Source organism: Amphiura filiformis, chromosome 6 (assembly GCF_039555335.1).
Source record: "Amphiura filiformis chromosome 6, Afil_fr2py, whole genome shotgun sequence".
In the NCBI taxonomy this organism is placed as follows: domain Eukaryota; kingdom Metazoa; phylum Echinodermata; class Ophiuroidea; order Amphilepidida; family Amphiuridae; genus Amphiura; species Amphiura filiformis.
In genome coordinates this window covers 51,549,621-51,837,978 of record NC_092633.1, presented here as the reverse complement: position 1 = coordinate 51,837,978, position 288,358 = coordinate 51,549,621, and the positions used below count along the sequence as shown (strand labels likewise).

General features: G+C 36.2%; 4 protein-coding genes across 8 annotated transcripts; 1 reads left to right on the top strand and 3 right to left on the bottom strand.

Moving 5' to 3' along the window:
* Nucleotides 1-38,568: 38,568 nt before the first annotated feature.
* On the bottom strand, nt 38,569-52,936 carry LOC140155570 (uncharacterized). The gene is made up of 5 exons (XM_072178457.1): nt 52,393-52,936; nt 50,909-51,002; nt 44,193-44,585; nt 43,443-43,580; nt 38,569-41,386 (listed from the first exon to the last, which is right to left on the bottom strand). Exons 1-5 carry the CDS (start codon nt 52,519-52,521, stop codon nt 41,328-41,330), a joined length of 813 nt encoding a protein of 270 aa, XP_072034558.1. The 5' UTR covers nt 52,522-52,936; the 3' UTR covers nt 38,569-41,327.
* Nucleotides 52,937-72,477: 19,541 nt separating this feature from the next.
* LOC140155574 (uncharacterized) lies at nt 72,478-143,252 on the bottom strand. Of its 3 annotated transcripts, none has more exons than XM_072178477.1 (7): nt 143,013-143,252; nt 82,235-82,555; nt 80,335-80,502; nt 79,564-79,734; nt 78,052-78,234; nt 77,266-77,346; nt 72,478-75,419 (listed from the first exon to the last, which is right to left on the bottom strand). In XM_072178477.1, the coding sequence occupies exons 4-7, from the start codon at nt 79,675-79,677 to the stop codon at nt 75,054-75,056; spliced, it is 744 nt and encodes a 247-aa protein (XP_072034578.1). In that variant the 5' UTR covers nt 79,678-79,734; nt 80,335-80,502; nt 82,235-82,555; nt 143,013-143,252; the 3' UTR covers nt 72,478-75,053. The 3 variants fall into 3 exon arrangements, with proteins under 3 accessions (XP_072034578.1, XP_072034579.1, XP_072034577.1); XM_072178478.1 differs by lacking the exon at nt 143,013-143,252 and adding an exon at nt 134,451-134,536; XM_072178476.1 differs by lacking the exon at nt 143,013-143,252 and adding an exon at nt 100,363-100,408.
* On the top strand, nt 135,963-203,402 carry LOC140155576 (nuclear receptor-interacting protein 3-like). The gene is made up of 7 exons (XM_072178479.1): nt 135,963-136,116; nt 142,347-142,489; nt 173,765-173,920; nt 195,123-195,205; nt 201,031-201,167; nt 202,528-202,580; nt 202,996-203,402. The coding sequence occupies exons 2-7, from the start codon at nt 142,364-142,366 to the stop codon at nt 203,122-203,124; spliced, it is 684 nt and encodes a 227-aa protein (XP_072034580.1). The 5' UTR covers nt 135,963-136,116; nt 142,347-142,363; the 3' UTR covers nt 203,125-203,402.
* An 11,384-nt stretch (nt 203,403-214,786) lies between these two features.
* LOC140155573 (uncharacterized) lies at nt 214,787-253,210 on the bottom strand. Of its 3 annotated transcripts, none has more exons than XM_072178473.1 (4): nt 252,567-253,210; nt 235,282-235,655; nt 219,603-219,905; nt 214,787-218,490 (listed from the first exon to the last, which is right to left on the bottom strand). In XM_072178473.1, exons 1-4 carry the CDS (start codon nt 252,823-252,825, stop codon nt 218,017-218,019), a joined length of 1,410 nt encoding a protein of 469 aa, XP_072034574.1. In that variant the 5' UTR covers nt 252,826-253,210; the 3' UTR covers nt 214,787-218,016. The 3 variants fall into 3 exon arrangements, with proteins under 3 accessions (XP_072034574.1, XP_072034575.1, XP_072034576.1); XM_072178474.1 differs by having other exon boundaries at nt 219,774-219,905; XM_072178475.1 differs by lacking the exon at nt 252,567-253,210 and adding an exon at nt 236,029-236,208.
* Between the last annotated feature and the right edge of the window lie 35,148 nt (nt 253,211-288,358).

Sequence of the window (288,358 nt, the reverse complement as noted above, 5' to 3'; positions counted from 1 at the left end):
CTTATCATCAAAGCAAATAAATTTTTGAAATGATTTCGTGTTTATGGTTAAAATTGTTTGAATATGTCACCATTGTTTAGATCAGTTAATTTCAGTTCAGAACAGTGTTTCAATGATTTCTATAGGTTAAGTAATTTTGAAGTTGTGAATTTATAATTTTGTGAATCACATAGGCCTGTATTAGTTCAAATCTGCCTCCAGAAGACATGATGCGTGCATAAATCTCAAAAAAATCCCCAGTTGAAGTGATATTGATGGACTCATTTGCTTTGTACTTCAACTGGGGATTTCTTTTGTGATTTATGCCAAAAATGCAACTTCAATGCTAAAATGACCAAATTGAGGACAATCATGTCCTAAAATCGTGCCAAAGGAAGATACATAGGCCTTTTACAACTTTTGGTTAATTTAGTCCCGGTAGGCCTATTTTGATCCAGCTAAAGAGTATTATATCAGAGGAGCTGATCTAGCACTCATATGATTTTATGTAAAATTGTATTGAAATCAGTCTTTTTTAATAAAATAAACACACTATCTGTGGTCATCTTATGACTCCACATTTTGGTCATCAAAATTTTATGACCCCCCCATTTTTCTTTCCAAAATATATAACCCCACCCCCTTCCGAAGAAAATGATAGCCCAAAATGGCTAATCTTCATTGGTGCTGATGAAGGGCGCGGTGCCGAGGGTGATGGGATTCGCATATATTTTATGCATCATTAGTCTTCTTGCACATCACCTCAACGAACCTGGCCAACATCATTATAGGCCCAATATACCGGCCTAATAATAATATGGCCCATATTACGAACTTAGTGTAGTTTTTTATCCCCCCTCTCTCTCTCATGTAATGTGAGAGACACATCTCATACTCTCACCACTTTTCCACCTCTCCCCTATCCTCCCGCTTCCTCTCCCCTCTCCCTTCCCCTTCTTTCTCCCTTCTTTTTCTCTCTTCCCCTTTTTTGCTTTTTTTTTTCTTTTTTCTTTCTTCTTTCTTTCTTTCTTTCTTTCTTTCTTTCTTTCTTTCTTTCTTTCTTTCTTTCTTTCTTTCTTTCTTTCTTTCTTTCTTTCTTTCTTTCTTTCTTTCTTTCTTTCTTTCTTTCTTTCTTTCTTTCTTTCTTTCTTTCTTTCTTCGATTCTTTTTTCATTTCTTTGATTCTTTTTTATTCTTTCCTTCGATTATAAACACAGTTTATGAAAAATGTATTATCCTTGCGTTTTCCCCTCGTAAATGAAACTTTAAATATGTCTTTTTTTACATGTCACGATGTAAAATAATTAGAAATAAATAGACCAAGTCTCTGCTTATATTTTATCAAAATAAAATGCTAAAAGTAGCTTCATTGATTGAGAAGAACTCCGAGAAGGGAAATCGATTATTCCTATTGTACTAAATTTGAAAAGAAACCACTTGAAATCACTCCACTCACTCACTTGATGATACCAACCGGCCATATGAACCAGGGTGTGACGACTGACCTCATTACTGTGTATATTTTACAACCGGACGGAACCGCCCGGAACCGGCGGGCAACCGGCGGTCGAGTTTTGATTTGATCCCTAAATTGGTCTGGGAAACTCAAAACGTCACATTAATTTTAGGCTAAAAATTGAAAAAATAGTTAGCACATATTGTTTGGTTTTACCTGATTTGGGTTGTTTCACTGTATTTGCTCTCGTTTAATGTGCAATGTTGGCTTATGAACGTTTGGACAGTATTTTTTGTGGGTCATGAGAGCACATCGGATATCGAATTGCATTCTGAATACGAGGAATGTCCTTCTGATATCAAATAATTTAGATTTTTTTGAAATTCGTGATATAATACAAAATTTTATGACAAATTATTAAAATTTGATATTTTATAATTTTTTGATATGTAACAGTAATAACTTCATTATTCAGAATGCAATTCGATAAATGTCTGATGTGCTCTCATGTCCAACAAAAATAGGTTTAACCAGCGTGTGGTATATATTTTGTTCTCTGTGTATAAATTTGTATGTTTATAATTATTGTAATGCCCTATATAAGAAGTAAATTATTATTACTATATTATTATTAGCGCTTCGCGCAAGATTATCACAGTATAAACACATAACCAAAATAATGACCACCTGGAATGTTTTTGGGTTGGCCCCTTCATACAACTGCTGACACGTTATATAACATGTAAAATACTTGCGCCCCCCCACAGGATTTTACAAAGCTTGCGCTGGCAGCCTTTTTACATATCGCAAAAATCGATGACATTTGATTTATTTGTGAAATATTGTGATCATGATCATTCAGTGATAAGTAAAAATGTGTGAAAACAGATGTGGCAGACACGTAGATTTTTATGATTGTATTGTTAACCAAGTTCAAGCATTGATCGCGGAAGTTTGTCGCGTGGCGATTTAAAATAATGGTGTGAACAACAGTGGGCTATTCCAGAAAATAAACGACCACCCCCTATAGAGGGCATTGGAATTCCAGACTTTTCTGCGGCTTATTTTGTCTGGAATTCCATACTTTTTTGCTCATGTTGTCTGAAAATTATAATAAGAAACATAACAGAAACCGCTGGAATTCCAGACTTATTTTGAAAATGTGCTCTGGAATTGCAGGTTTTTCTTTCTAAAACACAGATTTGCCCTCTATAGTATAGAGGGCAAATCTGTGTTATGGGGGTGATCGTTTATTTTCTGGAATAGCCCCCTTGCTGTCAGCTGCATCGGCGGTAATCGAAAACTGTCAACGGTAAAAGTGATTCAGATACAAGGCAAATTAGGCAATATGCTTATATGTTTTACTTTTAACATTTATAATAATTGTATCCTTTTCTAAACACCCTATTTTGATGGGATATGGGACTGTTTTAATACAAATTTTCACGGTAAACATGGTAAATGCAAAAATGTTTCTGAAGTAATATAGGGTTAACAACTTATAGGTCCCCATAATACTTTTAACATAAATTTATGGGGGCCGGATCCACCAAAAGGGTATCAGATGCTGAAAAAGGTCTCAAATAACAAAAAAAAGGTCTCAAATGTTGAATGAAAAGGTTTCAAGTCTGTACAAAGGCTTCAAATTCTCAAAAGGGTTTCAATTTCTCACACAGGTTTCAAGTCTTCATAAAAGTTTAAAATCCTGATAAATGTTTCAAAACTTTATAACGGTTGGTAATTATCAAAAAGGTTTAAAATTTCCATAAAGGTTTCGGATATTCATTAAGGTTTCGAATCCTCATAGGGGTATTAAATTTTGATAAAAGTTTGAAATCTTAATAAAGGTTTCAATTCGTCTTAAGGGTACTACACCCTGCCCAATTTTGTGCCTATTTTTGCATTTTTCTCAAAATTATAGCGCATTGGTGACAAGTAAGATATGTATATTATAGGGCAAGGACTACAACTACTGCACTGGAAATTTTATTTCAGCACAGACAACAGTTGTGGAGTTACAGTCAAAAATGAGGGAAACCAGTATTTGATCAATAAATCAATTTACTACTTGCCTTGAGTTGCTGAATTTTCAGTGCAGTAGTTGTAGTCATTGCCCCTATAATATACATATCTTACTTGTCACCCATACGTTATAATTTTTGAGAAAAATGCAAAAATATGCACAAAATTGGCCAGGGGTGTAGTACCCCCTTAAAGGTTTGAAATCTACTTCACTGAAGTTTCAGTGATTCAAGACAAGTGGTTCATTCCCTCATTTCAAATATATAGTTTTGGTTTCTCTATTGTTCAGAAACCAAAAATCAAGGGATTAAAATGTGGAGATGAACTGGTATGCAATCATAACACTATTGTGCTGGGAGGACACAAGAGGGTATATATAGCCAAAAGTATAATGGCCTATAACCATACGTATATAATAGCCTATTGTGCTAACATTTTCATTATCGATATCTATCAACGCGGACGACTTTTGATGCTCTCTGCCGTAGGTGGCACACTTCCATGACACCATAAAATTGCACCCGAGTTCCGAGATTCGTTTGATAAGTTATGCATAGACATCGTTGAGACATATAGGATGGATATATACGAGGCCTAGACCTACATGTAGAAATCATGTGCATATATTGAGGGGTGGGCGGGGGGGGTGTTTTGTTTATTTATCTGAAATATAAACGATGCATGATGATGTAGATGATTTGATTATGAATTAGATTATTTCTGGAAAGCACAACCCATACCTCTTACCTATGTTCCCTCCGCCACCTATATATATCCTCCTCCTCCCCCCCCACACTCGATATCGACTCTTCCCTATTATTCCACTCCACTCTTTAGCCCCCTCTCCCCTCCTTCCCTTCCCACTTCCAATGCTCTCTCCCTCTGTTTCTCTTTCTCCCTTACCCTTACCCCCTCCCCCCTCACACACACACCCCTACCCTCTTTCCCTGCCGATCTCTTCTATCTATCTATCTCTATTCTCCAATAAATAAATTGAATAAAAGTTAGTTTAAACCAGCTTTCTATGATATTGATCTTCCGTCATGCGACATGCACATAAATAGAGTTGTGTATAATAGTGTTTATATCACTGAAGTCATAATATGTCAAGTGCCTATTGTAATGTCTGTGGAAATATTTTGATGGTCTATATATTTTCACAGTGAAATCAGCTTAGGCTAATTCGTAGTCTCAAGTCAATGCTTTCAAACTAAATCAATGCTTTCAAATGTAGACTGCTTTGTTCGACTTCTCTGCTCGTGAATATTGCACTGCGAAATTTAAACATTTCTTTTGTATACTTAGATCAGGTAGCCTATCTCGAAAATCCTGTAATTTTATTCGTCACACCACTTATAAGAAACTGAAACCAAAACCGAAACTACCTGTCACAAATGTTTAGTTTTAAACAAAAGGTAGAAACAATGAGTTCGATATCTTGTGATTCAAGTGGTTAGGCAGGACAATAGGAAACCACGTGACCAAAACCAAAACCAAAACTAAAACTCAATATTTGAAATGAGGCAGTGTACTTGTTAAGAAATGAGGTACATTCTAGCGGCACCTCTTTTCTTATCATAAATAACGTACTGCTTGTCTTGAGTCACTGAAATTCCAGTGTAGTAACTGGATTTCTTGCCATTATACATAACTTTTGTTACCAGTGTTATTATTTTTTGAGAAAAATACAAAAATATAGTCAAAAATTTATCAAGGGGGTGTATTACCACCCCGGCAAACACAAAAACGTTTTAAAAACGTTTTGAATAAGTTATATTTTGGCTTTTGGTTTAGGTAAAAACGTTTTAATAACATTAAAATGTCGGGTTATATAAAGGTCATGAAAACGTTTTAAAACGTTTTGTATGAAAACACACTACAACAATATTTTTAAAATGTTTTCAAAATTTTATTCTAAACTATTTTTGCAAACATTTTTAGCCAAATATTTTGTCAACACTTGAATAACATTATGTTAAAATATTTGCACCCAGCAAACACAGAAATGTTCTTAAAATGGTTTTTTCATAACGTTTTAGTAACATTTAAATGTCGGGTTATGAATTCGGCAGAGTGACGAATCGAGCATTTTGAGCAAAATGAGTTACTGTATGCTTGTGATTATGTATCACGCGGTCTTTCATTTCCACCAAAAATTAATGATAAATCTTACTTCCCGACGTAGATATTGAAATTGTGATTTGGACGAATCGCGCCTAAGTGCGATTAATGAATTTGACCAAAAGACGAATCGTATACTTAGCTGTACAAAACATGCTGATAAATTGTATAGTATAGCTGGAAACTCTGATTTTTTTGTATTACATGTCATATACTGTTATTTTTGATACCAATGGGTAGCTATAGGTATCTTCTAGCCAGTGATAGCAAAATAAGTACAACATTCCCCACATGATATCGCTATAGCGTAATTATGTCAGAGCGCCGTCGCAAAATTGGGAAATCACAGAAAATTATACACAAAATATAGGCCAATATTGTTATATCTACTCTAAAATTCTTGATTTCAACTGGAGTTTTCACTAAATATTACGGGGATGACTAATTATAACTTATATACCAAGTTTAGGAGCTATAGCCTTAGGACAACCAGCAATGTTAACATAAAATCCCCAAATCAAGGATGAGTGCTATAGTTTACACGTAGTTGAATGCGGATTCGTCCCCGTATACAACTTTTTGTGCAGCTTTTTGGATTTAGCATAAAGCCGAATAGCTGTAAATACCTCTTTTGAGGGAAATATCGATTGTTTCAGAACTTGCGAATATTGCAAATAATTAGGGTACATTCACTTCTATAATATACATTTCAAATGAATGCTCACGAATGTTCTCATATTTTAGAAGGGCCGATGGAATGGTACCAATATTTTCAAACGTCGTTTACTCAGAACAGCGATTTTACGGATTCGTCACTCTGCCGTATTCATAACGATATAAAAGTCATGAAAACGTATTTAAAACGTTATTGCAAATATTTTGGGCAAACATTTTTCGCAAAATATTTTTTCAACCCCCAAAACATTCTGTTTAGAATGTTTTGTATCAAGTTTTCAAAATGTTTTTGGAACGTTATTAAAACGTTTTATACCATTTATATAAACCGAAATTTAAACGTTTTTTGTAAAACATTTTGTTTTTGCTGGGCAGTAATTATCAAAAAATATTTTTTAATGTTATGAAAACGTTTTATACCCTTAATATACCCTTTATATAATCCGACATTTAAACGTTTTCTGGGAACATTTTATAACCTTTTGCGAATGATGTCGAAAACGTTTTGTGTTTCGTGGGACCTTAAAGGTGGGCAACCTGATTGACAACCTCAACCCCACCCCCCCCCCAACTTTACCCCCATCAAAATGCAGAATTTGGTATCAGGTGAAAGGTTATATTTTTCTCATTAACTGAAATTTGGCCCTCCCAATCGGTATATATCTGAAGAAATCATTAAAAAACTGCCGAATTAGTCAACAGTATTTTGATGATATCTTCGGAAATACACCCATTTGGAACTCCTAATTTCAATATGTTATGAGAAAAATAGGATCTTTCATTTGATATCAGTTTATTAGAGGAACAGCGCTAATGTTTCGTGACTAAATCTTAGAACAAAGGTTTGAAAGTGTTTTGGGCATGCCTGAAGGGTACTGAACAAATTTGGCTTGGGCTGCCCTCTTCAAAGTGTCAGGCATTTTTGGTAGGGGTCAATTAAGGTCAAACAGGGGTCAAAATTATAACTTATCCCATTTTTAGTACCGGTATGACAAATTACTCGCGCCTGGTCATATAAGGAATCCAAAAAGGTATAGTTTGCCCTATCTGCGAGCTTTAGTTATGGAGCTATGGTCAGAAACGTGACAAAGGTCAATGCACTTTCGGTTAAGTGCATTTTTACTATTAAAAGATTGTCCAATTCCCATGATGTCTAGTTATATGTTTTCTGACATGACAAATTCAATGGAATAACTTTAAAAATCCAAATGGTCGCCTTTGACCTTGAAATTTCAAAATGGGAGCCAAAATGCATAAAATCTGCTAACCTGGTTTGAGGTCAATATTTTGGTGCATCATTTTGTACATACATGTATGTCAAATTTTACTTAGTTATAGACAGTCCACGCTGTCTACTAAAAACTCATGGTTGGCGAAGAGTAGAACTAATTATGCAAATGCCCTTATGGTTGCGTGAATAGGTTAATAATGAGGGCAATTGAGATATAGCAATAACCATGCACTGCAGTCACCATAATTATGCAAACGGTGTTTTTTTTCGGGGCATTTTCCCCGTTGAATTTTTAGGCCAATTTTGTTCTTTTAAAAACAGCACAAAAGGTAAATTATATAAACAAGATAAGCTATTCCAAATCAACTCGTTCCTTTTAATATCAGTTCGGGGGCACTCGTAATTCACGGATGTCTCTGATTTCAAAGACGGGTATGGGGTCTATGATATCACATACGTGAAAGGCTTTGTTGACAGCTGGGTACTCGATGCAGCATATCGGAACAAAGCTGAGTGTATTAGAATTAAGCTTTCCTATGTTTAGCAAATATCTACCTGTGCAAAAATTATATCTATCTGTGCAAATTCTGACAAATGGTCCCAGAACACACTTAGATTGCAATGGCCAAAATCAAATTTTTTGAAGTAACAAAATCCCAAGATTACCCAAGCCTGCGCTCTAATTCATGAATTGGATAGTAAAATTAGCAGACACTCAACTTGGGATAGCTACAATCCTGATAAGGCCTATATACTCACAAAATTATTCCCACAACGCTGGCAGGCACGCTCACCAAAATTACTGATATTGTTGCAACTGGGTTTTGAAACTAGGGAGTATGTGATTTATGAGACGTCTCTGAACTATGATACTGTTATGTGAAATGACGCTTCAAGAGTATTTGATATCAGAGACGTCCGTGAATTATGAGTGCCCCCGAACTGTTATGAACACTTTATTTAAAGGTCCGTGACCCGATCGACAGCATCATCCCCCCGATTTTTCTCATTGTTGATGAGTTTTTGGTATCATTTAATAGATTATATTTTTCTCATTACCATCCTGAAATTTGACGATCCAATTTGATGTATTTTCGGAGAAAGAAACAAACAGGCTATACTGGTAACCACCTCATTTCGACATTCTGGGTAGGAAAAAATGATTCCGTGAATAAGAGCCGTATTACTCCCTGCCAATTCGCACGAACGGAAATAGGTCCGAAAAAATGAGGGCGCTATAATAATAAACGCTTAAAACTAAAATAAAGAAATACATAAGGGATGAAATAAATACAAAACAAGACCTTATATTGTTAAGTATGATACGAGGAATATGAAAAAAATATGAGAAAAATGTCCCCCCTATAAAATTAATTAATTAATTAATTAATTAATTAATTAATTAGAAATATTATAAAAAAACACACTTTTTCATTAAAACAAACCCTAAAATAAAAGATAAGTGTAAGATGTACGTGATGATAATATACAAAATTAAAAGGAAATGTATCAGGGTCAAATTAAAATAAAAAGAATGAGATATTTTGTCACAAGAAACTAATGGGCGTAGTGGTATGGCGAAGCACTCGACGGGAGTGTTGTTTCTGGATGCCGGACCACAATGCAATGCATGCGTACCAACGTATTGGCTTGCTAATTGTGCTAATTATTCACTTTTACGCTGAAAATGTTCTCGTTTTCTTCCATAGATGCATAAAGGGGACAATATTTGACATTGTATGTAAGTTTGAAGACAATCCATATCCTAAACTGATAGGGTTACCCCCCTTTAAAATTGATGTACTCATACACTTCCCAAACCTGTCAATGAAAATTGTTTTTTGTATTTTTGGCTATGAGCTCATTTAAATATTCGTGAAAATATGTTGAAATTATGCAAATTAATGTGAAATGAGATTACTGTTCTTTAGGCATTATAATAATTTCAGCATTATGTTCCTTGAATAAACTAGAATTACGCGGTTCGTAATTAAGGTGGCCCCACACAAAAGGTGTGTAAATAAAGGTTTAAGCTGCAGAGTGGATTGATAAAATATAGGAATAATATGCAAATAAGCTCATGAATATTCATATTTATGCAAATAACATTACATTAAACCATACAGCACATCAGACTACCATATCCAATCCCCATACCAAGTTTGATATAAAATTGGACGGATTGGGCATGATACCTAAATTTATCGGTTGAGCTAGAGTTTTCAAATATCATGCGAGACGAAGTCGAGCGTGATATTTGAAAACTCAGGTATCATGTGAAAGTATACGTCCAATTTTATCATTATTAGGGACGCACCATTAGACTTCAAGGGGGTGGGGAGGAAGTTTTGAAAAAAAAACTTCCCCTACTACATTAGCAAAAAAAAAAACTTTCCCCACCTACACTAAAAAAATTTAAAAAAAACCTTTCCCCACCTAACTGTATAATTGCATGAAAATTAAAAAAAAAAAAACTTGTCGCCTTTGGCAGCGAAAAAAAAAACTTTCCCCGACCCCAACTTCCTCTACCCCCCTTGAAGTCTAATGGTGCGTCCCTTATGTCTTCAGAATCTTTTTTGTTTAAAAACATGATTTTAGTAGAAAACATTTTTTGGTCAAAAACGTGACTTTGCTTAAAATTGTGATTTCTGCTCAAAATGTGATTTTGGTCAAATATGTGATTTTTGGTCAAAATGTGATTTTTGGTCAAAATGTGATTTTTGGTCAAAATGTGATTTTTGGTCAAAATGTGATTTTTGGTCAAAAATGTGATTTTTTGAGTTTAAGCTGCAGAGTGGATTAATGACAAATGTAGGTAGAATATGCAAATAAGCTCATTAATATTCATAAATATGTAAATAGTATGAAACAAAACTATAAAACACATCGGGGCACCATATCCAGTCACCAAACCAAGTTTGAAGTTGAATGGTTATTGCGTTTAAGCTGCAGAGCGGATTAATGAAAATGTAGGCAAAATATGCAATAAGCTCATTAATATTCATAAATATGCAAATAGCATGACACAAAACTATACAGCACATCAGGGCACCACAACCAACCACCAATCCAAGTTTGATATAAAATTGGACGGATTGAGCATGATACCTGAATTTGGGCTAGCTGGAGTTTTCAAATATCAAGCGAGACGAAGTCGAGCGTGATATTTGAAAACTCTAGCGAGATCGATAAATTCAGGTATCATGTGAAAGTATCCGTCCAATTTTATCATTATATTCGGAATCTTTTTTGTTTAAAGACATAATTTTAGTAGAAAACATTTTTTGGTCAAAAACGTGACTATGCTTAAAATTGTGATTTCTGCTCAAAATGTGAGTTTGGTCAAAAATGTGATTTTTGGTCAAAAATGTGATTTTTTGAGTTTAAGCTGCAGAGTGGATTAATGACAAATGTAGGCAGAATATGTAAATAAGCTCATTAATATTCATAAATATGTAAATAGTATGAAACAAAACTATACAGTACATCGGAATAAGTTGAATGCTTATTGAATTTAAGCTGCAGAGTGGATAAATGAAAATGTAGGCAAAATATGCAAATAAGCTCCTTAATATTAATAAATATGCAGTAGCATGACACAAAACTATACAGCACATCAGGGCACCACATCCAATCACCAAACCAAGTTTGATATAAAATTGGATGGTTTGAACCCAATACTACAAATTGATTGGTCTCGCTATGAGTTTTAAAATATTGGACTCGACGAAATTGGGTGAAAAAAAACCATCCAATTTTATCATTATTATGTTTTCAGAATCTTTACTTGTCTTGAATCTCTGTATGGAAAATTAGTTGTGTGTTTATCGTAGAACTCTACTGCTAGGAGTGGGCTATTATAGATGGCTCATACTTTGTTTTGCTTGGTAAACAGGGTTTTTTTGTTCTATATAACCTATCTCAGCATGAAATGACAAAATTTTTCGGCAGGGGGTCTGAAAAAAAGTGTGCAGCGCCCTCTTGTGTCACCATACCTTATCTTTGTGGAGGAGTAGATTTGAGTACAAAATCCTTCATAGTACTCCTTTTCTGCCATATTGCTATGATTTTGGTGTCTAAATTATGTAAATGAGCTAACGATACCTAATTTTGAAAGTTTCATGAAAATCGGACATTCCGGTTTCTTAAAAATGGCCATTTTGGGGACAAAATTGAGCGTGAGGGCGCTTTTCAAGATTTTGCGCAAATTTTCTTCCTTTCGGTATTTTAATGTTTATATCTATGATGATACACCGAAGTTTGATCTGCTCAAGAGCTTTAGGTAAACCTGTATTATCCGTCAATTTCTCCGAATTATGTTGAACAAAACTCATTAAAATTCTAATAAAAAAAAAAATAATGGTGTCAAATGTGTATTTTTAATGTTTAAATTACTGTTATACCCCCACTGTCATTAAAAATTGCCTATTTCCCCCCTCTATCGATCGTTAAAATGATAAACAGAGGGCAGTATCATTCTATTAATAATAATTAAATACTGCCCTCTGTTGGCGACTTCAACGACAAAGCAGGGCATCTGCCAACCCTGGCTGAGAATGAATGTATGACACTCTTCCATGCCAAATTTGCTAAGCGATTTTTCACGACTAAGAGTTACACAAGAGTTACAGTGACGTCAGCAGCATCTTACTTACCATACTATAATATTTAGCAGTAAACCTCGATAGAAATTGATGACGTCATCGTAATTATTCCTTGATTTCATCGGGATCAAGATTCTGGTCTCAAAACTCCGAGGCTGGAATTTGGCGATTAGCCTACAATCAACAGAGGGCGCTATGTAGAGTAATTAACGACAGGGGGTGAAAGATCAGCTTCACGATATAAATCAAAGAAATACGATTTATTGAGTCATTGGCGATGACTGTATTTAAAATCATTGGTGTTTTTTTTAATCATGATTGTTTCAACGTCATGCATACGTATTGTAACACACATTTGACACCATAATTAATCAGATATTATAATTATTAGTATTTGATTCTTCAAACTGAAGAAATATTAACGGACAATACAGGTTTTCCTATTGCTCATGATCTGCTCGAGAAATTTGAGCTTTTTAGCAGAAGTAGTTTGTCCGCAACGCTCATCAGAACGTTCATTTGGATGCCACCATTGGATTGGAATCATGAAAAGCGCCCTCATGCTCAATTTTGACCCAAACTGTCCATTTTTAAGAAAACGCAATGTCCAATTTTCATGCAACTTTCAAAATGAGCTCATTTACATATATTTAGACACCAAAATCATAGCAACATGCCAGAAAAGGACTACTATGAAGGATTTTGTTAGCAGTTTTGCTAGCAGTAGAGTCTAGAGAGACTGACACCTGTGGTACTATGCTAGGCCTACTTTCCTGCCGCTTGCCCCGATCGCTTGCCACTTTAGGGGCGCACCATTAGATTTCCAGGGGGGCATGGGAGATTTTTGAAAAAAAAAAAAATTCGCCCACTAGTGAGACGAAAAAAAAAACTTTGCCCACTAGTGAGACGAAAAAAAAAATTTTGCCTCACTGATGAGTAAAAAAAAAAAATTTCCCCCACCCAACTTTGTATAAAAATTAACATTAAAATTGAAAAAAAAATTTTTGGTGCTCTCGGAGGCAAAAAAAAAAAAATCCGCCTCCTTCGGCGGCGAAAAAAAAAAATTCTGCCTGACCCAAACTCCCATGCCCCCCCCCCCCCTGAGAATCTAATGGTGCGTCCCTTACTGCTCTGACAACAATTTTACTGCACTGTGCAGTCGCACCAGCTACGGTTACCAGCAGCAAGCCGAGATATCAATCACTATTATGTTCGCACAAAGCGACAGATTGGGCTATTCCAGATAAAACATGCACCCCCCCTATAGAGGGCAAAATTGTTTTTTTCTAAAATGTCTGGAATTCCAAAGCATACTTGAGGAAAAAAACTGGATTTCCGGCCCTGTTTAGTGCATGTAAAATCTGGAAATCCATGGAGGGTATAGAGGGTTTTAAAAATTGTCAAAAAAAAAGTTGGAATTTTCAATTGACTTACCAAAAAAAATCCGCAATTCCATCGCCCTCTATAGAGGATTTCTAAAAATACTCAAATAAAAAGTTGGAATTTTTCAATTGACTAGCAAAAAGTCTGGAATTCCATGGAGGGGTATAGAGGGTTTTTAAAAAAATAAAAAAAAAAAGTTGGAATTTTCAATTGACTTAACAAAAAAATCTGGAATTCCATCGCCCTCTATAGAGGGTATCTAAAATTACACAAATAAGTTGGAATTTTTCAATTGACTACCAAAACTCTGGAATTCCATGTTAGGGTTTTTAGAGTTGTGTTAGGCTTGTATAGGTGTTTATTGTTCTAAAGGTTTCATTATATTTGCTTTATCTGCATTTATTCCAAGTCATCTATGATGTTTTACATGTATAATATAGGTGTTTGGCAGTAACATACGCAGGTTTTCAAAGTCTGGTTCAGGGGTCTCGATTCTCTGACTGTTTTAAAATTTAATAACTAATTCCCCAGTTTCCCCGATTGGGTGCATTATTTCCCCGAACTTTTTGACAAAAAAGGGAAGGCACATCCCCTGTCCCTTTGCGCATGTCACTGGTGTTGGTATCCTAGGTAACCACTAAAATTAAGCATCTCTTTTGTGAAGGGTTGCTGTTCTCCTTACGGGTTTTCAATAACAATATGTGGTATGTAGGCCTACTAGTTTCTATATTAGGCCTAAAAATGTTTGATTAGCGTAACATAATTTTAACATTCTTGTTAAATCGGGTCTTTAGGTCCATGAACTGAACCACACAAAGGGACGTATACTCTGTCGGCAGCACACATTTCGAACTATAAAAGGATTGTATTGTGAAACTCAGTTTCTTGCTTCAGCTCTTTCTAAAAATTCATTAGGGCAAAATTCTTTCTTTATGTCCTTAATTATTCTTTATTTATTCCTGTTCTTTCTTTCTTGAGGCCTAGATCTTTTTCCCTACTTTACAACTCGAATATTGTTGTATTGTCAATGGATATACCGTAGAACGTTCGCCTAATGGCGCTATGGGCCCCTTTGATATAACTGGTATTTTAGACACAAACTTAAACTAAGTGCCCTCCTACAAAAATCCCACCAGCAAATAAGGGCATGCGCATACCCTTAATTCTTGTTGTGATTTTAGAGGAGGTAGCTCTCTCTTGTACATGAAATTTACCCCCAAGGCAAAGGAGCCCATGTGCGCGAACGTTTACAGTACATAAAATTCAAACTTTCTTACTTTGGTTTGAGCTGAGACTAAAATACCTAAAGCCTCAAATGTTGTTTTTATATTAAATACATACCTGTATTTGAATGAAATAGATATATTTATAATAGGCTACATGATAAATACATGAAGCCACAGCAAGTAGAACGAGTGCGACCTTGTCGCGCCTATGGTGCCTAATTGCTGCAGTACCGTGTACTACCACGACTACGTAGGTGCTCCTTTGTTAAAGGGAATTCCCTGATTGGGGAGTGGACATTAAAGAGCTCATATCTAAATTCGTTGGGGACTGTTACTTTTTAAAGTTTCAACATCCGTATACATACGACATGTATGAATAAAATACGACATGAATAAAGTAATAATAAAGTGCACACACATCTTCCAAATCTAGGTATATCCTTTATTGTTACCAAAAATAAATACATGTTGCATGGATCGAATGGTGCAATTAATAATACCTTGTCTGTGTCATGTGCTCATTTCTTCGATAAAACAAAACAAATAACCACTCGTATCATACTGATGTCTGAGTGAGGGATTATTATTTGAAAGGAAAATAAGTTCACGACTGCACTTTCAGACCACAAATTGACCCCACTAAACCTAGTAAAATCAAAATGCAAGTTTAAGAACTTGGAAGTTTTGGATTGGGAAACTTGCATGTTTTTACTGCACTTGACTCACAAATGCTAGTGTTTCGAACGCAATGCAACTTATTTTCTAAAATTGGCAAGTTTCTTGAGTTTTCTGGAGTAAACACGACCAAGTTGAGTTGTCCACACTTGCGTTTTACTTGACTTTGTTTATGTAAATATAGGTCTTTGGCAGTAACGTACGCAGGTTTTCAAAGTCTGGTTCAGGGGTCTCGATTCTCTGACTGTTTTAAAATTTAATAACTAATTCCCCAGTTTCCCCGATTGGGTGCATTATTTCCCCGAACTTTTTGACAAAAAAATGGGGGAAGGGCACATCCCCCTGTCCCCTTTGCGCATGTCACTGGTGTTGGTATCCTAGGTAACCACTAAAATTAAGCATCTCTTTTGTGAAGGGTTGCTGTTCTCCTTACGGGTTTTCAATAACAATATGTGGTATGTAGGCCTACTAGTTTCTATATTAGGCCTAAAAATGTTTGATTAGCGTAACATAATTTTAACATTCTTGTTAAATCGGGTCTTTAGGTCCATGAACTGAACCACACAAAGGGACGCATACTCAGTCGGCAGCACACATTTCGAACTATAAAAGGATTGTATTGTGAAACTCAGTTTCTTGCTTCAGCTCTTTCTAAAAATTCATTAGGGCAAAATTCTTTCTTTATGTCCTTAATTATTCTTTATTTATTCCTGTTCTTTCTTTCTTGAGGCCTAGATCTTTTTTCTTTTCTTTACAACTCGTTTATTGTTGTATTGTTAATGGATATACCGTAGAAAGTTCGCCTAATGCCTAATGGCGCTATGGGCCCCTTTGATATAACTGGTATTTTAGACACAAACTTAAAGTGCCTCCTACAAAAATCCCACCAGCAAATAAGGGCATGCGCATACCCTTAATTCTTGTTGTGATTTTAGAGGAGGTAGCTCTCTCTTTGTACATGAAATGTACCCCAAGGCAAAGGAGCCCATGTGCGCGAACGTTTACGGTACATAAGAATTCAAACTTTCACGGTACATAAGAATTCAAACTTTCTTACTTTGGTTTGAGCTGAGACTAAAATACCTAAAGCCTCAAATGTTGTTTTTATATTAAATACATACCTATATTTGAATGAAATAGATATATTTATAATAGGCTACATGATAAATACATGAAGCCACAGAAAGTAGAACGAGTGCGACCTTGTCGCGCCTATGGTGCCTAATTGCTGCAGTACCTTGTACTACGTAGGTGCTCCTTTGTTAAAAGGGAATTCCCTGATTGGGGAGTGGACATTAAAGAGCTCATATCTAAATTCGTTGGGGACTGTTACTTTTTAAAGTTTCAACGTCCGTATACATACGACATGTATGAATAAAATACGACATGAATAAAGTAATAATAAAGTGCACACACATCTTCCAAATCTAGGTATATCCTTTATTGTTACCAAAAATAAATACATGTTGCATGGATCGAATGGTGCAATTAATAATACCTTGTCTGTGTCATGTGCTCATTTCTTCGATAAAACAAAACAAATAACCACTCGTATCATACTGATGTCTGAGTGAGGGATTATTATTTGAAAGGAAAATAAGTTCACGACTGCACTTTCAGACCACAAATTGACCCCACTAAACCTAGTAAAAATCAAAATGCAAGTTTAAGAACTTGGAAGTTTTGGATTGGGAAACTTGCATGTTTTTACTGCACTTGACTCACAAATGCTAGTGTTTCGAACTCAATGCAACTTCTTTTCTAAAATTGGCAAGTTTCTTGAGTTTTCTGGAGTAAACACGACCAAGCTGAGTTGTCCACACTTGCGTTTTACTTGACTTTGTTTATGTAAATATATTCAAGGGCTTTATAATTGCCACCTGTCTATTTCTTTCCTTGCCCTGTTACATGTATAGCTATTATTATAAGATGAGCTCAAAGTGTATATTTCTACATTTTGAGCTCAAAATATTTAATCAATGATAATAGGGATATCATATGTCTATACTATTGTGTGTCGGGGTGTGGGCTGTGGGAGTGAGTGTGATGCTGTTTTAAACAAATAGGCATATAAAAACAAAATCTTCGCACAAGCTAGAATGAAGAGTGAAGACCCAAGTCGGGCTGGGGATCACCATTGCAGGGGATGAACCTATAGACCCACACCACTCTTCGTCATACATAAATTCTTCCAGGCGCATTTCATAATATGAAATTTTTAAAAAAAAAGGAAATTTAGTTCGGCAGAGGTGGGGCTCGAACCCACGCTGCACCGCTATCATGTATACAGTATCGTATCGGCATATTACCAGCGCCTTTACCATGTTTACCGCTCGGCCAACTGAACTGACTTGTTGCGTTGGAGCCATCTTGAAAATGTGAACATATAAATAATCACAACTTCAATTACTTCATTACTTCAACATACCACGTGACAAGCAAAGACAGAAAACGTACCATATTTTGGAATTTTATCTGCTTAAAAACATTAATGTGTAGAGCTACCATTATTAATATTGTTGAATTCTCAGGCGCATACAAACAATACGAGGGGCCTATGATACATACACAATTGATTTCGTGCATGCACATGCTCTGCAAGGTAGGGAGCCTAGTCAGCCTACCATTTTTCTTGTAAGACTGGATTCGTAGTCCACGTAGGTCCCCAAAGTTAAATTCCCATAAAGACGTAAATTTTACATAAAATTTCCGCCATCAATTCAGTGTTAATTTTTATTATTCAGAAAATATTTTGGCGTATATAAAATTGAAATAAAATTCTCTGCTTCCTAAACCACTGAAGCATGATTGGGTAATGGGTATCACGAATCGTTATATATGATGTACAGTTAATATTCAAATATTCTTTTACACATATGATGCTTCAGTTTTTACACAAACAAGAATTTGCACTTATTCGACAATAAATAAGTGATATGAGGCTTAATAATGATACATGTGTCTTGACTCTGAAAAACAATATTTTTAAATTTTTAAGTTTTTTTTTTTTAGTTTTTAAGCCACCTCGGAAGCCACCTACAGGATCTCATTTTGCATTTAGGGTTTTTATTGCGTTGCAAAGTAGCAAAACTTTCTATATATATGGCCAATTCGTGCCTGGAAAAGGCTAACCCCTCTTACAACCTATCAACAGGTCTCATTTCTATAATGAGGTGTCACCGGGTTTCATGAGATAATAATACCAAATTTAAACACCATGAAATTCAATACATCACGACCAAGCTCACATTGGGCGCCCATTCCTTTTTTAAGGAAATTTTATTAAGCCACCCACCGGAAACAAATTTGGCTATAAACTACGAAGAGTCTAATAAATAAATAAAATAAATAAAATAAAATGAAAATTGTACATATGTATATGCAAGATGCCTTATCACTGAAGTAAACAATTTACCCAGCCATTTGCTCTTGCTATAGCTTTTTGTCAGGGTCAGGGATATTTGTCTCATAGTCCTGCTTTTATGAACACCAATATTATACAGGTTTATAGGCCTACACATGGGTTATTACAAGAGTCAATAAACATTTGACCAATTAACTATAGATAATGGACTTAGTTTTATGCAATGTAGTTATATTGAACTTTTTCTGAAGTCGCCTGCTGCATAGTTTTCTATGCAGATGATATGTTTACTTTGTGATTAGGCCTGATCATGACCTGCTAGTTTGATTAACCAATCAGTTATGTGTATTATCAGCATGTGATGGCTATAAGCCAATTGCAAACATATTTATATAAAAAAAAAAAGGATAACAAATTCCTACACTGAGCAGACTCTTTGCTGGGTTTAAGGGCTAAATAGTAAGTTGTCATGTTGGGCAAGAATAGCAATTGGCAGAATACAATACGAAAAAGAAGAAAACAATCACTCGGCGTGGATTTATACGGGGCGCACATTTGAAAAAAACGTCATGGAACGTGTTTTTGATCTTGTGAACATGGTGCGTAAAATGCTTTAAACGAAGGATTTTCAAACTTATTCTAAAAATTTGTATATAACACACACAAAAATGTTAAGCTACATCCAATGCACCAACATTTCACTCGCTGCGATATTTGATTACTGAGAAAACTCTGTTTTAGAGAACAACTTTATACGTCTTTTATACGTTTTTTATACGTTTCTTCGTGTAACCTTAAATAGGTAATCAGGCTTCCTCAGCATATCACATGTGTTATGGTATTATTTTGCGAATTGCCCCGTGGTACTTTATGAAAGGGAGACTTTTATTTAAATATAAAGGACGAGTGGCCAGTATTCGGTAGGGTCTATTTACAAATTCAGAGTCTTGCAATTATGATTTTAGAGCCAAAGGGTAACTATATATTATAAAATTATAAAAGGTTAGAAAGTCAGTATTAAAAGCAAGTCAGTAAGATACACCTCTACACTACAGGCTGCACTCCATAGTAGGCCCACAGCTAAAAACTACACTGACAGAAAAAAAACTTAAAAAAGAGAACTTTTTTATTTTTTATTTTTTCTACAATGCAAAATTGATCATTAAGAGGAGGAAGCAAATTATATTGCCAATATGTTAACTTTAATTTTCCACTTTTATGCAAGAAATAAAAGAAGAAGATAAAAATTCCCTTTAAAAGGGGAAGCCAGCTTCAATGCAGAAGAGGTCTTGTAATTAGTTTGGGTGGAAGGCATTTTTAGGATCACTCTTTTTATGATCCATCATGTTCCATGACAGCCCACCAATAATGGGATTATTTTGAAAATTTAAAACGCTTGAAATTTCACAAACAAATAGGCCTATATGTTAATAAATAATATAAATACAAGCTAAAACCATGGGGTTCGATAATGACCGAGTATTTGGAAAATGCCATACGGCCGGGCGGTTTCACAAGCTGCCGGCTCTATCATGCCATTCGCCGCCTGCACCAAACCATAAATGTCCGGCATCAATGATTATGATAAGAACATGCACACAGAAAAACCAAACATTAACTCCGATAACTTCCTGTCAACTCTTTAATTAATTACTCCAAATTGTTCTGTCTTTTTGTCTTTTCTGCCTTAGACTACCCTTAGCTCATTATTAATATAAATAAATACACTGCAGTTTTTAGTTAATTGGCTAAAAACTGCCATCTTACTTGCCTTATACATGCACATTAGTTTTATATCAATTTTTATATTAATTCGCAATTTATACATAGCACATTATAAAATGTACAAAGACTGATATTGTTCAATAGGCCTACATGTATATGAATTGTACCCATATCAAAAATAGGCCCTGAAATTACATCGAATTTTTCCTGTTGAAAAGACAAAACTGATGTTTAAGATATCAATTATTTCAAAATGACATTTTAAGTCATTTTCGCCAGCCCATAGGGCTGGTATCTAATTCTGAGATGAGATTTGTGTACACTAAAGATTAGCTAAGATTATAGCCTTCTTCTATTGGTATGAATTATTTTTTTAAATTCTTGTGGTGGAAATGTTTTTGATGTCTGCTAATTCGATTTGCAAGGAAAAGAAAGTATGTTTTGCCGTTTCAACGAACGAAAACGATTGAGTATTGCCAAAGTTATGTTTGAATTAATTATGACTTAAAAAGTTATCATAGGTTAGGCCTACACATATAAACATAAACTTGTTCAGCAATCAGCATATCAAAAAAATTAGTAACAATTAAAAAACAATTAGTAATTAGCGGGGAATGATCACTGGAACGAGGTCATATCAGTGGACTACTGAGCATAGCATGATGTTTGGTTGCCTGTGAGTGCATAATTGATATGTTGATAACAGATCTAATAATGTTGTAGAATCAAAATCTTCATTATATGGACCACATTGAAGTCAAAGTAATTATCTATCCTATCCTGTATCGTTTTATGGATAAAATTGACTCAAAATGTTATTGCTATCTTTAACATCAGTTTTGTCTTTTCAACGGAAAAAATCCGATGGAAAATAAAGTTTTTAGGGGCTAGCTATAATATTGAACAATATATCCCATATTTTGACATGCACTTATAGAAAATAAATAAATTATTGTCTTACTTTATTATAAATACTGTAAAAATACTGTAAATGACACATACTAAAGTGAAGCCACTTTCTATCTTTTTTATTTGATTCATAAAATTACATTCAACAAAATGATTGAAGACTGAGAAAACACACAATGCAGACTATTACAGAATGGAGTAGGTAAGATGCCATGTCCATAGCTTTGCAGGAGTTTCGGACTAACAATCAACACATTCAAAAAATACAGTTTAAAAGTGAAGATTGTAGTGAATGATCAGTCCTTAATCATGTGCTTGCCACTATCTACTTTATAGTAAACTATACATTGCGAAATAATATAAAATCATTTTAAAATAAAATGTGCATGTAAGTTGAGTTTACATAGCGAATTAACTAACAACTGCAGTGTATTTCTTGATTTTAATAATAAGCATGGGTAGAGCAGTAAAGACAAAAATGCAGAACAATTTGGAGTAATGAATTAAAGAGATGACAGGAGTTAGGAGTTAATGTTTTTTTTTTTTTTTTGTGCATGTTATCACCATTGATGGTTTGGTGAACTGTCATGTAACATGGATGTAAGCGTGATCCTAAAAAATGCCTTTCACGGTGACCCAAACTATTTACAAGACCTCTTCTGCATTGAGCCTGGCCTTCCCTTTTAAAGGGAATTTTTATTATCCATAAAACGATACAGGATATAGGATAGTTTTACTTTGACTTTTACGTCCATAAAGGTTTTAATCATGTTATCAATACACTCACATCTCATGCTGTGCTGATCTCCAAGAGGTCTGCAAATGTAAATCTAAGAACGCATGATAACAAGGATGCTATCATTTTCTTTCGTTGATATGCTGTGGAAACTATTATAGGCCTGGCATATAACTATTATTTCCTTCAAACCATAACTTTTGAAATTCTCACTCGTTTTCATTCATTGAAACGGCAAAACATACTTTCTTTTTCTTACAAATCGAATAACAGGTCTTACATTATATTTTCACCATAAAAAGTTCCGCTAAGTAATTCAAACCAATGCTAGTACCCCGTAATCTCTTTAGCAAACAAAGACGATCTCTGAATTAGATAGCCAGCTCTTAGCTGGCGAAAATCAGAATCCCTCAAAGGGGCAGGGACAATCAAGTGTTTGTTTGTTGTTGTTGTTTTGGCCAAATAATTATTTTATTGTTTTGATTACGTTCGATAAATTTGGTTTTACGATAGACCACTTATCTTTCCTATTTTGGAGATTGATGATAAAAGACATAATGTATGATTTTGGTAAAATTTTAATTTTGTTCTTCTTTTTTGTCAAAAATTACTATGAATACATAATATTACTACTACTAGTAACACTTTATCTGTCAAGGGGGTCTTCTGATCATTTTAACCTGAGACTAGTAAACCAATAGTCTCAGTTTTAACTGAGCGAAAATAATGTGGTAAAAAGTAAAAAACCGACTTAGCCGCTTAACTGTGGAGCTTTGGGGGATCCCAGTTTTATTATAAAAACTCTAAATTTTACTTTGGAGGCTTAGTCCTTTACATGGTATTTCAGATAGCATTGGGCAATTACAATCCCCGGGTAACAATCATGTAAGAAGTGCAAATTTGAGCACAATATGCAGCAAATGATAGCTTTACTGTAATACCAGAAGATGGGAGAAATATCTCTTCTGCTGATCAAGCAGACCCCCCCCCGATCCAAAACAGCCTGGAGTGACTGTGAAGACTGCATGTATTATAAACTCAAGTGTGTATAACTTTGTTTGCCAAGTCATGGAACCTTTAATGTGTTTGAAGAGCATAATTATCTTTATCCATGGTTAAAACAAACAACCATGAACAAGATCTTGCCGTTGTACTGCTCTGTGGTTAAAGTTGTGCAAATTACCAGTTTAGTTTGATTTTGTTTACTTACGTTTTTTTAATCTCCATGTGTTATTCAACCTTTTTATGTTCACTCAGCATGCAGGAGAATTTTAGATGTGCTATAAAGAACATTGTAGGCTTTACAAAAGCAAAACTTTAATGATAATTTTAATGAGTTAAATTAAATAAAGCCTAGTAGAAACGAGATGCAAGGTATCTTAATATTTTAATGACATTATCAATCAAAGTTTGTTTCCTCCATCCCCTACACAAAACCCAATGGCATATAAATATTTAAATTCCTCATCAAATTTATAATATGCTAATTAATCAGGGTCGGTACAATTTGTGACCCTACTTCTCATACCCGATTTTTCATACCCCACCTGAACCGACTTATTTTTTAAGTTGGCTAAACTTTACTATACCCTACCACATTTGACCGTCGCCGAAGCTACCCTAGTTTTAGCCCTGCTACACCGACGGCGCGAAACTCGATGATAGGATTACATTGAATGATGTATGGATTAACTCAGTGCAATATATAAATCACTTAATTTAGCAAATTAAATAAACGAACGAGAGAGATTCAAAACAACATTGTAGTAATTTAATTAATAATGCCACTATATAATGAAGAAGAGGAACATTAGTAAATTTTAATTTTAATTAATATTCATAATTATTGCTTTGCTTCCCATAATCAGCCAGGAATCATAAATCTGCATAATGATCGGTTTCCATTCATTAATTATCTTATTTAAAGGAATTATTAATTAACTTAAGAACATTAAATAAAAACATTAACTTTTAACAATACTCAGTCATTAATTACCGTATAATATGTAAATTATGATGCACACGAGGAAGGTTACCGTTGTTGCAGGGCTACAGCGACATCGCCGTTTGATAATTAATGAATTAATTAACAAACAAACAAACAAACTTTATAAATATTCACCCATTAATGCGATGCATATGAGAAGGTTATCGTTGTTGCAGGCTACAGCGACATCGCCGTTTGATAATTAATGAATTAATTGACAAACAAACAAACAAAACTTTATAAATATTCACCCATTAATGCGATGCCTATGAGGAAGGTTATCGTTGTTGCAGGCTACAGCGACATCGCCGTGAACGACAATTTCTCAACAACCCTACTATCGATTTCCATGATTTTGTACCAAATTTCTTCTTTTTAAACGACCTTGCTAAGTATAGGCCTAAATGATAAAAATTATCATGAGTTATACGTCGTTCATAAAACGCCCCTACCACTCACACGCTTTACTTTACATTGACCGCGTTCTTACGTTCAATACAAATCTGAATAAAGATGGAAGATAACAGTTCTGTTTCATTCACAATGTTTTGTTGAACTTGTAAAAAAAATGTCTTATGATGCTTATTTTTTCACCTAACTAGTCGGGACTGTATGGCCATTTTCTTCTTAATTAACTTTTCAGTGGTCTGTTTTTATTTATAACAACTAACAACTACAACGTATGAAATCACATAAACCAATGTATACGTCGTTCATAAAAGGCCCCAACCAGTGATAACCAGGTGCAAAAGTTCTGTTTCTTTTTAATTAACTTCAGTGGTCACGGTCCTGTTTTTATTTATAATATCTGGAAATTATGAAATCACATAAACCAGTGTATACGTCGTTCATAAAATGCCCCAACCATTGACAACCAGGTGCAAACTAAGTTATGTGCATTATGCGCTTTAATACCAATGACAACTTGACTTAATATTTCCTCTTGTCAACAAACAAGCAACTCCCCATTTCACATGTGCATCATATACCCCAAGCAACGATGGGTTGATTTGTCTTTAATACACAGAATAATATTTTCCCTCAGCTACGTAGCACCCAAATCTGCTATCCTAAAATATTCTAAAAGCACAGAGTAAGATAACACAGGGCTACATTTTGTACTGCATGGATGGAAGCGAGGTTTATGACCAATCCGTGTGTGTGCACTATCTATATGTGCAATGTACCATGAACAAACAATTACGTAATAGTATTGACTTTTGTTGAACCTCATCACTCCAACCAGAGAGTTTCTCTGCTCCTGGTAATTACTGTTTATAAGTGGTAATTTTCGCGTACAGTTATTTTCACGATTTGGAGTTACAGAGACATTTTTGCAATTGTTATTTTTGCGATGCTATGTCTTGCCCTATACTTGCAATACATTATTATATATATTCGCGAGGTGTTAATTTCGTGGATGGAACTCCATTTGCGAAATCAGCGAAAATAAAACCCTCGCGAAGTGCGCTTGCTTTCTGTGAACTTGTTTTCATTAATGAGGTAGTGCACTTGCTTTAAGCTGTTTAAACTTTCATTGAGTAAAGAAACAGCTTATTTTCAGGGCAACCATTTGGGGGGGGGGGGGTGACTTCATTTGAAATCTACACCCCCTGTGTGAGAGACTAAAGTAATGTATTTCATACAGGGTGTATGTCTTTCAACTGGAATAGCCTAAAATGTGAATTATCATATATAATTTTAAGGGGGCACCTTTTGGCGACAAAATCAGTTAATGTTACAAATGCGCGTGAAGCGCGCGAAAACTTTTGGCATATTGAAGCTAAACTGGTGAAATATGGTACCAAAATGGAATAAACTCACGCGAAGCGCGCAAAAATTGGCACTTTTTAGGTTAAAATGGCAAAATATAATGTCAATTTGGTCAGAAACACAAAAAAGTCTTAAAGGTGGGGGCGGCCCCCCCCTCCCCCAGGGGGGGGGGGGGGGGGTAAGACTTTTCAAAGGGGGGGCAGCTGTCCCCCTGCCCCTAACTACGCCACTGAATGGCTTTATCGAGTTGCGCGCAAAGCGCAGCAATTTGGCATTTTAATACTAAATGGGCCAAACTAGGGTTAATTTTGGTCTAAAATAGACCAAAAGGGAGATGCAAATTGTAAATTTTGTCACAACATATCTGTCAACTGAGCAGGGGAGGAGTCTGATTCGCCACCCTGCGACTTGTTTCCCGTCAAGTTGATGTACCTTGCTCTTTTTCTTTCCTATTAATAATTAGGGCTTACTCAACAAGAAAGTTGGTTGTCATGGTCATCACTTGGGCGGTCAATCATGATGATTATAACTAGTACCCACCACCAACTTGTGGGGGATGGGAGAACCCCCCCCCCCCCCCCCTACATACATATGCGTATACATAATGACAAATTGCATTGAACTGGAAGAGAATGGAATTCCTGACAAATTATTAATAAAACGATCTGGAATTCCAGCACCTCAATGGACAAAAATGTGGATTATTTTGTTGACCAGAGGCAAAAAAGTCTGGAAATCCAACCAAGGATAAACACAATAAACCTGGAATTCCAAAACCCTCTATGCCTTCAGACTAACAAAACGGCGGAAAAATCTGGAAATTTTGTTGACCAGAGGCAAAAAAGTCTGGAAATCCAACCAAGGATAAACACAATAAACCTGGAATTCCAAAACCCTCTATGCCTTCAGACTAACAAAACGGTGGAAAAATCTGGAAATTTTGCGCCAAGGATAGGCAAAATAGGCTGGAATTTGGAACAGCATAAGTAGAATAGGCTGGAATTCCGAGCCCCAAAGACCACCAAAAAATCTGGATTTCCGTTGCCCTCTATAGGGGGGGTGCATGTTTTATCTGGAATAGCCCATTGCTAGGTCTAGGAGTTGAATTCAAATTCAAGTCAACTCAGGAGCTGCGTCGCTGACATACCGTATGAGAACATTAAACGATTTCTGTCGGTGCTGAGCAGCAACATTGGCTTTATTCATGTCGATGTCGTTCAGCGGGGTGCCGCTCCGCTTGCACTGTTGCAGAAAAGTAGGCCTACAAGCGGCATGATGAAACGGTAAGCGGTAAAAGGTATGAAATCAGCATCTAGGCCTAAGACTAGGCATGGACTTAAATTCAGCTGATTTATGCATGAGTTTTATAATTGCTCCCACTCGTAAATAGACCTGACAGCTGCATAGGCCAGCACTAGCAGTTAGAACTAACACTAACAGAGACATTGGGCTGACGAAGGCCTAGACTAAGCCTTGAGGCTAAGCTTTGTGATTTGTGTTGTCTATATTCATATCTAGAAATAAATAGAATAAACATACCTTTCTAGCTTCACACAATGCAAATTGCAAGCACATAGGCCCCTAAGCATGCATGTCTTGTGTAACTTCAAAAATAAGCTTACTTTTGAAAAGTAAGCTTACTTACCTTGGCCTTGACATCCTGTTCATGCATTCTACGTAACTCTAAAAACATGAACAATTTGGAAACATTACAGCTCAAAACACTGGCTGTCATCTTTTTTCTACTTTAATTTCCAAAACAAATGTTTTTTGAGTTAGAAATCCACTGGAATTTATGTCCCTGTTGCACTGCACAGTTCACTCAGCCAAATCAGTTTTCAGTTTGGGTGTTGCCAGATCTTGGTGAGTATGGTGCCCAATTGTGTATAGATTGTATGTTGTTAGTAGTGATGTGGCAATATTAAATATCACAAAGAGTATTGCACCCAATTGGGCTGTAATGATTCAATACAGCCCAAGATTTGTGTTTTGAGTCAAAGTGTGTGAAAAAATCGGGCTCTTTAACTCTGTAGGCCTATGTACTAAGATTCTGAAAACATAATAATCAGATAATGAAGTAGATCGGTCTTTGCGTTTAAGCTGCAGAGTGGATTAAAGACAAATGTAGGTAGAATATGCAAATAAGCTCATTAATATTCATAAATATGTAAATAGTATGAAACAAAACTATACAGCACATCGGGGCACCATATCCAACCACCAAACCAAGTTTGAAGTTAAATGGTTATTGCGTTTAAGCTGCAGAGTGGATTAATGAAAATGTAGGCAAAATATGCAAATAAGCTCATTAATATTCATAAATATGCAAATAACATGGCACAAAACTATAAAGTAGACCTACATCTGGCCACCATATCCTTTCACCATACCAAGTTTGATATAAAATTGGACGGATTGAGTGTGATACCTGAATTTATCGGTCGAGCAAGAGTTTTCAAATATCATGCGAGACGAAGTCGAGCGTGATATTTGAAAACTCTAGCGAGACTGATAAATTCAGGTATCATGCGAAATATCCGTCCAATTTTATCATTATATGTCTTCAGAATCTTTTTTGGCCAAAAACATGATTTTTGGTCAAAAATGCGATTTTTGGTCAAAATGTATTTTTTGGTCCAAATGTGATTTTTGGTCAAAATGTGATTTTTGGTCAAAATGTGATTTTTGGTCAAAAATGTGATTTTTGGTCCAAAATGTGATTTTTGGTCAAAAATGTGATTTTTGGTCAAAAATGTGATTTTTGGTCAAAATGTGATTTTTGGTCATGGCTTGTCACATAAACAACAAAAAAATCACACCAACAGAGACTTTTACATATAAAGTATATGAACTATGCACTCTATGAAGAGGCTACAGATATGAAAAAACCCTGTAGCTCCAGGTGACCGATACTATTAGTTATTAGGTGAAGCGGAGGTATGGTACGGGAAATTATCGTGCGCGAAGTGTCATACTGGGTGAAGCCGAAGGCTGAACCCAGTATGACACTTCGCGCACGATAATTTCCCGTACCATACCGACGCTGAACTCACTGACTAGATACGAAAATATATCAGGTTAGCGGTGTTCTTTGATGTTTACCTTAGTGGTATGATAAACAAATTAATCAGACAGCTGGGTTATGTACAAAGTATAGGAGCCCAGATTCTGAAGACATAATAATGAAGTTGATCGGTAATATTGCGTTAGAGCTGCAGAGTGGATTAATGAATTTGCTTCCGCCTGGACAGCCAGCCAAACAACCAGGCTGGCAAACAACCACCCATCTGCATGGATGATAACATAAGCCCCACTTACGTGTGGGGCCAAAAGTTATATCTGCTAACTTTATTTAGTCGAAAATTAAGTCGACCCTGTTTGACTAACTTAGGTTTACAGTGTATAGGCTTACCCAGCAAACACGTTTTCGACATCATTCGCAAAAGGTTATAAAAGGTTGTCAGGAAACGTTTAAATGTCGGGTTATATAAAGGGTAGGGGCCTACATTAATGGTATAAAACGTTTTCATAACATTAAATAACATTTGTTGGTAATTTACTGCACAGCAAACACAAATGTCGGGTTATATAAAGGGTATAAAAACGTTTTAATAACATTCCAAAAACATTTTTGAAAACTTGGTATTTTAAACAGAATGTTATTTTGGGGTTGAAAAAATATTTTGCACAAAATGTTTGCCCAAAATATTTACAATAAAAACGTTATTAAAATGTAAATATTTTGGGCAAACATTTTGTGCAAAATAACGTTTTTAAAATGTTTTCATGACCTTTATAATTATAACCCGACATTTAAATGTTATTAAAACGTTTTGTAAAAAACATTTTAAGAACATTTCTGTGTTTGCTGGGTGCAAATATTTTAACATAATGTTACTTAAGTGTTGACAAAATATTTGGCCAAAAATGTTTGCAAAAATAGTTTACAATGACATTTCGAAAACATTTAAAAAGAATTGTTGTAGTGTGTTTTCATACAAAACGTTTAAAACGATTTCATGACCTTTATATAACCCGACATTTTCATGTTATTAAAACGTTTTTGCCTAAACCAAAACCCAAAATATAACTTATTTAAAACGTTTTAAAAACGTTTTTGTGTTTGCTGGGTACGTGTGGACAAACTTAATTTTCCCCATTTGATTTAAAACTAGTATCACATTTTTAATTTAAATTATTTTTTATTCATACTACCTACCTATCAGACAGCATCATGCATTTCTGCACCTACTGCCTGACGTAGGAGAAACTTCCATATGGCCCGGTCCTTGGTAGCAACTTCAGCTTCTTCCACAGACCACCTGGTGCCAAGTCTATCCAAGTTACTTTGAATAACATTCATGTTCTCACCATATACTTGTAGAAAAATGATCTTTTAGAATATACAACAATAATTTGAAAGCAGAATTCTTAACGTTGAGAATTTGAACTTTGAAAGTGGGTAAAGTTGTTTTTGGACCACCCTGTAAGGGGACAGAAACCTTTGGTTATGCGGCGTGACAGCGCCGCCCGTTGCTGGGGGTGTGCTATTTTCACCCTTTTATTTTCCAACCGCATATTTTTATCATTTCATTCACGGGCCCGATTTTAGGCATAGACCTACTTTACTTTTCTTACTTCTGTCCCATGCAATTTTCCCCGCCCAAATATACCTTTTACCCGTTACAACTGGTCGGTTGTAGGCCGGGGTTGCAGGGCAGGTGGGTTGGCGATGAGGTCATATCGCCCCCTATATGAGTCTTATATGAAACACTCAAAATGGTGACAAGATTTTTATCATATTAATAAATATTGAGTGCGCTTTATCATGGTTCTCAACTAGCCATGCACAGATCAACGAGTACGTTCTGCAGGCGGTGGCAGCAAAGATATCCACAACCGTCTACAATTTCTATTATTTTGGTTGCACTTTGAAACAATGAAAACTTCCTGATATTCTTATATATTTGTGGACTAAAAGTCAAGAAAAATGCCCTATGGTGTGAAGTTGCGTGCTACATGTACTAAAGTCCCGGGGCACTCCCATATATTGACATAGCCTACGTCATGTGCCCATGAAAAGACCCCGGTATTTTTGGCAAATCCTAGGCTATGACCCGTTTATTTCAGTAGCCTACACTAAATGACACCCTTTCTTGAACAATTAGTCCTCAAAATTGAAATTTCCCATATTGAGCAAAATAAATGAGTTTTGTCTACGTTGTACCGTAAAATTGGGTAAAAAGCTATTTTGATTGTCAATGATGTGAAATTTTGGGCGTTCCCATACAAAATCACCCCATTTTTAACATTTCCAACACCAAATGACCCCCTTTCTTTGCTTTACCTCAGTTGTTCGGCTTAGAATTAAAAGGGGGCATATATCTGATAATAAAAGCTAACATTTTATGGCAAAGAAATACTAAAAATCTATTTTGTAAGGAAATGTTATATGTGACGTGTCATGTCAAAAGGAGACACTTTTGGGCAGGTTATCAATTTTGAGGTTTTTACATATCTTACATAAAGAGATATTTTGCTTCACAACGCCGTTTTCCCCAAAATAAATCTGACATTCTAAGCGAAGATATTAAGTTTGTAAGTTAGGGTATTAGAAAATTGGAAATTGAGATATCGGCCTTTAAAAATATATTTGACAATGTTCAGAGTAGGAATTACCTTGAAAAATGTTTCAAAAAATACAAGATGCCAGTTATATTCCGGTTTGAAATTATAAGACAATATTTTAAACATTAATAACATCACAGATTCGCAACAAACCCAAATTGTGAAAAAAATCACCCACAGGCAGATTTTTGGCTATTTCTCCATTTACGATCCTGCCCAAAAGTGTCTCCTTTTGACATGACACGTCACATATAACGTGACAATTACCACGGGTGTGCAGATTCAACGTGACAATAACTACGGGTGTGCAGATTCAACGTGACAATTACTACAGGTGTGCAGATTCAACGTGACAATTACCACGGGTGTGCACATTCAACGTGACAAACCGTAACTACGGGTGTGCAGATTCAACGTAACAATTACCACGGGTGTGCAGATTCAACGTGACAATTACTACAGGTGTGCAGATTCAACGTGACAATTACCACGGGTGTGCACATTCAACGTGATAATTACCACGGGTGTGCAGATTCAACATGACAATTACCACGGGTGTGCAGATCAACGTGACAATTACCACGGGTGTGCAGATTCAATGTGACAACTACCGCGGATTCAACGCGACAATTACCACGGTGTGCAGATTCAATGCGACAATTACTACGGGTGTGCAGATTCAACGTGACAATGAATTACTACGGGTGTGCAGATTCAACGTGACAATTACTACGGGTGTGCAGATTCAACGTGACAAATACCACGGGTGTGCAGATTCAACGTGACAATTTCCACGGGTGTGCAGATTCAATGTGACAACTACCACGGGTGTGCAGATTCAACGTGACAATTACCACGGGTGTGCAGGTTCAATGTGACAATTACTACGGGTGTGCAGATTCAACGTGACAAATGGGGTGTGCAGATTCAACGTGATAATTACCACGGGTGTGCAGATTCAATGTGACAATTGCCACCGGTGTGCAGATTCAACGTGACAATTACCACGGGCCACGGGTGTGCAGATTCAGAATCTGCAATGGGAGCCAAAATGCACCCTTAAGCAACTTGAGTTATTGAGGTCAAAGGTCACACAAGGGGATAGAAATAATGCACTATGTCTCTCCAATATTGCCGGTATAGGCTTTATTTATTCGCAATGTCAATGAATGTAAGGCACATCTGCCTCCCAGTGATGAAGTGTTTGAACAAAAACAATCTAACATAATAAAAGGTTGTGATATTAAAGGGGCATTTCGTGATCCACAGCCTCATCCCCACTTTTCTCAAAACAGTTGAGATTTTTATAAACCTCTGGCTATAATGTTTATCATGTTTATGGACAAAAAATGTCTTGCAGATTAATTCGTTTGATGATGATGATGATGATGATGATGATGATGATGATGATGATGATGATGATGATGATGATGATGATGATGACGACGATGACGATGATGATGACAATAATAAAACTTTTTATAATATTTTATAATAGTTGACAAAAGTGTTATCCGCGAGAGAGTATAAAAGCCCCATTCACGGATTTTATAACATGGTCTAAACATGGTCTAAACTGAAAATTTTAGATTTTTGATTACCAGTACAGTATCTTGATTTCCAAGATTTGGTACATTCATAATAATATAATATGAAATAACAAATAAAAGTTGCAAAAGCATGTTTACGAGCATATTTTTTCCGGTTTTACAAGGTGTTTTTCGAGCTTAAAAGCCTGATGCATGCAGGGCAATTATTGCTTTATTTTTTCGTCTATTATGATTTTTAGAGGGTGACGTCCCCCTTGCATAAATTCGGGTGAGGGCTTGCTTCCCCCACCTATGATTAAGCAATGGGCTACTCCAGAAAATAAGTACACACCCCCTATAGAGGAGTAACTTTTCAATCACAGAAATGTATGGATTTTCGAGTGTGCTTTCTGAAAACGACTGGAATTCGGGCCAAATTCCAGTTACAATGTCACTTGGAAAAAGCTTGGAAATCCAATTAAATGAAGGGAAAATCTGGATTTCCAACAATCACGACTGGACAAAAAGTCAGGAAATCCGAACTCCTGCATCTATTTTCTGGAATAGCCAAATTCTTGCATCCAACCACGATTCAACCAAAGAAATGTATAATTTTCATTTGTTTAGTATCATATGAGAAAATATAATGTTATATAAAGTAGTTACAGTATTTTTTTTTCACTCGCCCATATACATGCTGGACATTATCACATTAATAAATGATGTTATTATACTTGATGATAGAAAATAACTTCATTTTGATAAATAATCGGAAGGTATGACTACAATGATCATGCACGGTGTCTTTATAAAAAAAATAAAAAAAATTCAAAATTATATATACTATAACAGTATTAGATTGGCAATGATACAAAATTGGACGACAGGATAAAGACATCTTGCACTTGCAGTCACTATGGACCACAATGGCCTCATCCCAATGGCATAGTTCAATAACCTCAATTAAACAATCATAGTGCAAAATTTGACCTCAAGTTTCAGAGTATGAGTTTTTGTACCCAAATTTTCAAAGGTCATTCAATGAATGTGCAAATGTATTGGGGTTAAAGAACTGTGCCTTGATAGATGAGCATGTTGTTGATCCTAGTGAGTAGGCAGGGAATGGGTTCAAGTCCTCTTCAACAACCTGCCTCTTTTCGCCTTTGATCACTCCATACACTGCTTGAGCCAGTTACTTTCCCAAAAAAACACAAACGTTTTAAAACCCGTTTTAAAACATATGTATTTTGGGTCTTGGTAAAAACGTTTCAAAACATTAAATGTCGGGTTTTATGAAGGCCATGAAAACGTTTTAAAACGTCTTGTATGAAAACACACTGCAATAACATTTTTAATGTCATCATGTTATTGTAAAATAATTTTTACAAAAATGTTAATTTAATAAATCCCATTATGTTGGAAAATGTTGCAGCAAGTTTTCAACAAAAAAATAGAATGTTATGAAAACGTTTTATAAGCCTTTAGATAGCCCGACATTTACACGATTTCTGGCAAACCTTTTTTTAATCTTTTGCGAATAATGTTGAAATCGTTTTGTGTTTGACGACTTAATGAATACATAACATCGCATTTAGTAGAATTCGGCTTCACATCTTTGATATAAAATTGGATCGATTGAGCCCATATTTATTGGTCGAACTATGATATTGGACGAGACGTAGTCAAGTCCAATATTTTAAAACCCATAGCGAGACCAATTTATTTTGGGCGTAAAGCATCCAAATTTATCATTATTATGTTTTGAATCCAATATTTTCACACACTTGGAATCATCAAAACATAATAATAATTATAATACTACTCAAACAAAATGATCCCTTTCGTTTAAAATTTGACAAGGGATGCCATGAAAGATAATCGGATCAAATTTGATCCGATTTCAAGAATTTCGTGCAAACGACCTGAAAGTTCATTTTGCTATGACTAATGATGTGATCACACCACTCTTCGCCATACATACATTCTCCCAGCCACATTTCCCTAACATATTAAATATGAAATTTAAAAAAAGAAGGAAATTTAATTGGCAGAGGCGGGGCTCGAACCCACGCTGCATTGCGCCGCTATCACGTATACCATGCATATGACCAGCGCCTTAGACCGCTCGACCACGAAGGACTTGATAGTGTCATCGTGAAAATTTAAACATATAATATTAATAAATCGCAACTTCATTACTACATCATATTTTGGAATTTCATCTGCATAAAACATTAATGTGTATTATAATAAAGCTACCATTATTTATATTGTTGAATTCTCAAGCGCATAGAGACAATTAATACGAGGGAGGGTCCTATGAATAGGCCTACATACACAATACATAAAATCGATTTTGATATCGGCCACGTGCTCTGCTGTGCATGTGGTTTCCCGCAGTGGCGGAAGTTGTATTACGAAGTGCATCCGAACTCCATTTTGAGGCAAATGCTTTTGACAAGGCATTGGATTGTTCCAGTTTGCATCCTAAATCCACATTAGACCCTAATTTTATTTACGAAATCAAAAGATTAGATTATCATAACAACAAAACGGTAATCTTTTGTCGGGTCTAATGTGAAAATTACATTAAAAAATACAGTTTTACAGAATTAATTTTCACCTAATTCCAAAAAAAAATGGCGTATATAAGATTGAAATAAATTCTCTACCTTCTATACTAGATCAATTGTGACGCAAGTTGTTATCAAAAATTGTTGTGATAGATGTACAGTTAATATTCATATATTCCATTACCTATCTGATGGTGCAGTTTTTACACAGAAAATATTTATTTGAAAAACCTACCACTCGGCTTTTTCCGGAAAGGTCACAGGGTCGCCGTGACCTGTGCAATAATTACAATTAAAATTTTTCTTATTCTAACAGCCAGCGTTTCTAAAATGCAGTATGGCGAATTGTGGTGTATGATGTGATCAAGCAAAATTAGTCGGAAGTCGAATATTGATTTTCAGATATAGCTATAAACAAAGACATGCATGATTTCTTTTGTTGCATATTGTTTTGGAAACACTTCAACTGTTCATATCCTTGGAACTAAAATGTTTTTGGGTTTTCTGCAAAATACAGCTTTTTTGGCTTGATCATATGATGTGGTGTGATTTTGCTTGATCACACCACATCCACATATTATTAAAAACCTGTATTAATAGGTCAATAGGCCTCAATGGTAGGGCCTACTTGACCTATTTTGCTGTGTTACCTAGGTAATGAAATATCCAAGATGGTGCAATCCTATCCTTATTTGATTTGTTTCATCAAAACGAACATTTTGACACCTCTTTTGGCAAAATCGGAGCACTTTGATGTTTTCGACCCCCATAGAGGCAAAAACGTGACCTTTGACCTTTTTGGTTATAACTCAACTCTAGTTTGACCTATCTAGAACGGTACATCCTAGATAGGTCAAACTATACATTTTCTGAATCCTTGTGACTAGGGAAATACATTGGAATGGTTTTCAACACAATTTGAGCAAGTTTGAAATTTTGACCAGTTTATATTTTTGGGAACATCCTGATTATGTTTTAGGGTCATCTCAGGAACCTAAAAAAGTTGGTTTGGTTTGGTCCTGTGGGGGGGGTGCACAGAAAGTGGTCCTAGCTCCCCGAGTATATTGCTTGGTATATCAGATCATAACATTATGATTATAATTATGATGTATAACAATAATAATTATTCTAATTATCTGGTACAACAAGATTACTACTACATGGCAAACAAAAACCTTACAGGTTACAAAACAACCGAGAATGATGAGTAAATGAAATATAAAATGAATCGTACAAGCGAGCGAATAAACTGAACCACACTTATCAAACAAGATCTGCAGATTTTACATATTTATAGGTAGGCCTATAAATATTTCGCTCTAAAATGAGCGAAATGTTTGTACTGGCTGTATCAAAATGATTGGTACCTACCAGTTTTCAGTGCACCAGACTGCCTCATGTGCAACAACCAACCATGACAACAGATCCGCCATTTTTTGTTAGATGAGTGCGACAAAGGTCATAAATTCTGACCATTCCAAGAGTACGGTATCCTATGGTACATTAATTCAAGAAGAAGCAGACTTTTCAACAAAACACCATTGGGCACTAATTATTTTGATACAGTCTGTATACGGGTGTTATTTTACCAAAAACAAAATTATTCTTGAAATCTATGTGAATAATGATATATCTTAAATGGCGTGTGCGTACATACAATGAACCTCTATAATCATGATCTATATATGCTAACCTTTTTTTATTACTTTTTTTTTAAATTTTTTGCTTATTATTTAGTTTACATTTTTTCAGAACGTTTGCACAGTATTTTTTCACCCAGGCTTCAGCCTGGTGATATTACATTCAGTTTAGACCTTGTCCTTTGAACCCAAATTGGCTACTTTGAAACGAAGTAGCCAAATGCATTTGCTTCGTCCTCATTAAAATTATTTTACAGGATAATGCAGAGTATCTAATGGATCTGCAGGCTACTAAAAAACTAACCTCACTCCCCATGACAAAATTCATAAAACTATATTCAGTAGTGCTTGACTTTACCCAGGGAATGGATGGAATATTAACCTCATTCAAGTCCCCATGACAATTATTCGTACAGCTGTTCTGTAGCCTATGAAGTTATTTTTTGACATATAGGGATGATGTTGCAATATGAAAGTTGACCGATGAATGGCCATGGCCACTAATTCATGAACTTGGCTAGCTGGCTGGCTGGTCTGAGGTCACACTTCTTAAACATCTATGATTTGAATTGCATTGTTGTTCTCATCACAGACTGAATTAGAAGGAACCATTAAACTACTACTATTAAAGTCTGTTATTATAATCGGACACTAAATTAATTGTAAAAAATCCTCCTGCTCCCATCATGCAAGTTATTCCACTTAGACTGTTTGATATAGGCCTACTTTTATCAAAATAATTAAGCATTGATTAAGCATTTGCCAGTGAAACATTCTCACTCACAAAAATCACAGATACTCAACATGAGAATCTGTGCAATGTTTGACAGAGAAGGTCACTAAATCTGGCCGTCTCAAGTTCATAATTAGTTTTGATTGATCTTCATGTACCAAATCATTTACTTTAAATTGATATCCTAGCTGTGACCTCTGAGCCAAATGTTCTATAGCATAGTAACACCACATGCATTCATATACATTTATATACAAACATATTGGCATAATGGGGATTGATGTTCTCTGACTGCAGTCAGAGGGCTACAAGTAGGCCTACCAGTATGGCTAGTAGTAGCATACAGGTAGTTCATATACTTATTCAGCAATCATAGCTCAGTTGTGGAGTACTAGTTCTTTGGTTGAATCACCACCTTCTTGACTGATCAGAAGACCTGTGTTTTATATAGGCTTACTGCATACACTGCCTACCTCTTTGCAGCTATGTGGAGCCAAGGTGGGGCAGTCCGGGGGGGTTGTGCAGTCATGTGACCTCCGTACGGCCTGGGTATTCCCTTTAAAGGGATTTTTATTTGTGCGACATTAGAGCACATCAGACATATCGAATTCCATTCTTAATACGAGGAATGTCCTTCTGATAATATTTTTTTAATTCGCGATACAATACAAATTTTATGGCAAATTATTCAAAATTGATATTTTTGACATTTAACAGTCCTCGAACATGTCGAAGTAAACTTATATGTAATGATATGTACTTAAAGTGTGTGCAACTGGGAGGAAAAGCCGTCCATCATTTGAAAATTTTGACCTTTCGTATTGAAGATATACATTTTTTATGGCAAATTATTCAAAATTGATATTTTTGACATTTAACAGTCCTCGAACATGTCGAAGTAAACTTATATGTAATGATATGTACTTAAAGTGTGTGCAACTGGGAGGAAAAGCCGTCCATCATTTGAAAATGTTGACCTTTCGTATTGAAGATATACATTTTTCCCCAAATAGACCTCAAAATTTTCGGTATTTTGGGGAAATATGTGTATCTTCAGTACGCAAGATCGAAATTTTCAATTGATGGTTGGTTTTTCATTCCAGCTACATCGACTTTAAGTACATATCATTAGATTTATAAAGTTTACTTCAAGGACTGTTATGAAATAATATCAATTTTTAATAATAGGCCTACCATAAAATTTGTACTTCTAGGCCTATATTGCGAATTTCGAAAATATTTGATATCAGGAGGACATTCCTCGTATTCAGAATGCAATTCTGTATGTCTGATGTGCTCTCATGTCCCACAAAAATGTTGTGCAAACGTTGCTATCCGATTCCTTAAGCGATTTATAACTCTACCTATTTAATTTGCCAAATAAAAAAATAGGTTGACAGTGAAATACACCTTATATGAGGGTTTTCCCGCCGGAATAAAAGACTGCAATTTAACACAAAATATATGTTAGGCGCGTGAAAGTCGATTCCGAGTTTACCGTCCCCCGCCCGCGTCACTTTTTGGAAACCAAAAATACCCGCGTCAAATTTTAAAAAATGCCAAAATAATTCATTATTTTCAAAGTAACAGTGTTTTCACCAGTTTTAGCAATTGGAAACATATATTTTTGTTTGTAAAACATATAAATTCATAACTTGGAAGCAAAACCAGGCTTTTTTCTAACTTTTCTAGTTCCTATACCTTTCGTGAAATTTCTTCGTCGCATTTATTTCCATTTTGCTTTAAATCAACACACATTTTAGGTCAATAATGAAATCTGATGAAATAATGAAAAATGAAAAAGTCACCTCACAAACCTGGAAAAAAAAGTGACGATAAACTCGGAATTGACTTTCATGGGCCTTATGCAGTATTTTATGCTTGATTCGGTACTCTATGAAAAGGTTAATCTGTTAGACTATGATGAGGGAAATATCCTTAATCTAATAGATTAAGGTTGAACTAATCTCAATTAGATTACAATTTTTTAATCTTATAGATTGAAATTCAAATCCATAAGATTGACTTTTTAAATCTTAATTCAGATTAATTCAATTTTAATCTTTTAGATTAAGAACTTGTAATCAAAGATTGGGTTTGTCACTCATCACAATTGAATAGATTAACTTTTTCATCTTTGAAAGAATTAAAGCCATAATGTGTGATTTGCTTCACAGCGACGCCCTCAATTTTACTCGGATTTCTACATTTTGCATAATTATAATGCCCAGTGGTGTACTAAAATACCACGTAAAAGACTAAGCCTGAAGTGTTTTATAACAGTAAAATTTAACTTTTTATATTAAAACCGGGTCGACCCGGTTTTATTCCGAGTTCATCGATCGACTGCTTGCTAACATCTCCCGTGGATGTCACGTTATGTGTACACACGTCGAGCGCGATGCTCCGTGCAGTATTACATGTTACGATCGGCGAGCGTACACGCATTGTAGGTGCTGGAATGAAACAGCAATTTTCTTCGTTATACCTCATTTGTTTGGCTCGAAATTAAAAGGGGATAATGTAAAGCCATGATTTTTCCGTGTTACAAAATTTAAATTCCGTGTTACAAATTGGACGATTCCGTGATTTACCGTTTTACATTATAAACCACTGAAAAGTGAATACAAGCATGTTTTTAAAAGTATAATTTGTCTTATATAATTATATGTACCTTTTTACTGTAGTCTCGGATCCCCTCAACATCCCCATTAAAATTAAGCATCATCAATTGTCTTGTGGGTACTTCCGATAGCTGTATCGGTCAGAATTTGGCATCGTAGGCCTAGAATAAATGCTAGAATGGATTGTTTAATGGTTGATTACTGCTAAATTATCACTTTTCTTTGTTTTCTTTTGCAAATCAACGCATAAGATAGACATTTTACACAGTTTTTCGCTATTTTGTGGCATTTTCAAATTTCCGTGAGCAAACCCCGAATTCCGTGAATTTTTCCGTTTTTCCGTATTATGGCTTTAGGATAATGTGTTCAGTGAAAACAAACAGTTAAATAGGAATCTATTCTTTATGCAAATCACGCATTATTGCTTTAAAGAGAGTATAGGTTTTGAGCGAATGTCTCTGTAACTTCGCTGACAAAAGTGAGGACTACCACGCATGGCCGCGAATTTTGTAATGTCAGAGAGGGCCTCTGTCCCGGGCCTCTTTCATGGTCCCTACGCAGTGAACAAGTGCTATAAACACAAGTGAGTGATCCACTGCAGGGAAAATGTTGCAACTATTTTGCTTTTATCAAAAACAATTTTATTACTGGACTATAACAACGTCGTATAAAAATAGATTTATAGCACCACTGACATCATCCAAATGCTGCATAGAATCCAGGTCTCTCTACACTCACTCGCACTCCTCTTCTTCCTCTTCGGTGAAACTACTCGACTCCATTTTCAATTTATCTGCGAAAACATAAGAACCAGTATTATTATCGTAATTATTCGATTAAAATAAAAAAAAGACGATGAAATCACAGACCCAAGAAATCAAGAGATAGGCGGGATATGATGACACAGACTCCCGTGCGGCGACCACCCAATTCTACACAAAAGTTGGTAACCATGAGAGTTACCAAATAGTGCAAAAAAGGGGTATTTATTTTTACAAGTAGCGACCCAAATTGGCAAAATAGGGGTATTTAATTTGCACTGTCGGCGAAATTTTAATGTGAAATCGGTAAAACAAGGGGTATTTAATTTGCACTGTCCGCGAAATTTGGATAAAAGGGGTACTTGGGAAAATCTGGTAATTTTATGTCAATATTTTAGTGTCATTGAAAAAAGGGTGCTTGAAATTCTAGTCATTCAAAACCACAAAAGGGTTGTTTAGGCCAAATTTTGTCCTCGATTTGCATGAAAAGGGGTTAAATTTGATGAAAAATCATTGCAAACTGGGTCTTTGAAAGATTTGGTAACCTCTCATGGTAACCAATTTTTGTGTTGAGTTGGGGGGGGGGGTCACAGATCGGTTACTTAAGCAGTGCAAAAATTCTGCTAACATGAGTAGCATGTAACATACATGGCACCCCTGGTATAGGTTATATCCGAATATACAGTGGTGTGTTTTTTTTCGTTTTTTATTGATTGTTACTCTTTTGGATTTATAGAAGGAAAAATGTAACCGTTTAATTCGTTTTTAGTATACATGATAGTTAAGGGGTGGGGTATGAACGTTTGGACAGTATTTATTTTGGGATATTAGAGCACATCAGACATATCGAATTGCATTCTGAATACGAAGAATGTCATTCTGATATCAAATAATTTTGATTTTTTGAAATTCGCAATTTAATACACATTTATGGCAAATCATTAAAATTGATATTTTTGATATTTAACAGTACTTGAAGTAAACTTTATAAATCTGATGATTTATACTTAAAGTGTATGTAGGTGGGATGAAAAGCCGACGATCAATTGAAAATTTTGACCTTTCATATTGAAGATATGGATTTTTTTCCCAAAACACAAAAAAAATTAGGTCTTTTTGGGGAAAAAAATCCATATCTTCAATAAGAAAGGTCAAAATTTTAAATTGACCGTCGGCTTTTCCTCCCATGCTACATACACTTTAAGAATATATAATTAGATTTATATAATTTACTTCGAGGACTGTTATATATCAAAAATTTGAAAATATCAAATTTTTATAATTTGTCATAAAATTTGTATTATATTGTGATTTTCAAAAATGAAAATTATTTGATATCAGAAAGACATGCTTCGTATTCAGAATGCAATTCGATAGGTCCGAGGTGCTCTCATGTCCCACAAAAATACTGTCGAAACGCAATAAACGCTCATTTTAGATCCCTAATGATGAGAGCAATATCCTGTGTCATCATGATCTAAGCAACTTGAACATCATTATAACCTTTGACCTAAGCTGGTAACCATACAAAATTTGAGATTTTGTACACAGATATTTCTGCACTCGAGAACTATAATAAACCCGAAACGGTCACTGGATCTTAGCGGTTTTCGGTATAGATAGTGTGTTTAAAAGGCCATCTATGGCTAATGCGAAGCACACTATCATGTCACATTTCACTTTTGTTTCCTCTTGTTTTGGAAACACTTTAATTGCTAATATCTTTGGAACTGGTTGTCCAATTTCAATGGGTTTTTCTGCAAAAGCAGCTTTGTAAATGCTATTTAGTAGCCTATAAGAATCTGACAATTAAATATTTCCGAGTTCCGACTGATTCTGCTTGATCGCATCACATATCACATCCAAGCTCACATTGGGCGCCCCATTCCTTTTTTAAAGGAATTTTTATTTTACGATGTACCCAAACTTGTTTCCCGCTGTTTTAGTTCTATAGAGATTTGCAAATTACTGTGGTTGCAAATCTATGAGCAAACTATGCAATACTTCTACATGTCTATCGGGCTGTCTATATTGCACAAAATAACCACACTGATAATGATTTCATCGAATACACACTGAGTGACATACTTAATAATTTTGTCGGCGTCTCAATTTTGACCGGTGTGGGTCTCCGTACAAGAAGTGGGCGTTTTCTCATCTGTTGTTGATTTCCGTTTCTGATTAAGACTCCATGTCCGTTATTTGATTTAGCATTGGTCACATTTACTATACAAAAGAAGAAAAGTAACATTTTCAGTGAATATTACAAACAAACAACAACAACAACAACAACAACAACAACAACAACAACAACAACAACAACAACAACAACAATATAGTGGTTGTGGTCTGACATGATAACAAGAAGAGTCTTTAAAAAGGACATAGAATATATGTTATTGTTAAGAACTGCGTGATATTTAACCACAGGTTCAAAGTTCAAAGGTCATGGGTCCTTGGGCCAAAATATAAATATAAATATTTTCTTTAAATATTTCAATTTGCATTGCATTCTACACATTTCCCAGTGCAATAGATGTGCCAGTCTCTGGAAAATATTTTCTAATGTAAATGAATATAAGATATCAATATAGTAGACATCAAATATCAAGAGAAAGAAAGAACACGAAAGAGAAGATATCAAGAGAAAGAAAGAACACGAAAGAGAAGAGAAGAGAAGAGAAGAGAAGAGAAGAGAAGAGAAGAGAAGAGAAGAGAAGAGAAGAGAAGAGAAGAGAAGAGAAGAGAGAAAAGGAAAAAAGAAAGAAAGAAAGACAGGCAGGAATGAACGAATGAATGAGGGAAGGAAGGAACACAGGAAAGAGCATAGTGTCTCACCTGGCGAAGGTGTTCTTGGTAAAACAGGAACTGGTATAATAATGTCTTCCAATCCATCTTCCTTTTGAACACGTTCCACCTTGCATCCCTCGGTCTCCTCCACCTTGCTATCACCCGCCCTGCTATCACAGTCTGAATTGTTTAATGCGTCCGATTTATTAATGTTCCTAACATCACTTTGCGACGAATCCTTTTCACTACTGCTAATATTCGTGTTCATGTTGGCGTCTTTTGAAGATGAGGAGGAGGAGGAGGCACTTAAGGGTTCAGTTGATTCAACAATTGGTGAGGTAGTGGACGATTTAGTGGAAGTCTGGCTGGATGGACACGTGTTCCCATCTGAATCTGAAAGTTGAGAGTTGGTGTTATCTTCTAGGCTCGACGGATGGAATTCTGTTTAAAAAAACATGCGATAAAATTATGATAAATATCATGAAAGTCACTTTGTGCACTTTTGTCCATACATTAATAGACGTTCTTATTTAGCAAACAAGTATGTATTATGTATAAAAATTACTGTATTGGTGCTCGTCCGACCAGAGGGTTTTCATAAATTGATGGAGGGTTTTTTAATGTAAAATTAGCATTATTACTTGTAGTTTTCGGTCTTTTCCAACCGTGCTCGAGGAAAGCAGGATTGGGGAATCCCTTTTTTCTTCATATTTTCAAATGTGAGATTTTGAGGCATATAAACACCCTATAGAGCACCACAAAAACTTGGAAATGATCCTTGTTCTCTAATAAACTTAATTTTATCTAGAGTACCACAAAAAACTTGGAAATGATCTTTGTTCTCTAATAAACTTAATTTTATCTAGAGTACCACAAAAAACTTGGAAATGATCCTTGTTCTCTAATAAACTTAATTTTATCTAGAGTACCACAAAAAACTTGGAAATGATCTTTGTTCTCTAATAAACTTAATTTGATCTATAAAGCTTTCCTAAAGTATACCAAAGTCTAAACATTTTCGGAAAATCTTTTTAAAAAAAAAGCTGACAAATGCCAGAAATTGAGGCAGGATAGGAGGGGACGAGAACCAAAACATTTAATTTTTTCGGCCTTATCTTAGAGGGAACGTCATCAGACAGCGTTATTATTTTATTATAGCCGATAGAATATAGGCTATGTATACGGTAAACAAAAAGAAGGTGCGCTTTTATACAGGCGGCGGATGATATGATCGAACCGGCAACTTGTGAAACCGCCCGGCCGTATGGCATTTTCCAATATACCCCGTACTGACGCGAGTATAGTCCCACCTTCGAGTAAAGTCCCACCCCAAATTTTCGAAAAATTTCAGAAATTAAAAAAAAAAAAAAAATTTTTTTTTAAAGTTATTATTTTTTCGGCTTTGAGTGTCAGGACCTGGACCTAAATGCTAGGGTCATTCATGGTTGACCTAAAAAAAAAAAAAAAAATTTCAAGATGTTTTGTATTTTTAATATGAAAATTGATATTTTGTATTCATGTCATACTCTATTAATGATTTCAAAATGTATTCAAATGCAATGCATTTTGAAATCATTAATAGAGTATGACATGAATACAAAATATCAATTTTCATATTAAAAATACAAAACATCTTGAAATTTTTTTTTTTTTTTTTTTTTTTTAGGTCAACCATGAATAATCCTAGCATTTAGGTCTAGGTCCAGGGACACTACAAAACCGAAAAAAAAATTTTTTTGAAATTCGAGTATAGTCCCACCCCCCAATTTTGAAAAATGTTCACCCAAAAACGGGGTGGGACTATACTCGCGTCAGTACGGTACTCGGTTAGTTTTGTGGGGTTCATTATCGAACCCTAACGGTTTTAGCTTGTATTTATATTTTTTATCAACATAGGCCTATTTGTTTGTGATATTTCAAGCGTTTTAAAATTTCAAAATAATCCCATTCAATTATTCGGTTGACGATGAAAATTTACTGAATTTAGAGAATGCAATGCGGCCACCACCTGCTTTTATAGTAAAAAAAGACCAGCAAAAAGACTCACTGTCGGTCGTCCGATCACTATATCGATATATTCATCAATACCAGCATAAGAGCTCATATAATTAAATAATTGTCAATTATTGTTTTAAAATAAAAGTGAGTAAATTACATGTCTATACATCAACTTCAGTACCGAAGCTATTTTTAGTATAACATAAGGCCTATACCTAAAGCATGCCCTTCATTTACTAAATAAACATGAGGAAGTCAATCAGACGCAATTGATCTGACTGAGAATAGTTTAGTTAATTGCAAACATTCAAACAATGTTCGTCATGCTTAATTAATATTAGTAATTAAGGCTGGGGTAGCAGCTGCTTGACAATCAAATAACAAATATTAAGATTTCACTAATCAGTGTTGACATTTTATCATTTGTCATGTGACCTTTGGCAGCGTTAACAGTAAAGGCCTTAAATCAAAATGGCTGCTCTTTTGAGGGTCAAATTTTGAAAATTCTGAAATTGCGTTTTCTTTTGTCATAGCCTATTGGTAAAAAGTACAAAACTACAATTTTCATCTGGGAAAGTTTTGCAAATTTGCAACAAACCCAAATTGTGAAAAAAAATCACCCGGGCAATTTTTTTGCTATTTCTCCATTTACGATCCTTATTGTCTGATTTCGATGTGCCTTCCACGTCACATTTTCGCTAATTTTGCGATCAATAAACTGGTAGATAAAAGTCATAATTGTTCATATTGCAGTGGGCCATTCAATATTCAATGACATACTTTTACCGTCACTATAGGCCTAACCTTTTTATTATTTTTTTATGACCATTTATTGAATATATTTAAAATTAAAATATTAAAATTGTGATAAACATCAGTATAATTTCGAGTTCAACTGAATGCGTTCATCATGATTAAAAATACATTTCTATTGATCAAAAATCGACTATGGCATAGTCTATAATGAACCGTCTTCCCTTTTTAATTTTGACTATTGACAAAAAGGTCACTGACCTTTTTATCCATTCCCTCATATAAACCAGTTCTATGTGGATAAGCTTTCCTTCTTCTTTTCAGAGGGGGAGGGCAAGGGGGGTAAGGCAACTATCAAGGGAGATGTTGATGAAAATGGCCAAAATGAGCTAAAATGTACAAAAAAAGCCTAACTATTCTTAAATATCAGAGCCAGCCAGCATCCTACAGGGGCCGGAGACGAGACTCCTCAAAAAAAAGGGGGGAGGGCAGCTCCCCCCTGCATTCAATATTTTAAAACATGCGACATAATAAAGAAAACCACATAAAAATGATAACTCACAAATTTTGACAGAAGGAAGATCGAATGTAGGCCCTGTAGGTTCAAGAATTTAGGCTCAAGTTGCGTATTTTCACATATCAGTTGCATTTGCACACAAAGCTAAGCAAGTCTATACAAAATAATTATTTCGCTCAGATCACAGACCCTATCTAGTGCTCAGATGATTCTCAAATTTCAAGTTCAGTACACATACGTAAACTTTGACCTATGAGGTGATACTGAACAGCTGAACGCTCACATTTTCCCATTTTTTTAAACAATTATTTTTTAGGCAGGGGCCTAAAAGCCCATAGCTTCAGTGTTTCAACCTGTGTTTTAACCCCCCCACATAACTTGCCTGACCAAAAGATGTGTCAATACCCCGTTTACGCAGAGCATCTTAATGTAAGCATCTTAATGAAAACAAAACTTTTAAAATACCTACCCCCCCCTCAAAATAAAAATGCGTCCCTTCCCAACGTCGTTTCAGATTTTGACTTTCCAAGTTCCCATAAATGAACAAATCGAAGCTGTCCCACGTTAAAGGGCTTAACCTATAGGATTGAACTTTCAAAATGCCTACGATCTAAATCTTCTAAAATACATCCAGGCATTTTAGGGGTGGTGCAATAATTATGTGTACCCCTGGGGGGTGAATTCTCAAAATGGTCTGCCAAAAAATCGCTTGCCCCCCCCTCTGGCCGTGCCAAAAATCTTTGCCCCCCCTTTCGATGTGCCAAAAAACCTTTGCCCCCCCCCCTTTTGATGTGCCAAAAATCTTTGCCCCCCCCTTACACATGCAAGATTTTGGGGAACCCGAATTTAAAACCTTAAATTGTCTTATCATATAGTGCGAGCGCAGCGAGCAGAAAATTTTGCATATTTGAACGTGTTCCTAACGTTTTCCTACGCCTTTTAGGGCGTAATATAGAAACGGTGCCCAAAATATCTGTGCCAAAAATTGCTTGCCCCCCCTTTCGACCTGCCAAAAATCGCTTGACCCCCCTTTGACCTGCCAAAAATGCTTGCCCCCCCCTTTTGGCCTGCCAAAAATCTTTGCCCCCCTATAATTCACCCCCGGGGTACACATAATTATTGCACCACATGCAGGCAATATCTGCAGGCATGGGGTGCGTTTGCCGATGCCACATGATTTTATAGCCTAAACGTTCGTAAAAATCGAATCGGGGAAAATGTTCTTTATCAATTGCATTATCCAGATCAATAATATCATTATTTCTCTCTTGACTTATATCTGTTACCGTTTCTTTACTTCTTTCAGCCATTCTTGATTATGCTTATTTAATATTGACCCTAGGTGATCGATTCATTCACCATTCAATAGCCTTCTTGACTTAAATATTCAATTTCATAATATTATGATTTATTATGGTCATTTGTCATGGACTCATGGTCAGATCAGAGGATGATTTAAGGAAGCCCCATCATGCATTGTAAAAGTGTTATCACTAGAGTTTCAACTGCCACTTTACTTTTCAAATCCCATTGAACTCTGTGCAAAAGATGTTGTTTTAGAATTGCCCGTGTGTCGTCATTATTTGGTCGATTTCAGATCTAAAGTGATGTATGCATGAATGATAATTCACACCTTCTGTAGATAACATAAAATGTGAAATCGACCAACTATTTGAAGGTGTATTTATTGTAAATATATCTGTCCAAATTCATGCACGTGTGTATGCAGTGGACGGGCAGTGGTGTCATGTTTACGCACACAGCTGTGCTAACCGCAAGACTTGCTGGGAAGTGCTTTTAAAAATCATCCTCTGTGGTCAGATGGTGGAACCCCAAATAGTGGGGAATGGGATGTTAATACATTTTTCTCGCCGCTTTCAGATTTAACTTGTCCGAGCATAGGACCTATATTTTTTGGAAAGCTTTTTACACAGGATGCCATCATGGATGCAGTCAAAATAAATGTAGGATACGCTCTAAAGAAAATATTTTCAAAACTTCGGTGCACGTGATGACATGCATGATGAAAGTGGTGATACAGATACAGGGTGTGAAAAAAACAAGTAACTTTTTTCATACCCTGTATCTGTATCAGCACTTCGATCAATCATAACATACCAAAACTATGTACATTTTATTAAAGCTCATACACTATGGGAACCAGGATCACGAATGATTCGAACAACAGTTTATAGAAAACACTTCTACACGTACACCACTTCAACAACAAATAAATAACTTTTTCAATACGGAACCAGGATAGGTCTACTCAGGGGGAAACTTGTGACAAAAGTTTGTCCATGTATATAGGTCTATATAAACCGGAGCCTGACTCGACTGTTAAAGTTTTGACTATCAATGAATAAAAATGGTGTCCTGTCCATCAGCTTGAATCTTGGTAAAAACAAAATAGTTGTGTTGCCCTAATACCCATGTTACTCGACTAATCAGATTTTTTTTGCAAATTCATATGGGTCGTCATTTTTTAATAGACCCTGCATGGGGCTATCACCAAGAAGTTAGACAATAATTAGCGAACAAAATATAAGGAAAAGTCACTATTGTTTGGATAAATGTTAATATCTGATCAAACTACTTCATCAGATTTGTTGCTAAAACTAACTTGAATGCTTTTTCCTCTACAGTTTAACAACAAATATATTGACTTGTCATATACCGTAAACCTCGTGTACAAGCATATAGAGTGGTTTTAATGAAAGCTAAATTAATCCAGACGCCATCATTCATCGAAAAAACAAGTGCTATTGTAAGACCAATATTTTGTATTGGCATATTTACGGCTGTCTCGTATTAATTTAGATTTCATCAAAAACACACTATATGCTTGTAGACGAGGTTTTACGGTATTGTAAAAAAGGACAATGTTTACACCAAAATAAATAAATCTAGGCCTAGCCTATATTAGAAGCCCTAATCTAACAACCTTTTAAAGATGCGTGGCCTGAAAGAGAAAGTGATAGTCTCATCCCCAATAATGGTATACCAGAGAAGATTACTAGTATATACAGTAGCGTAGACAGGGGGCAGAGTGCCCCCCTGACAAAAAATGAATGAAAAAAGTGCCCCTCTGACAAAAAATAAAAGAGAAAATCAGGAGGGCAAAGGAAAAGAAAAAGAGCAAGGAGCCCTTTTCTACCAAAATTCAGCCCGAAAATACAAAATTTTGGCGCACATTGTAAAAATAAAGCCCGTTCTATCCTGATAATGGGCACAAATAGTGTAAGATACCACATTTTTGCTCGCTACGCGCGCACATCATCCCAATAAAGCCTTTTGTCTCTTATGTATTGTATGATGCAACTGTAATTTTTTTCGTCTGTGCCCCCGAAATTTTATTCCCCCCCTGACCAAAAAAGCTGGCTACGCCCCTGAGTATATACAGACTACAATGTACACACATCCCTTGTAAAACACGTTTTACTTCTAGCTTGAGCGAACCCCCCCGACCACCTTCCACAGCTTGTATAGGACTTACCTTGTGATTGTGTGTAGTCGGGCATTGTTGTTTTCTCCTCTTCCGTGTTGTCAATTTGATGACTTAAATTGCCGTTAATTGTGCACTTCTGGCTCTGTAATTAGTATCCAAAAAATGAACAATTTATTACATCGATCGGTGTAATTTATTTGGCACTGCAACATAATACTGCTCTACATCAACGCTGTAAAATAATTGAATTGTAAACAAGAATTGTCTTTAAAAAAAAAGACAAAGTTCATGGATCTTAAAAGACGGGGTGGGATTTTTTTGTAAAGAAGGCGGCCCTAATTTGTTCGAACTTTCATGCAAAAGGAACCAGTCGTTTGTATTATCCTTCAAACAAATATCACTATCATTCAATTAAGCCACGTAAAATAAATAACATGTAGGAGAGTGGCTATATCGTCCTCGCCCTGTAACCGATTTGGGGAGACTTCACGTGCACATACTCATATTCAAAGTAAAGAGGTCCAAAGTAAAAAAAGAGCAAAATTTTGCAAAGGGACCACTGACACTCGTCATTTTAAAACTGTCAAATAGCCCACACAAACTGCGGAGTAAAATGAGTCGGTCAATTTTGGAAAAGGAGGGTTGACATTTTTGCAGACCCTATATCGATATCGTATCGTAACCATGGTAACAAAGGTAAAATAAATTTTGGTGCAAATTGTGTGAAACATGGGAGTACTAGTATATCAAATAGCAATGTACTAGTGGCCCAAAGACGGGAAATTGCAAACTGAATCATTCGAATACTGACCTTTCTCTTTTTTTTTTAGTATCATGGAGGAGTATTTCGGGATTCTTGCATTCTCTTTTGTGACATTTTCCAGTAGATATCCAGTTTTTATCCACGAAAAAAAGCACACGTATACCAGGGACAGGGTTGTTTGATTTAAATCACGCCGATTTAAATCATTGATTTAAATCGCGATTTAAATCACTTGATTTTTTTTAATCACTGAAATAAATCAAATTTTTCAAATTTTTTTACCATTTTTGTTCATAGTTAATTTCTTACTGTTTTACTTCATTCCTAATGTTTCTACAACTTTTGGATACAATTAAAATACCTCTATGATGATGTCACTTTATCTATTGCTGAAAATTCGTCTTCAAGGTTCAGAATTCGACAGGTTTTTCCCATGATTTTACCAAATTTTTTCTTTGAAATTTTCACGTAAAAAAATTTTCTGATTTTTTGTAAATACTTCGTAGGATTGTGCATATATGTCTAGCATTCCACTGGTACTCCACTTTCTCCCCCTCCCTCACTTTCCCTTGGACTGGCAAGTGCCACCAAATAGGCCTATTTTGTGATCCAAATCGTCCATATTTAGATGATTTTTGACACTTTCTTGAACTAAATTTTATATCAGTCAGTCAGTGATTCCATTATTTCCATCCATCCAGTAGCAATAGCATGACGATGGTTCTATATATTTTATGCATGCACAGTCTTTATTCTATAGTATACTCACGTTACTTTCACGTGTCCTTTTGCTCTCATATCCTGCAATGTTATGCTGTTGTTCCTGTCCGACGTTGCTATCGTTGTAAAAATCCCCTGTGAGGTCAACACATGACTTTTGAGACAGTTCTAAAGCCATTTTATTTACGTAGCTTCCCGTACTATTTTATTGTTAGTAAACTTGAATACATCCTGGTTTATAAACAGTGCATTGAGTCAAGTGAATGTAGGTTTTCCCGATAATGATACACAACTTAATCATGTATCATAATGTATGACGTATTTTACCACATACAAATGCATGTGTAGTTGCGGCTGAAATACGTCACTATCAATACAGTTCAACAAGGTTTCTTAAATTCTTTTGTCCGAAACTATTATGCGTAATAAGAGCAATTCACCCAGCAGCAATACCAACTATGTACCAACAAAACTTTCAAGGACTTCAAACCACCTCAGTTCCATCAAAATAATGCACTATTGACCTCTGTCTTTGCTCTGGTATTCATAGCTGTTCAGGTTTATATATTTTCGGTGTCAAGGACTTCGACATCAAACTTTTCAGCGGCGAAAGTCAGCTGGAAAGTCGATTCCCCTGATCCCGCGCCTGGTCGATTCATTTGCAATCCTGCAAAAAGTTAGAAAAGAAAAGAGATTTTGAAATAAAGGGCACTTCGTGATCCACAGCTTCTAGCATGATGTTATCCCCCAACTTTTCTCAAAAAAAGGTACCGTAAAGGGGTAAGGGGGCGAAAAATTGTCGCAATGAATTTTTTTGCATCAGGCCCCCCCACCATGCCTACAGGCGGGTGGACCTTTCACGTATAGGGTCGGTAGGTCGGTTGGTGTTTTTTGGTTGGTGTTTTTTTGCAATTTAAGAAAATAAAAAAAAAAGATTTTGTTCCTATTGTCGAAATTTGGGTCGGTATTCATTTGTAGGCCTACAGGAAAAAAAAATTCCCAGTTTGTTCAAGGGTTTTCTTTTTTCGTCGCCTTTAGAATATAGCAAAAATATCGTGATATTTAAATTACGTTCTGGGTACACAACGAATGAAGAGTGTTACTTTTTGTTGAGTTTCGAGTATCGAGTTTTTTGTATCGAGGTTCGAGTTTCGAGCCGGGGTTTCGAATTTGAGGTTCGAGTTTCGAGATGGAATTTCGAGTTAGATCAACTTTGAGTATTATTGTTATTATTATTACAAGAAACAAATCAAAAGTAGCCAAGTGTGCAAGAAAGAATGAAAGGGAAAGAAAAAAGGGAAAAGAAACGAAGAAGAAAAATAGGAGAGTAAACTCGAAATTATCAAATCAAAACGAAATGAAACGAACCCGGAGGGGGTTCTCCCTGATTGAAGGTATACGGGGATGTGCTACGGTTTTGGGGTACTTTTTCAGCAATTTTGGTATATCAATGGGTGGGTTTTCAGTGGAGACCAATGCGCCCAATTGGGCGCATTTGGGCAAAAGTGCCCCTAAAAGCACCCAATCAGGGCAAATTTGGGTGCTTTTTGGTGTTTTTTGGAAAATTGGTATACTGATGGGTGGCAAAATCAGCAAAAAATAGGTATAGAGAAAGTCAGCATCCGAAAGTCTGCGTGGCACATCCCCGTAATTTTTTTTTCGAAGAACCCCCCCGGGAAACGAATCAACATTGATTGGACCCCGATTGGACCTTGCCAAATAATCTGTTGACCGCTCAAAATCATGAGTGTGAAAGTGAAATCGTACATGTGGCACACTGATCACCAGCCAGGCCCCTCTGAGCCAGGCCTATGGTTTCCATATACGATGGTATTATGATTAATAACAGGCGTAGAATTACACTTCACAGGTGGGGCCTGCCGAAAAAATAAAAATAGGCTTTTGGGGATTCAGGGTAAGAAAGCCCTATCTGCTATTATGCCTCTACTTTTTGGCCAAAAAAAATGGCAAAACTGAATAAAACGTGCTTTATGTTGACCTGTGATTTTTATGAATTCAATTCAAACACCTTTAATGGATTTGATTGATTTTTTTATGCAATTTTATATCAATACGAATTTTACCATGTATATTCAGGGGCTGTGCAATAATTATGAGCCCTTGGGAGGGTAAAATTGGGGGAGGGCAAGATTTTTTGGCCAGTCAAAAAAAGGGGTGGCTAAGCAATTTTGGCAAGCCGAGAGGGGGGTATTTTTGGCAGGTGCCTGATTTTTGGCACACATTCATTGGGCGCCTCTTAAATAAAACGCTCTAAAAAGGCTTGTGAGGGAAACAGTACGAAAATTTAAATTGCTTATAAAATAATACATATTTTCCCCGGGGGGTTCACTCCCATTGTGGCCTGTACACAGTCCGCGATAATAAAAACGCGTAAAAAGGGTAGTTTTTCGTGGGTAGGCACGATACGCGCGTTTCGTGTTTAGGGTGTCAAAAACATGAAAAATTGGAAAAAGGGTAGCAAAATTGCAATTACTAATATACGCGTAAATGAAATTTAGGGTATGAAATTTGATGAAATAAAATCCCATGCGTAAACAGGGTGTAAAACAGGCGTGTGTTCCCTGTTTAGGGTATCGTTTTATTTAGCCAAGGGTTAAATCCTTGTTTAGGATGCTTTTCAAAAGTTGATTATCGCGTATGGTGTACGGGACACCACAATGGGAGTGACCCCCCCCCCCCGGATAATTTCCCTGCTAATATTTAGACCATTTTACGTTTGCAAATTGGGATCCCAAAGCATACCGCATGTGCAAAGGGGGAGGCAAAGATTTGTTGGCAGGCCGAGAGGGGGACATGCGATTTTTGTCGGGCCGAGAGAAGGGCGATTTTTGGCAGGTCGTTTGAAAATTTTACCCCGCGGGAGCCAGGCTCATAATTATTGCACAGCCTCTCATGTAGGCCTGGCCCTTTTGGGTCAAATGGACAAAATCACACAAATATAGGCCTAAATGCATTTCCCTGTAAAATATTACATCAATAAGTTTTTCTTCTTGGATGTCATAGATTAGTCACGGCAAATTATGAAGTTCATTTAGTTTACTTTCAATGTTATAGCCATTTTAATGTTGACATTTTTAGAAAATAACAAAATTGTAATCAACATTAACTCTCTTCACGCGGGTGTCGACTGCAGACGACAAGTTGGTTTTTTTTTAAATCAAAAATTCAAAAATTTCATAAATGTAAGATTTCATGACCATATTTGTAATCAGCATGAAAAATGCATTAAAATGAGTACAAACAAGCCTAGTATTGATTCAGTGGTTCTTAAGATAGCTCTTGATATTTTGAGAAAATATTTCAAAACTTCAACTTTTTCCGTTGAAGTGCATGGCTAGCACGCAGAGCATTAATACAACGAGTGCATTTTTCAACCCAGCATATATAGATAAAATTAATTTTAACACAATAATAGCCAACGAGAATCATGACATAACACTGACAATGGTCTTTGAGTGTTGTTGCTATAGCAACCTAATTATGATGATTTCTGAAGACAACTATTATGCTTTGCTATTTGATAAAGACTGTATTGCCCGGTATAGCATTCATATCTACATACTAACAAAGTATGATGTTTTGCATAACTTTTATTTTGCATAAAGAAACACCGCGCGATGTGTGTTGTAAGGGTGCATACCACCAAATTAATGTCCCTCATCATTTATTAGACATTAGGATAATCATCCCTGAAAACAGAAACATACAGTCATGCAGCGTACACTTAGTGTGAAACATGTGTTTGAACCTGAGGTATACTAGTCTCAGGTTTGAACAAGAACACTAATTTATGCAGGAACAGCAGGATACACCCCATGCAGCCTGCGCCTATACGGTAGGTCTGACCAAACACGGAGAAGCTGAAGGTCACTCTGTTATTTATCTTCTACCTGACCAGCATGCAAATTTAGACAACCGCAGGTCAAGGCCGTGTAGGCCCTATGTGTTGTTCGGTATCGGCCGCTTTAGGGGCAGAATGGATCCATACGGTCACTGTTCTAATATTCTCTTCTTTCAAAGAATAATTTATATTATATGTAGCCCAATACTTTAGGATTGTGGAGACAGATACAGATATTGCTAATTCATTTGTTACATACACAGTCCGCTATATTTTGCCTTTTAAAATATAAGTTACCAATCATTGTGACATGCGCCCTTATTCACAAACACGAACTGCACGGGGTTTCCCAGCAAAACTTGTATTTTTTCATAGTGACCGTAAAGTATGATATTTTGCATATGCAAAACTACATATTTTGCCGAAGTATGTCGTTTTGCATATGCAAAACTACATACTTTTGGAAAGTATGTAATTTTGCATATGCAAAATATCATATTGTGCAAAGGTATGTGGTTTTGCACGCAGCACCGGACAGTCATAGACTATTATGTATATTGGAGATTCGGTCTTCAACCTGTACTCCTGGAGCACAACTATTGGGCAGCTGGTCATTGTCCTAAACACTGATTTGAAATCAATGTTTCAGCTCTCTATAACTTATTACGCGAATAAAGTATTACACATACTTTAATATCGCCCTAAGTTATAAAAAGGGAAAAATCAAAAGAAATACTGGGATTCGAACCACCAATCTTTTTTTTTTTTTTTTTTTTTTTTTTTATTCATTTTGCTTTTAGATTAAACAGGACAAAAGACAAATAACTTGAGAAAAAATAAACAAAAGATAGAAAGAATAAAAACAACACACACAAAATACAAAAGCATCTCTTATATCACTAGTACAATACAATATTATGCATATTTTTAAATTCGTTTAAATACTTTGTTTGTCCGTGGGCACATGAGAAAGACAATAATAATTAATATGTTGTATTTATATATAATTACTTTGTTGTTACATTATTTTCTTACACAAAACCTTCCCATTTCATACGAAAGATATTCAATCTATTTATTCTCTGAAAACAAGCTTTTTCTTCTTCAATTTTTTACTTAAAAATGTGAGAACGTGGCGATATATGGTTTCTCATTTGAAAACCTGTTCCTAAATAAATAATACTTAGCACTCAGAATAATATAGTTAAGCACTTTGAACCTTGAATGTCCTTCCAGTCCCAAAATTATATCTTTATAACATAGATGTATTCGAGTCTGTATCTTTCCATTTAACCATGCAGGGCCGGCGCAACCTATGCGACAGGTCAGGCGATCGCCGCACCAGTTTTGAGCAAAGCAAAAAAAAAAAAAAAAGAGAGAGAGAGAGAGAGAAAAGGAAGAAAGAAAGAAAGAAAGAAAGAGAGAAAGAAAGGAAAAAGTATGCAACAAATCAGGCGGATTGAGTTCAGAAATGCAAAATTTCCCTAGGCAAGGGGACGCCTTCCAACACACTGGACCCTCGTATTGGTCATAACTTTACCGCAGGCGCGGTTTAGGGGGGCGGGCCTTCCTCCCACAAAAAAAGAGGAAATGAGAGAAGAGAAAGGGAAAAAAAGCTAAAAAAAGGAGAAAAAAGAAAAGGAGTTGAGAAAAGTTAAATTGCACGTAATTGAGTAGGTCCATGCCTAAAATAACGCACAGTCGGGTCGATCGGAAGTAGGCTAGGCCAGCAATTATTTTAGGCATTGCTTTAAGGCCGGTCCTCGTATACCAAAAGCATGTGCAAATTACTGCGAAATAGGCCCATTTTGTCACCAAAGTCACTAGACGACAATAATAGGGAAAACCTGTTCACGGAAGGCCAGTGATGGACGGACACTAATAGTTCTAAAATGGTCCACCAAATCGCTTCATTTTGCAAAATTTTCCAACTTCTCAGGGGGGAATATCCCCGGAATATCCCCTTCAGACACCCCCTTGCGCAGTGGATAAACAAGTGTCCATTTTCGCTTCTGCTTTCAACATTTGCCAATTTATATTTAAAACAATTTATAGGCCTACAACAACAGGGAAACGAAAGGCTTCATGGCCCGTCATTTCACACATTTTCAGCTTTTTCAAACTAAAATTGTACACAATTATAGTGCCAAAATGGTCCATCAAATCGCTTCAAGTAGGTCTTCATTTTGCAAAATTTCCTCAGACACCGCCTGCTGCGTAGTGCATAAACAAGTAGTGGCCATTTTCGCTTCTGCTTTCAACATTTGCCCATTTAAACATAGGCCTGCAACAATAGGGAAAACTTGTCCACGTAGGCTTCATGCCATGACATTTCACAAATTTTCGGCTTTTTCAAACTAACATTTAAGACAAAATGGTCCACCAAATCGCTTCAATTAGGTCTTCATTTTGCAAAAATTTCTTACTTCGGAGGGGGGCACATCCCCCCTCAGACACCTGCGTCGCGCAATCGCGACGTGATTTTTTTACATTTACTATATTTTATTTTAACGCACTCTGGGGGAGCAGTCCTGGATCCGCCCTTGACACCTTGTATATATTGATGGGTCTACTTTCAAATTCTCAGCGGCACCCCCTTTCCCGGGTTTATAATTTGAAGTTCTTAATATGCATATTTAGCATTGCAAATTGGGGGGGAACTTATAATAGAGCGAATGTGTGTGTGTGATTCTCGCGCAACCGGGACCTTATTTTGGTGTTAAAAGCCTAGAATATCCGCAATTTTGTTTAAAAAAACAACAGGAAATGGCCTGTAAGCGCATCCAGAAACAAAAATTTTCAAGGGGCCCTACAGCGGGCCCCTGCACCCCACGCCGTTAGACGCTCCGCTCGCATCGCTCGCTACGCTCGAATGGGATAGTATAGGCCTATTTCTAGCGCCGCACCACTTATAAATCTCTTGCGCCGGGCCTGCCATGTCTCTATCTCCATCCAAAAAGAGTTTATTTGATGGCATTCCCAGAACATGTGATCAATTGTTTCTTTATTTTGACATAAATGACAATTTTCGTTCTCTTTCAGATTAATAAGCTTTAAATAACTATTGCTTGGAATTATTCGATGAAGGATTTTATATTGAAAAAATCTCATTCTTTCTTCAGTGGTAATTTGAAAAGGCAATGTCCAAATGTATTCCCAATTTAGATTACCCAAATGATCAAACAAACGATCATAATAATTCTGATTTACTGGTTTTGTTGATTGTGACATGTTAAATTGTTTAGATACATCACGAGTTGTTAACTTCTTTACTTCTAACGAAATATTTTTTTCAATACTTTTAAGTTTTCCCATATCTGTTTCAGAAAGTTTCTTTATTTCTAATTTCCATTCCTTTGGTAAACTATTTATAACACCGTAATATGTTTCAAAATCAATACATCGTCCATATTTTTCACAAAGCTTTTCGAATGAATAAAATGAACCTTTATCATCTAATATATCTTTAATCTTTATTAGTCTTGTTCGAGCTCTATTAAGAGACTTGTTTACATCTTTTGAAAACAACTTGTTATAACTTAGTGGCATATGCAATACATCTTCCAAATTGATTGTTTCTTTGTTATTACATTGTTTAAAACTTTGCCAGCTTAAAATGACTTCTTTGTAAAACTGGGGAAATTTGCAGGAAAAACAGAATCATCAACATTACATTGTAACAGGAACTCCAGACCTCCCATTCTATTAAAGAAATAATTTGGGACATCTTTCCACGGTGCATAACCTTCACTCAAAAATCTTTTTAGCCACATTATCTTTAATGCTTTGTCTGTATTGAATATATTTACCATCTCTATTCCTCCGCTTTCTTTTGGTGCAATTAAAACAGAACGTTTGATTTTTTCTGGTTTTCCACTCCATAAGAAGTTATACAGTATCTTTTGAACATCAGATAACACATTTCCACTCACATAATCTGTGGACATTAAATAAGTCATTTGTGAAATACCAATACTTTTTACTAATAAGACCTTTCCTCTAAGTGTTAGATCTCTTTGTCTCCAAATATCTAATTTGTCCTTTAATTTTGTGAGTCTTGGTTGAATATTATACTCATTACATTTTTTACTATCATAACCAACAAATAAGCCCAATATTTTTACAGGTTCCTTAGTTGGTTTAATACCATAAACATAATCATTACAGTGTCTAAGACTTCCTATCTTCATCAATTCTGTTTTCTCCAAATTTATCTTCAAACCAGACAACCTTCCAAACTTATCTATTTCTCTTACAAGATTCTCCACAGATTTTGAATCGGATAGAAAAAAGGTTGCATCATCTGCAAAAAGGAGCACTTAAGCTCCACCCCACTTGGGAGTTCTATGCCATTAATATCCTTACATTTCAAAGTTATTAAAGCCAACATTTCTATCACACACACGAATAATGCTGTTGATAACGGGCATCCTTGACGAACACCTCGTGTCAGATCAAACCAACCAGTAGAAAACCCCTTATTTATTACACAACTTTTAATATTTGAATAAAAACATTTTACCCATGAAAGCAGGTTTGGACCAAAATTAAATTTTTCAAGGTTGCCATAAGAAAACTCCATTCAACAGAATCAAAAGCTTTCTCCAAATCGGCAAAAAGTAACATACCAGGAATGTGGTTATCATTTGTGTACTGCAGAATATCTTCAACTAAACGAATATTTTCTCCAATATATCTACCTTTGACAAAGGCTGTTTGATGATTACCTATAATACTTGGTAGTACACCTTCCATTCGTTTAGCAATTGCCTTTGTACCTATTTTGTAATCGATATTTAATAATGATATTGGACGCCAATTTTGATAAGCTTTGGATCTTTTCCAGGCTTAGGTAGAAGAGAAATTATTGCTTGTGATTGCGTTGTTGAAAGTTGACCATTTAAGTAACCAAAATTTAAAGAGTCAACTAAAATATTTCCAAGCAAATCCCAGAAACATAGGTAAAACTCACTAGAGAAACCATCACTCCCAGGAGATTTATTTTTAGACATATCTTTTAAGGTTTTGTAACATTCGTCCAAAGTCAAACGCTTTTCACAGAGCTCTTGCTGTTGTGGAGAAAGCTTGGGAATCTCAATTTGATTTAAATATTCCTCAATATCTTCATAACCTTCACCATCTTGTTTACTTGAGAAAAGATCTTCATAAAAGACTTTGATTTCACCAAGAATATCTTTTGATGTTGTTTTAAGGACATTATTTACAAGTAATTCATCAATTCCCTTTTTTGAAACATTTCTTTTTCCAAGTTAAAAAATATTTAGAGCTTTTTTCTCCTTCATCATAATACCTGTCTCTTGATCTCACAATACTACCATTAACTTTGTATTTATATATTTCCTCTAAGTTTTTCTTCACTTCGGCATACTCGTGTACAATTTCTTCTTGAAGTTCATTATTTATCTTTTTCTTCAAGATCAATTAATCTTTTATTCAAAGATCTTTCACGTGCATTTCTTTCTCGATTTTTTGTGGTTGAATATGATATGGTTTCCATACGTAATTTGAACTTCATAAATTCCCAAAATTGTTGATCATTTAAGTTAGCATATTCACGTTTAACATCTGAAATGACACTTTTAATTAAATTATGATAATCAACATCTTCTAGAAGACTATTATTGAACTTCCAAAAACCCGGCCCACGAGGCTCGGTATCACTCAAAGAAATCTTCATAATAATTGTTTGGTGATCGGACATAATACTTGGTACAATATTACAATCTACTATATTCATTTTAAGCGACTGAGGTATAAACCAATAATCAATCCTTGATGCAGAATTGCGATTACGTGTTGACCATGTGTAAGCTATTTTGGTAGGGTTTCTTGTACGAAAAATGTCTATTAAATTGTTTTTAAAAAGAAGACGTTTGAGGGAAATTCGGCCATTCTTATGCTCATCCTTAATAGTATTATTTTTAGATTTTCTATCCAAAGTGATATCCATAGCTAAATTCATATCGCCTCCTATAATCAAGTATTCTTTAATTACATGTTTTTCTATAATATTGCTTAACTGATCATAAAAGATAACTTGATCTTTGTCATTATTGGGAGCGTACACATTTAAAAGGTAAAAGGTTTTTTTTTCGATACTAACTTTTGCTAAAATGAATCTTCCTTCCGAGTCACTTATCACTTGGTCAAACGTACATGTAATTGTTGGATTTACTAAAATAGCTACACCTTTACTGTCGTTTGTTCCATGACTAAAAACAATATTACTTGACCATTCTCCTTTCCACTGTTTTTCTAAAGTTTTACAGCAATGTGTTTCCTGAAGGAATATAATGTCTATTTTTTCTTCTTCATATACATAAAGATTGCTTTACGTTTTTTACATTTCTCAACCCACGGACATTCAGAGATGCAACATTTATACACGACATAAATAAGAAGTACAAATAATAAAAAAATAATATTAAATAATAACGAGATTTGAAATAACAAAATGTAATCAAAAGATAAATCCTGATCTACTTGATCAGTTTAGCGGTGTCTACCCATCCGAAAATATTACAAAATGTTCACCAATCAGTTCAAGAGTTCACCTTGCTTTTATAGCAAAGTTCTTTCAATAGTTCTTAATATTTAATGTTTGTTTATTTTCATTGTTTGCGCTTTCAACTTTCAGTTATGGTGTTGAGATTCACTTATTGATGCGGAACTCCGCTATCAAACTGTCTTTCATTATACTTGTAAACAGTATTGTGTCTGGTGCAGCTATCATTCTAACTCGTTTCCAGTTGGTTGATCATCACCAAGGTCTCGCTGATCATCCCTATGGTCTCGTTGTTCAGTGTGCCGGCAATTCCTGTGTATTGGGCCTGTATATTCTCCATAATCTCGACCGTATGTATCATCTGCATAAAAAGGCGCCTTGTTTCCTTTTTTGTCCCTCCAGTAACCAGCGACAAACCGGAAATAAATTTTCTTCTTATACAGTAATTTTACTCGTTCAGAGAACGCCTTTTTCTCCTTTAAATCCTTGACCGTTAGGTCCTCTACCATGTGATAATTTTCATACTTAAGTTTCTCCTTCTTTTCGTTCATAATGTCCATTTTATCTTGATACCGGAGAAATTTGACCAAGATGTGTCGATTTACACCGTGACGAAACTTTCCATCTCTATGAGCACGTTCTATTTCAATGTCTCCTCTGTCAAATTGCTCCTTCAAAATGGTATCCACTATCTCAAAGACATTTTCCCCCTTTTTTTCGGGGTACCCTATTATCCGTATGTTACTTCTTCGTGAATGTCTTTCAAGCTTATTAATGTGATCATGCAGCTCGGCGATTTTGCTTGTATTTGATACGATCTTTTCTTTCTGATTTTTTGCTATTATGTCCAGGCGTTTTGTGTCCTTTTTATGTCTTTAATTTCCTCACCTTGGAAATTCACGGCAGCTTTAATATCATTCAGTTCCTTCTTCAGTTCAGTCTGTCCAGTAATAAGGGTTTCTAGCGATCGTTTAATGTATGCGTTTACGTCCTGATCCTTTGCACTATCGTTGCCAGTAGGCTGGGCATTAGCACTACGGGAATCATCGGCGAAATATTTACTTGTAGTCGGCCTTGGATCAGCTGCGTTTTGTTTAGCGCTAGTGTTACGTGCAGTACTCACATTACTACCGCCGCTGTTTGAATCACCCGCCGTATCATTTCCACCTTGATTTTTTCTTCTTCTGGTATCCATTTCATTCGAAATTTTGATCAGTGTGTTCCGAAACTGCTAAATACGTCGACAGTATCAATATTTCTGATTCTGGTGATTATTTAGACAGTCAATTTAACGTTTATTCCGGACGGTGACACCCTCGCGTGCTTCATACCGCCGCCATGTTGTTCTAGTCTAACCACCAATCTTGACATGGGTGAATACCTCAGAGTCCACGCGACACGCAAACTGAAACTGCAGACGATCGTTTGTTTTTTGTCTGTTTGTTTTAAGTTATTTTTGTTTGTTTGTTGTTTGATTTTTTTTTTTTTTTTTTTTGTTAGTTTGTTTGGGTTTTTTTTTTGCGTTGTTTTTGTTTTTGGTTGTGCAATTTTAACGCTAAAATGGGTCAAAATTTGGACAAATCCGGGCCAAAGGAAGGTGCATATTAAAACTTTGGGTCAACGTTGTCTCGATATTTGGAGCCAGGAGGGGCAGGTTCCCCCTGCTCCCGTCGGTACGCCTCTGATTTAGTCACTTTTGTGATGCAAATTTAATACAGTTTTAAATGTGTACAGAAACATCGGCCTGGCTTAAATGCCACGAATAGCGTCCCTATGAGATGAGAGAACAAAATTATGTGCTCCAGGGGCACAGGTTGTGGACTGACGCCATTCTGAATTCTTATATGATGCACCCATTCTTTCACAAAATTAATGTTGAATATTATTTTGCAAGGCGTAAACTCTGTACAGCAAATAATGTAGCTTGTGCTCAATAGTAGCCTACAAAGGTATTTTTATATTTTTATAACTGTTGAGAAATTAAGGGGCGATATTGATATAAAATTGATTGTTGAGCCCATATTTATTGGTCGAGCTATGAGTTTTAAAATATCGGACGAGACGTAGTCGAGTCCAATATTTTATAACTCTTAGCGAGACCAATAAATATTGGGCGTAAGGCATCCAATTTTATCATTATTATGTGTTGGATCCAATATTTTCACACACTTGGATGATCCATCAAAACATAATAATGTGAAATTTGGAACCTGAAAACCCTGAAAATTGAGGTCATATTTTGCATTATATACCTCATATATAGATTCCTGTCATCTGATTGGTTGAAAGTGCAGTCATTGAATTAACTATACCCGCAAAATGAACTATGGACCGGTCCATGGAAATGAACTATGGACCGGTCACGTGCGTCACGATCAAACTGCGCGTTTTTCCCAGCGTAAAATGATATTACGCACGCATCATGTTTTCACGCGCTATAATTACGCAGAAATCGCAGATTGTAATCTGTGTGCCGTTTGCATTGAAACTATTAATTTCTCTTCCCAAAATCGATGCTTTTAACCAAACAGATGACAAGAATTTTAAGATTTGGTATATAAAACAAATATTGACTGCTTTTTATTCGGGGCATGGTTAAACTTATAGGCCCGCGGTGATCTCAAAACCATGACTATGCCCTCGGCTACGCCTCGGGGCATAGTCATGGTTTTGAGATCACCTTGGGCCTATAATTTAACCATGCCCCTCATAGCAGTTAATATTTGTATACTATGATTGTGCAATAATTGAGGTTAGAGGTTATTGAATTATGCCATTGAGATGAGGTCCTGCATGTAGCCCCGATACCTAACATAACAAAATTGAAAAATATACTCGTCAAACCGCAGTATTGGAAAACAACATGTCAAAAATTTAGTAATGTCTCAACTAACAGTATAACATGATGTTTAAAAAGAGTAAAAATAGCAACATCTGAAATATGTGTCAAACACAGGAAGCAATTCATTATGCCTTACATTTCATGCAAGTCATTAGTATGAAACTATAGACCCGCACCCCTCCCAAAAAATTGCGAAGGTATGAAAAAAAAAGTTCCAAAAATCCCAATTTACGAGTGTAGCGAGCAAAAAAAAGGTTTTCAAATGTTGTTGGTTTTTTTTGGTCAAAAAAGGACAAATTTGGGAAGGTCCACATTTTCACAAATCGCCCCCCCCCCCCTTCTCAGTGTCCTGGAAAAATCCACTTTTTCAAAAGATATGAATATAAACATAAAGATAACAATTTTTATACGAGACATACTAGTCCTACGACCGTGAATCACTTAAGGGTATACGAAGGATTGTTGGTCGAAGCAGCCAAAAAAAATTTTCATTATCTGAATCAATATATTATGTTTTGCAAATTCTACAAATCATATACTTTGAAAACTTGCTTAATTTATTGTTGTTAATGAGTTATGTACGTTTTACAAAAGTGTTGTTGTTTCAGCCCTCTTTACAACATAACTCAAGCACCACAGGACCTACAAAAGTATATCTGTGATATTTGAATTCTTCTACACGCTCGCTATGAATTGAGCAATGCAATTTTTGCTAAAGCTCACTACCATTCGCAAGATGTTGTGAACTATTATTTTTTGCTGCTTCGACCAACAATACATCGTATACCCTTAATTGAATGTGATTATTGAATTAGATCATGAACTATATATAAGTAATTGTTATTAAGTACATGCATGTATATGTGCACTAGTGATATCCAATAATAACCCCCCCTCTTAAATAATGACCATTATTCAAAAACGGGTGATTGTATTGCAAATCTGTAAAATGCGTTGGAAGCAGAATTTATTTCTGCACATTTTGACACCTCATTTTTGTAGCAATTGACTAAATATTGACGTCACAGCGTACATTTAAATCAATGTAGGCTAACCCAAGATTTGAAAGTTGCAGTAAATTGTATTGATTTTGTATTCAGTGTAATGGAAGGAAATTTGTGTAATGATATCTGAGTGTTTTTGTATTGTAAAAATTTGTATAAAGTGCAACTTTCAAATCTGGGCCTCACTACTTTAAATTGACCGGTGTTTTATTGTTTTCTGGGCTATCGTATCATGAGGTGTCAAAATGCGCAGAAATAAATTCTGCTTCCAACGCATTTTACAGATTTTAATACAATAGCCCCTTTTTTAATAATGGCCATTATAAATTAAGGAAGGGTTAGTTACTTTTTTTTTCGAATTGTTCATAATGAATGAATTTGGTTTTTGATATTGGCTATGGTTTTTTGGAAATGTTAATACATGTATGAAGAGCCCAAAGTAAAGTAATGTAAAAAATTTAATGGTAAATATGATACATCAATAATTTAGAAATGTTTAAAACTAATCCTTTTACTGTCTTTTTTTATTTGTTTGTATGTTTTTCGTTTTTGTTTTAGTATTTTGCAGTTGTGTTTTTATGTTTTTTAAGGGAATTGTATTCTGTTTAATGCAAACAAACACGTACACCAAATTATAAAATATGCCTTTTAATTTTTTCTGCGTCTGAAATAATATGACGTATCAATAGTGCATGGTGTATAAAATATATAAACTGTACAAACTATAAAGATATCCCGGGGTTCTTATAGTTGAAAATTACAAGGATATGGGGATGTGCAGCAGATTTGGGTGCATTTTCATTTAGTTTAGACTTGGGGTGCATCTTCAGTCATTTTGGTTTATTGATATGATGGCCCTCAATTTCACTACAAATTTGATTTGTGGGTTTTTTTTTTCTTTTTCTTTTTAATTTTCTCGAAAGATTTTTCATAGATTTAGCCAATTACCCTAAGACAGAGAAATTTAAGAAAAACAATCGGACGCAAATTTGCAAGCATATTGGCAATCGGACACGACAACCATTTATTGACTTTTGTTTAGGACCCGCACCAAGTACCTACACTCTCAGCCGTACTATAGCAAAATATATAATAGGAGATTCTCTAATCGAGCGAACAATACCCAACCCAAGACTCTAGCGATACAACGACCAAAGGCGCAGAGAAATCTCATTTTGGACACTCTCAGCCGTACTATAGCAAAATATATAATAGGAGATTCTCTAATCGAGCGAGCAATATCCAACCCAAGACTCTAGCGATACAACGACCAAAGGCGCAGAGAAATCTTATTTTGGATAAACCAACACGTGATCCAAACTTGCATTCGGGTAGCCGCCACCCGAAGCTCAAATTCTGAGCGTTTGACCCCGAACCCTTGGATCAATAAATCAAATATAATGGCTGGAAACTCAACAATAAATTACGGTACTGGTGCATACAGGTCAGACGCTCCCGAGTGACCAATTCTCGAGACTCTCAACAGGTGATTGCCCTGAAGTTACAAAGGATAAAGTATTAATGTTAGCATTCTATGACATGTACATATATCATAATAAATAAATACAGAAAAGATAATTCAAAACCCCACCTTATTTTATTTTGCTTACTGTGTGAAGTCTTTGACCCTATAAAAGAAAGCATATTCTATTAACACTGTCTTTGAAGACACCTGTGCCAGCATGTAACCATATGATTCTAAATTCCTGTAAATATTCAGAAATATATAAGTTTGATGACTTACTTCCCTCTTGAACTGTTATCCTACATACATTGGTTAATACAGAATAAATATATAAATTATTTGTAGCATTTCGATGGCTTACTTCCCTCTTGAAATGTTATCCTACATTGGTTAATACAGGACAAATATATAAAAAATTTATGTAGCAACATATTGAACACATGATCTATTCGACAGTGTACATTGTACTTTGAAGATCTGAGAAAGGGAAAATAATTGTAAGTCACATGTAATTCTAATGATTGGCGTCAACACTCCATTCCTTCCTCCGTAACTATATGAATCATAATTCTTGATTTTTAAACTTGCAGACAGTTGAATGCTTTACTTAGCTATTTAACACACTACTATGTAGTAGATGACTGTACCTAAGTAGAAAAAATTTTACTGCTGTTAAACGGGTCATTACTTATGACTGTCACACACAATTATATTTTAACTCCTTCTCACACGCTCATATAGGGAGCGGTGGGTGGGAAAATTTGTGTTGTTGTCGAGTCCGATACAAAACCAACAGTGAATAAATCATCACCTAATCACGCCCGAAACCCGCGAAGGCGACAAATCCCATTGGTTCCCGATAGAGACAATCAACACAAATATCGGCATGACAATGATTGACCTCTGACCCGGTAAACAATAACAAGGATCGCCCAATTTCTCAGCGGTGGTAAATGAGTTTAACTGGTTGCACGGTGTTAAACTTTATTACGAACATTTCTAAAAATTGGTATAATTTTGGGTATGTTTTTTTTTTTAATTTTTCAAGTCGGGTAGTTTTTCAGAGTCCATACATGTAACCGCACACAGACATACGAACCAAAGTTGAGACCCCCGGGAAAGATATAAAGTATACACTCAAGCCTAATTTAGAATACCGTATAATTGTTTACATTGATGATAAACATTTGTGACTCATATCTGCTTCTGACCTTATCAATTATGCATCCTTTTGCTATTATCAAATAAACATCCTTTTAAAACACGATAAAATAATGCATGTAATGTTCAGTCGTAAGCATGGTAAGGTTGTTATTTGACATATTCCCAATTCCAGAAAAATACAGCAGTTTTGGAATTTTTTTATTATTTTCCTGTTTTGCCAAATGAAACATAGCCAAATCCTAATCTTATGAGTTCCAACTGCCAATGCAAATCACATTTAAATTTTGGTGTGTTTTTTTGAAAATAAGGGCCAAAAAACATGTGTCTTTAGGGTGTTTTTTGGGGCGCCCGCTACGGCGGGGCCCCTTATTTGGCTTGAATTTGCAAAAAGCTTCTAATTTCGGTCTTGCTAGATTTACTTCGCAACTGTGTTGCTTATAAGTATGCCCAGCTTAGAAATAAAAACACAACTTGCTTGGTTTTGATTTTATTATTATTTACTAATATGCACGATATGAAATCTTGTGCGTATAGGCCCGTTATCCTTTCTTTAAAATACAAAATTTATGGACTCGTAAAAACACCAAATAAACCGATGGCGGTTTTACCCCTGCTTAACGAAATTCAACAACATTCTATATCCAATGCAATATCCTCACTACAATAAATACAAAACTCCCCCACCCCACATGATCACGGAAGCTTCATACCATTCATTTCAATACAATTTAATTCAATCCAAAACGGTCCTGTCATACACCTCCCCCGCTCGCTCAAACACATATCTTTTGCATTTAATTATCTCCCCCTCTTCCCTAGGAAAGAAACATGCTAAGGCCAATCTTAACACCATGGAATTCACCACATCACGACCAATCTCACTTTGGGCGTCCCATTCCTTTTTTAAAGGAATTTTTATTGTACGATGATCATAACAATCAAGCTCAAAGATGTTAAGGGCCATACATATTCGAAGTAGAATATTCGATGTAACATATCGTTATTTAATCTATTCCCATGGGTGATGGGTGAGATTGTGGTGCATACAGTGGTGGTGGTGGTGTATAATAGACATGGTGATGGGTCAGGGTTATGGTGCTTACGGTGGTGGTGGTACATACTAGCCATGGTGATGGGTGGGATTGTGGTGCATACGATGGTGAGCTACTGGTGGTGCATAATAGACATGGTGATAGGTGAGATTGTGGTGCATACGGTGGTGGTGGTGCATAAAAGCTCATAAATAGACATGGTGATGGGTGAGGGTTATGTTTACGGTTGTGGTGGTGCATACTAGCCATGGTGATGGGTGGGATTGTGGTGCATACGATGGTGAGTGGTGGTGCATAATAGACATGGTGATAGGTGAGATTGTGGTGCATACGGTGGTGGTGGTGCATAAAAGCTCATAAATAGACATGGTGATGGGTGAGGGTTATGCTTACGGTGGTGGTGGTACATACTAACCATGGTGATGGGTGGGATTGTGGTGCATACGCCCGGTGCATACGGTGGTGCGGTGGTGTATAATAGACATGGTGATAGGTGAGATTGTGGTGCATACGGTGGTGGTGGTGCATAAAAGCTCATAAATAGACATGGTGATGGGTGAGGGTTATGCTTACGGTTGTGGTGGTGCATCTAGCCATGGTGATGGGTGGGATTGTGGTGCATACGATGGTGAGTGGTGGTGCATAATAGACATGGTGATAACTGAGATTGTGGTGCTTACGGTGGTGGTGGTGCATAAAAGCTCATAAATAGACATGGTGATGGGTGAGGGTTATGCTTACGGTTGTGGTGGTACATACTAGCCATGGTGATGGGTGGGATTGTGGTGCATACGATGGTGAGTGGTGGTGCATAATAGACATGGTGATAGGTGAGATTGTGGTGCATACGGTGGTGGTGGTGCATAAAAGCTCATAAATAGACATGGTGATGGGTGAGGGTTATGCTTACGGTTGTGGTGGTGCATCTAGCCATGGTGATGGGTGGGATTGTGGTGCATTCGATGGTGAGTGGTGGTGCATAATAGACATGGTGATAGGTGAGATTGTGGTGCTTACGGTGGTGGTGGTACATAAAAGCTCATAAATAGACATGGTGATGGGTGAGGGTTATGCTTACGGTTGTGGTGGTGCATACTAGCCATGGTGATGGGTGGGATTGTGGTGCATTCGATGGTGAGTGGTGGTGCATAATAGACATGGTGATAGGTGAGATTGTGGTGCTTACGGTGGTGGTGGTACATAAAAGCTCATAAATAGACATGGTGATGGGTGAGGGTTATGCTTACGGCTTGTGGTGGTGCATACTAGCCATGGTGATGGGTGGGATTGTGGTGCATTCGATGGTGAGTGGTGGTGCATAATAGACATGGTGATAGGTGAGATTGTGGTGCATACGGTGGTGGTGGTGCATAAAAGCTCATAAATAGACATGGTGATGGGTGAGGGTTATGCTTACGGTGGTGGTGGTACATACTAGCCATGGTGATGGGTGGGATTGATGGTGAGCTACTGGTGGTGCATAATATGTATAGTGATAGTGATGATACACAGTCAAACACATAACCTACCTTTTATTTTGAATAATAATCATATCACACAATGCCTACATCATGTTCTCTCTCACCACGCCGCATGAATAGCCATTAACGAATCCCAACAACGAATATGATCTTGACACATCAGCTAAACATGCTAAATAAGCAGGGTCTATGCCAGAGCTATGGGTCTATGCTTACATTATAATAATATTCCGTCCATGATTTATGGGCAATACAGCTCACTATACTATTCCACACGCGTACAAAAATTAACAATATCTACCCTTTTATCATTGCTCATTTCAGTAACTACTTCTATGAACTAACATAATGAAGATAATATCTTAATTTCCTGAATGAATATAACCTTTTACAGGTCACTTCATTTGCATATATTTCTGCCCCGAGATTTCTATACGCAAAAAAAAAAATGAGTAATTATAAATATATTTCAACATCCAGAGTCGTGTTATTAATGTTGTCATTACATGTATGCATGCATTCTTCAAAATTATTCTCATTAGCATGATTAGCATTATCAAACAGTACGGTACACTGCAAAACCAAGTGTGATTAACCTGTCCAGATGTTTAATCAGTCGTTACGGTAATGTTCATTAAAAGAACACCAATGTTTAGGGATGTATGCATTGGGGAGGGGCAAAGATTTTTGACAGGCCGAGAGGGGGGTAAGCAATTTTGGCAGGCCGAGAGAGGGGGGGCAATTTTGGCACACATTTATGGGGCTCTAAAAGGCTTAGGAAAACACTACTATACAGAAACGTTCAAATATGCTAAATTTCCTGCTCGCTACGCACTTACATCATAATCTAGACCATTTTAAAATGTTCCCAAAAATTAGGCATGTGCAAAGGGCAAGACACAGATTCGTTTTGGCAGGCCGAGAGAGGGGCAAGTAGTTTTTGGCAGGCCAGGGGGAAGCAAATTTTGGCACCGCCATTTGAAAATAATTATTGCACAGCCCCTTACTTCTAAACATTCAAATGTTGTTTAGATTTTGTTATTTACATTAGTGTCATGTAGGCCTAGTGTTAATTTTGTCAACGCATACTCTACAGCATTAACATTTAAAGTGTTACCGATTAATATCATAGAGTGTGTTGTCACAATGCCAATGTTGATTATTGAATATTAATTGTTTACATACTGCAGTTACTGTTCATTTTCCTAGCAGGCGATGTCGCTACTTCCCTCATGCATTACTGACATGGTGCCTTCAGCAAAAAAAATGATTTACTATAACTAAAACCTAACTTCTGAGATATTTTTTGAAGGAAGGTAAAAAACAAACCACAGGGCACGATGTTTCCCTGCTGCGTTCAGACATTTCAATCATCACGAAAAATCGTACACAAACGGTCTCTGAGTTTGACTGACAGGTAACGACAGATGGGATCTAGTTTTCTTTATTACTATACCGAATTATATATAGAACAATTTTTTATTATTATTATTATACCGTAAAAACTCGATAGTTTAATAGCATGCAGCGTTTTTCTATTGGAGTAAAATGCCGGCTTTTATCCGGTTTGGGGATTAAAGATAATCAGTAGAAAATGCCGTTCTTCGGCATTTGCCGGCCGCGAATCCGTCTGGATTTTTTCCGGAGAGGAGAGCCGGCTTTCGTCAATAGAAAACTACAAGCCTCCGTATTCCGGTTCGTCACAGTGCAGTGGAGTACTGAAGCTTTGAAAGGTTTAATCACGATGTGGGGATGACAACCGGCAAATATGCAAATGACATCAGCGGCATCGGGAATTTACCCAGTATTTAGCGCAGTAGAAAATCACGGTGAGTAGGAATATTCCGGTCTAACCGGAATGATTCTTTATTATACCGTATGTTTAGAAAAAAGCTGATATGTGCTTACTATAGAGCGCTTTTGAAAACATGAAATTGTACCATAGTCCGACCCTTTACCAACTGAGAAATAATGGAACTGAGACACAAATTTGCAGGTTAACTTATTCGTATAACTACTAGTGTGTGTATCGATGATTTGCTTAAAACCCTTTACACTTTTATGGATGGGGCTCTTCGTGTTTGCATGTTTTAAAAGCGCTCGATAGTAAGCACATATGCTAACTATCGAGTTTTTACGGTACTTATGCCCAAATAGTCTGTCAAGTTAAACGCTGTTTCAATATGTGTTGGAGTGCCCATTCAAAGCGAGGAATTGTGAAAGATCTACGCATACAAACCGAGGAAAAATGACAAATCGAGGAACGAGCGAGGACTTTTTCCGGGGACTTTTATTAGATAGACAGTCCTCGCCGGTATGGCATGTATGAAAAACACATTTTAAGTTTTCTTCGCTTTATATGGGTGTAGTGTGGATACTTCGGTATGTAGGCCTATGTATAGAACTTTTTTTTTGCTCTGAAGTGTGTAGGGCTTCCTCGCGTTCAATGGGCTTCCACGAAATGGTTTTAACTCTCTCCACGCTGGGTGTCGATTGCAGACAATATGTTTCAAAAAAATTTAAAATTCAAAATTTTCAGAAATGTAAATTTTCATGACCATATTTGGAATCAGCATGAAAGTTGCATTAAAATGAGTACAAACAAGCCTAGTATTGGATCAGTGGTTCTTAAGATTGCTTTGATATTTGGGGAAAATGTCTCCAAACTTGGACTCTTTATGTTGAAGCCTATGGCTAGCACGCAGAGCATTAAATATGGGTTTAGATTTGACATGTATGCTACCTATAACGAGAGCACACTGACACTACATAATATACGCAGTGACGTCTCTATTAAGTCTTTAAAGAAGAAGCCCCGCCAGATTAGAGTCTTCTGGGTGATCTAAACCTGCCTGGATCCTCGACAAGATTGGTACAAGTCTAACCATCAGAAGCGGCATAATGGAGAAAAAGCTGAAGTACTTTGGCCATATTGTCAGGAAACACGGAGGTGTATAAAAACAGATTTTGCAAGGGGCTATGGAAGGCCGACGAGGAAGAGGACGTCCACCAACATCTTGGACTAATGACGTGAAGCTGGTTTCTAACCAAGGAATGCAAGGTGCAACGCACTTGGCATCAGATCGAGTGAAATGGCGTACTCTTGTGAAGACCACAGCAGCCCTAGACAGTGCCACCTGACACAGAGAGAGAAACCTGCCTGGATATCAAATTAATCAGTGACAGTGGCAGGTGCGAAGTTGATGCAATAACATTAAAATACCAATCAGCAACTGTCGAATTCAGAGATAACCTTGTCACTGCAGGCAGGTTTGGTTCACTGCCCAGAAGAACTGCTCGGTGGGGCTTCCTCTTTAAGATGAAGATGCAAACTCAAATTCAGCCTTCATAAGAAGATGATCTGAAGGAAAGACAATGTTAGGTGCACTGTGAAACTGTTCTATTTTACTTTCATCTATCATTTCAAGTACACCAGTACAGCTAAGTTCATCAGCCCCATACCATAAGTAGTCTAATGCTGCAATGAAGACTTCTTTGCCGTAGTTTTCTGGCTTTGTTTGGTACAACCTGCGCAACTTTTTCTTCTTATGGCATGGCTCATCTTCTGGCGTGTCTCTTGACACAGAAGGCAGCTCTTGTTGTTGTCGGATGTCATCCATCGATGGAAACTTCATTGTTCCATTTACATCTTCGTGGTTGCTGAAAGGGACTTCATGACCCTGAAAAGCAATATTCAATGACCTGGTTTATTCCTCTTAAAGAGGAAGCCCCACCAGAGCAGTTCTCCCAGGGTGAACCAAACCTGCCTGGTTATCAAATTAATCAGTGACAAGGTTATCTCTGCATTTTACAGGTGCTTATTGATGCAATAACATTAAAACATCAATTAGCACCTGTCAAATACAGAGTTAACCTTGTCACTGATTAATTTGCTAACCAGGCAGGTTTGGATCACCCCAGAAGAACTGCACTGGCGAGCTTCCTCTTTAATTCGCCGTAGAAGTAGCGCATAATGATGTAACCAGGATTAATTACCGTAGCAAAGGTGAAAACAATGTTTGAATGTATTGCCCTGCACTATACTACACGTATATGTTGGAACTCTGCATCGCACCACTGATTATCAAAGAATTGGCATAAATACCTGGATCGTAATTCTATCGAAATTTCATCATGCAGAGTTCATGTATGTTTCACTCGCACCTGTACAATAAATTGTGTCTTTGAAAAGAGCGGTATTGTATTCAATCTATGATTGCACACATAACACAGACATGACAGGTGATGAGTGCGGGGATGAGTGCAGCATACTTATAGTGCAGGGCAATACATTCAAAAATTGTTTTCACCTATTGCTATGGCAATTAATCATGTTGACATGATACCGGTACATCACTACTTCTACGGCGAATAATATACTCATTATCTTCTTTGTATTTGTCACGCTTATTGTTTCTCATTTTTATTTATTTAATGCTGATATCATCTGGATGGAATATACGAACTAAATGAATACGAAAATCACACTAACGGTAAATATTTTAGCTCTCTAGTCCATGATTGAGTAATCTAATTTACCCTATCAATACTATAATATTTAATCGTCTTTTGATTTGTTTCTAGCGGACCCCGTATAGCTTGCATGATCATTTTTATTTTACAACGACTGACCTATCATCGCTTTATAAAAACAATAGTTAAGTCCAATAAAACTATTCTTTGTAATAAAGGCAGTATTAAACCCAGACAAAATTACAGTTTGTCCACTCTGAAGTACAAATAACAACGCTCGCGTATACAGCGCGTAAACAGTGCATACTGCAGTTACTGTCCGTTTTCCTATACACAATACACAGAGCTCTCACAATTGACGCGTGACCTCTACAAGTAGTGTATGTTAGAAGTATAGGCAATTGCCTAGTTAACGTCACTGCGTAAAAAATAAGCGCCAATATTTAAAGTATTCTCTGAAATTCTAGAAAATATAGTTTTGTAACATGGCCTAAATTTTTAGCTAATTTATGTGTTTAGAAATATTCGCACTTTTGTGTTTTAGGAAGGATATGTAAACGACAGATAACACCAAAAAATATGAAGAAATTATTTCCAAACCGTGTTAAGTCTGCAAGCCATTATGCTTCTCATTTTCAAGAACGCTGGTTAACAATAAGCAGACTATTGTCTCATTTCGTAAACAAAAGCCCACACAGTAATTGTTACCTTGCGTTCGCTTTATAATCGTTCACCCAACTGAAACTATAATACCAGCTCATTGCTCATTGCACAGGTAAAACAGAAACATGTGTAGTGTGGATTTAACCAGAGAAGATCTGATTTAATCAGTTGAGCTGTTTTCAATGAGTGTTATCTTGGTTTAATAGCTTTTAATGGGGGTTAAGTCCTGCAAAGATCGTGGTGAATTCTACTGTAGACATGGTAGACATGACTGCATCATGGCGCAGTGCTGCGTCTCTGTTGAGGTATTCGTGCCTTCAAAGTCGGCACAATGTGTGCGTCCGCGTCGGTACTTTGTACTTCAGAGTAGACTGACTGTGTAAAACTCACCGCGATTGTTTTGTACGCACTCTTTAGATGCTCCGACTTGTGAGAGAACAACTCTGGTATCAAATCGACCAGATAATTTTCCTGCAAACAGTACAATAATAATAAAATAAATTACTAACAAACTCGTTGACAAGTATTCCCATTGAATTACTCATCACAAATAGACACAAGATGCTTGTCCCTGTTAAAGACTTGTGAAGTTGGGACATTATAATTATAGCAACGACGTAAAAGGCATTGCTTATCTTACAATGTCTTAGTTGCAAAATATTAATGTTTGCAACTACAGCAAACGTACATTATACATGGAACCATCATTCTTAAAAACCCGTAAGATTTATGGATTTCTTCCCATTGTTTCTTGGAAGTCTCATGACAATTTCATTGAATCAGAAGGAAAAAAATAGACATTCACAAAAAGAAAAAAATAATATCAGATGAAAGTTCTCTTAATCTGTGACGGCCAAACAAACGATGGACATTATGACTATATTTGTGCCCACAAAGTAGTGCATAATACAGTACATGTATTGCTGCGCTGCCCATACGTGATTTCAAGACTATTTCATACCAACCGCTCATCTCATTGGTGACGGTGGACAAATTTATGGCAAGTATATTGCACAAGAGAAAAGAAAAACCTGTTTTTTGTCGATAAACCTGGTTTTTCAATCGAAAAACCAGGTTTTCAAATCGAAAAACCAGGTTTATCAATTCGATTGTCAGAGTTTTTTTGGCTGATAAAATGAACTTGTATTGCGGACAAGGCAATTAAATGTTACTAACCTTCAAGCCATCCTGATCAGGACCAAGGGGAAACTGCCTCAGCAGTTCTTTATCAGTGTCGGCAAGGTGTCCGTTATGAAGCATCTGGTATCCAGGCATAAACGGCTCTTGATTGAAATCACCACATAACAAATGTGGACCATCTTCGGACTGTTTACTTACATGACGTATTGCAAGTGCTGCCTATAGGAATAGAAATAGAGAAACAGAAAACACGTATTCAACAAATGCATTAGACAGAGGTTTCGTGCTACAGGGTGTCCCTGAAAGAACTGTATCGTCGGAAACTTAACGCCACAACTAAACATAACTAAATAACCGATGTGGTTGAGGAATAAATTGGCTCTCACGTCACATACTTTTTGGATTTTGACAATTGACTATACACCGTTCTTCAAATATAACTTAAAACTTTACGAAACTCCCTCATTTTCGAACCTTTCCACGGATTCAAATATCAATCAATGATATGGGAGTGCTAATCACTGAGACGGATGGTTTTATTCGTTTTTATGGTCACTATGAGTTTGTTTTAAATAAAACCACGTGATTCGTGCTTGATGATTATTTTTCTAACAGGCATAATGTTGTGATTGCCGGAGTCATCCTCTTAAGCTTGTGAGGAATTGAAAACGTAACGCGGAATGCAGTTGTTGTTTTTTATTTTTTTTTTTTTATTAGTAGTATTCTTTTTATGTGTCGGTACAGGGTTTGGGACAAGCATTTTGTGCAGAAATTATCCAATGTCTGTTGCAAATGTTGGAATAGTAGACAAATAAAATCACTACAACAAAATATTTCTTCTCTGTGTTAAAAACTTGAAATCAAATAGGGATTTTGAGTTTTATTTTCGCCTTTTTGTTTAAAAAAAGACATTTTCAAAGTGGACTACGCGCACAATTTTACTAACTCGCGCGGCAGCTTTGAGACTCATGATTTAATTAATTAAGATGGCTATTGTTTTAAACAACGTAACTTTAAGCAATAAAACAATAATAGAAGGGGTGTTTAGGCTACTTTTTATGAATTCGAGTTAGAATTAGAGTTGAACTTACATTTTAGAGTTCGATTTAGAGTTAGAGTTGCATTTTAGAGTTCGATTTAGAGTTATAGATGCATTTTAGAGTTCGATTTAGAGTTAGAGTTGCATTTTAGAGTTCGATTTAGAGTTAGAGTTGTATTTTAGAGTTCGATTTAGAGTTAGAGTTGCATTTTACAGTTCGATTTAGAGTTAGAGTTGTATTACATTTTGAAATTATGAAAAGAAATTGAAAACACCTGTAAAATATTTAATTCAATCTGACATCGTGCAAATTAACTTTAAAATGCAACTCTAACTCCAACGTGTAACTCTAACTTTAAATCGAACTCTAAAATGCATCTATAACTTGCAACTCTAACTCTAAATCGAACTCTTAAATTGTAACTCTAACTCCAACTCTAACTCTAACTCATAAAATGCATTTACTCTAATAGAAGCAATACGCCAACTGAATATCCTGATCCACTCACCTCTAACGCAGTAACATCCAACCGTTTGTACGTCAGGAATGACAGGTGTACGTTGCCTAAGCACAGAGTATTACCGGACTTCAGACATCTTAGACGAGACAACATCATGGGCATGCTGTCTTTCAATAAGGTATCAAGCCCATGTTCTGTTACAATTTGTTTTCCAACCTCCTGTGAAACGTAAACAAGGAAGAGGTTATATTATACTTTAATATTAACCTTCTCTTGAATTGTAAAAAGAATGATGGATATTTCATTAAACTTACTTACGAAGGGTACCCTTCGTGAATAATAGGGATTTACTACAGGGACCCTTCGTAATGTTACGTCTTGGGTATTCGTAACTTTACGAATGGTTACTTTTAGTGAAATAGCTTGAAATGGACCCCAGCTCTCATGCGTTGAGCGTGAGACTCACGCATTCGGACACTTTCTCACGCCAAGGTAGTAAAATCTCACACCAAGGAAGGTAGTAAATCTCAGGCCAAGATCCCGGGGTCAAGCAAGATCTGCCAAAGTAAAATCTCACGCATCGTCAAAGTATTTAACGGTTTTGTTTTGTATTCGATTGGACCTTTACTTTGAAACGTTTCCAACTTTATGAGGAAGGAACATCCCCTCAGACCGTCCATGCCCCCCCCCCCCCCTAAATCTAATAGTGCGCCCTTATAAAAACTAGCACGCATCATTTGCTTAAAGTGATTTTCGGTGTTTTATAATTATATAAATGGTCATTGGCATCGGAAACAGATCTCGATTTTAAGCACTCACCTTTTTAAGGGATTCGGACAAGTCAACTTCCTGCTCGTCGATTAGTTCAAAGCGATTCTTTTTATAAAATGTTGCAATCCCAACCAGTTGTTTCTCTGACAACGAGCCACTGTATCCCTTATTACGAAGGTAGGGTTCCAAATGATCATGGTAAATATGCGGATCGACCTGTCAATAAAATATACACACGCGTTACACGTCGATTTTGGAGTTAAACCGAGATCCCAGTTTTATTTGCAAACATCATGGTCATACAGCCTGTCTCAAAAAAAAGTTGTGCAAGTGAAAAGCACCCTCATTGGCAATTAGAAAATACCGTTGTGACATGATGCTTACATCAACATCAAGGGCGTAGTCGTAGCTCTCAAATGCCGTTCTGTTCAATTTGCTTGTTTTAGTCTCGAGATATGTTCAGTTAGCAACGAACGGGTAAAATCACAGTTGTGCCACTTTTAGGCCTACTAGGGAAGAGGGCTGTACATGTAAATCAATGATAGCATCAAGTTTATCAAGAGTTCCTTCGTAAAATCAAAACAATGCATCAATTACACAACAATACAAAATTATTTTACTGTCTTATTGTTTTATCATGATACGGGTATAATGATTCTCTTTTTCCACTTAAAACAGATTAAAAGATAAATAAATATTTCACATTCTGCTCTAAAATTAACTACATGTGCATGTCAATGATTTTATCATGGTAAATACTGTTCTCTTTGTCACTCAAGACATGTTAAAAGACAAACATATATTGCACACTTATAGGTTAATGAACGCATATTAATTGTTGGGAGAAAATTAGACAAAATAATGCACGCGCGCTGATGTTGATGCGTCTTATGCACGAGCCCCGTAGCCGGGAAATACATTAGACGCATCAACATCAGCTATCATTGATTTACATGTATAGCCCTCTTCCCTAGTAAAAGTGGCACAATTGTGATATTACCCTTTCGTTGTTAATTAAACATATCTCGAGATTAAAACAAGCAAATTGAACAGAACAAACGGCATTTAGGAGCTAAGACTGTGCCCTTGACGTTGATATAAGCATCATGTCACAACGGTATTTTCTAATTGCCAAAGAGGGCGCTTTTCCGTTGCACAATTTTTTTTTGAGACAGGCTGTATGTACATGCAGCTGGACAATAGTTAATTTATAGGCGCTGAAATGAAATACCGTAAAACCTCGTCTACAAGCATATAGAGTTATTTTGATGAAGGCTATATTAAAACGAAGCAGCCATAAATATCCCAATGCAATAGATTGGACTTACAATAGTATTTGTTTGTATATATGCTTGTATCGGTAATTTACTTGCTAAAACTCCATAATGTTCTGATTTTGTCGATGGATGGCGCCCGGATTAATTTAGCTTTCATCAAAAGCACTCTATATGCTTGTAGACGAGGTTTTACGGTAGTGATTTTCTCTGTTTTACCTCATTTGTTTGCCCTGATAATTACAAGAGGACATATCTGATAGTGAAAACAAACAATAGTGAAAACCAACAATATTGGGAAAAAATGAAAATCGCAAGCAAATAATTTCAGAGTTTCTAAACCAAATAGGGCCTACAGTTGCGTAGTATTGCCTATACCGTGTGTTGCTTATCTTCGGGTTTCGAGTCTCGAGTCAAATTTTCGAGTCTCGTGTTACGAGTCTCATATTTCGAGTTTTGAGTCTCATATTTCGAGTTTCGAGTCTCATATTTCGAGTTTTGAGTCTCATATTTCGAGTTTCGAGTTTCATATTTCGAGTTTCGAGTCTCATATTTCGAGTTTCGAGTCTCATATTTCGAGTTTCGAGTCTCATATTTCGAGATTCGAGTCTCATATTTCGATTTTCGAGTCTCATATTTCGAGTTTCGAGTTTATACATGTTATAAGGGCCTACCTCCTGTAGACATACTACATCAGCTCCATGATGATCAAGCTCTCGCAAAAGTTGGGGTAGTCGCTGCACACCCTTGACGTATTATCTCGGCCAGTAAGGGGAATGCGTGTCTGGCGTGAAACCGTCGGCAAGGATGTTATAGGAAACTACGCTGAACTGACATGTTTTCGCCCCATTGCTTGGATTACCAGATTGCAGCCATTGTCGTTGTAGAAGGAGAGTAACATCAACTGGGGCGTTATTCCTGGTCGCATCTTCAGGCATTGTAGATGATGTACATGTACATGTATGTCCTTCCGTTGTTCTATTTTGAATAGGTCCCTGCCACCATAATCACAAAATATAAGGTATTTAAATATTATTAATTAATTAAATATTTATTTATTTGATATAGGATTTTGATGACTGATATAAAAGTAGGGACGAATAAAATTAACGTTTTGGTTCTTGTGCAGAGGATTTTCATGAATTAATGAACTATCCGGAAGGGAGTTTTGGGTTCTCGCCACCTCTCTCCTCAATTTCTGGAACAAGGATCACTTCCAAGTCTTTTTGTGGTACTATGGGGGTTTATTCCTCAGAATCTCACATTTGAAAAAAAATGGCCTCGTCCTTTCCTCGAGCACTATTGGAAACGATCGAAAACTAAGTACTGCACATCAAACATTAAAAAAATTTCCTACCCTCATCAATTCATGAAGATCCTCTGGACGAGAACCAGAACCAATACATAGCTATATAGCAATATACACCAGGCACAAAAAGAAACTCGTCAGTTATATTCATCCTTGCTGTTCAATAACTTGATAATTTTGGATTATTCTGAAATATACATTTTTGTTAATTGGATTTTCATTCTCATTTGAAACCCTGTTCGTGAACATTGAGTAAGAATTGACCAAGATATGCGCGCCTCCAAATTCTTAAACCCCAAAACGATTCAATTGTGCCTGTTACACTGTGTGCTTTATAGATTGCCCGTGGTGCTTGTGTGCAATACAACGATGCGTTCCCCTTGAAAATCGTTGAAAATGCAACTTTCATTTTGGGGTTTGAGGCTTTGGAGGCGCATATCTTGGTCAATTCTTGCTCAATGTTCGTGAACAGGGTGTCAAATGAGAAAGAAAAGTCCAATTAACAAAATGTATATTTCAGAATAATCCAAAATTATCAAGTTATTGAACAGCAAGGATGAATATAACTGACGAGTTTCTTTTTGTGCCTGGTGTATATATATATTATACCGTAAAACCCCGTCTACAAGGATATACCTAAGAAACGCCCTCAATAAAATTGGTTGCTTGTTGTATTTGGAGTTTGAGCAAATATATACTGGCACTGGGTGGCTATGCATTCCATCTAAGTATGTTGTAACACCAATCAATTGTATTGACATAATAACGACTGTTTCGTAAATCAGGATCGTATAGCTCAATTGATAGAGCGTCAGACTTTGGAACTGAAGACATGCTGAAGAGAGCATGGTCCGGGCACCGGTTCCGTTTTTTTCATTCTCGTTTAATTTTAACTTTTGACATGTTCTTTTATCTTTCTTCAAATCTACCTTTCTACTTTTAATTTTAGGTGCGTTTTTTTTTATAGTTTTTTAGTTTTTTTATAGTTTTTTTAGTAATTTTGTGGTTTTATAGAAACTAGTAAAAGCATTTATTCTAAATAATAGCGAAACTCACGGTTAGACAGATGTGTTGTAACTACTTGTCTGTCCTCGTCTTTGCAATAAAAACCTATGTTGCACCTTTGTGCCATCCCAATTCTTGAGGTAGGGTGCGTTTTTGGCTTAAGCACGATTTTGTTTCTACTTGAAATGAAATCAAAATAAATATTGTTCTGTTGCCACAATTGCAGTTTTTTCAGTAAAAAAAAATAGATGAGGAATAATAATTATTCCATATTTGAATCTATTGTCCCATCAAGAATAGAGTGTCTTCAAAACTTCAATCAATTCATCTGACAAAGGAAACTATTCTGGTCATTCAATTTTGTTTCGCTTGCACCTGTTATATCACAGGCGTTGGTAGAGAAGGCACACTTCTCTTGTCTTCACCGAAGTAGTGATGTAAACACTAACATGATTAATTACCATAGCTAGCAATTGACATACACTATTTTTTGTTCCACTTGAACCCATACTATAGGCTATTCGCTGTCGATGTGACGTAATTAATCGGATTAACTACCATAGCAATTGATGAATACAATTTCGAATATATAGCCCTGCACTTCATCGTTCACGTGGCACCTATGCATTAAACCATAGTTGTCAAAGAAATGCTAATCACTCGCCATGTAAGATTAGTATTTATGAAAAGAGTGGTATTCAATCTATGTTTGGTGACATACGCGGGTGATTAGTGCAATCTGCTTGATGGTAGTTATTGCGATTATTACGTCACTTCGACAGCGAATTGTAGTATAGACGAATCCAACAAGCCAAGTGATGGTCAGAATTTATTCGGCCATTATACGCTGGTGAAGTTGCGTAATTAATCGGATTAATTACCATAGCAATAGGTGAAAACAATTTTGAACATATCGCGCTGCGCTACAAGCAGGTTACACTCATCACCTGTTACTGTGTATGTCTGCAATCATAGATTGAATACAATACTGGTCTTTTCAAAGATCTTACAGGTGCAGGATGATATGGTTCAATGAAGAGGTACCGCCTGAACGTATCAGTGTATAACGCGGTATATTCAAAAATTGTTTTCACCTATTGCTATGGTAGTTAATCCGATTATTACGTAACTTCGCCAGCGTATACGCTGGCGAAGTTACGTAACAAATCGGATTAACTACCATAGCAATAGGTGAAAACAATTTTGAACATATCGCGCTGCACTACAAGCAGGTTGAACTTATCACCTGTGTATGACTGCAATCATAGATTGAACACAATACTGGTCTTTTCAAAAATACTAATCTTACAGGTGCATGAAACGGTTCAATGCAGAGGTACCGCGTGAAAGTATCAGTGCAGCGCGGTATATTCAAAAATTGTTTTCACCTATTGCTATGGTAGTTAATCCGATTATTACGTAACTTCGCCAGCGTATTGGAATAAAACAGGAGGATGTGAGTTCATAAGGGCAATGTCGGGGATAGGTCACAATCGATGTGGAGAGATGAGAGGTCCGACCAACAGCCATAGCGATTCAACTAATTCCAGCGGACGGTCTGTGGCTAGTAAGGAATCGTCTTTGACCACATGCGCAGATCTGTCTCGTCAGGAAGATATTTAATATCCCGAATTTATAATAGGCCTATGCCTACCAGTTATTATTATTATTAAACAGCATTTATGAAGCGCCTTATCAATGAGATCAAGGCGCTGTACAAAGAGACTTTAAAAATTACATCTTAAATTACAACTTACATTACACATACTAAAAACATTGCATACACTGTTAAGCAACAATTAAATATATACACATGCAAAAAACATATATAAACAGGTGACAAGCTCACTATCAAGAGGCAAGTAGAAAATTAACAAGTTGGAAAAAGATGGGTTTTGAGCGATTTCTTGAATCTATGGATGGAAGGGAGTTGGCGGATGTGAATGGGCAGAGAGTTCCAAAGGCGCGGTGCAGCTGCCGTGAAGGCTTTGTCCCCAAGTGTTCGTTTTGTGCGTGGTATGGCAAGACGTAACTTGTCGTCACCAGATCTCAAATTCTCTCTAGATGGAACATAAGGAATGATATACTCGGTGAGATAAGACGGCAGTAGTCCATGGATACCTTTATAAGCCAGCAGCATGAGTTTGAAAACTATCCGGGATTCAAGAGGCAGCCAATGGAGTTCTCTGAGCAATGGAGCTGATGAATGTCTCCTATCCAATCTAAACACAATCCGCGCCGCCCTATTTTGCAGAGATTGAAGTTTCTTCAGATCTTTGGATGTGATGCCATACATCATAGCATTTGAATAGTCAAGTCTGGATAAAATCAGTGAGCGGACAAGTTTGTGGCAGCTATCAACAGTGATGTACCGACGGATCCTGTAGATGTTACGGAGGTGGAAATTGATGGACTTCGCCGTGTGTTTCACATGTCCTGTCATTGACATCGTCTGATCAAAGACAACACCAAGGTTTTTGATAACAAGAGATTGCAATATAGTGCTGCCACCAATATTAATGCAGATGTCCTTGATATATTTGATGTTATAGTTAGACGATGCTATAAAGAACTCGGTTTTTTCACTGTTAAGTTTGAGCTTATTTCTAGTCATCCAATCACTGATTTCATTAATACAAGAAGAGAGTTTGTCAATGGCAAATTTGATATCACTTTCGGATTTAGCATTAAACGGTAAATAAAGCTGCACATCATCGGCATACATATGGTACTTGATCTTGTACTTCTGAATGATAGCACCAAGACAACATGTATACAAAACGAAGAAGAGCGGGCCAACCACAGAGCCCTGTGGAATCCCATAATGGAGAGCGTGATTGCTAGATGAAGCATCTCCGACGGATACGCGAAAAGAACGATTTTGAAGATAAGATGATATCCATGCCAAGGCTGTGCCACATATTCCATAGGTGTGCTTAAGCCGATTCAATAGGATGGCATGGTCTACCGTGATCGAATGCGGCGGATAAATCGAGTAATACAACCGCCAACAGCATTATTTTCGTCCATAGATCTTAGTATATCAGTTCTAACACGAAGGAGAGCAGTTTCTGTGCAATGCAGTTCTCTGTACGCGGATTGGAATGGTTCTAGGAGGCCGTGGGAATTGAGATGGTCTTTAATCTGGCTACACACGACCTTCTCCATTAACTTAGACACATAGCTTATATTTGACACTGGGCGGAAATTCTTTAAAACCTCTTTGTCGAGGGAAGGCTTCTTCAAGAGGGGGGATACAATCGCCTCACGGAGCTTAGATGGAAAGACACCTGTACTTAAAGACACATTAATTATAGATGTTAACGGTTTACACAACAATTCTCTTTAAACAACCACAGAGGAATGGTATCTAAAGCACATGATTTGGGTGGCATAGATGATATGATTTTACACACCTCTTCAACAGTGACCTGGTTAAATGAAGACAAAGAAACATTTTTGCTTAAAAGATTCTGACAGTACTCTAAAGGTTTGCAATCTGGAAGAGCACTAGGTACACTATCAAGATCCTGCCTGATTTTAGAAACCTTTTCAACAAAGAATCTGGCAAATGAATTGCACATTTCATTCAAATTATCAAAGTCAGGAAGTTGTTTAGTAACATTGTTCAAGAGTTTGTTCAGAGTCACAAACATGTTCTTATTGCTTGAATTCTCAAGTTGTTCTTGATAATAGTTTTCCTTGGCATGTTGTATGAGTTTACTAGTAACCTTAGTTTGTTCAACATAGTCATCATGATCACATTGGTTCTTACTTTTAACCACTTTCTTTCACATTGTCTACGTTTACGTCTAGCATCTCTGATTGTTTCATCAAACCAGGGCGACGTGGGCTTGATACTGCGAGCACGCTGCCGCGGAGGTGCATGGGTGTTCAACACACTTAGAATAGAAGAGTCAAACTTCCCAAGCATCTCCTCAGCAGAGCCCTCACCAAAGTCCAGGTCGCTCAAACTTGATGCAAGGTCATTAGCAAATGAAACACTATCAATCCCCTTTATATTTCTAACATTACTTGAAACTTTCATAGGTTGGGGTTTCTCACAATTTATTGCACAGTTAATAAGTTCATGATCAGATCCTAGCGTTGGCAAGACTTGGCACTTAGTTACAAGATTTTCTTCATTGCGAGATATGATCAGGTCCAAAGTGTGTCCGTCCTTATGAGTAGACTGATGAACATGCTGTTGGAAACCATTTTCAGCGAGTGATTCTAGGAATCGAGCAGAATCAGGTTTGGATGGGAGGTCGACATGGATGTTAAAGTCGCCTAATAGTAAAGTCTTTACAGGGGCCATGCTAATTTCGTTGATGAATGCATCGAACTCCTCAAGAAATTGCGGCACTTTAAGGCCATTTTCTTTCGACGGAGGGGCGATACACTAGGATAAGTCTAATGCCAAGTTTCTTAATTATGACAGATGCATGTTCAAAAGATGGCGTATCAATGTCAGTTGGAGCTTTTTGAATATTAAGATTAGACTTGTATATGATCCCAATGCCACCATGCGGATCGAGTTTCCTAGGGAAATTCATGAATGAATACCCTTGTGGGAGCAATTCCCAATCACAACACGGTCATTCTCAGCTAGCCATGTTTCTGTAATTACAAATACATCAGCATCATTGTCTACTATGTTGTCGAAAATTTGAATAGTTTTGTTGCATGCAGATCTTGCATTCCATAAGCGAAGATTAAGAAGTTTTTCATTGTGTTTGGGCAAACCGCATAAAGTTGTTCAAGTTCAAACCAGTCTGGCCAGTGATATTGGGTTCACTCGCACGTTCTGAATAACAGGGATTGAACTAGAGCTAATTGCGCATACACATATACGCGACCTTAGCAATAGCTAATTAACTAGGCCTATGGCTAATTAGCCCAGCTAGCTATCTAGCATGCATGGATGTATTAAGGCATAAACAGCCAGCAGTAGTATAATATGCTGATTTTACTGAGAGGTCTTTTTTGAAATGTACTGTAATTTGAAATTGACCATAGGGACAATGGGAGCAAGGTTAATTTGTTAGCTCACCTATAGCATATGTGAGTTCAAAAGGTCCAGCAGTTTGGTGTAATTCATTGAATATACATGTATAACTACAACAGAAGTTTGTAGTATCATATAATTAGGCCAAGTAAAATAAAAAACAGGTTTTGTAAAAAAAGGAGGAAGAGGGGGCTTTTTATTTTATATTTTCATGGCAAAATCGGTGTGAATACCCATAATTTGAGCTGTTTTAGCGCACACAATAATGCCTGGAAAAAGGAGGAGGCCTCTTTTTATTTTTGTTCTGAGGATATAGGCCGGCTCCTCTAATTTTCATAAAACCTTCCAAAAGTGTTTCTTGTATATTAGCAAGGCTATAGAAATATTTCTGCTTCCTAGATATATCTTTTTTAAAGTTATAACTGAATTAATATATGATTGAAGAAACCTCAAAAAAGGAAGTGGGAGGGTACATGAAACATGTTTATTTTTTTATTTGGCCTTATAATTATTAATTATATTACATAATTATTTTCCATAGTTGTGAAATCATTTTGTTAACCAAAATTATTCAATATTCATGTAAATATTTCTGTGCAACTTTGGTCATGCGCTATTAGAGTGCGACTTTCTAAGGTATTTTTCTACATACCGAAGTAATATCTGCATGACCTTTGACCCCAATGACCTTTGACCCCAATGGATGAATACAATGTGTAATGTTATCATACTATATTATAATTTGTGGAATGACTTAGCATTTTTAGTAACAAAACAGAAAATCACATTAGCCATAATGACCTTCGTATGACCTTTGACCTCAAGGCTAATGCATGTGTCAAGTGACATCATCTTGCTGTGTAATTCGTGTAAGGAGTAGCAGTTTTAGTAAAAATAACAGGAAATAACATTTTCGGCCATAATGACCTTTCCATAACCTTTGACCTTGAGTTGGTCACGTGACATTTGTGCCACCAGCTATTGGTCCTGATGACCAAGTAACATTGTTGTACCATATATATTTGCGACAGCAGCAGCATTTTATGGTATTTGGTCATATACCGAAGTATCCCTTAATGACCTTTGACCCCAATTCTGGACAATAACTTTTAGACACTGGGTATAGCTGATGCATGTACCCAAGTGCCATCATCGTGCTGTATAATTTGTGGAAGAAGTAGCATTTTTAGTGAAATCACGTTTTTGGCCATTGACCAGAAGTGGATGACCTTTGACCTGAAGTTGACCATGTTTCATTTGTCCCCCACCCAATGGTCCTAATGACCAACTATGGTCAACATGGCTCAAAGCATATGGCTACGGTGGCTCATTATAAGATTGACAGAAAGAAAGAAAGAAAGAAAGAAAGAACTAGAGCAACTGTGCCCTTTGCAAGGGCACGAGGTAAGTTAGGCGTATGACTGTGATGACATCATCACGCAGCAATACTGTGGAACGTTAAATTTGACCCGACCTTTGTCTTCGGTTGACCTTTTTGATTTCATATTGGGAGCAACGTCAAATTTGACCTGACCTTTCAAATTTGACCTGACCTTTGACCTCACATGACCTTTGCGGTTTCATACTCCCCAAGTGTCAGTGATCATTTTTCCCAAGTTACAGCCTAATTGGAGCAACTTCAAATTTGACCTGGCCTTTGACCTCACATGACCTTTGTGGTTTTATACTCCCAAAGTGTCAGGGATCATTTCCCCCGACTTACAGCCCAATTGGAGCAACTTTAAATTTTACCTGACCTTTGACCTCACATGACCTTCGTGGTTTTATACTCCCCAAGTGTCAGGGATCATTTTCCCAAGTAACAGCCTGATCAGAGTAACTTCAAATTTAACCTGACCTTTGACCTTACATGACCTTTGCAGTTTCATACTCCCCAAGTGTCAGGGATCATTTTCCCCCGACTTACAGCCTAATTGGAGCAACTTCAAATTTGACATGACCTTTGACCTCACATGACCTTTGTGGTTTTATACTCCCTAAGTGTCAGGGATCATTTTCCCCGAGTTACACCCCAATTGGAGCAACTTCAAATTTGACCTGACCTTTGACCTCACATGACCTTTGCGGTTTCATACTCCCCAAGTGTCAGGGATCATTTTCCCCGACTTACAGCCTAATTGGAGCAACTTCAAATTTGACCTGACCTTTGACCTCACATGACCTTTGCGGTTTCATACTCAAAGTGTCAGGGATCATTTTCCCCGACTTACAGCCTAATTAGAGCAACTTCAAATTTGACCTGACCTTTGACCTCACATGACCTTTGCGGTTTTATACTCCCCAAGTGTCAGGGATCATTTTCCCAAGTTACAGCCTGCTCGGAGCAACTTCAAATTTGACCTGACCTTTGACCTCACATGACCTTTATGCGGTTTCATACTCCCCACGAGTCAGGGATCATTTTCCCCAAGTTACAGCCCAATCGGAGCAACTTGTAATTTGACCTGACCTTTGACCTCATATGACCTTTGCAGTTTTATGCGGTCATATTGCAATATTTTACTTAACACCCCCCCCATTATTCACCATTATTAAGCGCATCTGCAGAAACTATATATATAGTGGGAATTATTGATTTTCATAAATGCATCATGGGAAGGCGTGATGAAGTTTTAGCCAAGATATCACCCCCCCCCCCCACAGACCCCCATAGCCATCAGTGGAAATGATAGCTGTTTATATCTAGCATACAGGCATCACATCACAAGTTACACTCAAGATATGTAACAACATTGGCATCTGAACATACCTCAGTTTGTTTCGTGTGAATCGCCCACTTGCGGTTTCATACACCCCAACTGGGCTGTTCCAGTTGCAATTGTACAACCTCTCCGGAAGACATTATCTTAATCTCCCACACAGGGAGTGTGAATTTCGAATGGGCCTACCTGAATGGGTGACTCCGTTTGTAATATTCACTCCCTGTGTGGACGATTGAAGTCATGTCTTGCATGAAGGGTGTATGGATTGCAGTTGGAATAGCCTGTACTAGACGAAAATTTACACGTTTTGATGTATGGATTGCAGTTGCAATAGCCAGGCGGCGAGTGGTATGATAGAGCTGGCAACTTGTGAAACCGCCCGGCCGTATGACATTTTCCACACGGTTGACGATGGAAATTTACTGAATTTAGAGAATGCACGGCATTCACCACCTGTCAGTAGACCAATCCTGACGAAACTTTACACGTTTTGAAGCACAGACAGCAGAACCATTGTCTGTGGTTATCTCTTGTTTATCAAAACACTATAGACTAGATGTCTCCATGTTTTGCCCCTAATTATAATGGGGGATGAGGCACATATGAGGCAAAATGACCATTTTTGACCCCTGTGACCCTGGATGACCTCCGATATTAAAACATTTTAAGACTTTTGTAGCCACCTACCCAATACGGCTTGGGTATGCGTTTGGTCGAAATCCGATCACGGATGTAGCACTAGTAGTAAATTGTGAGAAAGAAAGAAACAAACAGCAAGAAAAAAATAAGTTAGGCTGCACGCCTAACTTAAGAAGAAAGAAATGGCAAGAAAGAAATAAGTTAGGCTGCCCGCCTAACTTAAATAGCCTCCCCTGTTACAAAAGGGCAGGTCTGGGGCAGCCCATACGGAAACCCAAGGTAAAGACCAATTTTCAACCACATCCAATTTGAAAGCATGTCTGTGTGCGCCACAATCACGACAAATACAGCACAGGGATTTCACTCAAACCATGAATGTTGTGCAGACATAACCGGCTCCTGGAGCAGTATTATAATTCAAGTCTAACATACAGGGCAAGGCTGCTTGCTTGCATAGGACAAAGGGTGATGATGAACATGACATTCTGTACATACATGGTACATTGCTTTTTATGGGGTAATGTACAACAATTGTACAATAATTATACAGTGTCAGAAGGATTCCATTGCTTCAAATGGTAAACAAATTTAATCTACATGTACTGTTTGCTGAATACAGCTGTGAAATTTCTGGGCTAACAGCAAAGTGTACAGTGTGTTTATGTATCAGGTCTCAGAATCCCCTGCCCGCCCAGGACAATTTTGATGATGGGCAACAAATAAATACTGACATGTCAGCCCGGTGGGCAATTCTACAAAATCAGATTAAATTATGCTAACTGGTAAATGATATTCCTTCATGAATTATGAGGCACCTCAAAAAGAAATACCAGTAAGTTAACCCACATTGTATGCTTCACAATGCCCCCCCCCCCCTCCCCCAAAAAAAAAATAGTGTCAAATCAGCCTTGTAAACACAAAATTTTAACTTCATTTTGTGTAAAAACAGTGTAATATTTATTGAAAACTGGTCTGGTTAACACAAAATTTCACCTTAATTTTGGGTTAAAATAATGTACAATTGAAAAAATGCTTGTGCTTTGCACACAATTATCACAGTAACACAGAACCAAAATGATGCCTAGATCAGGATTTTTTTTTCTCTGCCCCTCGGACGACTGGCCCTGATACACTACTGAACACAAGGCTCCCGCTAGCCTTCAAAAACTCTGTGTCCGATCGGACGCACAACTGTAAAACCTGGTCGGGAAATGTGCGTCCCACAAAATTTGTGTGCGTCCGTACATGTATGTTAATGTGTTGGGCAACAGGGAATACAATTTTACAAAGCCCCGACTGCCGGTATTGCATCGCAGTTTGATGCAAACATTTGACTATTTCCTTTCAGATTCCTGATGAGATTTTAAAGATTTATGTAAATATTATTGTCAATAACAAATTACGTGAATGCAAACTTGCTGACAATGTACGATAGTTTAGAAAGTTGTATTTTTGCTCTCGTGTTTGAAAGCTTATTAACGCCTTGCTGCCGTAAAGAAATAAGAATTTTCATTCTTTGACTGGTGACCCGGAAGTGTTGCAAAATGGGAGTGGTTAAATGTGAAAGGTCAATAACTCGTTTACTGATTGGTCCATTGTTTATGAATATTAATTAAGCTTTATTAGGAGAATTAGGAGTGATCAGTCAACGTAATTTTCGCAATTTTTATGATGATGAAGTTGGTAAGCTTATAATCACTACAACCCGTTGCGCGACTGGACGCAACGGGTCGATGAAATTTATTTAACATTGCGTCCAGCAATACAAAATGCGCCTGGACGCAAGAATTCGCGGCCAGCGGGAGCCTTGACTGAACATTTCCTAAGCCCAATCAGTACATCATTTAGATTTTGGTGTATTGGTGTTTGTCGGTGCGATGGTTAATATTGTGGTACGTATTGGGTCACTTGGGTGTGCGCTTCTTAGGGCTGCAATTACCTGATTACCTGGTTTTTTACAACTCCACATTTGATCTTTATACAAGCAAGTCTTACATGGCAGATTTACTGACATGCTTTGCTGTGTCGGGCTACATATTTAGTGCCTTAATGAAGAGGCTGCCCTTTCCAAATGCAAGAGATTTTAGGTGGACCTAATGTTGGATAATGGATCATATAGATGCGACAGTCATGTCAATAAGTTGTACCAATTGTAACTTATCACACCAATTACGTTGCAACAAACACACATTTTCCAAATGCAACATAATAATACACATCTAGGCGGATCTAATGTTGGATTTGGATGTGACAATCATCAGGAAGTTGAAGTAGAAAGTAGAAACTGAGGGTAACACAGAGATGCCAACATTTACATTCAGGAATCATGTCCACAGGTTTCACACAGATATCGGGGAGACCTGTTTTCAGAATTACATTGCTTTTCCCAATGGGTACAAAACCTTTCTGAATCAGGGAGGTTATCAAATTTGTTTGTAGGATTGTACACAAAATTTATTAATTTCAGGGAGCTTCCCAGAGAATCAGAGGGCTGGCATCTCTGGTTACCATTTACCAATGATGCAATCTAACTTGCATCACAACAACCTACCAACAACCCCAAACAAGTCCAAATGTCAAAGTTATTGACCATTTGAATTACTAATATATTTATTTGTCTTTCCTGCCTGTTTAATTATCACTCATAACAAAGGTGACTGCACTCAGTGGACTTGGGTTCAAAGTTTGCATACCCTCAATTAGAATGCTATCTCACCATACAAAGTCAAGTCTGAAGTGCATAACATGAACTTTAGTAGTAGAGACTCATGTTGCAGACACCTGATGGCAGATCAAACAATTCTGTAGACTAATGAATTGGTTGCTATTTGGAAAACATGTCTAGATTACAGGCTCATCAAAATACTTAGGAAATTTAGAGTAGACCCATTCATATCATGAGCATTTATAGGCTTGGCTGCGGGGTTAGGAATTTGTGAAAAATGTCCCTTAATTAACGTGATTCCCTTCAGAAGTTCCAGGAAGTGCAATAAACTTACTGAGGTGAAATCACGTAGACAACGCAACCAGCGTTCGAAATTTTAGTTGTCCGGTTGCCGGGACAACTAAAAAAAAGTCGCCGGACAACCAAAAATATTGATTCGGTTGTCCGCCGGACAACCATAAATCTAGCCAAAAGTCACATTTGTAGGCCTACGGACAACCAAAAACTTAGACGGACAACCAGAAATTGTAATCTGGTTGTCCGTGGGACAACCATTTATTTTTCCTATAAAATTCGAACACTGAACGCAACGAACAAGAGTAGCATGTTTGTCGCAAGTTTTGGTCATTTATTCATAAACTGTGGAATCCAGAAGAAAACACAAACCTATGCTGGAGATATTTTCGAACGGATTCAGACCCGGGGTTTCTTGTGACGCCATCTGAAACGAAAAAGCATGACCCTACTTGGACACACACCTTCATGTTATGTACCAGTATTGAAACGTAATGACCAGTAGGGCATACTTTTTAAATGCCTGACCCAAACTAACCAGAGCATTATTTTTTTTCACCGACCTGGTCGAAATTTTCCCAAACCTGGTGGTATCCATAAATTTCCCCAGAACATGACACTTCCCAAACCGGATCAGCATCAAGACCTTGAAGTTGAACTTGTGCAGGATGAGGATGTGATATTACTGATATACATGTGTAGTTAGTCATGTACACACATTAGTACAGTCCATTGATCTAATTTACCATTTTTTATTTAAAACCATTTTAATAGAAGAACTTGGAAGCACTAAAATGGCCCAGACGGTAACCAGACCTGAAATTATTCTCAAAATCTCCAGACTGTTGAAAAAGTAACCCAACCATTATACTGGACTCTCCACCATGGACTGACAATTTATTAAGCAAAACAGCATCCCCAGCCCTTAGTCCAGGGAAATGGTACCGTCCTGGGCACAGTGATGGTCTTTAATCAATGAAACCATGTCTTTGGATGGAGAAAACAGGTACGGTACCGGTATGACTGTGATAAATGTTCAGAACAAAATAAAATTGTTTGTGGTTTGCAATGGGTTGAATTATGTGGAAATTGCGGATCGTATCATACAGCATCAGGGTCATGTTATATTGTTTGTGATTATTTGTTCCTGTAGGCTTAGGCAGGCTGTACATTTTGTACATCCCCTGGTACTGTACATGTACATACTACACACACAATGCTGACCATGATTGATAAAATATTAAGTCACCAATCCATGACTGAAAACAATTTTAATAGTATATGGTCATTTTCACAGTTAAGGGTGTAACTTTTGATTTTTAGGGTCAAAATTTCAAACCACTTAAATATGTTTCTGTTTACTGAAATCATGCATAGGAGCAACTTAAATTCCAGTAAAATAATGTTTCAAGGCTTAAACCTTTTGATTTCTAATAAAAAATTTGACATTTCCATAACATTTTGATTAAAAAAAAAAAAAAAATGTATTTTACATAAGCTCAGAAAATTATGACATGAAAGCTGGAATACATGTGAAATCCCATTCCAAAGTAAGTCAACAGATATAAGTTACATTTTATACCATGTTTTGCTATGTTTGTAATTGCAGTTTTGAAAATTTTTAACATAAAGTGTCATTTACAATGGAAATTTCCCAACCTTAAACATATTTTTTAAGTTTTAATTGGGTTCCTAAAATAATTTGAATGTCTAACTTCATGTACAAATACTACTTGATAAAAGGAACCTCCAGCCAAGTTTCACAGAAATTGGAGTTATTTTTTAGAATTGGCAATTCAAGCGATTTGTGTTTCGGAGGCTTCAGTTAACAACACAGGTGATCATAAAAGTAAAATATTTGGCTAACTACTGCAAGTTGACATGAAAAAATGGGTAAAAAATATCACAATTACCAATTTTCATGCTTTGCTTCTAAGTATTGAATTTCAGTTGTGACAAAAATTAAATTATCACAGCAAGTCATGTTTTTTGTTTCGTAGGCTTCATGTTAACACTGCAGAAGTATTTTTTTTTGAAAACAACACTGTTGGGATCATCTAAGCTGTTATTTTCTTGTGTGTATTGAATCAATGATTCTATGCGGCAGATATTGTAGATTTATAGCATGTTAATTTTTTCACCCATTTGTTAAGTATGGTGTTTTTTGCATGTGAAGCCTCCGAAACAGGCTTTTTGGGTATCAGTATATTTTTCAAACATTAACCATAACATCAACAATTTTTTTAATTTATGACATTCTGCACATATCAAGTAACAATTACAATGCAGATATCAGTATGAAACACCAATTTAGATATACATAGATGATAATTAATCTTATTGTTGTTTCGGAGGCTTCATTTGTTTCGGAGGCTTCAATTGTTAACGGAAAGTTTGTATTGGGTCCCATTTTCAAACGGTGATATATATCTCCACGATTTAAAAACAAGTGACTTGAGGATCTACTTTGCTACATTTTGATAAATAGATTGGATGAGCTCTTTTATTTATATTTGCCCAAGCTTGCTGAACAGTTTGTTTCGGAGGCTTCAAAAAAGTTAACGGAAAACTGGCTCTTTGAAGTCAAGATTTTATAAAAATCTTAAAAGCTCGCAAATCGACTAATTTTTGTTACCCATTTCAAGTTAAGATATCAACTGTTATGAATCAAGAAGAAGTGAAGAAATAACCAAGAATTATGAACCAAAGCTATACCCACAAAGTTTGTTAACAATTGTTAACGGAAAATGAAGCCTCGAAACGACAAATCTCAAGTCCGGTTCTCAAAAATACAGGGCTGTTCACAATTAAATCTAATGTGGCAGTGTTTACTGAACATATGACCGTACTTTCAGGATAAGAAAAATTATCCATGAACTAACTGAAGAAAACACAGGGTTTTACAAAAATGTTACTTTTTTTTATAGTTTTTCAAAATGGCAATATTAGGTACATTTAAGCCTGCTAAAACTGAACGCAGTAACTCCTGAAGATGATTATGCTACCCAAGGTAGCTGCTAACTAGATGACTTATGTGGCCAAAAATCATGGAATTCTGTGGCTTTATTAGAACACTATGGATCAAAATGTTAAAAATCCAAAGTTACACCCTTTACCGTGAAAATGACCATATACTTTAGCGGGACATAGGGTACATAATATTTGACACATCTACAGTAGGCATTGCACACAAAAATGGGAAAATAAGTTTTTCTTATTCAACTTTCAAAGACTTTACAGATGCAGCACTGATCATGGCGTTGAGTATAGCTGTTGCAATGCACTCTTGATTATTGATTGATGCGCCTGCCCACATTTGCTGCTGCTAATTTTATGCATGCCTGTATTTTGTATGTTGTCCTCCTTGCAATCAAATGTACTGCAAGGCACGCTTCAGAGAGCACAATGGTAAAACTCTCAACTGGAAATCGCAAGGCCTGGGTTCAATCCCTGTCAAGTCCTGATTTTTTCACTCTTAATTTATCATGTCAGTTTGCCCAAGCCTTATGAAGTTGTGCCTTTTGTTTTAATGGTTATACAAATATTACTTGTCAACACATTTTTTTCACCTTGAGTAGTCATGTGTCAATTTGATCACTGTCTATAACAACAGAATTTAGATGCTGGCAAAGCTGTTGTGGTTTGTGGTAAATTATAATTGTACCGTACCACAGAATTTTGTTTCTTTTTCCATTTTTTTCCAGTACTGAGGAGCTTCTAGTTGGTTGCCTGTCTTATAAGGGGTGGGTCTATTTTAGGTCTCTTATTATTCAATTTGTTCATTCTTGATAATGCCTAATCATATTATGTCCTTTTTGCCCTAAATACGCTGATGACCAGTTCTGTATCTAGGCATACCTATCCACTTAGAAGATGATGTCAATTATCATTTTGAACAACAACTACCAGTAGTACTAGTGGTGTGATAATGATTACTAACTATCCAATGTCCTTGGATATAGAGAAGTGCAAAGTCATGCGACTCACGTCAGCAGAGGGTTTTCATTAACTGCTCCCATATTTGGGGCATCTTTTTAGTGTTCTAAGCAGATCAGTCAAAACGTTTATACAATTCAGAATTTGGCGTCCAAAATGCTGTAACAACAATGACGATTCCTATGGGTATAGATATACAGCAAGTTCGCAACCATTACATGATTTCTTAAGCTCCACTATTATTTTCAATTATTTGTAGCACTACAGCATGCAATACGGGTGTTGTGTGCTGCCATTTAATATGTATATGTTTCACAAGCATTTTCAATGCACCAGTTCATCATAGCGGTGTCCTTTTCAATTTGGGTTCTTTTACTAAACCTGTAGTCCAATGTATAACTACGAGCAGATATAGGGCGTTGTTGTTGAAAATTGAGAAGGAAAGTTGTGTTCGACCCGGCCGGCCCACAATCCTGGTACAGTCGAACCTCCACTCCCGGTACAGTCGAACCTCCACTCTTTCCCACCAAATTTTTAACAGGATTCACATCGATCACAGCGGGTCATATCTTGATCTCCAGAAGTCTGGGAAAAGCTTCTCATGCCTGCATATTCTGGAGTACTACAGGGTGCCATGTTGGATGCTATACCAACAGGGCCGTATTGAAGAGATTGAAAAAACAATCAAAATATGCTTCTTAAGCTCGCTCCTGTATTGAGACCTTTGTCTCAAGCTCACCTGAAAGTGTAGATGACACTCTTAGTGTTGGATGTTAACAGCACGTTGTTTCACTCTCCCAGACAGATTCCCTTAGCTCTCAAACCTACAATGTAATAATCTCCTTTTACAAGGACTCGGAGTAAGCTTTGCGGAATCTATCTTGTTGTCTGTCACATGCCCAATTTAGATGCCTGATGAAGTGAAGCTCAAAAGTGCAACACATGTGCTTGTTCTGCTAATCCACTTAATTAGTACCGTAATCTTTTATGGTGTGTCCCCAAGGTTTACATTTATGTTGCAATGTGTTGCTCATTCCTTGCTGAAGGTGTCATGTACCGTAGTCTCTTATATCTAGGGGAAGGTACAAAGGTTGGTCAACTTTTACATTTTTGTATGCTGCTCTGTACAGTATGGCACCTTTTGCTATAAATTTATACATAACACCGAGACATGCACACACATCATGACATGACAAGAAAGTGATAATGTGCTTAAAACTCACCTGCTACAAGGTGGATATGTCCAGCTTTCAGCTGGCAGACCTAGGGAAATAGGCCTTTCTGTAAAAGTAAACAAACAACAAAACCACATTAATAATAATAATAATAATAATCTTTCTTAATTGCCTTTACATTTCAAGCTAACACAACTGAAAGTAAATATCACACTGTACATGTACATAATCATGATAATGTAGTGCTTACATGTCGAGAAAGCTCAAGGTTGACAGGCTCTTGCACTATGCAATGCTTGCTTGCACTGTAATTTATAAGCAAACCTGTTTGCATGTACATGTATACAGGAGAATAACAACTTACAATGTACGATTGCTTACACTTCCTTGTTTTATTTCACTTACGCCTGACCTTATGATTCAAGAAGTGCAGTCATTGGAACAAACAGGATTCAAGATTACAAAAGGGGCTTAAACCAGGAAACTTCGCATGCATGCATGCAAATTGTCATATATCCACAAAATTTACTTGATTTAATATAGGCACCGGAGTTTTGCGCGATTTAAAACAGCAAAATGCGCTGGCCACTTTTCAAAATGCGCGTAAATGCGCCAAAAAATAGGTCAAAATGCGCTAAAATGCGTGATCCCCTGTTATCAATGCAAAACACGAAAAAACATCGGTAAAACGATGGCATGTCAATCAATTACGACCGACTTCGGTTCATTTCCAGTTTCTGGAAAAATAAAAATAAAGATGGCGACCATCACAAATTGTCAATCGTAATGTCGAAAGCAAGGGTAAATTTCCCCACATTATGCTTGGTTTAATGATCGTTATTTGTATTTTGATGTACATAAGTGAAGTTAGAACCAATATTGCGTGAATTTTCTTGTAAATGCTGCCGATTTGGGGCATAAAATCGTAAGTTTTAACTTTAAGCTTATCGATGGGTCAAAATCGTGAACATTCTCGATGGAACCCAAAATGCGCTTTGGACACCCAAATGCGCTGAAAATGTCGCTTTAGCGAACCGCAAAAACTCTGGTGCCTAATTTAATATTTGCACCTAATGTACATGTACATGTAAAATAATTATCAGATTTTGTTGTACAAGTCCAGAAACTTATTCACGTTTTACATGTTTCATCTTCCGTGCGGAAGATTTCATCAGTAATGCACCGATCAGTAATGCGCCGATATAGTGCACCACCACTGGTCCTCCAAGGCCGTCGATAAAGATTCTTGTAAACAAACTTATTCTTTGAGTCATACGATCAGCTACTGCAAACAACTGCACACCCTGGGGATGAGAGTAGGAGGACCAGAGATGGTGCAGCGGCTGTATCGGTATTGATGAAATCTTCCGCACGGAAGATGAAACGTATAAAACGTGAGTAAATTTCTGGACTTTTACTTATCTGATATTTAGGGCCTATATTTATGTCCGCCGCTTAATGTGGTGCACCACATCTACATGTGGTGCACCACATCTGGTCACCGTCATAATTGAGCCATTTGTGTATTCCTTCCCAGACGGTTTTATGTTTTTTTGCAACGGGAACTGCCATGATTCACGGTGTTGCAATTTCAACAACATCATACACAATTGCAACATGTACGATTGTACGGTGCATGTGTAATTCGATTTAACAAACAATTAAGTCCTCGTATATTTTACCACACCGATTTAATGTTACAAACGTTTGGAACTAGAGCGACTGCCATCTTGAGGCTCTGAGGATGGCACTTGCTCAAGTTCCAAAAGCTCCGCCATTTGAAAAGGATTTCTCCGGGAAAGATTAAATCTAGGTAATTATTAAATCCTAGTTCATGTTTATCGTCCCATACCAAATAATTACCAATCATCTGCAAACAAAAAGTATCCTCAACACTCAAACAAAGGCAGTATCGTACACTAAAACTTAATTACCTTACAAAATAAGAGTGATTGAATGATATAGTCCATATCTACCTCCAGTCAGCGGCACTAGCTTTGAAGTTCAACGTGTGCTGCGTTGGCTTAGCGTGGTTTCTTGTGTACATATGCGCCACTTTGATCGCACATGTAAAAAGTATGTACACGCACAAGTAACGCTAAGCTAACGCAACACACACTGAACTTCAAAGCTAGTGCTGCTGAATGGAGGTAGATAGACTATAGATGGAGATATTTTGAAACTGGTTACGGGTTACCTCATTTGACACACTGCATAATTCTAGAGGCTATTTATCAACCACTAATTAATTTGTGTCTATTGAATAAGTGTAACTTTTCGATACTTTTTTCGTGCACAGTATATGATTACATTTCAAACTAGTCTGGAAGTTCTAACTTAACCACTGATTACAAATTTACAATACGACAAGGAAAATAAGAGGCTGTGACATGCATTTTGCAAATCAGTACTAACAAATTTATTTATTAATTAATTAAAAACAGCAAATTTATTCACAATGTACAAGCTAGTAGTATTGGTAGTTGCCCACGTCCAACTTTGTTTCGTCAGCACAAGTTGTACTGTACATGTACAATAACCTTGCGTAAATCATGTAAATTCATTTACAAATTTCAGGTCCAATGTATCCTCTCCTACATGTACATTATAAACGTCATCATCTGATTCCATGTTTACAAAATCCTTGCAAATGAGATATTTTGAAGAGAAATACGGCCCTATGATTATGAAGTCTACGGCACTAGCAAAATTACGCTTTTCACGCAGATGGTTAGGTCACACATGATCGCATAGTCTCTCCGCACTCCACAGCCAGTTTGGTTCCGCTCCCTCCACACAAACAGGCGGATGGAGCGGGACCACATTGGCTGCAGTGAAGACTATGCGATCATGTGACCCGAGTCGCTGAGGACTCAGAGGTACGGCACCGTCACGTTATACTCATACGGTATATATTGTAATATTGTATCTGTTGATATATTCAGGCTGAAAAGTTCTTTTGAGCCTGATTGAATTTGTATGGAACACACTCGCTATCTGGGAAATGTACGTTTACAAGCATTCCCCACTGTAGCAGGATAGAGGATAGACACCCATATGATAAAGGACACAAAGGTGGGGTATTCCTTAAGGGGGTACTACACCCCTGCCAAATTTTGTGCCTATTTTTGCATTTTTCTCAAAAATTATAGCGCATTGGGGACAAGTAATATATGAATATTATAGGGGCAAGGACTACACTGCTCTGGAAATTTTATTTCAGCACAGACAACAGTTGTGGAGTTACATTCAAAAATGAGGGAAAACCAGTATTTGATCAATAAATCAATAACTACTTGCTTTGAGTTGCTGAATTTTCAGTACAGTAGTTGTAGTCCTTGCCCCTATAATATACATATCTTACTTGTCACCAATGTGCTATAATTTTTGAGAAAAATGCAAAAATAGGCACAAAATTGGCCAGGGGTTTAGTACCCCCTTAAAGTGTTGGATAACAACAGTCAGTGACTCAACTTCTGCAATTGTCAAAGTCAAGTTTATACTATGTTGATTTTATGCCATAAAAATCTCAAATGCCTTGAAAAAGAAAAAATGTTCAAATCATCTACCTGTAACTACAATAGAATTTCTTTATTATAGAGTTTTATTAGTCTTCTGTACCATACGTCACATACAAGTGAAGTGATACACCTCGGTGCATGAATCAACATACATACAATGTACAAGTTACAACAATCTAACCCCCGAAATTTTTTATCCGCCAAAGTCACAGACACTAGTGATTTGATACTGATTTTACATGTGTGTGTATGTGTTATTGGTGGCTAGGGTGGGATTTTTGCCTACACACTAGTGTCTCGCTCTCAGCTTTCTTTGACCAAAAGCCCAAAGCGCATTTTTTGTATGTACACAGATGCTGGATTTCTTTTTTTATTGCAATTTTGGCCCATGTTTTTCATTATAGTTTTTTCGCCACTTAGTGGCTGATGTTCAATTTTCTCCACGACAATTTAAAAAAAAAAAAAAGAAAAAAAAAAGAAAAAAAAAATGAACAAAATTATAATTTAAAAAAAAAGGTGAACTGGAATGCAGTTAAGCTGTGACAAATTTTTATTTTCGTCATTGCATGAAATGAACATTGAAATTTGGTCATAAAAACAATCGGATTATATCAGAAAAATGCTAGGTTTCATCTTTATAATTACACAGGACAGGAGTCACAGGACATATGCATGTACGTGCAAGTTTGAACAGCATTTTTGCTATTATATTTGATGCTATACTGATTTTACATGTGTGTGACTGTGTGTATGTGTTATTGGTGGCAAGGGTGGGATTTTAGCATACACTATGTTATGATGTAGTGTCTTGCTCTCAGCTTTCTTTCTTTCTTTGACCTAATAAATTCATGTGCACATAATATTTTTCATGTATTGTTTCAGAGGCTGTGCAATAATGTGTACACCACAGCACAGGTGTAAAACAGTCATGACTGAGACAGAGACCAAGGTTCAATGAAAAAGGAGGAAAAGCACCAAATAGGAGGACAATAATAAATGAATCTCTAAACACTTTTGTACAGTGAAGAAAAACTGTGTCATTTGACAACTTTTTCTGGCGCTAATGCTGTCTGGTAGTTTACTTCAATTTCCATTGCTTTACATGGTGTCATGCTTCACACCGATTCCGACGCTGCTTTTGAGATAGCACCGCCACATGCATTCTATCCTCACATCCATCGTCGGTTATCAGTGGCCTGGATTGAGGATAGAAAATATGCCCAACCACCTACTTGATATGATACGGTACCAATTTCCTTAGTTCCCAAAACTTATATCAAAAGCAACAACAACAAAAACCAACACTCATGGGCATGTTCATGCTGAGACGAATATATTTGTCTCAGGTTCATGTCAGTCTCACTCTCAGGTTATTTTTGCGGAATTGGGATTTCCATTTTAATTCAAGAATATCATACTACTTCCACTGCAGGTTTTCAATCAAAGTCTTTTTTTTTAACAGAATGGTGAATACAATGTACACATGCACACTATCACAGACACAGGAAACAAAATCCAGGCTGGATGTACGGCATGCAATCAATTATGTGAAATTGTTTTAAATTGACGGATGGAACCCTCAAAAATAAATAGCAGGCGTTAGTATTGAAAACTTGTTCCTGGATGGCTCCAATACCACAGTTGGACATCAGTGATTGAAAAACAATGTGTAAAACCGATGACACTCCTCCAGACAACACCACCCATCTTCATCTGTCAAAATGGCCGACTGAGCTGAATTCTCATTTTCATTATTTTGTAATTTGATGCATGTGTATTGCAGAAGTATCCTCCAAAATATTCACTCCATAACCTGACATTACTGGATCTGAACAACGGATATGTGTATGCCTCAGCAGTGGTTTGTTGTACGCAATGATGAAATCAGCCATCGCCTTCGTCAATGTTATTCCAACATCACGAACAGTAACATGTCACGGAAAATTAAACAATCATGGCCGCTCCTTCCGCATAGCATTTTCATGTAGACCGGAAAATATTTTGTGTGTTTTTCATGTTCCCGACAAAATATATACATCATACGCCATGGGATGGTAAAACACAACTTGTGTTACTGTATACTCACTTGAATTTGTGATATTTCGCCGGTAAATGGTAAAAATCAAGCACTGACTGGATCCACCTCAGAAATATTTTCATGGGAGGTATCCCATGTTCACATAACACAGCGATACCGGACACAACAAAAATACAACACGGATATTTGCCAAATAAAAACACTTTCGGGCGAATAAAAACATCCAGAGCCAGCGTACTTACCCCTAAAGTCTTGCGATCGCTAATTATTACCTCCCTGACGCTTCTAGTGCCAGAATAGGGGAAATATTAAACGTTTTTCTATGCCCAAATCATTCCTTATTTACAGTAATGGACGAGCATCAGGGTGCGGTACCTTCGTCTTGCAATGTAAAAAGGCAACCCGATTTTTCACCAGACTGGACATGCGCATTGACTTCTCGTCGAGCCAGAGCCGAGTTGAAAGAGTGCTCAGGGTGGTGTAGGACACGAAACCAATTTTACGGCTGTTATACGATAAATAAAAATAGGCTGTATTGACGTAAAAAAAAAAAAAATTTTGGAATAAACAAAATAGTAATTTTTTCCTTGGATCCAAATTAACACAATACACACAAAAAAAGCTTTCAGGTTTGAGTGGAGATGCGATAAAAATCTTGCTGGGTGGCAGTGGGTGCTGATGATGATGGATGATGCTGATGATGCAGTGATGCTGCTGCTGCTGATGGCTGCTTCTGCTGCTGCTGATGATGATGATGATGATGATATTGATTTTTAATATTATTAGGGCCTTATTATTATTATCATTATTATTTATATTATTAGGCCTATTATTATTATTATTATTATTATTATTTTTATTATTATTAAGTTATTATTATTATTATTATTATTATTATTATTATTATTATTATTATTATTATTATCATTATTAGTGTTGTTGTTATTATGTCAATTGATATGTTGTCTAAAATGAGAGCTCTCCCATGTCATGTCGGAGATCTGGATTTGAAAAGATATGTCTAACAGTATAGAATTAAGGAAAGCCCGTGGTTCTTTGTAGAACCAAAAAAGTTCTTTAGCTGGATTATTTATAGAAGAGGCATTAATGAACCGTTAAGTTAACCCTCCAAGGGTTCTAAGTAGAAGAAGTAAGTAACCTTCAAAGGTTCTAAGAAAAGGTTCTCATGATTTGAACCAAAAGGGGCTAACACCCGGGCTTACACTCCTTTTCACCTTTCTTGATGAGTCCCTGATTCGAATGAATTATTGAATTCAAAACGGTTCTATTCAAATCTTTACAGTTCTAATTTGTAGAACTTTTTCAATGTTCCGATAGTGAACTTAAACAGGGTCCTCATACCAACAATAGTTTAAGTTGCACCTTTTTTCTAAGAGTGAACCATCAAGAGCCTATAGGTCTCACCCTATTCCAGAAAGAATTATTTCTTTTGGATTAAAAAAAATAGTATAGGCCTATCCTGATTTGCCAAATGAAACATAGCTTTATCTTCAGTTTAATAATAGTTCTTACTGATGGCAATAAAAGTCAAATTTTAATAGTTGGGCCAACATAATTATGCCATTTTGCATGATTTCTTGCATTGCAGTCACAAAATTCAAAGACTTGTCACAACTCACAACACAAGTCTAAGCTCGGAAATTTTGAGTATATGCCTATAGGCCTATGCAATTAGCTGCAATTGTTTCCTCATAAATTAGATGAGGTGGATCTCATAAAAAAACAGTTTTTATGTAAATTTTGATTTTGGTTATAAAAGATATTAGAAAGTGCGTTTTCCCAATAAGAATCCATAACCTGAAATATTAGTCTTAGTACAAGTCTTTGGGTTTGCATTTTTTCACAACATACGAAAAACACCCTATAAGACTAGTCCTCAAAATGAAGCTCCCGTGTAGGAAGTGAGGTAACGGAGATGAATGCTAGAAGTAATAAACATCTCAAAAAAGTAACTAACCCCCTTAAATAATGGCCATTATTCAAAAAGGGCTATTGTATTGCAAATTTGTAAAATGCGATGGAAGCAGAATTTATTTCTGCGCATTTTGACACCTCATTTGATACGATAGCCCAGAAAACAATAACGGTCAATTTAATGTAGTGAGGTCCAGATTTGAAGGGTGCACTCACATACAAATGTTTACAATACAAAAACACTCAGGTATGTCATTACACAGATTACACTGAATGCAAAATCAATAGAATTTACTGCAACTTTCAGATCTTGGGCTATACATTGATTTAAATGTACGCTGTGACGTCAATATTTAGTCAATTGCTACAAATGAGGTGTAAAAATGTGCAGAAATAAATTCTGGTTCCAACGCATTTTACAGATTTGTAATACAATCACTCGTTTTTGAATAAAGGTCATTATTTAAGGGGGTTCAGTTACTTTTTTTGAGATGTTTACTCATGAAATGAAATCAGAATACGCAATTCAAATTAAAACTCACATAATAAATAATTATACCGGTAGGCCTATATTGTTTTATTAGGTGGTCATATAATATGCTTCAAAGGTGCAAATGGTAAAAATCACCTGATTGCTAATACAAGAACAATATAGGGGTCCAATAATTTACCCTGTGGGCACAACTTGCAACTTTTAAGCGTAAAAAAAAGGATATATAGTTATACTATTTAAGCTTTAAAATTAACATAATTAGGGACCGTTCACAAACACTTGTTAGGGGCCTGATGCAAAATGCGCGAAAATGTTGCCCCCCTTCGAGATATCAAAATTTCAGCCCCCCCCCACCCCTTTTTTCACATGGAAATTATGGATCAACCCCACAGAAAAGCATATAAACTCAATTTTCCCAGGAAAAGTTTTAGTCATTTTTTTCAGGCCCCCCCTAGAAGGGTCAAAAAAATTCAGGCCCCCCTTTTTTGCATCAGGCCCCCCCTAAACAAGTGTCATTACTTTTACCACCAAATGTTCAAGACAACTTATCGTTGTTTCTATAATAATATTTTCCACGATTGCTCACACGATTAAGATTATTTCAAATAGCTCGTTAGACCAAGATTCTCAAGATTTTGTGATGTGACGTTTTTTCTGCCATAGCTACATAAAATGGATAGACTTTGAAAGTGCATACTTAATGACTCGATTTTTTTGTCATTTTTTAAACTAGCTAGGCTTACAACTCGATGAAAGTACACCCTGGTTCACCAAATGTCAAGTTAACAGCATTATGTTTAAAAAATGTAAATCAGAATGAAACAAACGGATAGAAACTCTGCAAAGTTGCATAAAATGCACATAGGTGCCTACAATTTCATAAAATTACACAATCTCTATAAAATTTTAATCAGAAAAGAAATTAAGTTTCGGGTTATTTAGAAGGGTAGGTTTTCATTTAAAATGTAAATCCTTTAATTGACTTGTCGTTATTTACTTATTTTAATTTGTGTACCTAGCTGCAACGATCGCGATGAAAGTACACGCACAGCTGTTTAGCTTGGTTTATTGATTTCGTGTTAAAGCCATATTATAACATTTGCTGTTGAGGACGCCCTCACTGATTTTTTAAAATTCATTTTTTTACACAATTATATTGTACTTTAATAAACCAATATACCCTGCAAAAATCAAGACTCTAGGTGCTGTAGTTTTGTCAAAATCCGATATTTTGAATAAAGCGCCGGAACCGGCGTCTTATTATTACGATGGAATTATTATAGTCGAACGCATACACGATGTTCATAACACACAGTGCGGGACGGTGATCTACACAACAAAGGGTCGTACCATAACATGACCGAAGGAGTGGTACGTATTGGCGACATACGCGCTGGTAGTAAATTCCAATTTTCTTTGCTTTGACGTAGTTGTTCGGCTCAAAAATAAAAGGGGATATATCTGACAGTAAAAACTAACATTTTATGTCAAAGAAATGCTAATCTATTTTGTATGATAATGTTATAATATTGCTTTAAGGGCTGGGGTAAGGGCAAGTACTGGTAACTGGAGAGAGAAAGCGACGAGGAATCCCAAAAGCCACAGCGCCAGGTATTGACCGGGCCTACGAGTGCAAAAGTGCATTTATTTTGGAAGGTTCATGTTTGTTTTAAATTTTGGGGCGTTTTTTTAGAAATTTGATATTTTGGTGATATTTCAAGAACTTGCGACATGCCAAAGACAAATCTTTTGGCACATACTTTGTTATTGCTATATACATTAACAACTCTTTTCTGCATACCTAGGTTACAATTCGTTTTGGTGATTTTGTAATTTTGTGACTGCATTTTGGCGTTTTGAATGCATTTTAAGCTTACCGTGGAATTAACGTTGATATCTGGTCCTGCTCCATGATAATATTTGTTTGATCATCGGCTTTTGGAAATAACAGAATGTATAGAATTGTAGATTGGCTCTGAATAAGTATCATAGTCCCCTCGGTGGGTATTTTCATGATATTATTACTTTGAATTCCGTGTAACAACCCAAAATTTAGCCCTGAATTCAGGGTTCAAGGCTGCTTTCGGAAAAGCCGTAGTCTCAAAAAAGTGCGCGAGTGGCGATTACGTTTTATACTTCCCGTATCTTCAACACCAAAGGTCAAAAATTTTAAATGATCGTCGGCTACATACACTTTAAGTACATATCATTTGATTTATAAAGTTTACTTCGAGGACTTGCCATAAAATTTGTATATCACGAATTTCAAAAAAATCAAAATTATTTGATATCAAAAGGACATCCCCGGGGATATCCCTCGTATTCAGAATGCAATTCGATATGTGTGTGATGTGCTCTCATGTCCCAGAAAAATACTGTGCAAACGTTGCTATCCGAGCCCTTAACACGCTTAATAAGAATGCAAAAACGCATACAAACTACATACATACGCACCCGCTTGTCCCAATTAAAGGCATTTGGTATGTATTTATGTCATAGAATTGTTTGACTCGGTTAGTCTTCCCAGCAAACACAAAAATACGTGTTATAAACGCGTTTTGGTCAAAATGTTTTTAAAACATTTAATTGTCGGGATATATAATAGTCATGAAAACATTTTCAATATACAATGTTATATGAAAAATCACATTTTTGCCTGTTTCAAATGTTGTCAAAATATATTTTAGCAAACATTTTTGTAAAATTTTTTGTCAACATTCAATAACATTTTGTTATAATGTTTTTGCATCAAGTTTAAAAAAATGTTTTCTGAATGTTATATATAGAATGTTACCCTCTATATTATCCGACATTTAAACATTTTCTGTAAAACGTTTTGTATTTGCTGGGAAACTGATTTAATATCCTGGTCGTTAGTGTGGTTGAAACTTACAGAAACATTAGGCACGGATTTGTGATTCCCACTGCACGGATTTTAATTCTCACTGCACGAACGTGCCAGGAGGAGGTGCGTTAAAATATTCCTTGCTACATGCCAAACAAAACATTTATGAAAGTGGGTATACGGCCTATAACGTGAACCGCCTTTAAGACCTTCTACATGTAGGAGTCCGAAAGTGTACCATTCACTTTATGATGATCAGCAGAAGGCTCTGCCCAAATTATTTCAATGAACCTGGAAAGTATCACACGACCAGTGGGTCGTCTTTGCAGCCATTTGGGTTCAATCCCGGCATCGGCAATGCACTTTTGATTCTGGCCCATCAAATGAAGCTCCAATCCCCATCAAATTTGCCATTGTTGTTTTTCCCCCAATTTTGACCCCTAATTAACAATTTCACTACAGACCCACCCACCCCGCCCCCTCCTACAGAAACATATAATAGACCACACTACAACGACTGAGTTATATATGTTATTATATTTTGTTAAATATGCTCAATCAATTTTAATCAACCCTCAAATTATTAACAATATTCATGACGTATTTTATATTTTCCACTTGTTTTGAAACGATATATTGATTACACACCATACAACCATAAGTCCATATTGATATTTCTGCTATTGACCCCAGGTATGGACCTCAGCTCAAAGAACATTGACTTGTTTGTGGCCTTCATATTGAAAAATAAAATAAAAATCTAACATGACCGTGTCGATAAGTTGAAAACTCGATTGTTATTCAAAAACATTCATTGATTTTAGATAAACGTAATGATAAAACTGATTTTACTAAATACTAATTCTACTGACATATAGGATATGTGCCTACATCTAAGAGTCTGCGTCGTATACAGGCTATAAATTTTACCACATGTTCGTAACGTTGGTGACAACCACAGTTTATTAAATAATTTACTGGCACTTTCACAGTTTTGTTTATATTTGTTTTGATTTTGTATCTATACCTTTAAACTCCAAAATAAAGTTCGTAATAATCACATGCTCACCCGAACTTGTGAACCTTTTAATAGTAAAGGGTCGTTACTATAGTGATACGACGCAAGGGGTAATTCTGCGGCCCGGCAAATGCCCTCCTCGAGCAATAAGTCGCGGGCGGGAACTTGTCACAGATTCCGATGATGTGATGTTATACAACGGTAACCAGGTTTCCGGAGCTTCAGTTCCAAAGGAAAAACAACCAAACATACCGAACTCTTAAAGCTTCTGAAAGACAAAAATCTGGATCTGGTGCATGCAAGAAGCTGCTGACTAAACTGCTGAAGTAAATTAAAGTCAATCTGCAGCAGTGGTTCTTCTTCTTGACGAGATAACACAAGCAGGGGTTGGAGATATTAAAGATAACTATTCTGACAATTCGAATAAGTGGTGAGTCAGGTGAGTGTAAACTATTTTTTGTTAAAAATTTAAAACATTGTATGGTATTTATGAGAGTGTTTTACATTCACGGAAAACAGACTCTTTTATGAACAAGAACAACAAAGCAATGATCACGGTCTAAAAATGTAACAAAGTTGTCTAAAGGTCATACGTTCTATTTAATTTATGATATACAAGATAGAAACAGCCACAAATAGTATAGCAACATGTAAAATTAGCTACTGATTCCACAAATAGACTAAATGCCACGGAGAGATCAGATCCATTTTCTCACCCTGGGATCACAGTGCCCTTAAATAGCATGAATAGTTTGAGATAGTCTTTCTTCATCATTCATGATCATTATACACTTTTTGTTTTATGTTACATTTTACTACTTGCAAGGCTCTTTTATAATTTTCACTGAATTGGACATTATATTTTATAGTTTACGTTACGTTAAATTGTAGCTAAATCCCAGAGGGGTCTCTTCATAAAATTTTGTACGGGGTGTGCCAGCCTTTCGGATGTTGACTTTCTCTATACCTACTTTTTGCTGTTTTTTCTACCCATCAGAATACCAATTTTCAACCAAAAGCACCCAAAAATCGCCCAAATTTGTCCAATCACCACATAATCCAGGTGCATTTTTAAATGCAAAAACGTTTGGGTGGAGAGAGACAATATAGATTAAGTGCCTTGTCTAAGTGCACAACATGCGTGGTGGCACCGCTGAGGTTCGAACCACAACCTTTAAATCATGTATCAGAGCCCGTTTGCACCAGCGTGCCCAACCGAACGAGGTATAACTCTTATAGTGTATTGACCTCTATCACTCGACCCCATCACTTGTAGAGTGTACTCAGAGTATCCTTTTTAGGCTGCGGAACGAACAAAATCGTACCAGGGGGCTATAGGTATGCTTTACTCCGGACTCCGGAGTGCAGAATAACCGCATTTTTGTTAACATGGTAATTAATCACCATAACGAACAATGTTAGGTGGATGTTATAAGGCTAGGTTACCCATTTGGAAAAAAAAACATTTAATACAAATCATACAAGTAATAATAATGATTATTATTATGTCTCGGCAACTCCTCTATCCTCATTTGTGCATTATGACCATGGAAAGATTGTTACAACTATTTTTTTCTAGTTATTCTCTTTAAAAAACTGCTTTCCAGTAACATCCACCGCCTGAACTGGAATTACATCTGGTTCCCATGCATTGCATTTTGATGTAATTTCGTGTTTTATCTCATTTTGAAACAAATTTACACAATGGTAGCAAAATTTCGAAGTTGCAAGAAATAGTGCCATATAATTTTAATTGCTTGCAATTTCTAATAAACATTATAAACAAAAATGGCACTAGAGCAACTGTGCCCTTTGCAAGGGCACGAGGTAAGTTAGGCGTATGACTGTGATGACATCATCACGCAGCAATACTGTGCAACGTTAAATTTTACCCGACCTTTGTTTTCGGTTGACCTTTTCGGTTTCATATTCTGAGCAACGTTAAATTTGACCTCGATGACCTTTTTCGGTTTTACACTCCCCAAGTGTTAGGGATCATTTGCCGCAAGTTGCAGCCTGATCGGAGCAACTTTAAATTTGACCTGACCTTTGACCTCACATGACCTTTGCGGTTTCATACTCCCCAAGTGTCAGGGATCATTTTCCCCGAATTGCAGCCCAATCAGAGCAACTTTAAATTTGACCTGACCTTTGACCTCGAATGACCTTTGCGGTTTAATACTTCCCAGGGATCATTTCTCCCGACTTACAGCCTAATTGGAGCACCTTCACATTTGACCTGACCTTTGACCTCACATGACCTTTGTGGTTTTATACTCTCCAAGTGTCAGGGATCATTTCCCCCGACTTACAGCCCAATTGGAGCAACTTCAAATTTGACCTGACCTTTGACCTCACATGACCTTTGTGGTTTTATACTCCCCAACTGTCAGGGATCATTTCCCCCGACTTACAGCCCAATTGGAGCAACTTTAAATTTGACCTGGCCTTTGACCTCACATGACCTTTGTGGTTTTATACTCCCCAAGTGTTAGGGATCATTTTCTCCAAGTTACAGCCTGATCGGAGCAACTTTAAATTTGACCTGACCTTTGACCTCACATGACCTTTGTGGTTTTATACTCCCAAGTGTCAGGGATCATTTTCCCAGAGTTACAGCCCAATCGGACCAACTTCAAATTTGACCTAACCTTTGACCTCACATGACCTTTGTGGCTTCATACTCTCCAAGTGTCAGGGATCATTTCCCCCCCCCGACTTACAGCTCAATTGGACCAACTTTAAATTTGACCTGACCTTTGACCTCACATGACCTTTGTGGTTTTATACTCCCAAAGTGTCAGGGATCATTTTCCCCGACTTACAGCCTAATTGGAGCAACTTCAAATTTGACCTGACCTTTGACCTCACATGACCTTTGTGGTTTCATACTCCTCAAGTGTCAGGGATCATTTCCCCCGACTTACAGCCCAATTGGAGCAACTTCAAATTTGACCTGACCTTTGACCTCACATGACCTTTGCGGTTTCATACTCCCCAAGTGTCAGGGATCATTTCCCCCGACTTACAGCTCAATTGGAGCAACTTTAAATTTGACCTGACCTTTGACCTCACATGACCTTTGTGGTTTTATACTCCCAAAGTGTCAGGGATCATTTTCCCCGACTTACAGCCTAATTGGAGCAACTTCAAACTTGACCTGACCTGACCTTTGACCTCACATGACCTTTGTGGTTTCATACTCCCCAAGTGTCAGGGATCATTTCCCCCGAGTTACAGCCCAATTGGAGCAACTTTAAATTTGACCTGACCTTTGACCTCACATGACCTTTGCGGTTTCATACTCCCCCAAGTGTCAGGGATCATTTCCCCCAACTTACAGCTCAATTGGAGCAACTTGAAATTTGACCTGACCTTTGACCTCACATGACCTTTGTGGATTTATACTCCCAAAGTGTCAGGGATCATTTTCCCCGACTTACAGCCTAATTGGAGCAACTTCAAATTTGACCTGACCTTTGACCTCACTTGACCTTTGCAGTTTAATGCGGTCATATTTCAACATTTTACTTACCCCCCCATTATTTACCATTATTGCGTCATCTGTAGAAACTATAAAGTGGGATTATTGATTTTCATAAATGCATCATGGGAAGGCGTGATGCAGTTTTAGCCAAGATATCACCCCCCCCACACACACACACACCCACCCCAACCAGTTCCGATACATTTCTTCAAGAAAGAAGAAAAGTACGTGTGTGCAGTACCAGTGCAGCACAAAAGCTTTTATAGTACTGCATCACTAACCTCAAAATATTCAGATCAAATCTGATTGAATGAAGTCATTTCCCACAATACCCTATTTCACAACCACATGTAATAGCTTCTAATACCATTGCCATCTCTACATGTACATGTACAAACAACTGCAATCACACCTATTTAAAGATATGACTATCTCAAGCAATGCATAATACTGTTGTAGCTGTTTATATCTAGCATACAGGCATCACATCACAAGTTACACTCAAGATATGTAACAAAATTGGCATCTGAACATACCTCAGTTTGTTTCGTGTGAATCGCCCACTTGCGGTTTCACACACCCCAACTGGGCTGTTCCAGTTGAAATTCATACAACCTCTCCGGAAGACATTATCTTAATCTCCCACACAGGGCGTGTGAATTTCGAATGGGCCTACCTCAATGGGTGACTCCGTTTGTAATATTCACTCCCTGTGTGGACGATTCCAGTCATGTCTTGCATGAAGGGTGTATGGATTGCAGTTGGAATAGCCAAAATTTACATGTTTTGATGTATGGATTGCAGCTGCAATAGCCAGGCGGCGACTGGTATGATAGAGCCGGCAACTTGTGAAACCGCCCGGCCGTATTCACATTTTCCACACGGTTGACGATGGAAATTTACTGAATTTAGAGAATGCACGGCATTCACCACCTGGTACTAGACCAATCGAGACGAAAATTTACACGTTTTGAAGCACAGACAGCAGAACCATTGCCTGTGGTTATCTCTTGTTTATCAAAGCACTAGACTAGATGTCTCCATGTTTTGCCCCTAATTATAATGGGGGGTGCGGCACATATGAGGCAAAACTGACCATTTCGGACCCCTGTGACCCCCTGGATGACCTCCGATATTAAAACATTTTAAGACTTTTGTAGCCACCTACCCAATACGGCTTGGGTATGCATTTGGTCGAAATCCGATCACGGATGTAGCACAAGTAGTAAATTGTGAGAAAGAAAGAAAGAAAGAAACAGCAAGAAAAAAATAAGTTAGGCTGCACGCCTAACTTAACTAGATCTGGTTACAGATCTGGACCTAGCCGGGGCCGGAAATGCCAGTCTTAAAGTTTGACCTTTAACCGCTAAATTTTGACCTTTAATCTTAAACTTAACATTTGACCCCTAGACCTTTGGGGTCATAATTTTTTTTTCATGTTTAGAATGTCGTAATAAGCATTCCTGTATCACCACCTTAATCCCTCCTTCTTTCTCCCCCCCCCCCTTCCCCCAACTCAACCCTCCGTTTCTCATGATCTCCCCCTCCCTCTTTTAAATTTCAAATAATTACTCTGTTTTGTACCAATCGGCACCTTAATCGCTCCTCTCCCCCTCCCTCTCTCTTAAATTTCAAATCATTACTCTTTATTGTATTAAGGTTTATTAAAATAATGCGACTTTTGCTGGGTAACTTTAAAGACCCCAACCCCACCCCTCTACCTTACTCCTTTCTCTCACCCTCCTGCCAGCTGTCCCTCCCCTTACCTCCCAAGTTCCTCTATTATTTCCCCTACCCGACCCTCCGTTTTTCATAATCTCCCCTCTCAATACTCCAAAATACTATTATTACTCTGTTTAGTACCAATCGCCATCTTAATCTCTTCTTCCCCAAATAATCTTTATTGTATTATTAAAATAAAAATGCGACTTTTGCTGAGTAACTTTAAAGACCCCATCTACCTTACTCCTTCTTTCTCTCACCATCCCGCCATTTATCTCCCCCTCCCAAGTTCCTTTATTACTTCCCCACCCACCCCCCCCTTTCTCCCTCCCTCTCTTCAATTCCAAATAATTACTTTTTTTGTAACAATCGCCACCTTAATCTATGCTTCCCCTCTCTCTCTAAATTCCAAATAATTACTCTTTATTGTATTGATAAGGTTTGTTAACATAAAAATGCGACTTTTCCTGGGTAATTTAAAGATCCCCTTTCTCACTCCCTTAGTCCTTTTTTCTCTCACCCTCCCTCCATTTGTCTCCCCCTCCCATGTTCCTCTATTACTTCCCCTACCCCACCCCTTCGTTTCTCATGATCCCTCCTTCCCTCTCTTAAATTCCAAATAAATACTGTGTTTTGTACTAATCGCCACCTTAATCTCTCCTTCCCCTCTCTCCTCTCTATAATTCCAAATAATTAGTCTTTATTGTATTTATAAGGTTTATTAGAATAAAATGCGACTTTTCCTGGGTAATTTAAAGATCCCCTCTTTCTCCCTTACTCCTTCTTTCTCTCACCCTCCCGCCATTTGTCTCCCTCTCCCAAGTTCCTCTATTACTTCCCCCACCCCACCCCTCCGTTTCATGATCTCTCCCTCCCTCTCTTAAATTCCAAATAATTACTGTTTTGTACTAATCGCCTTCTTAATCTCTCCTTCCCCTCTCCCTCTTATATTCCAAATAATTGCTCTTAATTGTATTCAGGTTTATTAAAATAAAATTGCGACTTTTGCTGGGTAACTTTAAAACCCTCTCTCTACCTTGCTCTTTTTTCTTACCCTCCCCCCATTTGTTTCTCCCCCTTACCTTCCAAGTTTATCTATTACTTCCCTCCACCACTCCCCTTTCCATCATTTCTCTCAATCTCCCCTTCCCCTCTCTTAAATTCCAAATAATTTCTGGCTCTCAATCTCTTCTTTCCCCTCTCTTGAATTCCAAATAATTAAATGACTTCACTTTATGTTCAAAAGTATCATGAGCATGATCAGCACACGTTGTAGAGTGGGTAGTAGGCGGTGAATCTCGAAGTGCAGTGCTTGTATGTTTACATGACTGCTCACATGATATGGCACGTCACCCAAACGGTATCGCTTTCCAATTATTGTATGTCTCGATTCTGGTTTTAATATGTCATGGTCTAGGAAAAGTTGATAAAAATTGGAAATTGAACGCTAAACATTAATATGTATACATGTAGCACATGTATCATCATACATGATCATCATGGTCGTCATCATTCCCTATCATGATGATGATGATGATGATGATGATGATGATGATGATGATGATGATGATGATGATGATGGTGATGGTATGATGATGATGATGATGATGATGAGATCGGTTCTACCTTATGATGATGATGATGATGATGATTTATCATCATCATCATCATATCATCATCATCATCATCATAACCATAATAGGCTCTACCTTATTCCTTCTTTCTCTCACCCTCCCGCCATTTGTCTCCCCCCCTTACCTCCCAAGTTCCTCTCTTACTGCCCCCACCCCACCCACTCCGTTTCACATAATCTCTCCCCCCCTCTTTAAAATTCCAAATAATTACTGTGTACCAATCGCCACCTTAATCTCTCACGCGTCACGATTCTCGAGTACCCTGCTACTCAAGTATTTTATCTCATGATTGACAGGCACTAATTGACAGGCAAAATGATGGATTACCCAATTATTACAGTATGTCCCACTTATTTTTAGTTTCGTAAAATCGGAGGAACATATCTACAAGGTGTGCTTTTTCTAAAAATTTGTAGGCAAAAACGGATAAATTACTTCAAATATTGTGGCTATTTCAAAATTTAACCCTTGACTCCAAGCAATGGGTAATGACCATGCTGTCAGTGCAGATGGCATCAACGTACTATGTTGCATGTAGCAGATATAATTTTTAAAAGCTTTTTTAGACTCGGACCGGAAATGACCCCTTAATGACCTTTGCCCCCAATTCTGTGAACACCCTATAGGCACTAGATATAGCCGATGCATATGTGGAAGTGACGTCATCGTACTATGTAATTTGTGGCAGAAGAAGCATTTTGAAGATATTTGGTTTTATACCGGAAATTCCCCCTTAATGACCTTTGACCCCAATTCTGTGTTAACCCTATAGACACAAGATATAGCCGATCCTTATGTGCAAGTGACGTTATTGTATGATGTTTTATGTAGGAAGAAAAGCATTTTTAGCTCAAATCACATTTTTGGCTCATTTGACCCCTCTGTGACCTTTAACCCATTAAAAGTAATGTGACATGTATAGTCTTAGTCAATGATGATTGTGACCAAGTTAGGTCAAAATCGGTCAAAGCATGTCCGAGCTGGAGCAAAAAATGTGTATATTTGTTGCCAGAAAAACCGACCGATAGCATTTCAAGACCTAGCCGCAGTCCCGGCTAGGTAAAGAAAGAAACAACTAGACTTAGCTGTGGTCTAAGACCACGAACACAGCCGTGTTGTGACCCCTTAATGACCTTTGACCCCAATATATATAAAAACGCACATAGACATTTGCCAATGTCAATATATGGGTGCACGTGGCACCACTTTGCTATGTTATTTGGCAGAAGGTTTTTCGTCTCAGACCGGAAGTGACCCCTTAATGACCTTTGACCCCAAATAAAAAAATACCACATATGAATTGGGTAACCACAATTCATGTGTGCACATACCGTTACTGTCCTATGTTTTTCTTAGCATATAAAAATTTTTGAAGGTTTTTCGTTTTATACCGGAAGTGACCGCTTAATGACCTTTGACCCCAAATCTGTGAGGACCCCATAAACACTGGGTAATAACAATGCATGTGTGCAAGTGGTGTCACTGTCCTACGCAATTTGTGGGAGAAGAAGCATTTTAAAGGTATTTCGTTTTATACCGGAAGTGGCTCCTTAATGACCTTTGACCCTAAATAAAAAAAATACCATATATACACAGGGTAACTGCAATTTATGTGTGAACATACCGTTACTGTCCTATGTTTTTCTTAGCAAATACAAAATTTTGAAGGTTTTTCGTTTTATACCGGAAGTGACCCCTTAATGACATTTGACCCCAAATCTGTGAGGACCCCGTAGACACTGGATAATAACAATGCATGTGTGCGAGTGGTGTCACGGTCCTACGTAATCTGTGAGAGAAGAAGCATTTTGAGTTGAAATCACGTTTTTGACCCCTATGACCCCTGCGTGACCTTTGACCCATGAGTTTCATATGACATGTAGGGGCATGGTCAATGATGGTTGTGACCAAGTTAGGTTAAAATCGGTGTAAGCATGTAAGTGCTAGAGCAAATGTAGTGGTCGGCAGAAGAAAGAAGAAAGAAAGAAAGAAAGAAGAAGAAAGAACCTGTAAGAAAAAAGACACAGCCGTGACTAACGTCACGGCTGTGTAACTAGACTTAGCTGTGGTCTAAGACCACGAACACAGCCGTGTTTTGACGCCTTAATGACCTTTGACCTCAAAATATATAAAACGCCCATAGACATTGGCTAATGTCAATGTATGGGTGCAAGTGGCACCACTTTGCTATGTTATTTGTGGCAGAAAGGGGCATTTTGAAGGTTTTTCGTCTCAGACCGGAAGTGACCCTTAATGACCTTTGATCCCAAATGAAAAAATACCACATGTACAATAGGTAAACACAATTCACGTGTGAATATACCATCACCCTCAATGTTTTTCTTAGCAAATAAAATTTTTTGAAGGTTTTTCGTTTTATACCGGAAGTGACCCCTTAATGACCTTTGATTCCAAATTTGTGAGGACCCCATAGACACTGGGTAATAACAATGCATGTGTGCAAGTGGCGTCACTGTCATACGTAATTTGTGGGAGAAGAAGCATTTTGAGTTGAAATCACGTTTTTGACCCCTATGACCCCTGCTTGACCTTTGACCCCACGAGTTTCATATGACATGTAGGGGCATGGTCAATGATGGTTGTGACCAAGTTAGGTCAAAATCGGTGTAAGCATGTAAGTGCTAGAGCAAATGTAGTGGTCGGCAGAAGAAAGAAGAAAGAAAGAAAGAACCTGTAAGAAAAAAGACACAGCCGTGACTAACGTCACGGCTGTGTAAAGAACTAGATCTGGCTACAGATCTGGACCTAGCCGGGGCCGGAAATGCCAGTCTTAAAGTTTGACCTTTGACCGGCTATTATGGACATCTTACACCATTAATGGTGCATCACTGTAGCATGTAGGGGCTTTATCCGTCTTCCATAGGCTGAGATACAGCTACTTTTCCGTAATTTTAAACATTTTTTTGCAAATTTGACGTTTTGACCTCCTTAATGACCTTTGACCCCAATATGAAAAAAACCTCATATACACCGAGAAAATGCATTGTTACAGTTTAAATAAAAAAAATCTACAATGCTTAGTTATGGAGATAAAAATTCTTGAAGTTATTTAGCTTCAAACCGGAAATGACGTCTAAATGACCTTTGACCAAAATAATAAAAATACCGTGCATACATCGAGTAACACTAATGCATATATGAAGTTTATGTCACTCTGGTCTGGTTACGTTTTGAGATTTTAAAAAATGAACATATTTGACGATTTTTGGTTTTTGACCGGAAGTGACCCTTTAATGACCTTTGACCCCAAAACTGTAGACACCCCAAAGACCCTGGTTAGTAGTAATGCATGTGTGCTAATGACAACACTCTGCTATGTATTTTGTAAAAACAGTGATTTTTTGAATATTTTTAGCTTTCAGACCGAAAATGACCCCTTTAATGACCTTTGACCCCTTATCTGTGAACACCCTATAGACACCGACCAAAGTCAAGTCACATGTCCTAAGCATGTCACCATCACATGCAATTTGTGGAAGAAGAAGCATTTTGAAGATATTTGGTTTTATACCGGAAATGACCCCTTAATGACCTTTGACCCCAAATCTGTGAACACCCAATAGACACTGGATATAGCCGATGCATATGTGCAAGTGACGTCATTGTAGGATGTAACATGTAAGAGAAGAAGCATTTTGAAATATGTTGCCAGAAGAAGAAAGAAGAAGAAAGATCCGATAGCATCACAAGACCTAGCCGGTGTCCCGGCTAGGTAAAGAACCTGTAAGAAAAAAGACACAGCCGTGACTAACGTCACGGCTGTGTAAAGAACCTGTAAGAAAAAAGACACAGCCGTGACTAACGTCACGGCTGTGTAAGAAAGAACCTGTAAGAAAAAAGACACAGCCGTGACTAACGTCACGGCTGTGTAAAAAACTAGAGTCAACAGACGCTGAATACAAGCCGCAATTTGACCCCTATAACTTGACACCTGGGTTACGGATGGGGTCAACTGCTCTTGCACTGTGCTTAGGATGTCATAAGAAATATTCCTGGTGAATTTCAGCTTAATCGGAACTTATACATGGATTTTGATTTTTTGAAAATTTTTGATTGACCTTTTGACCCTTTTAATGACCTTTGACCTCAATGTAAAAAAAACCTTATGTACACCGACAAAATGCATTGTTTCAATTTTAATTAAAAAATTCTAACATGTTCAGTTCTTGAGATAAAAATTCTTGAAGTTATTCAGCTAAAAACAGGAAGTGACCCCTTAATGACCTTTGACCCCCAAAATAAAAAATACCATGCATACATCAGGTAACACTGATTCATGTATGTTGGTTATATTATTCTGGTCTGTTTACATTTTGAGATAAAAATTTTTTGAACATTTTTGGTTTTTGACCGGAAGTAACCCCTTAATGACCTTTTGACCCCAAACCTGTAGGCATCCTAAAGACCCTGGCTAGTAGCAATGCATGTGTGCTAATGGCGACTCTCTGCTATATATTTTGTAAAGACAGTGATTTTTTGAATATTTTTAGCTTTCAGACCGGAAATGATCCCCCTTAATGACCTTTGACCTCAATTCTTTTTAGGAAGTTTTAAGCACTGCCACATGTTGATTCATATGCATGAGTCACATGATCATTGCATGAAATTTGTGGAAGGAGTAGCATTTTTTGTGAAATCACACTTTTAACCGTCATAGCTAGGTCAAAGGTCACAGCGAGGTCAAAGTCAAATGGAAGGTTTGGCCTAGCCCAGTGGTCATTTGGGTCAACTTTGGTTGAAATCTGTCAATCCTTTGCGAAGCTAGATGCAGTTGATTGGTTGCCAGAAGAAAGAAAGAAGAAAGAACGAGATCTGATTGGTTGCGGTCACCTGCGACCGCGAGCACAGCCACCAGGCGGTTTTGTTGATAACCGGAAGTGATCCCTTAATAACCTTTGACCCCGCAAAATATTACATACTGCTCAGGATGTCATAAGGAATATTCCTGGTGAATTCCAGCTTAATCGGAATTTATACATGGATTTTGATTTTTTTTAATTTTTTTATTGACCTTTTGACCCCTTAATGACGTTTGACCTCAATGTAAAAAAAACCTTATGTACACCGACAAAATGCATTGTTCCAATTTTAATTAAAAAATTCTACTTTGTTTAGTTGTCGAGATAAAAATTCTTGAAGTTATTTAGCTAAAAACAGGAAGTGAACCCTTAATGACCTTTGACCCCCAAAATAAAAATACCATGCATACATCAGGTAATACCAATTCATGTATGATGATTATATTACTCTGGTCTGTTTACATTTTGAGATAAAAAATTTTTAAACTTTTTTGATAATTTTGATTTTTGACCGGAAGTAACCCCTTAATGACATTTGACCCCAAAACTGTAGGCATCCTAAAACCCTAGCTAGTAGCGATGCATGTGTGCTAATGGCGACTCTCTGCTATGTAATATGTAAAGACAGTGATTTTTTGAATATATTTTACAAATTTTTCAGACTTTTACCGGAAGTGACCCCTTAATGACCTTTGATCCCAATTCTGTGAAGGACTTTTAGACACTGGCTATAGGTGATGTATGTGTGCAAGTGACGTCACGATGGTATGTTATATGTGGGAGGAGTAGCATTTTTAGTGAAAATCACGTTTTTGGCCACTGACCGGAAGTGGATGACATTTGATCGGAAGTTGATCATGTGACATATGTGGCACCACCCAATAGTCCCAGTGACCAACTATGATCAACATGGCTGAAAGCATGTGGCTACGATGGTTGATTTAATGATGTTGACAGAAAGAAGAAGAACTAGACTAAGCTGTGGTCTAACCCACGAACACAGCCGTGTTGTTACCCCTAATGACCTTTGACCCCAAAATATATGAAAACGGCCATAGACATTGGCTAATGTCAATGCATGGGTGCATGTGGCACCACTTTGCTATGTTACTTGTGGCAGAAGGGGCATTTTGAAGGTTTTTCGTCTCAGACCGGAAGTGACCCCTTAATGACATTTGACCCTAAATAAAAAAAATACCACATATGAATTGGGTACCCACAATTCATGTGTGAACATACCGTTACTGTCCAATGTTTTTCTTAGCAAATAAAAAAATTTGACGGTTTTTCGTTTTATACCGGAAGTGACCCCTTAATGACATTTGACCCCAAATAAAAAATACCACATATGAATTGGGTACCCACAATTCATGTGTGAACATACTCGTTACTGTCCTATGTTTTTCTTAGCAAATAAAAAAAAATTTGAAGGTTTTTCGTTTTATACCGGAAGTGACCCCTTAATGACCTTTGATCCCAAATCTGTGAGGACCCCATAGACACTGGGTAATAACAATGCATGTGTGCAAGTGGTGTCACTGTCCTACGTAATTTGTGGGAGAAGAAGCATTTTAAACGTATTTCGTATTATACCGGAAGTGGCCCCTTAATGACCTTTGACCCTAAATATAAAAATACCACATATACACAGGATAACTACAATTTATGTGTGAACATACCGTTACTGTCCTATGTTTGTCTTAGCAAATAAAAAATTTGAAAGTTTTTCGTTTTATACCGGAAGTGACCCCTTTATGACCTTTGACCCAAAATCTGTGAGGACCCTATAGACACTGGATAATAACAATGCATGTGTGCAAGTGGTGTCACTGTCCTACGTAATCTGTGAGAGAAGAAGCATTTTAGTTGAAATCACGTTTTTGACCCCTATGACCTCTGCGTGACCTTTGACCCCACGAGTTTCATATGACATGTAGGGGCATGGTCAATGATGGTTGTGACCAAGTAAGGTCAAAATCGGTGTAAGCATGTAAGTGCTAGAGCAAATGAAGTGGTCGGCAGAAAGAAGAAGAAAGAAAGAAAGAAGAAAGAACCTGTAAGAAAAAAGACACAGCCGTGACTAACGTCACGGCTGTGTAATTAGCTGTGGTCTAAGACCACGAACACAGCCGTGTTTTGACGCCTTAATGACCTTTGACCTCAAAATATATAAAACGCCCATAGACATTGGCTAATGTCAATGTATGGGTGCAAGTGGCACCACTTTGCTATGTTATTTGTGGCAGAAAGGGGGCATTTTGAAGGTTTTTCGTCTCAGACCGGAAGTGACCCCTTAATGACCTTTTGACCCCAAATGAAAAAATACCACGTGTACAATAGGTAAACACAATTTACGTGTGAATATACCATCACCCTCCAATGTTTTTCTTAGCAAATAAAAAATTTTGAAGGTTTTTCGTTTTATACCGGAAGTGACCCCTTAATGACCTTTGATTCCAAATTTGTGAGGACCCAATAGACACTGGGTAATAACAATGCATGTGTGCAAGTGGCGTCACTGTCATACGTAATTTGTGGAAGAAGAAGCATTTTAAAGGAATTTCGTTTTATACCGGAAGTAGCCCCTTAATGACCTTTGACCCTAAATGAAAAAATACCACAAATGCACAGAGTAACTACAATTTATTTGTGAACATACCGTTACTGTCCTATGTTTTTCTTAGCAAATAAAAATTTTTGAAGGTTTTTCGTTTTATACCGGAAGTGACCCCTTAATGACCTTTGATTCCAAATTTGTGAGGACCCCATAGACACTGGGTAATAACAATGCATGTGTGCAAGTGGCGTCACTGTCATACGTAATTTGTGGAAGAAGAAGCATTTTAAAGGAATTTCGTTTTATACCGGAAGTAGCCCCTTAATGACCTTTGACCCTAAATGAAAAAATACCACAAATGCACAGAGTAACTACAATTTATTTTTGAACATACCGTTACTGTCCTGTGTTTTTCTTAGCAAATAAAAAAATTTGAAGGTTTTTTTTTTTATACCGGAAGTGACCCCTTAATGACCTTTGACCCCAAATCTGTGAGGACCCCATAGACACTGGCTAATAACAATGCATGTGTGCAAGCGGTGTCACTCTCCTACGTAATCTGTGAGAGAAGAAGCATTTTGAGTTGAAATCACGTTTTTGACCCCTATGACCCCTGGTTGACCTATGACCCCACGAGTTTCATGTGACATGTAGGGGCATGGTCAATTATCATTGTGACCAAGTTAGGCCAAAATCGGTGCAAGCATGTAAGTGCTAGAGCAAATGTAGTGGTCGGCAGAAGAAAGAAGAAGAAGAAGAAGAAGAAAGAACCTGTAAGAAAAAAGACACAGCCGTGACTAACGTCACGGCTGTGTAACTAGAGCTAATTGCGTATACACATTATACGCGACCTTAGCAATAGCTAATTAACTAGGCCTATAGCTAATTAGCCCAGCTATCTAGCATGCATGCATGTATTAAGGCATATAAACAGCCAACAGTAGTATAATATGCTGATTTTACTGAGAGGTCTTTTTTGAAATGCACTGTAATTTGAAATTGACCATAGGGACAATGGGAGCAAGGTTAATTTGTTAGCTCACCTATAGCATATGTGAGTTCAAAAGGTCCAGCAGTTTGGTGTAATTCATTGGAATATACATGTATAAGAACAGAAGTTTGTAGTATCATATAACTAGGCCAAGTAAAATAAAAACATGTTTCAAGTCCGGGTTTTTGAAAAAAAGGAGGAAGAGGGGCCTTTTTATTTTATATTTTCATGGCAAAATCGGTGTGAATACCCATAATTTGAGCTGTTTTAGCATACACAATAATGCCTGGAAAAAGGAGGAGGCCTATTTTTATTTTTGTTCTGAGGATATAGGCCGGCCCTCTAAATTCCATAAAACCTTCCAAAAGTGTTTCTTGTATATTAGCAAGGCTATAGAAATATTTCTGCTTCCTGGATATATTTTTTGAAAAGTTATAACTGAATAAATATATAATTGAAGAAACCTCAAAAAAGGAAGCAGGAGGGTACGTGAAACATGTTTATTTTTTTATTTTGGCCTTTTAATTATTAATTCTATTACATATAATTATTTTCCATAGTTGTAAAATCATTTTGTTGACCAAAAATTATTCAATATTCATGTAAATATTTCTGTGCAACTTTGGTCATGCGCTATTACAGTGCGACTTCCTAAGGTATTTTGCTACATACCGGAAATAATATCTGCATGACCTTTGACCCCAATGACCTTTGACCCCAATGGATGAATACAAGTAATGTCATCATGCTATATTATAATTTGTGGAATGACATAGCATTTTTAGTAACAGAACAGAAAATCACATCAGCCATAATGACCTTCGCATGACATTTGACCTCAAGGCTAATGCATGTGTCAAGTGACATCATCTTGCTGTGTAATTCATGTAAGGAGTAGCAGTTTTAATAAAAATAACAGGAAATAACATTTTCGGCCATAATGACCTTTCCATAACCTTTGACCTTGAGTTGGTCACGTGACATTTGTGCCACCAGCTATTGGTCCTGATGACCAAGTAACATTGTTGTACCATATATATTTGCGACAGCAGCAGCATTTTAGGGTATTTGGTCATATACCGGAAGTATCCCCTTAATGACCTTTGACCCCAATTCTGGACAATAACTTTTAGACACTGGGTATAGCTGATGCATGTACCCAAGTGCCATCATCGTGCTGTATAATTTGTGGAAGAAGTAGCATTTTTAGTGGAATCACGTTTTTGGCCATTGACCGGAAGTGGATGACCTTTGACCTGAAGTTGATCATGTTTCATTTGTCCCCCCACCCAATGGTCCTAATGACCAACTATGGTCAACATGACTCAAAGGATATGGCTACGGTGGCTCATTATAAGATTGACAGAAAGAAAGAAAGAAAGAAAGAAAGAAAGAACTAGAGCAACTGTGCCCTTTGCAAGGGCACGAGGTAAGTTAGGCGGATGATTGTGACGATCTGATCAAGCAGCAATACTGTGCTGGATAGTATTAATTTTAATAAGACTGTTTCATTAATTGCCGTTTTAATATACCTTGATCGTGGAAAGCTTGCATTTTGAAAACTTGACCTTTGACCCCCTTAATGACCTTAAATGAATTTCAAAATATTTAAAACATGTTAAGAATGTCATAAGGATCATTGCATTTACATTTCAGCTCAATTGAAGCATTTTGAAAACTTGACCTTTGACCCCTCTATTGCCCCTTAATGACCTGAAATGAATTTCAAAATATTTTCAACATGTTTAGAATGTCATAAGGCTAATTGCATTTAAATTTCAGCTCAATCGGAGCATTTTGGAAAACTTGACCTTTGACCCCTTTATGACCCCTTAATGACCTTAAATAAATCTTAAAATATTTTTTAAATGTATAGAATGTCATAAGGATCATTGCATATAAATATCAGCTCAATTGAAGCATTTTGAAAAACTTGACCTTTGACCCCTTTACTACCCCTTAATGACCTTAAATGAATTTTAAAATATTTTTTATATCTTGAGGATGTCATAAGGATCATTGTATTTAAATTTCAGCTCAATTGGGGCATTTTGAAAAACTTGACCTTTGACCCCTTTATGGCCCCTAAATGACCTTAAATAAATTATAAATGTTTTAAACATGGTTAGAATGTCATAAGGATCATTGCATTTAAATTTCAGCTCAATCGGAGCATTTTCGGTTAAAATGACCTTTTTTTTGACCCCTGTGACCCCTGGATGACCTCGGACGTTAAACAAATCCATAACTTTTGTAGCCAGCTACCCAATACTGCTTGTGACTGAGTTTGGTCGAAATCCGATCAAGGATGTGAGAGTAGTAGCAAATTGTGAGAAAGAAGAAGAAGAAGAAACAAAGAAATGGCAAGAAAGAAATAAGTTAGGCTGCACGCCTAACTTAAAGAAAGAACTTGACAGAAACAGACCTTAGCAATTTTGCAAATTGCTAAGGAACTAGATCTGGTTACAGATCTGGACCTAGCCGGGGCCGGAAATGCCAGTCTTAATTTAAAGTTTGACCTTTGACCGGCTATTATGGACATCTCACACCATTAATGGTGCTTCACTTTAGCATGTAGGGGCTTTATCCGTCTTCCATAGGCTGAGATACAGCTACTGTTCCGTAATTTTAAACATTTTTTTGCAAATTTGACGTTTTGACCTCCTTAATGACCTTTGACCCCAATATAAAAAAACCCTCATATACACTGCGAAAATGCATTGTTACAGTTTAAATTTAAAAAATCTACTATGCTTAGTTATGGAGATAAAAATTCTTGAAGTTATTTAGCGTAAAACCGGAAATGACGTCTAAATGACCTTTGACCAAAAAAATAAAAATACCGTGCATACATTGGGTAACACTAATGCATATATGAGGTTTATGTCACTCTGGTCTGTTTACATTTTGAGATAAAATTTTTTTTAACATTTTTGATAATTTTGGTTTTTGACCGGAAGTAACCCCTTAATGACCTTTGACCCCAGAACTGTAAACATCCTAAAGACCCTGGCTAGTAGCGATGCATGTGTGCTAATGGCGACTCTCTGCTATGTAATTTGTAAAGACAGTGATTTTTTGAATATTTTTGACAAATTTTTCAGACTTTTACCGGAAATGACCCCTTAATGACCTTTGACCTCAATTTTTTTAAATAAGTTTTAAGCACTGCCACATGTTGATTCATATGCATGAGTCACATGATCATTGCATGTAATTTGTGGAAAGAGAAGCATTTTTTGTGAAATCAACATTTTTGGCCATAAGGTCAAGGTCAAAGGTCACAGTCAGGTTAAAGTCAAATGTAAGGTTTGGCCTAGTCCAGTGGTCATTTGGCTCAAGTATGGTTGAAATCTGTCAAAGCATAAGAGAGCTAGGGCGAAACCGTGGCAAGTCACGCAAAATGTCACGCTTTGTTGCCAGAAGAAGAAAGAAAGATCCGATAGCATCACAAGACCTAGCCGGTGTCCCGGCTAGGTAAAGAACTTGACAGAAACAGACCTTAGCAATTTTGCAAATTGCTAAGGAATAAATCTGTTGTTTCTGACTTTTTCGTCCCTTTCCTCTCTTCTTCCAGCGTTTATTCTTAACTTTACGGCTGGGTGGTTTGGGTCGTTCATGAAAAGGGCATGATCGCTTGAGTATATTCAAATCAGCAAGATGCGTGCATAGGTTCTCAGTCATACCACAATCAATGTATAATTCAGTTCCATCGTATAACCGATCTGCTAGAGAATATTTGTTACCATGTTAAATAAATTCGTATTTATCGTATAATAAAATGTAGCCAAATGTATATTATGTGTCACACGGTTTTCTGCTGAACCACTAGCAGGCTATGTTACCACATCTATGACAATGACAAAGGTGAATTTTGATGATTTTTACGATCGTCCGGATGAGCAAATCACTGAATGGGTCTTTAGTTCCCTCCTCTCCTTATCCTGCCAATATTATATGAATCAAAGAAAAATAAAGAAAAAATAAAATTAAACAAGAAAAAAGACAAAGAAAAGAAACAATAAAAGAAAAACAATAGAATAAATTAAACTAAATATGAAAAAAAATGATCACGAAAGGAGTCTTTAGAAAATGCAAGAAAATATAAATGAAAAGTTTGAACAATATTTTGTTTATAAAAGTTTGTGTGACCGTGATGAGGCTCGAACTCACCATCTTCCGATCTAAAGAACCAAAGTCTTATGCCTTGCCAAGTGAGCTATGCTCGTGAGATGCGAAATAAAGATAAAATAATACATTGTATACCTGCTTGTGTCGGTAAATGATTTGCTCAAATTCCATAATGATATAATATTGTGGAGGGCGCTAGCGTGAAATATGCTATCATCACAGTCGCTTCTATTCCTTATAGACGGGTTTCTACGGTATACCCATATATGGCCTTCCTGACTAGATGGCGTATATATAATAGGGAGGGTATGTATATAAGGGCCTCATTGTCCCATTGATATATATATACTATTAAACACACGACGTTTCGGATAGCTTTGCTCCAAAGCCAACCTATTTTCCATCCAATTGAAAGAAAAAATGAACTAGTGGCAAATGGTGGTCATAGACCACAAACCTAGCTGGGGCGTGTTGGTGTTGTGGAGTTATCTGACCCCTGCAAAATGTTCCAAAAATGTTCCCCTGGTCATGAGGTTTGTTGTCACCGAGTTTGAGTCCCGTATTGCTTACAGATGTCCAGAAAATGCAATTTTGATATTTGACCCCAGATGACCTTTGACCTGACCCCTGCAAAATGTTCCAAATATGTTCCCCTGGTCATCAAGTTTGTTGTCACCAAATTTGAGCCCTGTACCCCTTACAGATGTCCAGAAATACATTTATAAGATTTGACCTCTGCATGACCTTTGACCTGACCCCTGCAAAATGTTCCCCTGATCATGAGATATGTTGTCACAGAGTTTGGGCCCCATAACCCTTACAGATATCCAGAAAATGAAATTATAAAATTTGACCCCAGATAACCTTTGACCTGACTCCTGCAAAGTGTTCCAAAATGTCCCCCTGATCATTATGTTTGTTGTTACCAAGTCTGAGCCCCGTACCCCTTACAGATGTCCAGGAAATTCATTTCTAAAATTTGACCTCTGCATGACCTTTGACCTGACCCATGCAAATTGTTCCCCTGGTTATGAGATTTGTTGTCACCGAGTTTGAGCCCCATACCCCTTACAGATGTCCAGATAATGCAATTGTAAGATTTTGCCCCTTTAATGACCTTTGACCCCAATTCTGTATTCAAGTTCTAGGTGTGGGGTATAGCCGATGCATATATGCAAATGACATCATTGTACTATATAATATGTGGCAGAAGAAGCATTTTGAAGGTATTTGGTTAAATACAGGAAATGCCCCCTTAATGACCTTTGACCCCAATTCTGTTTAGACCTTATGGGCACTGGATATAGCCGATACATATGTGCAAGTGACATAATTGTAGGGTGTAACATGCAGGAGGAGAAGCATTTTGAAATTTATTGCCAGAAAGAAGAAGAACTAGACTAAGCTGTGGTCTAACCCACGAACACAGCCGTGTTGTTACCCCTAATGACCTTTGACCACAAAATATATGAAAACGGCCAAAGACATTGGCTAATGTCAATGCATGGGTGCATGTGGCACCACTTTGCTATGTTACTTGTGGCAGAAGGGCATTTTGAAGGTTTTCGTCTCAGACCGGAAGTGACCCCTTAATGACATTTGACCCCAAATAAAAAATACCACATATGAATTGGGTACCCATAATTCATGTGTGAACATACCGTTACTGTCCTATGTTTTTCTTAGCAAATAAAAAAAAATTGAAGGTTTTTCGTTTTATACCGGAAGTGACCCCTTAATGACCTTTGACCCCAAATCTGTGAGGACCCCATAGACACTGGGTAATAACAATGCATGTATGCAAGTGGTGTTACTGTCCTACGTAATTTGTGGGAGAAGAAGCATTTAAAAGGTATTTCGTTTTGTACCGGAAGTGGCCCCTTAATGACCTTTGACACTTAATAAAAAAATACCACATATACACAGGGTAACTACAATGTATGTGTGAACATACCGTTACTGTCCTATGTTTTTCTTAGCAAATAAAAAATTTTGAAGGTTTTTCGTTTTATACCGGAAGTGACCCCTTAATGACCTTTGACCCCCAAATCTGTGAGGACCCCATAGACACTGGGTAATAACAATGCATGTGTGCAAGTGCTGTCACTGTCCTACGTAATTTGTCGGAGAAGAAGCATTTTAAAGGTATTTCGTTTTATACCGGAAGTGGCCCTTAATGACCTTTGACCCTAAATAAAAAATACCACATATACACAGGGTAACTACAATTTATGTGTGAACATACCGTTACTGTCCTATGTTTTTCTTAGCAAATAAAAATTTTGAAGATTTTTCGTTTTATACCGGAAGTGACCCTTTAATGACCTTTGACCCCAAATCTGTGAGGACCCCATAGACACGGGATAATAACAATTCATGTGTGCAAGTGGTGTCACCGTCCTATGTAATCTGTGAGAGAAGAAGCATTTTGAGTTGAAATCACGTTTTTGACCCCTATGACCCTGCGTGACCTTTGACCCCACGAGTTTCATATGACATGTAGGGCATGGTCAATGATGGTTATGACCAAGTTAGGTCAAAATCGGTGTAAGCATGTAAGTGCTAGAGCAAATGAAGTGGTCGGCAGAAAGAAGAAGAAAGAAGAAAGAAAGAAGAAAGAACCTGTAAGAAAAAAGACACAGCCGTGACTAACGTCACGGCTGTGTAAGAAGGAAAGAAGAAAGATCGGATAGCAAAACAGTACCTAGCTCGGGGGGTTGAAAACCCCCCAGCTAGGTAAAAAACCATGCCATAGCCTATGCCCTCTGACACTATAGTAAAGACCGGCTATTCAACAAGGGAAGTGCCAATGATTGTCGAACACTAAATAGCTGTTTAGTAGTACAAGCTATAGTAGTAATATCTGTGATACCGGCTGTGATACCACGGTAAATACCGATACCGTGCCAATATAAGTTAATATAGCAGCGTTATTTTTTCTTACCGGCAACCATTATTAAATGCTACATGAAACACAGCTTTGACTTGAGTAACCAAATAGCGAACATTCATTTGACACGTCCATATTGATCAATGCCGGTGCATGTGCATGAGCTTATAATATTTCCTACCGGCTTTTTGTCTACATAGCATATTTTAATATTAAAATATCCAACGTCACTCGGTAAAACGCCGCGCCGCTTTGAACACAAGATGTCGTCACCTATTTAATATTCATAAAGACTATGACCTGTGGACCTGCCAGAGACGGAAGAGGACTTGAGTGATTTTTCCAGTGCTCTAGGGCGCACACCACTACATAATCGCCTCCTCCCCCCTTCTAACACAATTAAGATTTGGGAGGTTTAAGGACTCGTGCCGATTTGTCACCTTAAGACATTGTTTCAAAGCTTTTCAAATCTAAGAAATCTTATTTTTCTCACAATTTTTGACAATTTCTCAACATATATGTTCGGATCGCTCAACGTTTAAAAGCAGGACTTTCACTTGATTTTGTCTGTAGCCTAAGTTTTTGGAAGGTCATTTCGAGGCCATTAACACATTTTCAGACTCTGCTGTTTGTATGCTGGACATCATTCAAGGCATATAGTTGATTATGGCAATAAAGGTTATACGCCATGTTGGTACCTTGTGACAGTTGCCTTTTATTCCTCTTGGTATACGGTTCGAAACCCGGCATGAAGCATTGTTTTATTTTATTATTTTCACTCAAGATGGCGCTGTCTTATGCAAATGTGACACGCCACTGAATAAAATTAACATCGCCTCCCCTTAAGGGATGGGGTATGAGCGTTTGGACAGTATTTTTTGTGGGACATAATGAGCATATCAGACATATCGAATTGCATTCTGAATGTCCTTCTGATATCAAATAATTTTGATTTTTTTTTTTTTTTTTTGTAATAGGCATTTTATGCATGGCAAATGATTAAAAATTGATAAACTTTATAAATCTGATGATATGTATTTAAAGTGCATGTAGCTGGGATGAAAAGCCGACGGTCAATTGAAAATGTTGACCTTTCGTATTGAAGATACGGATTTTTCCCCCAAAAAAACACCAAAAGAAATGAGGTCTTTTGGGGAAAAAATGCATATCTTCAGTATGAAATTGGGTCAAAATTTTCAATTGATCATCGACTTGGCTTCCCAGCTACATGTACACTTTAAGTACATATCATTAGATTTATAAAGTTTACTTCGAGGACTGTTATATATCAAAAAATTTTAAAATATTAAATTTGAATAATTTGTCATAAAATTTGTATTATATCGCGAATTTTAAAATTTGTTATTATTTGATATCAGAAGGACATTCTTCGTATTCAGAATGCAATTCGATATCTGTCGAAACGCTCATACCAGATCCCTTAATTGAAGATAGAGGTAGATATTTTCTAGAAACACGATCTCATCATACAAATTATAATTCAGTCTTCTGTCTCTCTTGCTGCCGCGTTTATATTATGCTCTTATATCATCAGATCATCAGCTATACGGTTCAGTCGGATTGTCGCATGAACACCAACCAACTGCTAACACATACACTAATCATGCTAAATGGTATTTGATACGCAAGGACCTGGGAATAAAAATTGTAGCTTTAACGAGCATATTTTAAACTTTGTTCTTTTTTGGAATCAATTTAGGTAAGTGAGATGGCTGATATTTTGTTTTCAAATTTTACACCACTTTATGACTGTTTCAATTCACTGTGGTTTCATGTATTGGTAGTGCAGTGATGCATACATTGTGTCCCAAAAAACTCGCAACATCTTTTCGCAGAGATGCGTATTTCATTTAGAATCACATACTTTATTGCAAATATTTTGCAAAGCTTGGATTGGAATCTTGTTATTCTATCTCCATAATTATAATTATTCTTTTCAAATTCGCGGATTTTTTGGTTATTTGTTATCAATCAGAGACGTGTCGGGAACGACTTCAAGTTCAACCGATTTTCAGTCAATCAATCGTTCACAGTTGCGTTCTTTTTTGATATCTTATTTAACTTGGGTGAATATGCCATATACACTGTTTTCCCATGATGTCCATGGACCATGGTGGTGTGTGCAAACAGCCAAGCATGGCATTACCCTGAACGGAACTGGCTGCGAGGGTTTTGTTATTAACTGCATATGCCCCACAATTCGACTGCAGTAATGGAGAGAGCGGATACTGAATATGAATTTTGCCCCTACCGGAAATCGAACCAGGGGTATACTTCTGCCCCAGAGTCAAAGACATTACCAACTGGACCGAGCCGCTCACAGAGAATCAATACAGGGTGTCCCAAAAGTCTCTTTACCATTTGAACCATCATTTCTCTCACAGGTGTACGTGTAACACCAAATTACATTCTGAATACGAGGAATGTCCTTCTGATATCAAATAATTCTGATTTTGTTTTAAAGGTCTTTTGGAGGAAACATGCTGGAAGGCTTTTCTTCCCAGCTACATACACTTGAGGACTGTTCAATATCAAAAATGTAACAAAAATATCAATTTTTAATAATTTTGTATTATATCGCGAATTTCAAAAATTGTAAATTATTTGATATCAGAAGGACATTCCTCGTATTCAAAATGAAATTTGGTCTGTCTGACGTGCTCTCAGGTCCCACAAAAATACTGTGCAAACGTTATTTATATCCGATCCCTTAATTGGTGATCTTGCAAAGATTTTTCTTCTGTCGCTTCATTTTAAAGTGGAAAATATTATACATTTGTAGTGCTCTCGTATATGCAAATTTTCTGATGGAAAAAAACCAGCGTAAATATAAAATAAACACAAATTATTTTATTTCAGCGAAATCCAACAAACTCATATATTTCTGACATGTCTGAGCAGAGGTCTACATTCATCAGTTTATCCTGTCATGCCTGTTGTGACACACACACACACACGCACTATAAACGATACATATTATTTTATCATTTTTATCATAAGAATTTTTGTAAAATCATATGGCATCATCAATTTCAATTAAGTTATATTATATAAATTTTCACTTTAGTTCCAGGTTCCTCAAGTCAAGGTAACTATTGTTTTGTTTCCGCGTTAGCCTGAACCCGTAAATGCATTATCGACGCTGTTTCTTTTTTCTTCATGTACCTTAATTTCATTTTCCAGTGCACTGCACTTTCAGTGACGTTAATTTTGCATATCAAATGAAAAGGAAAACAATAAACAATAACAATAATACGTCGAAATAATGAGTTGAATGCTATGACCAACACGAATACAAGATATAAAATGAAATGAAAAGTAATATTTTATGACAGTGCAAGGAAACAACTACTAAACATTATAATCAAAGACTGTGCGAAAACAATTCACTGCTTGCTTGAGAGCTCTTGGACGAAAATGTGTGCTCAGGTGTATCGAGGTGGAAACTGTGCGCATGATGGTTTATAAGAGAATCGTTTTGTATAGAAACCTTTCCATATAACGCTTTTTTGGACAAAACAGGTCCAATTTTTGGGAAGACCGTCCCTCTTGGAAAAAAAAAGTCCACTTTTTCAAAATCAGCACCCCCCAAAGGAAATCCTGCGTACGGGCCTGGTGACGATCGTAGTAAAATATACTTTCATGGTAATGTATATACATGTATTACGTTTCAGGCGTGGTAATTAGTTATATTTTCGCTCGCTAGGAATAGAAAATATGCCAACAGCAAGCTCATGATGAGAAGATTGATTATATATTTTGACCGGGTTACCTCATTCCAGAGAATAATTTTGAATGAGCATTTTGATATTATTACTTCCGTTGACAGAAAACTAACTTCTTTTCATTGATCACAATGTTAACTGAAAAGACATTTTCGCTTGACAAAACCAAATGAATTTTTACTCACTACAATATTTCGCCCTTCACATCGGAGGACTTCATCAGGTATGACTGATGGTCATCTGATCCACTTTCCCTGGAGATGGGTTTCCGGTGATGTTTAGACTCATTTCCAGTCTTTTTTAAAGCGACTGGAAATGAGTCTAAACATCACCGAAAACCCATCTCCCGGGAAATCAGATGCCCATATCAGTCAATTCATACCTGATGAAGTCCTCCGATGTAAAGGACGAAATACTGTAGTGAGTACAAATTCACTTGGTTTTGTCAAGCTAAAATGTCTTTTCGTTTATTTAATTAACAAACCTGATGAACTTATTCAACGAAGAAAAAAATATTATTCTTAATATTCTATTTTTAGAGAATAAAGGTATTTTGTTTTTAGCCGCTGTCGTGCATCTATCGTTTCAAATAACACGGGCTACATCATTATTTTAAGTAGAGGCGAAGCTAAAAACATTACCTTCATTCTCATTCTTAAATACTTTAATCCAAATAAAAATATTTATCATAAAGTATACCGAATTTTAATCAAATTAAAATGTACACTTTACAAGTAATTACCTAAGGCTTAACACAATTGGACCAATAAGATTAAACTATATCGTATTTTTGGGCGGCATTTCCACCAGTATGAAAATGCCCCAAACTTCAAAAATGTCGTGTCAATAACTTTAAGGTGGTACTACACCCCTTGATAAATTTGTGACTACTTTTGCATCTTTCTTAAAAAATAATAATACACTGGTAACAAAAGTTATGTATACCATAGGGGCAAGGAATCCAATTACTACACTGAAATTTCAGTGATTCAAGACAAGCGGTAGGTTATTTATGATAAGAAAAGAGGTGCCGCTAGAATGTACATCATTTCTTAAAATATATAATGAACCACTTGTCTTGAAGTCAAGGGCGTAAATCGGGTGGGGGACAGGGGGACACGTCCCCCTCACTTTTTAAAGTGGGGGACACAATATCAAATGTCCCCCCCACTTTTTGGTCCCTACCCCTAAAAAAAAAAAGGAAAAGAGAGAAGAGAAAGGGAGAAAAATAGAAGAGAAAAGGGAGAAAAAAAGAAGAGAAAGATTAAATTGCATGTAATTGAGCCTACAAAAACCGCACAGTCGGTTATATATAGGCCTGTGGTTATTTTAGGCGTTGCGTGAAGGTGGGTCCACGGCCCATAAGCGTGTGAAAATTCCTGCGGGCCCACCTATATGCAGGGCCTGTCACATTTTATCATCAAAAAAATGATTTCAACATCAATCCATGCATGCTTTAGTAATTGTGAATATCAAATCTCAAGTAAAATTTTGACAAAATGACTTCAATTGGACCTTCATTTTGTAAAATTTTCCAACGTCTAAAGGGGAACATCCCCTCAGACATCCCCTACGCCTTGTGTGTCTAGGCCTGTAAACAAGTGGTCGCTTTCACTTCTACACCCGCAGGCACGGATTCAGGGGGGGGGGGCAGGTCTTATAGGCCTAACATATCAGTGGACCTGTGTAACATTTAACATTTTGCTAATTGAGTTCGGACCCTTTTTCTGTTTAAGCAATGATTTAAATAGTGTAAATATGATGCACCAAATGACTTCAACTTCTCAGGGTGGAACATCCCCCCTCAAACACCCCTGCGTAGTGGGTAAACAAGTAGCCATTTTCGGTTCTGCTTTCCACATTTGCCAATTTATGTAATTTAATAGGCCTACAATAATAGGGAAAACTTTTCCACAAAACGCTTCATGGACCGTCATTTCACACATTTTTGGCTTTTTTAAACTAAAATTTTACACACTAATAGTGCCAAAATGGGCCACCAAATCGCTTCAATTAGGTATTCATTTTGCAAAAGTTTTTACTTCTGAGGGGCACATCCCCTCAGTCACCCCTGTGTAGTGGCTAAACAAGTAGCCATTTTCACTTCTGCTTTCCACATTTGCCAATTTATATCATTTATAGGCCTAGGGACAACTTTTCCACAAAAGGCTTTGTGGACTGTCATTTCACAAATTTTTTGGCTTTTTTAAAGTAAAATTTTACACACTATAGTGCCAAAATGGGCCACCAAATCGCTTCAATTAGGTATTCATTTTGCAAAAGTTTCTTACTTCTGAGGGGGGCACATCCCCCTCAGACACCCTGCGTCGCGCAAGCTAACGTGATGGCCGCTTTGCGCCCATTTTTTACTGTATTTATTGATTTCCCCCACTGTCATTGTGCCCCCCCCCCCACTTTCAAAAATGGATTTACGCCCCTGCTTGAAGTAATTGGATTCCTATAATATGCATGACTTTTGTTACCAATGTGTAGTTATTTTTTGAGAAAAATGCAAAATTAGTAACACAATTTATCAGGGGGTGTAGCACCACCTTAATACACACGCTTAAAAACTAGATCATAAAACACATCCATGCGTAAAAATTTTCATATTTGTGATTCGATCAAGCAAAATCAGTCGGAACTCGGAAATAATAAATTTTCAGTTTCTTATAGGTAAGTAAAAAGCATTTACAAAGCTGTTTTTTGCAGAAACCCCTATTAAAATTGAACAACCAGTTTCAAAGGTATCAGCAATTAAAGAGTTTCCAAAACAGCAGAAAACAAAAGGATATATTTCCTATGTTTGGCTATATCTCAAAATTAATTTTTCCGAGTTCCGACTGATTTTGCTTGATCGCATCACATTTTCCCGCGAGCAGATCGGGGAGCAGATGAACCAAACTTATTAATTTTCTTATCTATGTCTGTCATCGTTGATATCTACTCGTTACCAAGGTAACAACACTTGTACATACAATTCAATGCTCCTATCTTAAACGGAGTGTAAATTGAAAATACATAAAAACCAAGATGGTTGCAAAGATTTGTAATTTCGTAAATTTACAGAAAAACACCGGAATTTAAAAACAAAATGCTAACTTTTAGTAGAGAATTAAATTGAACATAAAATATAAAGGCCTATATACATGTATCGTTCAGAAACGTTTTGCGCTCTTTTGACACTTGAAATGTTTTGGGAAATACTTGAAAATAATAATAAATACATGAAAAATGAGGTGCCTTAACCAGCTACCTTCGACATGTTCGACTATAATTATTTATAAATACGTAGCACAGGCTCTGTGCTGTACTCTGATACCTATGATGGTCCAAGATTTTCCACCAATATTAGAGGGGCGAACGGTGCTAGTTCTAATATACGCATTAAGCGGAGGCGAAAATAGTAACTTTTTGCACAAGATTTGTAATTTAAAGAGAATTGGCCATTGCTCATTCTAGTGACGCTAGTATATGGACAATATAAGTGTGCTTTTTCATTTAATGATATAAAATTTGACTTTTAAAACCTACAATTTGGTCAAAAAAATGTGCTTGGATAGGTAGTTTTCAACAGAATTTCCACATTCGCCTTGCTATAACATTGAATTGTGTTATCTGTTGACCTAGTGACAAAAAGTGTTTTAGGGGTAAGTGTTAGCTTGCGGTTGATATTTAAAAAAATCTGATTGGATGAAGGGAACACTAAGAGGTTTCGACAAAAAACAATCAAAGAGGCCCATTTTTCAGCTATAGGCTCCACAGCTCTAACATTGCTATGCACTCAACCGTGTAATATAATCAAAGACTGTGCGAAAACAATTCACTGCTTGCTTGAGAGCTCTTGGACGAAAATGTGTGCTCAGGTGTATCGAGGTGGAAACTGTGCGCATGATGGTTTATAAGAGAATCGTTTTTGTATAGAAACCTTTCCATATAACATTAATTTTTTGCTGCACAGGCTCGCGTTGTTTACAGTTTTTGCATTCAAAAATGTACAGGAAGACCACCCGCTTACGGGCCCCATAGAACCCCAGGCCCGTGGGTAACACACACCCTTAACCGCCCTTGTCGGCGGCATTGGCTGTTATGGCAGCGCGGAGGTGATCACGTGCGTATTTATAAATATAGGTGAAGCATACTGAACATGGTTAACGTTGATTTCACGTGTGATCCAATAATAATGCATGTTTGTGATTTACAGGGTGCATACCTTAAAACATGGCTGCAGCAATCGCCAGACCAGACGCATTAAAAAGCCCCACTCGAAATGTACCGACGTTAACTACCAAAAGTTCTACAGATTTATTACCATTGGAAATGAGACTGGGCACTAGCAAAGATGCGGTAAGTACTAGTAGACAATTGTAAGGATCCTAAACATCAATCATTTAAAGGGCATATTGCTAGGACAACATCATAAGAATGAGATTTAAAAAAAACCACTATGGACCACAATAACCTCATCCCAATGGCATACTCCAATAACCTCTATTAAATAATCACAATGCAAAATTTGACCTCAAGTTGCAGAGTTTAAGTTTTTGTACCCACATTTTCAAAGGTCATTCAATGAATGTACAAATGTATTGGGGTTAAAGAACTGTGCCCCTGATAGATGTTGTAGATCCTAGTAAAAGGGTTGTTGTATTGATATACCAATACATCTGACTGTCATGTTGCAAGCACTAGCCTATATCATACTGATGGACATAGGAACGGCGTCCATGAGACTCAGCGAGTCTATATCATACTATTGCGGAGAACAAATCAATTTATGCCTTTGTGTATTTTGCCTCATATTGGCCTCATATAATGACTAAAATATCACTCATTTTGGAGATCAAAGATAAATTTATAAAAATATTACCTGCATTACGACAATTTGCAAAACTGGTAGCGATTGATGTTATATACTTTCTGTCCTCGTTTAGCTGCCATTCGCCACTTGCACGGTTCCGCCATTATGCACTATGTGCGGGGAGAGCCTCGAACTGGCAGCATACATGAATGGGAATTGAACCAGTCATAACATTCTGTGTAAGGTTACGTAATTCTTCCTTTCATGGATGCTGCCAGTTCGAGGCTCTCCCCGCATATAGTGCATAATGGCGGAACCGTGCAAGTGGCGAATAGGGCCTACGCATTATACGAAATATAGTATGATGCATGTGATTGATTGGATTTTACGCATCAAAGAATACCAAAGAACTATGTAACCCAGGACAAAAGATTTCGTTACGTTTCATGTAGAGGGCAAAGTTCAAAGCGAAACTGGTGATCTGTACCCATGTGATATTTTGTTTAATGCGATGCGTGCTAGCCATAGGCTTCAACATAAAAAGTCCCAAGTTTTTCATGTTTTTAGATATTTTCTCAAAAATGTACTCATTTTGATGCATTTTTCATACTGATTCCAAATATGGTCATGGAAATTCCAAAATTGTTGAATTAACAAAAAATCGAAACACCCGCGCGGAGAGAGTTTAAAAGCTTCTTTACACGTTTTTTTGTGAAACATGAATTATGAAATAGACACTACACTAGCACTCGGCCGTGTTCATAACGATATAATAAATTATAATAAATCTGGTAATTCCAATATTTTCCCATCTCAATGCAAGGACTATATTATTGATAGTCAATATTATATTCATTCAATAGCCCTCCCTCATCCGCACAATACAATGATATTACGTATAGATAGTCGTTCAAGGTCAAGGCTACCCTTAAGGGTATACGAGGTATTGTTGGTCGAAGCATCCAAAAAAAATCGGATTTTCATTATTTGAATCAATATATTATTGAAAAATAACACTTTGGTGTTTTGCAAAATTTCATTCTACAAATCATATACTTTGAAAACGTGCGTAATCTATTGTTGTTAATGAGTTATGTACGTTTTCACCTTATTTGAAGATTCATGTTGTTAAGGGGGTACTACACCCCTGTGGTAAATCTGTGACTATTTTTTTTTTTTTTTCAAAAAATAATAACACACTGGTAACAAAAGTTATGTATATTATTGGGGCAAGGAATCCAATTACTTCACTGAAATTTCAGTGATTCAAGACAAGCAGTTCAATATATATGATAGGAAATGAGGTACATTCTAGCGGTACCTCTTTTCTTATCATAAATAACGAACCGCTTGTCTTGGGTCACTGAAATTCCAGTGTAGTAATTGAATTCCTTGCCCCTATAATATACACAACTTTTGTTACCACTGTGTTATTAGTTTTTGAGAAAATGCAAAAATAGACAAAAATTTATCGAGGGGTGTAGTACCCCCTTAAAGGTCATAAAACTGTAATTTGTAGTCATATCAAGAGGATCTAATGTTGAATGTGGAAGAATCAGGTGTTTCATTAGACAACAAAGCTGATGGGTTCCAATCATTTTGATCTAAGATGAAAATACCAACAGGGATCGGAAGCACGACCCAATTCACCCGTGTGCAATGAGCCAGGTCTGTTACGGCTTTATGTGCATGCTCAGATCGAAACAAACTTGACAGGATGGGCAAAGTTGTGCTTCAAACTATAGGCCTAATCAGTGTACTTCGGTTATATATATATAAATGGGCTTTTTATACATAGTGCACTTACGTCCACGGCGAATTCACCGTGACCTTTCCAGCCATAAACCCGCTTATTGAAGATTAAACCGATATATGCAGTACTAAACCATTATACATGTATAGTAATCTATTGTCCAATGCAAATGTATTACCACCTGATAATATTGATCCAATGAGCGACCAAATTGTCCGCTACGGACGACTAATCCAATCGATAATGACTCTATTGATATACGAGCGTATCTCCACTGACCAAGTTTGGGATATTTTTCACTGGTTTGCAGCTGTTTGCTGTCATTTACTCATCAAGGCGGACCACCGTTATTATAAGGACTATGCCAATTATTTAAAGATTGACATGTAGAGAATAAGCCATAATTGATTGACAGAAAGTACTAAATTTTCTAATAAAGAACTTTGGGAATAGGACTCGCTAAATATTTTAACCGGCGAGGTAGGTACCAGGGAATAATCACACGGCTTGGTAGATGCGTCTTGGTTCACTCGTCTCGGCTAGTCCCTCAAGATTGGTATTCGGTTCATCGTCTCTTCATCATAGATTTGGCCTGAGTAGGGACGCTAAAATAAAGTTCTTCATAGAACCAGAGGTTCAACCAGGGACTTATTTAGGCTTTTAGAATCAGCCAAGCACGAGTATTATCACACAAACATGAAGACAACCAAAACCACAATTTACTGTTAATTAAGTTATATTTATTACTTACTACATCTTCTTCATTCGGTATGAAACTTTATATTAAAACTAACAAGAGAACTAGGAGTAGAACAAACTCCATTATCCAGTAATAATTAGCGAGAATTGTACTCGCTCTAAACTAAGAAGTTGTGTTCAAATCTTGACGCACACGGAGAGTTTATGGAGATATGTTAACCATCTGAGTGAATGCCACAGACTACAATTAAACATCCGTTTGCATCGTCCACAAAACCTCTCTTTACAAAAGACCATTGTGACGTTTAACGATAGTCTAATCGAAATGATACGAGAGAGTGATCTCACTCGAGGTGAATGACACCATAATTTTGAATAAATAAATTAATTAAAATAGAAGGCACGGGCTATAAAATAATATATCGCCACAACAATTTGTACCTATGACGGTTTTATGACACCAATCTTCAAAATACGATCAAAAAATGGCTGCCCGGTGAAGTAAAATGTGCATTGGAATAACACGGCGAGTTTGGATAGATGGTAGGATTTCTTTTAATAAAATGTATGTTCCCCGTTATTAAAGCTTGTACCGGGTTGAAGATTCAGATATTTGGAAAAGAATAAGTAATTGAAACATAGAGAAAGTACTACATGTAAAATACTGGAGTTATTTCCTGTTAACCAGGTTTAAGTACTGCAAAGGTCGAATCATGTTTGCTGTGCAGCATAACTGCACTATGTCCCATAATATACTATCTATAGCCTACTTAACACGTAGAATAACTTAACCTCAAAATCTAAATACAAAGTTGAAATTTATGGCATTTTATTTTAATTCAGCCTGAAATGTAACGCGCGTTTGGATACTTAAGCTATGCATTAGGCATTCACCCACCTGTTTCTTTTCATCCATTTCTCCATGAAACACATTTTAAGTATTGCTCATTTATAAGCTGTAACACGGGCTTTTGTTGATAAATCATTCATCTTGCCGGATTCTTGCGTGTCTTCAAGCTTGTAATCCACATTTACAAGCTTGCAACTCAATTAAAGCAATCGTATACACGTGTACATCTAGTACTGGCAATACCTACCTTTTATTACCTCGGGGCAAGGATCGTGAATTGATTGTCAATGTTGGTTCATTCAACTGCCCTTAAAATCGATTTTTTGTGATATTTATATATACACCACTACCTTGTTCAAACGATCGCTACTTCCGCCACCCGCAGCATACGAATATACAAATGCTATAGCAATGTAGGTTTTCCTAATCCTGGGGCTTCAACAATAACACGCTCTTCTCAAGAAACAAGATGTATCTTTGATAATACACTGAACATGAACAAAGCAATAAGTTCACAATTAATTCTACCTTACGAGTAGCGATCTATACCTTACGAGTAGTGATCGTATTTCTTAATGCTTTTGCAAATGAGATCCATTTTTTTCTCGTTGTCTAAGGGTAGTATTTTGTCATGTCTTGCAGATGGTGGATGGATGTTAAATATGTCAACAGAATCCTGTCAAAATTAACTGGAGGGTTGTGCGATTAGCATCAATGTACCACTATTTATATTGAACAAGTATACGTACTAAATCCTGAATTATATTTCAAACTTAAACATTTTATTTATAATTACTTTTTATATTGTGATAAGGAGAAATTCTCTTATGATGTATGCATGGTGTTTAAATCTAAAAGAGAAATTTTCCATATGATTTTTGCCAAAAGTTCCTATTTACTAAAATACATGTATTACGAGTGTCTCTCGCTGTAGTTCATTGCAAGTCAAATATAACGTAATAAAGATAATTTTTCACCAGGTTCGCCGTCGTAAATAATAAAGGAGTCAAGTTGAAAAGGCGATCCCACCCGGGAATCGAACCCATGACCTAATGTTTACGAGACCTGTGCATTGACCACTTCGCCACGGGAGCTTCATGATGAGGTATATTTAGTCGTCAATATGCAGGGAAGAATCACGGTTCATTTTTACACGCTTTTGAATATGGATTTAGGGTTAGGATCTAGGATTAGGGTTAGGGTTTAGGGATATGGTTTAGGGTTTAAATAACAAGAAACCGGGCCAGAAACAAGCTAGAATCTCCTGAGTGTAACATACGGCATCTTACACAAGAACCGCTTTTCTTCCCTGCAAAATGGTATTTAGTTAGAATGATTGAGCAGGTTTGAACTCGAACCTATAAACGGTCAATTAATCTTACCTCATCCCCACAAATAACCCATAGTGCATGTAGCTAGGGTCTAAATGCTATCCTCCTTGTAGAGCAAACATAACATGGAAAATCATAATCAAGTATCGCTTGTTTATCGGGCATTCATATATATTCTGATATACTAATGTACGCATACATGCAGATGTCATGAATTTTTCATCTATATCACTCACATTTTGTTCAATTTTGTATTTTTGAATAATTAACACGTTTAAAGTGAATTCAATGATACTATCTAAGTTGGGTATGAATTAATATCTTATTCCGTCAACTTTGATATCGAGCATATGTATTACATGTACAATGATATGTTGCACAATTATTTTGACATGAAATGTCCCACCCAGTATACCCAGAAAAACAATACTTTAAACAACTCGGGTTATTTAAGTGCCAGGTATAAATTACATTATTGTTTAAACCTGGCATTAAACAACAATCCGAGTGAAAATTAACAGTTGGTTGAAATATTTTTGCATCGTACTCTGTCCTGGTTGTAGTATGAAGATATTTTGATCCATCAACGTATGCTTATGCATTACGGCGCGGTCCCGGCTAGTGAAAGTAACATTTAATCTATTCTTTATGCAAATCACACATTATGGCTTTAACGTATGGTGGACTTAATGTCTGAATTATGACATTATGTCTAAATTGTTCTGTTGACCTGACAAACACAACGAATATGGCTGATTCCATTTAGGTGTAAGTTGGGACATGTGTAAACACTATGCCAACAAGTCAGGGTTGACAAAATTAAAAAATTTCATATTAAAAAACTTAGGAATTAGATTTGTATTCAAATATAAAGGTCACTCATAACCATCCAGCTAATTTTGACAGGTTCTTTGTTGACATATTTGACGTCCATCCACCATCTCCAAGCCATGACAAAATACTACCCTTAGACAACGAGAAAAAGGAATCTCATTTGCAAAAGCATTAAGAAATACGATCGCTACTCGTAAGGTAGATCGCTACTCGTAAGGTAGATCGCTACTCGTAAGGTAGATCGCTACTCGTAAGGTAGATCGCTACTCGTAAGGTAGAATTAATTATTAACTTATTACTTTGTTCAATGGGCTATTCCATTTAAAATACACACTAACCCTGCGGAAGATTTTGGAAATATCTTCCACAGGGGGAGTATGAATTTCAAATGGAATCAACTCATTAGCAGCTCCATTTGAAACTCATCCTCCCTCAGTGGAAGATTCAGGTTGAATCTTTCTCAGATGGTGTATGGAATTCAAATAGATCTGCCTAATGTGCTTATTCCATTGGAAATTCATACTCCCTCTGTGGAAGATAAGTCCAAAATCTTCCACAGGGGTAGTGTGGGTTTTAAATGGAATAGCCCATTTTCAGTATATTATCAAAAATACATCAAGATACGTCTTGTTTGAGAAAAGCGTGTTATTGTTGAAGCCCCAGGATCAGGAAAATCTACATTGCTATAGAATTTGTATAATTCGTATGCTGCGGGTTGCGGAAGCAGCGATCTTTTGAATAAGACAATGGTGTATATATAAATATCACAAGAAATCGATTTGAACGGAATGAACCAACATTGACAATCAATTCACGATCCTTGCCCCGAGGAGATCAAAGGTAGTTATTGCAAGTACCAGATGTACACGTGTATACGATTGCTTTAATTGAGTTGCAAGCTTGTAAATGTGGATTACAAGCTTGAAGACACGCAAGATGAATGATTTATCAACAAAATCCCGTGTTACAGCTTATAAATGAGCAATACTTAAAATGTGTTTCATGGAGAAATGGATGAAAAGAAACATGTGGGTGAATGCCTAATGCATAACTTAAGTATCCAAACGCGCGTTACATTTCAAGCTGAATGAATACAAAAACTTTGTTTTTGGATTTTAGGGTTAAGTTATTCTACGTGCCAAGTAATAGTGTATTACGGGATTAGTTGACTGATTTGTCTTTATGGGTTAAACCCTTCATGTATGCTTTCCATTAAAGTTTTATTTTCTTATTCTTTACTCAAAATGCTGAAATAATATTAGTAGTAAATGTCAGGGAAGGTGTCTGTCCATTTTATTTAAGCCGAAATAACAAGGTAAAGTGAAATAAATCATACTGGCAAATTTAGCCGTTTAACTTCGAGTAAAAAACAGGTTACATCCATGACACCCATCATTATCAAAAATATGTCACTTTAAAGAAACTCTTCACCAGTGGCTTACCGACCGAAGGCATGAGGGGGACTTACCCTAAAGATAACATGAAAAATTCGACCAAACATGCGACATACAGAGTAGTTTCAGACGCATCATTCCAGTTCCGTTAGTCAAGCAAAGACGAGCTTGATTAACATTATTTTTATTATTAAGGGTCAGTCTAAACGCAGGACAACCGATTGTTATTGTTCTGCAAGGCTCACTCAGTCATTTAATAAGGCAATACAAACGATCGAATTTGGTATTCAAATGAACAAAATTTTGAGTTACACCTTTTCAGTGTAAAATTTTTTTTTTCTCGGACAAATGAAAAGCAATAATTTTCATTTTTTCAGTAAATGTCAGGAAAAACTGTAATGCTTGATACTGTATTTTTTTTCAAATCTTAGTGTTAAACTTAGTCGTGAAATTCAGTCATTTAGTGTAAGATTTTCGATTTTGATAGGCTTCAACTCTGCCCGCGAGCCTTTTTTTTGGATCAACCTTTTAGCTTTTCAAAGTAATATAGTTCGCTAAAGAAGGATTTTTCCCAACTTTCTAACCTACATCACCGTGAGCGATATATCATAGTTTTGTCAGAATTTCCGTTTTGATTCCATAATTTTTGACTACCAGCTGAACAATTTTCAAATCCACGCGTGAAATACTAGCATTGTGGATCGATATCTCTGGGTGCCCGGCCTGGATACAGTGTTGCCAGAACTTCAATATAGCAAAGAAATTACCTAGTGTTTCAATTGTCATGAAGGTGACTGGGTATAGTGCCTTTTGTTTGTGATTGCTGGCCACCGAAAGTCATAATGAAGCAGCCAAAACAATACAAGGTTAAACCATGGTAGGTATTATATATTTATACCTACCATGGTTAAACATTGAAGTTTATAACAACCTATTATAATGACCTAAAGGAAAAATCATTTATGGCAACAATGAGCCTTGCATTGTAAGTCATGGTTCAAATGTGTTGAGTACCCACCCCACCCCATAGGCCTACATAATATTACATACCGGTACCTTATAATATTTATATAGCACGGCTATAGCTATACATTTAGAAAGTAGGTCCTATAGCGCTAAATTATGACAAATAGGCCTACACAAACCCGAACGCAAGTCTGAAGGGTGTAATGAAAATGCCAACCCGCGATGGGGGGGGGGGGGGATTTTGCTAGGTTTGGATTTTCCCATGGACCTCATCCTAGGTAAATAAACAAACAAACAAATAAACAAACAGACAAAATGGTTTTCATAATCATGGAATCCATAGCCCCTATAAATTGAAATTGCAGGCTATCACGGGAGCAAATTTCCAAAATTCACCTCATTTACCAGAATTGGGGATTTGGGCTACCAAATCGCTGGTCAGGCAATCCTGGTTTTCAATGGAAAAGGGACCTGGTTGACAACAATTGAAATATCGACTATTTCTGCTGGTTGCTCTCGAAATAGAGTACTGAGTTTGACATTTCGGAGCATGAAGGAAAAAGGGTAAAATAAAAACGGAAATTCTGACAAAACTATAATATATAGACCCACACGATGTGCTTTACAGAGGTGGGAAATATCTTTCTTTAGCAAACTATATTAGTTTGAGACGCTAAAAGATGAATTCTGTAAAAAGCTCACGGGCGAACTAAAGGCCTATAAAAATCAAAAATATCACACTAAAAGACACAATTTGATGCTTAATTTTAACACCAGGATTTTTTAAAAAATGTTCATCCAAGCACTATGTTTTTATTTGACATTACTGAAGAAAAAAAAAATTTTGCTTTATATTTGACCGAGAAAATAAATTTCATAGCAAAAAGGTGTATCTCGGAATTGTGCTGATTTTAACATGTATCGATCGACTTTTAGCGCGACTAAGCAGAACAAAAGAACGGTTGTCCTGCGTTTAGACTGAGGATATATATTATTAACATAATGAAGTCTGAACGTCCAGGTTTATCAGATCAGAAAGGAAGGCTAAAGATGATCAATACTGACCCGCGTCTGTCACAAGTAAGTGGTGATTGTTTTCTTTACGTCATTTGGGCACTCCAGCTTTATCATTATTGTGATTTGGTAGCTCACAGCATTTTTTTACTTTAAACATGGATGCTTTAAAGTAACACCCATGGGGTGTGCAGATTCAAAATCAGTCAAGAGCCAAAATGACACCAGAGCAAGTTGAGACATTCAAAAATAGTATGCACCCATTGCTATGGTAATTAACCCGGTTACGTATACTACTTCATCAACACTTAGCGAATACCACTTTGAAATCGTTAGGTAATTTCACCCGCCCTTCCCGAGTTATATAGCATATTTGTTGACTGTAAAAGGTGGTTTTAATACTAATCGCATATTCAAATAAATTATAAAGGTCACTCACAATCATCCAGCTAACTTTGACAGTTTTTTGTTGACATATTTGACATTCATCCACCTTCTGCAAAATACTACCCTTAAGGTTACACGAAGAAACGTATAAAAAACGTATAAAAGACGTATAAAGTTGTTCTCTAAAACCGCGTTTTCTCAGCAATCAAATATCGCAGTGAGTCAAATGTTGGTGCATGGATGTATCTTTACATTATTTTTGTGTGTTTATAAAAAATTTAGAATCCGTTTGAAAATCCTTCGTTTAAATCATTTTTACGCACCATGTTCACAAGATCAAAAACACGTTCCATGCAGTTTTTTCAAATGTTCGCTCCGTATAAAACCACGCCGAGTGATTGTTTTCTCCTTTTTTGTATTGTACTACAAATCGATTAAAGAAATAATGTTGCCATGGGGACGAACCAAATACAGTACCGATTAAATTTAAAAAGCCCGTTTTTGGGGAACATTTTCGAGAATCTTGTCTGAGAACAAACTGTTTTGTAAAATTATCGATATCTTGATAACGGGGCGTTAATTTAGACATCTGAATACCTACATTATTTCTCAACATTCTGCCAATTGCTATCCCATTTGATTTTCACTCCAAATTGACGCTAGTATTGCAAAAAACGAGGTTTTTCCTCCATCACTTCGTTCAAAATTTCAGCGCCGACATGCGTGTTTATTCTAAGAGCCATTGTGCGGACGCGATTGTAATCATAAAGTAATTGCATCAATAGTTACATATCCGCTTCGAGAACAAGAAATTTCGTAAGCTGATGTATGGTCGAGTGGATAGGGCGTTGGACTGGGAATCTGTTATGAACAATTTTTGTGGGTTCGAGTCCCCGTGTGGCTGAATTTTCTTTCCTTTTTTTCTCTTTTCTCATTTTTACTTTCTTTCTTTCCTCTTTTCTTTCTCTTTTCTTTTTTTCATTTTTTAAAATTTCTTTCTCTCTTTCTTCCTTTCTTTGTCGTTCTTTTTTTCTCTCTCTCTTTTCTTTCTCTTTTCACTATTTCTTTATTCTTTCTTGCTCCTTTCTTTTTAGTTTTATTTGATTGATTCGCTGACTGCAGTGAATCGTGATTGATTGTTTTTCACTTTATATAATTCAGAAATTTGTAGGCCTGCTAAGTCTGTCTTTTTGAATATTCTTCCCAAATTCGATTTGCAAATAATTGCTTTTTGATACTGTTGTTGATGTTATATTTAAAATTTATAAAATCCTTATGAAAATTGCCGAAAACGGCTTGTGCCCCTCCCTTGGCATCCGACCCGGCATGCCGCCCCTCATGACACCCCCCGCCCGCCCCCGACTCACGAGCTCCGGGCACGAGCTAAGCCAAGTTTCATGTCTTGACCGTGGATCAATATTCTATTGTAAAGGAGGCCTACGTCCCAGTACGCTTGTTCATTTTCTGCATGGCTGTTTCTGTTATGAACTTACGCCCCTCTGAAATCAAGCGCATGAAAAACTCTCGGCTAACCTTAAGACGATGAGAAAAAGGTGATCTCATTTGCAAAAGCATTAAGAAATGCGATCGCTACTCGTAAAGTAGATCGCTACTCGTAAGGTAGATCGCTACTCGTAAGGTAGATCGCTACTCGTAAGGTAGAATTAATTATTAACTTATTACTTTGTTCAATGGGCTATTCCATTTAAAAGACACACTACCCATGCGGAAGATTTTGGAAATATCTTCCACAGGGGGAGTATGAATTTCAAATGGAATCAACTCATTAGCAGCTCCATTTGAAACTCATCCTCCCTCAGTGGACGATTCAGGTTGAATATTTCTCAGATGGTGCATGGAATTCAAATAGATCTGTCTAATGTGTTTATTCCATTTGAAATTCATACTCCCTCTGTGGAAGATATTTCCAAAATCTTCCACAGGGGTAGTGTGTTTTTTAAATGGAATAGCCCATTTTCAGTGTATTATCAAAAATACATCAAGATACGTCTTTGAAGAGCGTGTTATTGTTGAAGCCCCAAGATTAGGAAAATCTACATTGCTGTAGAAGTTGTATAATTCGTATGCTGCGGGTTGCGGAAGTAGCGATCTTTTGAATAAGGCAATGGTGTATATATAAATATCACAAGAAATCGATTTGAACGGAATGAACCAACATTGACAATCAATTCACGATCCTTCCCCGAGGTGATCAAAGGTAGCTATTGCAAGTACCAGATGTACACGTGTATACGATTGCTTTAATTGAGTTGCAAGCTTGTAAATGTGGATTACAAGCTTGTTGAAGACACGCAAGATGAATGATTTATCAACAAAATCCCGTGTTACAGCTTATAAATTAGCAATACTTAAATGTGTTTCATTGAGAAATGGATGAAAAGAAACATGTGGGTGAATGCCTAATGCACAGCTTAAAGTATCCAACAGCGCGTTACATTTCAAGCTGAATGAATACAAAAACTTTGTTTTTGGATTTTAGGGTTAAGCTATTCTACGTGTCAAGTAATAGTGTATAACGGGATTAGTTGACTGATTTGTCTTTATAGGTTAAAGCCGTCATATATGACTTTCATTAAAGTTTTATTTTGTTATTCTTTACTCAAAATGCTGAAATAATAGTAGTAACAAATGTCAGGGAAGGTGTCTGCCCATTTTATTTAATTCGAAATAACATGAACAAACATATATTTACATATAGCACACATTCAAATTGATCACGATTTTGCAGCATGCAGCATCGCGTATATTCTATGCATGCATGTGACCCATCGATCAAACCAAAGAAAAGGACATTTTGGTCAATCTTATTTCAAGGTCGTAACTTTAACAGACAAAGCTATAAGCAACGTCATCTACCTATCTAAACTAATAATTACAAAATAGCATACATGTCAATGATTATTATGTTATTGTTGTTGTAAAAATTAATGTGTTTTCATTCTATGTTTGTTCATTAGGAAATGAATTTGGAGAAAACCTTCTGTTAATAAAATACTATGCTGAGCCATCAGCCTGGGTGGCTCACGCTCCAGTAATTTCAGATGATTGAGTTCAGTAATACATCAAAGAATGTCTTCCAGTACATGAAAACAAATAGATAATCAGCTTATCGGATTAAAAGCTTAGAGGGAAGGTCTTGCTGCTCAGCGAGTGTTTGTAATTATCAGAAGGTTTTCTCCAAATTCATTCTCTAATGTGTTGTTTTGGATTATTCGTTCGGGTTTGTTTTTTGGTTTTGGGGTTTTTTTGTGTGTTTTTGTTGTTGTTTTTTTGTTTTGTTGTTGTTGTTTGTTTTTGATTGGGGGGGTTAACAAGGAAGTTGATTGTTATTTGTCCCACACAATATAACTTATAAGGTACAATATATTTTATACTTATGGTATATCATGGCTAAATGAAAAATGGGAACCAGTCTTTTCTTTTTGACACGGAGATCGACCTAACCTCTCTTTGATGTTCATTGATGTATGTAGACCGCGACCTTCATCACGTAAATTTCGGAAGGCGTATAGCATAACAAAAGGGTAGTTCCTGATACATGCACAAATCCATTAGAGTGTGAAATTGGTTAATTGCACCCTTTCCTGACGTATGTGTGTATAAAAGATATGTCATGGTTTGATCTGGCTACGCTGAAAAATTAATTTATTATCTACTCTAGCTGACATTAATGATTTCAATTTGATATCTACTGTAGATAGCATTAATGATTTCAATTTGCTATCTACTGTAGATAGTATTAATGATTTCAATTTGCTATCTGCTGTAGATAGCAAGAATAATTTAAGTACATAAATGGATGGTGTTTTCTGGGATGCTGTGACATTCTTCTTTGGTATACATATCGGTGGGCTATTGGTTATGCTGAGTTATGCACACATTTACACAAATAAGACCTGTTTGTACAAACGCAAAAAATACTGTGCTTTAAATTTCCTTCTATGAAAACTATGTTCCCGCGTTTCAAAATAGCTTCATGTTACTCCTCAATCTAAAATTTCAAACAGAAACTGTCAATTTTGATAAACAAAAATATAACTTATCTGAAAAATCTTGAAAAGCATCTATTCTGAGGATAAAATGCTGCTGTTTTGTAATATAATTCTTGCGAATGACGTTAACAAAGACTTGGAAAACAATTTAGCAAGATATAATAGCTATACGCTGGCGAAGTTACGTAATTAATCGGATTAATTACCATAGCAATAGGTGAAAACAATTTTGAACATATCGCGCTGTACTACAAGCAGGTTACACTCATCACATGTGTATGTCTGCAATCACAGATTGAATACAATACTGGTCTTTTCAAAGATACTAATCTTACAGGTGCAAGTAATTAGCCTGATATGGTTCAATGAAGAGGTACCGCGTAACGTATCAGTGCAGCGCGGTATATTCAAACATTGTTTTCACCTATTGCTATGGTAGTTAATCCGATTATTACGTAACTTCGCCAGCGTATAGGTATCCCTTTTAGATACTTTCTCCGGTAATGCATCAGATACTCCAATGAATATGTCCAAGGATGTGACATGCTACATGTTATTCTTGGTGTTCAACAAATAATTATTGTATTTTACACGTCCTTCCTGCGATACTCTAAAGAAAACGTGTAGTGACTTGAGATATATTTTGGTACGGCAGAAGAGTCGAGGATAGAAACTATTGATGAACCAGTATCAGCGTGAAGTTGCGTACCACAGTGTCATCGCCCCGATATCTTCATGGCAGAAATCGTCATGGTAGGTTGAATCCACAGCCACGCAAGGCCATTTTGTTCCGACCTTTGAGACGTCTAATGAGCCGAGGGACATCCGACTAAGGCCAGTGACAATAGCCTGGTAATTCACAGAACCGTCACATATGGCAACAGATCTTTCAGTGTAGCTGCACCTACCATCTGGAATGCTCTGCCGGCAGACATTCGCAGCATCTCTTCTCTGCAGACTTTTAAAACATGCTTAAAGACTCATCTTTTCAAATTGTCGTTTAATTATTGTACTTAATTTATGATATTGTATCCTTGTTTTTATGATATTTTTTCTTGTACAGCTGGTTTGTACTTTTAAATAATTTGTGTGTTCTTGCTTTCAATTTCATGTATTTTGCTTTGTAAAGCGCTTAGTGAATTTGCTTTTGTTGTCAGGCGCTCAAAAATATATTTTATTATTATTATTATTATTATTATTAATTGACCTCTCTCTGTGTGAGTGAGCATGTATACGCCATGAGGTCAAAACTCCGGTCATCTGCTTTTATACTGCCTCCACGAGTGAGTGCAGCTAGCCTACGCTGCGCTATATTTCGGCACATATAAAAAAATTTGTCAGTTTTTGAGTTCAAGACGCACGTTCTTTCTCAAGACGCATGCTAAAAACTATCATATCCGTTCTACACATATATTCAAAATAAGGCTTCTTTAGACTAAATCAATTACGGGAGATAATCATCATTTTCTACCCCAGTATCCAAAGATTTATCGTCTGAATATCGAATCGTGCATAGCACATTCACGTGTATCGATCCCGGGTATTCATTTCAGTGTCTGTGCTGTATAATGTAATTATTAACCGGGCGATGTCGGTGTGACTACTCATGAGAAACCTAGTATCAACTCAGTAAATTAATATTCAGAGCGTTGTTCCTTGTTATGCAAATGAGACAGTTTACGCTTCCGTAGCTTCTACACAGAAATTTCGGAGCTTGATTTTTGTTATTTCCCCATTTCACGTGCATCAAAGCCGTTTCTATACAGTTGAATGAGCATGAAAGGAATCTTCCGCACGACTATTTGGTGCGAACTAAATATCGCATTTGTATACTCTTTTAAGAAGCAACCAGGGTTGTTGCCGATTTAGAATCAGCCAAACGCCAAAATAATACAATTCAGCAAATTGACACATTAAAATTTTTAAAAAATAGTGTGCACCCATTGTTGTGGTAATTAACCCGGTTATGTAACTACTTCTACAGTGAGTACTACTTTGAATTCGTTATGTAATTTCATCCGCCCTTCCCGAATTATATAGTAAGCTCCCTACCTGTTGCTGTCACTCTTATTTCTATGGGAAATGCGAATTTTCAAGTATCACTATGAGCCATGTTGACCTCATTTTCAGTGGCATAAATAACCTCCGTTCAAGAAACATAGCTCAATACCAACATAAAGCAGTATTCAGACTTTTTATTGTACGTACAATATTGTATGTAACATATATACGTTATTTAATCTATTGCCATTCTATTTCCAGTAATGTTTAAGTTCTAACGAATGTTTGATGACGAAAAATCGATAATATATTTCTGCTAGATATTGCATACAATATTGTACGTACAATACTCGGAGTCTGTGGAGCGCTTTACCAAAATGAAAAAATGAAATTCACTTGCTTCAAATTATTAGTAACTAACAAAAGGCTAGAATAAAAGATTGATCACACCTGGGAGGCTACCACTTCAGAATAACAATGACTTACGAAAACAGATACGGAAACAGAAACTGAAAAGATAAAACGACGGCATGTGTGTAACTCCATGCAGTAAGGTGTTTTTCGGGGTTTTTTTTATCAAATCACACATTATGGCTTTAACGTCGAGTTCTATGGTGAACTTAATGTCTGAATTATGACATTTATGTCAAAATTGTTCTGTGTACCTGACAAACACAACAGATATGGCTGATTCCATTTAGGGGTAAGTTTGGACATGTGTAAACACTATGCCAACCAGTCAGGGTTGACAAAATTAAAAAATTTCATATTATAAAACCTAGGATTTAGATTGTGTATATTTGTTGAATATAAAAGGTGGTAAATTAAGGGGGTACTACACCCCTGCCCAAATTTGTGCCTATTTTTGCATTTTTCTTAAAAAGGACTACAACTACTGCACTGTAAATTGTATTTCAGCGCAGACAACAATTGTGGGGTTACAGTCAAAATGAGGGAAAACCAATATTTGATCAATAAATCAATAACTACTTGCCTTGAGTTGCTGAATTTTCAGTACAGTAGTTGTAGTCCTTGCCCCTATAATATACATATCTTACTTGTCACCAATGTGCTATAATTTTTGAGAAAAATGCAAAATAGGAATAAATTTGGCCAGGGGTGTAGTACCCCCTTAATGCTAATTGTATTCAAATATAAAGGTCACTCATAACCCTCCAGCTAATTTTGACAGGTTTTTTGTTGACATATTTGACGTCCATCCACCATCTCCAAGCCATGACAAAATACTACCCTTAGGGGCGCACCATTAGATTTCCAGGGGGGGCATGGGAGTTTTTTGAAAAAAAAAAACTTTGCCCACTAGTGAGAAAAAAAAAAAAAACTTTGCCCACTATTGAGAAAAAAAAAAAAAAAAAAATTGCCTCACTGATGAAAAAAAAAAAAAATTTCCCCACCCAACTTTGTATAAAAATATACATTAAAATTGAAAAAAAATAACTTCGCCGCCGAAGGCGGCGAAAAAAAAAATTTTGTGCTCTTGGAGGCGAAAAAAAAAAATTCCGCCGCCTTTGGCGGCGAAAAAAAAAAATTTTGTGCTCTTGGAGGCGAAAAAAAAAAATTCCACCGCCTTTGGCGGCGAAAAAAAAAAATTTTGCCTGACCCAAACTCCCATGCCCCCCCCTGAGAATCTAATGGTGCGTCCCTTAGACAACGAGAAAAAGTGATCTCATTTGCAAAAGCATTAAGAAATACGATCGCTACTCGTAAGGTAGATCGCTACTCGCAAGGTAGAATTAATTATTAACTTATTACTTTGCTCGTTTTCAGTGTATTATCAAAAATAGATCAAGATATGTCTTGTTTGAGAGGAGCGTGTTATTGTTGAAGCCCCAAGATTAGGAAAATCAGCATTGCTCTAGAATTTGTATAATTTGTACGCTGCGGGTTGCGGAAGTAGCGATCTTTTGAATAAGGCAATGGTGTATATATAAATATCACAAGAAATCGATTTGAAGGGAATGAACCAACATTGACAATCAATTCACGATCCTTCCCCGAGGTGATCAAAGGTAGCTATTGCAAGTACCAGATGTACACGTGTATACGATTGCTTTAATTGAGTTGCAAGCTTGTAAATGTAGATTACAAGCTTCAAGACACGCAAGATGAATGATTTATCAACAAAATCCCGTGTTACAGCTTATAAATGAGCAATACTTAAAATGTGTTTCATGGAGAAATGGATGAAAAGAAACATGTGGGTGAATGCCTAATGCATAGCTTAAAGTATCCAACCGCGCGTTACATTTCAAGCTGAATGAATACAAAAACTTTGTTTTTGGATTTTAGGGTTAAGCTATTCTACGTGTCAAGTAATAGTGTATAACGGGATTAGTTGACTGATTTGTCTTTATAGGTTAAAGCCGTCATATATGACTTTCATTAAAGTTTTATTTTGTTATTCTTTACTCAAAATGCTGAAATAATAGTAGTAACAAATGTCAGGGAAGGTGTCTGCCCATTTTATTTAATTCGAAATAACATGAACAAACATATATTTACATATAGCACACATTCAAATTGATCACGATTTTGCAGCATGCAGCATCGCGTATATTCTATGCATGCATGTGACCCATCGATCAAACCAAAGAAAAGGACATTTTGGTCAATCTTATTTCAAGGTCGTAACTTTAACAGACAAAGCTATAAGCAACGTCATCTACCTATCTAAACTAATAATTACAAAATAGCATACATGTCAATGATTATTATGTTATTGCTGTTGTAAAAATTAATGTGTTTTCATTCTATGTTTGTTCATTAGGAAATGAATTTGGAGAAAACCTTCTGTTAATAAAATACTATGCTGAGCCATCAGCCTGGGTGGCTCACGCTCCAGTAATTTCAGATGATTGAGTTCAGTAATACATCAAAGAATGTCTTCCAGTACATGAAAACAAATAGATAATCAGCTTATCGGATTAAAAGCTTAGAGGGAAGGTCTTGCTGCTCAGCGAGTGTTTGTAATTATCAGAAGGTTTTCTCCAAATTCATTCTCTAATGTGTTGTTTTGGATTATTCGTTCGGGTTTGTTTTTGGTTTTGGTGTTTTTTTGTGTTTTTTGTTGTTTTTTTTTTTTTTTTTTTTTTTTTTTTTTTTTGTTTTGTTGTTGTTGTTTGTTTTTGATTGGGGGGGTTAACAAGGAAGTTGATTGTCATTTGTCCCACACAATATAACTTATAAGGTACAATATATTTTATACTTATGGTATATCATGGCTAAATGAAAAAATGGGAACCAGTCTTTTCTTTTTGACACGGAGATCGACCTAACCTCTCTTTGATGTTCATTGATGTATGTAGACCGCGACCTTCATCACGTAAATTTCGGAAGGCGTATAGCATAACAAAAGGGTAGTTCCTGATACATGCACAAATCCATTAGAGTGTGAAATTGGTTAATTGCACCATTTCCTGACGTATGTGTGTATAAAAGATGGTTTGATCTGGATGCGCTGAAAAATTAATTTATTATCTACTCTAGCTGACATTAATGATTTCAATTTGCTATCTACTGTAGATAGTATTAATGATTTCAATTTGCTATCTACTGTAGATAGTATTAATGATTTCAATTTGCTATCTGCTGTAGATAGCAAGAATAATTTAAGTACATAAATGGATGGTGTTTTCTGGGATGCTGTGAAATTCTTCTTTGGTATACATATCGGTGGGCTATTGGTTATGCTGAGTTATGCACACATTCACACAAATAAGACCTGTTTGTACAAACGCAAAAAATATATGCTGTGCTTTAAATATTCTTCCATGAAAACTATGTTCCCGCGTTTCAAAATAGCATCATGTTACTCCTCAATCTAAAATTTCAAACAGAAACTGTCAATTTTGATAAACAAAAATATAACTTATCTGAAAAATCTTGAAAAGCATCTATTCTGAGGATAAAATGCTGCTGTTTTGTAATATAATTCTTGCGAATGACGTTAACAAAGACTTGGAAAACAATTTAGCAAGATATATAATAGCTATAGGTATCCCTTTTTAGATACTTTCTCCGGTAATGCATCAAATACTCCAATGAATATGTCCAAGGATATGACATGCTACATGTTATTCTTGGTGTTCAACAAATAATTATTGTATTTTACACGTCCTTCCTGCGATACTCTAAAGAAAACGTGTAGTGACTTGAGATATATTTTGGTACGGCAGAAGAGTCGAGGATAGAGACTATTGATGAACCAGTATCAGCGTGAAGTTGCGTACCACAGTGTCATCGCCCCGATATCTTCATGGCAGAAATCACCCTGGTAGATTGAATCCACAGCCACGCAAAGCCATTTTGTTCCGACCTTTGAGACGCATAATGAGCCGAGGGACATCCGACTAAGGCTACTGACAATAGCCTGGTAATTGACCTCTCTGTGTGTGAGTGAGCATGTATACGACATGAGGTCAAAACTCAGGTCATCTGTTTTATACTGCCTCCACGACTGAGTGCAGCTAGCCTACGCTGCGCTATAGTTCGGCACATATAAAATCAGAATTTTGTCAGTTTTGAGTTCAAGACACACGGTTCTTTCTCAAGACGCAAGCTAAAGACTATCATATCCGTTCAACACATATATTCAAGTGCAAGGAACAAAATATGGCTTCTTTAGACTAAATCAATTACGGGAGATAATCATCATTTTCTATCCCAGTATCCAAAGATTTATTGTCTGAATATCAAATCGTGCATAGCACATTCACGTGTATCGATCCCGGGTATTCATTTCAGTGTCTCTGCTGTATAATGTAATTGTTAACCGGGCGATGTCGGTGTGACTACTCATGAGAAACCTAGTATCAACTAAGTAAATTAATATTAAGAGCGTATAGGCACGTTGTTCCTTGTTATGCAAATGAGATAGTTTATGCTTATGTAGCTTCTAGTAGAAATTTCGGAGCTTTCTTTTTGCTATTTCCCTATTTCACGTGCATCAAAACCGTTTCTATACAGTTGAATGAGCATGAAAGGAATCTTCCGCACGACTATTTGGTGCGAACTAAATATCGCATTTTATACTCATGAAATGTAATGTACATTTTTTTCTTTTAAGAAACAACCAGGGGTGTGTCGATTCAGAATCAGCCAAAAGCCAAAATGGCACCCTTCAGCAAATTTCAGCAACTTTGAAATCGTTATGTAATTTCACCCGCCTGTTGCTGTCACTCTATTTCTATGGGAAATGTGCATTTTCAAGTATCACTATGAGCTCAATATTTGACCTCGATGAGTATGACCGAGTATGAGTTTTTGTACCCAACACATGCTAAGGTCGTTCTATTGCTATAGAAGCCTGTTAGGGTTAAAGAATCGTGTACTTACAGATGAGCATCTTGTGGCTCTCTCATTCAGGCTATGCTCATTATACAACATCCTGCAGAATGCCGAATTTTGTACTAACCAGGGACTCTACTGCTTAGAAACGCACACCTTAGACAGTCCACAATTGACCTTCGCAGCCAGGATTAGCTCACCGAGTTACGAGATAATTATTTATATAGCAGTATTAAAGTTGCTTGTCCAGGGGAATTTCAAGCTAACTCAATTTTTCCACGAGACCGTACTAAACCACCGCCAGGGTTCGAACCCACAACCTCTCTCACCATAGTCAAACGCCTTATCGATTGAGCTAACTTGATGCCCACCTGATAAAAATTCCAGGCACGCCACTGATGAATTGGGTTGCCCCCCCAAAAAAAAAAAGGTTTTTTTTAGAATTTCGAAATGTTCACACTGATAAACTTGATGAAAATCCCATTCCATGATATTTTCAGTACAGGAATTAACTCGGCATTAAATTTAATATTGTGAGGATTTAACTCCGACATTAATTTGTTATGCTTAATATGCCATTATATCTTGTGTTACAAGTCATTATTTCATGTGTTTTAATCATCGGGTGCAACAGCATTACTATTATATGTGGCCGTGGCAAACAGTATTCATTTTATATATATCGCATGGTACCATTCCCCGCCAAAACTCTTGGTAAACAAAATACCAAACGTTATCCAAATACAAGCTAATATTGAATTTACCGTTACTATGGTAACAGAGCTGTCTTTCTATGGCGGATATTGCTTCTCATCAGGTAATAGTTCAATCATTCATCTGTAAATACTTTAAGACATATGCTGTCAAGTGGATACAATGTTAATTATTTCAGACTAAGGCCACTTAATGAAATCGGGTCTCATCGTCAGTCCGAAATACCGTCAATCCGAACCACCGCTCAGTCCGAATTTTTAGGGTTAGGGTTATGTTTAGGGTTATAGGGTTGGGATGGGTGTTAGGATTAGGGTTAGGTTTAGGTTTAGGGTTAGGTTTAATATTAGTTTTAGGGTAAGCGTTAGGAAAGCTTAAAATTCGGAGCGGTGGTTCGTACTGCCGGGGTTTCGGTCTGACGGGGTGTACCCAATGAAATAACTAGCAGTTAGATATTCTTACCGTACTTCATAGGCAGAGGGAAGGGAACAAGTCCCCCCTAAAAATGTCCAAGGGACCATCTCCCAGCCCCTACAAATCATAATAGAACAAAATATAAAACTAGTGGCAAATGGTGGTCATAGATCACAAACCTAGCTGAGGCGTGTTGTGGAGGTAGCTGACCCCTGCAAAATGTTCCAAAAATGTTCCCCTTGTCACGAGGTTTGTTATCACCGAGTTTGAGTCCCGTACTCCTTACAGATGTCCAGAAAATGCAATGCTAAGTGGCAAGTGGCGTCATTGTGCTATGTAATATGTATAGCAGAAGAAGCATTTTGAAGGTCTTTGGTATATACCGGAAATACTCCAATTCTGTGAGGTACATACAGGGTGTCCCTGAAAGAACTGTATCGTCGGAAACAGATTTTGGGTACTTAAACACATAAAGCAAACGTAAGTAAATAACTGGTGATGTTGAAAAACATATCAGCTATTACATACTTTTTGAATTTTTACAATTGACCGCTCCGTTTTTGAAATCAAAGAATTTTACAAAACTCCCTCATTTCCAAGCATTTCCACGGAGTCAATATTTATCAATAACAACAGACGCATCATGCGCTGATGATTCCCAAGTTGAAAACATAATACGGAATGCGGTTTTAATTATTTTATTTATTAATCTTATTTAACTTAACGTTTTAGTATCTGTGACAAGGATAGACCACCTTTTCATATCTCAGGGAGGTTGCACTATGGTCAAGATGAAGATTTTTTTATTGAGATGAATTTGGACAATGTTGACGTCTGAAAATGTTAGACGTGAGGTTTTTGTGTTGTGCATAAGGAAAAAATAAAACAGCGGAAAAAAACCTGAAATTTTCTCAATCGCGCGGGGGGCTTTGAGACGAATTATTAAATCAAGATGGCCTTGACACTCTGACTATACTATATAGATCATCGATTGATATTTGAATCCGTGGAAAGGCTTGAAAATGTGGAAATTTCGTAAAATTCTTATATTTCAAGATCGAAATGGTCAATTGTCAAAATTCAAAAAGTATGTGATAGCTGATCAATTCCTCAACCACACCAAGTATTTAGTTATGTTTAGTTGTGGCGTTAAAAAGCCCAAACAATTCCGTTTCCGAAGATACAGTTCTTTCAGGGACACCCTGTATAAACGCTTGGTATAGCCGATGCCTATGTACAAGTGCCAACATCTATATAATATTACTTGCAGGAGAAGAAGCATTTGCCGCAAAAGACACATCTTCGACCTTCGTGACCCCTCTGTGATTTGCACCCCCCCGGCCCCCCCCCATCCTCCTCAGAGTCATGTCACGGTTGTTTGATGTGATCATTTATTAAAATTTTCTAACAAGACATTGTATAAAGTTCAATTCTAGACCTGGACAACAACTATCACGTTAATATGTATTTGTATGTCCAGCTCTTTTTAACATAGATTTTCGTTTCTGTTCCAACTTATTCATCTTTTTCTGCTTTTTTGTAGTATTTGTAGTAACTGTATATTTGTGTGAAAATTGAGGGCGCTATTTACATACATTAGAAATCTAATTTAGCCAAATATATAATATAAGTTATTCCTAACATTTCAGGACAAAAAGTTGTTCGAAAATTTTGTTGTTATTTGTTACTATTTTACTATGTTTTAATACCATTATATCAGTGTCTATCCCTTGTAAAGATAAAAACACGATTTAAGATCAATAGCGCCATCAGTGTTCACCTTTTCTTATAAATGAAGTAGATTTACATGCTATCAAACAACCGTGATGTGCCATGTACTACCATGGTCAATACCTATTGTGACCAAGTTTGATATAAAATTGGATTGGTTGAGCCCATATTTATTGGTCGAGCTAGGAGTTATAAAATATTTTACAACTCATAGCGAGACCAATAAATATTGGGCGTAAAGCATCCAATTTTATCATTATTATGTGTTGGATCCAATATTTTCACACACTTGGATCCATCAAAACATAATAATGGTCAAATTCGGTCAAAGCATGCCTGAGGTAGAGCAATGTTGACAGGCAAGGGGAAAGGGAGGAAGAAGAAGCAGAAAACCACTCGATTACAATACCTTAGCTGGGTATATACCCCCAGTTAGGTAACAATAATTGTCCTATGCATCTACATTTTGTCCTAAAACACCGTGTTGGACCAAAATAGAGTAAAATAGCAAAATTTTGAGAGCTGGAGTTGGGCTCACATTATAATCACTGTCAGACTATAGGACGGTTTCACTTGGTATTTGTCTGCTGATCATGTTTCAGTTGGTAATCAATGTCCAGGACGGACCTGTATAGTCAATATGCAGCTGCTGCGGCATGATGTATTGGTGACAAATAAATCAATGTTAATTTATTTGCATATTTGGAATCATTCTGACAAAAAAACACCTGTTTATGAAAGAAAAAAATATGTGTCAGTGAAATTAATCTTGCATTGCTATTACTAATGCATAAAGCATGTGCATTAGCTTTAACTTTTCAAGACGACGAAGTACACACAGAGAAATTTTTTACATTTGTCACAATATGTAAGTCAGGGCCGGATTTAGCTTTTTTGAAGGCCCTGTGCCAGGCCAAAATTTGGAGGCCCCAAACTCACCGTGAGGAAGGCAAGTGCACTTAAGTTGTCAAGTTTCGCTTTAGGTATAAGATACAATATTTAAAGGGAGACGAGCTTGGATTTTATAAGGACATTTGCGCCCAAAAAAATCAATTTCAGACTATTTTAGCCCAAAGTGAAGGTGAAATTTGCTATATAGCGCGCAAAATTGTGAAATGTTACCATATTTTGGCCCAAAACGTGGTGGTTTTCGGGTTAAAAGGAAGACATCGTGCAATTTTCGGGGCCCCAAAAATTTTTGAGGCCCTGAGCCCGGACCCATCTGGCCCAATGGTAAATCCGGCTCTAATGTAAGTATAGAACCTCAAGTAAAATTTACCACAACTATGTAATATTGACCACTAAAATTAGGCAAAATTTTAATTAAGTAAAATAAGAAATTTAAAAACAATATTTCATATCGACCTATTCGCTGTAAAAGTAGTGATATAACAGGATTACCATATAGTGATAGGTGAAAACAATTTTAATGCATTGCCCTGCACTAGGCGTACGCTGTAACTCTGCACCATTAATTGATTAGCAAAGAATAGGCATAACGACCTGGATCGTAATTCTATGGAAATCAGATCACTGTTACATCACTATACTTCTATGGTGAATACAAAATAGCATCTTATTCTTTAAAAAAAAATCTGAAAAAGAATCCTATTTGCCACTTACAATAGCTTACAATAATAACAATATTGTTCCATCTAAAAATACGGCGTCGTTTATAAGTCTGTTGCTTTTTCTTATAGATTGTACGATAATTTATCATCCAAGTGTATGTCCATTGACAACAGATAGCGTGTTGGTTAATTGCAAGCATCTATTTTTGTTAACAAGATTTTATCTATTCTTGCCTACATCTTCCCCTGTGTTTATTGCTCTACGCACTCATAGGCTTCAACATAATCTTTTGAGATATTTTCTCAAAATATCAAGATATATCTTAAGAACCACTGAACCAATACTATGCTTGTCTGTACTCATTTTAATGCATTTTTAATGCTGATTCCAAATATGGTCATGGAAATGTACAATTCTGAAATTTTTGAATTTTTAAAATATTTTTGAAACTTGTCGTTTGCAGTCGTTTTGGAGAGGGTTCAATTGAATGGGAGTAGACTGGGAAAAGTAGTGCTATTTACTATAATGGAAGCTGTTGATGCATAAACTATTGCATTCTGCGCATAAAAATTATAAGAAAAATTGGAACAAGTCTTCCCGGGACGACTTCCAATTAAAGTCGACATGAAGAACACATTTTCAAAACACCATTACAAATTGCAATTCATGTTTAAACAGTCATGCATTGCAAAACCTTATGCATGACACAAACCGTTTTAACTTTGTTACGTTGTCGCTGTTAATGGGAATATTATTCCACATAAATTGGAAAAGGAAGCGAGATACAGACGTGTTCATCCAACTTAAGGGGACGAGCAACTAAGGTACCAATCTCCAAAAAGTTTTTCGATAAATTCATTAATTTCTCAAAAGTAAAAATCTCAGTTTAATAAATAACGGTTAAAATGAAAGCCATTATTGGGAGCCTAATTATCGTATCATTATAATAGGTCTGGCACCAATGCAAGCATTTGTTTCGGTGTCCCAAGTTCATAGTCAAATATGCTGACGCTATTTTTTACAAATCGCCTGGAATTGCATGTTTAGGTTTCAGCGATTGTTGAAAAAGGGTGATATTTTTCTGAAAAGCGTTTCTGCTTGGAATGTAGATACCTATTATAGACCTTACTGTCCATGATTTTAATTTATAAGCTCTTTCATCTGATATTTTGCAACGTCTTTTACAGTACACACCATAAGGGCCACCTGTGTTAATCCCGATATTCTAAACAGTGTCGTTTTTTTAACCAAACAACTAGCCACATTCTTTCCCTTAGACTTACTACAACCGCAATATTAGAACGGCTGTGTTATCGGTAGATTTTAAACGACAGTGAACGAGAACCAAAAGTGTTGGCAGAAGTCATGTAAATATGAACTATCACATAATTAAAGCGTTGTTGTAAGAAGTTGCATTTATGCCAATGTTTTCTATGTAGTGCTTTATAGTGAGACCAATAATTAAATGCACAGTTAATGTGTGCATGAGCAACATGCGTCTTTTTCAATGCATTTTACCACTGGTATAATGGAAAACGTGCTGAAATACTCATTTTGTAAATGTAATATCAGTTGAGAGATTAGAATCTTCCATTTAAAATCCACACTACACCTGTGGAAGATTTTGGAAATATCTTTCACAGGGGGAGTATGAATTTCAAATGGAATTGGCATATTAGGCAGCTCTATTGAATTTCATACACCCTCAGAGCGCTAATTCTATTTGAAATTGATACGCCCCATATGGAAGATATTTCCAAAATCTTCCACAGGAAAATCCTCCACAGAGGTAGTGTGTATTTTAACTGGAATGGCCCAAAATTTGTGCGGGCAAAAAGGCGCTGAAGAGCTTTACCTCACACTTTATTGCGCGCTCCAAGCAAATTTTTCGAATCATATATTAGTGAGTATATATACCATATAAATGTACCGTATTTTTATTTTCCGTTCGAAAAAATTGCTGTTTCTGAACTGTCTGGGCGAAGGTTTCTTTAATTATGTTTAATGACATATAAAAGGAACAGGCACTCTCTTATTATATCTGATTTAATTTTAGGCACTCTAATAATTTGTGCATTAATGTATACTCGGCAGCCTCGGTTAAAAAAATACTTCAATATGGTAAAACAAACTTGTAAAAATAATTAGCTTCGGGTTAATTGTGGAGGCTGTAGTCATAGAGAATGAATTTGGAGAAAACCTTCTGATAATTACAAACACTCGCTGAGCAGCAAGACCTTCCCTCTAAGCTTTTAATCCGATAAGCTGATTATCTATTTGTTTTCATGAATTGGAAGACATTCTTTGATGTATTACTGAGCTCAATCATCTGAAATTACTGGAGCGTGAGCCACCCAGGCTGGTGGCTCAGCATAGTATTTTATTAACAGAAGGTTTTCTCCCGGGGTTTTCTCCAAATTCGTTTCCTAGTGTATCGGTTATCAGGTCACGAATGTCTTTACACACACAATATATAAGATGAATACTATAGCCTCACCTCCCGACTAATGAAGTTAATTAATAGAGCTTGCACCGTTTCTGTACCAAACGTGTGGAATTCATTAATGAGGGTCGCATCACTGATTAATCATTACTATAGCACGCCATGCATTTCAACCTTATTGCACAATTGTCAGCGATTTCAATCAACAATAATATCCTATGCGTGAAGAAAAGATTCTCATCATAATATTGACCATGATTTAGGTATCAAGACCATCGCTCTTACCACTGAGCTATTAACCATTGGCATCGGAGCGTTCATATAATATACTATAATTGCATGATATAAGCCCAAGGTTCCAAATCACGTTTCTCCCGCCTCCGATAAGAATTAATATTGTATCAATTCTAACTACTAAGTAATTAATTAGAAAAAAACAGCCTACAGAGCGACTAAGAACTCACGGTTAATGATATGCACGTAATTTAGCCTAATCTTTCTACCGAGTGGCCAAAGAAGAAAACAAAATCACCCTTGACCGTGATTTGAACCTAGGACCAATGGGTATCAAGACCAGCGCTCTTACCAACTGAGCTATCAAGGAAGCTATTAATGGCATTACAGTATTAAGGTTACACGAAGAAACGTATAAAAAACGTATAAAAGACGTATAAAGTTGTTCTCTAAAACAGAGTTTTCTCAGTAATCAAATATCGCAGCAAGTGAAATGTTGGTGCATTGGATGTAGCTTAACATTTTTCTTGTGTGTTTATACAAATTTCTTGAATAAATTTGAAAATCCTTCGTTTAAAGCCGTTTTACGCACCATGTTCACAAGATCAAAAACGCGTTCCATGACGTTTTTTCAAATGTGCGCCCCGTATAAAACCACGCCGAGTGATTGTTTTCCTCTTTTTTGTATTGTACTACAAATCGATTAAAGAAATAATGTTGCCATGGGGAAGAACCAAATACAGTACCGATTAAATTTTAAAAGCCCGTTTTTGGGGAACATTTTCGAGAATCTTGCCTGAGAAAAAACTGTTTTGTGAAATTATCGATATCTTGATTACGGGACGTTAATTTAGACATCTGAATACTACATAATTTCTCAACATTCTGCCAATTGCTATCCCATTTGATTTTCACTCCAAATTGAAGCTAATATTGCAAAAAACGAGGTTTTTCCTCCATCAGTTCGTTCAAAATTTCAGCGCCGACATGCGTGTTTATTCTAAGAGCCATTGTGCGGACGCGATTGTAATCAAGTAATTGCATCCAATTATAGTTATATATCCGCTTCGAGAATAAGCAATTGCGTAAGCTGATGTATGGCCGAGTGGATAGAGCGTTGGACTGGGAATCTGTTATGAACCATTTTTGTGGGTTCGAGTCCCCGTGTGGCTGAAATTTCTTTTTTTATTCTCTTTTCTCATTTTTACTTCCTTTCTTTCCTCTTTTCTTTCTGCTTTTCTTTTTTCATTTCTTTTTTTTCAGAAATTTATAGGCCTGCTAAGTCTGTCTTGTTGAATATTCTTCCCAAATTCGATTTGCAAATAATTTCTTTTTGATATTATTGTTGTACCCTATTACATTGTAGTCAGGGGAATAGCAGCATTGATTTATTTCATCAAAGATATCAAGGCTATTTATAAATTCAAAATCAACACATTTTCCAGTAGCTTGACGAAGTGCCCCCAATCAATTTTAAAATGTATAAAATCCTTATGAAAATTGCCGAAAACGGCTTGTGCCCCTCGGCATCCGACCCGGCATGCCGCCCCTCATGACACCCCCCCGACTCACGAGCTCCGGACACGAGCTTAGCCAAGTTTCATAGCCTTTTCATGTCTTGACCGTGGATCGATATTCTATTGTAAGTAGGCCTACGTCCCGGTACGCTTGTTCATTTTTTGCATGGCTGTTTCTGTTATGAACTTACGCCCCTCTGAAATCCAGCGCATGAAAAACTCTCGGCTAACCTTAAAGAATGTGTGACTTATTAGGCACTGTGCAGAAAACCCTGATAATGAAATGGCAGCCATATTGGATTTCTGAGCTATATGTTTGTATTTCTGAATGACGATTAAATCACCTGTTGAAATCATATTTGATTATTATCTAAAACTTAGTATCATCGATATAGCGTTTTGATAGCATTGTCGTTCTACATGAAAAGGTGTATTATAAATAATGTAAGTTAAGTTAAGGGATGGGGTATGAACGTTTGGACAGTATTTATTGTGGGACATTAGAGCACATCAGACATCGAATTGCATTCTGAATACATACGAAGAATGTCCTTCTGATATCAAATAATTTTGATTTTTGAAATTCGCAATGTAATACACATTTTATGGCAAATGATTAAAAATTGATATTTTTGATATTTAACAGTACTCGAAGTAAGCTTTATAAATCTGATGATTTATACTTAAATTGTACGTATGTAGATGATGAAAAGCCGACGATCAATTGAACATTTTGGCCTTTCGTATTGAAGATATGGATTTTTTTCCCAAAACACCAAAAACAAATTAGGTCTTTTGGGGAAAAAATCCATATCTTCAATATGAAAGGTCAAAATTTTCAATTGATCGTCGGCTTTTCCTCCCAGCTACATACACTTTAAGAATATATCATTAGATTTATAAAAATTTACTTCGAGGACTGTTATATATCAAAAATGTGAAAAATATCAAATTTGTCATAAAATTGGTATTATATCGTGAATTTTAAAAAAAAAATGAACATTATTTGATATCAGAAAATCATTCTTCGTATTCAGAATGCAATTCGATATGTCTGATGTGCTCTCATGTCCCACAACTTAAATACTGTCGAAACGCTCAAAACGCGCATTCCAGATCCCTTAAAGGAAGTCTCCGGCAATCACAACATTTTGCCTTATATGTAAGAAAAAAATTATCAAGCACGAATCAAGTGGTTTTATTTAAAACAAACTCATATTGACCATAAAAACGAATAAAAACATCCGTCTCTCAACACGCGATATTCAAAATTCCCGGGCACCGAAATTGTCGAGTGCAATGACGTCCCAGTAATACAATGAAGGCTGACGACAATTGAGCACAAATAATCATTACGTCATTGCACTTAGACAATTTCGGCGCGCGGGAATTTTGAATATCGCGGGCTTGAGAGCTCAATATGAGTTTGTTTTAAATGAAACCATGTGATTCGTGCTTGATAATTATTTTTCTAACATATAAGGCATAATGTTATGATTACCGGAGACTCCCTTAAAGTTAACTTACATTAAGTTACTGCTTTGGAAAACTATTACACTTTCCACTTATTGTGGTAGAAACATTCAAAATAATATTGAGAAATCACATTAAACTAAATCAAATTCAATCACATTTTTTCATTTCATCCAGCAACCCCATGCAATATTAAGGAAGAAACAAATGCAGAAGTTGGACATACCAAAAGACCAGGTCAGACGGAAATCATCAACAGATATAGATGAACAAAAACGATGCCATCACTACCAACCCGAAATAGACACCACACTTCTATACGTCGAATGTCAGGTAACTAACTCATTGGGCTATTCCATTTAAAATCCACACTACCGATGTGGAAGATTTAACTAAATAGTCTTCCACAGAGGGAGTATGAGTTTCAAATAGAATCAACATTTTGGTAATTTCAATTTGAAATGCTCACTCCAGTTGTGGAAGATATTGGTAAAGCCATAATACAGGGGGAGTATGGGCTTCAAAATGATTAATCCTGACCAATTACCTATGAAAAACATACTCCCCCTGTGGAAGATATTTCCAAAATCTTCCACAGGGGTAGTGTGGATTTCAACTGGAACAGCCCATTACAATGAATTAATACACAACTAATTTGGTTGAATTAAAAATGTGATATTTTGTTGTGCTGGACGCAACGTTCCCGGAACCACCGCTAGGTGGCAGCACACGACGAAAGCTTTGATGGAACACCTTAATTACTTTCATATGGAAAAAAAACAGGTAATGCTCTGAGATGCCCGAGATATCTTTGATGTAGCCACAATTTTGACATTGTAGCGCATGGAATGCCTTAGAATGGTTTCAAAAGGGTTGGAAACGCCGATAAATATACGAAACAGCATAGATCTGGGCCAAAAAAAGTGCATTATCGACAGATCTAATAGACCCGTGACGTCTGCGTGACGTCACGGGTCTATACATATCAGGTAGCCGGGTATTTATAATAGCCCCCTTCATCTGGCCAGACGCCACCAACGGCATCTATATCTCTAGTTCCGAAAAACTCTGGATTGCTTTAGTAGGAAGAAGGGGGCTATCGTCATGATCGTGCACCCTCAAAAATCAACTTCTAATCGACGTCTGCAGATCAGAAAAAAATGCGTAGAAAACGATAAGCTATGTAAAAATTTCATATAAGGGTTCAAATTTCACAACCGCTCCGACTTTGTCAACAACCACGGCAAAGTATTCCTCTGGTTATAACGATTCAGAAAAAGTATATAGCCCTATCTGCGACATAGCGAAGACGAGGTTGTCCGCGCCCCAATAAAGCGTCACATTTTTGTTTTGTTTTTGTTTTTGTCTATGTTATAACGGTGTTAAATTAAGTTAATTAGTTTCAAGCACTGAAAGGTCCCTGCGGACTAATTCATCACCAACTATTCACCTATTGGGTTGCTGTTTAACATAACACCATGGACACCCGCAGTTCCTATGATTTTTGTCTGATATTGGGTCATGTTTTACGTCACGAGAAAAGAGTGCGCTTTCCTGATCCCGGGTGTCTTTGTATTTCTCATTTAATCCTATTTTATTGCCATTTGTGTAATTAATTTATGCAGGGTGTCCAATAAAAACGTGTCCCAACGAATATAGTAATATTAAAAAATGTATTTCAATAATCATTCATATGAAAGTCACATCTTTGAGCAGTCTTAGCTATCATTGAATTCTTGAATATAAGAATGACCCAAGTCCATTTTGAAATTGTTTCTTCAAACGACATCAAAGATGATGATTCAAACACATTTTGTACGTAGTAATAGACGATTCTTATAATTGGCACCTTTTCGCCGTTGATGGCGTTTCCGGCTCGGCTAACTCCAATTTAGCGGAACGGAAAACTGAAGGCGAGGCAGATTGACCAGGAAGAATATAAACAAAAGTTTCTGATGAACATCAGTTTCAGAAACGTGAGTATGTTTTAGTACTTTTTAGATATGTGAGCTGCAAACGAATATGCGCAAAATTAATTTTATGTTATTAAGTTACGTACACATCGAAAATTAGTATAAACAGAACTACCAATCATTCATATGCAGTGTTTTCTTTGTGAATTTGCGAAATGACACGGGTGTCGAATTCGGCAGTTATACTTCAAAGCGATCTTTTAAACAATTGAAACTTCCTTATTCTGTGTGGAATCAACGTCATTAATATCTGAAAAGAGTGATTATCAAGTTCTGATTTAAGGTTTGAATTGTTGATAGCCTAGTGCATGTCAAATTCCGCTTCAGCCAATAGTCAAAAAGAGAGATGCTCAAGTCTCAATCATGTCAATGCGAATCTACCACAGTATAGCACTAGCTGCAGGCAGTGAGTGCAGTCATATGCAGAGCTCTAGAATTGATTTTGTAAGGGTGTAGCTAGCATTCTAGGAATCATTTTGGTACATCACAATATATGTCAGCTATTACTTGAGAGCTCTAGCTTACAATTTGCACACTATAGTTACGCATTCGATGCTACATGTGACGTTGCTGTCGTTTTTTGGACAGACAGCGTTGACATCATGTGTTATTATTGTGTTAATATTGACATTTGGATGAAAGTTAATTTAACTAGACTTAGCTGTGGTCTAAGACCACGAACACAGCCGTGTTGTGACCCCTTAATCACCTTTGACCCCAAAATATATGAAAACCCCATAGACATTGGCTAATGTCAATGCACGTGTCCACGTGGCATCACTTTGCTATGCTTTTTGTGGCAGAAGGGGCATTTTAAAGGTATTTCGTTTTATACCGGAAGTGACCCCTTAATGACCTTTGACCCCAAATGTGTGTACACCATATAGACACTGTGTTATAACAATGCATGTGTGCAAGTGGCGTCACTGTCCTACGTAATTTGTGGAAGAAGAAGCATTTTAAAGGTATTTCGTTTTATACCGGAAGTGACCCCTTAATGACCTTTGACCCCAAATCTGTGTACACCCCATAGACACTGGGTAATAACAATGCATGTGTGCAAGTGGCGTCACTGTCCTACATAATCTGTGGAAGAAGATGCATTTTAAAGGTATTTCGTTTTATACCGGAAGTGACCCCTTAATGAGATTTGACCCCAAATAAAAAAATACCACATATACATTGAGTGACTGCAGATCGTATGTGAACACACCGTTACTGTCCCATGTTTTACTTAGCTAATAGACATTTTTGAAGGTATTTCGTTTTATACCGGAAGTGACCCCTTAATGACCTTTGACCCCAAATTTGTGTACACGCCATATACACTGGGTAATAACAATGCATGTGTGCAAGTGGCGTCACTGTCCTACAGAATTTGTGGAAGAAGTTGCATTTTAAAGGTATTTCGTTTTATACCAGAAGTGACCCCTTAATGAGCTTTGACCCCAAATAAAAAAAATACCACATATACATTGGTTGACTGCAGATAATATGTGAACATACCGTTACTGTCCCATGTTTTACTGAGCTAATAAAAAATTTTGAAGGTTTTTCGTTTTATACCGGAAGTGACCCCAAATCTGTGTACACCCCATAGACACTGGGTAATGACAATGAACGTGTGCAAGTGGCACCACTGTACTACGTTATATGTGGGAGAAGATGCATTTTGAGCTGAAATTACGTTTTTGACCTCTATGACCCCTACGTGACCTTTGACCCCACGAGTGGAGTACGTTGCTGTCGTTTTCGGACAGACAGCGTTGACATCATGTGTTATTATTGTGTTAATATTGACATTTAGATGAAAGTTAATTTAATGAGTCATCTGTATATTTTGATTAAAATTTGCCTATTTTGAACAGTCTAAAATTTTGTTGCAGTGCAATTTAAGCAACATTTTTGATGTGATCTCCCGTCGTGATCGGCTGTATTCATGGGTATCAATCCTCAATCTTGGGGGACAGAGGGAGATGGGGGACGTGTTGCCAGTCTTTTTTACTTGGATTTTAAATTTTACTTGGATGATCCAGTACCAATGTATAGGCAAAGTACATTTTTCAGGAATTTTTTTTCCATTTCAGGATTTGTTGACAACTCTGACTGGCATCTCTGCCCCCCTCAGCAAAATGACCAATTTTTAGTTATTTTCCGCCACTTTTTGACAATTCAGGCCGATTGTCCCCCCCCCCCCCACACACACACACACTTTAAGCCGGATTGGCGCTAATAACTGTGTTTACTTCTGAACTTCCATTGCTTTACACGGTGTCATGCTTCAGCGAATCCAACTAGATTTTGAATACAATGGTCTCTAGCCTCGAATGTGAAGATATCGGTGAGCAAATTCATGGCTAGACTTCTCGAGCAAGTCTGCTTTAATGATAAGTTGTACATTTTCTTGGGTAAATGGGCATGTTTTCTGTTGCATGTGTATATTTTTTTTTTAAATTCACTCTCAGTAAACCAAATGTTGGGACAGAAATATGACAAAAAAATGTACATGCAATACACATGTAGAACTGAGGCTGATAGTCGCAAAATGTTTTTTGTGTTGTCAACATGCAGCATGTGACCAGTGAAAATGATATTTTCAATTTACATGTAAAAAGCTTGTTTGACAATGTGAAAGAATAAAAATATCTTATTCTATTTCTTTTCAAATTTACAGGTTGCTGTGGTAAGCCAAGTGGTTGACTGAAGCCCTTTTTTTGTTCAAGACTCTCTTTACAGCAATGGATTTTGAATACATGTTCATGAAAACCTTAATATCTGCAGCTATCTTTGACGTACAGCCATAGCTAGAGAATCTGTCTCCGATAACTTCAGCAGCAGCACTATGCAGTTGAGTCTTCAGCTACCTTTGATTACATGTATATCTGTCACCGATAACTTCAGCAGCAGGCAGTGACATAGAGTATGTGGCTCTGGGTGAATACAGGCTTGAATCAAGACTAACCATTAACAAAGACCAGGAAACTTTAACTTACAGGATTCACCTGGGAGTGAGCAATATGAAGTCCTGTAAAACACTTTAATTTCACGGCAACTTAATTTGGCGAATTGGCAAGAAGTCATGTTTTTGTGGCAATTTAATGTCACAAATTTGCATCTTCTTGCTATGTAAAACTCATTAGAAATGAACTATTTAGCAGCAATTTAATTTAGCGTTTGAAGGCGCTAGTGAAATTAGCAAAATTGCTTGCAAAATTAAGTTGTTTACAGTATTATGTGTACACTGGTGTACAGCAGTGTAGTGTCATGTGTGGCAACAATAAACAAACAACTTTTGAATTAATGTATTCCAATCTAGAAACTAAATCTAAGCAGTGGACTGTAACAGCAAGTGAAAAGGAAATATAATTATTATAATTACTCAATTGCATTATTTGTGGAGCAAATCAGTGTTTTGGGGTCCAGTTACATGTTTGGAAAAAAAATCACTTTTTTTTTGTTGCTGATTTGGAGAGCCTATCTGGACTTCGAAACAAATGCTAAAAACAAATGTCCAGAACATGCAGAAAGGGCAACATCGCAATTTGTGTCCAAATTTTAAATGTTGCCCTTTCTGAACACAAAATTATAATTTTTTGGCATTTTTTTTAAATCAATCACTAATGATCCTAGCATTTGTCTCTGGGCCTTATGACTCTGCAAATCAGAGGAAAAACATAAAAATAAAAAAATTGTGTGACTGACATTTCTGGCAAGTTTTCCCAGGAAGGCGTTTCCTAAGTGTCGCTTTGTATAGATTGGATAGACACTACCTGAGAGCATTATATCATGCTTATGTTCTTTTACTAGGCTGGGATTGAGCAATTTGTTTGCGCCTGGTCCTATCAGAGCCCAAGCGTGTCTCTGTCCAGACTGACTGGTTAAATACAAATGTAGAACAAAATTTGTTCTCGGTTCAAGAAAAATCAAGAATCCATCCCCAATTTGTGCCTACTGGGAACTCTTTTAACATAACTCCTTGCAACATAGTACCACCTGTAAATTGGTACAAAAATCACAGCAAAACCATTTGACCATTGTTGGCTCTGTTTAAAGCTTATTTCTATTATTGCAAAGGAAAAGAAAGAAGTATATTCGCAAGTCATACAGCAGAAAAACTCAATGTGGGGTAAAAAGGAACAAAGCGGAGGGAACTCAGTTGCCAGTGGGGTAAACTTTACACAACCATGGTGCGGTACAGCTTTTACAATTCAGTGGGGTATATTTTTTACCACACTATGTTTAAATTACTTTACACCAGCTTAATTGCGTAAAGTTTTACACAATGATGACCGAGTTCCCTTTTTACCCCGCTGATGTGTAAATTTTATCAAATTCATGCGGGGTACAGTTTTTACCCACTGTTGTGTAACTGGGTTTACTTAGAAATTGGTAAAAAGCTTTTTTACACAATATCATGGTTGTGCAATCATTTTACCCTCCATTGTGCTGTATTTTACATAATTCTGTGTAAAGTTTACACAACAGTGTCTAAGTTCCCTTTTTTACCCCATTGATGTGTAAGTTTTATCAAATTCATGCATGTAGGGTACAGTTTTACCCACTGTTGTGTAACCAGGTTTACTCAGAAATGGGTAAAAACATTTTTACACAATATGGTTGTGCAATTATTTTACCCTCCATTGTGCTGTATTTTTAAACGATTATGTGTAATTACTCGATCTGCAAAAGACACAATAAAGATAAGAATGCAATAACTTGTGATAAACTCCAGAACTTTTATTTTGCTTCAAAACTTGAAAAAAAGATCATATAGGAATATAACATTGACAATAAGCTATTGGTGGGTCAAACAGTGCCCAAAATTTCATGGGGGGCAAAATCAACAAATCAACAAATCGTAATTTTGGCAGTGGCAGGGCTACAGGGCAGAATTTTCCCCCAATATTTTTCTTGCCTCCTCCCCACTTTTGAGGCAAAATCACACAAATTTCCACTTTTTGTGGCAATTTTGTGCAAAATTTGTTAATTTTGGATCAGTTCCATCTAATAATACCATAGCATCATTGGCATACAATTACAATGTATTGTAAAAATAAACACTGTAAAAAGTTCCAAGCCATGTCACTCTCAAGCCCAGCCTTTGCATCGGGGCCTGAGATTGGAATTCCAGTTTCCTTTCTCACGAAGTAAGGGCTAAGAGTAAATTGTACAATTGTGTTTGGGAGTGGCCTTCTCTCTTTTCTCTTTTTCCTAGCTATTTTCTTCCATTTCTTGCTTTGTTTATCAAAGCTATCTAGGCCAGCATGCATATATTAGCCTACACTGGCTATCCAGGCTTGTGCATTTGTATGAGCTTGGAACGGTCCATGGTTTTCCGTGGATTAGCATGTGTTCCTCACGGACCAACCTGGGTAAACAAACAAACAAACAAACAAACAAGATATTTGAAATGCAATGCTTGTGGAAAGGGATGTGAAACATTGCTCCTAGCTGTTTGGTGTGAAGGGGTGGGTTGGTAGAAATATGTGTGGGGGTGTGTATGTGCACAAAATACCTTGTCCACCACAAAATAATAGTTTGCCTGAAATCCTTGTGAAGTAGCTTTTGATAATAAACTGTGCATCAGTATTTTTGTACTTAAATTTGTGACTTTTATAATATGAAGTTTTTTTGTACTTTTTGTGTCTTTTATCCTATAAAAGACACAAAAAGTACAAAAATACTGATGCTCAGTTTCTAATACTCATATGACTCTAGAATTTTGCGCATTCATTTTAAGGAACATTTTTGTCATCACCCTTTTACAATTATCACCAAGCATGTGGATCCAATACTTTGGAGAGTCAGTGGATCAGGAAGATAACACTCTGACTGAAATAAGTGAAAATCTCACTCTCCAAACTCATGGCCCTTAAATCATACCTTGAACACTCTTTCAGGATTGATTTTCACTTTAAGGAGTAGTTTTAACTCTTTTAGGAGTGATTTTCACTCCCTTTGACCCTTGTCACTTTTTTGGAGAATGAGTTTTCACTCTTTCACATTAAGAGAGTAAAAAACACTTCTAGCTTTAAGGGGTGGGGTATGAACGTTGGGACAGTATTTATTGTGGGACATTAGAGCACATCAGACATATCGAATTGCATTCTGAATACGAAGAATGTCCTTCTGATATCAAATAATTTTGAATTTTTGAAATTCACAATGTTGTACACATTTTATGGCAAATCATTAAAAATTGATATTTTTGATATTTAACGGTACTCGAAGTAAACTTTATAAATCTGATGATTTATACTTAAAGTGTATGTAGGTGGGATGAAAAGCCGACGATCAATTGAAAATTTTGACATTTCGTATTGAAGATATGGATTTTTTTTTCCAAAACACCAAAAAAAATTAAGGTCTTTTTGGGAAAAAATCCATATCTTCAATATGAAAGGTCAAAATTTTCAATTGATCGTCGGCTTTTCCTCCCAGCTACATACACTTTAAGAATGTATCATAAGATTTATAAAATTTACTTCGAGGACTGTTATATATCAAAAATGTGAAAAATATCAAATTTTAATAATTTGTCATAAAATTTGTATTCTATCGTGAATTTCAAAAATGAAAATTATTTGATATCAGAAAGACATTCTTCGTATTCAGAATGCAATTCGATATGTCTGATGTGCTCTCATGTCCCACAAAAAATACTATCGAAACGCTCAAAACGCTCATTCCAGATCCCTTAAGAATGCTTAGTGAATTACATATAGTGTCACAAATTGATGGGGAAAAACAAGGGTTTACCTTTCATGACAAATGATTCTTTATGTCTTCACTCTTTCATGATTTGCATGATTTGTATTAATGTAGTCCACTAGTGAACAAATTTCTCACATGATGCCATGAAACAGTCACTCTGCTTTATGTTATAATCTAGAGTCCGCTCATTTTAAAAGTTCACCTGCAAAAATGCACTGTTGCAAGCCCATTAGCCCAATATCACACCACATGTAGGCTACATGTATCTATTTGATAATGTCCATGTCCTTTACACCACACCAGGTATGTAGGTAGTCCACTTGGTTCCTTTACCCATCAGATCCCAGGTAGTCCAACTTGAATGTCTCTCATCCAAGCTATACATGTAGTTGCAAAACTCTCTTCCTGTATAAGATCAAAAAGGATATAAAAGAAACATTGTGAGAATAGGGCTCTTGAGAGAAAAACAAGTGAGTATGACAATGTGTGGGTTTTGAATGGGATTTAGCAGCATATCCTCATACTCACTTTAGTACTGAACACTAATGTACCCCACGGGATGCTGACAACACAACTGAATTTGATGTCTCATTTTCTCACAGATCTTGATGATTATTAAAATTCAAGGCAGCATCAAATCGCCACATGTAACATGAAAACACAACATTTTGAAATGTTGCAGGGGCAAGAGTGATTCTTTGTGGTAAAATTTGTTTTTGTGCAAATTCGCTTGATTTTTAACAATTTTGCACGTTTGCGCAGAGAAGGACAAAATGTGTGGGATTTCGCCCTGATAGCTGTGTGAAGATCCGCAAAATGTGTTTGCCAGAGAACGAGCGCATAAATATTGCGAACCATTTGACGCGAATGAGCGTAGGAAGATCACAAACATGCGAAACTGTGTATGCCGCGAATGAGTGCATATGGATCGCAATCTTGTGAAAGATCAGCAAACCCTCATGTGAAAACCATGTGGCCGTACTCGGTATCCAATTGATACTACATACAAATACACAAACATACTACACAGTTACACACTGAGCGCTGCTCTGTATATAATACACTAAAGTGCAATAATTATGTGTTCCCCTGGGTTGGTGAATTCGCAAAATGACCAGATGCCAAAACTCACTTGCCCCCCCTTTTGGCTGTGCCAACAAATCTTTTCCCCCCTTTTGACATGCCAAAAAACCTTTGCCCCTTCCCCTTTTGGCGTACGATACCAAAATATCTCTTCTCCGGGGTACACAAAATTATTGCATCACCCTTGCTTGAGAAGTCTAGCCACGAATTTGCTCACCGATAGCTTTACATTCGAGGCTAAAGACCATTGCATTCACTTCGGATTTGCTGAAGCATGACACTGTAAAGCAATGGAAGTTCAGAATTAAACACAGCCAATCACAACGGGCAATCATATCAAAAATGTTGCTAACAAAGTGTTAGATTGTTCCGGGGATTGTTCAAAATAGGCATATTTTACTCGAAAGATACAGTTAAGTTGACTCATCGAAATAACTTTTGCAAAAAAATTTCAATGCTGTCTCAGCCTGACCGAAAAACGATTGCAACGTACTCTAACATCGAATGCGTAGTCGTGTGCAAATCCCACCGTCGCATTGCGTCCTTTATCATATGGGTGTCTATGTCGCTACGGTGGGAATTTGTTATGTACATTTCTCCGATAGCAGACAGTCACACAAATCCAATTACTGCGGGTAAAACCTTCCTGCAGTTCGCCATGTTGGCTCTCAATCTCCAAGCATGCTGTACGGATCATACTTACTGGGGACCATCACGATCTTCCGCTACGTGTTTCAGGGCTATTTATTGTCCAACTTAGTGGAGAGTCACATCGTGTTCCGTTAAAAAAAAAGTGATAACAGTCAATGTCTGCTGACGAAACTAAGTTGGACGTGGACAACTAGAGTTCTTAAGTAAAATAAGGCAGGAACTTTTGTAGGAAACAGTTTGACAACTCTACAATTTTCTTTTATTCAGTCAGTCATCGCATTGGGAGGCTAGTCCTGACTCTCAATCCATACAATACTTTAAACCAATGTAAGCTTGTCCCAGCAGCTTGTGAATGTGACTAGCCAGAGGCCCTGTGATTTCCACATGATTTGACCCTAGCCCTATTCAGTATCCGTGGTTCAAAACCAAGCATCAAAACATGCTTCCGACCCCTTCAGTTTTAAAATCACTCTTTACAGATACTAACGAGGTTGATTTACGTTGATTCCACACAGAATAAGGATGTGGCAATTGTTTGAAAGACGGCTTCGACGTATAAATGCCGAATTCGACACCCATGTCATTTCGCAAATTCACAAAGAAAACACTGCATATGAAGCATTGGCACTTCCGTTTATTCTAATTTTCGATGTGTACGTAACTTGATAACATGAAATTCATTTTGCGCATATTCGTTTGCAGCTCACATATCTAAAAAGTACTAAAACATACTCACGTTTCTGAAACGTGAAACGTTTGTCAAGAATGTTAGTGTTCAAGCAGGCATCAGCGATCACGATGTTGTTGTTATTGATGCCGATGTGAAACCTAAGCTCATGCGCCCAGCTAAACGCAAAATCTTCTTGTATAAAAAGGCAAATTACCAAAATATCTCTGATGATGTTAGTGCTTTTGATCAGAAGTTATCGCCAGACTTTATCAGAAATCATAGTGTGGATGAAATCTGGTCGCTCTTCAGAGATACACTTTTGGCTTCAATGGACAAACATATCCCTTCTAAAATGAGTACCTCAAGGTTCAATTTGCCTTGGGTAAACCGCAACATTAAGAAAGACATTCGCAAGAAAAAGCGTTATTATAAACAAGCCAGGAAGAGTGGGACTTCCAAAAGTTGGGAGAAATTCAGAACTCAGCGTAGAAACACTGATAGGAAGATTCGCAGGGTCTATAGAAATTATGTGAGAGATACGGTTGGGGGTAGCCTGAAAGAAAACAATACAAAGCCTTTCTGGAATTTTCTGAAAACCAAGAAACAGGAAATGTTTGGTGTTTCCAACCTGAAGACAGCTGATGGAAAGTTTGCTTCATCGACAACAGAAAAGGCAAATGCTCTAAATGACCAATTTTGCTCGGTGTTTACAAAGGAGGACCACAGAAATGTCCCTAGTCATAAGAATCATGATGTAACAGACATATCCGGCATTACCATAACCATTCCTGGTGTCGAAAAGCTGCTGAAAGAGATCAAGCCAAATAAAGCTGCGGGCCCAGATGAAATACCCGGCAGAGTTCTACGCGAATGTGCATCGAGCGTGGCTCCTGTTTTAAACAAGATCTTTAATAAGTCTCTTTCTTCCGGTGAGCTCCCAAGAGATTGGCTGAATGCAAATGTGGCGCCACTTTTCAAGAAGGGAGATCGTTCAGACCCGGCGAACTATCGTCCTGTATCCCTTACATCTATCTCGTGTAAACTACTGGAGCACATTATCCACCATCACAATCATAATGAATCATTTAGATTATCATAACATTCTGTATGACAAGCAGCATGGCTTCAGAAAAGGACTCTCTTGTGAAACCCAACTTGCAGGTTTAATTGATGATCTTGCAAAATTGTGGACTCTAAAGGCCAAGCTGACTTAATTATAATGAACTTCAGTAAGGCCTTTGACACCGTGCCGCATAAACGCCTGCTTCTTAAACTTCACAATGTTGGGATACGAAATAATATCCTCACCTGGATTGAGAGCTTTCTAACTAAAAGACATCAAAAAGTTGTTCTGGAGGGGGCATCGTCATCAGAAGCCACAGTGACATCTGGTGTGCCGCAAGGGACGGTTCTAGGGCCATTGCTGTTTTTCATATACATTAACGATTTGCCAAATAACATCAAGTCCAGAGTTAGGCTGTTTGCTGATGACTGTATAGTATATAGAGAGATTAAGTCATCAAACGACCAGCTTCAGCTTCAGGCAGACATAAAAGAAGTCTCTGATTGGGAGAAAACATGGCAGATGAGCTTTAATAAAAACAAATGTTTTTCGATGGGAGTTACGCATAAAAGGAAACCTGAAATCCAAACGTACAACATGGACGACACTCCATTGGTGGACGTCAAAAGTTATCCTTATCTTGGTGTAGAGATATCTAAAGACTTGAACTGGGGTTCTCATATAAACAAGATCAGTAACAAAGCAAATAGAATACTGGGATTGCTACGGAGAAATATATTCAGCTGCCCTGCAGATGTTAAATCAATTGCCTATCAGGCACTTGTTCGACCCAGGTTGGAGTACTGTAATACTATCTGGGACCCACACCACAAAACTCACAAAAATAATGTCGAGAACATTCAAAGAAAAGCAGCGCGTTTCGTCTCAAGAGACTACAGCAGAGAAACAAGTGCATCTGCTTTGGTTCAAGACCTAGGATGGGACACTCTGGAAGTTCGTCGCACTAAAGCCAGGCTAGCCCTGATTTACAAGGAGTCACGGGGACTGTTACCCAGTAACATAGAACAATTTATTCATAAAAACACTTACCACTCTCGCCGTATGCATGGACAATATTCATATAAGACACCCAGTTTCAACAAGGATTATTTAAAATATTCACTCTATCCAAGAACTTTACCTGAATGGAATCTTTTGCCTGAGGAAATAAAGTTGGCACCGAGCGTGGACAGTTTTAAAACTGCTTTAGATACTTTGGACATAAATAATTTAGTCATCCGCGCACACTTCAGGATTTAATTTGCTGCTACCCACATGACCAGACCTGTACCGAGATAACCCTACAGGGTGATGAGTACAGTACTTAAGCAGAAGCAGAAGCAGAAACTGATGTTCATCAGAAACTTTTGTTTATATTCTTCCTGGTCAATCTGCCTCGCCTTCAGTTTTCCGTTCCGCTAAATTGGAGTTAGCCGAGCCGGAAACGCCATCAACGGCGAAAAGGTGCCAATTATAAGAATCGTCTATAGGCATCGTATATGAAATTTTCTGAGGATTTCAAAAATGACGCATGACATTCACCGTCTGTTATAGCTCTTGAATTATTGGACAAAACATAGAGAGCTTAGCATTTTTTGACATAACTCAAGAACCGTAAAACCTGTCGAATGGTTAATATCAATTTCTATATTCTAAGAAAATGTCCTTTGAGATACATATCTCACACTAAAAGAGTTTGGTTTCTGAGAAAAATTATACAAATCAGTGAGCTTCGGTCACGTATAGGCTCAAAAACCCATTGAATGGTGCATTGTACACGTGCAATGCATATGGCTTGAAATCAACAACAAAATCCATATGTTTTCCTACAACCAATTTTACATCCGAGATCATATCTTCAAAACTATTTTATCAGTTTTTATCAAATAAACAACTGTTGTTTTTGCAAATGATAGATATAAGATATGGCTTTCACACTGACTGATTATTGAAAAATTATTTTAAAATCACATCCCCACATTCGTTGCATAGGGCCCGCTCTTCATCCGGGCGTTTTATAGGACACCCTGTAGAAGATGATTATATATAATTTCAGTACTTGATTTATCTAGCTATTGGAAGAATCACTTTGAGTATAGCCTTATCCTGGCTGCACAGCTAATTATTACGTTTGGATACAATGGCTATTTCTTGAGTCGGGTACAGCTTGTAAAGACTAAAAGAAAATGGGCAATGATTTGATTAGCATTATCAAAATGATTTGCAGTGATACGTGGAAATTTTTATGATAATAATAGGCGCAGTTTGTTTAACACAATATATATTTGAGCCATTTATTATTGTACATAATCTTCAACTGTGTTTATTTCATTGCAAATAATGCTCTATACATGTGTATTCAAAGCAGAAGACAAGTCAGAGTTGGTTTTTATGTTTGGATGGCTGGTCTGGAAGATTGTCTGCCTATTTATTCCTTTAAGGGCTCGGATAGCAACGTTTCCACAGTATTTTTTGTGGGACCTGTGAGCACATCAGACACATCAAATTACATTCTGAATACGAGGAATGTCCTTCTGATATCAGATATTTTTGATTTTTTTTTTATATTCGCGAAATAATACAAAAATTTTATGGCAAATTATTAAATATTGATATTAATGTTTAACAGTCCTCGAAGTCCCTCAATCTACTGATAATGTATTTAAAGTGTATATAATTTATATATAGCTGACAGGAAAAGCCGTCCATAATTGAAAATTTTGACCTTTCGTACTGAAGATATTAAAAACTTCGGTCGAAGTTTTGCCACAAGTTTAAAAAATAACGGTTAGTTCATGAAAAGAAGAAGTGAAATTTAGCAAAACGCGACGAGGTTTATTTGCCCATAAGAGAGCTCTATTGTTCCGCTATTGTATCCGCTATTGTATCCACTATTGTATTCTATTCATAAAAGCTACTGCAAGAATCGCGGCAATCCCTGATCTTGCAGGTGTCTACCGCCGGCGTTTCGCATTTATTAACATTCAAAATGATCCCATACTCTTACATTTATAGTCTTATTAGTGCTTTTTATATAATATTCAGAAATTGCAATTCTGAAAACTACTAAATTTTCAAGTGAAAATATATATTCCATCGAAAATATATCATACTTAATTGTATAGATAGAAATCTATTATACCCAACCCAGAAGTGCCCATTGCACCCAAATATCCCCGCAAATATCTCATACACGATTTTATTCATTCATTTTGGGCTTTAAACACTCAGAAGTTATCCAAAATGGCAACATCATCAGCATGATCAAACCCTCTATGACTTGTTCACAAGTTGATGCTTTACAAATTACCCTCACTTGACCAAACACGCATAATACATGATTGAAACACCCAGCAGAGTTTTACATAAGATTATAAGAGGACTTGTCCAGGAAATTCAACTTTTTGGTGGCAACGGCCAAAAATAGATTTTCCTTATAAGTTGAGTGGTAAGAGGTCTTTGTCTCATATAAACACTGGTGGTTTTATTTTGACAATTTATATCTTGTTGCCATGGGAACGGACATTTTCCCATTATTAGCCAAATTAACCAATTGTCACACTTTCAAGCAGTAAAGTACCCTTTTATTAGAGTAACTGTACCTCACACATAAAATTTCTCAATATTTTCTTATAATTTTTCCGATATAGATGGAAGGCTTAGTAGCAAACACATTCCATAACAAATTAGAATGGGCTCAGAATTGGGCTATACCATTTATTTTAAATAGGGGTGTTTTTGATAATTTTGAATATTCCCATTTAGGCCTAACTTCTGGGCTTCATAACCCGTATGGTAACGCTTCATTTGATTTGTCATTTTAGTGTTGACTTGATGGAAAATTGTTACATTGAAAATGGAACAAATTAGTTTGGGGAAAATCATGTGGTAAAAGATGTGTTGCCAGAAAATGTTGCATACTTTCAATTTTGTAAATGGATTTAGGTGCATAATAAAGCTGGTTCTCGCATAGAATACTTGTATAAAATTGTACTATTATCGTGTACAATAGGTTAGTGTAGTTTGTATAATGTATTAATATAAAAAATAGCAGAGTTGCCATTCCGCATGTAAGTGTTGCCATTTTTGGCAAAAAATGTACTACATCGGTAAAGGTTAAACGCATGCTTGCAACACTGATGGTGTTCATGATGAACTAAATAATAATAAACCATACTTTGATATTGATTTGTCATGAATAGCTGCATACAACTAAAATTGACATTATTACAACAATATTTGGATTGTATTTACAATATCTACAGTTGAAAGTTCTATATTCAGTTTCTCATAGGTTTAACCCCCCTTGAAATATGTGTAAACATTTTTGGGCACCTTTTGAGATATTTTATAACAACCAGTCGATTGCAAATCGATGAAAGTTGAACACATGTTTCAATGTATGGGTAGCCTGAAATTCCACCTCGTTTTTCCAGGTACGAGGCACTAAACAGCGCCCTCACTGTTTTTGATGTGCTCTCAAGACTACAAACCTGTTTCTGCCTACTTTTTATTTCGCGGACCTATTTTCTCGATAATTATAAAAATGCGACTTTTTTGGCGACTCAAATTCATGCATAGGCTTTACACTTTATTTGAGATATAATTCGCTACTCTCTCTGATTTATAGTCTAAAGGGCAGCCCAAATACCTCAAAAAGTTTTTGTATTTTACCGGAACTCATTAGGGTTACATAAATGGCACATTGATTTAGTGATGTGCTCCCTTCAAGGATAGGCTACCGAATGTTCATAAAATCAAATGTTGTTATAATTTTTCTGAAATATAAAATGTTTTGAGTAAAACACTCAAGGTTTGAGTGCTCCGTGACATTTACATCAAGAGAAATGCCCTATTAAATTTAAATGGTGAACTCTGAAAATGTGCACATTTTCAACATTTTGACCATTTATTTAGATTTGCATTAAATACCAATTCTCTACCTTTAGTTTTTGACCGTTTATCATGTTAATCTACTAAAAACGGCTTTAGCCCTAGAACTACGAAAAACAACCCCCTCTCCTAACATTTTTTATCCGTCATAAAAAACGCACGTGCATGCGCCCAAACGACCTAAGCTAGTCGTAGATCCATCATTTGCGCACATTTTAGTGATAACCCAACATCTTACCCGGGTAGAACCGACCGTCAAAGATGACTATAGAGGGGGGGGTGAGGCACCCATTGGTTTGTACAGTAAAATCAATGATTTTCATTTCTATCTCTACTGACTTTTTACTTGTTGGTTACAGGTTAAAATAGTGTGTCTTTTCCTTTTATATTGAGGAGAAAATTCACTGAAAATTGCATTTTTGTAGAATTTTTAGCCCAAAATCAATTTTGCCTATACTTTTGTATCTGACAATCAGTCCCCTATAAAAATTAAGATTTGGGAGGTTTGAGGACTCGTGCCGATTTGTCACCTTCAGACCATATTGCTTCAAACCGTATTTTTCACACAATTTTTGACAATTTCTTTTCTGCGGGAATAAACTTAGCAAAACTTGCATCTAAAACGCATTTTATTACATTCGCCAAGTTATCTATTTAAATCGAAATAGGTGCAATTTAATCAAAAGCTGATTTCAATGTTGGCTGAATCTCTCATGAGCACGATTTTACGCCTAGGCCCTTCGAAGGAAAAACACTACTAAATAGGCCTATGTCAGCGGATAGCAGAAGAAAAGCTAGGACCTCATTTATAACCTCATGCTCCTTCTGAAGGTTTGTTTCTTCTACAGCAGTAACTGCAATATCACTGTTGCCTTTAGTCTAAAGGCAACAGTGATATCAAAAATCAGTGGCTTCAAAAAGGTCTAAAGTTTAGACCTTCTTGAAGCCACTGATTTGCGCATCACTCATGTACTAGTATTCTTCTGCACAGAAAGGTCTTTATCCATACGCATATGTCCTTGCATACATCCATTGGATCAAACGGTTTCGAACCGCTTTTTCCCCTATTTCAAATTTTGTTTTGAGAAAATTTACTTGCAGCTTGCTTGCTTGTGAACTTCTTTCAGTTTGTGCATTCTTCAACGCCCAACCCATATCCCCATATTTTTGTTGGGGTAACTCCGTTTTTAAATGAGCTTCCACGCGTTTTAATGACGCACACATTTTCACGCAATTTGCTTCAGGACGGAAGAATATATTTTCTCTGCTCTCTAACTCCCGCCAACATTCTATCAACTAAAGCACATATCCCAATTTGCAGAGTATAGAAAGCCAAATTCGTCATTTGGCAAAACGTGTATACTGATTAACTGTTTGCTCTCTTTGCAATGTTTAGAACATTATTTCTTTTGGTAAAATTAAATGATTCAATTAAAACAATAATAATAATAATAACAACAACAACAACAACAACAACAACAACAACAACAATAATAATAATAATAATAACAATAACAATAATAATAATAATAATAATAATAATAATAATATAAAACACTTAAATAGAAACACTGCTTTTGTGGAGAAATTTCTATTCATTAATATTTTATAATTTGTCAAATGCTACCAAAATACTTTGTTTTGCAAAATTGTTCTCTACTAGTAAGATTATACCTGAACTAATTTTTCTTGAACTAAAAATGAATGATTAAAACCAAAATAGGGCCTACTATAGAAACACTGTCTTTTCAGCATTTTGATATTTCTGTAATCTCATATTTATATTTGCAATACATTAGGCTTACGATCTCCAATAATTTTAATTTTCCCAATGCTAATATTACAAATATAGGCGAAATAGACAAATAAGAGATTGTAAAAATGGGGAAATTTCTAGAAACACTGTGAGCATACAGATGGTTTCCCCAAACCATTTTTTCTATAAATTCTTAAAGCATTCTTTAATCTTCCAGGAAACAAAAGTTTGTTGAATTGGAAGCGTTGGCATGATACTTACAACCGTTTCAACCATACAGGTTTTATGTACTTTTCAAAATAAAAAAAAACACCCCTCTTAGAAAAAGTGGTATCTCCCAAATCAAAAGGCCCTCAGTTCCCATTTAGGTCCTGCATGAAACACAGATAAGACCTTGACCTAAATTCTACCCTCACCAACTTTAATCATAGACCATTTAACTTTCTTCCAGAATGATATCGAATTGACAGAAAATTTTACACATAATTTTGCCAAAATCACTCAATTTAAGGGGAAAACAACAATTAGCCGTTTCCATGGCAACAAGAAGCTGGTGTCACTATAAATATTATTTTTGATACATCACCCTAAAGTATCATTGATTGACACAATATGAAGAAAATTGGTGATTTTGCGTTTTGCCACAAATTTGAAAAATAAGTCTATTTTCCTGGACAAGGCCTCATAAGACGGCGCGTGGCTTGTCTTAACAGCTCTTAACGATTCAAAAGAGGCCACCGTCTAACCCACTGACACTAGCTAATTAGCATGGTAGAAATCTATAGTGCGGACACTCTTCAGTCGCAAACCAACAAAATTCGTGCTATTTTGGCGTTCTTGCAAAAGAAATCTCGTGAATCGAGTGCCCTCTCAACAATATCCCTAGATGTTTGCCAATAATGACACACTCTAGAAACGCCAACATAAATCACCCAACAGCTTCATTTTAAGAATTATTTCAGTATCCAAATCAATAGGAACAGAAAGAGTATGGTCTACACATTCCAGGAAAATGTTTCATTTGTTTGTTCCAGCATTCTATATTTCCCTAAAATTATCACTTTTTTGTCACCAAAATACTATGAAAGTGATTCAACAAGCTACGCAGAAATAATGTGCGATAAATCATACAGATTTTACCAAATTTTACATAACTTTAGTAAATATTGGAATATCTTGAAGATTTTTAGCCATTCTGAAGGGCAACATGAGTATATATTAAGAAATCAAACATCGCGCCCTCCTCGCAACCTCCATTTAATCGAAGGTTGTCAAAGATGATCCGATAATATGATACCTCAAAAAAAGAATCAATATCTACCAAAAAACGTTTCAAAACGTAAAAAGGGGCCAAAGTTTAAAAATCTTTCCTGTGTGGCTTTTCACCCTTTTTTAAACTTGGTCCCATTCAGTATAGTAGTAATTTCTACAATAGGTTTAAGACTGTTCAAAAGCATAGGCTATGTATTATCAAAATCATTTGAAGGTTTATGTTTCATTATATTGCGTGATGTTCATAGAGAGTAGTAGAGTATTATACTTAGCAAATTGACTGTCTGTCAACTTGCATATAGGCCCTACATCTATGATGAGGCGCAGAATCGCACAAGACGATGAAAAATTTAACAAAGTGAGTATTTGCTACTTTTGCTTAAATCAAAATAACGTCTTTACGGAAAAACTTCAATCACGCACGAACATTAATTCATTTACTCTACAAAATGAACAATGACAACTAAGAAAACAAACAAGTAGCCTAAAGATGACTTCATATGGGTCTTTAGAAACTTTCATAAATGGGACCAAGTTTAAAAAAGGGTGAAAAGCCACACAGGAAAGATTTTTTAAACTTTGGCCCCTTTTTACGTTTTGAAACGTTTTTTGGTAGATACATCTTCCCCCCAAAGACCTAAAATTTTTAGGTCTTTTTGGAAAGGTGAAATTTGTCAAAAGGTGGTTGGCTTTTCTTCCCATCTTCATACACAATAAGTACATATCATTAGATTTAAAAGTTTATTTCGAGGAAAATGTCAAAAATATAAATTTTTAATAATTTGCCATCAAATTTGTATTAATTTTTATATATCGCGAATTTCAAAACATTATTTGATATCAGAAGGACATTCCTCGTATTCAGAATGCAATGTCTGATGTTCTCTCATCATGCTCATGTCCCACAAAATAATACTGTGCAAACGTTGCTATCCGATCCCTTAACTACGTGTATATGTCGAAAGTCATCAATTTGCTTCAGGGTAACAGGAACGCTTAAATAGAGGAGGGAGAAGATCGGCATTTAGCATAAAAAATGCTCTTAAATTAATGGGTGTTTTAATAAGATAATTCAACCTATGCATTTTTGCCGTATAACGAAATTATTAAATATATAACCAAACCTCTTTCACATTTTTTCCCTTTTATTCATCATCACTTATTACATTAACACATTGGTTTTTAACCCCACGTGGGTAAAAACGACAAGTTTCAACTTTTTATTTGAAATTCACAAATTTCAGAATTGTAAATTTTCATGATCATATTTGAAATCAGTGTTAAAAATGCATTAAAATGAGTACAAACAAGGCTAGTATTGGTTCAGTGGTTCTTGAGATAGCTCTAGATATTTTGAGAAAATATGGACTTTTTATGTTAAAGCTTATGGCTAGCACGTACAACATTAAGTGTTAAAGTGTGTTTAAAGTTGACAATGGAATTATTTCTTTTTAATTCAGGTTAATGGTGAAACCGCTGTTGGGCTTATTGATACTGGCTGCCTACATACCCTGTTTCCAAAGGAAGCGGCTGGTGCATATAAGTAAGACATTTTCAATCATTCATCATCACTTCCAGCTTTACTAAAAAGCATGAACATGTTCAATAGGATGCCCTACATTTCAAAAAACCATTAAATCCGCTAACGAAAACACAGCCCGTTGGTGTGCAGAAAGCACGCTTTGAACGTTGACTTTATTGATTAGTTTTGGGTGGACGAAGACTCAACTGATGGGTTGATGTTTGCGTTACATGGCATGACTTAAGGGGGTACTACACCCCTCGATAAATTTGTGTCTATTTTTGCATTTTTCTCAAAAACTAATAACACATTGGTAACAAAAAGTTATGTATATTATAGGGGCAAGGAATCCAATTACTACATTGAAATTTCATTGGCCCAAGACAAGCGGTTCGATATTTATGATAAGAAATAAGGTACCGCTAGAATGTACCTCATTTCCTATCTTATATACTGAACCGTTTGTCTTGAATCACTGTACTTTCAGTGTAGTGATTGGATTTCTTGCCCCTATAATATACATAACTTTTGTTACCAGTGTAATAATATTTTGTGAGAAAAATGCAAAAATATTCACAAATTTACCACAGGGGTGTATAGTACCCCCTTAAATATATAAATTTTGTTTTTCCACTTCCCGGATGCTCTTCGTGCACACGTTACCATTATATATTCGTTTGTCATGTTTGTACTAAGCGTATGCGCTTTGTAGCCACAGGAAAATGCGCATTATAACTAAAGTAAGTTAATTAAGTTAAGTTATACAAGAACAAGGGTGAAAATAAGCAGGCTACGGGAATTTTTTTAGGCTCATGAGTTGCTTACACTCTAAAATTATTGGACGCCATAACACCTTTTAAACACCTTTTTGTAACAGTTCTTTAACACCATAATATGTTCCACTATTGAACACTGGTGTTCCAAATATGAACGGTAATGTTCAATGTGGTGTTCCAAATATGAACGGCAGTGTTCAAGGTGGTGTTCTAGGCTTGAACATTCAGTGTTCAATAGTGGAACAAACCTAGAACACCACATTGAACACTACCATTCATATTTGGAACACCACCTTGAACTCTGCCGTTCATATTTGGAACATCAGTGTTCATAACTTGTTCACAACAATAAAGCAAGTAAGTTTTCAAAGTATATAATTTGTAAAATGAACTTTTGCAAAACATCAAAGTGTTACTTATCAATAATATATTGATTTTGATAATTAAAATCTATATTTGGCTGCTTCGACCAAAAATAGATCGTGTAGCCTTTAGGAGATCTGGTAGATATACTAAACATTGCAACATTTAACACTTCATGATTTCTAGGGATGCCTTCATTCCGTCTCAAAATGATAATAGACACTAGTTTAGGGACGCATCATTAGATTCTCAGGGGGGCATGGGAGTTTGGGTAAGGCAGATTTTTTTTTTCAATTTTAATGTATACCTTTATACAGAGTTTACTCATCAGTGAGGCAAATTTTTTTTTGTCTCAATAGTGGGCGAAGTTTTTTTTCAAAAACCTACCATGCCCCCCCCCCCCCTGGAAATCAAATGGTGCGCCCCTTACATTTCTCTACTCCTGTTACATTTACTTCATGGATAATGAAAAACACGGATCGTGTTAAGGCCAATCTAGTAATAAACACAAGATGTTTTAAATGCCAGTGCACACAAGGCACGTTTGATGCTCGTCTTTGACATCTCAATTAGGACACTAATTAGGATAGTGTAGCATTATAATATACCTAATATTCACTATAGGATCCACAACATTATGCTCATCTATCAAGGCACATTTCTTTAACCCCAATACAGTTGTACATTCATTGAATGACCTTGGAAAATTTGGGTACACAAACTCATACTCCGCAACTTGAGGTCAAAATTTTGCTCTATGATTGTTTAATTGAGGTTATTGAACTATGGCATTTGGATGAGGCCATTGTGGTCCATAGTGATTGTCCATCATATTGCCAATAGCGCCATTATCACATTGGGCTATTCCAGTTGAAATCCATACATCCCCTGGAAGATATGGCCGAAATAGCATGAGCAGTATTTTTAAGACTGCTCCCTAAATAAACAAGCATATTGTTACAAAATATTATATTATATATAAGTTTTTATAATAATCCGTTCTGGAGTTATAAGCCAAAAACGAAATAAAGATGCAATATTTATAGGATTTCCCTCAGACAATCAAAGAAATTAATGTTGGCACATTCTGGTATAACTGTAAATCGCTGCCCCTCTCCCCCAATTCAATGTTGATTAAAGCAATTTTGACATTGGGCTCTCCAATCCCCAACATTGGTTGAGGGGGATTGGGGAGGAAGGGAAAGGTTTGTACTTCTCATCAAACATAGATATATACTTATTTCACTGAACTCTCAAAGCAGCAATGAAGAGTTCCAACATAATTTGTCAAAGTGTGCCAACTATTTATTTCTTTGATTGTCTGAGAATTTGTTTAAAAAATCATCAACATTTCTATTTTGCTTCACAGTATTAGAACGGAAACTACTATTTCTATCAAACTTACACCACACTTTATTTACATCATGCCTAAAACACTCCATCAGTTTGAGCCCAAAGGGTATTTATAATCAGGGACCAGTCAATGATTATTGTAGGAGTACCGATATTTTGGCGTGTATACTGGTGTATGGATTTCAACTAGGGTATTACCATTCTTAGGGACCCCAAAAATTGCCATGTGCATGTTCCTCTTAACCCAACAACACCATGTTTTGGACCAGAATTTACCTTCATTTTTGGTTAAAATTGTCGGAAATTAAAAATTTATTTCGCCCGCAAATGTCCTAGTAAGGTCGGACAGTATATCTCCCTCTATAATTTGCAATGCTTCTGTCACCACTATAGGCCCCAAATTTGTAAACCAAACTTGACTTCTTAGGTGCACATGCCTTCCTCACGGTGAGTTTGGGGCCTCCAAATATTGGCCTGGCCCAGGTAAATTCGGTCCTGCCTTTTAGCATCTCCTTAATCAGCGCTTATTTCATTTTCTCTTTTGCTTGGGGCCCTGAACCCTTGGGGCCCGTGGACTTCTTCCACCCTGTCCTCCCGCTTGCTACGCCCCTGATAGTAGGGCTAACCACCATTATCTGTGGGCTAGCCCGTAGGCTCCGATTCATCCGTATTATAGGCTTTTTGAAGGCTTAGAGCTATGTTCCCCGAGCTGAGCTCTGTTCATTTTAATAGAGTCACGTTAGCAGTGACGAGATGAAGTACCTATTCGAGTACCTATAGCCTATCACAGTGTGAATTTATGGGAAACCGTGTTTTTGCAGGGAATCAGACCCCTCACAAGAAAGCTGATATTTTCCCCTACCCTCGCATCTCCCCTGGGTACTTTACTCAAATGACTATACGGATATGTTGAAATGTTCCCCAAGAAAGACCACCCTTGGGATTTCGCAGATCCGAAAGACCACCTAAACAGTGACCAAATAGAACTCCGCGAAAGGCCCATAATTTGTAAAGTTACAGCTCTTAAAGACCCCTAAATTGCTCATTCCTTACATTTCTGGCGTTTTTTAAGCGTTTTTTAACCAAAAAGCCAAGAAAGACCCATGATTTTGACTGTTCGCAGGTCCAAAAGACCCCCTTTCAGCTGTTCGCAGCTCCAAAAGACACCCTTCTGTATACCGGTGCGACGTCAGCTCCCAAAGACCCACTACCTCAATTTTTTAGGGAACATACCCACCAAAAATATTTATCAGCCTTTACATTTATGTGATAAGTCAACGTCTTTTTGATACTCATTATCGACCCGAATATCGTGATAACGTCGCCTAAGCAAATTTACAAGTATAGCAAATATTGCAAATTTCTGTCGAGATATATTTACTTTCGTCATGTTCGCTTCAAATATTAATGATCAGAAAATGGGACTGCTATGATATTACCGGTTTTGATATGCCTAGTTTTGAATATCGATTTCTGTTGCATGTATAGTCTACTTGCGTGGTATTTTGTGTCTATACATATGTGACCGTTCACGGCGAATGAGCCGTAAATTCCTCCCCGGTCAATTTTGTTTTATTTCGTGTTTAAAAATAAACATCATAAACTTAAAAATGGTATATCATTTGACTTCAAACGATATCCAGAAGCGGGGTTATGGTTTGTTAAACTTTGCTCCTTCAACAAAATTATAGCTTTTTACGTTTTTACATGTGTCTCTTTTTCCACATTGCTGGCAATAAATATCAAACAGTCATAATTGGCGGTCATTTCAAATCATCCCCAAGTCAACGAGGTTCTCTCATTGTTAATTGTTGGTTATGCATACCTGTACAAAATACAATGCCTGGTAACCCACAACTTGAACAGGATTTAGCAAAAGCAAACAAAGACCGGAGCTATTAAAAGTTCTATAGCCAGCTTATTATCCACTTCAATAATAGGATTATTGATTAGTTTTTGACTATCAAAATGAGACGGATGTCGGGCCAGCTTAAGTTACCGATGAATACGACCTTCGTACACATTTTACACCGTAACTCAGATTACAATTTAGGGAATTTACGGCTCATTTGTGCTGCCGGGTCACATATTAAGTTACGGATATCGGATGTGTAAAAGTAGTAAGTACATTCCTAAAAGTACTTTATGGCGTATACCATGCTCACTGACCGTACAAAGGTCAGTCACCAGGCTATTGTCAATAGCCTTAGTCGGATGTCCCTCGGCCCATTATGCGTCTCAAAACTATTAAACGGGTCGGAACAAAATGGCCATGCGTGGCTGTGGATTCAACCTACCATGGCGATTTCTGCCATGAAGATATCAGGGCGATGACACTGTACAACAGGTCAAAGGTAAATTTCCAGTTTGTATAGGGTCTTTACATATTCTGGCATCAGTACAGAATATCACTGATCGCGCCTTTGTATAAAATCTCTAATTATCTACACTGTTAAAATAAAATTAAACAAGTTGTTTAAAATTTTAAACAACCACAAGTTACCAGGTGAATCGCTCAATAGTTGTTTAAAATTAAACAACTCAAAATTGTTTAATTATTAAACAGTTTGTTGTTTAAAATGTTGACCAAGATTTAAACAACTGTTGTTTAGTGGTATAATTAAACAACTTAGTTGTGTAAGCCTAGATTAAACAACAGTGTTTAAATTGTAAACGGTTGTTTAAAGAAGGTTGTTTAAAAATATGTTTTTATTCACTGAATGTTGTTTACGTTTTATCAAACATTTTACTTGTATGTGTACACGTTTTACATTGAAATCGTTCGCTATTCTATGTATACATGCTGCTGCTAAAACTGAATGTGATTTTGTGATCTGTGTGGTAAAAAACTGAGCATAATATTGCTGATGTTAACTATAAGCTTACCTGTACAAGCATACTGTATCTTACAACACAGTAAGCTTACAGGCATAGTATCAATTTTTTAACCACATGTGGATCACAAAATTGCTTCCAGTTTGTGCACAGCAAACATTTACATAAATAGAGAGCGATACAGGCCTAAAACTTGTACACTTGCTGTATAAAGTTCAATAAAATTCCTTCGCTTCTCTCCACACATGCATGCTTGTCAAAACGGCCATCTTGGATTATGCAAATAATATTAAACAACTCGATGTTTAAAATGCCGATTTGGCGGTAAATTAGCATTTTTAAACAACTCTGTTTAAATTGATTATTTTGCCTTTTCATTTGTTGTTGTTTAAAACAATCAAGCTCCAATTTTTTGATTTTGAACAACTCTGTTTACTTTTCTGAACAACATTCTTTTAAACAGCAAAATTTTAAACAGTGTTCTAACGGTGTACTAATTGGGTCTTCGTCTGATTTCAGTCTATGCCCAGATGTCACTAGAGAAAATGGTCTGCGTGGAACTTGTCCGTGTACAGACACAGCTGGGGAGGTGGTGAATACAGTTTTCCGTCTTGGTTCAATTCAACAAGAATGCCCACTTCATATTTCGTCGTCAGGTATGGGAAGCAATTTTGTTCGAAAAATTTATAACATTGTCTTTTTTTTTGTCTTTTTCGTTTGTTGTTGTTTTTGTTGTTGTTTTGTTTAATTGGCCAAATTAACTCAAGCATGTATACACTCATAGAAATTGTTCGTTGGCATTACTCAGTAAGTTGATGTAAGTCGTTGCGTCAACTTTCCGAGTAGGCCTAATGCCAACGCGTACAATTTTGAGTAACGCTGACTCGATATCATTATGTTGGTCGAACTCATTTACACTTACTTTATTGAGTTGTTACAACTCAGAAAATGAAACTAGGTTAGCATAATTTTCGAGAGGTGTGCTATAGTATACAAAATTTTGCACTGATTACAAAAATAAATATTTGAATACTGCTAATTGTGCAGAAAATGATCCAATTACGTGAACTAAGTAACAAAGTACCAAATTGGAATAACTCATAACAATAAGTACCAGTAACTTAATACGAACGAGTTACATCAACTTACATGTTGAGTTACAATAACTCAACTAATTGGTTCCCTGAACTTGAATTCAGAAGTTGGCATTACTTAAAAAGTTGACGTAACGACTTACATCAACGTTTTAAGTAATGCCAACAAAGTTGATTAGTTGACGGAACTTTTGAGCTTTTTCAGCATTTTTAAGTTCGGATAACTAAAATGAATTTTGTTTTGGCAACTTTTACACTATTTTTGAGTTGTCCAAACTTACTCCTTTTGAATTGCGCCAACAAGGCGAACAAGTCATTTCTATGAGTGTAGTTTTCACCTCGATACACCTGAGCACACAAGAGCTTCCAAACAAGCAGTGATTATTGTCTCCACACAGGCTTTGATTACACTACACGGTTGAGTGCAAAGCATCGTAAGAGCTGTGGAGTTTCTAGCTGGAAAATGGCCTCTATGGTTGGTTTTTGTCGAAACCTCAAGTGTTCCCTTCATCCAATGAGAATTTTTTTTATATAAAACGAAAGCTAACACTTTCCCCTAAAAACACTTTTCGTCATTAAGTCAACAGATAACGCTATTCAATGTTTCAGCAAGACGAATGTGGTAAATCTGATGAAAACTACCTATACCCAAGCACATTTTTGGCCAAAATGTAGGTTTTAAAAGTCAAAACCTCAAGTGTTCCTTACAATATTTTTTCAAATTTTATGTCATTTAATGAAAAAGCACACTTATATTGTCCATATACGTACTAGCGTCATTAGAATGAGCAATGGTCAATTCTCTTTGTAAATCTATTAAATGAACTATGACTTTGCTAAATATTTCAACGGGTTCCTTAAATATAAATTTAAATGATATTCATGAAGCTAAGCACGTGATATTCTTTTTGTTTTGTTCCAGATGATTCAATGGCTGTTCTTAGAATTGGAATGGATATTTTACGGAAATGGAGGGTAATTAATTCTTCTTTCTTGCTTGCCTGCTTGCTTCTGAACTTTTTATTATTATACTGTAAAATAACAAGAATTACTGGATAGTGATGTTGTGACCATTGTGACGATGATAATGATGCATGATGATGATGATGATGATGATATGATGATGATTATGATATGATGATGATAATGATGATAATTATGATGATGAGGAGGAGAAGGAGGAGGAGGTTGATGATGATGATGATGATGATGATGATGATGATGATGATGATGATGATGATGATGATGATGATAATGATGATGATGATGATGATGATGATGATGATGATGATGATGATGATGATGATGATGATGATAATGATGATGATGATGATGCCATGATGATGATATCAATAATAATATTTCTCATCCTTCCTTTATGATTCTGCAGTGTGTTTTGGATCTTAATGGTTGTATTCTGTACGTTGGTGGCGCTACCGGTGAAGCCGTTCCTTTGCTCTCACATGAGAATCTCTTCGGTGACACCAGACTCGTGAGGTCGCAGTCTTCAACATTGTGATGGGGCTAGCATTTTGACCTTTTCTTACCATGCTTACAGAGGACCAGTAATTGTATATATACTCATCAAGAGAACGAATAATATTATTTTCTTTATAGCCTGGCACATCCGACTCCGACGTTTGCCAATGTCGCAAATGGTGGTGCGCTGAAGTTCCGAAGTGGAATGGAATTATATTATATAAGCTACTGGCCCGATGGGCCACTTGGGCAAACAGTTTACTGGCTCGACAGGGAATCTTACTGCCGGGCAAGCGCCTATTTCGAGCCCTGTGGACTGCGGTGGCCAGCGGTGATGACTATTAAGTGTATATTTTAAAACGCACCTTAACTCGATGGCCGGAAACGAGACCCCTATTTTGTACGTAAAGTCTTTCGAAAGCTATTTGGTGGCCGGGTACAAGGCGTTGGTCCGACACGCCACTAGTCCGACACACCGCTAGTCCGAAACACTGCTAGTCCGAATCTGAAATGCACCGCACCAGTCCGACACGCAGCTTGTCTGAATCTAGAATACACTCTGACAGTCCGACACGCCGCTATTCCGAATCTGAATGAGCTAGCCCAAATTTGAAAAATGCTCTTTCAGTCCGACACTGCGCTAGTCCGCGAAAACACTGCGCTGGTCCGACACTCGGCTATCATTTGACAAGTGGAAACTATTCGGATGGAGATATAATTTCTCTTTTTATAATGAATCGTATATTCTCATCAAAATGACTATATTATATAGAAACTCATCAAATTTGATACAATTACCTTGTCACTTGAAAAATGAATAGGTTCTTGTCAAAAATGAATAGGTTCTGATAAAAATGAAAAAAAAAAGATATTTGAATAGCTTGTCTTGTCAGAGGGGGCTTGAAATGAGTACTCTTGTCAAATAATGAATTAGAGATCTTGTCAATTTGAATATAGGTCAAGTACTTGTTAAAATAAACGGAAACTATTCATTTTGATAAGAGTGTCGGTTCAAAAGGATAATTATATCTCATCAAAATGAACAGTATATCTCATCAAAATGAATAGTATAGGCCTATAGGGATTCTAGTCAAAAACTTAATAGTAGGCATATAGGCCTACGAAATTAGGGAGTAAATTAGACAAACACCTAGGGATGAAATCAAAACTCGACCGTCGGTTCACCGGCAGTTACTGGTGGTTGAACCGCGTTCCATTGTTTAGAGCAATGGAAACCGGTTCTAACCGGACGGAACCGTCGGCCGACCGCCGGTCGACTTTCGATTCCATCCCCTAGTCATCATTGTATATTGATAAATTGGTTGCATTAATAATTTGGATGTTGACGGTGCAACTTTTTTGCAAACTTTTTGGAAAATGTGATTATTTTGGGAAATATATAAATTATTTTGAATAGGGGCAACTTTGGATGGTACATGTTTCATCTTTTTCTCAACTTTTTGAATTTTGCGTGAAGTTATGCAACTTGGCAAATGTTTTGTAATTTTTATATAGGGAGTTAGTTTTTGTGAAGTCTGTTTAAAAATAGTTTGGAAGAAGAGAGAGCTCACTTTTGTTTTTGTTTTTTTCCTTATCTTCTTTATTTTTCGTTCCCTCCCCTCCTCTCTCTCACTTCCTTTTTCTTTCTTTCTTTCTTTCTTTCTTTCTTTCTTTCTTTCTTTCTTTCTTTCTTTCTTTCTTTCTTTCTTTCTTTCTTTCTTTCTTTCTTTCTTTCTTTCTTTCTTTCTTTCTTTCTTTCTTTCTTTCTTTCTTTCTTTCTTTCTTTCTTTCTTTCTTACTTACTTAACTTTAGAAGTGACGGGTATGTGCCTATATATCGGCGTATCGAGGTAGGGATCTATATCGGTACAAAATGTTCGTCAAAAAAAAGGGGTCACTGGGTATACAAACAAAATGAAAAAGGGGTCTTGGGTATAATATTTTGTTAAGGGGGTCATTGGGTATAAAATTTCAGAAGGGCGTCAGCAGGTAGAAAATTTTGACAGAATGAAACAAAATTCTATTCCTTTTTCCAAAATAATGACACAAAAAGGGGGGTTATTGGTAGCCGCACCTATAAAAAAAGGGGTCATTGAGTAGCCGCACCTAAAAGGGGGGGTCGTTGCATCGGGTATGACTTAAAAAAAAAAAAAAGCGGGGTCATCGGGTATATTCGACTTCAGAAAAATGGGGTCTATTGACAGGCAGATACCGTCACTTCTAAAGTTGAGTCTCCCCTCCGGCTATAGGCCTATACCCATTGTTTGCAAATGATGATACTCATTTGATATATTTGCACATATTAATTAAAAGAGTATTTCGTGATCCTACATGTAACATCCTCTTTTTATGGCATTTTCAGTAGATATCAAAAGCTTAGGCCCCTTTTCCCAAAATTTCAGTTGATTCTGATTTTGCGTTTGCGAGTTATTCTGTGTAATACACTGCCCCACAGGCCACTGTGTTGAAATTTCGTTCTGGTATGTATACTAGTATTACTAGAACGAAATACAAATTATGATGATATTTTTGCTAAACGAATTAATCTGCGAGAAATGTTTTGTACATAATATAATCTACCAAAAAACGTTTCAAAACGTAAAAAGCAGCCAAAGTTTAAAAAATCTTTCCTGTGTGGCTTTTCACCCTTTTTTAAACTTGGTCCCATTTAGTAAATTAGTAATAACATGAAGAATGAGTCCTAATTTTTACATGCAACCATTATCAAAAACATTTCAAGGTTTATGTTTTATTATATTGCGTGATCATAAAGAGTAGTAGAGTATTATATATACTTAGCAAATTGACTGTGTGTCAACCTGCTACATATAGGCCCTACATCTGTACATAAGGCGCAGAATCGCACATGACGATGAAGAATTAAACAAAGTGAGTATTTGCTACAAAATACATTATAACGTCTATACGGAAAAAAACTTCAATTACGCACGAACATTAATTCATTTGCTCTACAAAATAAACACTGACAACTAAGAAAACCAACAAGTAGCCTATAGATGACTTCGTATGGGTCTTTAGAAACTTTCATAAATGGGACCAAGTTTAAAAAAGGGTGAAAAGCCACACAGGAAAGATTTTTTTTATTTTGGCCGCTTTTTACGTTTTGAAACGTTTTTTGGTAGATATTAATTCTTTTTTTGAGGTAAAAAAATATTGCGCGCTAAGTGGTTCTTTGTAGCCATGCGAGGTGAACTAGTTGGATATCCATATTTCGCGGTTAATGGTGCTTTGTAGCCCTGCGGGGCAAACTAGTTGGATATCCATATGATCGGGGTGAGTGGTTTTTTGAAGCTCCGAGGGGCAAACTAGTTGGATATCCATATTTCGCGGTTAGCGGTTCTTTGTAGCCCTGCGGGGCAAACTAGTTGGATATCCATATTTTGCGGTTAGTGGTTTTAACGACCCGTAACCACCCCAATCAGCTGCATACCGCGTCCAGCTATTTTATTTATCAAAATACTAGTTTTTTAATGCTATGGGGTTAACAGAATTATTTAAAAAAATTAATAGCTGAACCCAATAGTTCAGCCAAGGACTGGAAACGACATATTGATGACTTTATATAGAGTGTATTCAATAAACCCAAGGCGGAACGAGAGTTGCTAAGTAACCGCTATCCGAACCATAAACACACATGCATGATCAGACAACGAGTATTCAATTTCCTCATAGCATCCCACGTTGTTCACACGTCAGTCGAATTTGGCGGTGTTGGTTTGTTAGCCCTCCCAAGTTATAACATCGTTCACTTTGTGTTGAACATTGTATGTGAGCCTCGCTGTAATAACATAAAGACAGAGAGTTGATATTCTTGAGAGGGCACTCTATTCACGTGGTTTCTTTTCCAACGCTAAAAGATCACGATTTTTGGTGGTTTGCAAATGAAAAGTGTCCGCACTATCGATTGATTACGTAACTGTTATGAATAATTTATTAGGTTTTTCAATGCAATCGCCTCGACCCATTAATACATATTATCTGTATTATCAAAGTACTTGGAACAGCAATCCGGTGAGTTCACTGAACTACGCCCTAATACTGATGGAGTTTTAATGGCGTTAATCCTCTCCATACACAGATGAACAAATACAATAGATGAAGGTCAACATGAATGACCTCCTATGTGACATGTTATATGTGATGTACAAAAACCTGAATATCATAAAGATCAGTATTCGTTTGTGCATATGAACTGCACATTTACGTTGCTAAATATTACTTATCATATATAATGACAAATATTGGTATTATGACAATACGGTATATGCATTGTATATAAAACGACTAATAGATCCTACTATCATGGCGTCAGGTCAATGTTCATCATATCCCGTATGTTTCTTAAAATTCATTCATATTTGAGACAAATTGCTGTGCCCATTTTATAGGTGCACAGGTAGATCCGTGTTATTTTCATTTTCATTTCCTTTTAATGAAAGAATTAAGGTTTTCCACTGCACGGGGGCCACAAGGGTGATACTAATTTTAATGCTATATTTTCAAAACGAATACGTGTTCCCGATTGGCTCTATAGCGATTTCACAAAAAGGTATTTCTAGTACAATGCAGCGTCGGACTCTAGCTGAGAGCGTAGCCTAAGTCATTATAGACTCCAAAAAGGGCTCTCCATACACAAATGAACAAACACAAGGAGGGTAGTCTCCTCCGTGACCAGCTTGATTTCGATGGAGCGAAACCAAATTGGCTGCAGAGGAGACGGGTAATTTTGCCATGCAAATGAGGTGAGTGTCATAGCCCTGATAAAGATCAGTCTGATCAGTGTGATATCACAGAGCAGACCCTTGAGAGGGCACTTGGCTCATTTGCATGGCAGTTGGACTCTCCATTGTATTTGATCATTTGTGTATGGAGTGCAATGGCGACCCGTCATTGTATTTGTTCATGTGTGTATGGAGAGCCACTCTTGGAGCCCATGGGACTTAGGCTAGGTCCTCAGGTAGAGTCAGACGCTGTATGTACTAGAAACGCCCATTCTTGATTCTGCGTTCATTCAATGTTAGCATTAAATTTGTATTGCCCGGCGGCCCCGCGTAATGGAAAAACCTGAATTTGTTACATAAAAAAAGAAATGAAAATTAAAAAGGCAAGGTTCCACCTGAGTACATATTAAATGGGTGTAGAATTTTTTTTCAAATATATATATGAATTTAGACAAACATACGGGATATAATGAACCTTTGACATGACGCCATGATGACATGATTTTATTAGTCGTTTTATATATCACCTATACCGTGTATCATAATACCAGTATTTGTAATTTTATATTATATAGAACTAATATTTTGCATCATAAATGCGCAGTTCATATGCACAGACGATTACTAATCTTCACGACTTCAAAATAACATGTTACAAAGCAGGTAATAGGTGCTGGCCTTGTCCTATTGTACTTGTTCATTTGTGTATGGAGAGCTCACTGACCTGTTAATAGAGGTCAATGGAATAGCTTCTTTATGGGGCACCTCTCCATCGGTTTCAGGGCGCAGTTCATTGAACTCAGCGGGATTCTATTGCAAGTGCTTTTATATTATTACAAAACGGATCGTGGTTATTGCCTTGACAAACCTAATAAATAATTCATACCAGGGATGAATAAATCCAGGGGTGCGGACATTTCATTGGTCGCAAACCACCGGGATTCGATACAAGTTTGCGTTGTAAATGAATGCGTGAATAAGAGTGTCATCCCCTTCATACTGCAGTTACTGTCCGTTTTCCTATACACAATACACAGTGCTCTTTCCCATTGACGAGTGACCTCTACAAATAGCCCTACGTTATAAGTATGGGGATATGACTAGTTAACGTCGCTGTGTGAAAAATAACCGGCCAATATTAAAAGTACTCTTCTAAAGTTCTAGAAAATATAGTTTTTTAACATGTCCTAAATTTTTAGCTAATTTACATGTTTGGAAATATTCGTACTTTGGTGTTTTAGTTAATGTTATAGGTAATAGTACATTGCCTAGTTAACGTCGCTGTGTGAAAAATAACCGGCCAATATTAAAAGTACTCTTCTAAAATTCTAGACAATATAGTTTTGTAACATGTCCTAAATTTTTAGCTAATTTAGGTGTTTGGAGAGAGTCGTACTTTTGTGTTTTAGGAAGGATATGTAAACGACAGATAACACCAAAAATATGAAGAAATTATTTCCAAACCGTGTTAAGTCAACAATCATTATGTTGCTCATTTTCAAGAATGCTGGTTTACAAAAAGCACGCCATTGTCTCATTTCGTGAACAAAAGTACACATACCATTGTTTCCTTTCGTTTCCTTTATAATCGGTTACCCAACTGAAGCTGTAATACAAACTTTATTGCGATATCGCACATGAAAACAGTCACATGTGCACAGCCAGAGAAGATCCGATTTAATCAGTTGAGCTGTTTCAATGAGTGTTATCTTGGTTTAATAGCTTTTAATGGGGTTAAGTCCTGCAAAGGTCGAGATGAATTCTACTGTAGACATGACTGCATCATGTGGCGCGATATTTGATTTCTGAATATACTCAAGTTGCCGTTGAAAATGCCTAAAAATCATCAAGATATTGCAATACTGTCTAAAGTGATGTAAAATTGTGGCAAATTTGTATGATTTATCGCACATAATTTCTGCGTAGCGTGGAGAATCATTTACATAGGATTTTGGAGAAAAATGTGATAATTTTAGGGAAATATAGAATGGCGGAAGAAACAAATAAAACATTTTCCTGGAATGTGTAGACCATACTCTTTCTGTTCCTATTGATTTCTATACTGAAATAATTCTTAAAATGAAGTTGTTGGATGATTTTAGTTGACATTTCTAGAACGTAAACATGTAGGCAGATAGTAGAGAGGGCACTCTATTCACGAGATTTCTTTTCCAACGCCAAAATAGCACGAATTTTGGTGGTTTGCGAGTGAAGAGTGTCCGCACTATCGATGGACTAACTGTTCAATAGGTTTTTGTAAATGAGCTAGTGTTAGTGGGTAAGCTGTACATCTCTTTTGCATTGTTAAGACAACCACGCTAGGTTTTTCGATCAACGTACTATGTGTGTTTGGTCAAGCGAGGATAATTTGTAAAGCAGCAAGTAATGGTGAGGATGTTGCCCTTTTTAACTACTTCTGACTTTTGATTTAGCCCAAAATGAATCAATAAAATCGTGTATAAGATATTTGTGGGGATATTTGGGCGCTATTACAACAATTTAAATAAATGGGCACTTCTGGGTTGGATATATTATAGACTCTATAGAATTTAAGTATGATATATTTTCGATGGTAAATATATTTTCACTTTCAAAGTTTGTAGTTTTCATAATTGCAATTTCTTAATATTATATAAAAGGTGAGAATAAGACTATAAATGTAAGAGTATGGGATAATTTTGATTGTTAATAAATGCGAAACGCCGGCGGTAGACATCAGCAATATCAGGGATTGCCGCGATTCTTGCAGTAGCTTTTATGAATAGAATACAATAGTGGATACAATAGCGGATACAATAGCGGAACAATAGAGCTCTCTTACGGGCAAATAAACCTCGTCGCGTTTTGCTAAATTTCACTTCTTCTTTTTCATGAACTAACCGTTATTTTTTTTAACTTGTGGCAAAACTTCGACCGAAGTTTTTAATAATATTATGTAGCCAGAGAGTTCCGAGTGGTATAAAAATCCCATGATTTTTTTGTGTGTGAAAAGTGGAGGGATGAGGCTGTGGATCACGAAATGCTTTTTAAGTATAAAATCAACATAAATGTATTGTGTATTTGCACAGCTTTTTTTTCTAATAAATAAACTAATTTAAATTAAAGACCAGAAAAAATATAAGAAATCTTTGTTTCATTATCTGAGACGAATATACTCGTCTCAGTTCGTTACTAAAACCAGAAATGTTCGCGTGCATTTTAATTTCGCGAATTTCGCGAATGATGTTGAGTCGCGAAAATTTTATGCCGCGAATATGTTGCTCAAAGTGACCGCCGTACTATCAATAATAAAAGTTGTTCCAACTTCATGCCTGTTTAAAACACCTGTGCAGTAAGCTTACATGAAGTATTGACATACCTTTGTAAAAACTAAAGCTAGAAGATCAGTTCTGTAATATTGTAATACCTTTGTTTTCTTTGAAAATAAATTTTGAAGTTCATCAGTCCCATCTTCTTGCGCAGGGCTTGCGGTGGCATGTTGTGATGCTCCGACCACGACCGTGTACGTGTGACGTGTGTCATCCACATCTGCCATTTTGTACATACCACACTGCGTCTGTGTGTAGGGGTCCAAATGTTGAATACATAAGTTTTTATTTTTCATCACAAATTTTTATAGAGTAAGTATTCAGCTTTAGAAGATCAGCAGACATAAAGGAACCCGATAAATGAAGCATTTAATCATATTTTGAAATCTGTTTTGTCTAGTTTTAGCAAAAAATAATTCCCTATCAGCCACCACCCCCGCAAGATGAATGGAAAATGCCAAAACTTTTCATTAATAATTATGCTAATCAGAAACAACAAAACAGTAGGATAATGATAGTAAACAAATAAAGTACTAGTAAACATGTAAGGATGTTTAGTAAATAATATTAAAACATTTTCAAGACACAGATTAATTGATAATAATTTTTTTGGACCACTACCGACCATGGTTATTTACTTTCAGAAAATGTGAATTTTATGGCTAAAACCAAGATGGCTGCCAGTCTGCACCTGTTCCGGTGGTGTGGTCTCACGAGGCAAATTTTGCGATTTGGAAAATATTTGAAAACAATTATTGTTGCTCAGAGGTGATACCACTATGACTGCTGCCCCATGGAATATTACTCTAATAGATCTCAGTGGAATTTCGACATGCAGGGTCAGCATTTACAACAGAATTTATCCAAACATGTCTGAAGTAAGCTTAAAAGGCAACATGCACTATAAATGTACATGCAATGCTTGAACTTGACAATCGCGAAATTTTCATGCCGCGAATATGGCTTATATGGTTAATTCGCGAAATTTTAAACCCGCGAATATTTCTGGTTTTACAGTATCAACCGTGATGGAAACTACTTGAGTTGGATAGGTATTGGATAGGTATATTGAACAGCGCCGCCCGCATATTTTCAGATTGTGTTCAGTTAGAGGGCAGCAATCCAGTTACCCCGTAGTCAGCAGACAGGTCCTGCCCGCAGTTATCGATTTTTTTTTTTCTTTATTTTTTTTTTGTTGCTATTTGACTATTTTAATGTTAGAAAATTATATATTCATGGATATTTCGTTTGCGGTGAATAGGTCTTCGACTGATGTATTAAATGTATGTTCTATTATAATATACAATTGGATCGATTGAGCCCATATTAATCGAGCTAAGAGTTTTAAAGTATTGGACGAAACCACATAGGCTTACCGCACACCGACACCGCCTGGCTAATAATTATTTGGTGGAGCAGAGACATTAAAATGAATACACGGGATCGATACACGTGAATTGCTATGCACGATTTTGATATCAGACGAAAATCTTCGGATAGTGGGTTAGCAATTGATGAATATCTCCCGCAAATGAATTTTTCTCAAGAAACCAGATGTGGTCTCATACACTTGAAAATACGTGTTGAACAGATATGATAGTCGCTAGAATGCGCTTTGAAAATTGGCCGTGCGCTTTGAACTCAAAATCTGACAATTTTATATTGCGTTGGTCCTGTATTACAGCGTGTAGTACAGCTGCACTCACTGTAGGCAGTATAAAAGTCGATGACCATTGACCTCAATGGGGTATACAAGCTTATTCACGCACAACCAGGCGGCGGATGACATGATCGCGCCGGCAACTCGTGAAACCGCCCGGCCGTATGGCATTTTCCATGTACTCGGTTAGTTTTGTGGGGTTCATTATCGAACCCCAACGGTTTTAGCTTGTATTTATATTATTTATCAACATAGGCCTATTTGTTTGTGATATTTCAAGCGTTTTAAAATTTCAAAATAATCCCATTCAATTACACGGTTGACGATGAAAATTTACTGAATTTAGGGACTGCACGTCATACACCACCTGCGCACAACCAAGATCAATTACACGGCTATTGTGTATAGCCTTAGTTATGTTCCTCGACTAATTATTGGTTTTAAAGAGCTTTAAAGGTTTGAACCAAATGGCTAATCGTGGCTGTGGATTCAACCTACCATGGCGATTCCTGCCATGAAGATATAAAGCGGTATACACTGTGTACCGCTTTCTAGGGTCTGTAACGAGACGTATAGGCGAGTCCAATATTTTAAAACTCATAGCGAGACCAATAAATACTGGGCATAAAGCATCCAATTTTATCATTATTAGGGCCTATGATTTGGGTCCAATATTTTCACCGAACACTTAGATTCATCAAAACATAGTAATGATAGCCCATTGCGCGGTAAGGGCTATATTACAGCAATTATATCACTGCTTTAAAGATTTGTACCATGTTGTTCACATAGCGTTCTGGGCAGAAATGCATTACTTAAGGCGAGTGGGAAGTCATGAGCTATAGCCTATATTTCCGGTTATAGCAATTTAGCTAAAAACTGTAATCAGTACTTTTATTACATTGATTATCAGAACCTATAGCACAGGTTTATACCATTCCTCTGGTGTGTCAACTTTATTTGTCTTAATATCTGTGTGCAAACATCGCTTAGTCATGCTACACTCCGACTCGCCTTAAAAGTTCTGTAACTTCTTAATTATCAGTGACACAGGATACGTAAAAGTATACATATGTATTTTTGGAGAAGTTTTGTTTTGTTTTTGTTTTTTACATTATTATTAGCTTCATTTTTTATTAGTATTATAAATTATTGACCAACTTATAAAGCCAAAATAATTTTTCACCATTTTTTACTAAAAAGGTCATTTCTAGTCCAAAACTGGCCTTATTTGGTCAATATTATTTTACGATTTTCTCCAAAAATTTGTTTTTTAATCTAAAATCTGTGTTTTTATTTAAATTCCTTGTCTAATTTCCATTCCAAAAATAATATACTTTTATTATATTTAGAAGTTACAACGCTTAAAATCAATGCATATCTGGGAGCGCACAGCTACGTTAATTGTAACCGTGTGCCTGGCAACTCAAAATGCCTCAACCAACAAGTAAAGCACTCATTTGAGTCAGAATTTGCATTTAAGGGTTGGGGTATGAAAGTTTGGACAGTATTTTTTTGTGGGACATGAGAGAACATATTATGGCAAATGATTAAAAATTGATATTTTTGATATTATATCAGTCCTCAAAGTAAACTTTATAAATCTAATGATATGCACTTAAATTGTATGTATAGCTGGGATGAAAAGCCGAAGATCAATTAAAAATTTTAACCTTTTGTATTGCGGATATGTAATTTTTCCCCCAAACACAAAAAATTAGGTCTTTTTGAGAATTTTATTTAAAATTGACAAAACATATTTATTCAAAGTTTGGCAAAAAATGTTTAACAGTATCACTTAAACAACAATATTGTTTTGAATTTTTTTTGATAATTTTAATTATTTTAAAATGTTTTCCTACTCTTTCGTAGACTCAAGATATTATATACGTTATGTAACTTTTATGGGGGGAAAATGTTTTATAACATTTTAATTACGTTTTGTGTTTACTGGGATAAACAAAATCAAACAAAATACACAGACAAACAAACTCATTTTTTCACCTCTTAAGTACTGTTTTTATTTTTCAAGAACTTCATTTTATTTACAGGGAAATGGGGGTACTTGTAACCGTGGTTCTTACTAGCACAATATTCACTAAATCAATATGCACCGGTTTGCACTACACTCTTAAAACGATCTACTCATTTTTGAATAGAAACTTGACAAGGGATACTATTCGGATGGGTAACAAATTTCTCTTCAAAAAGAATGGGTTCTTATTAAAAATGACCCCATAAAATGAAATTTGAATAGTTTATCTTCTCCGAGGGGGATATAATAGAAACCTTTTCAAATTTAGATGGATAATCTTGTTAAATAATGAGTTGGAGATCTTTTCAATTTAAATAGTTATACTTTTTATTTTGATAAGATTTTCGGTTCAAAGTGATAATATACCTAATCAAAATGAACAATAAATCTCATCAAAACGAAATAGTTATAAGATCAAAAATAAATGAGTAGGGATTCTATTCAGAAAAATGAATAGTGTGAAATTAGAGTGTATGCACTATACCCCATGAGAACTAAGTGCCGATTGGCCAAAAAGAAGTTTTCATTATCAATTGGACCAATCAGCAACATTGTTAGAATAATTTCACCACGCAAAAAAGTTGGGATGAATTATTTGCAAAGCTCCATTCTGATTGGTAATTAAAGTGAAGATATCATGTAATTGGCCAATCAGAGGCAATGTTAGATCGGCAGGTAGTTCTCAGGGGGTTAAAACATAATGGAAATTACTGGCAAAGTTGTCATTATGTATACAGTGTATAGCTATACTAAATTTTACATGCATAGATTTAAAATTTATTTTAAAATCATTGTTCCCATGCTCCTGTATAGAAAACAAAATAAACTCGAGTTTAATGTTTTTGATGACAAACAGTTAAGATAAAAGTAAAATTAGTTTTTACGTTTTTCATCACAGAATAATGACTTAAAAATATTGGAAGACTACAAAGTACCTGATTTGGTAACCATGGTAACACACTTTGAGATCAGAGAAGATATCTTACCCTTCCCAGAATCCTTTGCAACATAATGCATCACCTCATTACATCAAATTACACTCCTATTGCTTTCTACAGGTTCCCTTGGTTTTCATGTTAAGAATAGACTGGCGAAACATGGGTCGATAGTCAAGAAATAAACATATTTTGCCAGATTTGGATGTGCTCTGTTCATTGAGGCACTTTTTGTCACGATCGACCCATGTTGCACTAGATAGCAAATCAGTACAGTAAATTGAAATGGAAGAAATGCATTGTGGTAAGTGTAAAATACCTTCTCTGCTTTGAGATTTTGGACAATGAGATAACCAATGAAAGCCATGCTATAAAAACAAGACGAATCTGAAATATTGTTCCTTATTCTTCAACATCGCTTAAATTGATTGTAACATAACGTGCCATTTATTAAGTAAAAAAAAACGTTATTCTGTTCAGTAACCATGGTAACACGATTAATAAGATTTCATTCTCATAACAGTTTGAGGTGTGGAATTAAAATAACACCATAAAATTAAGCATGGTGACGTTGTTGTTATTAACATTTCAACAGTGCTAAGATTTTGTATTTGGATGTAAAATTTAGTAATAAATTTGAGTGTTTCTAGATCTTTTTTAGTACAAAATCCAATAGTGTTTTGGACGTGATAGTCTCCAATACAAAATCTTGACTAATTGATCAAGTTTGTTCCATTTCCCCGTTCCATTTTTAGTGGAGGACAAACAACAACACAATACTGGTCTTTTTTTTAGAAAAAATGATTTGACATAATTATACTTTCATACACATCTACGGTCAACATTTACAAACAGATAAAACACTATTAGTGTATTTCACAATAAAATTTTGATTTGTGATATTTTACAAACATTCTACAAAATGCAGAAACAACATTCTCTCACAAAAGTGAAGAAAATAAAAATGACTGCCCTTTTTCTGGTGGCGTACTTTTTAAAGAAAAGGTTGCAGACTACACTTCGCATTTTGTTACGTAATCGGAGGTAGATCACCGCCAAATAATGGACAGAATATATACAATTCATAGACCTCCGAAGTTGTACCAAATACACATCAAGTGGTTTCATACATTGGCCCAAAATACTTGATCATATTTCTTCTTAAACATTTTCTCATAATTATAAATCATTAAAATAAATTTGAATATAATAAATTTTCTTAAATTGGCCCAAATATGACCTATACCCTTTCATTGTTTTCCAAACAGCATAATCTCTTAAATATATGACATGTATTTCTCTGTTAAATATGTTTAGTTAAAATTTGGAATTATAATGTATATACCTATAGTCATAACAATTATAATATAAAACCAAAATTGTGTTGGAGTGCAAAACTCTCATTAAAATTCCTCTTAAAACTCTCATTAAAATTCCTCTTAAAACTCTCATTATAAATTCCTCTTAAAACACACAACCGACTGGATGAAACTAGACATGCTCACTATGGACCACAATGGTCTCATCCGAATGGCATAGTCCAATAACCTCAAATAAACAATCCTAGTGCAAAATTTGACCTCAAGTTTCAGAGTGTGAGTTTTTGTACCCAAATTTTCAAAAGGTCATTCATTAATGTATTAGGGTTAAAGAACTGTGCCCTGATACATGAGCATGTTGTGGATCCTAGTGGTTAGAGCAAAATCATAACATCATAAGGTCCAATTTTGACATAGGCTTGCCTCTCTTGCTTTACTTTGAGAAATCGGAGAATAGATTCAATGTCTAGCTTCCCTGCCGATTCATGTTGTGTGATTTAATCTTGAGAAATAGTGTTACATATTATATTTTTAATGAATTTAATTTCTATTTAGAGTGGCTGATTTTGAAATCTTGTTTTTGTTTGGTTGTTTTTGATCATTTCATTTGTATCATTTGGATTTCAAAATCTCTTCTTTCATAGAGACAATCAAGTTTTCATTGACAATCCAATCTTGTATTACCGAATTATTGGATATTGGGCGTGCCATAGACAAGGCCCTGTGCATTCACAGCGAGTCAGTCGAATTATTGGACATTTGGCGTGCCATGGCCCTGTACTTTCACAGTGAATCTCAGTCCCACAGTTTGCTACCTGAAGAGGTCAAATGGTGTCTAACCGTCCCTCCAAAAATGCGGTGTTGCATCAAGAACTGATAACGGTGGAACCACTGAGATTATCCCGATGACTTAACTAGTTCTTATTTATCAGTTCAGGAATATCCGTTCATCATACCGACGACGGTGCTATGTTCTTTCGCTCTCAATCGCAAAGCCGCTATACTACTCGTTCTCCTGTCCCCACCACCAACACCAATTGATTCTTGGCAATTCATATCTGACCCGTATTGACCATTAAAAGTGTTCATGTTAGGTGCTACAGAGCCCATGAAGGAACCTGTCGATGATGTCGGAGACATTGACATTGCAGTGGTCATCGTGTTCATTGGCATTGAGTTCATTGCTGCTACAGAGTTCGGATTATTGTGATTCACATTCATATTGGCCATATTAGCCATGTTGGCCATGTTGGCCACTTGAGCCATCCCTGCTGCCACGCCCATGAAACTTGGTAGAGTCTGCTGTGGATTCATACAAGCGTTATGTTGATTCATCTGCTGACCTCCTGGACCCATCGTTTGGGTCAAAGGTGATGACATGTTATGACCCCATGGACCGGACTGCATCTGTTAGAAAATTATACAAAGAAAAGGAAACATCATTACTAAAATGTTGTGAAGTAAACGAGTTTCATTGCCACTGACAAAATGTGGGCCTGTGATACAATTTTTGGTGTGAATAATTTGTACATCCCTTCATCATACGGTCAATTTCACTCTGATATGACATGGACCGTTTTGTACAATCTTCATCATCATGTTAGCATCGTTTCTGAGTTCCTCTTTTTGTCAACAGAGATTGATGAAACAATCAGGTCCACATGCATGTACTGTTAGGCCCCCAATTCCAAAAAGTGGACTTTTGTCAAATGGAAAGTTCAAATTTGTGTAAAAAGGACCCTAACCTCATAAAAATTATCCTTTTTAGACTTTTTGAACGCGTTATCACACAGATTGCCTCTCAGCCTGATTTTTTTCTTTTATCCTGTGAGTAAAACAATGATAATCTCCTCGAATTTCGCGGTTCTCGGCCCAGGGAGTTGGCACTAGATGGATGATTATAATAGCGCCATCATCTTTTTGCAAAAGGGACGTGGGGTGACGTCACCAACAGCAGCGAGACGGTCAAGGAGGGTCGGTCACGATTATTATTGTGCATCTTTCTTTAATTTGGTAATTTGAAGTGGTTTCGCGTGAAGATATGAAATGTATGAAAAATGAATATTTAAACACATGTTTGATTATTTGTTTTGGCATGCTTGCAAGCTTTTAGATGTCTTTAATCATTACAAAGATTGGCCTACTCCGTGCATATGCATGCTGTTGTTAATTAAATCAAACCAAAACATTTTCATGTTTATATGGTTTTTTAGGTACGATACGTGCAAGTGCATTCATTGACGGTGCTGCAAACAAATTTGGTGAATAAACAAAAACAAAAATAATGAATTTAAATAAAAAGTAGTGGTGCAAAATGCTGAAATGGTGCGATGAAAATGAAAATTGAAATGAAAAATAAAGTAGAAGAATATAGAAACAAGGACAATTTTGAAATAAAAGAGATAAACTAAAATGATAGAGAAAATTAAATAAAAGATGGAATGAAAAGCATTGTCACGTCATTGACATGACCAATGCCATTAATTGAAGTGCACAATAACATTTGATTCGGTAATTACCATGGGGGCTTGCTCTTGACCTTCCGAGACCGCTGGTGCAGTTGTGGACAATTTCCGCGAGTCAAATTCCCGTCGCAGATTTTGAAGATTTCGGCAAATTCGTAGCATAGCACCCTCTACAGGGGCTGGTGGTTGTGTGATGTCACCCACGTGAAAACCGGGGGGACTCACCTGCGCATAGGCGTCAGGTCGTGGGGCGATAGGCATTTCATAACCACCACCTGGTCCAATTCCACGCATGCCCTGTAATTGTTGGAACCGTTCTCGTTTCCTCCACTTGGCTCGGCGGTTCTGAAACCATACCTGCATCAAAACAAAAAAAGAAAGAAATGTTTGTTAATTCTTTTGATTATTACTGAATAGTGTATATTATAATTAAAATTATTTGATCACAATGTACATAATTTAATCAAAGTTGGACTCATTTGTCAATATTTGGCACAAAATGCCGAAAATGGCACAAAATGCCGAAAAATGGCAAATGTGCCGAAAAATGGCACGTGTGCTGATAATTGACACTCCTCGAATATAAAGTGAATGTCACCGGTTACTATTTGGCCTCCATGTTTGCAATTAATAAAGATAAACTTAGTTTCATACTTTGAAAGGTTTGTACACCAAGATAGTTCGTTTTTGATTTAAATAAGCTTGCATCAATTTGCTCACAATAAAAGATTACTATGTACGACCATTATAAAGTTGACGCTGGTGTTGATGCTGTCATCGCGCCCTCTTGATACAATTACACAAATAACTTCAGCTGATAAAACGATCGAAAAAAGCCAATGCGGACATGCAATCCTAAAATCCAAAACAAACGTTGTTCAACAACTCCGAATTGGAAAAAGCCGTTACAGGTGAAAAACAATGCTATAAAGAAAGGTTAACTCGTTTTATTCCCAGTTGTTTTAAACTGCCACAAACAGGGTAATTGTTTTGCATGTGATTTACTTGAGATTCCGTTGAAGATTGGGGTGCCCAAGATGGCTCAATTTTCTTGGATCAGTGATGGGGTTAGACCACCAGAGAAGCGTAGTTTAAAATCAGTGACAAATCTCAAAAGGAGAGGAAGCATTTTATCAACAAGTTGTGCGGATTGCTTTTATTATGCCAATGCAGTGGGTTTTAAAGTTACCAATGTATAGGGGTCTTCCCGTCAGTACAAAACACCGCCAATGCGAACTACCGTCAGTCCGAAAATCTAATAATTGAAGTTAGGGTTAGGCTTCGGCTTTAGGGCTAGGGTATTGACGGTGTTTCGAACTGACGGGGTGTACCCGATGTATAGTCTTGTAGAACACACGCACTGCGGAATTCAGCGCGAGTATTGTCTAAAAATGATTTTGTGAATGACTACTACTACTACTACGGCCACATTGCAACATTATTTTTGACTACCTTTTTAATATGAAATTTTCTGCTATTTCAGCAGCTTCAATCAGCAGGCACAGAATATAGCATTGAGTTGTCTTCGTATTTGACGTGTGTGTGATATTGTTTCTGAGCCTTGGAAAGCCCGATCAATTTTCTTTTTATTTCCCCAGTGAGTTTCAATTTCGTTTACATTTTTCTTTCCACTTTTACATATAATTCTCGTGAGGAAAAAACAAAAAGCCGGGGTCTCTAGTCATGTTAATTCTCATGTCATCTGTTGGAAAGTCACTGCAGTTTGACCTTTCATGTCAAGAATGCACTATTTAGTTTCAAAACTTTTGAGCAGATTGCAAATCGATTTTGGACGCTCCACTTCCACAAATGGCTAAATCTATGGCACGCGAAACGTGCCATAAATATTACTAAATAATAATTTTCAATTAAGTTTCCGCATAAACTATGTCGGACTATCTGCTTCTAGGCCTATGTACAACTGTGATTTTATTACTCATTATATTTACCCGTCCTACGCCTTGCAAAAGTGAATTATTTTTTTTTTGTTGCAGCTATATATTCATTTTAATTAATTTCAATCAGGTGCGGCGACATAAGATAGCCTTTCACACACAGTTTTCTTTTACGTGTTTTTGATATTAAAATGATCAAAATTAATTAAACTACTGAGCAACCAAAGCATGGTCTAAAAGAAAATGCAATCCTACAAGAATCTAACGAAATCCCTGTGACAATCAGATAAGCCCGTGCAAAAACCAATCACTACCTTTGAAGCGTGTCTACACATATGGATCTTATTTAATGCATATATATTTTTATTATAAAAAGCTCATCATGTGTTACCGTACATAAACTAATATATCTGGTACACACATTTTCTAGTAAAAAACCTCTGATCTATCAATATGATGTTCTGTGTTTTGAGCATGTTGGGAGAGTTTAATAGTTTTGCTCGACAAACGGTGGGATTTCTTGTGCGCGAACCATGGAAAAAGAGCTCGTCCCTGGCGTAAAGGCAGGTGCCGTAATAACTGAACCAGGTAACCATGTTCTTAACGACAATGTGCATTGTTTTTACTCATTTTTCCTTAACAATTATATAGGGGATGATTCCATAGACTATGGTACCCAGTAGTGATTATTATTGGTAATAATGATTTGCCGATTCGACTGTACGTTTTATGTCAGATGTATTAACCATCATGTGTCTAAAAGAACTCCTGGTTGTTGATACAGGAATGAAAACTGATCCAATACGATACGACACCACCATGATCACCAGACTGGTGGTATCGGCTTCTCCACCAGACGCTCCCTATGTCAAAACAACGTTGGAAAGACAACCAAAAACCAAGGTATAAAGTAGCTTCACCTTTTATAAAGGCCTTCAGTAACCTATTCAGGTATATCAGTTTGTAGTTTACTATTTTTGGATAGCATCGCGTCTGAAAACAATGTTTTTGTCTCCCTTGCCCCTATGCCACACCTGTCTTTGGCATCAGTGCAGACCCACGCGCTTCGTCGCCCTGTCTCACGGCAGTGCCAACTGGGGAGACTGGTAACAGCACACTGCAGGGAAGCTTGTTGGCTAGCAGCCCGTATATACAAACATACCAAGACTTCGCCGTTCCATAACATTCAAACAACCAAATACCTTGCATGCCAGCAGCACTAGAATAAAATAATGTGTCAAATTCTCATATGTGAATCATATGAAAAGGTGTATTGTAACATGTCATTTAGATTTCAACTATTTTATACATAATTTCATTGTGAACAGTTAAATCAAAATGTGTTTCCTTGTACATGCGCTAAAATTGCAACAATATACCTACAAATTTTATACTAAGGATTACATAAAATCTGAATAAAACGATGCCTTTATTCAGATTTAAGAGTGAATATATAAGCAAAATAGTATTATGCGTTACGGGAAACACCGACGCCTTAGTAATCCGAGTATTTCCTATGTGGACAAGGCATTCAGTGATTGCAGTCTCGCCCTCTTGTTCTTTAGACTTATTAGTCACAAAAATAGTGATATCATCAACCGAGTTGTGGGCTGGGGCCAATTTTTCTCTACTCTTAAAAAGAGGGCAAAAGGTTCACAAATAATAGCATATCACACAGTACAAATTACTCACTGCTTCTGTGTAATATCAATCAACAAATTGCAATGTATTTTATTTAAAAGTGTGATATAAATATAGTAAGCACAATGACCGTCGTAGGCCTATGTAAATTAATAATAATTATATCGAAAGAAAATCATTCTTGTTTACAAGAAGATATTTTGGGCGTGATCAATTATTATTTTCTACTTAGCGGGTTTCCCCCAAAGTTACTCATAGTTTGTAATTATTATATTCCCATTTTTTTCTAGATAATTAATTAGGCTTATTTTTGTTTGATATTAAACAACAGCCAGCAACAACTGACATGGTAAACAATAAACCCCGACTGGACTGGGAGAAGTCACGACCACGTGGAGAACTTTGACTTTGAGCTCTTCAAAGCGTGCGCCAATCTGCTATCTGACAATGTCACTTGTAGTGGAACTGATGGTTTTTAAATAATTACGGATTTATGGAATTATTGTACAGAGCTAGTCCATCTATATAGCCAATTCCCAGATCCTCTTGAATCTCCAGAGATTTATGAAAATTCTTAATCGTTCTCGCGAGACCAATATGCCAACTATATTGACAAGTCATTTGAGTCAGCAAGCATGCGGAAGAGCATTCTAACATGTCTAATGTGTGCCTAAGAATCTATTTCGTATTCGGCAAGTTACCATGGCTATTGTCACCGTACATTGTATCTGTTGATTCTGTTCCAATACTTCCATAACATTTTTAATGCTTTTACATAATTTGTATCGTTTTAATTATTAAATACCTGCCTAGTTGCCAATTCTCTATACTGAATCAAAACATAAGAAATCGCCTTTTCTGCTAACTCTCTCCACGCGGGTGTCGACTGCAGATGACAAATTCCAAATTTTTTCAAAAATTTCAGAATTGCAATTTTCATGATCATATTTGGAATCAGCATGAAAAATGCATTAAAATGAGTACAAACAAGCATCGTATTGGTTCAGTGGTTCTTTAGACAACTCTTGATATTACCTGAAAGTTGGACTTTTTATGTTGAACTTGAAGCCTATGGCTAGCATGCATAGTAATAATACCACGCCTATTCAATTCACACTTACACTCCAATGCAATCTTGCGCACACCGTATCATTATCACTTAACCCGTCCGTGAATTTCCTAGATCCCTTTGATCCCTCTCCTCGCCCTACTTCACGTCGGTCACAAATTAAAAACAAGCGATTGAAGATAGAGACGTGAATTAAGCTTTTGGGGATCAACTGAATGACACCCCTTAAATGAGAGAGCATCGTTGACATGTAGAGCTTGACACTTGACGACACTACACGTACTAGGATCCACAACATGCTCATCTATCAAGGCACAGTTATTTAACCCTAATACATTTATACATTCATTGAATAACCTTTGAAAATTTGGGTACAAAAACTCATACTCTGCAACATGAGGTCAAATTTTGCACTATGATTGTTTAATTGAGGTTATTGAACTATGCCATTGGGATGAGGCTATTCTGATCCATAGTCATTGATAGTGAGGGCTTATGCCAATGTCATTAACTAATGAAGATGAACCACTGTTTTTTGTAGCGATCACTAATCATACAGAAATATTTTATATTTTTTTCATTACATTTTCAGTACATCGTGTTCATGCCAATGCTGCATAGGCAACAGCTATAGCTAGTGCAATCAAATGAATTAATCTAAGGAGACACTTTCACAACTTCGGAAACTAGCATTCCTTCCAAAAAGGATTTATCGAGTTTATGTAATTTCAATTATTCCTGGAGAGCAGCAATGTTGACAGACTTTTTATAAATACATAACACATTATTTATGCCATCCAAACCCAGAAAATAACAGAATAAGATCAAAATAAGTGTTTTCCCCCAACATGAAAAGGCCAAATGCACTATAATAGTGCAGTTAGTGAATGCCAATGTTAAATACCTCAAATCAATTAGACACTGTCACATTTCGGAAACTTGCATTTCTTCCAAGAAGGATTTAGCGAGTTTTATATAATTTCAACAATTCCTGGAAAGCAATAATGTTGACAGACTTGATGTAAAAACACAACACATATGCCATGACAAAGCCACGAAAATTACTAAAATAAGATTCTAAAAGTGACCATGTGAGCTTTCCAACAAGACTCCAACTGATACCAGTGATAGTTGTGATCAGCTGTTTGATGGGTTTCTAATAAATGAACCCTAGCCAGATCTACGGTAGATGACAGGCCTAATGAGCTACGGATTATCAGGTAATTGCGTTATTCTACCATGTTATCACAACGCTAGTTCATGTCTGCTGAGAACATACAGTCACAACACCTGAACACGCCACGAGTATACGCTACAACATTTTACTTAACCCGCGTATTATAGTTTAATAAATCTAATAAAGTCTCCTAGATAACTAGGTTATAAAGCGGTAACCGACCTACCAACTATGCCACTTATCACTTATACACACATACAATTCGAAATAGATTAAAGTTCTTTCACATAAAATCCTATTCACGTTATGTGTAAAGATACGGACAAGAACTTTAATCACCCCGTAATGATGTGTCCTTGCGTGAAAGAAGGGTAAGCGCTTAGGTCAACACCTGCAAGACGGTATAGTTAACTTACAAAATAAAAGCTTATAATCATGTTAAAATGGTTTTGTTGAAATTTGTTGAAAATTAAATAGAATTGGATATGATGAGTAGGGCAAACCAAACGACTATTATATTGATAAAAGTAAATGGATACAATGGAGTATTATTATTATAGATATTTAATGCTAAAATTCAAGCAAGTGTAATATTATTCCCAGCTATATATATCCACACTTTCAAAACCTTTTTTTCTTGTTTTTTCCTTTCATTCACCATGTTCACAGAATCGTGCTCATCATTCACACAATGGGTCGTTGAAATTGCCTAAGCTTGCCTCTCGACCGGGTGACCTAATTATTAAGGTGTTCTGCCTGATCCAAGGGGATTCATTTAAATGGACCATGGTCTAATAACAAGGTGCTATCAGAATGTCACCTGGATGTCGACTATCTAAGTTGTGTATCTTGGATGTCGACAATGACGAATACATCACTATGGTTTAACTCTTCCACTTAATTCTTCTATTATCGTTTCTGTGGATTTTTGATCGTGATTTATGCCAAATTAATACCGTACAGCCCTAGACTTACTAATAACTATATAAAGGAAACAAATACAAGTGTTTGAAAAACATCATCTTAAATACTTAGGAATTTAGTGCATTAGACATAGAGTATCAACTTGAACCTTGATTAGACAAAACAGGCAAAATGCTTAGGAAACTACGCAGAAACGACGCATAGCGAGAGATTAATGGATCTTACTCAATCAACTGATATAGCTTTTCCAATGAGTACCTTTCACTCTCTCTTCAACGTGGAGTTCCGCGCGCTTTCCATATTGCAAAAAAATCAAAGAGGCTCTTGAAATGAGAAATGTTCTCCTAAATGGTATTAATGTGAACCGGACTCAAGGGCTTGATGTGTGATTTTCGACAGGAAATAAGAGGATAAAACGCTGATTCTTTCTCTTTTCCTCTCAAAAATGTTTAAATATAGAAGAGGTGGTATCAAAATTACTATGGCAACGGACGAGGAAAATGTGTCAGTTTAAAAAGGCAGTGGCCGTGTGTGTTGGTACTAGACTTGATACTGGCGCAATCAAGCTTTTTATATTTGAGTCTTTCATCTCATTTCAATATGATATTTTGACATTATTGAAAGAAACACTTACATTGCGAGTAAGGTTTTAGCGTCGTGTGCAGCATATCATTCAATACCATTGGAACACAACATTGTCTTTAGACAAAGATAGAAATCAACGCAGTAAGTTTCTTTTTTTCGGGTCCTTGGTGTAATTCTATGCTATTCCCGACCCACGTTGACCGTGGGTAATTGGGCAGCAAATTACTTGCGTATGCCTTTCACTTGACCGATTTTTTTCTCCAAAACTTTGTCTCCTTTGAAAACACGACTTGATGTGATATTTAAAAGATACATAAGATACAGTAGATAACAATTAACTCTACTAAAGACAAAGAACATAAATGAGGAATTGAACCGGGAACGGGACCGGGAATTGAACCTGGGAATTGAACTTCCACGTGATTGTCAAAGCACACGCGTTTTTCGAATGGAGGGAATTTGTAAAGCTTTTATTTTATACCATGCTTATTGTTTACAAGCAAAAGTACCAGTGACTTTATCAATCATCCTGGTTATTATCAATTATTATATTTACTGTACTGGTTATCATATGAGTATACCAGCCTTAGGGGTAAACTTTCCTTTCTTAAGTATATACAAGGTACGCGGCGTGGTATTTGAAAATTGATGTTTAAACAAACATGCAAGCGTGTGCCGCGTGCCATATCATCGCTTATTTTCATTTCCATAAACTTCACAACATGGCAAGGGTAAAGAGGAATGATTTGAACGTGCTCTTCAAGCATGTCAACAAGCCCTAAGCTGAAATGAGTTTTAAAAGCTAGATACTTCCTTAGCAGGAGAAGAGCTTCTAAAAAAAAGAACAACTTGAGGTAGTCTGTATTTCCCCTCAAGATGCTCAGGTCCCCCGTGAGCGCGCCCCCTCAAAGGCTGGACTCAGTGGCTACATATAAAGGTTTGCTCGGGACACAAGTCTTGTTACATCCTATAGTAGCATGTTGTTGTCTACAGATACGTTGCGTTACGGTTCAGAGGACCCAAGTTTTCCTGCCGCGAATTTGATTCTGTCGAAAGATATGTGTAATAATAATATTGAAAATTATTTTATAGAACACCAGAAACATGTATTGATGGTGCATTTAATTTATCCGAATGTATCACTCTATAAATGCATTTGATTTTGATCTGGGTTGCAGTGTGTTAACCTTCACAATTCACCACTTTTTGACCGGACAGAAACCACGTCGAAGTACTTTCTTGAAGTCGTCTGTGAACCGATAATTTTGACAACGAACTTGGTGAAACATTTACGGTGCTACTGACACACCGAACGGCAACTTTGTTTAGTACACAGCTATAGCCACCAACCATCTGGATTGTTGCCCGTAATAATCATTTTAGTACAATATTCCCATCACATCCCTATGTTGACAGGCACTAGGATCCACAACATTCTCATCTATTAGGGCACAATTCATTAACCCCAATACATTTGTACATTCATTGAATGACCTTTGCAAATTTGGGGACAAAAACTCATACTCTTCAACTTGAGGTCAAATGTTGCACTATGATTGTTTAATTGAGGTTATTGGACTATGCCATAGAGATGAGGCCATTGTGGTCCATCACATCCCTATGTTGACAGGACAACAAAATCCCTAATTTGTATAGCAGGTGGCGCTTATTTATACATACACGTACATTATAAATGTCTTTCAAAGCAAATTGTAAGCCGACAATTGAAACATAAACCATTTTTTTATAAACAAGTAAAACCAGCACAGAACAATTTAGAGAACAATAATGAATTAATAATAATGAACAATAATGAATTAAAGAGTTGACAGGAGATTAGGAGTTAATGTTTTCTGCAGTTTCAGTGTACATCTTCTCACCGTTGATGGTTTGGTGGACTGTCATGTAACATGGATGTAGTAAGCCGTGATCCTAAAAATGCCTTTCACATTGACCAAAACTAATTACAAGACCTCTTCTACATTGAGGCTGGCTTTCCCTTTTAAAGGGAATTTTATTATATATTAATCAACAGTTTATTCAAAAGTGCTATAACCATTGCTCCCACAACAGTATGTGTATCCCCACCATCTATATAGTTGTACTGGCTAATTCTATAAATTTTCGTAATTTTTGCCACAAATGTCCAAAAACCAAAATCACAATTCACCAAAATTAGAACAAAATTAATTACACTACATGCATTAAATATTCAAATTCAAATTAGTAGCCTACTTTACTTCACGAAGAAGTACACACCAAGTTCATGCTGTATATAGGAATTCCTGTAAAAAGGATGGCTTTAGAGGATTTTCGGCTCGCTCAGTTTAATCTTTACACTACATGTTTTGCGATCCCATCTTGATGTTTTTACCATTACAGACATGTAAAAGCCCTCACCGCAAAGTCATCAGACGGTCAAAGTCAATCTTTTACCTGGTCCCAGTTTACCTCCCGACTGCCCTTAATTATTTCTACATCTGAATATTTTCAAACGAAATCAGAACATTACACTTACGCTTTTTTATTGTTCTTATTTTCATCATTAATTTACTTGCTTTTATAGCATTTTACCCAGCGGCAAGTTTCTAGAAGTGCATGGCCTTGTTAACCTAGAACAAAAGAAACCGCCAATCAAGGGAAAGTTACGGTCAATAGTGATTCGGGAGGCTCTTTCGAATAGGGGCACTCCGACCCGACAGCCCCCTATAGTATTCTATGGCACCCTAAACATCTGTACGAGAAACTAGCAACTGATGACAGAATGAACATGTAGTGATGTTCTAAACACAAACTTTCACAAATTATTAACAGTTCAAGTTCAAGCTTTATGAGTCTGTATTATTATTACCTACATTATAATACCCGGTGTCTTTAAAGTACCTTAATTATTTAACTAGTTTCCAAGGATATATATATAGATATATATATATAGACGTTGTAACCAAAATGATGATGCCATCTGAGTAACATTAAAATTCACATTTTAAAGTTGAGGAGTGTTTCTAGATTGTATTTGTACGCTAACAAGCTTAGATATATATGAATGACAGTGAAGACCGGGTCTGATTTGTCCAAAACAAAAATCTGGAATTGATTCTGACAAATATTGATGAATCCCCTCCTGCTGATAGATATTTAGAGTATTTCAAGTTCATCTCATGAAATTGAACCTGACTAATAAAAACAAGCCCAATTTCTTGTAGTTGTACAACATATCTTGCATAGAGCTTGTGTACAGTATATACAAGCCATTTTTATCAGGGAAATTAAATACAGAACACCAAAGTTCACGAATGAATCCAGTATCCGTTTAATTTACCCAAAACTCTTTTAACTTTTCCTCCCTATTCCTGTAATTTTATTAGGTTCCGGAGCGGGAAAATGAAAAGGAAATTTGGGCGGGAACAGTTTATTCACGGCGTGTTCCGTTCAGATACATAAAGATAATGAATTCCTTATGGAGTCTAGCAAGTATACATATACATCAAAGTAAAAGAACGATTTTTGAAGCTGAAGAACACTCTCTGAAACTTTTCCAGATGAAACCGTGATGTGCTTTTAATTCATTATCTTTAAGATTCCATATACCTTTTGGTGACCCATTTACACGTTGGCGTTAAAACGATATAAATCTTAAGATGTATCATAATTATATATAGCAGGGTCATTTTAAGAATTGATCTGGTGACCCTATTCGGATCTTCTTCGTCTTTATATCAAGTTCACAATACGTATAAAATATAACTTATTCATTATATCAATTTTCCCTTTATTTTATTTTTATCGTAAGTGTTCCCTAACTGTGTTCCCACGCTCTTATGCTTGAATTCTGACCCTGCTCAGACCAAGGAAAACATAGTCCCGTGGACTATCAAAACTAGACTCGGCTACCCATCACTGCATGAAGCTTATGACCGGACTATGGACGTGGCCCATTTATATTACCAATGATTATCATCCAACATTGTATTTTATAGGTCACAAACAGGATCAACTGTTGAGATGAACCTTTTTTTCTTGTTAATTTAAAATATATTTTTATCATATCTAATACTAGTATGTCAACCGTCCCATGATTTTGAATTATATTCATGTTCATTATTTTTATTTTTTAAAGTGATTACCAAAAATTCAGTCAAAGTAGAATTTGAATCTACTTTTAGACACGAATTCTCACCCTGACTGTTCACCTGTTTAAATCAATCACTATTACGCAATCAATACTTCATCAACTGCATAATATTTTCCCTTACGTCACCAAAATTGCCTCCCTTTTTCAAATGAAATGTTTGTCATGTTTTAATACCTATAATGTGCAAGACAACGGGACAACTTAAGGCCTAAGTGTGACTTGTTTTTCTCAACACGTTTCCCTCAGTCTGCCAAAAGGAACTTAACAATTAAGTACGTTTTCCGGTTGGCCTTTAAGGCGCTTACATTGCTCGTGTTTTTCCGTAGATATTCCGTTTCAAGTCTCAAATACAGACCTGTATGTGTTTAAATTGAGACATTTTAACTGATATATGACATTTTGTCATAAGCCATTTAAGTATTTTATACAACTAAACATAAACATATTAATACCAGATCAAGTATAGGCTAGGTTTTTTCCTTGTTTTAAATATTATCGCATTCGCAAATCAGGCAAATGAAGACTGCGCTTTTGAATTAAGGCACTTGATTCTTGACTTAACCTTTGACACGGTTGTATAAATGATTTTGTTGACAGAATTCATGTCCTTTAATAGCATACTTTAGTGCTCGGCCTTAAAATTGGCACGCGACTTTACCGCTAAAATCATGCTTTAGGGTTGTAGTAGAATCATAGAATACAATCGCCAAACTGTCTTGATCACGCTGTGAACACTTTTTAACAGTTACCATTTTTCAAGGATTTGACATGTTCAAAAGCATGCTCAAAGTAACAATTTTGACTAATTAGAATATTGCTAACTTAAAATGAAGGTGATCTCAGTGTGCAAATATAACTGTTGCTGTATGGCGGGAAATTCATGGACGATCAGATCATTCGGCTTGTTATTTTTCATTCTTCATTCATAAGGCTCATCATACTGAAAATATTATTTTAAAGGACACTAGTAGATGTTGCCTAATTGAATCATTTGAGAGCAGTAGGTCAAATTTTGACACCATCTTTGTCGTGATCTGATCATGGACTTCATTACAAGCTTGAAGGACCAAAACAACTTCCGTATTACCCTATTAATACTACTCTGATATTTTCGAACAACTACCGGGTTTCGGTCTAACATGACCTGAAAAAGTGAGAAGAGCATATAGAATGCCCTTGATATCATGGATATAGCTATCCACATGATAAAGGAAATTGACACAAAAGGATTCTACAGACTTTTAGTGGATGGTACAGAACATCCGATGTAATATGTATACGTTATTTAATATGTTCCCATTCTATTTACATTTTAAGTTATAACGAATGTTTGATGACGTAAAAACAATAATATATTTCTACAAGATATTCTACATAACATATTATCAATTCAGAAGTTACGTCATCAAACATTCGTTAGAACTTATACAGGCTGGAAATGGAATAGATAACAGGTAATGTTACATTCTACATCGAATACTCGGGAGCAGCTAGAGTCTGGATTCTGTGGCGGCCTTAACAGTATTGCCTTTGTAACATATGTAACATGAACGCAAATGTTCAGGTATTATATCGTATCAAAATGCTATGAAATAATACTAACAAACTAGGTTTACTACATCCGCGTATTTAGTACTCTAATGTGTGTGACTTTTGTACTATTGACATTGCTGAACTTGAACTTGAAATTAATTAGGCAAAATGTCTAATTGACTTGAACAACTGTTTGAATACCCTTCATATTCTGGTTTTAAAAGGGCTATGTTGAATTTGAACCAATATCATAGAACCCGAGTTGTTATAAAATTACATATTTCACTATCATTGACTAACAAGTGCAGTATTTTCGCACCAGATGTGCACAGTATTTTTGTGGGACATGAGAGCACATCAGATATATCGAATTACATTTTAAATACGAAGAATGTCCTTCTGATATCAAATCATTTCGATTTTTTTTAATTCACGATATAGTACAAATTGTATGGCAAATTATTAAAAATTTATATTTTTGATATTTAACAGTCCTCGAAGTAATTTTTTTAATCCAATGATATTTACTTATTAGAGTATGTAGCTGGGAGGAAAAGCCGACGATCATTTGAAAATTTTGACTTTTTGTATTAAATCAGTTGGCAAATTACGACTTTTAATTATTTTCTATAAATATCCTTAAAACATAAAAGTCAATATCAAGAGTAATATTATACCCCATTGTTCAGATCAAAATCACCAAGCTTCTATTGCTCATTGAAGTATACAGTAAAGCTTGTCCTATATAAGTTTCCTATTCCCGTGTATCAGACAATTTTGACAGGCCTAGTCTGCCAAAAAAGGACAGCAGCAGGAAACCAAGCACCTGTTCAGTAGGTCGTCCGTGTTCTATCAACCCGTCCATGAGAAGTCAAATCTAAACCCAACAGAGAGGCCATCATATTAGCTAAGAACTTAAGGGTCACTTAAAGATCATATAGATATCTCTTGCGATTTTCCAATAAGCATGATAAGCCTAACAACAAAGAAATATAGAAAAAACATACTATGCCCCGCACTGAACATGTGTGTTTTCGGTTGACGTTTCCCCCCTTCGTCTTGTCCGGCAATATCCTCCCCTTGTTTTGCCCGTCAAATCTAGAATCACAATCTTGCTTCTTTCCGCTCGATATTTCTATTTTCGTACTATAGTTTCCTGTCTATGTGGCCTTCTGTTCGCTTTCCTACGTCATCGAGGTTTTGCTATCGTACCACCATCTTTTTTACCCCCTTGTATTTTATAAATGACCAAACAAACAAGATTTCAGTTTTATTATCATCGTGTACCAGAATTAAATGAACCCTATCTCCACGCTTGAAGCACTTTACTTGATCGTGCTTATAATTACAACAATCTTACCTAAAATTATATTTTAAAAAACAATTCTTAGATTTCAATTTTATTAGCACCATCTAAATGTAATATACCACCTAATGACAAAAATCTGATATATGTACGAAAGTATCTCTGAATGTTCCCAAACTTATTAAATGAAGAATTTCACAATTATTAAAAAACAACAATCAATGTAACTCGTTTGTTGACCTCACGTTGATTTCTAAAAAACCATCTTCATGTTAGTCATGTTGTGAGATCAGGGTTATTTTAGGTCAGACTTTTATTTATAATTAGCACGATTAGTGCGTTGCTATTTTCACATGATTTCATCTTTTTATCAGCTTGTAATAGCAAATGTACTGTAAAACATTACCTATACCACAAATAACCCAAATCTGCGTATTGAAAAAGGCATGATAAAACATGAAGATGCATTTTAGAGAAACAATGTGAAATCAATACACGAATAGCATAATACGCGTGTGTATTTTAGTGACATTTTTTCAAAGTTGCTTGTGAACATACATAGAAATGTATTTTGTGTTAGGCTGTAACTTTACACGGTGCTACATATCGAAATTATTTTCGAGGCATTGTATTATAGATGCTGTTTATACTACACTATAAATAGTTCGCAATTACGGCCTAAATGTTATAAAATATCAACAATTGATTTTGATACGAAATATTTATTCGCGGAAAGTAAATAACCCTTGCGACAAAAAAATGTATAAATTTGTGACAACATTTAAAAATATGCTACAGTGTATTGCAAAAAAAAGCAGAAGCAGATTCCAAATTGGCAGGAACATTCTATTGGTCTGACTTGAAAAGTTCAAATTAAAGCGGCTCAGTGTCAGTAACGAACGCTGCACATTCCTGGTGACAGCACCTGGAACGTTTTAAAGTTGACATTATAAAGACCCACCACCTGAACCATAGTATCCGATGGTTTTCGCCAATCGCGAAAAAATGTGTTCCCCTTTGATTAGTATCTCTCCCAATTTTATGATATCTAAGTTAAATTTATATAAACCAAAGGAAAATCCTGTGGGTCTGAAGAAGGATAATCTTATTAAATAGAGGGAACATGACAAATATGCCTACACATAGAAAAAACATAAGACTAGAAAAAATAAACTGGGACGTAGAGTCAACTTTTTGATCGGGTTTGATTTTGATATTATACAGATATTCCAATGTCGGATCTTGGATTTTAATACCAATATGCCATACAAAAAGTGCAATTTTAACTATAATGTAATCGTTACCATAGCAACCGAAAGTGTTTGATCCGAAAGAGCCAAATTCGCATCGGTTTCGTGCAGGCCTGTAGATAATCATAGGATTATTATAGGCAGGGCGATAGTGTGTTCCCGGTAGTTTTTATAATAAAAATGCAACATGTGATGATGAAAATATTAAACGTTCTTACCTGTACTCTTGCTTCAGTAAGATCACATCTCAATGCAAGTTGTTCCCTGCAATACACATCTGGATAATGCGTCTTCTGGAAGACTCTCTCCATCTCCTCTAATTGAAAGCTGGTAAATGTGGTCCTATTCCTCCTCTTCTTTCTCTTGGCGTCTTCATTACTTTTGGAGTCACCATCTGTGCTCTTAGCATCATCATCATCTTTATTGTTTTTGTCTTCTATCTTAGGCGTATTGCAATTGGCATCTGGTTCTACCTTGGTACAGCTAATCGGAGATGTCATTCCGTTTTCTCGTTCTGCAGTTATCGTATCAACCTTTGTCGATTCTAACGAGTTGGAGGTTGAAAGTGGTGTCATATCTTTGTGCGGAGAATCTGCAAAATCAAAAGAAGGCATGAAGATAATAATATCCAATTCAAATAAGGCCTGCAATCCAATTTACAGCGTACAATATACTATAGTTGCAGCGTACGCTGAACTGAAAAGCCCCTGACTGAAACCATATCAGTGGGTGTGGCTTCAAAATACTGAGTCCCGTCACACAGCTGAAAAAAAAATTGTTTCAAGTCCAAAAACTTGTCATGATTAATTTTTATTTAAATGCGCTACAACAACTGCTTAACTTATGAGACACGCATGTAAGCAAATACGGTAATGAATAACAATTAGTAAGCAACTAGAAACAACACATTGAACTTAATTAAAAATTAATGAACAACTTCAGCTGTGTATAAACATGATAAATACCTGTACTTGCTGTAAGCCAAATTAGACTGAAGCCTTTTTTGCCAGTTGTATAACCCAACATTCAAACTGCTGTAACACTACGTCGTTGAACTTGAAAGTTTTCACAGGCCTGTTGTAAGTTAGTGGTATGCTCTTCACTCAATTGTGTTTAGCAAGTGATAGGGGTTTATGAGAGTGACAGTGCTTTATACTACGCGCGGCACACTATGGCTTGAGCCGTGAGCGGAAATTTAGCTCGACCAATAGAGGGAAGGCCCTTCGAGCATCCGGTAGAGTGCTTTTCAGGCCCTTAGGAAGTTTCTTTAGCGTAGGGACTGTTGCTATTGTTCACACTTGTTATACCGCTAGGAGGGAGGAGAGTTGTTGAAGACTCTGTAACAAGATTAGTGTTGTTTTAAGGATCAATGCCACGCGACAGGATTGTCTGATGTTCCGGTTTTTGAGATGAAATTTGTGTCTTCAAATTAGCATGATTTTAAAACCATTCCCCTGATTTATAACGTCAATTTTTATAAATGAAAATTTTGCCTACATTCCAATATAGTGTTTGAATAATTATTTTGAATTATGATATAAAAAAAACTTATTTTGTTGAGGCAATTTGTGACATTAAACTTGGTTGCAGAAATATGTGTAAAATTTTATTATTGCTGCTTAAATTTTCTTGATTATTAGTGTTAATTTTTATAGTTAGCTTATTTTTTGCCCCTCAATTAAACCAATAAACATTGGAAGACAAATAAAACTTATAATTCGGTATGCATAAAACAAAATTAATAGCATTGTCATTACATTAGGTGATATGTTTCATCAAAAAAGTAATCATATTTTTAAAAACTTTATTAAAACGATGCTTTATTTTTTCTGAATTGACTTTCCTATCATCTTATTGAAGATATACATTTGCCAATTTTTAAAATAAACAAAACAACTTCATCATTTCTAAATGCACAATTGCACTGGTATATAGTAAACTGATTATAATAACTTAGCAATGGACATAGATTTTACCCTAAATGATGATCTTGAAACATTGATTATTAAAAGTATCAAAATAAAGATTAATTGTACACAATAATTTACCAAGTTATTTTATTTATATAATATAAATTGTTCGGATAAATGTGTTTGGTTTGTTTGGGGTTTGTGTGCGTGTTTTTTTTTACGGTTTTGTTTTTTAATATTTTGAATCAAAAGTTGCTGCTCATTCAATGGACCCATTATTTGGTCTTCATTGATACTGCATGATTTTCTATATAGTGGCAAAGCGAACCGCTCATTGATGACATTTATGTTGTCCTGTAATTTGTCGCAAGTCTTTGATCATTAAATGTTCTGAAAGTGAAGGTTAATCTCTCTAAATATTCATCTCTGTGAAGTGAAAACGAAATTTATCACTGATCGTTCGAAGAGAGAGAAAGACAAAGAGAGAAAAGCAAGGAGATCTTAATAATTGCACTTATAGTTGGTCAGATTTGAACATTCTAATAAAATCGTTCATGTAATTTATTTTAAACGACTTCGTAACTTCAATTCGCCAATTTCTATTTGTTTCTTAATTCCCCCCAGTTTGGCAATCATCCATTCTTGGTGATATTGTTAATTAAGGAACCTTGTATGAACCTGGCCACATGTCAAGGATGATAACACTACAAATTATTTCAATTAAGATGAGGCTTCGTTTTATGTTCAAATTGCCCACTGTACGTTCTTGACCCATGAGTATTCATCTTTCCTGGTTCCATTTTTAAAGGTATTCAAAACTGTATTTACCAACCGCTAAACCCCTTAACTGACTTAGTCATTCTCATTGTTTACATTTAATTTGGTCAAATGTACTTAGTATTATTTAGGCCATACCATATTTTGGCCTAAAACTTGATTTTCATGCATCCTTACTTAGTAATAGTTCGATCTCATGAAGTCTTTGCAAATTTCTAACTATACTATTTATTTTGCTACACCCCTTGATAAATTTGTGACTATTTTTGCATTTTTCTCCAAAAAAATAACACACTGCAAAAAAGTTATGTATATTATAGGGGCAAGGAATCAAGTTACTACACTGGAATTTCAGTGACTGAAGACAAGCGGTATGTTATTTATGATAAGAAAAGAGGTACCGCTAGAATGTACCTCATTATAATGAACCACTTGTCTTGAATCAGTGATATTTCAGTGAAGTAATTGGATTCCTTGCCCCTATAATATAGCCTACATAACTTTTGTTAACAGTATGTAGTAAATTTTGAGAAAAATACAAAATTAGTCACAAAATTTATCAGGGGGTATAGTACCACCTTAATTAATTGAAAATTAATAGAAACTTTTTTTATAATTGTTTCTTCTACAAATAATGTACGATTATTGATTGTTAATCTATTATATGAATCAATAAGAAATATTTGTATTTCACGATATTTGATCTGCAAAAATATTTTACTAATCTTTTTCTACTAACTTATTTATTAATCTTATTTTGACAGTGCAATGTATAGTTAATAGACATATGGCCTATCCTATGAACCACTTCTGAAAAAGTACTCTCAGAAAATTAAAGAACAGAACAGATTGTTCAAGTTCACATCTAGGACACTTTATAGTAATCCTATAAACCCTGGTTACCCTGCCTGGATTATCAATTTGACCGGTTTATCTTTAGAATCGCTCTGTTTTTGGATCAAACTGACGTCATAGATATTTATCTGCAACCCGCACCCCTGCACCAGCTTGTTTAAAAATAGAAAACTTCCTATATACCAAAAACACAAACAAAAGTATCGCCGTACAAACATCCCGTATAGTATCGCCGTTGAAGACCAGAATGACGTAGGGAGAAAGTTTCGACCAATAAGAGGGGTGGATTTCGTAATTAATGACCGACTTGTTTTGATCACCAATTTCACGACGGCTAACATGACCAAGCGATTAAGTTCGGTTTGACCGGAAGACGCGTGCCACCAGAGCTGTGTCGCGTGCCGGGTTTTTTTAATTGACATGATTGAAGTGTCAGAAAAATACATCTTTTGTTTTGCAAATACCAGTTTTAAAAGTTTCAAATATTTTAAAGACAATAGGCGATCTATTGTTAGTATGATCAGACAATTCAAATTGTAGACTTTAGCAAAAACCACGGTCCCTGGGCAAACTATTTTTTAAAGGACCAAAAAAGTGAATTCCACCATGATTTGTTTGAACTAGAAAACATCAAAACAATCAAATTGTGGGGTGGGGAAGTGATGCGTCATGATTTGGGTTAATTAAATTAAGACAATTGAAAATCAAAACTGCCGCGCGCACGAGCTACCGGCGGATTTAATACCTTGTCGTGTGGGGCTTCCTTTTCCTATCGATCTAGGGGGTACTCGAAACTATAATCCAATCGGAACCCACCAGCCCCGTCCAACCAGCGGAGAATACGTTCAAATCAAAACATTAATTGTTTGATTTTGTTTATTTGTTTGTTTTTTGTTTTGGTTTGGTGATTTCAGAAAAGTTTTCACAAACTTTTACAAACTTTTAAGGAAACAAGAATTTATCTTCGTTTATTAGAATTCTTATTATTTCAAAATGTTAAATTCTTGTAGGCCTACATAATGCGTGCTAAATGTTATAATAACAAATAATATAACACTATTACACATTTGTTTAACTATATGTCTTAGTGGACTGCGTAATATCATCACACTTTACAAAAGCTAAAACAATATAAAAGCCTCGAAATTTTAATCACCAATAGATGAAAAAATACTAACAAGGAAGATTAAAACTGCCATTTTTATTTGCAATTCAGTTGTATTACCTTTTTTAAAAAACTCATTTCTTAAATCAACTGTTAATTACTTATACATCTGGTAAGTTATTGTTATTTATTTATTTATTTATTTTTTTATTATTATTATTATTGTGAGAAATTTGATGTGTTTTTTTTTAACCTCATTTAAATTTCTTAAATCAACTGTTAATTACTTATTCATCTGGTAAATTATTGTTATTTATTTACTATTATTTATTTATTAAGTTATTTATTTATTTATTTATTTATTTATTTATTTATTTATTTATTTATTTATTTATTTATTTATTTATTTATTTATTTATTTATTTATTTATTTATTTATTTATTTCTTTCTTTATTTATTTATTTATTTATCCGTTTACCAAGTATAATTGCAAAAGTATTGAAATTTAAAATGTAAAACATTTTAAATTGCTTATATACTTCATTTACATTACAATTTCATTATATTTTGAAATTTCAAGTTTTCTATTTTTACATAATTTCTCCGATTTCTTCTTGAAAAAAATAAACCAGAGTTCAATTGTGCTAGTATTTGAATAAAGCGGCTATAAGAATATTGGCAAAGGATGCCGAAGGATTTAGCTCCATCCATAAGACAATAGAATCTCGTTAACGTCGGTTATCTATTGAATCGATATCTTGTTAGGGATATGGTAGGCACAATAATGTTCCAATATGAAGTAAATAATAATACGAATAATTTGTCGAAAAAGTTTCAGTTTCATTGTGAGTCGGTTCAATTCAATTCAATTTATTTTGTTTTCTTTTCACATAACAAGATATCATATAATACCATAGATTATCAAAGTCAAGCAAATACATATGATGAATACATGAGATGTGGATGCCATCAAAAACACTGATGGCACCCAAAGTTATACACAAATATTGTAAAAATAGAATACGTAGATATGTCAAGAAGAAATGCTAATAATATATAATATTTTAATTATTAAATAAGAATTTACATTATGTATATGAGAAAGATTTTGTTGTTGTTTATAATGTGCTAATCGTATATGCAAAACAATGAAATGCCAAGGTTGAACAGATTCATTGGGATCGGTAGAATATTAAAAGTCGATCAAAATGTTCCAATTTTTTACCCAATCCAAATTTGGATCAGAAATAAGAACCTTTTGATTGAATGAAATGTCATCAAAGTAACTTGTTTACTAAGTTTGTTTTTGTTTGTTTCATTTATTTATTTGTTCGCTTCCTTGATTTTGTTTTGTTTGTTGTTACCTTCCGTTTAATTTGAAGAAAGTAAGATCAATTTCCAAATTAATAAGTCGCGTGTGCGGCACGCGCAGGTGCGGATAATTCGACAAGTGTCTTCTTTCAACAAGACTCAAAGCTTTGTTTTTTGTGTTTTTTTTAGATGGAACTGCCTTATGCTTAAAGTAAGAATGAGGTTGGGCTTCCGCAGGATATCTGTAAGTGTCGTCTATTAGTAAACATAGAGAAAGGCCTACTTGTCTTTTGTGCTCTGATCCAGGTATTGAAGGATATGTTCCGCTGTGCAGCAAGATTTCGATTACCATGTGCAGAAGCTCCTTGAATCTTCTTTGATTGACTGATGAAGGCCGGAAAGTCAAGTCTTTCCACGAGGGAGGGTTCTCTGTTCTCTCGGGCACAACCCTGGCGTCTGACCACTTCCTCGGGGATGAAAGACCTAACAAGTTTGTCGCCCGACTAAATCTATACTTGACTAATTATAAAGAAACTTATTTTTAATATACAGAACAAATACGGGCGTGGATGAAAAACTAGGGCAAACTTGTAAAATGTTCCAATATCCGTTTCGACTAGATTGTTTTTCCAAGTTATTTTACACGGGTCACTTCGGGTCATACTTGAATCATTAACTGGGTGGATCCATGGTGGATCATGCTTTGCTGATTTAATTGTTATAATGACGCTCAACTGGGCGGTGATGTAAAAAATATATCCCTCGCAAGAAAATTGGACATGACAGGAGGATAAATATCAAGATAATACAGGAATGAATGGATTGTGATTACACAAAACAAACGTTGTCATAACTTTTAAATCTATATTTATATCGCTAAGCCATAGCAAAGGGCGTAGCAAGGGTTGGTGGCGCCGGGTGAGGGGGGAGGATGGAGAATATTTACCATGTGATGAGTATATTGCCCTTGTTACAGAAAGGGGGTCTGAGGTGGTAACCCTCCTCATTTTCAAAATCGATCACTCAAAAGCTTGGTGTAAGTTCAGATGTGGCCTCACACTCAGTAGCGTAGCCAGCGGGGGGCAGGGGGGACAAAAATGAAAGAAAAGTGCCTCTCTGACAAAAAATAAAAGGGAAAATCAGGAGGGCAAAGGAAAAGAAAAGGGGCAAGGAGCCCTTTTCTACCGAAATTCAGCCCGAAAATACACAATTTTTTCTGCGCTACGCGCGCATATTGCAAAGATTAAGCCCTTTCCATCCTGATAATGGGCGAAAATAGTGTAAAATACCAATTTTTGCGCGCTACGCGCGCACATCGTCCCAATAAAGCCTTTTGTCTCTATGTACTGTATGATGCAACTGTATTTTTTTTCGTCCGTGCCCCACTATTTTATTTTGCCCCCCCGACCAAAAAAGCTGGCTACGCCCCTGCTCACACTATGGACCACAATAGCCTCATCCCAATGCCATAGTTCAATAACCTCAATGAAACAATAATAGAGCATAATTTGCTCCTAATTTTTGACCTCAAGTTGCGGAGTATGAGTTTGTGTACCCATGTGTACCCAAATTTTCAAAGGTCATTCAACATGTTCAATGAATGTGAATGTGCATGTATTGGGGTTAAATAACTGTGCCCTGATAGATGAGCATGTTGAGGATCCTAGAATCAACCCTCTGCAGTCTGCACGACGATGAATTACCATCATGATCATTCAAAATTACCGTCCTCATCAAGGATGGCATCATGATATTTATAAGGCGTCAAAGGTCGAAGGTTTGTGGAACTGGCACGTGACACTACAAATTGGATTTGAATGGCTTGCTTATATAAGTAGGCTACAATTTTAGATGGATTGCCTATTTAGTAAATAGCATGTCCCAAAAATATGGCGCAACCAAAATGGATTTGCTTAGGGCTTATAATTATACCTCAGCTTTCCGATATAATCTGTTTTATCTAATTTGAAAGCTGTCTTGATGAGATGCATAGGGTATATCATTTTGTATAATTTATATGAAATCTAAAATTTCGACAAAATGTATTGTGGTATAACAACATTTAATATGAAATGGAATATGAGGCATAAGGTGGAAATATATATGAAGGTGGAATAGCCCTTTTTGATCAATGTCCCTTTTGCCATATTATTGAAGAAATCGGACGTACGGTTTTCATAATACATCAATTTATATTTTCTTTGTATCTTATTGTTGTTATCAACAATCAATATAAAGTGGAGAGTTTAAATGACCGAAAAGGCACATTTATGTAATTTTTGCCAATATTTTGCTAGGTTTTCATGCATACACTTTTATTTTACGGTTGCCTTGAAACTTGGCCAACGTGTTTCTAATAACTAATGTAGGGCCTATTATACAGTCAAGCCGCCCTTTAATTTGCATATTTGTATAATTAATTAGCATTTATGCAAATTAGCTCATTAATTCAAAAAGTCCAATTTAGTTCACTCCTTTATAGAATATAATTAATAGTTTTACTTTAGTTGAAGCACTGGACTCTGAAGAATGGTTGCAGTTGAAGCCACAATAAAATATTTTTAAATATGTTATTGTGGCTTCAAACACCAATTGTCATAATTAGTATGACGTAGGCCTACCTGAGGCTGAAGTGCAAATCATGAGAGAGAGAGAAAAAATGTTGTTAGGCCTATTATAGGAGTTTAGTAACATGTAAGCCCTACTTCGTCTGGTTGTTGTTGTCTAATTTGTATTTTATAAGCTTTTCTCTACCCGATGAAAAACGGAATTATGATATTATAATTAGAGCGGAATTAAGATATTAATTAGTATGAGACAAAGGTGTAAATGACTATTAAATTAATGTTCCTGATCACCTCGATTTGCTAAGCAACGAGGATATTGGGAAACGGCAACTTTAATTAAGAATCGATATGCATGGACAGTGGCGTAGCCCAGGGGGCAGGTGGGGGGGGGGAACGATGATCTGGTCTTACCCCTAAATGGGGACGAAAATTTGGCTTTTCCCCCTCACATCAAAATCCTGACTACACCGAGTTTCTACTCCGGGATTTGAAGTTGAAAAGTCGCATTTCCTTTGTTGAAAGCTGGAACCTGACCACTGTGCAATAACTCGTGACCACATTTCGATTTATGTGAACCCTGGTAAACTCACTGACAAAACTTGACTTCCCGATTCCTAACTTTTAGCCCTTTGTATGGAAGCTGATAAGTAAATCATATTATTTAGTATTTAGGCTTCTTCTGCTCGCTCAGCAAACAATTTGCTTCAGTGGGAGAACCATATAAATTAGGATGCTATGATATTAGATAAATGATGGCTCATGATTAAAGCTCTCTATTGGGAGGAGCAACATGAACGAACCCATATCCACTGCCAGTGAATTATTGTGCTCTGTCGATGATTCTGGTACTGATATACGTAAACCATTTGCCCGCTTACCATGTCTTAAATAATTATTTTTGGGATTTTATTTACCAAATATTTATTTAATTTTTCTAAATGTTTGTAGTTTAATATCGAAATGAAGAAATAATGGGCTTGATATTTCGTTTCTGACATTTTTTTCTATTTCAACTTATCATTATGATTATTGATTACTACTATTTTGCTCCTAGCATTGTAATCATGAATAATCAAATGAATAAAAAACATGTAAAGGAATAATATGACTTGGATTGATTTTTAATGGGCTTGTTTATCATGTTTATGTCTCGCACGTGTCCTCACAGATTGAATTAGGGGCGCTTTGAGATTAAATTCAAGTTCAAATACACCAGGGTAGCGTTGGAGTAGGGTTTAGTATCGTGAGGTCATGGGTCAAGGTTCAAGTTCAAGTACTAAATGATGACGAAATTGAGAGTACTTTTCTTAAATGTCTCATTTGCGTGACTTAATTTTGTCATGAAATTCTCTGAAGACTATATATAAACACGCAATCGGCCTATACATTTTGAAGAGTTTGTAAGAGGAAAGAAAAAGGAGAAAGAAAGAATGAAAGAAAGAAAGAAAGAATGGAAGAAAAGAAAAGAAAGAAAGAAAGAAAGAAAGAAAGAAAGAAAGAAAGAAAGAAAGAAAGAAAGAAAGAAAGAAAGAAAGACATTTAGAAAGAAAGAAAGAAGGAAAGAAAGAAAGAAAGAAAGAAAGAAAGAAAGAAAAGTAAGAAAGAAAGAAAGAAAGAAAGAAAGAAAGAAAGAAAGAAAGAAAGAAAGAAAGAAAGAAAGAAAAGTAAGAAAGACAAAAGAAAGAAAGAAAGCAAGACAAAAAGAAACGAAAGGATGAAAGAAAGAAAGAGAAAGAGAGAAAGAAAGAAAGAAAGAAAAAAGAAAGAAAGAAAGAAAGAAAAAAAAAAGAAAGAAAGAAAGAAAGAAAGAAAGAAAGAAAGAAAGAAAAGAAAGAAAGAAAGAAAGAAAGAAAGAAAGAAAGAAATGTTTTACATTGTTTTCAAAATATCTTTCTCATACTATAAAACAATCAGTCATGAAAATTTTTCAAACATAATATTAACACGACTACCAAAACGTAAATAGGGGCCTACTTCTAAAATATCAAAACCAAAATCCCACAACTGATGTGGTATATACCGAGATATACATGTAAGCAATCACATTAACGCACATAAGTTCAAGTAATATTACTAGGTTAATTTGTTGTATATTAGATATTTCCCTTACAAATAAATTGAACCAACAAAAAGCCTGTCCCGAGAGAGTTTTAGCCATAAATACCGTTAATGGATCCACACACATACACATGAACTAACTACGATGAAGAAAAAATCCCTGTGGGACATCTTCAGTTGCAACTATACATACAAATAGCCCAATCTATTTTATAACAAAAGCATTATATTATCCTTTTTCAGATTCAATAAGCCATATATTAAAGTCGATTTATGGGGTTTTTTTTACAGAAACCTCGTATTATAATATTATATTAAAAGTACTATAATAGTATCAATAACTGCAGAAGACAAATTTCAAATTTTTCAAAAAATTTCAGAATTGTAAATTTTCATGACCATATTTAGAATCAACATGAAAAATGCATTAAAATGAGTACAAACAAGCCTAGTATTGGTTCAGTGGTTCTTAAGATAGCTTTTGATATTTTGAGAAAATGCCTGAAAACTTGGACTTTTTATATTGAAGCCTATGCCTAGCATGCAGAGGAAAACTGTTATAATCATGCTGTATATAGTACAACGCGACGCGACTATCTACGGTAGATAAGCGAGTGCTTTCCAAATGCATACCATTTCCGGAATCGCGTGGTCTGGTTTTCCACGACGTTTTTTTTGCTCTATATGTTTTGCTATATAATATATATGCTTAATAAAGAATATACTGTATACATATTCTTGTACTCATCAAGTTACTGATAATTTACCTCTATGCTGAAGTAAAAATAAGGCTTACTTTATAAAAGTATGCCTTTATCATTTTGATCGTATGAGGCGTGTTTGTGATGTGAAATGAACCATCAAATAATCATCATACTTTTAAAATTGTGTTACAGGCTAGTTTCATAAGTAATGCTTTAAAATATGATCTTCTTCCGAAAAAACTGTGATTATACATGTACATAAGAAGGCAGGCAAGGTTTGTTGAGCCTCCCTCCCTCGTATCATAGCTGGGCTCGCCCCAGACGTTTACTCGCCACGCGGATTAAATCCCCGTCATCACTGAGTTTCATCAACGTAACAAACTTGCCTTGAAATTGCAAAATGAGGCGAAACGCGGCAAGTTATTGCTGCGAATTATCGGATTTCCTACATCTTCCGACCTATAGGCCTTAGCCTCTTTACAAAAAAGACCCTATCGGGTAGTAATATTTAGAAAACGGTTACTTAGTGCGTGTCAAACTGTTTAGAAATGAATCATTTTGGTCTTCGTGAATCTACTTGGCGCGGAATGCATTTTAGCGCCATTTAGGTGATGATACAGATGATGGTTATATGGAGGTATTGAGTATCTTTAAAAGATCTATGTCTGTGATATTTCCTCCATACTGAGTGAGAGCTGCCATTATTGCAAAATATGTGTATTACTCTGAATTACGTGATGTACAGAAATTGTAGACAAAACCTGTTGGTAATATTGGCATGTACTTAGGTAGGCCCTTGACCACAAATCTAATATTTATTAGGCCTATAAAAGGAGTCGAACCTGTATTGCCCATCTCTTTTTCGTTAATGATTAGGCCAGATTCCACCGTGAAATGTTGCTGTCACTATGGACCACAATAGCCTCATCCCAATGGCATAGTTCAATTAACTCAATTAAACACTCATCATAGTGCAAAATTTGACCTTATTTTGCAGAGTATGGGTTTTTGTTCCCACATTTTCTATGGTCATTCAATGAATGTACAAATGTATTGGGGTTAAGGAACTGTGCCCTGATAGATGAACATGTTGTGGATCCTAGTGTGTGGGGATCGCCGCACCTCATCCACAGCGAGTCTGTTACCTTCCCAGCATTTAGAAATGCCGGTACCAATTTATACACCTGCATGGTGGAGAAGAGTAATCGTGATGGCGTCGCCGGGGCTCGAACCCGCAACCTTCCGATTATGCATCGGAGCCCGTTCCGCTTGGCCACCGTGCTCCCTGCAAATGAAATGGCCTATATGAAAATCATAACCTAAATCATAATAATGCCAAACGAAACGTCAAAAATAGCCACAGCTATTAAATGTAAGAATTGCCTACATGTATTATTTTCAAAATATGATTTCCATTGATTTATTTAAATTCTTCTGATGTTTACCCGGAGTTTGCAAAGATGTTGAGAATCGGCAATTAAAACCGGTAATTTTCCCACATAATTTATGCAAAATAGAGAAGTGTAAATATATGAAGAAAATCCATACTACACTATGCTATTATTTTTGGCTTTTATCACAGTGCAGTGGGTGTCAGCACTTTGTCATTTAAGTATCATGAAATGGAAATATCTCAGACAAGGATACTTCTGTGCTGTCCCATATGCCGTAATAGTATCACTCTTCCGCCACAGTTCCTTAATGCTATATAAATATATGCACAAAATATGGACCGGTCTTGTATTCGGAGGATTTCGCAAACATCATGCGCATTGAACTATCAGCGTACACGCATAACATGCGCATTGCGTATATAGATCATAGCCTGGACTTTCACAAAGGCTCCTCAAAATCTCGACCAAAACAGATAATTATATAATTCTAAGCAAAGATTTATAAAAGAGATGTGATGCAGAGTTAAGTTCAAACACACCATTAACCTTGCAGCTGCTATTTTTGCAAAATATTTGGGCAAAAAATCAAAGTGCCCACCCAATTATTAATCATTCTTATTAACCTCCTTGTGATAAAATGTGAAACAAGTAAATGAAATTAATAATAATTGAAAATGTTTTTTTTTAAATATAGGATATGGTATTGATAACTATAACATGGCAGTGTTGATACTGGCCGACATTTGAAAACATTTGGGATCAGATTTACAAGTTCGGAAGGAAATTTTAAGCGAAAAATAAACTTCAGACGGTCATGTTTAGTTCAAACATAAAATAAGGGTTTTTTTTTTAAATTTTATTTTATAGTTGTCCTGCATGTAGTGTGTTTAGGTATTTCACTCTAAGAAATAAAGGTTCTAAAAAGGTTCTAAAGTTGTCCTCTCATGAGAACCCTAAGAGGTTCTCTAAATAACCAAAAATGGTTTCAAAACCGTCGAAAATGGCCCCAAAAATGTGATACAGAACCGTTTTCGGTTCTTTAGAGAACTTTAAGAGTTCTCTAAGGTTCTATACAGAACCTTTATTTCTTAGAGTGTAGTGTGTTTAGTTATTTGTTTGGATTTGTATATTTGTTCCTTTGATTTGGTGTACTTGAATAGAAAAACATGGCTTGTCCCATAAAATCGCGATTACAGCAGTCACCATGGTCACGATCAATATGGTAGTATATCTTATGCTCAGTTCAGAAATTACACTAATTTGTTAAGTTCTTAGTGTGTCAGGCTAATAAGCTAATAAGTCACTGATCGCGTAGACTTAATCCTTTAGAACACTCAACTTATAGGGCCTTAAATACGTCCTGATTCATTGTATGTACATGTATATTTGGGAGGGGTGTATGTGTGACTAATTGATTCAATGATGTGTTAGTGAGACATTTTTTTTGACGTCGCGTCTCCTCGTCCAAAAAATATTCTAAACATGTAAACGAAGGATTGATATACTAGTATAGGATCCACAACAAGCCCATATATCAGGGCAAAATTATTTAACCCTATAATACATTTGCACATTCATTGAATGACCTTGGACAATTTGGGTATAAAAACTCATACTCTGCAACTTCAGGTCAAGTACAAAAACTCATACTCTGCAACTTGGGGTCAAAATTTGCACTGTGAGTGAATTGAGGTTATTTAACTATGCCATTGGGATGAGGTCATTGTAGTCCAAAGTGTATAGGGCTACACCAGATAATTCAATCACAACCGGGCTATGGGCCTATTGCAACATCTCCAAAATAGAGTTACTTTTTAGTGAGTTAACCTCTTGTAACCTTATAGTAAGCTATTTGAAAACTTTTTGATTTGACGTAGGCCTATTGTGCAAAAGCCAATTGATTCAATTTTAATATTTAGGTCCTCTGTGATCCACAAGCTTATCTATCAGAGCACAGTTATTTAACCATACATTTGCACATTCATTGAATGACCTTTGACAATTTGGATACAAAAAATCATACTCTGCAACTTGAGGTCAAATTTTACACTGTGAGTGTTTAATTGAGGTTATTGAACTATGCCATTGAGATGAGGCCATTGTGGTCCATAGTGTGAAAACCTCCATTTTTGGGATGTTGCAATAGGCCTACTTAGGCCTATGTTTATGGCCAGTGTGTTAATATTCATGTCAGACGCGTTGCATTCGAGGGGGGGGGGGCACCCGGGTCTGATTGAGAGGGCACGTGCCAATATTTGGCCTTTTTTTTCAATGGAAAAATCCTTTTTTTACCTCGATTAAGAGAACATGACCCTATAGGTCCAGTTCCAGTCGTCATTTTGTTCAATATCGCTACATACACTATGGACCACATGAGCCTCATGCCAATGGCATAGTTCAATAACCTCAATTAAACACTCACAGTGCAAAATTTGACATCAAGTTGCAGAGTATGAGTTTTTGTACCCAAATTTTCAAAGTTCATTCAATGAATGTATTGGGGTTAAAGAAATGTGCCCTGATAAATGAGTAGGCCTATGTTGTGGATCCTGTGTGTATTATGGTGTTAAATCGTCATATATTATAGAAGAGCTGTCGAATTTAACCATAGACCCTGAAATTTCAGTCAGGGTCTATAAATTAACACACGTGTTGAGAATAGGTTTAAATGAATTAGCATGGGTGCATTAATAAAACGTGTGATGAATGCTCTATATATCTCACATTCCCACGTTGGTCTTAAACATTCAGAAGAAAAAAATATTTCCAAATACATGCATCTGTCGAAATATATCCACATATGTAAATATGGCCTACAAATTGAATGTTGTGAAGGCGAAAGTTGAAGGCCGCATAAAAAGTCAGTTTCTTTTATCAGGTTTATCAATGAATTTGAAAACGATTTTGCTAATTGTAGCTAAATATTACAATTGTTCTGTCGGGTAGTATTTTATTTGCAAATTAATTTCTTGACGCCCTTGAAGTAATAATTATGTAGGCCGAACTAAGTAATAGGACATCTCAGAAATTTAATAATTGTAAGCTTTCCGTTTGTCCTTATCTGTCATCTATTTACATGATTATTAAGGAATACCTGAAACAAAATCAACTTACGAACTTACAATAAAATTCCATTTAAAATCCACACTCCCCCTGTGGACGATTTTGGGAAATATCTTCCACAGAAGAAGTATGAATTTCAAATGAAATGAACACATTCAACTCTATTTAAAACTCGCCCTCCATCTGTGGAAGATTCGCGTTGCATCTTCAAATTCAAATGGAGCTACCAAATGTGTTCATTCCATTTGATATTCATACTCCCCCTGTGGAAGATATTTCTAATCTTCCACAGGGAGTGTGGATTTTAAATAGAATAGCCTAAATGATCATCATTATCTTTAATTTTAAAAAATAAGAGTTATTTTGGCATACTAATCTACACACCTATACCGTTAAGTTACATCTCAATTACAATTGCATCAACGGTTATTCTAATTATTATATAATGTGAAAAACACATTTGTCGGTTCTTTGATGCCAGTTTGATTAAATATGCAAAGTACTATAAGTCACTGGTGAGTTTATATAGCATGGACAAGCCGACCAACGCCAATAACACGGTATATATTACACTTAATAGCTAACCTTAATACAGTGTTGAAGTGTTCATATGGAGTGTTCGCACTACTAAATTATATACGATGAGTGAAATGCTAGGATACAAGTCTTGAATTACTATGGAAACTGGCAATTTTTGTATTTACTTAAAACACTTATAAAATATCTAGATTTTCTAATGCTTTGGGCCTCTGTGGTAACATTGGAATTCAACATAGACCATCATGTATCATAATGTACTTTCAGCAATGAATATATACCATGGAACAACCACGTGATCATTTTTAGAATTATTTAAATTTGTGATAACATATTCATTTACTACACATAATAATATTAAAACAATAAAAATTTAAAGTTAGCCATGTGCTTCTGTAACTTTTGTAATAAAACATCCGAAATAATGAAATATAATTTGAATAAACTGACACATTATTATATGGGCAATTATAATTTCGCTATATCGTATTAAGAAAGCTTGTTAACATTATCCTTATAATATTGGGTTAATGCAGTGTAGAATATTGTTATAATTACCATAAATTCCAGCGGATATTTGTTAATGTGCTTTCCTTTCATATGCGGATGTTATATATTTTCCATTAAGAAAAAATATAAATGGCAATAATCATTTTGAGGCTAAAAGACATTCATGTGGATACATACAGTAGACCTAAATGATATACTATTACTAAGCCTACTACGAATCCCGGGCTACGAATTAAACCACTAAGCTTTAAATTTCGACAATTTGACTAATCAACCAAATACATGCTATTATTGTTTATCATGTAGCAACAAAAATGAAAGTCATCAGTTGAGAACACATTTAATTAGCACAACACACAAACCATAGTACAGACATGGTTTGAAGCGTCATGACGAATGATAATATCACAGACATACATGTAGGCACATAATTCGACAAAAAAGGTACCCTTTTATGAAATAATGAAAAGGAACAGTGATGAATTACGTGATAGTCGGTGTCTTTATACACAGCACTTCTAAAATACATGCCGTACTGACATGACTGAGATTATAGGGAAAGGTTACCATGTATAAATTGTAGGATATTTAATGCAAAATATCAAAATGATATGGCCTAGGCCTGATTATAAATGTTTTTTATTTTAGAATTTAAAAAAAAATGTCTAAAAGATGAAAATGAGGACGTTTCTCATGAATAAAATAACATACCTTGATTAGGACTACCAGATAAATTTCTAGCTCTGCCAAGAATCCCATCTATAGAATGTTGCATATCGTTGTATAACCTCCTCGGTTGCATGTCGTTCCTCGGTTGCCCGGGAACGCCAGGTACTGCCGTGGTCGGGCCTTGCCGTGATGGATCATCAGTCAGAACCCCGTATGTGGCTTTTTGCAGCGAAGCCATGCTGTCTTCTGCCGACGTTGTCGTGTTAAAAATCATGTTACACTGTCCAACCATGGAGTACATGTAAGAAGTAAAATATTGAGGCAACGATAAAATGAAGATATCAGTGTCCGCTCAACATCAGGCCACTTGCCTTATTGACTATACAATAGTGTATTTTTACACTTGTCAATACCATTAATGTTCTGTGAGAATGAAATAAAAAATATCCGATTCAAAACGGGGAAAGCGCTCTTTAGAGACACGGCTGTGACTGCTATAGGAAATTCGGTTATTCCACGACGGATAACGAAAAAAAGAGACGAATTTTGAAGCCTGTGCAGTAGTTACTCAAGTATATTGTATACAAAAGTTTTACAACTGGCCCCGGGTATTAAACAGCACAAGTCCAACCTGTGTTTGACAGCAAATCTCTTGGCACAGCCGTCAAAATCATAAGGTACGGGTAAAGCATGGTATGAAATACACTGCATTTTGCCTGAAAGTCATCAACTGAGCATGCGTCAAAAAGTTTCCCCTTCATTTTGCAGGTCACTGGCATGGACCAATCAGAGAGCTCGATAGAAACGTTGTGTGTGCCTGGATCGTGTGTGGTTGCTACGCTTTAATCTTGCCGCCATTGTGGTCCATGGAATTACTCCTGGGAGGAACCAAGGGAGATTCGTATGAACTTTAAATTAGATTTGTCCTATGTTTTTGCCTCTGGGCTTGTTATGATACAATACGGGTACGCGCACAGGGCCAAAATCACGGTGAACTAGCTGGATGGCCAGGTATAAACCGAACCGATATCTTCAGTAGACGAGAGTTAAAAAAAAAAAAAAAAAGCGGAAAGACATCGAAAACTTAGACGTTAAAAATATATAACTGAAGGATCACGCATTCTACACCACGACACCCGCTGTTTGAAAACATGCACCCCTTCATGTTTTGCAACCCAATATTTTGGTTCAAATCTCACGTTGAACCAACTTTGTACTTTTATGCTCGCACTTTTAAAGAATATTCCAATAGTGCAATATGGGTTTCTTAAAATATCATCTCAAAACACGTTCTTTATTTAAAATTGACAATTTTTAGGGTTAGCCTATTTTTAAATAGTATAAAGCTTCGTAGGGTTTCGGTGAATGCATGCTTTAGTTGAGCAAAGAGCGCATGCTGTAATTTTTGACACCTAGTAAGTCCACATCACGCCTTCCGAAATAAAATAATAATCTGAAACCTATCAGATATTAAAAGGCCCCCTCCCACAAATGGTGCTGTGCAAATCTATCACGGCAACTTCACTATCAACTGTTTCTCTCTTGACTTCGTCCTAAATAATTGAATTTATTAAACTCTTATTCAACACGATCACTTGGTGTTATTTTCTAATCAACCCAATTAGAGGTTCCCGCGGTGAACATGAGCTCCTGTAGTGAATAGAATGTCGTCTGCCTGAACGAAATCGGATATCGGCGAAAAGATTGAACACAAATCGCGCGAGAACTTACGTGGAAGTGCTGGCGTAAAATAATGGATTATTGCAACATAGTATAGTAACATGCGGGGTTTTTTAATATGTGCAATTCTTAAACTTTTGAATATATGCTGTTTGCTGGATATTATAGGTATTGATTGATCAGACTTCGGACGCATCGTACGATTGATGTGTCAGTGATATCCTTTTATAACTAAATTATAAAATAATGTCTTATTTGAACGATGATGTACAAACTGAGGAATTAGTTTTTTTACATCTTTGTGCTTGCTCCCCCTTCACATTAAAAAAAAATCATATTTATACATCTTTTAAGATGTAAATATGATTTTGACTGCATGAGAAAAATCGTTAAAATTGCTTTATGGTTCATGGCTTTAACGTAGCCATAAATAAAACAAAATTAGATTTCAATCTAGCGGTATTATTGATACAAAATTATTAGAGTTGTACCAGTTTGGCATGATTCTACTGAAGTATCGTATCAGGAATTATTTTGATGCAAAGTTATTTCACCCAGTTTGAGATCCAACCCCGGCCCCAAGTTAACCCTCTACAGAGAGCCAATGTTACACAGGGGCGTAGTCAGCTTTCTTGGTAGGGTGGGGAACAATATAATAATTTCGGGGGAAAAGACGAAAAAAATACCGGTTGCATCATCTCGACTCGGTATTATCAGTAGGTGATACATTAAAGCAAGTAGTTTCTTAAGAATGTTACAGATGGACAACGCTCACTACTAATTGGTTTGACGTCATCCATGTAAATTAAGTTAATTCATATAAAATGGCGCTTTAAAAAAACGCCTTGAGCGCCATTAATTTGGTGGAGATGAGCGCAATATAAACTTCGCATTATTATTATGAGAAAAACCATTGACAGTCATATTATCGTAAATATAATAGATGTTTCTTGGCGATGAATATTTCACCCAATTTGAACTTCATCTTTGTAAAGAGAAGCCTCAGCATCACACAGCAGGGTATTCATGTTCTGAAGACAGAGACTATTTATGTCAACATGGTCATTTTATTTCGAGACAGCTAAAGCTGTAGAAAAGACCTCCTATAAGCGAGCGACCAACATACTCATATCTCTCTTTGTATGTAAGTCATGTAAGTGTTGTAAAAATGAAAATTGAAATGCTTTTACAACCATCTTATTCTAATGCTTTCAAAATTGAAAACCTGCTGCGCACAATTTTCACAAACCTATTTTGCTCAGACCTCCCTCATGCGCTTTCATTTCCAGATAGTTTGTCAAAATAATAAATACCCCAGGTACATAACCCATCGTGGTCAAGTTTAAGTTTATGTATTAATGACAATGTTATTGTTTGTGTAAACATACGTGAGGTTGTCAAATGATATGATAAAATGTCAGAGGTGATTATACCTGATGTCTATCCATGTCAAGTCTACCATCATCAGTAATATATATAGGCTATCATATAGATCAACATTACTTTGCAATGACGATACCCATAATATTTGTAATGGTATATAAAGTTTCAATTGCCAATGTTACAATATAACCGTGTAAAAAAAGATCATTTTGTATAATATGTTACACACTACTTTGGCCCATGATCAGATGATTGGGATAAAATTTGGTGGAAATTGGCTCCTTGCCTCTTTTCTTTTCCTTTGCCATCCCGATTTTCTCTTTCATTTTTTGACATGTGCAAGTTTCTCTTTCATATTTTGTAAGGAGCACTCAAAACAAAACCAAATTTCAGGGTTTTTTATACCTTTTTATACGTTGTGTATGTATCAACAATTTGACGAAATTCCGAGCTAGATCATCGAGAAGATGGGTTTTTTTATGAAGCTGATGGCGGTCATATATTAAAGCATGGAACATGATTAAAGCAAGTAGTTTCTTAAGGATTATGTACAGATGGACAACCCTCCCTATACTAAATTGGGTTGACGTCATCCATATAAATTAATGCATGTAATGTGATTGAAGAAAAAACATTGACAGTCATATTATCGTAAATATAATAGATGTTTCTTGGCGATGAATATTTTACCCAGTTTGAGAAGAAAGACCTCCTATAAGCATGATAAGCGAGCGACCAACATACTCATATCTCTGTTTGTATGTAAGTCCCGCGCGGTGTAAGTGTTGTAAAAATGAAAATTGAAATGCTTTTACAATTGCCAATGTTACAATAACCTTGTAAAGAAATACCGCAATGAAAATGATTGAATAGTTCATTATTATTATATTTTAACGCTCTCAATTTTCTTTATAAAAATTTTGTATGTTACACTATTTTGGCCCATGATTGGGATAAAATTTGGTGGAAAACTGGTTCCTTGCCCCTTTTCTTTTCCTTTGCCTTCCCGATTTTCTCTTTTCATTTTTTGACCGGGGGTACTCAAAATTTCAGGGGGTTGCCTTTTCATACGTTGTGTATGTACCAATAATTTGACGAAATTCTACATGAGCTAGATTATCGAGAAGATGTTTTTTTTTTTATATGAGGCTGATGGTAGAGATATATCAAAGCATGGAAGTACTAGTCTAGTACTTCTATGATTAAAGCAAGTAGTTTCTAATATGTACTACAGATTGACAATCCTCCCTATACTAAATTTGTTCACGTCATCCATATAAATTAAATTAATATATGTAAAATACGATTATTTGAAGAAAACCCATTGACAGTCATATTATCGTTAATATAATAGATGTTTCTTGGCGATGAATATTTTACCCAATTTGAACTTCATCTTTGTAAAGAGAAGCCTCAGCAGCACACAGCAGGGTATTCATGTTCTCAAGACAGAGACTATTTATGTCAACATGGTCATTTTATTTTGAGACAGCTATATAGCTGTAGAAAAGACCTCCTATAAGCGAGCGACCAACATACTCATATCTCTGTTTGTATGTAAGTCATGTAAGTGTTGTAAAAATGAAAATTGAAATGCTTTTACAACCATTTTATTCTAATGCTTTAAAAATTGAAAACCTGCTGCGTACAATTTTCACAAACCTATTTTGCTCAGACCTCCCTCATGCGCTTTCATTTCCAGATAGTTTGTCAAAATAATAAATACCCCAGGTACATAACCAACCGTGGTCAAGTTTAAGTTTATGTATTAATGACAATGTTATTGTTTGTGTAAACATACGTGAGGTTGTCAAATGATATGATAAAATGTCAGAGGTGATTATACCTGGCAATGTCTATCCATGTCAAGTCTACCATCATCAGTAATATATAGGCTATCATATAGATCAACATTAATTTGCAATGATGATACCCATAATATTTGTAATGATATCTTTAGTTCCAATTGCCAATGTTTACAATAGACTGATCCGTAGTCCTCTTGCCCATACCTACAATGGGTATTTATTTAAGCATAAAACTCTAATTTGTATTAATTTGTGCACAATAGATAGATTTTCACATCTTGATCTTTTCAGTCACCGTACATGTACTACCTCTTTTTGTAACTTCTTTACTCGGGCTTTCGCGATGTTCTAAAATCAGAATTGTTAAGTATTGAAGCGATCCATTTATAATTATGCCATTACGATATGTTGTATTCAATAATGTAAGCCTACTTATACTTGACTTTTACTGTCACTAATTATATACATTTTTACTAGTATTTTGATTTAATAAACATCAGTATAATTTCGAATTCATCATGATTAATAACATATTTTTATTGATCAAAAATCAACTATGGCATAGTCTAATGTTACAATAACCTTGTAAAGATAGATCACAATGAAAATAATTTAATATTTATTTTAACGCTTTTGATTCTCTTTATAATTTATTTAATGCAACATTTAGATATTAAAAAATTGCTAAAAACAATGAAATAAATGTTCAGGGTTGTTTTGAAATATTTTGCCTTGAAACTTTCGCAATGTGTTTTATGTATTCCAATGTATTATAATTATTGTCTTACCGCCATCTAATTTATATATTTGCATAATTAATGGGGTAATTTGCATAAGTGCTAATAAGTAGTATATTATTACATAACACACCTTAGTAATAACGTAAATTAAACATAATTATGACAAATTATTTTATCCAATTTTGTCCAGGCATTCGACATTCAAACACCTATCCATTTATACTCTTTTCCCGAAGTGCATTGTAAATAAAAGATATACGTTTATCTAAACACTTCAATATATATTTACTTTGTAAGACTTTTTAAGCACTACTTTAGAAGTGTTTACCACAGGCAATGATAGGAGTTAAACAATAAAATAAACACTCCTTAACACTTAACAATATATAAAACCCTTTGCTTTCAAAACCATGAGAACTAAAATACCCTGTGTTAGAACTCTACATATTTAGTTCATAAACACATAAACGTGGTGGAAATTTTTGAAAACTTCAGCCGGTCAATTCAATGGGTCATGTGGTCATTTATTGTACATGTTGTTTTGATATTGATGCGCGAATAGTAATGATTAGGCAAATAAAAAGGCGGGATCCATGCATTACCCTGCAACTATTAGTCCAATAATTGCTTCTAACTCGATTATTTCCTGCCAATTTTCCTATCTTCCTTCAACATTTTCTTTGTCATATTCTCCATTGTTATTATTTCAACAAATCTGGTCACACAGCTAATTATAAATCTCCGCAAACTGTTGTCCTTAAAGAAATTAGTAGATAGGTAAAGAATGACAAGTCATGCCTATGTCAGCCACCTCTGAACTAATTACGAACAAAGTTTGTGAAAAATAATATCGGGAACGTACGGTGTACAGAATATCATAGCTATCAACATATGTTTTCATTGGCTGAAATTCTCCCAGCTAGAATTATATCCATCGCTTACTATATTCGTTGGTATAATTAGAAAAGTTAATTAATTTTAATTAAGGCAACAGGTTACCTCAAAATTCTAATCAAAGATTGTTCTAATCAAACCCATCAAATAATTTCTTTGAAAGTACAATAACTACAGGTACAGGTTCAATTTCAATTTACAATAAAAATGTTCACTATGTTCAAGGTCATATAAACGAGATTTCTGTTCATGTAAATGACAGTAATTAGCTGTTATCAAAAAGGTGTCATGCAATATGAACCACTTTAACAACTGCAATCAGTTTCAATGTTGGTAAAGATCTTAAAATAAAAACACTTCCAAATAGATATAAGATTGTCATGTTTAAAATACTTTTGTAAGCTTATGCCTTTTCCATGTTTCCTACCGGGGTTTCCTACCGGGGTTTCCTATGTGGCTCTCTTATAATGTAGGTCTATTTAAAATCTATTACTTTATAAATACGAGTATGTGAAAATGAACTTAATTAATCATTAACACACAAAAGTTCAAGTTCAGTTTGCAGCAGTGCGTGTAACCTTGGATTGATGCATGAAGATGTACCGTATGTAATGACTCGTGCATGCAAGGAAGAAATATTGGTATTGGTATCTCATGGTTTTGCCATTAGATGGGTAATCCGGTCGCTTGACCTTCTCACTCGTTTGTACTCTTACCGTCCCGCTTTCACCGTCTCATGTCCCACCACCAACATCAGAAAACATACAACGCTCTGTTGCACATCATAATATTGAGCCTTCATGTAAGCAAGGGAACGAAAAAGATATTCAGATAAAACACTCTTTTGGAAGGTGCCAATCTCGCTTATCTATCACCACTTACGAGGTCGAATGATTGCTACCTTCACGCATTCATTTACAACTTGCAATGCTAAAGAAAATGACTTTTCCTTATAGAATTTACAGTAGCGCCGAAATTGGTCTAATAGACGCCGTTGTCTGTCAATTTCTCTTCATTTTTCAGGCATGTGTGAGAGTGCAAACGGACTTCACAGGACAATACGGCAGGCGGATCTGTCTGTGTAAAGACTGTTGGGATGTAACGGCACGTCCGAAGGTTACTTCGGCGGTAGATTTTTTTTTCATCACTTTACTTGGCACGCCAGCGCCACTCATTATGCTCATTGCCATTCGGCAAGCCTCTGCTGAAATAATTTGGAGTGCAAATAACGTTTTTTCAAGATGGTTTTATCAAGCTTTATCAAGTTGTCGTAAGCAATCATTTGTAGATCAGAAATAATTGATAGCTATGAGCGTGAACAATGATTGGTCACAATGATGTGGGTTATGGTTTTCACACTGGTTCGTACATTATTTAAAACACATTAGGGATGGGGGAGTTATTTGACGCAGGCTTTTTGCGATACGCAGCTATACCTTCTGATACAATGTGATTATCCCGGGTGACTACACTTTGGTATGGAATCAGAATTTATGTAATATGTGGCTGTGCATGTGGTTGTGGCGTTACAGTTATCACAATTAAGTAAAATATGTAAACATGGTAAAAGGAACCTTCTCTTGACCATAGACCATCAACTTTGTTTTCGATGTCTATCCATGGTATACATATTAGAAGATGAGAATAGAGGGAGGTCGCTCGATGTCTACTACAAAGAGCTATGTGTGTTTCCACCTATTCAAAATAAAGTTCAGTGATACTCATTTAAGATGTTTGTCCCAATTATCCCACTTCTCTGATTTAAGGGGGTACTACACCCCTCGATAAATTTGTGTCTATTTTTGCATTTTTCTCAAAAACTAATAACACAGTGGTAACAAAAGTTATCTATATTATAGGGGCAAGGAATCCAATTACTACACTGGAATTTCAGTGACCCAAGATAAGCGGTTTGTTATTTATGATCAGAAATAAGGTACCGCTAGGATGTACCTCGTTTCCTATCATATAATACTGAACCACTTGTCTTGAGTCACTGAAATTTCAGTGTAGTAATTGGATACCTTGCCCCAATAATATACATAACTTTTGTTACCAGTGTGTAATTATTTTTTGAGAAAAATGCAAAAATAGTCACAAATTTACCATATGGGTGTAGTACCCCCTTAATACAACCTTCTTCTTCTTATCCTGTCCACCACGCTAGATATTGTGTTTCAGCCAAAGCTGGACACTTAGTCTTAGCAATATCATTGTTCTCTGCAAGGTCATCAGCTTTGCATTCTTGCTCCAAGAGCATGGACATCGCAATAGGTGCTCCGTGGTTTGTGGTTCAGTTCCACATACGCGAGTCACATCTTCGGTGTCTAGATAACCCCACTTTTTTTTAGAGTCACATTAAGGGATCTAAAATGAGCGTTTATTGTGTTTCGACAGTATTTTTTGTGCGACATGAGAGCACCTCGACCTATCAATTGCATTCTGAATACGAAGCATGTCTTTCTGATATCAAATAATTTTCATTTTTGAAAATCACAATATAATACAAATTTTATGACAAATTATAAAAGTTTGATATTTTTCAAATTTTTGATATATAACAGTCCTCGAAGTAAATTATATAAATCTAATGATATATTCTTAAAGTGTATGTAGCAGGGAGGAAAAGCCGACGGTCAATTGAAAATTTTGACCTTTCATATTGAAGATATGGATTTTTTCCCAAAAAGACCTTATTTTTTTGGTGTTTTGGGAAAAAAATCCATATCTTCAATACGAAAGGTCAAAATTTTCAATTGATCGTCGGCTTTTCATCCCACCTACATACACTTTAAGTATAAATCATCAGATTTATAAAGTTTACTTCAAGTACTGTTAAATATCAAAAATATCAATTTTAATGATTTGCCATAAAATGTGTATTAAATTGCGAATTTCAAAAATCAAAATTATTTGATATCAGAATGACATTCTTCGTATTCAGAATGCAATTCGATATGTCTGATGTGCTCTGATGTCCCAAAATAAATACTGTCCAAACGTTCATACCCCAGCCCTTAATACAATGATATGTGTGGTTGTACCATTACATTTTCGACCTGATGATCATCTAATGTCATCAGTTGATGATCACCGACCTCATAGGCAAGGGGCAGCCTATCACACAAAGAGACTGGGCAACCTACTTTGTTGCAAACTCTCTGCAGCTGCAGTTGCCTTGGTTGCATCAGCAGATAGGCGATGTCTGCTTGTTTTCTGTTGATATGGGGCAGTCTTCAGTGAACGGCTCTTTTCAGAGACACTAAACCTTTATATTTAGCAGATAGGTGAGGTCTGCTTGTTCTCTGTTGGTAAGGGACAGTCTTCAGTGAACGGCTCTTTTCAGGGCCACCAAACTGTTTACATTAGCAGACTAGCGAAGTCTGATTGTACTCTGTTGACAAGGGACAGTCTTCAGTAAACGGCTCTTTTCAGAGTGACCAGTAGGGGTAGCCTACATGTCTCATTCCTAGGTGCTTTGTCCTGAAGAGGTCAGAGCTACTCCTGACGTAAGCTTGACAGTTCTAAACTTAACTTGTCCGACAGCAAACCCGCTAAAACTTTGCTATTGCTAATTATTGATGTTACCCACGGTTTTCGCACTTGAAACCAAACTGCTGAAACATAAAATAAAATAAGTCTGATCAATCCGATTTCTAAACAAATTGAGCAGACATGCGACTGATTATGTGTCGTATTGTCTGGGTAAGCACCACATTATGATATGATTATTGTTCCGTTTTAGAGTACTAAACTTAACATTATTAACCTATGCCACTTACTCACCAAGACAGGTGCAAAACTAAATTTATACTCCAGTCGCTAGATAAGCGATTGATTTTGGCCAATGAAATTGCATCTTCTTTCAAGAATATCCAATGGGAAATAAATACGAATTAACTCATTGGACAGATTGTCTGGCTGCGACTGGAAACAATTATGTAATCAGCAACATAAATACGTGACCATATATTGTACTCATGCATACCTGTACTTTTTTTTTTTCCATACACATGAAACATGCAATGATTCTATCTCATGTGTCACAGGTGTACAACATTGTGGTTAGATACTTATTAAGTTGTTCACCTTACCACTTATTAAAATAACTTCATAGCTTATTAATATCAAAAATCTCAATTGGGAAACACAACATATTGGGGTAAACGTAGCTTTTTTAATGGGAACGGTGAAAGCAATTCCACTGTCGAAAAAGATCCAAATAATAATTACATATCATTGATCTTGAGACTAACTCTAGTTATTACTCTCACATTAAAAAAATACCGGTTCTTAATTTGTTTTATAGCCCACAAATATCCCAAAAATGGTAAAAATTGAAAATAAAAATTATGCAAATTCCGACCTTTTTCGGTCTATTTTGAGAAATATATATAGCAAAATGAGAATGGATGTTAGTAACTTAGAGAAATTTTCGCCATTTATGTTAGAAATTTTCGCCATTTAGAAATGAAAGCGTATATAACTACGCGGACTGGTCATTTTGGCGGGAAACTTACATTTTGGATCTTTTCAAATATGGGTATTTTTTTTTTTAAATTTCGAAGAAACATTTGAATTCCTTTCATCATGATAATTTCCTTTTCAAAAATATATACTTTCATAGTAATTGTCAGTCTTTGATACTTTAAAAGAGAGAAAATAAAGTTCAAAAATTCACGGACCACTCGCGGTTGCAGGTTTTTGGGTAGGGGTGTGGGGAAAGAGCATGACCAGATTTTTACCAATAATTATTAGCAAATCAAGCGATCGACTAGTACAAAGAAGTAGGAGAAATCGGATGAAATTTAAGTGACTAAACTCAATAGTTAGGCCCTACGTTTTTGTAACCATTATCCGTAAAAATAGTGTGAAAAAGCCTCCATTATTGCATTATTTATTTCAAAGGTATATATTTTGAAATTGGTTAACAACACTCACTTTTTGAACCGAATATTTCAGTCACCAGCCCACCCTAAATAGGGACGGCGCCGAGAACTTTCTAAAATACTAGTACTAAGTATATCTCTATTAGAAACACCATCATAAAGGACACTAAGGACATTGTCAATAACATCTAGAAACACTAGATTGCACCATTTATCTATTTTTTTTTTTTTTTTTATTTCTTTGCGCATTTGTGTAAGTCCATTAGAAAGATGTCAAACAACAATGGAACTACCGCTAGTATAGATAATACGGTATTATGCCCGAGAGATTATAAGCGATGGCGGTAAAATTGTAGGCGTTTGTATGTTTTCAGACGTCTATTTGTCTATTTAATTAATAGATGCTCAGAATATCGACCTCATTTTCGATACTCTGCACGCATCAGAACGCCTAAAGGAGCACAATAATTAGTGAAACCACACCTTAATGCTTTGCATGCTAGTCATAAAAAGTTTTCAGGTTTTTCTCAAAATATTAAAAGCTATCTTAAGAACCACTGAACCAATACTACTAGGCTTGTTTGTACTCATTTTTGATAAAAAATGAAATTTGTCGTCTGTAGTCGATATCCGCGCCGCGTGGAGAGAGTTAAAATCACGGAAGCATTATGATATATAATGAAACATTTCCAGTGAAATATAGGCCTATATATAAAATTTAAAAAACAATATACAAAGAATATATATCAGTACAACCTGAACTTCACATATAAATGGAAATACCAACATTGGCCCTAACTATAAACCTAAATACGATATACTATTTTATCTAAAAATATCTCCATCAATTAAAAGCACCTCTTTGTCTTTGACAACGCTTAAACTTCTTGTGTTATCCGTATCACATCATTGATTTAAAACGCTAAGATTTTAAGTATTATTTTATCTTTCAAACTCTTTGTAACCCTTCTCTGAATTTCTCGCGGGATTTGGTCTTGGCTTACTGTCAAGAAAACGCCGGAAAAGCACGGTGCCAGGCATAATATGGCAGGCTTCATCACGCAACATATAGGCCACTCATAGACTTTGTGTCTTTCCTGAAAATCTCCCTTCAAAACTTTGAGCAAAATTATATTAACTGCTTTAAGCTCCAACAAGTACACATCTCATAAGATGTGGTTTAGTGATAAAACACCGTAACATCAAAAATTATGTCTTGATTGATGTATGAAAATTACCATTCAATTGTGTTATTTTATGTGTATTTTTAAACACTTTCGTGAGTATTATCAAGAGGGCATTTTGCAAATGGCTAGTAAGTATCCACTATAAATATAATCTATAATAATATCATTTGTAACTTTTTTTTAAACTGTTTAAAAAAGATAAAGTTACAATAATATTGTACAGCTATGCAACGTGGGTAGTTGCTGCGTCATTACTCTTACTCTTGATACTTCAGAGTGCTTAAAAATATAAAAACAATTTAACAGTAAAATCAAGAAGAAACTTATTTACATGATACTACTATAATACTAGCAGATGAGATACTGTTTTGAATGTTTATGTTATGGTATATGAGCTCATCTTTAAGATTTTTTTTAACGCGCCTCCCAACATCCAGCCAAAAATTTAATCGATTCCTATAATACCGTAAAACCACCGTACAAGCATTTATAATGTTTTTTATGAAAGCTAAATTAATTTGAAACAAGCATAAATATGCCAATACACTAGATTGGCCTTAAAATAATACTTGTTTGTATATACTTGGATCCGTAATTTATTTGCTCAAACTCCATAATGGCGCCTGGATTAACGTAGTGGTCATCAGAAGCACTCTATATGCTTATAGACGAGGTTTTACGGTATATGATACAACCCCACTAATCATTTTTAACATGTTCGTCTAAAACGGACCATCGAAAATAAATTCGATTGTCATAAGAAGGTCCCTTTTACAGGATTATAATAACTGTAAATCCACCACCACATGCACAGCCACATATTACATGAATTTTGATTTTAATACCCAAGTATATAGTCACTCGAGATAATCACATTGTATCAGAACCCAGCAAACACAAACGTTTTAAAAACATTTTAAATAAGTTATATTTTGGCTTTTGGTTTAGGTAAAAACGTTTTAATAACATTAAAATGTCGGGTTATATCACAGATCCTGGTCTGTGGTTATATAAAGGTCATGATAACGTTTTAAAACGTTTTGTATGAAAACACACTTCAACAATATTTTGAAATGTTTTAAAAAAATGTTATTGTAAACTATTTTTGCAAACATTTTTGCCAAATATTGTGTCAATACTTAAATAACATTATGTTGAAATATTTGAACCCAGCAAACACAGAAATGTTCTTAAAATGTTTTTTCAAAACCTTTTAATAACATTTAAATGTCGGGTTATATAAAGGTCATGAAAACGTTTTTAAAACGTTATTGAAAATATTTTGGGCAAACGTTTTTCGCAAAATATTTTTTCAACCAAAATAACATTCTGTTTAGAATGTTTTGTATCAAGTTTTCAGGAATGTTTTTGCAATGTTATTAAAACGTTTTTATACCCTTTATATAACCCGACATTTAAACGTTTTCTGTAAAACATTTTTGTTTGCTGAGCAGTAGATTAACAAAAAATGTTTTTTAAGGTTATGAAAACGTTTTATACTCTTAATATACCCTTTATATAACCCGACATTTAAACGTTTTCTGACAACCATAACCTTTTGTGAATGATGTCTAAAACGTTTTGTGTTTGCTGGGAACCCACATCATTATGACCAATCATTGTTCACGCTCATAGCTATCAATTATTTCTGATCTACGACAACTTGACAAAGTTTTTGATAAAATCTAACATTTTCATTGGCAAAATCATCCAAAAACTATTGACCAACTCAGAATTAACGCTACTGCATTCACTACTAATATACCGTGGAAAATGTATCCGATATGTCTGTCAAGTTTGGCACAAGCGAAGAATATTATGCGCACACTATGGGAATAATACGAAAAACGGATATATTCCCGCCATTCAGTTTGATTTTGACTGCTGACCCACCTTTTCCTTAATTGTTTGTCACCTTTTGACCTTTAACATATCTTGAAAAGGGAAAAGAAAATTTTGTCGTTAACCGCGACGCAACCGTCATACTTCTGAACACTCATCAGGACCCAAGGGAACGCAAGACAACTCAACTGATCACTGAAGATATCATAGAAGTGCATTGAATAGAACATCAAAGACCTGTCATATACTACTTTAAAGTAGAAGCCACAACACGCAATATCAATGGAAATTAAATTTGCATCTTCTGGTTTTCATGTTTTTGTGTGTAATAAAATATAAACGAAACAAAGAAATCAAGAAGAACTGGACGTTGTCAATTGTCATATGCATGTGTGTAAGTACGTACCAATAAAAACAATGAACGTCTAACCATAGTCTATGGTCTAACCCAAATTATTTTTACTTTCTTAATTTTTAATAATGAAAATACAAGCAACATTAGGTCTGTAAAAAAGAATTGTGCTTAGGCAACGAAAAAAGAAAACCCTGTTTTACGGGCCCGACCGACCTAAATTTTGAACAAACTGGGAAAAACATTTCCTTTACAAATGAATGTCGACCCAAATTTCGAAAATTTCAGGAAAAAAAAATTTGGGGGAGGGTATTAATTCTCCCAAATCGATCACAAAATATTTATAGATTTTGGTGATTTTTTGGGTCAAAACCTCACATTAGAGAATGAATTTGGAGAAAACCTGACAAACACTCGCTAAGCAAGCTTCCCTCTATGCCTTTAATCCGATAAGCTGATTGTGTATTTGTTTTCATGAATTGGAAGACATTCTTTGATGTATTACTGAGCTCAATCATCTGAAATTACTGGAGCGTGAGCCACCCAGGCTGATGGCTCAGCATAGTATTTTATTGTTAGAAGGTTTTCTCCAAATTCATTTCCTAATGCATAAGACAGTAAGATTCGACACTATGAAAATTCAATAAACATGATAACTGAACATGTATTTCACGTATACTTTTTATTCCAAAACATAAAACACTTGTTTGAAAACATTAATTTTGGTCCTTTAAAAATCGAATCTTTCCAATGTGTTGGTTATTTAGGTTCAATTTAATGTAAACAAACAGCTCAGAGCTGGCTGTCTTATACCTATACCCACACCTTTAATAACGATGTCTCAACGGGAAATCAAGTTAAGTAAAAGTTAAGTGGCATGTAATAAATGAGGTACAATAGCGTAAATTATCTGCTCATTTAAATACCTGCCATGTCTGCAGTGTAACAATTATTCTACATTGCTGTGAACTGAAGTCAGTGTGTATGATACTCGCTGTCGAAGTTATGTAACAATCAGATTAACTACCACAGCAATAGGCGAAAACAATTTTTCTGCATTGAACCATATCATGCTGATAATCAGCTGATCACTCGAACCTGTAAGATTAGTATCTTTGAAAAGAGCGGTATTGTAGTCAATCTGTGATTGCAGACAAATCTATGATGGAGTGCAACCTGTTTGTAGTGCAGGGCGAGATAGTCAAAATTGTATTCATCTATTGTTATGGTAGTTAATCCGATTTATTACGTCACTTCTACAGCGAATATCGCCATAGATCTATTCAAAATCCCGTTACATTAAGAATAGAGAGATTGCGATTTCCAAACGTAGCATGGAACGTATACGTGGAATCCACACAGCAAAAACACTGTTTAAAATGTCGCTGTTTAAAACGATGTTGTTCACATTTTGAACAACATTGTTTAAAAGACAGTCCTTGAATTTTAAACAGTGTGTGTTTAATTCATGAATAATACCAAAAAAGAAAGTTTTAAACAACGTTGTTTAAAAAAGATCGAATGTTGCAAAAGAGGGGTTTCCTTCCTTGAAATCAGGGTCAGATTCATCATCATGGCGGATAACTATGTGATTGACTTGCTCCAAAAGTAGAAAATGCGAGACTAATTGATACATTCAGAGGTAAGTGTTTGGTTTAAATATTGTTTGATGTGATAGAGTATTATATGAACACACAGTTGTGTGTTGTACATGCTAAATGATGCAAGCTGTGCAGTAGTATGCAGCCGTGACAAGCAGTGTGAGTGTAAGCTTAACCACATCAAATAATATTTAAACCAAACACTTACCTCTGAATTAATGTATCACATTCACACTGCTCATGCACAGATGCATGGGGCTGATGTGCATGTTTTACAGTCAGTTCTTCTTGCCCATTCTCCCAAGTAAATTGATTTCGACAAACAAAAATGTTTAAAACTTTTAAACAACAAGTTTAAACAACTATGTATGTAAACAATTGTTTTAAACTACAGCTTTAAACAACTGTTTGTTTTAAACATTTGTTGTTTAAAATACTTTAAACAACTGTGTACATTTAAACAACTAAAGTTAAACAATCCAGATGTTTAAAACTGTTGTTTAAAAATTGTTTAAAATTTTAAACAATTGATGTTTAAAGTTTAAACAACCCAAGGTTGTTTAAACTTTGAACAGAAGTTGTTAGAGTGACCGGCGTAAACAGTGTTGTTTAAAAATTTTAAACAGTTGTTTAAAATATTTTTTACTGTGTATTCAAAACCCCGTCGGCCGTCACACGATTTTGGATAGATTTTGCGTACGTTAGATACGTACGTTTGGAAATCGCAATCTCTCTAATAATTTTAAATAGATGTACGTGCATATGGTACGTACGTTTGGAACTCGCAACCTCTCTAATAATCCTAAACAGTTTGCTTAAGGTAGTATGAACGGCTAATCAAGCTTGCAGCAAAATAGCCACAATAGCAAATTGGAATTGTGTATTAATTCAAAACTTAGAAGATAAGATAAGTCTTCACTCCACCTATTTTTAGAGTTTCATAAACATTTTACCATTTCTTATGTATTTCTTTATTTTTTGAAAATTACCTAAATTTGTCCACATTATAATTTTTTTTTGCCTACATGGAGTGTGCTATTGTGTCCCAACTTTCAGGGATGGTGTATAAGCTTAATATCTAAATTCTCTCCCCAGCTTTTTTGGATAAAGCGTTTAATTTTTTAGAAAATTCATTTTTAAATTTTTGATTTTAGGGAAATTTAGAAACACCTATAACTTAAAATAGAAACACTTAATTAAAAAAAGCTGGTGAGAGAATTTTCTAAATTTGATTACCTTTCATATGACACCTTGTTTGTTGAAATTGACCCTATAGTTAGCTATAAAAAAAATTCTAGAATTTAGGTAATTTAGTGAAAGAAAATTGAAAAAGTACTAACATTACCATTTTATATCTCATTTGTTAAGGCCAATATCTTGAAAAAAAATGCTGTTCTTTATTTTAAGTAGCATTTTTGCAATAAAATAAATTAAAAACCAGATGTATGCAGTGGGTATAACGGAGAGAAAATCACATTTAAACAAATTACTTGTTTTCAAAAATTAAGCTGATTTGAAGAACTTGGCAACATGCCAAAAACATGCCATGTGCAAAGTCTATGGGGTTTTCCAATCACAAAAAATTACATAAGTCAAAAACGCTCTTTTGGAAAAAATTAAAAATTGGCAGGTGGGTTTTTCTCACCCATCTCCACATGCTGTATCATTTTCAAGCAAATCTGAGCATGACACCGTAGCCGTTCATACTACCTTAAGGGTACACGATGCATTGCAGCAAAAAAAATCGATTTTCATTATCTAAATCAATATATTGAAAAATAACACTTCGATATTTTGCACAATTTCATTATACAAATCATATACTTTGAAAACTTGCTTGATTTATTTGTTGTTAATGAGATATGTATACGTTTTACAAAAGTGTTGTTGTTTCAGCCCTCTTTACAACATCAAGAACCACCGGACCTATAAAAGTATATCTGTGATATTTGAAATCTTCCACACATGCACTCTCTATGAAATGATCAATGCAATTTTTGTCAACAGCTGCCAAAGCTCACTATCATTCGCAAGATGCTGTGAACTACCAAATCGCAACAGTTTAAAATAGTTGCTAACTTAAGAGTAATTTTGAATAGATGTACGGGCGAACGATACGTGCATTTGGAACTCGCAAGCTCTAATAATCCTAAACAGTTTGCTTAAAGCCATATTATAACATTTGCTGAGGAAGACGCCCTCACTGAATTTTTAAAATTCCTTTTTTTACACGATTAAATTGTACTTTATTAAACCAATATACCCTGCAAAAATCAAGACTCTATGTGCTGTAGTTTTGTCAAAATCCGAGATTTTGAATAAAACACCGGAACCGGCGCTTTATTATTACGATGGAATTATTAGTCGAACGCATACACGATGTTCATAACACACAGTACGTACACGGCGTGCGGGACGGTGATATACACAACAAAGGGTCGTACCACAACACGACCGAAGGAGTGGTACGTATTGGCGACATGTGCGCTGGTAGTAAATTCCAATTTTCTTTGCTTTGCCGTAGTTGTTCGGCTCAAAAATAAAGGGATATATCTGACAGTAAAAGCTAACATTTTATGGCAAAGAAATGCTAATATATTTTGTTTGAAAATGTCATAATATGGCTTTAATCTGTCAGCTCTTTAAAAAAAGAAATAATTTTGGAACCTAATACAGATAAGAACCCTTTACAGGTGTTGATTATTCAGGTGTCATATTTCGATGTAACACCTAAAATGACAACTTATACTTATACCCAGACCTGGCTTATACCTTAAACATGATAAACCCACACCTTTAATAACGATGTCTCAACGGGAAATCAAGTTAAGTAAAGTTAAGTGGCATGTAATAAACGAGGTGCAATAGCGTAAATTATATAGGGCCTATTCGTTATCTATAGCGTAGAATAACTCGTCATAATCCATGATGCACTCTAATTTCACACTTTCATTTTTCTGAATATAATCCCCATACTCGTTTATTTTTGATCCCGTAACTGTTCGTTTTGATGTAATATATTGTTCATTTTGATTAGGTATATATTATCACTTTGAACCAACAATCTTCTCAAAATGAATAGTTTCCGTTTTATTTTATCAAGTAACTATTTATATTGAAAAGATCTCCTACTCATTATTTGACAAGATTATGCATTTTAATTTGAAAAGGTTCTGTTATATCCACCTCGGAGAAGACAAACTATTCAAATTTTATTTTTGTGCCATTTTTGATAAGAACCTATTCATTTTGGACAAGAACCTATTCATTTGTCATTTTGAGGAGAAAATCCGATTCATAAAATTGAAGAGATATCTGTTAATTTTGAAGAGAAATCTGTTAGTCCCCCTTCGAAATAGACTATGCCATAGTCGAATTTTATTAAAAATATGTTATTATTAGTCATGATGAACCCATTTCGTTGAACTCAAAATTATACTGATGTTTATTAAAATTAAAGTTTTCAATAGTAAAATGGTCATAAAGAATTAAGAATATCAGATGATTAGTGACAATAAAAGTAATTGAATGCAACATTATCTTGCATAATTATAATGGCTCACTTTAATACTGAACAATTCTGATTTTGGAATCTACCAGTTTATTGATAGCGAACCACGCCTTGGAAAACTAATAAACAGAGGGAGTGCGGTGACTGAAAAGATCAGATACAGATGTGAAAATCTATCAGTTGCACACAAATCAATATAAATCAGAGTTTTATGCTTAAATGTAATAGCCAGAGTATGCAAAATGGGCAAGTGGACTACGGAGAAGTCTACCTTCGAAAAGTCATACTTGCCCAATTTGAATAGATTCTATTCATTTGTGAGGAGTTAATTAGTGTAGAGTCAGAGTGTATTATAATGGAAGATCATGAATTATTCATTAGGAAATGAATTTGGAGAAAACCTTCTGTTAATAAAATACTATGCTGAGCCACCAGCCTGGGTGGCTCACGCTCCAGTAATTTCAGATGATTGAGCTCAGTAATACATCAAAGAATGTCTTCCAATTCATGAAAACAAATAGATAATCAGCTTATCGGATTAAAAGCTTAGAAGGGAGGTCTTGCTGCTCAGCGAGTGTTTGTAATTACCAGAAGGTTTTCTCCAAATTCATTCTCCAATGTAACATGTTTAAGAATCATTTTAGATGTTTTATGTAACTTCAAGCTTGTTGGTACATGTAATAGTTTTAAAACCTACCAGTATGTATAATACAGGGTTTCCCTGAAAGAACTGCATATCGGCGGGAACTAATTTTTTGGGTACTTTAACGCATAAACCAAACATAAATAATAACCAATGTGGTTGAGGAATATATCAGCTATCATATACCTTTTAAATTTTGACAATTGACTACTCCTTGTTTAAAATACAAGAATTTTACGAAACTACCTCATTTTCAATCCGTTCCACGGAGTCAAATATCTATCAATGACAATAGACGCCTCGTGCACTGATGATGCGCAGTGATTAGCACTCCGAATACAGATCGTCGATTGATATATGAATTAGTGGAAAAGTTGGAAAATGAAGGAGTTTCGTAAAATTCTTATATTTCAAGAATGGTGTGGTCAATTGTCAAAATTCAAAAGTATGTGATAGCTGATATTCCTCAACATGTTATTGGTTCCATCAGCATTAGGAAACGAATTTGGAGAAAACCTTCTGTTAATAAAATACCATGCTGAGCCACCAGCCTGGGTGGCTCACGCTCCAGTAATTTCAGATGATTGAGCTCAGTAATACATCAAAGAATGTCTTCCAATTCATGAAAAAAAATAGATAATCAGCTTTATCGGATTAAAAGCTTAGAGGGAATGTCTTGCTGCTCAGCGAGTGTTTGTAATTACCAGAAGGTTTTCTCCAAATTCATTCTCTAATGTAACATGTTTAAGAATCATTTTAGATGTTTTATGTAACTTCAAGCTTGTTGGTAATAGTTTTAAAATCTACCAGTAACAACATTTATTTTCATTTTAGACTTTTGAAAGTCTATTTTATTTTTCATTTGAGCATAATCTAGCAGTTGATGTTGTTGTTGCAAACGGTGCGCACAGTAATAAAACAATAATTTGTTTAAAATATTTTGTTTTTCTGATGACTTGCAGTTAATTCTATTTGTGTGGTTATATTGTAAATGATGATGACGACGATGATGATGATGGTGGTGGTGATGATGATGATGGTGATGATGATGATGATGATGGTGATGATGATGATGATGATGATTATGATGTTGTTGTTGTTGTTGTTGTTGTTGTTGTTGTTGTTGTTGTTGTTGTTGTTGATGATGATGATGGATAATACAACTGATGTCAGATGATTATTAGAGTCGTGATGGTGACGATGATGGCAGTGATGAGGGATTTAATTTAGTATGAAATTCTCCCCCCCCCTCCCGCACCCACCAGTCAATGTTGTTTTGATACTGAGACAGGAACGGACAATTGGTCTAGTATTGGCTCCAACATTGCTTTGGGGGGGGTTGCAAGCAATATGAAACATTAATGTTTGCCACTCATGTTACTTGCAATGTTTAAACAAAGAGCACGTTTCTATGGTATCAGTCACAGCAGAGAAGATGTAACCTGCTTACTTCTCATGTATATGTTTTTGCTTAACACGTGTGCTATGACCCAAAAAATACATCATCTCCAAATACACAGTTCAGTGACCTCGAGGCCTCCATTCAACAAGAAAGTTAACCTGTTGTTATAGAAGATCATGCATTTATACCCAATACACTCAGAGGTCAATTTATGAGTGCACAAACATTATAGGGTCAGCAAACTGTGTCTTTATAATCCGAACAACATCATGTGACATATTTTCAGCAAGGGCCCGTGCCAAGGCCAAATCGACTTTTGCAATGTTTATTGAAGAGATAAGATATGCATAATCTCAGTTTGCGAGTAGATAAGAGGTCAAATTTTTCCATGTTAAAATAGAATTACATGCTAGGCATGTTTGTTCCTCTTTTCGTTTGTGTATTAATCATCATCATCATCATCATCATCATAATCATCATCATCATCGTCATCATTATCATCTTTGATTTGATTTGATTTGTTCATCATCATCATCATCATCATCATCATCATCATCGTCATCGTCATCGTCATCGTCATCATTATCATCATCATCGTCGTCGTCGTCGTCGTCGTCATCATCATATCATCATCATTACCTGACTACTAGCCACAAACCCATACCAAGGAAAATAAAATATCAATTTTGCTGCAAGCCCTCAGAGAAAAGTAATAATTATACAAATGTTTAAAATCATGTTTTATTACAACGTATCTAATAGTAATAGGAATTTGCACACAACCATGACAACTGCTAAATTAAGCTGAAATGAAGAAAATATAGACTATAAAAAAGTCTAAAATGAAAATAAATGTTGTTCAGTATGTATAATACAGGGTTTCCCTGAAAGAACTGTATCGGCAGGAACTAATTTTTTTGGGTACTTTAACGCATAAACCAAACATAACTGGTCCTGTGTCACAACCTGGGGTACCTTTGTGTTACATAGTAAAAAAATGAAATGGTTCATACATTTTACCTACACATCTCATTTGAAGTGGTTCATCCTTCTGAGCATTTTGACACCTTTTTTTATGGAAATTGGTTAAAAAATGAGAGAGTGCGGCAAAAACAATCACAAAGTAGGAGGATGTAACCCCACCTCTTTTTCCACATTTACAATCATTCTGAGCAAGTATTGGTCTTTTAAATGAACTTTTGTATTTATTCACTTGGTTTAGATGTCTGGGAGTTCATTTAGACATTTTTTACTAGATTCAAATTTTTAAAGGGGTTTTAAATCAAATTTACAATATGAATCCCTCCCCTAATCCTCCTCCCCTAATCCTCAGCTACCCTTGGCACATTTCATGCCAAACGTCATAAGAAAATAATTGAAAAATATTTGAAAACAGGATAAAAACATGAGTAATATAGAATAAATTAGCCTCAATTTAAGACCTAATTGAATCTTCTAAGTGAAGGAATACTCAAGAGACAGTGTTTTGAAATCCAAACTGCACATCAAAATGTAACAAAGCCACCTTTTTGTGTACCCCAGTATATGGCACATCCAGGATCAACTAAATAATAGCCAATGTGGTTGAGGAATATATCAGCTATCATATACTTTTTGAATTTTGACAATTGACCACTCCGTGTTTAAAATACAAGAATTTTACGAAACTAACTCATTTTCAATCCGTTCCACGGAGTCAAATATCTATCAATGACCAAATAGACGCCTCATGCACTGATGATGCGCAGTGATTAGTACTCCGAATACAGATCATCGATTCATATTTGAATCCGTGGAAAAGTTTGAAAATGGAGGAGTTTCGTAAAATTCTTATATTTCAAGAATGGTGTGATCAATTTCTAATCAACACGTACAACTTAGAAAATCCAAGGTTTTCAAACCCATTTAACTCGAAAACAGAAGAGGTACATTAAGTTTTGACTGATGGCTGATTCCATTTTGAAATGAAAGTCTTTGGTACATTTAATTCCGTTCTCAATTAGAGGTAATTTTGGTGTATCCTTAAAAAGCGCGTTTGATTTTCCTGAAATTAACAGCTCTTCTGACAAAAATACAAAATAACGGTCTGTCACAATTTTAACTCTTAATAAAACACAAAAGAGTGAGTGTTTATACACTCTTAATATTGAAAATCACTCCAATAGATAGAAGTTTGAATTTCTTTCCAACAGAGCATGCAGAGTGCTAGTGACATTTAAAATGTCGGGGGTCTCCCCGTCAGTCCGAAACACCGTCAATCCAAACCCCCGTCAGTCCCGTCAATTGAAGTAGGGTTAGGGTTAGGGCTAGGGTTAGGGGTAGAGCTATAGGGGTATGGGTAGGGTTAGGATTAGATTTAGTGTTAGGGCTAGTTTTAGGGGTGGGGTTAGGGTTAGAGTTAGGGTTAGGGCTAGGGTTATCTTTAGGGCTATAGGGTTAGGATTAGCCGAGTTAGGGGTAGGGCTAGGGTTTGGGTTAGAGTTAGGGTTAGGGTTAGGGTTAGGGTTGACGTCTTTTTCAATTGGATTATCGGACTACGGGGGTTCGGATTGTTGACGGTGTTTCGGACTGACGGGTGTCCCTGACATTTTCCCTCTACAAGGAGCCATATATAAAAAACCGCTCCAAAAAGAGTTGTTCCTTATATCATACCTTAAAGAGCAGACGTTTCACTCCCGGGGGGGGTTCTTCGAAAATTTTTGTACGGGCGTGTGCCACGCAGACTTTCGGATGCTGACTTTCTCTATACCTACTTTTTGCTGTTTTTGCTACCCATCAGTATACCAATTTTCAAGAAAAAGCACCCAAAAAGCACCCAAATTTGCCATAATTGGGCGCTTTAATGGCATTTTTGCCCAAATGCGCCGGGGTTTCACTCTTTGTAGGGAGGGGAATGTACTCTTTTTGAGCGATTTTCACTCTTTTTGTATAGTGTACTTATGCACAGAATATGCTCACTCTTTTGGCTCTCTCTTTTACATTAAGATTTTATGTGAAGTTCAGTTATCAACCAGCCTTAAGTCTTTACTGATTAAAAATGCCGGTATCTTTCGTTAGTATGATGTCATAATTGATTTTAATATGTTTTTCTTGTTATGTATCATTCTTTTATGTGGATCAGAAATCATAATACATGACTATTTGAAATAATGGTGAATTTCAAACCCAGTTTACTTTCTACGGTTACATAATCCTGTTATTTAAAAAATAACAAATTTACGACCAAAACAAAAACCTCATTATTAACCATGCCTAAGGTTAAACAAAAATTGCTAATTTTAGATGTCATATCTAATCTCCTATTACCTATCGGACAATGATACAAACAGCACAACCTTTTCTAAACTTGTGTATAGCATGCAAGCAGCGCGTTGTTCAAAACCTGTCTCGGAAGGAACGAACGAGATACGTTGTTTGTGAGACCGCATCAACAGGGTGTAACAAAACTGACACACTTTAAAATGAGTATAAACAGCGGTTGTCCGTGTCAAGATTTTAAGATGAAACGCAGGCACTAGAATAAGAAACAAATGAACTTCATTTCGATGTGGTGTTGTTTAAAGTAGGTCACAGGTGTAACAATTGACGTTTTTGGAGCAAATCAAGAAACTAATTACAGCCTTTTGTAAAGATCCTCCGCAGTTTACCCACCTCGTACGCTCGCGTATTGATCGGCGAATGAGGTGTTGATGTGTTGATGACGTGTTTCAACTAGCCAATCAGAACCCGACTTCATGTTTACGTCATAAACTGCGCCAAAATAAAATCTGCGAAGTAATTTTACAAAAGGTAATACATATTATACTATTTAAAAAAAAACATTTTTCCGATAAACAAGTAGACGTAATGAACTTGATTATTTTTATTTTTATAATTCTTTCAATAATAATTGATTTTTAATGATACAAATAATTGGCCCCATGTCAGGGGAAATTGCCCCAATTTGTCCAAAATTGTCAAAATTGACAAAAATTTCGAACAATTGTTCTAAATTGTGCTAAACTGCGCAAAGTTGTCATTCGACTTTGCTATTTTTTTTCAATTTTGTGCAACTTTGCATTAACCTCGACTAACTTTGCGCAATTTTATGCAACTTTGTGAAAAGGTTTGGGCAACTTTGCGCTTTGCAAAATGTTTAGGCAACTTAATGCAACTTTGTGTGACTTGGTCTATTTGTATAATTATATCACATTTGTTTATCCGTAGTACGAGGGGCAGTCAGTATGTTTTAAGAGTTGACTCGTGACGTCATTTGTGGATTGTTTTCATGGCATTTCTCAATGATTTCGTAAACCCTGTACCTTTGTCTTTCAAACAACACATGTAAAAATTATATCATACACATGATTACGTAACAGCATTAGCATAAAATCAATAGTCTAGGGACACTGCCAAATCACGCAAAAAGGCGGGCCTTTTAAATTACTGAAAAAACACGTGTTTACAATGTCCGAGAACAGCAAAAGAACAAGGTGCATATGGCTAGTTTTGGGCAGGAATAAACACTAGGTCCTCAGTTTGCATTTGGTAAAATATGAGACTTGTCATTAAACTTTGGTGGAAATGGGACGTCTGGAAACTTCAACAACTTTAGGGCTTGAATGAAAGCGAAATTATTCTGCAAAAATGGCGAAAATGAAAAAGCAATTATTACAAATGACATCAATTATCTCCAAAATGAAACAGACTAAAATATAATGACTGGTCACGTGTGAGAGCTGGTACTCAGTGTGATGATACCTGGTGCAAATCAAACAACAATCTGCGCATGCGTAGGTGGGATGACCGATACAACATGGTGGAAATGCACGAAAATCGCAAAATTCCATGTAAATAGGGCCTAAAATATTACAAAATGTTATGAAAATTGTAATTTAAATATTCATATGAATTTTTATGGATGATCTCAACCTGAAATGAACAGAAAAGTTTTAAAAATAAATTTCTCATTCAAACGATAGCCTCTCTCTTTGTACCACTACTTTTTGTATAAATGTAACAATGGTAGAATAACAGTTATATTTTAATCATGGATTCAAATATTTTCTAGGGAGACTCCCGTTTAAATGTTTGGAGATTAGTGAACAGTACTGGCAAAAAAATTTAAATTTCCACGTTTGCTATTTTTGGCAATATCAAGATTTTTAAAGAAAGAAAAGTCTTGTTTTTGTCAAAAATAAGACATATGTGACCACGCATTTTAAATAAACTAAAACCTTTACAGCCCAACAAACATGGTTTAATGAACTGGTAGTTGGTGTTCTATTACTGTTCCAAAAGGCAGCATTCTCCATTCTTTAATTCCCAAGAAAATATAGAAAATACAACAATACCTCATTTCAGCCTCTTATTTCCCTTAACAAAAACGACTCAATTTCACCAGGTGACTCTAGACCATTGATTTTATGCTAATGCTGTTACGTAATCATGTGTATGATATAATTTTTACATGTGTTGTTTGAAAGACAAAGGTACAGTGTTTATGTAATCATTGAGAAATGCGATGAAAACGATCCACAAATGACGTCACGAGTCAACTATTAAAACATACTGACTGCCCCTCGTACGTAGGGTTTACCAAACACAAAAATGTAATGGCTAATTCGATTCATTTGTGTTAATTTTCAGATTATGTTATTGGGAACAAAGATTGGGCTATTCCAAAAAATAGGTGCACACCCCTATAGACATGATAGAGGAGTAAATTTTCAATCAAAGAAATGTCCGGATTTCCAAGTCTGCTTTCTGAAAACGACTGGAATTCCAGTTGCCAATGTTAGTGGAAAAAGCTTGGAAATCCAATCAAATGAAGGAAAAATCACGGAAATGTGATTTGAATCATATCATGCTGATCACTCGAACCTGTAATGGATTTCTTATTTTGAACTATTGTTCTCTTTGCCTTTGACCACTTTAAAAGTCTGGATTTCCAACAGTCACGACTGGACAAAAAGTCCGGATATCCGAACTCATCTATAGGGGATGTGCATCTATTTTCTGGAATAGCCCATTTCTGGTATACTACTAGTATACATGATGAGGTGGTTCCATACCTTATTAAAACATGTAAGCCAAGTTGGATTCCGAATCGTGTGCCAAGAATAATTCTTATAATAGGCCTATAATGTCACTATCTCCTCAACTGTAGTATTCCAAATTAATATGAAAACGTCTTTAACCTGCTCTGTTGCAATTAATCCATGTGAGACACGCATCCAAAGGAAAAAACGTAATGTGCTATCTTAAGATTGAATACTTCGTCTATGGGAGGTGCCTTCCTGTGTCGTGACCTATATAAGGGTAACCTCCGAGTATCATATCGTAGTTATAAGCTTAACAAGCTGTTGCGGCTCTATGCAGGTTTTTTATTAGCTTTACTAGAATATGTGGCTTAAAAAGTCAATAGAACTGGACTGTATTGTCTTTATGGGGTTAGGTAAAGACGTGATGGAAGTAAGAGCAATCAGATGGTGAAATAGAGACTGGTTGAACCCGGGACCTCCGATTGCAGTTGGAACCGAGTGTTTATATTGACCGTCTATGGAAAAACGGCGGGGGAAAGGGTAGATAACTTATTAAATGATATCTGTATTTCCCTTAATATTCATGTTATTGTTGTTGACAACGTGGTTTTAACTTCAACTGTTCAATGTTGTTCATATTCTCTATACCCACTAAATACTTATTTCCTGGCAACGGCAGCCATGATGCCACTTGTACGCATGCACTGATGTTAGCCAGTGTTTATGTGGTGCGCACAGATTTGGGTCAAAGGTCATTAACATGATTGAGGAGTCATTTCTATAGATTAGGAGTCATTTCTATAGTTATAGAACGGGGTAATTCCTTCAAAAATATTGCTATGGTAATTAATCCGGTTACGTAACTACTTCTACGGCGAATACTGCCATTAGTGTTATCATGTTTACATTGGTAAAAGTCACAGTATCTTGCACTTGAATAATTCAATTGCATTGACTATGGCCATGCAGTGTATGGGGTGTCACAGATTTGAGGTCAAAGTTCATTAAAGGGACACTTCCTTCTGATACCAAATACCTTCAAAATGTATACTCCCTCACAAATGTCATATAATGATGATGCCACTTGCACATGCATTAACATTAGCCAATGAGCATATTGGTCAAAGGTCGCATAACCGACTGCGTTCGTGATCATCACAACATGTCTAGTTCTTTTTAAAAGGTTTTTAGGTCTACTAGGAAAATTTCGGGGAAATGGGGAATAACTCACAGGAACCAAAGTAAGATATTGATAGACGTTACTAGACAGGTGTCTTGAATATCCTCCTCAGTATTAATACTCCAAACCTTGATTAAGGCTCACCGTTAGACCGATGTTAGGTATATAAGCTCTAGCCTTAACTAAAGCTTTGTTTTAAGCTGTTTTTCAAGGAATCTTCAGCCATTCATGCTCAGAGAAGACACGTTTACTCGATATTCTTAGTCAGTGGGAATGGTCTAGTTCGTAGACACATTTCTGATTGGACAATCGCATGATTTCGGGTGCCGTCTATCAGGCCATAGACGACCCCACGTCATCATGCGTCTTGATAATGCGTAACACGCGAGTAGAGGTGCGAGTATGTATCGCGCTGGATGCGTAGACTAGTGCGGAGTACGCGAACTCGCTAGCAATACGCGCAACAGAATACGTGAAGTTGTAAACAAGTTTCGTTCATTTATAATGAGGGGAGTTTTTATGACGGTAACTTAGTTTTTGCTTAAAAAATTTGTTTACAGTCATTACAATAATATTTAACTGACTAAGAATGAGAATAAACGATAGGAATTTTTTTTTTTTGCCTATCCTCTACCGTGTGATAGACGACAGGCAGGTCCAATATTTTATTCGTAGTGGATACCGGCTGCGCCGGCATCCACTTCTCAAAATATTGGACCTGCCTGTTCGCTATCACACGGTAGAGGATAGGCAAAATAAAAATTCCTATCGTTTATTCTCTAATTATACATGCATAGTTGCCGTATGATATTTTTAACGGTTTTGCGTATGACGTCACTGGCATGTATTGGGAGATAATTTGCATAAACCTCTCTACGCGGTCTGTTTAATTTTGCCGGATTTAATGATACGTAATTAAAGTGTATGTACTTAAAGTCTACATATATTTTTAATATAAATTTTTAATAATTTCGCATAAAATTTGTGTTATGTCGCGAATTTCTAAAAAAAAATATAAATGATTTGATATCAGAAGGACATTCCTCGTATCAGAATGCAATTTGGTGTGTCTAATGTGCTCTCAGGACCCACTAAAGTACTGTGCAAAGGTGGGTGACCGACCCCTTAATGGTATGATATAGGTAAGGGATATTTAGTATCCCTTATATCTGACCTTGAACGAGTGGTTTTAACTGTTTTTAAAAAGGAGTGATTTTCACTCCTTTTGAGTGATTTTCACTCTTTTGGAGTGGTATTCACTCCTCACTTCAATAATTGGAGTGAGTTTTTTTACTCTTTTACATTAAGACTAAACATCTAAAACTTCTGTGTAACTGGTGCTGTACTATGAACTATCCTGCATGATTTTGTTTCGTATAGAAAATAAATATGTGCGTTGTTGCATGTAAGTTATGATAACAAAAACAACCACCTTGTTACAGGGAGGATAAAGAGAGGTTGAAATAATGAAATAGGCGTTATACCCGACAGAAATTATTTGAATTGAAAAGCAGCTGAACTGTTTCATTCATCATGCATGCGTTTGACATCGAGACTTGCGGAAGATAGACTCCGGCCAGTCGCTTCCTCCCCCTTATATCAACTCCATATGTGTCTTGTCATAACTATATAGCTGGCTATATAGCTTGCTGCAAAATATAACCTGCATTATTAGATCTCATTTTTCAAGTTTGTAGCTTTAATATACCTTTTTATCAATATTTATGTGGGTCTATTTTGTAATGTGTTATACCTTGTGCAAGAGTCACGACGTTCCTATTCTGAGTCTATTTTGTAATGTATTATTACCTTGTGCAAGACGTATTTATTCTGTTAACAGAATGATACACAGAATTATCAGATGCTATTAATGGTTACTGATGAGCGGCCTTTTATACTGAGTGTTTCAATCAAAAGCGTAGCATGCGGACAGGGTGGACGAAGTCCAGGGGCCCGAGGGTTCATGGGCCCCGAGCAAAAGCATGGGTTATGGCTGATAAAGGAGTTGTTAAAAGATTCCCGCACCGTTCCTTATACATGGCCCCTGATGCCTGAGGCACTTGCTACGCCCGGGTTTCAATTAGACGCTTTGACTTTCAAGTTCTACACAAAAGACTTATTTTCGAATTTGTGAAGCTTCGATTTGAACTTCTTCAATTGACTCTCACTCTTCCCCTTCGGATCTCAGTGGATTTCTTGAATACATTTGACTCACTGGCATTTGCGTCAAAAAGTGTGAAGGATAAAAATAGAATGTGATAGATAGTACACCAGGCATCTATAAGACACAGTTCAATTTTATACAACTTAATGTTACCAATAAAACAATAAGGAAGAGGGGAGATCACTTTCAGCCTCAGCTGTCCGATTCAATATCTTGTTCTAATCCAGCCAAAGCTGTGATGATTCTTTTACAGTTTTAGGAATCCAGGTGCAACCCGAACGCCAGGAACATTTTCATCGCCAGAAATCATGTTGATTAATGTTGGAGGAAAACTAGTCTGAGGGAAAAGGAGATGAGATGATGTGTTATGGAGTCAAATGACATGACAATGACAACGGAGATTAACAGAGACTAATTTGGCGCGGTAAATCATGTACGCTATACGGCCAGTACACGTAAATCATGTATACGCTATACGGCCAGTACACGTTCAAGTCTTGCCAACTTCAAGGTGCGGACTTTCAGTGCCGTTGCAACAAACATGACAAACCCAGTACCAATATGCCAGCGAAGTGGTACGTGTAATCCGATTATCACTATGTCAACTGGATCACGCTTTTGAGTTCTGCACCACGATCGAAACGATCGCAACACAAAGTTTATGGCATGTACTACATGAATATGAAAAGGTGCGTGATCCAGTTACCAAGGAGTTATGTAACCACTTCGCTGGCGAATTATTTTGCTTTGCTGCAGCATTAATTTGAAATCCATACACCCTCTATGAAAGACACGACCTTCATCTTCCACACAGGGAGTGTGAATTTCAAATGGGGTTACCTGAATGAGTGGCTTCAACTGGAATAGCCCAATTTTTTCCACCGTGCCAAAAATGTGCCCCAGCAACAAATCCCAGAACAAATATAGCAAAAGTAATCATTTGAGCTTAGAATGTTTTGAAATAAGGTATTAAACACCACCCTATATTTTATGTGTGAGAAATGTTTAGAAGTAGGCTATAGCTATCATTGGCTATAGGTAATTCTCGTAATTTCATTTAAATCAATGTTAAAGTCGAAGCGTGGAAAGGCCAATTCAGACAACATGGGTACAAATTATGACAAACACCCGGGAAAAACGTTAAAGTCAGTTGACCCTTCTTTACCATGTTTGTGATCTATGCTTCACTTGTTTACAAATGAATACATGGGATCTTCTCTTTTCTTGGGCTTCTTGGTGAGTTTCAAGTGTCAGGATTTCTCGAGAAAACGCTAACGCAAAGGGGAAAATACAAACCCCAGCAAACACAAAACGTTTTTAAAACGTTTTTAACAGGTTATATTTTGGTTTTCGTAAAATATTTTAATAACATTAAAAGCCGGGTTATATAATGGTCAAGAAAACGTTTTAAAACGTTTTCTATGAAAACCAATCTTCAAAAATATTTTTTAAATGTTTTTAAAATGTTATTGTAAAATATATTTTGCAAACATTTTATGCCAAATATTTTGTCAACACTTAGGCCTAAATAACATTTTGCAAGAATATTTGCAGCAAGTTATCGAAAAACGTTTTTGAATGACTGTATGATGGAAACGTTTTATACCCTTTATATACCCTTTATATAACCCGACATTTAAATGTTTTCTGGTAAGCTTTTCTATCCTTTTGCGAATATGTCATAAATGTTTTGTGTTTGCTGGGATACATGCAGCTCTTACGAAGAAATGATGTTATTGGGGAAGACAGATAATTGATCAAATCACATAGGTGATCTATATATCCCCTCAAATAAATACATGAAATAACAGACACAAAGTGGGTTATTTTATTGGCTTGAGTCCAGTGGCGCCCATGTTCAGGGGTAAAATGGGGACGGCAAAGAGTAAAGTGTTCTTAAAATTACTAAAAATGGGGACAAAAATTGAATTCGGCTTTGCCCCCTCGAAAATCCTGGCTACACTACATGTACCGCTTGAGTAAGTCGATACGACTGTGTTTCAGTTTTATCTCTATAATCTATTCATTTTGAATGGGTACACACTCTGTATCATCCAAATTAACCATGGCTTAATCGTGATTATTTGTTACTGATTGATAGACACAAGTTGTAAGGAAAACCGACAAAAATGATGATCCATTTTGATGTCCATATAATTTAAATTGAAACCTTTTCAAAAATAGCGCCAACCAATAGCAACAACGATAGTAATTCATCAACTAAAGATAAACAGGATTATGCGTTTCTTGGTAAAATATGTGCGAAGGCGTTGATGTTAAATTGCCGCTGAAAATTGTGCTAAAATTATTATCATGTGTCACACTTTTTTTTTTAAGTCCGTGAGCATAAACCGCACTTTGCTGTTTACTGTATCCATGCCAGAAAGAACTTCCAACCAGGCGCCCTTGCGTCGGCATGCACTGGGGAGGGAGGCAGAACGTGAACTTATGTTCATACCATGCAGGCAGGCGTATTGTTACCTCGTGTTGCAGCAGAGACCCGTGCCTGACTCTCCCTAGTGCTGACTCAGCCGGCATGTTTCCTGTCCCACTGGCATTGCAAGGCGGCCCCATGTTGGTCCCCACCCTCAAGAGACCATTTGTCCCCTTCCCTTGAACTATAAAACACTGACAGATTCCGATATTTGATAGCGAAACCGAGGATCCGCTTTTGAAATTTTTATTTTTAATGCTAAAAATAATAAAACATTGGAATACAAAATCCCCTTAAAAGGGGATTTTGTTGATATGCAATTTAATTCTAACAACATGGCTCGGACTCTTTTATATTTCTTATAAAATGTTTTATTAATGATATTATATGAAGCCTATTCTGCTTCTAAGGTAATGTAAGGTCTAAAATGTAATACATTATATTTTATTTTTATCAATGGTGGTACTACACCCCTTGATACATTTGTGACTATTTTTGTAATTTTCTCAAAAAATAATAACACACTGGTAACAAAAGTTATGTATATTATAGGGGCAAGGAATCCAGTTACTTCACTGGAATTTCAGTGACTCAAGACAAGCGGTACATTATTTATGATAAGAAAAGCGGTAGCGCTAGAATGTACCTCATTTCTTAATATATATAATGAACCACTTGTCTTGAATCAGTAGAATTTTAGTGAAGTAATTGGATTCCTTGCCCCTATAATATACATAAGGTTTTTTTACCAATGTGTAGTTATTTTTAAGACAAATGCCAAATTAGTCACAAAATTTATCAGGGGTGTAGTACCACCTTAAGTTCTTTAGTTTTTACATACTTTTTAATATGTATTTTCATGTGAATTCTTGTATTTGAATGTTAATGCTTTTTATTGTAAAGCGCTTTGGCAGTTGTTAATACGCGCTCAATGAGTAATTGTTTATAATAATAATAATAATAATAATAATAATAATTATTATTATTATTATTATTATTATTATTATTATTATTATTATTATTATTATTATTATTATTATTATTATTATTATTATTATTATTATTATTATTAGTGTTATTATTATTATTATTATTATTATTACAATTTTATCTTATTTTAAAGGTTATCATAATTATCTACTACCCGCTACAAAAACACCAACAAAGTACACAGTAGCACGTTTGTTCCTTTGAGTTGCTTGTTTGCTAGATCATGTCCGATAGGCCATAGACATTACAATAGTACATGCCCTTGACAAAGGCGGGAAGACAGTTACCCCCGGGAACACTGACATCCTGGGCGTCGTGCATTGAGAGGAAGCTTCAATAGTCACCTGTATCGATACAACAAAACGACTCAATGTTGTCTTGCAGCAACATTATTCACTCTTTTTGTTTGTTATTTTGTTTAATGCCTAAGCTTATAGAGGAGGAAGCCGTTGCCAAGCCCATTTTCATTCATTCATTCTTTTCTTTCATTCATTCATTCATTCATTCATTCAATCGTTCATTCATTCATTCATTCATTCAATCGTTCATTCATTCATTCATTCATTCAATCGTTCGTTCATTCATTCATTCTTTCATTCATTCATGTGTTTGTTCATTTCGGCCATTCTTTCTTTCTTTCCTTCATCCTTTCTTTCTTTCTTCTTTCTTTCTTTTCTCTTTCTTTTTTTCTTCCTTTCTTTCTTTCTCTCTTTCTTTCTTTTTTTCTTTTTTTCTTTCTTTCTCTCTTTCTTTCTTTCTTTTTTTTCTTTCTTTCGTTCTTTTGGGTTTGTTACATATTGAGCTCTGGTCGTTTTAAAAGCAATTTATTGTCTGCATATGTTTGTTATAGTATTACTTAATATTTAGTCTTTCTAATAGTCTTTCTACCCCCATTGGTATCTATCTTGCGAAAAGTAGCCCTATAGCGTACACAGTATTATATATGATGTAATTCTATAACAAACACACATCACCCGTAATTTGCTTTTAAAATAACCAGAGCCCAATGCGTAACAAAGACCTTTTTTTTCAGTATAGAGGGAGGGAGTATGAATAATGTAATTTTAATTTAAAAAGTTTGTTACATAAAATTAGGCAGGATGATTTATTT

Excerpts from the sequence above, each read along its gene's own strand:
- LOC140155574 (XM_072178477.1), bottom strand. The coding sequence starts at position 79,677 with ATGCCCATGATGTTGTCTCGTCTAAGATGTCTGAAGTCCGGTAATACT. Across the intron at positions 77,347-78,051 it reads CTGATCAGGATGGCTTGAAG|GAAAATTATCTGGTCGATTT; the intron begins GTTAGTAACATT and ends TACTGTTTGCAG. Across the intron at positions 75,420-77,265 it reads GTGCGTACAAAACAATCGCG|GGTCATGAAGTCCCTTTCAG; the intron begins GTGAGTTTTACA and ends ATTGCTTTTCAG.
- LOC140155573 (XM_072178473.1), bottom strand. The coding sequence starts at position 252,825 with ATGTACTCCATGGTTGGACAGTGTAACATGATTTTTAACACGACAACG. Across the intron at positions 219,906-235,281 it reads TTACTGAAGCAAGAGTACAG|GTATGGTTTCAGAACCGCCG; the intron begins GTAAGAACGTTT and ends GTTTTGATGCAG. Across the intron at positions 218,491-219,602 it reads GTCAAGAGCAAGCCCCCATG|ATGCAGTCCGGTCCATGGGG; the intron begins GTAATTACCGAA and ends ATTTTCTAACAG.
- LOC140155576 (XM_072178479.1), top strand. The coding sequence starts at position 142,364 with ATGGCTGCAGCAATCGCCAGACCAGACGCATTAAAAAGCCCCACTCGA. Across the intron at positions 142,490-173,764 it reads TGGGCACTAGCAAAGATGCG|CAACCCCATGCAATATTAAG; the intron begins GTAAGTACTAGT and ends CATTTCATCCAG. Across the intron at positions 201,168-202,527 it reads ACTTCATATTTCGTCGTCAG|ATGATTCAATGGCTGTTCTT; the intron begins GTATGGGAAGCA and ends GTTTTGTTCCAG.
- LOC140155570 (XM_072178457.1), bottom strand. The coding sequence starts at position 52,521 with ATGGCTTTAGAACTGTCTCAAAAGTCATGTGTTGACCTCACAGGGGAT. Across the intron at positions 44,586-50,908 it reads CGACTACACACAATCACAAG|AATTCCATCCGTCGAGCCTA; the intron begins GTAAGTCCTATA and ends TTTTTTAAACAG. Across the intron at positions 41,387-43,442 it reads GACGCCGACAAAATTATTAA|ATAAATTGAAAATGGAGTCG; the intron begins GTATGTCACTCA and ends ATGTTTTCGCAG.